This window comes from Rattus norvegicus, chromosome 13, assembly GCF_036323735.1.
Source record: "Rattus norvegicus strain BN/NHsdMcwi chromosome 13, GRCr8, whole genome shotgun sequence".
Lineage (NCBI taxonomy): Eukaryota > Metazoa > Chordata > Mammalia > Rodentia > Muridae > Rattus > Rattus norvegicus.
In genome coordinates this window covers 79,120,618-79,408,975 of record NC_086031.1, presented here as the reverse complement: position 1 = coordinate 79,408,975, position 288,358 = coordinate 79,120,618, and the positions used below count along the sequence as shown (strand labels likewise).

The 288,358-nt window shown below is 43.2% G+C and overlaps 5 protein-coding genes across 12 annotated transcripts; 2 read left to right on the top strand and 3 right to left on the bottom strand.

Annotated features, from left to right (window-relative positions):
* The first annotated feature begins 68,749 nt into the window (after positions 1 to 68,749).
* Atp1b1 (ATPase Na+/K+ transporting subunit beta 1) lies at positions 68,750 to 89,268 on the top strand. Its single transcript, NM_013113.2, has 6 exons — positions 68,750 to 68,982; positions 73,062 to 73,190; positions 82,926 to 83,081; positions 84,236 to 84,420; positions 86,992 to 87,075; positions 87,853 to 89,268. Exons 1-6 carry the CDS (start codon positions 68,886 to 68,888, stop codon positions 88,114 to 88,116), a joined length of 915 nt encoding a protein of 304 aa, NP_037245.2. The 5' UTR covers positions 68,750 to 68,885; the 3' UTR covers positions 88,117 to 89,268.
* Nme7 (NME/NM23 family member 7) lies at positions 89,086 to 218,514 on the bottom strand. 3 transcript variants are annotated; one of them, NM_138532.1, is given in 14 exon segments: positions 89,086 to 89,363; positions 125,900 to 126,007; positions 145,323 to 145,424; positions 150,348 to 150,416; positions 152,449 to 152,513; positions 179,648 to 179,753; positions 182,168 to 182,375; positions 184,333 to 184,383; positions 186,750 to 186,860; positions 196,770 to 196,936; positions 199,087 to 199,194; positions 214,457 to 214,539; positions 217,920 to 218,102; positions 218,376 to 218,395. In NM_138532.1, coding segments are annotated over 12 exon segments (1,188 nt in total). In that variant the 5' UTR covers positions 214,517 to 214,539; positions 217,920 to 218,102; positions 218,376 to 218,395; the 3' UTR covers positions 89,086 to 89,330.
* Positions 218,515 to 218,859: 345 nt separating this feature from the next.
* Blzf1 (basic leucine zipper nuclear factor 1) lies at positions 218,860 to 234,078 on the top strand. The gene is made up of 7 exons (NM_001017494.1): positions 218,860 to 218,968; positions 219,582 to 219,659; positions 223,425 to 223,861; positions 225,836 to 226,035; positions 227,221 to 227,349; positions 230,177 to 230,396; positions 233,077 to 234,078. The coding sequence occupies exons 2-7, from the start codon at positions 219,620 to 219,622 to the stop codon at positions 233,251 to 233,253; spliced, it is 1,203 nt and encodes a 400-aa protein (NP_001017494.1). The 5' UTR covers positions 218,860 to 218,968; positions 219,582 to 219,619; the 3' UTR covers positions 233,254 to 234,078.
* Positions 234,079 to 237,610: 3,532 nt separating this feature from the next.
* Positions 237,611 to 251,268, bottom strand: Ccdc181 (coiled-coil domain containing 181). The gene is made up of 6 exons (NM_001014131.1): positions 251,106 to 251,268; positions 248,912 to 249,055; positions 246,571 to 247,518; positions 242,081 to 242,227; positions 239,028 to 239,182; positions 237,611 to 237,945 (listed from the first exon to the last, which is right to left on the bottom strand). Exons 2-6 carry the CDS (start codon positions 249,026 to 249,028, stop codon positions 237,783 to 237,785), a joined length of 1,530 nt encoding a protein of 509 aa, NP_001014153.1. The 5' UTR covers positions 249,029 to 249,055; positions 251,106 to 251,268; the 3' UTR covers positions 237,611 to 237,782.
* Positions 251,269 to 259,659: 8,391 nt separating this feature from the next.
* Slc19a2 (solute carrier family 19 member 2) lies at positions 259,660 to 273,858 on the bottom strand. Of its 6 annotated transcripts, XM_039090492.2 has the most exons (8): positions 273,498 to 273,635; positions 269,420 to 269,600; positions 267,345 to 267,404; positions 266,420 to 267,022; positions 264,054 to 264,279; positions 262,813 to 263,005; positions 262,323 to 262,464; positions 259,660 to 261,594 (listed from the first exon to the last, which is right to left on the bottom strand). In XM_039090492.2, the coding sequence occupies exons 2-8, from the start codon at positions 269,492 to 269,494 to the stop codon at positions 261,466 to 261,468; spliced, it is 1,428 nt and encodes a 475-aa protein (XP_038946420.1). In that variant the 5' UTR covers positions 269,495 to 269,600; positions 273,498 to 273,635; the 3' UTR covers positions 259,660 to 261,465. The 6 variants fall into 6 exon arrangements, with proteins under 6 accessions (XP_038946420.1, XP_038946421.1, XP_038946422.1 ...); XM_039090493.2 differs by lacking the exon at positions 267,345 to 267,404; XM_039090494.2 differs by lacking the exons at positions 269,420 to 269,600; positions 273,498 to 273,635 and adding an exon at positions 268,604 to 269,413.
* Positions 273,859 to 288,358: the final 14,500 nt, after the last annotated feature.

Sequence of the window (288,358 nt, the reverse complement as noted above, 5' to 3'; positions counted from 1 at the left end):
CAAGGCAAACCATCTTTGGGAAAAAGCTTCAGCAAGGCTGAACCACAGGACTCCAAGATCATTAAAGTCAAGTTGGGAACACATGAAGATGATCAAGCAGACAAGAGGGCAAACAGCTAGTGACAGCATATGTGACATATAGTGACAGCAACTAACAATTGCAAATGTGCAGGCACACACACACATACACACACATACACACACACATACACACACATACACATACACACACATACACATACACACACATACACACACACATGCACACACATACACATACACACACACATACACATACACACACACATACACACACACATACACATACACACACACATAAACACACATCCTACACTGCACACACATAAGCAATTCATTAAAGCAGTTAAAGACACTTGAATTTGCCCTACGTATCAGATAATACTGTGTTTTCCATGGGGAACTTTTTGAATCCACCATGTGTGTTTTTGTCACATCAGAGAATGTCCTTGTTCTTGGGAGACATGTATTCCAGGTAACAGTAATCAAATTCTGTGTGAAAGGCCTTCTCAGTGGTACATCAGAAAATAGTGTGAGCATGCAAGAGTGAGAGGAAAATGGAAAGTCTAGTGTGTAAAGTGCTGAAAGCTGGTGACTCTAGGTCAGTGGTCTCAGCCTGCCAGTCATGACCCTTTGCGGGTAAATGACCCTTTCACAGGGGTCTCCTAAAACAATCAAGAAAACATAGATGTTTATATTCTGATTCATAACAGTAGCAAAACTACAGATATGAAGTAGCAATGAAAACAATTTTATGGTCATGGATCATCACACCATGAAGAACTGTAAAAAGGGTCACAGTGTTAGGAACTGTACTAAAGGGTCACAGCGTTAGGAACTGTATTAAAGGGTCACAGCGTTAGGAACTGTATTAAAGGGTCACAGCGTTAGGAACTGTATTAAAGGGTCACAGCGTTAGGAACTGTATTAAAGGGTCACAGCATTAGGAACTGTATTAAAGGGTCACAGCGTTAGGAACTGTATTAAAGGGTCACAGCGTTAGGAACTGTATTAAAGGGTCACAGCATTAGGAACTGTATTAAAGGGTCACAGCGTTAGGAACTGTACTAAAGGGTCACAGCATTAGGAAGGTTGAGAACCGCTGCTCTAGATAAACAGCGAGTGGAATGGGCAAATGAAACTTTCCTGTGAGTTTGGATTAAAAAACACATAAAGTAAATAGATTGAAGAAAACATTAGCCACAAAGGAAAAGCAGAAGATGCTGTATTAGTTACCATAGGAGCTCCTGCACCTGAGAGGACCATTCCTCTCTGCCTGGCAAAGTGAAACCTTTTCTTACCCTCTTTGGAAAAGACCTGGAATGGTGAGGTAAGTCCCCAAGGCCTCACAGAAAAGGGTTAGATAATGTGTTGAATAAGCAGAAACTACAAAGCCGAGCTTCAGACGCATCTTTGCACACATTCCCTGCAAACACGAAAACAGCCTTAGCTAATCGGTCGTGTACATTGGAGACGAGCTTGGGAAGAGAGCATACAGGTGAACACAATGGCATTGCATGTGCTGGGGCAGTGGCATTGAGCTGATGATCAGTGGGCTTTCCTTTGGCAAAGGTTTAAATAGTTTAGTCAGGGAAGAGAAGAAAGGAGGATGAAGTCTGCCTTGGGTAAATGTTATGGACACCAATTCAGCCCATTATGGGGCAGAGCCCATCTCAGATGGCAGAGTCTCTCAGCTATCCACCGTCTTTCTCTTGCCACCATCTCCTGTAAAGTCCAGAAGACTGGTCTGTCCCAGTCACTGCTCAGTCTTTTGAACCTGAATTTATGTCAACGACAAGTCATGGTGTCATCTGAAAGCCTGGAAGGCCACCTAAGGAGAGGCCACTATGAAACTAGAAGAGTATATAGCATGTAGTCTGTACTCACACAGCCTTAAGGCTCAGAGGACCGACAGAGGCATGGCTGTTTTCTTCTTCCTCAATAACGGGCATCTCCATTAAGGTTTCCGAGATTCCAGGGTCATACTTGACCACTTTTCTTCCTGCTTCTTTTGATCAGATGTGACTACCTTCCAGCTGTGCTTCTGTAGCTTGTGGTGTGTGTGTGTGTGTGTGTGTGTGTGTGTGTGTGTGTGTGTGTGTGTGTGAGAGAGAGAGAGAGAGAGAGAGAGAGAGAGAGAGAGAGAGAGATCTTGCATGTGGCATATCAGTTAGCACTTTTAGAATCATCTGGTATGGTTTCCTAAAATGTCTTGCTAGGGGAGAGATACCCACCACCTTAGGAAATGGTCTGGCATGTGCTGACATTTTATAATTCCAAAGTCTTGTCAGAAGCAAGTTGCATCCTGCAGAAGGATGCCTGCAGCACTCACGGGAGCATTCAGATCTTTCCAACTAGGTCTCGAGGAGACCACTAGAACTGACAAGGAGGGGTGGCTCTGCACCTTGGCGGAGGCTTGCAATGTGGAGATGGTAGCTGTTTTCTGCTTCCGCCTCATAGAAAATTTAGGTTCTAGAATAAGAGGGGGAAAACGGTCTAGATGTGAGCCTGTGAATGGAATGCTAGAACTCTGGAAGCTGAGGCAGGATTACCCCAAATCAGAGGCCAGCCAGGGCTACATTAGTGAGTACCAGGGTACCTAGCCAGTCAGGAATTTCTAGCAAGACTCTACTTCAAATAGTAGTAGTAGTAGTAGTCGTAGTCGTAGTCGTAGTCGTAGTCGTAGTCGTAGTCGTCATCGTCATCGTCATCGTCATCATCGTCATCATCATCATCATTGTCATCATGGTAGTCATGATTGCAATAGTAGTAAAAAGAAGCCATATGGTGGTAGTACTTGCCTTTAATCCCAGCCCTGGAGAGACAGAGGCAGGGGGATCTCTGTGAGTTCAAGGCTACACAGAGATACCTTGTCTCAAAAAACCACCATCATCACTTCCACCACTACCAACAATAACAACAACAATAATAGAATGTCCTGGTCTCCTCCCCTCTTCCTCCTCCTCCCAACCCCCAAGCTCGGAACAATCTCTATGGTAACACAGAAGGGAAAGAAGCCAAGTCATTAGTACCATTACAAAGGGACTTCAGCACTCAGGGAAGTGTGCAATCTGGTTAGGGTCAATGTCCCTTTACTGTTGATGCAAGAGACACAACTCTTACCTCAAAAGGGATACAAAATCTTTTATTCTGGAGCCAAACATGAGTGATTATGACCTGGGAACACAGACTCAGGTTGCCCAAAATTCCATGTTCTGATGAGGTAGCAATTTCATGAGATTTTTTTATAGAACCAGAACCAAAAAAAAAAAAAGTCATAAATCAATACATTTCCCAAGACAGCAGTGGGAACATCAAGTAACCAGGTTACAATCAACCAGAGAAACCTTCGCCTTAGGCCCCAGATGCTGTCTAATGACACACTTAGCTTTGGGGTTAGTGGAAACTAGAGGTCTATTAGCACATTCCCAATGATTTATCTAATAGTCACAAGGACGTTAGGTCACAGAATTAGTCACTAGGTGGCTATTAAGGGGGATGAAGGCAGCCCAAGATAATTTGCAACATTCTACCCATCCCACATCATTAAAGCCCTAAACAGTCCATCAGCCTTCACTGTCACAGGTTCTTTCAAGGGACTATCCTTCTGTTATCTAGTCAGAGTGAAGAAAGAAAAGTTTGTTGTTTTTGTTGCTGTTGTTGTTGTAGTAGTTATCTTGACTATTATTATTATGGAGATAGCTCAATAGCTAAAATGTTTGCCTCTCAGGTATGCATGACCTGAGATAACCCCTAGCACTTATGTGGAAAAAAAGTTGGGTGTGATAATCCCAGTGTTTTATAATCCCAGTGCTGGAGAAATAGGGGTGGGTGGACAGACCCCTGGGCTTACTCATCTGTCAGCCTAGCCTACTTAGCAAGTTCTAGGCTAGTTAGAGAACTTGTCTTTTAAAAATCGAATCAAATTATATTAAATTTACCATTTGTCTAAAGGTGGACAATGCCTGAGGAGCAACAGCCAAGGTTGTCCTCTGACCTCTGCACATGCACGCGTGCACACACACACACACACACACACACACACACACACACACATACATATCCACTCACATAGCCTGAACATGCACACACAAATATATGCAGTTAAAGTCATCATTTTATATTAATTTTATGAATTAGAAATTTCATCCTTTATGCTATACTACATAGACTAGGGATAAAAAAATATTGTCTCTTCTCCCAAATGACTCGAAGTAGAGATGGGCCTGCATAAAACCACAGAACCATTAGGCAGGGAGAGGCCAATCCAGGAAGAGGGAAGATGAACCATCCCAGGAAGGATGAAGAGAGAGGGCCCTACTCAGACCACAGAACAGAGGAAAGGAAGAGGGGCAGATGACTTGTAGCACAAGGCACAGCAAAATTGTCAACATGACAACTCCAAGTTTGCGACAAAATGACTTCAAGTCCTGATGAGTTGATAATCTTGGAAACCTTCAAAGCAAATGGCTTGGATAGAGGGAAACACAGTAACATCTGGGAATCATCCAGTTAAGGATCTGTGGGAGGTATTCTTAATTACAGTGCTAGCAGTCTGAGTGGTCCATCTCTGGGCATGCTTTCTCTTAAGTCTGGCAAACATGTCTAACATTCACTTCTAGATATAAAAGTCCAATATTTTATGCCACATGGAAAGAGCCAGGCACAAGGTGACAACCACTCCCATGAGAACTCATAAGTATAATGCATAGAAAGAGAAGTTGCCAAAAGCAGGGAGAAGGAGCCTACTGATCAAAGAACATAAATTCCAATTAAACTAGAGGAATAAGTTTCAGACATTTAGTGTACATCATGGTGACAAATAGTCAATTATAACATATCTGACTTTAAAATTATTAATAGTATACACTTTAGTTATTCTCAGCACACATACAAAAGGTGTGTAAATGGATGTATTAGTTAAATAGCTCAAAATGCTTATATATCAAAATCTAATGTCATACCTCATAAATATATACAATTGTACATTGACTAAGATTTTAGATATTTTAATTACAAAATAAATATTTTAAATATGTTAACAAAAACCAATATTTGTAAAAAAAATAAATAATTATTAATATATTAATGTAAGGCAACAGAATACTTAAATTCTTTTCAAAATACAAACACAGAGAGAAACCTAAAGAATAGATTTAAGAAATACAAGCACCTGAGTCAAGTGCCTTCCGTCAATGCTGACTAATTTAATTATGACTTATTTAAGGTAGCCTGGGCTGCAGCCAGATGGGCTTTGAGTCTAATGAGACATCTAGGCTACTGTTAGTTTTCCTGTAAGTGTTAGAAGCATTGATTGTGTCATTACATCAGCTCCATATCAGCCAGCACCACTAGACTTAAGGTACTGATAGACCAGTACTATCTAGATAGACTAGTACTGTCTAGATAGACTAGTACTGTCTAGTACAGGCTGTCCGTCCTAGGGAAGCCCCTCCTCGAGGCAAGCCTTAGGGAAATACAAAGGGCCTGGAGTCAGATAGGCAGGATCTCTCCCAAACCGTCTCACCCAGGGAAGATTATTTTTGGTAACTAAATTTTCCTCTTATTTTTTTTATCCCCCTTGACTCCTTCCCCCTTCCAGATTAAGACTTAAGCATTTTTCTGTCTCTTTGAAGTATCTTAAAGGACCTTTGATCTTTTTTAATCCATAAATGTTTAAGAAATCCAATTCAAATTTTGGCCAAAGTTGGGAAAAGTTTTTTTTTTTTTTTTTTAAGGAATTGAAAAATGGGCTCTCCATGATGTCTAACTTTTCTCTTCCACAGAATCTCTAGCCATTGGGTCTCATTTGAAGAAAAACAAACAAATCAAAGACGAGCTGGTGTTTCCCAGTCCTTTCTGGCCAAACAACTTCTATCTCTGGTAGTTAATACCTAGTTAGAAATTTTTCTACTGAGTAGGTCACATCATAAAGGCTGATAGCTATTTGTTCTCAAGTCTACTGTTAGGCCACGTAGCCAGTGCAGGTGGCAAGTCTGGCACACTCACAGGCAACTGTCACTTACCAGGAGCATGGCCACCTGAGCTCTCTGTGCCCCGGACTTCTCATCTCTGAGAGGTGGTGGCCACGCCATGGTGCTGAGGTGAAATCTGTTCATACATGGAGGTGACAGTAAGAACATTAGATAAGGGAAGAACAAACCTGAATGTGGCAACAGAACCTTACAATGTCAATACCTGGGAAGCTGAGACAAGAAGGTTGCCAAGAGTTCAAGGCCACCCTGGACAACATGGCAAGTACCAGGCCAATCAGGACTTACATGGAAAAATCCTGTCTCAAGACATCAAAACAAAACCAAAACAAAATCAAAGTTACTAACTTGATTTTAGTATCCAAAGAACTGTAGCAATTGATGGCTTTGCTTCTGCCTCTCTTCAAAGCTGCTTTCTCTTTTGTCTTTCTTACTTCTACTGCATATAAGTTTATAAGAGACTTTGTCTTAGAGACTATGGACATTGCTATAAGTCTAAGTTACAACCTTGCTATCTGAACAGTGCAACAGGAAAAGAGCATAAGCAGGTCTGTAATGTCAATGTACGATAAACATTATGCCTTTAGGGTGGGTTTGGGTTCTGGGGTTTGTTTGTTTGGTTGGTTGGTTTGGGGGTTGTTGTTGTTGTTGTTTTGGGGTTGGGGGTTTTGTTTGTTTGTTTGTTTTGCCTCACTTTGCTTTCAAAGAGACAGAGAGAGGCTGAGACAAGCAAACTCTCACACCATACAATGACTAACAGGCAAAATGATTGTACCTCTGTAGGCCAGAGCTGATGTCCTAATTCTGACCCGTGGCTTTGTCATCCACAAAACCAGTAAATTGAAGCAGAGTATGTCCACACAGAATATGTAAAGAGTTAAAAAAAAAAACAAAACCAAAAACCTGTGCCCAAAGGACTGTTAGCCAATAAATAGACCGACAATGAATGACTGTATTGAGTGTGCAAAGGTCAGACACTTTGTCAAACACTGTGCATGTCACTGCTGAGGGTCTGGCATTTGCATGGGGTGTTGTACAAAATAGAAGGGACAGACCAAGGCCAGACAACATGATGGACATTTCCCATTGCACTGTAGCTCTGTGACCCTGGCAGCTCACAGATGCACTGGAAGAACCCCTGGGTGGAGAGAAGGCACCAGGTATCTGGTCAGTCTGAGAGGAGGCTGGAGGACTGTCCTGGGTTTTCCCAGCAGCAGCTCAGCAAAAGCTTGATCCTGCTGTCCTAGACTAGCAGCCTCATCAGTCACTTGTCAGCTCTGATGCAGGTCGAGGCTACCACCCCTACTTACAAGCGAGTAGCTACTTAGACTTAAAATTGTCCATATCTTCTGGGGATTCGGCGGTCCGTTTCCATTCAGAATTAAATGTGCCTTATTTCTTTCTACAGTCCTCCCTGTTGGCATGTTCATAAAGGCTCACCTCAAGCAAAGACAGAGCCGATTTGTACTTACTTTAAAATACCCTGTTACATATTCACCTGAAAACTCACCTACTCAAAATTTTGTAAAGCACACTGAGAAACGCCACATGCCAAGTTTTATTTACTAGAGATTCATGGAAGTCTTGGTTTCAGATATCTAATAGGTATCAAATATGTAGTGATTTTTTTAAAAGTCAAAACCATAATTTTTGTACTCATTAGAGAAAACATGCTTATGGTTTTCCTCTGGCTGTTCTTGTTAGGTATAGTGTTTTCTGTTGCACCTCAGCAGGTGGTGCTTATAAACGTGTCCTCACACCCAGGGAAGGCATGGTAAACGCCTTCTGAAGACGTAGACTGCCCTTGGCAAGATGGCGACCCTAATGGAAACATATCAACCCAACATAAACAAGAGGTGACAGCTTATTGCACAGACTGGTTTCCAAGAGATGGACTGCTCGCGGGACCAAGTTCACAGTGCCAAACTCTCCTGCTAACTAACTTGGAAACTTCAGTTGGGGTAAAAGAGGGAGCTAGCCCCACCCACTCTGTTGGAATGGCAAGCACGAAGCAGTAAGGTGTGTTCAGCAACCCAAAGATGTCCTGCTGCTCCATGCGTTCACCTTCCTTGCTTGGGCTTCTTGCAATACCCTGTGTACTCAGCTCTACGGAGAACACAAAGACCAAGTTCCTGCCAATTGTTAGGCATTGTCAAACACTGGGCAGATTTCTTTAAGCAACTCAGTGAGGTAGAATTTCTTAATCCTATTTCTCAAAGAAGGAAACGGGGACTCGGGTGTTTTTTGTTGAGTGCCACAAACCTAGAAAGTCCCTCTCTCTAAAGAAAAAGAGAAAAGGAGCTGTCTTGGACCAGGCTCTTGTGACAGACGAGCCTGGGAGGCCCATAATCATGACAAAGTTATTTCCCAGTTTGGGAGCCAGCAAGTCTGAAATCAAGGCTCTGGCCCTTTTTGGTGTCTGGTGGCAGCCTAGCTCGTAGGTGGTCATCTTACCATGTCTGCATCATAGATAAGATGAGGAACTCTCTGGGGTCACTTTACTAAGAGACTAATGACCTACAAGAACTCCATTCTCAAGAACCGATTATCTCCCACAGGCCCAGTTCCAAGTACCATCAGGTTAGGGATTAAATGTCAACATACAACTGCAGGGGAGAGCATAGGCACTCTGTCTATTGTCTATCTATATTTAAATACTTCCATAACTATGTATTTACCTAACACACATAAGCCAAATAAGTTCTATCTAAATATTTATAATACCCAGTGTTGGCCAGGGACTATCATAAAATTCATGAATACAAACGGCATATAATTCATATGCATTTTAACTCAAGAACTATATCTGATAGCCTATATTTCCTGCGAGAATTCTGTCAGAATGAAAGTACCATGATAGGGAGCTGGAAAGACAGTTTAGTAGTTGAGAGAGCATACAGCTCTTGCAAGGGAACTAGGTTCAGTTCCCAGCACCCACATTAGGAGGCTCACAACCACAGATAACTCTAGGCCCAGAGGATCAAACACACTGTTCTGGCCTCTTCGGGCAATTGTAGGCACATGGTATACACCCACACACTCAGGCATACAAACATAAAGTAAAATAAATGTAAACCGAATGTTTAATGTATCATGATATTCATGACAACAGTGTTTATAGAATCTTTTGATAACAACATCAAAAAGCCTCTCAGCATGGAACTAAGCAAATCATGCAATATGAGTAATATAAATAATAAAGATGCAATAAAACCCACTGAACTGAGAACTGGATCCCTGCTGAAGGAATCAGAGAAAGAACTGGAAGAGCTTGAAGGGGCTCGAGACCCCATATGTACAACAATGCCAAGCAACCAGAGCTTCCAGGGGCTAAGCCACTACCCAAAGACTATACATGGACTGACCCTGGACTCTGACCTCATAGGTAGCAATGAATATCCTAGTAAGAGCACCAGTGGAAGGGGAAGCCCTGGGTCCTGCCAAGACTGAACCCCCAGTGAACGTGATTGTTGGGGGGAAGGTGGTAATGGGGGGAGGATGGGGAGGGGAACACCCATAGAGAAGGTGAGGTAGAGGGGGTAGGGAGCTGATGGACAGGAAACCGGGAAAGGGAATAACATTTGAAATATAAATAAGAAATACCCAATTTAATAAAAATGGAAGAAAAAATTTAAAAAAAACCTTTAAAGGGGAGAGGTAGCAACATAGGACTACAGTGTCCAAGATATATATCCTGTATGTGATTGTAATCTTATATCAAACAGAAAAATCCTTATGGGCAGGCAGTTTCTAAGAGGAAAGGAGGTTCAACCTGTCAGATGACAAAGGGAACTTTGGGTGACAGTATAAAAAGATGAGAAAAATCTATCAGAGTAGAATGACCATTAACTAGGCAACCACAGCAAAAATACCAACCATTATGGCTTCAAACCCCTGACTATGCAATGACCTCCTAGAACTAACGAAAGCTCTCCACCAACTGCCCCAGACTACAGCCAAGGAGGCAACTCTCCTGTGACACTGACTTGGGCTATGGACTCTGGTTTCCCTGAGCCCAACAAATTCAGAGTGCCTGCTGAACTGGGCAGAGCTGAAACACCATGTCTGCTTTAGTGTCTAGATACTCTGCTTTACTTTCTTACTGACTGTCTTAGTTTGGGTTTTACTGCTGTGGACAGACATCATGACCTCGGCAACTGTTACAAGGACAACATTTAATTGGGGCTGGCTTACAGGTTCAGAGGTTCAGTCCATTATCATCAAGGCAGGAACTTGAGAGCATCCAGGCAGGCATGGTGCAGGAGGAGCTAAGAGTTCTATATCTTCAACCGAAGGCTGCTAGCAGAATACTGATTTCCAGGCAGCTAGGATGAGGGTCTTAAAGCCCATGCCCACAGTTACACACCTATTCTAATAAGGCCACACTTCCAGAATAGTGCCACTCCCTGGGCCAGGCATATTCAAACTATGACATTCCACTCCCTGGCCCCCATAGGCTTGTTCAAATACATGAGTCTATGGGGGCCATATCTAGCCATAGCATAATAAAAATTACATTTAGTTCAACTTCCAATGTCCCCAAAGGCTATAGTAGTATCAACAGTGTTTAAAGTCCAAAGTTCAAATTCTCTGCTGAGATCCATTCAGTCACTTAACCGTAATCCCCAAAGCAAGTCAGGAAATCAGCTGGGAAAACTCCAAACTCTGCGTCTCCATGTTGGACGTCAAAGCTGTCTTCAGATCTCCAACTCTTCTGGTTTTTTTTTTCAGCTTTGTTGACTGCAACAAACTTCTTTTTTCTGGGCTGGTTCTACTTTCTGTTAGCAGCTTTCCTCAGCAGATATCCTATAGCTCTGGCATTTTGAAAAATCTTGGAGTCTCCAAGACAACTTCAATGTTACAGCTTCTTGTTTCAGTGTCTGGGATCCACACATGATCTTCTAGGCTCCATCAAAGGTCTGGCATCACTTCTCTAGCTTTGCCCTCTGTAGCACTCTAAGCTCAGGCTGAGCCACTCCACGACCACAGCTGTTTTTGATGATCATCCTGTGGTACTGGCATCTCCAATACACTAGGGTCTTCTATTGCAACTAGGCTTCACCAATAACCTCTCAAAGGCTCTCTTCATGGTACCAAGCCTCAAATCCTTTGCAAGACCCCTTCAGTCCTGAGCTGTCAACTACAACTGAGGCTGCACCTTCACCAATGGCCTTCCCTGACCTCTCACAGTGCCAAGCCTCGGGGGCTCTTCATGACTCCTTCATGCCTTCAAAACCAGTACCACCTGGGTGACTCTTACACATTACCAAGCACAGCTGCAGCATGAGGTACAACCTTGGCTATCTCTGAAACACAGCTTCTTTGTGCTCTCAGCAAACACTTCACAGAAGATTTCACCTCAGTGATGCTGGTTTCTTCTTAATCATAGCTAATTTCTTAGTTCCAACTAACCAGCACCAATTGTCCCAGTAGTCCCTTCTATTTTTCACTCTAAAGTCAGAATCACATGTCCCAAGCTGCTGTGTTCTACTGCTTTCTGGGGCTGGAACACAGCCCCCTTATTCTATTACCAGCTTTCTGTTTTCCAACTCCTTTTCTGCCTAGGCTTGGTTTTCCAGGAACTTGCTCTGTAGATTGACCTTGAACTCAGAGATCTGTATGGCTCTGTCTCCTGTAATGCTGGGATTAAAAGGCATGTATCACCATGCCTGGATTTAAGTCTTTCTTCACCTAGAACCTGCTTTGTCCCAGGCTGGCCTTGAAATCAGAGATCTGTTTGGCTTTGTCTCCTGGGATTAAAGGTATATACCACCATGCCTGGATCTAGACTTAGTTAGGTAGGATTTTGCCCGCAAATCCCTTAATCTGTTGTCTGCCTCAACATAGAATTCAGTTCCATTTCACTTCTCGGTGCCTCTTTAATACTTGAACCATATATTTTGTATTTTTCCTTTCTAAGCTTGCTATGTTGTTCAAACTGCTCTTCATGAGACTTAACCAGGGAACAAAGTCTCTGCTGGGCTCTTCTGAGACTTCCTTTGTCAATGCAGTTAATATAAATCTCTAGGCCTTAGACTCAGGCAGACTCTTCAGACAAGGGCAAAAAAGCGCCACCTTCTTCATCAAAATACCACAAAACCAATCTCTAGGCCACATTCTGAAATTGGTCCACAGAAACCTCTGGGGCCAGGTCTCCACAGTTCAAATCATACTCAGAAACAAAGGCTTCCATATCTCTACTAGGATGGCCCATTAAGCCCCATTTAAAGCACTCCACTGCTTTCCAGTCCCAAATCCACATTCCTCCAAACAAAATATGATAGGCATGGTCAGGCCTATCATAGCAATACCCCGGTCCCTGGTACCAACTTCTGTCTTAGTTTGGGTTTTACTGCTGTGAGCAGACACCATGACCAAGGCAACTCTTATAAGGACAACCTTTAATTGGGGCTGGCTTACGGGTTCAGAGGTTCAAGCCATAATCATCAAGGCAGGAACATGACAGCATCCAGGCAGACATTGTTCAGGAGGAGCTGAGAGTTCTATGTCTTCGTCTGAAGGCTGCTAGCAGAATATTAACTTCCAGGCAGCTAGGAGTAGGGAGTAGGGTCTTAAAGATGATGCCCACAGTGACACACCTATTCTAGAAAGGCCACACCTCCAAATAGTGCCACTCCCTGGGCCAGGCATATTCAAACCATGACACTGACACAATTTTTCAGAGAACTGAACTTTGGTAACTGTACAGCAATAAATCCTGGGACACAGAAGCTAAGAATTCCTTTATTGTTTCAATCTTATTTATCCAAGAAAAGTTTTAAATTAATCAATGTGATAGATGTGTCTTAAGGTTTATGTACCTGTGTGTAGGCATGCTCCTGTGCACGCATGGAGGCCAGGCAGAGATCATGTGCACTACTCTATCACTCACTATCTATTCTTCTGAACCAGAATGTCTCCCTGAACCTAGGGCTTGAATTTTGTTGGCTACAAGCCCCAGGGATTCTCCTATCTCTGCCCCTTCTCAGAGCTGGGGTGATAGGCATGTGGGATGCTCAGCTTATTATATGAGTGCTGGGATTCGAACTCTGATCCTTTTGGTCGTACAACAAGCACTCTTAACTGCTGAGTCATCTCTCCAGTCCATTTTTTTTAAATCTTTATTATTAGTATTTCTAGATTGTTTCTTTATGGTATATCTAATTTTTCAAGTACATTGTTTGGTAGCCCTCTAGCTGGTACCAAGGAAGGTCCACCTACTCAGAATTATCTGAATTATTTTGTAATTATAGATACAATATTATTTGAGAAGCATATTTATTCCTTGAAAGAAAAATATTTAAAACCACCGTTTGAGAATCTAGCTAATGAAATTCTAGAATAAATTCATCGGATTATTTAAAATGTGTCCTCTCACATGTGATTAAGACAAACAAAACAAAAACAAAACCCTACAATAGTTCACATTTGCTACTAAGGAGGAAACACGCCATATCTACTAGTAAAGAAGTTTATAAGAGGCTGGAGAAATAGGTTAGTCAGCAAAACGTTTGTGTGAGGATCTCAGTTGCATCCCCAGAAGCCACATTTTTTAAAAATCAACTGCAGTAGCCTACACTTGTAATCCCAACATTGGGAAGGCAGCGACAGAGGGCTCCCGGGGAGCTCAGTGTCCTGCCAAACAAACTAGCCTAATTAGCCCGTGAGAGACTCTTTCTCCAAAAATCAGGGTGAGCAGCTCCCCAAGGTTGTTGACTGGACTCCACACATGTGCGCACAACACATAAACACACACAAGAATCTTTGAGTAAAGATGTGCACTAAAAATGCATAGGAAATTTTTAAGATTTTTCCCTCACTGGGCCCACGTCTGGAAAGTATCATGGTGAAATGACATGAACAGAGAATACACTTGCGGGGAGGGGGGATTGACTCTGGAATCAGGTAGGCCTGGGTGTCACAGGCAACACGAGTGTCACTGCAAAGTTCAGGAAGCAATGCTTGCCTCATGAGGCTGTTTCAGAAGGGGCCACAAACACTTGCCCGCTGGTGTGTCTGAAGATAGCTACAGTGTAGTTATATATAACAAATAAATAAATTAAAAAAAAAAAACACTTGCCAGGCACAGAGAATTGGTGGTTATTGGTAGGTAAACCAGTTAATTCTGAACCCAGTGTTCTTTCATATTAAAGGAAGAAAGTGGCAGGCCCGGAAATATAGACCAGTGACAGAGTATTTGCCTAGACTGTGTGACACTCTAAGTTCAATCCCTAGTACTGGGGGGTGGGGGGGAGGGAGCATGTAAATGGGAGAATAGATATGAAAATTATCCCCTAGCTTTAAAAACCTCTAAAGAGTTAAAATGGCCAATAATTTATCAAAATAAAATGGTAGCGCACTGATGAGTACAAAGGCTACACAAATCTCTCTCTGAAAATGCAGGTCAGGGCGGGAGAGAAGGGACAGGGAAGACTTCACGGTCAAACACGGTGGTAAGGATGGGCCTAACAAAGGTGAGACTCCATGAACATGAGCTTTCCAGCGCATGGACATCAATAGAAAAGGCACAGAAGGGATGAACCCACAACCATGTGCTTGCAAGAGGCCTCTGTGGCACGGATGGCCTGGAGAACAGTATGCCTAGACCTATGTGAAGGACAGTAGTGTGTGACGTGTGGCGGGCCTTGGAACACCACGCATTGACGAATCTTCATCACTTCCTAGCAGTGAGGACTATGACAGAGTTTTGAGTAGAGGAAGGGTGGGCAGAACCTGGCTCCCCCCATTTTAAAAGAACTGTCGATTAGATAGTACCCAGTACCAAAGGTAGACACAGGAGTAAAGACTCAAACAAAAGCCATAGCAGGAATCTAGGAGGCCACCATAGGCAAAAGCCGAGTGAGTGTGAGAGAAAATGACACAACTCTGATCTTAGCTAATCAACTTTTCTCTTGGAGAAAGGGTCTCATTATGAGGTTTAGTCTAGCACTGAACCTGAGAACATCCTGCTTCCCCATCACTGCGTGAGGTCCATGGCGAAGCTCAGCGTTCCCGAACCTCAGCGCGTTCCACATGACTCCCGGGGTTGCCTTTCTCAAGAGTAGATCCGACCAGTGTTTGCCGGTGCCCAGGGCATACAGAACCCCGTAACCCAGCCAAGTCTGTCTCTCCGGGTCCATTTCCTTTCATTCCCTCTCTCTGACTGTGCCCACAATAACCTCTCTCTGTGGAACTCCTCTTCCTCCATCACGGCCCAAATCTAACGACTTCTGGGAAATCACATCCCTTCCGCGGAGCCCACTCAATACAGAGCAAACTACTTCCCCTCTGCAGACTTAAGTTCTCTGTACACAGTTCCATTAAACCTCCATAGAAATATAATTATGAACCCATAACCCTTAAAGTCAGGGTGTACAGGGGAATAACTGTGAGCTTTAAAATTAGATTAATGTGAGTTAAAACCCAAGCTCTCGCTTGCAATATATAACTTTAAGCGAGTTCTTTGATTTCTCCACACTCCATTTCTTGTAAAGATAATAATTCCTCTTTGATAGCATTGTGTCAAGAATAAATGAGATAAGTTCAGTAAATGATCCAGTATAGGACCGAACCCCCAATAAGTCACTAAAAAGTATTAATCCCTTTCAGACGTCAATCATCTTGAGGTCATAAAGGGTTTTATTTATACTATGGATGTCCTATTGTTAAGTGAGCCCTGAGGTTTTATAGACATTGGACAGGTGTTGAGCTAAATGAATAGGCTCTGTCTTCCTGGAAATATTTGTTATTGCATTCTAGAAGCACATAGTGTATCTACTAAGAGGTTGGAAGGCAACTGTGTGTGCATGTGAGTGTGTGTGTGTGTGTGTGTGTGTGTGTGTGTGTGTGTGTGTGTTAGGCAGGGGGTTGGACAGGAGGTAGAAAAATGGGGAGTTCTACCCATGGTGCCAGGCAACAGGGATACAGGATGACCAATGCCACTAAGCCACTCACTGGTCATAAGAGGGTGTCATTGTCCTAGAACTAAAGTACAGGCAACTGGGAACTTTCAGACACAGGTGCTGGGAACAAACTCCAGTCCCAGGGGAGCTGCAAGAGCTCTTAACTACTCTGTAGTCCTGGTAAGAAGTGGACTTTGACAGAGCATCCCATGGTGTGCCTGCGGAAGGGTCTCCATTGTTTACCTCAGCAGAGAGTCATCAGTCTTCGTGAGTGTTTTTCTCCTTGCTCTTTGGAACGTCTGTTACTGCAACCGTTTCTCATTTCCTCCTCAGCTGCTCTCCCACTCCTTGGCCTTGTTTGTTCCCTCTTCCTTCGCCATTTTCCACCACACACCATATGGTTCTTTCCGGTCTGCCTTGAGCTTGGGATTCCACAGCTCTCTCCAGATCTCACCAGGGCAGCCAGGGAACCCTGGCCCACCATCCACCCCCTCCAACTAGCAGCACTGTCTGGGGCTCATGGTACAGCAACCTTGTTTCCAATGAGATACATGCTAACAAATACCTTCTCAGTCTGCTGCTGCCAGTTAACCCAGAAACTCGAGTGCTGTGTGCAAACATTGCTCTCTAGACACAAAAGAATTCTGTTTAATCCCAAATTATCAAAAAACCTACAGGGCAGATACAGAAAGGCACAAAGTTACTTCTTCCCAACCTCTTGCAGGATCAAGTTTCCTGTCATGATTTGAATGTGCTTGGCCCAGGGAGTGGCACTATTTGGAGGTGTGGCCTTGGAGTGGGTGTGGCCTTGTTGAAGTGGGTGTGTCACTGTGGGTGTGAGCTTTAAGACCCTCAATCTAGCTGCCTGAGAGCCAGTCTTAGCAGCCTTCAGATGAAGATGTAGAATGTTCAGCTCCTCCTGCACCATGCCTGCCTAGATTCTGCCATGTTCCCACCTTGATAACAACCGACTGAACCTCTGAATCTGTAAGCCAGCCCCAATTAAACGTTCTTTATAAGCGTTGCCTTGGTCATGGTGTCAGTTCACAGCAGTAAAGCCCTAACTAAGATGGGTGCTATGGTTGAAGCATGAACACATGTTCGTACCTAAGCTCTGGGTTTTCACTATGATAGCATAGGTGTTTGAAGTTAGAGCCCACTTTCCACATTGGTAAAGCAGAGATCATGGTGCCTGTGACAGAGGTTGTTGCAAACATGTGCTTGTTATCTGTTAAAGTCATAACAAGTCAGCCCAAATCTGTAGCACAAAGACAAGAATTCTTTTTGTGAGTTCTTGTAGTTCATGATTTTTCCAGGTCATGAGAGAAGCTGAGATGGGGCGATTTGGGGCTAACATGAGACTACAGGCAATTGGTGGTCAGAATGAGTGTCAATTTGAAACACATCTGACTTGGATGGAATAAAATGTGTATCGATTTATTGGGGAGGGGGATTAAAAGGATGAAAAAAAGAGGAACAAAGATAATGTTGGCACTTGTTGGTCACTTGCTATTGGCCATGCCCAGTGTTAAATGCTTAACACCCACTATCTACTTTAATCCTCAGAACAACCCTCTATGAACTTCTTCTCTGAAGAACTTTGGAGTCTACAAATACTAAATTGATAACCCAGGATTAGAGAGCAAAAGACAGGAACCAGAATAAAAACAGATGACCAGACCTGAGACCTGAGACCCTTTGAGCCTAATCACTGTGTTCCCTGCAAAGGCCACCCCAGCAGGGAGACAAACAGTTCAGCCACCTGTGACTTAATCCACACTTCTGCCTCCTTGGATTTTCTAATTTGAGAGGTGGGGATATCTGCATAAGCCAGTAGAGAGGAACCTAAGCCCCTGGACCGAGAAAGAAAAATGCCAAGATGTTGCTTATTCGGGAAGAAAAAAGAGATGGGGAGTTCTACCCATGGTGCCTGGCAACAGGGATGCAGGATGTCCAGTGCCACTTGGCCACTCACTGGCTCTCCTCACCTGCTTCGCACACAGTGCCCATGGAAAGCATCTAACAAGAGTCCCTTCCACCAGCACCAGGTGTCTAACTCAAGTACTGCCTTCCCCCAGGGATTTCCCCACAGTTTCTCCTCCAAGAAGAGGAAACCTTCTCCCTGTGAATTCATAGGTATCTTGGAACTGAGCAGAGGCAGAGGAAAAGATTGCCATTTGGATTCCTCTTCATAGCCTTTCCTGGACTCAGGCACTGAGATAGAGTGGAGTTCTAGCCAGGGCCAATCGGGAATTTCCTGGTCTAGCCTCTGGACTCTGCACACTGAAGTTGAGACAGAAGCCCTAACAAGATGCAGTTTCTCCATGGTTCCTGACGCACATCGCCTCTCTCAGTGACCACTTCAGGTTGACATAACCCTGCTCCCTCATGCCCGCCTTCCTCAGAAGCCATCCTTCTGACAATACCCATGCGTGTCTGGCAGTCTGTCTTCACTGTTTCCTCTCCATTCCTCTGTGTTTTAGTCTGGACTCCGCTCATACCCACGCTTTCTGTTCTCCAGCTCCGGTGAAGTATTCAAACACTCCTAAGTCTACAAAGTCAGCCATTAGAAAAATATTTAAGGAGCACATACCCCATGCCCCACGTGCCAGACACTGCTCTAGAACTGGAGAGTAAGCAAAGAGAGGAGTACAAGAGGGCCCCATTCCCTGAGCTTAGAAGGAGCTTTCACAAAAGGAGTTTATCCTTTAGATAGATAGATAGATAGATAGATAGATAGATAGATAGATAGATAGATAGATAGATAGATACCTAGGTGGTAAGACAAGAGGGACTTCCTCAAAATACCATCTGCAAGTTCCTCCCACAGCTCACTGAAAGCACATGCTGCCACAGTCCATGAAAGTCTGTGCTCAGCCTGGAGTTTCCAATTGGAGGCTCACAGGTACGGAAGTTGCTGCATCCACCCAAGGGATTTCCCCTGCTCTGGCCTCCTCCGTCTTGGCAACAGTGATCTCTTTCAAGTTCTGTCCACAGACTGCTTCTGGAAACAGGTGCTGGCCAGTTGGCATCATGTGGGGTAAAACCTTGCCAGGGATTGATGTAGTGTCACTTCCAATAGGAAATTTGCAGCATAAAAAGAGTTAAATAATTTAACTGGTAAGGTTTTTTTTATTGAATTTTACATTAAGTAAAAGATATTTTAGAAACCAGAATAAAATTTTCACATGAATTTCAAAGTTGAAGACATATGAAGTCTTTTGGCCTGGCAGCTTTAGATATTCAGTCCTACACATACACACACACACACACGCATTCCCCCCCCACACACACACACGCATCCCCCCACATATACATACACACACACCACACGTACACATACACATGTGTTGTATATAGAATTAGTTAATTAATAAATCATATTGGCATAGTTTGCTACCTGCCTCAACAGTTTATATTCCCAAATGAAACACACACACACACACACACACACACACACACACACACACAGCCTTTATATTTTAATAGGATATAACATCACAATAGCGGGTAAACAGTTTTGGGGGGCATAATTAGCATTCAAAATACAAGCAGCTACACACACACATACACACACATGCACATGCAATACACACACATGCACATACACCACACCACACACATGCACACACAGTACACACACACATACACATACCACACAAACACATGAACACATATGACACACGTGCACCCACCACACATACATATCATATATACATATACACACACATGCACACACAGCAAGAAACACATACATACATGTCACATGCATGCACACATCACCCATACACACATATACACACACACACACACACACACACACACACACACATACCCCACATCCAGTCCTTAAGGGCTTCCCTGACTCACTCCCTAATACCACCCTGTAGGTTGACTGAAAGGCTCTGCAGGGCTTCTGCCCTGTCTTCTCCCAGCAGTTTGCCAAGCAGAGAGAGGTGAGCAGGTGAACCAGACAATCAGACAGCCAGACATCTGCTTCCCCCAGGTGTTCACTTGCTTTCACAATAGTGACCCAACCGGAAGAACCCTCAGCGGTTGGCACAGACCATTCCGTCTCACAACAGCAGCTTCCAAATGAGAAAAGCTCCAGGACCGGGTCAAACACTGACTGGGACAGGGCACCAAGGACCCAGACTCTCCCCCCATTTTCTCTCACTGCCATTCTGAGTTTGTTGACGTGTGAGCTCATGACATCAAGATAGCTGCTATGGCGCCAACCACAGTCTATTTGCATAATGGCATGTGGCAACAGGGCAACAGGGAGCATTCCTACCTTGAATTGCTTTCTTCAGAATAAGGGAGAATTTCCTAACAGCTTCCTCATACTAACAGATTTCCCCTCAGACCTGACAGAATTATAGCAAAAACTAGTAGACATGAGGAATGAAATATATGTGGGAGGCGTATCTGGTCCTGGAGCAACAGGGGACCTAGCCTTCCCTGAAGGACGCAGTCACTCGTAACTGAACCAAAGAAGGATTCTAGTCTCGTCTCCCATCTCCCTTTCCCCACCAGTGGTGATAGCTCTGTGGGAAGGTGCAGTAATTAATTGGGAAAAAATCGTGTCCATTGGTTTTCCTCTTCTGAGATGGAGGAGCTTCGTTTCTGGTTTTGCTTTTACTCCTCTGACTCACACTTCACCAGGTGAATCCCTCAGTTGCTTTCCAACGTGAAGAGTTTTCAGCTTGGAAGGAAGAAGTAAGCCAAGCCCAGGCTGAAGCAGGATCTTCCACGGAGCAGGTTCTCGAGTTCCTGCCTAGCAGTTGCCATACACCTACACCCAGGACTGGAACACGGATGCTCAGAAGTGTTGAACATCAATGCTGAGTCCTAGTGGTAACACTCCTTAGACAAGGTAAAAGCAGACAGGACAGAGCTGCCCAAGCCAGATGTGTGTGTGTGTGTGTGTGTGTGTGTATGTATGTGTGTGTGTGTGTGTGTGTGTGTGTGTGTGTGTGTGTGTGTTATAGGGGACAAACTCAGGTGTATCTTCAGAAACAACATCCACCTCCTTTGAGACAGGTTCTTTCATTATCCTGTAGCTCTCTAATTAGGCTAGGCTGGCTGGCCAGTGAGTCCCAGGGATCCCACCGTCTGTCTCCTGAGAAAAGGATCACCAAGGGTGTTCTACCACACAGCATCCTCACATGGTTTCTGAGACTCGAGTCCCAGGGATCCCACCGTCTGTCTCCTGAGAAAAGGATCACAAGGGTGTTCTACCACACAGCATCCTCACATGGTTTCTGAGACTCGAGTAACCGTGCTTGTAAGACAAAGGCTTTACCAGCTAAACTGTCTCTTCAGCCCCACGAGAAGCCTTTTGACAGACAAGCCCATCAATGCTGGCAAATGCTAACGCCTATTGACACAGAGTGGGGAACAGAGGCCAAGGCTGCTGCTGTGGGAAAGAAACCACGAGTGGCTTTCTTGGCATATAGAAAGCGAGTCTATTTAATCCTGTCGAATACAATAAGCCAGCTCATTTTAAATAGGTCAACATCAAAGGAAGGAAAAGAAAGTAAAACAAGGGGCTGGGGATTTAGCTCAGTGGTAGAGCGCTTACCTAGGAAGCGCAAGGCCCTGGGTTCAGTCCCCAGCTCCGGAAAAAAAAAAAAAAAAAAAAAAAAAAGAACCATAAAGAAAGTAAAACAAACATTTACATGAAATGGTGAAGATGAACCTGATGTTTGACTTCAACAAGTGAACTTAGTTTAAACTACAGGAAGAGCAAATATGTTTGTGGCTTACGGATATCCTTCACAGATGTTCAAGACTGCCCAAACAGCCCACTGGCTCCAAGACCTTCCTTGGGAAGTCTCACGCTTCATCAGATCAAGCATCAAAGGGGCAATTGCCTGTACAAAATAAACTCATAAGAGACCAGTTATGTATTTATGCCAACTAATTGAAAAAGAAGCATTTAATAAATGTTGAGTGTTTATTTCTCCTTGAGACGTGAGTTCATGGGTTGCATTTACCTGCTTGCCTTGTCTCAAATATTGAAAGAACTCTCAAAACGTTCTGAGCCGAGCCCTATGTGTATCACACCAAATGAGTGAGGTAAGAAGCTATGACGAGTTTGAGACTGAGAAACCTTGAAGGAATGGTGGCTGGTGAGCTCCAGAAGGGTGTTAGATCAGTCACCTCTTCAGCAGTCTACCTAGGATGGCTGATTTGTATCGACAATACTTTGGGAATTACCCAAATCTTTCAGGCTACTAGATTTTCTTGAATAGCTCAGAATATAAACATTTAAATCCGTCTTATTAATTAAAAAACTTCCCCACTAGGGAATTAGTATCCATAATACACATAATACACAAAAAACTCACAAAACATTCCTTGGCATGCACCCAAAGGACTGGACACCCTACTTCACAGGTGCATGCTCGGCCATGTTCTTGGCTGTTCTACTCACAAGAGATACCAAATGGAAAGGACATACATGTCCTTTAACTGATGAATGGACAATGAAATGAACCACAGGCCACATAAACACCATGGAATTCTGTTTATCAGTTAAAGAAAAAGAATAGAATCATGAAAATTCACAAGTAAATGAGTAGAACTCGAAAATATTATGCTGAGTGAGGCAACTAGGACCCTGAAAGACACACACCCCACACCCTGTCCTATTTGCGGATACAGCTCCAAATCTTCAAATGTGAGTGTAGAACCTGGAGTGACCACAGAAGCTGAGAGAGTTAAAAAGGATTGTGAGGAAAGGACTCTGGGGAGGGGGGATGGCAGGACACGGGTAGGGTGAAGGGGAAATGGGGAAAACCAGATAAGGGGGTTGTACCTGTAAAGGGGAGATGGGGGGGTAACAGAGAGGGAGCAGGAGGGACAAAAGACCAACACTAAGGATGTTTGGAAAAGCCTTTGGAATAGGAAATATTTTGTAGTAAGTGTGTGCATGCATGCACGGAGTTTACATGGAGTTAGACTACTTGGGGAGACAAGAGCCATGGATGTTTACAAAAACACCAGTGCCCGGAATAGAAAACCTCATGTCTAGAGGTGTTCAGGGGAGTCCAAGAAACTCCCCAAACAGCATAAGCTCTAGTGCCATTGCCCTTGGTTTTCTACCAGAACTTGAAGACATTCTGGTAAGACCCTATTGCCGAAGACACGACATACTTCAGACACAGGACTTGAAGGAATCAAGGAGGAAGTACCTGAATTTGCTATGCAAGGCGTCAAGGGAGAAACACTAGTCAGTAGTCCTACCCAGTAGTAAAGTCTAGGAGCCACAGCAATGACCAACTAAGGCAAGATATGCCCAGGGGTGAGTTAGTGGCACTTATATCTTTGAGGTAACCAATAGTTGTCTAATTGGATTTACATCTCTCTCAAGAGGAGGAGATTCATGCCTGGCACTATAAACCTAACTGACTACCTATGGCTGAGGAGGTAACAGGCCCTAGAGAAGATCCTACTACAGCCACTCTCTTGGGCCAGGATACTTTCTAACCACCTATCCACATGATGGTCTTGTAGTGGGTTGTCACCTTGTTTTGTTAAAACGTCTAGTCTTTCCGTCCTACACCTGCTATACATAAGACTGATAAATAGATTATTCATTAACCTCTCACCTGTCATCGTAACCTTGTGAAGCTTGCTCAATCTCCAAAAGCCCCATACTGTAAAGTTAATTATTAAGTGAAGTGTTACATGGAAATCGAGGGCCTAATAAATGCTATTGAAATGACCAGTAGTGTGACAGCATTATTCGTCGTGAACTTCTGCAAGGGAAGGATTTGAACTGGTTTCATCCTGTGTCCTAGGAACTTAATCCAACATTTGTTACAGTGAAATACTCAATTTAAAAAAGAAAAAAAATGTGTTGAGTTGAGTCACATTTCCCAAGCACTTGTAGCCTGCACCTTTCAAATGCTTTTTGTGGTCCAGTTGCTTGCTCTGACATAGAGTGTGCAGGACACTTAACTTCAACTGACGCTTGTTCTATGGATGGGCATGATCTCTTAGTCACCTTGGTCTACCCTCTACCCTCTGCCTGCTCATAGGAGGTGTTTGGGAACTCTTCACAGTCCTAAACCATATTTCTGAATCCTGATAACAAGGAGATCACATGGAATGTGTGTCAGGGCAGATGGCATACATAATTTATACCCCAGCAAACTATCAATTAAGAGTGGGAGATGTCCAAATTCTCAGGGCATCAAGATTGGGGCTGACAGACAGGAAAGAGAGGGGCTGCCTGAAGGTTGGCCTGTGTGTAAACTATATGTTCCTCATTAGAATAATCTTGTTTCCTTATTTCCCAAGCACACTTTCCTTATTTCTGACACACACTATGCACAATGCCGGGCATAGAAATTCATGAACTATGTCATGTTTGAGCCCACAACCCCGATATCAGAGGGGTTCTTATTAGCATTCCCCTGTACCTAAGTACAAAGTTCCTGTCCCACGCGCTCTCCACTACTACAAGATATTCTGGATCTCTGCTCAAGTCTTCACTCAAGCCCAACTTGGCATGATTAGTCACGCTCTGAGATCATGCTTATGCAAAGTAACTCCAAGCCACTAATGCACACTCTGATCTCTCCTTGCTGCCCATAAGGTATCAACAGTGAACCCTACATCCTGTCAGAGAGAAGAAAGTTCTTCTTATCAACCTCTGCATTGTGCTCTTCTTGAGCCAGATCAGTCTTTAGAAATAAGGGCCTCTCTCATAAGGACCTTTGAAGAGTTGAAGCATCTTTAGGAGAAAGACCAGCCAGAACCTAGTCAAATATGCCTGCTTTTTTTTTTTTTCTCTTTTCATATGTGAGAGAGAAAAGAGTTTGTCAACTCAGCTTCTTCGATCAACGTTAACTTGGCAAACAGAAGCTCTGTCAGATACTCTATCCAGCAAATGATATGACAATAGCAGCTTAAAAATAAGATTTAATTTTTTTGTATAATGGGAAGTGTTGAGCTAGAACCTCAAATCATGAATCAAAGGGGGATTCATTGACATAGAAATATCACAAATCAATTCTACCATTCTTTCCACAGTCCCAAGACCTGCTATGGGTCAAGTCTTACAAACTATCAAAAAACCTGATGATGGAAGGGAATGTCCTTACTTTGTACTTCTCTATCAGAAGTCTCCTTGTGTCTCTTTAACCAGTGTTCAGATAAACTGCCTGGGACAAAGTAACCATTAGGCAGAGGGAAGCTACCTTTGTTAGCCTGGATGAGTGAGGATTACCTGTGATCGTATAGAAGGTCAAGCTTTTTAAAAGGACTTGCAACTTCAAAGGAGGGCAACTAAACTCAGATCTTAGTAACACAGAAGAAAAGGGTGGCAGCAGGGAGATAGTTTCCCAGTAGGTGACTGACAGTGTCTGCCAAAAGACAGCCAATAGATAAGGTTGAATAAGTTACCTCTAAGTAGGAAGTGAGTAAAATTGGAATAATGTCAATCTTGGGAGCATCAAGTATAACACAACGATCCTGCTGGTTGAAGAGCTAAGGCCCTCTGGAGAGCAATAACTCAAGATGGCTGTTCAGCCATTTTGTGGCAGGATAGAGCTCTCCAGTGAACGAAAGAGGGAATTCTCCTGCAACGGCAGGTTGTGAGGCCTGCCCACATCTGTGCCCCACATACAAGTTCTGACTGTTACAGGAGAGACTCCCCAGGAAAGTCTGATGCTCCTTCTCATGGGAGACCCCGGTGTGGGTTTTATAAAGATTCTTTTGGAAAAACATCAAAACTCCTTGTGGGAAAAAAAAATATGGGCATATGTATGAGAACTGTTGGATCCTGAAGACATGTTTGTCAGTTTCCTTCTCTAAGATTTATATTAAGCACAAAATATGAGGATCGGGTTGCTGCTTTTCTGAGGACTTCTCATTATTCCTTCCCTCAGCCTTAGGCTCTCTGGTCTCCCTATTGCTTACACTCTCCGGAGAGCTCGCACAAGCACAGGTGCTGAATGCCTGGATCTCTACCACTGATCTTTCCCAGAAGTGCTACCAGGGAGTGTCTCCCCCCAATACAATGTGTGATGTGCCTCAGAATGTGACTGTCTAGTGACATAATTTTTAAAGAGACAAGTTAAAAGGGAATTTCCTGCAGAAGGGACAGGGACTCCACAAGAAGACCAACGGGGTCAACTAACCTGGACCCTTGGGGACTCCTTGAGACTGAACCACCAACCAAAGAACATACAAGGACTGACCCTAGGCCACCCATACATATGCAGCAGATGTGCAGCTTGGTCTTCATGCGGGTCCCCAACAACTGAAGTCCGGGCTTACCCTGTCTCTGTTGCCTACCTGTGGATCCCATTCCCCTAACTGGGCTGCCTTGGCTGGCCTCAGAAGGAGAGGAGGTGTCAAGGTGGATTGGTACCCAGGGAGAACCTTACCTTTTTCAGAGATGAAAGGACTGGGGAAGGGCTATGTGAGGGGCGGGACTGGGAGGAGATGTAAAGTGAATAAACAAATTAATCATTGGGGAAAATGGGTTTCCTGGAGCATACCCTAATTCATTTCGACTGGCATCCTTATAAAAAGAGAAGATTAGAGGAAAAAGAAGAAGAAAGGCCGTAGGGGTGTACAGGTACAAAGGAAAGTAGGTAGCCAGCTTCAAGTCAAAGATGACACAGGAAAAATCAGGCCCCAAACCACCTTGATCTTAGCCTTTTGACATCTAGTGCTATGTTTAAGTCACCTCGTCTGTGGAATTTTGTTGTGGTAGCCTCTAGCCAATGAATATGGGGAGCTTACTCTGATTTTCCCCACCCCCTCCCTCTGTGGGAAGTCCCCACACTGCCTTCCCCAGCTGCAGGGCTCTCCACCCACAAGATGAATGCAAACCTACTCAGATTCTTCAGCAGTGAACAGAGTACTCTTTAGTTGTGAAATCCCTTCCTCCTCTGACTCCTCTCTCCAGAAATGACTAAGGATCAGACTCTAGGGTCAGACATGGAAACGCTTTCCTCTGGAAAAGAATGCTGTGACCCTGCAGAATGCACGGGAAACCTCCCCTGAAAAAAAATCCACGAGGATCTTTTCAGCCGCCTTGTTCACTGAGCAATTACTTTGCTGTGCTGCCTGAGAGAATGGGGCTCTATAGTTAGCAGAAACTGGCTGAAAGCAGAGGCAGCAGGCTGTAAGCTGTCGGGAGGACAGTTTCAGGTGTGCGGTCTGGCCAGACCAGATTACATGTCCTCTAGCAGATCTCCTACCCTGCTAACCCGAGCATGGGCTGTGTGTGTTCACTGTCCTCAGAAGAGAAGTGAAAATACTCCACAGCTAAAGATCCAGGAGATAAAGCGAGAGACAAGACCATGCTGTGTTTAAAGACGAAGACATGAGGAAGGTTTAAATTCCTGCTCCATTGCTTACTAACTACATGGGACTTGAACACATTGTTCCACTCTCTTAAACCGCCGTCCACTCACCTCTAAAGTGAGATCTCATGAAACGGTTGGATGGAATTAAGATAAGGCAGTACAGTATTGGGTATAAAGAGGTCTGTAGTAACCACAACAATATCAGCACTAACTAATAAAACAGATGACCAAGCAGACGAATGCAGTGTTTCATGAGTCCTGACACAGGGTTCAGTTCTGCACTTCTGGGTTGGTTATTTAAGTGGAAATGGAGGATGTAGAGATGGGGTGAAAAGCTGGGAGCCAGATCATAGGGTCCTTTGGGGAGGGAGGAGCACTGAGTGAGCCAAGGTTCGATGGGACCTTAAGATTGAGGTAGAGGCTATGGGGAAGCATCCCGTGGTTCTGGAGTTTACCACCTCTTTTGACCAAGTATTGTTCATCAAAGGCAGTTAATGTTTTCCCCACTAGAAACAGTCCAATAGTCAAGTTATCTCATCTCAGAAGTGATCATCCCTGAGAGATATCCCACTGAGAAACAACAGGCCCTCGTCTGTTATATCCCAGGGCAACAGTCCCGTGTATGCAACTCGTATGCAACTCTGCCGTCGTGGGAGAGCCTGCTATTTTAAGTAGATTCAAATGTGGAAACCTCTCTAAATTAGGTCAACAACCAGGCCTCATGTCACAATGCCCTTCCAGCCCAAAAGACAGTCCAAAACGCAGGCTAGGAATGCTGGCTGGTTCTCAGATGGTAAGCTGGACATAACTAGGGCATCCCACCTTTACCACAGGAGGAAGGAAGACTTCTAGGAAGCCAGGAGGAGAGTGAAAGGTCTTATATTTCCCTCCATCTCTCCATTATCAGAATAAACATTCGCACAGACTTTGGTGTCTGCAAACATGAATTCTCACCAATGAAGGTATGACGAAATCATTTGCTAGGTGACCCTCATTGAACCTATAGAAAATTATTTTCTAGGTAGATTATGGAATTGATGCTTACTTTAACAAAAAACAAGAAGAAAGTGGAAAAGGAGAAGAAAAGGGGGAAAGAACATAAGCTCAGGCTGGAGAGATGGCTCAGTGGTTAGCATCTTCCATAGAACCCAGGTTCAAACCTCAGCACCCACATCACAAATCACAACTGCCTGCAACTCCTAGTTATGTCCAGGAGTTATGTTCAGGAGACCTAGGGCCCTCTTCTGACCTCCAGAGGCACCAGGCCTGCACACAGTGCACACACATACATACATGCAGGCACTCAACTATACACATAAAACAAAGTTAAGTCAATTTTTAAATAAGAATATAAATTAAGTCAGGCAATGGTGGCACACACCTTTAATTCTAGGCACAAGTGGGTCTCTGAGTTTAAGGCCAGCCGGAGCTACGCAGAGAAACCCTGTCTCAAACAAAACACAACAACGAAAAAGAATATAGACTAGAAGAGAGTAGACTTGTACCCTTGAGATAGTACGAAATCTTACACCTACCTTTCAGCTTAAATGTGTGTGGGCTTGAAACTGTTTTGACCAAGCGAATAACCAATCCAAGCCTGTGTCATGGAGTGACTTCCAGCTTCCACACCGTTTTCTGGAATGTTCCCCTTTGGACTCCTAAGCTACCCTGTGAGAATTCTAACTATCCCAGGCTGTTGTGCTACTGGGACCACATAAAATACTTGGTGGAACGTCCCTTCCGAGAGAGTTTTCCAGTTGCCTTCACCCCAAGGCCTGAGACACAATTGACTCCATCTTGGATTGTTCAAAGGGACCCAGTCATAAACTGATTGTTGCACCATGATGTACAAAACTCACCAGCTAAGTCATACCCAAACCCCTAACCTACAAAAATAGGAGTGTATAATAAAATAGTTGTTGTTTTGTGAGATCTAAAATCTTGAGGTTGCTTGAAGTGAGAAATGGATAACTGAACAAGTATAGAAGGCCTTTCAGGCATAGAAGCTTGGCAGGAATCCCAAGACAGGAGCACAGAAATAAATTTGAATTTGTAAACTACTCTGTCAGGTAGCATCACAAACAATATTTAAAAAGCAATGATGAACTGGAAAGATGTTCCTATAAAACATGTAAGAGAAAGAAGGAGATGATGGGAAATCCTGAGAACAAAGAAGCAGTTCTCAGAACAAACTTTAAAAAGTAAAAAAGAGAAAAGATATCTCCCACTATTCATGGCATAATAGATGCAAATTAGATAATGAGACAGCTTTTTTTTTTTTTTTGCCATAGAATTTGCAAGGAGTCTGAAAAACAGTAACACTCATGCCTCCAGGCCGACAGTGAAGACAGGAACTTTCCTCGGTGCCTGTGAAGATGTGCACTGGTAACCTTTGAGGAGGTCAATTTGATGATATAAATAAATTCTCCTTGTTCCAGAGATCATAATTCTAGAAGCCAATGAAAAATGGCAAAAAGACTCTACAGTGAATTTGTTGATGAATTTTGCATCATGAAACACCTGGAACCAACTATAACCATGTTTTTCAAAATCTTCAAAGTCAGGGAGATATATTTTTTATAGAATTGAAGTGAATAGAAAAGTAGTTAAAAGTGTTCGAGGAAACTGAACAAGGTGGTACCTACCTGCAATTCCAGTATTCAGGAAGTCAAGGCAGTAGGATTGAGAGTTCTAGACAGCCTAAACTCCATGATCAACTAGTTGGCCTACACAATGACCCTGTATCTGGAAGGAAGAAGGAAAGGAGGGAAGGAGGGAGGGAGGGAGGGAGGGAGGGAGGGAGGGAGGGAGGGAGGGAAGGAGGAACAGTGGAACTTGGTGAGTGCCAGGGAACTTGGTGAGATTGTGAGACCCTGGCACCCAGGCACTCACCAGAGACTGTAATTGTCTCCCTGCTCCCTACTAGATCCCTGGCCTGGAACGTGTGGCCACACTCCCCACATTGATCATGTTGTGGAGGGCTGAATGGCCACTGTATGCATACAGTGCACATCCATACACACAGGCAAAAAGTACATAAAAACAAGTAAATAAATAAATAAATTCCACAATTTTAACAGTAGTCTGTGAATAAAGGGCCTAAGGAAATATTATGCTCTTTTCCTTGTCCAAATGTTTCTTATTTTCCAATATGGAATCATAGTTATCCTATAATCAGGGGAAAAAAACAATTTTCTCTTAAGTGGTTAATAAAGTTCTAAAGCAGTACCCTTGACAAAAACATACTCCAATGGAACCCCTGAAAAAGACACACAAATGGTACCTATAACAAACCATATACACACATACACACACACACACACATACTCACACACACACATACACACACACATACTCACACACACACACATACACACATACTCACACACATACACACATACACACACACATACTCACACACACACATACACACACATACACACATACACACACATACACACACACATACTCACACACACACACATACACACACACATACACACATACTCACACACATACACACATGCACACACACACACACACACACACACACACACACTTTCAGTGCCCTTGTGTTAACATAAAATCACAATGGACAACCCTTAGTCTAAATACATGGATTGTATATCTCTTAGTCTTTTCCAAATGTCCCAGCTTTCTTTGTAGCTATAGGGGAAAAGATCCTTTTCCTCAGTCCCCACTAAACACAAATAAAACCTATGAATATTCTAAAAGAAGCCACGGGTTGAGTAAGGACCCCAGAGTCTCAATCCATCATGGTACAAGCAATATCTGAACTCCATCTGAATCTCGTCAGCTCAGAAATCCCAAGTTTCCCTTCCAAGTCTTTCAAAGAGGTCTGAGAAAGGCTCTGGGCCTGGCTCACATGCCTGGAGTAAAATCCCTTTCTATCCAGGACTCATAGTGCTGCAAACAAGCCATAACATGTTTAAAGGGGGATATAGGAGAGGTATCAGTCCCAAGCAACTCTGAACTTCAGCTGAGCAAATTTCACGTGAATATAATTGTTTTAGCAAGGTCTCAGGATCAGATATCGGCACACCAGAATCAATTTTATGTCTATTTACCAGCAGTAATAAGTGGGTGTTGAGATTTTAAAATAGAGTATTATTTACAATTATGAACGAAAAATGAAATGCTAGGGTATAATGTCAATGAAGCATAATCAGACCAGGCATCGGTGGCACACGCCTTTAATCCCAGCATTTAGGAGGTAGAGCAGATGGATCTCTAAGTTCAAGGCCATTCTGGTCTACATAGTGAGTTCCAGGCCAGCCAGAGCACCACAGAGAAACCCTGTCTCAAACAAACAAACAAACAAAAAAACAAACATAATTGGTAATATATGTGGGAAACTCCCTACCCAGTGCTGAAAGCTATCAAGGAGAGCTTAATGGGTGTGGCAATGGGATAGATGCATGCACTAATAAAGCACAATGAGGAGCCCGGAAACCCACACGAATACGCCATATGTGAGCTTTTTGCCCCCCCCCCCAGAAACTCCCCTGTTATGTGGTCCAGGCTGATCCTGAACTCATATGTTCACTATATCCCCGGTGACAGATGAATCTGGATTAAGCCCCATAGCCTCAGGTTGTGGGCAGTGGGTCCCTGTTTGTGGTGCTATTTCAAAGGGAGGTGGAGCTGTGGGAGACAGAGAACAGCCAGCAGAGGTGGGACACTAAAGACAGCCTTTGACTGTGACACCTACTACAGGTTCCAGCCTACTCTCTGGTTCCTGGTCCCTCAGCATGTGAACAACTGCGGCTCCATGATCCTGCCACACAGAGGGCTCCGTGTTGATTTACCCACCTACCTTGGACTGATGCTGGTCTAGAGCGCAGGCAAACCCTTCCTTTTTTATATTGTCTCCATCAGATAATTCTGTTCACAGCACCGCAAAAGACACTCATATAGACCTTATAAATTCAAAACTGAATCACAGATGTAAATAGAAAATGTTGAACTACAAAGAATTAAAAATATAGGAACTATGTTGTGGATTTGGTCTGATGTTGCTAACGTTATGTTAATTTGTTCCCCCAAACTGCAGGAGAATCCACACATCCCCACGTAAGACGCTGAGGGACCCTGCCCCCCAGTTAGTTTTGAATGGTAAATAAAATTGCTGGCAGCTAATCAGGCAGAGAGACAGAAGCAGGACTTTAGGATTCCCGGGCAAGGGACTGAGGACGAGAGATAGCCGCCATGCTGGAAAAGGAGTGGACGTCATGCCTGAGAGGTGCTGGACAGAGAACATAGCTGTCATGCAGGTACTGGAGAACACAGCCCAAGAGGGCTGCAGGTCTGGGTCCTGGGCTGCAGGATGACGTCATACAGCTGCAGGCAGGTACAAGATAGAACGAGGCCTGTCATTGGACAAGAAGGAAGGATGGGCGGGAGAAAAGTTTGAGGGAAGAGGAGGAGACTGGAACGGAAGGAGACAGGAGGAAGAAACCTCGAGAGAACATGGAGGCAGATGTTAAGATTCCACTCTGTGTATTTACAGGTTGTTATTAATGTTCCTAAGGGATGGATGTGTATAGGGCTTTGTATGTTTAGGTGGGCAATTATATCTTATCAATTGGGTCAAAGGTTATTGTGTTGTGTGTTCTTTCATAGATTTAATTGTAATGGAGTGCAGGGTGACTGGCCTGGGCCACTACGGAGTTGGGATATATATAGTTCTGGCATGGAAACCTGCCTTGGGAACTAGATAGGTAGAGAGATTACTGCCAGGCTCAGAGAGAGGGCTTCGGCAGTGTGATATGGGATGGAGCAAAGCGAGTGAGAGGCTTTGCTGACTGAGAATTAAGATATCCAGCAAATATCTTGGGGCACTGCGGTGCCAGACCTAGTGGGGATAAAAGACAACCATATTTTTTTTATTTTTTATATTTTTACAACAACAATATACCATTTTAATGCACTTTCACATAAAAACCTAGGTCCCTTGTTGGGGATTGGTTCTAATGCTTTGATTTAATAGGGAATCCGTGTGTTCAAATGCTGAAGGTCCTTGTCCCCAATTGGTTTTTGATCGATCAATAAAGATGCCAGCAGCCAATGGTTGGTTAAAGGGAGATGGGGCAAGACCTTTAGATTTGTGTGGGTTAGGAACTGGGGAAAAGGAGACAGAGAATCACCATGACTCAGGGGAGAAGGACGTTATGTAGGAGCTGCAGGAGAGAAAGCCAATCAGTCATGTGAGGATTCAGGTGGGTGCCCACTGGCCACTTCCCCAGTTAAGCCTGGAGTAGCAGGGGAAGGTTTAGGAGTGGCCAGTCTTTGAGCTAGCCAAGGCATCTTAAAATTAACGTGTGTGTGTGTGTGTGTGTGTGTGTGTGTGTGTGTGTGTGTGTGTGTGTGTGTGTTCCATTTGCTAATCCAGATAGATAGCTCATGGTTGTGTGTGCATGTGTGCGACCCATAGGGAGCCAAAGCAGTGTAGCCCTTTACTGGTACAGTCCCTACCTTCTTGAGGAACATGGTAAGATTTGATGTGCTTCCATATATGGCTCCCATGGGCTGGACTGGATGGGCAGGTGTGTGCTTTTAGCTTGGCCATATTGTCTATTGTGTCCACTGTGTTGTGTTTTATAAAAAGAAAAGGAAGTCAGGGATATGTTTGGTATAGGTGCATGTATGATGCAGGGAAATGGGGTGCCTCTGTGAGCCCATGCTGAAGCATCCCTTTTCCCTGAGGTACCAGCCACACGATGGGTATAGCATGGAATAGAGTTTCTTTAGGTCATGGCGAGGGGAGTTGAGGGGGTAGTAGAGACAGAAAAAAGCAGGGGGAAGGGAGAGAGAGAGAGAGAGAGAGAGAGAGAGAGAGAGAGAGAGAGAGAAGCAATAGAGGCTGGCCATGAGCATGTGGAAAGAGTGGGGGGAGGAAATGAAATGGGGAGAGAAGGGGGAGAGGAGGAAGAGGGGAAGAGAGCAAGAGAGAGAGGAGGGGAGCAAGCTGTCCTTTTGCCAGGTAACTGTGGGCAGAACCTAGAAGGAACGCTAACACACTGGAGTTTCTCTCCTAGGTATCACCCTAGATACCTAGGAGCTCTCCTGCTCTGTCTCTTGTCTTCCCACCCCTCACCCTTCTCCTTCTCTGGCCCCATCCCCTGCCCAGTCTCTGTAAGGTAAAGCATTTAAGTTTCTACATCCATTCAAAGTAACTTGTTAATCCCACCAGTTGAGAATAAAACTTCTACCACACATTTTGAGCCAAATTTGAAGCAAGCTTTATTAAATACCAGCCAGGAAAATGGATCCTGGCCAGGTCCATACCCAGGACTCCCAGAGAATGGCTGAGAATTATGTTAGTCAGGCCCTTATAAAGGCAACCCCCACAAGGCTATGTACTTCCTACCTCATCCAACTGGGGGTAAGCATACATTCTGACGTACTTCCTGCGTGCATATCTCCTGCCCATGTGATCAAGCACATCCTGTACTGTTGAGACAACCAACCTTGTTTACAGAGGTGAAAACAGGTGGCCTGTTATCCTACAAGAGCAGCCTCCAGCATTCCAGAAAGCCATCTGCAAGTGGGGTTTACAGGTTAAAGGCTCTTTTGTCTTATAGATTGTGGAAGCACAATACCGTAAACTGAAAAACATAACTTTAACTCTCACATTTCCTTATTCCAAGGGAGGCTACAAAAGCACAGTGATGCTATGCCATGGGAAAATATCCATGGCCTTAAGTCTGGAAAACAAGGGCCTAGAACTCTATGCTACCCTGCCCCAGTCTCCAGCTACCTGGATTTCCTACCCCACAACCTGCCTAGGCCTGTTTCTTCTCATCTTTGAGGACAGGATGCCTTTAAGCCAGAAAGTCCTCTTCCAGCAGCTTATCAAAGCCTGTTAGACATAAGATGAGAAATGAGAGACAACCTCACAATGTCATGCCATTTACATGTCAAATGTCCTCCCTACCCCAGGACCACAGGGTTTAACAAATGTCAGGAAGATGACTGGGAAGAGCTATGATAGCAACTGAATAGTAAAGCAAGCACCAGCCACTGACAGAATACCTGGGGTTCTTTGTCCTTTTGCAGAAGAGACATAAATATCCATCCATCCTCCCTTGTTAGCCTGTCCCTCCCCTCAGCTCCCATACCTTAAATCTCAAACCACCCAACCCCAAACAGATTGCTCTGGAGGATTATCTCTTTGTCTCCCATTTGGAGCCAAGAATAGCAGTTTTCTTTGTTGCTCAGATTTATCATCCAGCCTCCAAAAAAACAGACCCAGTTAGAGGTCTGAAATTTGCAAACAATTACACACCGTGTGGTGGAATCTCTCGAAATTCAGCAAGGCTTGAGTTAAGATTTCCCCACCTGTCCTCGGACGGACTGACTCTATTTCCACAGGTGCACTTATAAAACAGAGATAATAATACACAACTCGGTCGACTGTGTGCTCACCTGCATAAAGACGTGCTCGATAATACATCTTTCCGTAATGGAGCGGCACCTCCCTGCCTAACCGACAGCTTCTGCGGCACCAATTCATGTGTTTTTCACTGACGGGAACTTAGCTTGCATTTTTAGTAAACACCTTATAGAATGATCTTGCGATCTTCACAAATAATCCCCCAAAGCAGGCTCTGACTCGTACCCTCTTCCCCTTTCAAAGGAGGGGTTTGAGACACAGAGTTACTTGGCTACTGAGGGCAGGAGCCAGTAGGTCTGACTCTTGGGTCTGTGCATTTAGTTCTTTTCCTACAATCTCTTGTGGGTTTAGAAGTTTCCTTCCCAGGCTCTGACTGGGCACCAGCTGGCTTCTCCTGCTCCAGGAAGATAAAAGTCAGGAATACTAACCAGCTTTGCTTGACAGCCTTCAGGAGCCTGCCCTCCTGTGCTTCACCCTCTCTCCTGGGAATGGGAACTCTCTGTAGGGGTACACCTGTGACTCGGGGTCCTCCGTGTTGCCTCTTGATTGAATTTTTCTAGATGCCGTGTCCCACACAGAGAATATTGATATTGGGGGCTATCTTCCTGTGTTGGCTTTGTTGGCATCTTTTTCACAAGCTGGGCTCTCTCCTTGGCACTGACTTATGTTGGCAAAGAGAAAGAGACAAAAAACCAGTCAACAGAGAGAGTGAAATACCATCTCTCCCTGAGGGTTGGTTGCTGGCCAATATCCTCGGGAGTGTCACTCACTGGACACGAGGACACTCAAGAACAGCGAGACACTCCCTGTCTCTTGAAGAGCATCCAGGGCCTCCCCAGGAAAGAAGAAAAAAGTTTCAGGCCTAGTGTCTCATAAGAAGCTGGGCTTGAGGCTCAGCTCTTACATCTCGGCCATAGGTATTTGAGTCAGGCAATAATCATTCTTCCTTTTGCTTTGTTCCTTTTGTAAAACGAAGTTGATGGTCATACAGTCCTTCCGAAGTCTTTGAAAGATGCACATGAGGTGAATCAGGACAGGTACCTGCCACAGTACCTCACCAGCCATGAGCACGTGACAACATTGCTGATATAGCCCTTGGAATTTGTGATAAGCCAAGGAGATGATAGGATGGCGATGATGAGGAGGAGGATGAGGATGACAATGATGATGGTGTTTTAATTATTATCTTCAAAAATCATCAGAGAGAAAATCTTAAACATCAAAGGGCACTCCAGAGAAGTTAGCCTCCCAGAAAAATTATATGCTTCAGATTCTCTGGGCTTGAATAGTTGAAAATTAAACTAGCCAGGCAGGGTGGCACATGCTATTAATCTCAGCTGCCCAGAGGCAGAGGCAGAGGCAGAGGCAGAGGCAGGTGGATCTCTGTGAGTTTTGAGGCCACCCTGGTCTACATAGTAAGTTCCAGGCTAGCCAAGGGTATATAGTGAGATCCTGTCTTGAAGAAGGAAGAGGAGGGGGAGGAGGACGAGGGGAGAAGGAGGAGGAGAAGAAGGAGGAGGAGGAGGAGAGGGAGGGAGGGAGGGAGGAAGGAAGGAGGGAGGGAAGGAAGGAAGGGAGGAAGGAAGAGAGAGAGAGAGAAAGGAAGAAAAGAAAAAGGTAAAAACAGGGCTGGAGAGATGGCTCAGTGGTTAAGAGCACTGACTGCTCTTCCAGAAGTCCTGAGTTCAATTCCCAGCAACCACATGGTGGCTCACAACCAACTGTAGTTGGATCTGATGCCCTCTTCTGGTGTGTCTGAAGATAGCAACAGTGCACTCATATAACTAAAATAAATAAATCTTTTTTTAAAAAAAGAGTCACAATCATTTAAAAAAAAGGAAGATTAAAACATATTTTCCACTTACGTGGAAACCACAGAAATGTTTTATTTTCAGTGTGACGGCTTTAACTCTTTTATTTCTGCAGCTCTTAGAAGTAAATCCAGCTAGGTAACAGTTTACTGTTAAGCCCTGGCTCTGCCTAAGTGTTCTGTTGTTGCTTTGTGGCTGTGGGCTCTTTTGCTTTCTTCTTTGTGCTTTAAACAAAAAGTATGTCTCACTTTTCTAACTTTGCAACTTGACCAATGTTATAATGTTCCCTTTTTAAAACTTTATCAGTTCCTTAGCTACAAAATTAGGCTCTAGATCAACCATGAGACCACAAGCAACAGTAATTTACAAAACTGTAAAACAACCTTAGATGCTAAACTTCAATGGCTCCAGGGTGGGCAGTGTCTGTGCTTAGGGCTTTCATAAAATGAAGAAGAATACTTCCAATCTGAAAGTAATAGCAACCGAATTTGTCCTTCTACGTTTACATTTCATTTTATGAAAGAAGACATAGCTGTAGGAAAGTGTGCAGATGAGATAGGAACAGGTCACGTGAGGAAAAGTACGTGGAAAACTGATATGTCAGAAACTTAATGAAACCCTCCCTGCCTCACAGAGAGACAGACAGATGGCGAAGGACACGGAAAATGTTCCCACATGACTATCACGGACCCCATCACAAACTCGGGTCTCTCAAGTCCCAGTCAGTGAGCTTTTTCTGAGTCAACAGAGATAACAGTTTGGTATTTTAGCTTACTTCTCTCCTGCTCCAGAATTCCCTAAGTGTCTATACACAGAGTGCGATTCAGCTTCTGGTGTGGTGCTGTCTTCTTTAGCAGGAAATGACACGGTTCCCAGGACCCTTCTCTAGCAGGTCTCTGCCTATCCCTGTAATGTCTCCAGGCCAATGTGAGCATCTCTCCTACTGCAAATACTCACTCGGCCATCATTTCTTCTGTCTGCTTTTCTTTTATTCTTTCAATCTTTTTTAATCCTACCTGGCTCTAGTTTCTTGGGTTTTGTTTGTTTTTCCCCAACTATCTGTCTACTTTTCCCATTGACTCAGCACCCGGGGGTATCTCTTTAAATCTCCCAGGATCCCTCCCTCAATGTCCAGGTGCCTTTGGCTCTTCAGCCTCTACTTCTACACCAAGTGGAGCGTTTAGCTTCCTTGTAGGACCTACAGTATAGATGGGTATCTATAGCTGGGCTGTTCCTACTGAAGAACCAAAATATTTCAGCCTGTTTTTTTTTTTTTTAAATTTCTGATGCATTGAGTTTTGTTTGTTCTATGACTCTTTCCAGAAAGGCTTGAAGGCAGCTTACAATAAGACTATCACACAGAGATCACGCACACATGCACATGCTTGTGCATGTACTGGCACACCGGTGCACACACATGTGGAAATCTAAATAATTGGAGAAAGCAAAGACAGAAAGTCTGCAGAGTGTGTTCTGCTCTGGTCCAGTTTCTCTCGATCCAGATTTTCATTCTAAAGATTCGCAGACTGTCAAGGGTCAGTGTCCCCATGTCCACATTGGGCCCTTAGTTTACAGTGACATAGCCGAGACAGGTTATGGTGTACCCTCTGTCTTTATTAGGGTTTTACTGCTGTGAACAGACACCATGACCAAGGCAAGTCTTGGTTTTATAAGGACAACATTTAATTGGGGCTGGCTTACAGGTTCAGAGGTTCAGTCCATTATCATCAAGGTGGGAACATGGCAGTATCCAGGCAGGCATGGTGCAGAAGAAACTGAGAGTTCTACATCTTCATCTGAAGACTGCTAGAATACTGACATCCAGGCAGCTGGGATGAGGGTCTTCAAGCTCATACCACAGTGGCACACCTACTCCAACAAGGCCACACCTACTCCCACAGGGCCACACCTTCTAATAGTACCGCTCCCTGGAACAGCCCAGCTGGGAACAGATAACCCATCTATACTGTAGGTCCTACAAGGAAGCTAAATGCTCCACTTGGCGCAGAAGTAACCATAGCATAAACAAACCATCACACCCTCCGTGCTGTTTAAAAGAAACAAAACAGCAGCGAGACCGGGGTTCCCACCCATACTGCTCCGTGCTTCTCTCCCAGGCTCTCTCTGACCCAGGTGGTGGCTATCTCGCTAGTTCTGGCTCAGTTGGGCCATAGGAACTAGCGCTAATTTATCTCAGCGGCTCCACACTGGCCCCAAGTACTCTCTGACCCAGGCGATCCACAGCCATTCCAGCATGGCATCTTGCCACACTGGTCTCTAGTGTTAGTTCCGGTCCCCATAGAGCCAAATGGAACTAAGCATAATTTATCTCTAATCAGTAACCGATGTTGGGCATCAGGATCCGGCCCCTGAAACTTTTCCTCACCTTGTTGTCCATACCTCTGGCCTTCAGTCAGTTTCGCTTAATTTTGACATACAAGTTTTGACTGATGCCTGATGATCGTCTTGGTCCTCTTCGACAGAGACAGGAGGGCAACCATGATGCTTTGAAAAAAGATGGCAGCCACCTCAAAGGCAGTCTGCGGGGGAAGGAAGGGATGGTGATGCACAAAGGATGATGGGACCCGTGCCCGGATTTTTGTGTGGGTTCTGGAGATCTGAACACAGATTCTCATGCTTAACCGCATGTGCTGCTTTTATTTGCTGAGCCATATCCCAATTCCTAGTACAACCACTTTGGTAAACATCTACAGATGTACTTTATGACCTAACAATTCTATGCCGAGCTATTTTTTATCCAAAAAAAAAAAATGAATAATTTGTTTACAGAAACACCTGTGTATAAGTTTTCATCATAGCCTTATTTATAACCAAACCCAGAAACAGGCCAACAAGACGGCTCAGTGGGTAAAGAGACTTGCCACCAAGCCTCAAGATGGCTTCCCACAGGCTGTCATTTGACTTCAACATGTGCAATCACAAATACACATACATTGACATTAAGGAAATGTAATATTGATTTTTAAGCCTTTAATTTTATTTATATTTTTTATTTTTTATTTTTATTTTTTAAATGTTAGTGTGTGTGTTTGTGTGTGTGTGTGTGTGTGTGTGTGTGTGTGTGTATGCTTTGCCTGTATGTATGTAAGTATGTGTGTGTGCATATGAGTCTGTGAGGGAAGGGCACATGTGGGCTCATAGAGGCCAGAAGAGAGCATCAGATCCCCTGGAACTGGAGTTACATACGGTTGTGAACTGCCAGAGGAGTGCATAGAAATGAACTCAGGTCTTCTGCAACAGCAGCGGGAGTTCTTAGCAGGTGAACCACCTCTCCTTAATTTTAAACAAAAAAATGACAAGACCATCCTTCTATCTCACCCAGCAGTGTCTTGGGAGCCTTGGTAACAATTGTCCTGGAAAGATAACTAGGGTGTCATGGTGGCACAGGTTTTTATACAAGTAGCCAAACACTTTCTGACTGGATTTGAAGCAAGATCCACAGGAGGAAATACGTGCCCACGACAATACATCTGGTCAAGAGCCCACCGTCGAGAAGCTCATAGGCCTAAGAGTGAACCTGCTAATAGTATCTTAATAAGTTGATATTCTATCCAAGTGCTCTCTGAACTCATGTTTTATAGGCATATATTCTTTAGACCTCATCAGAGAAGTGTCTTGGTGCAGTGAAATGCGATAGCACAATTGATCAGGAAACAGCAGTTAAAACAGAGACTCACAACTGATCAAAGCATCAAGTACAGAGTCTGTGGAGTACTCGAGGGGACATCCGGGTCACATTCCTTCCCTCCAAGACCCTCCCAGAAGAAGATGTGGAAAATCTCTAAGAGCCAGAGGTTAGGGAGAATTTGTGTTCACTGTTTCTTATTCGTGGCCAGGACCCCTCTGTTCTCATGAACTCACAGCAGATGTGGTTGCTGGGTTCTAACAGAGAGAGCGAAGGGGTTCAAGGAGTTCCTACCCTAACCGAGGACCTGTTGGCCTTTGATAACTTCTTATGGGGGAACAGACAGTTTTTAAAGGTGAAATTCCTGGTAGATTGACTGGGCTCCTGCGGTTGGCTCCACAACCTTGAGTATATAAATACAGCATACATTGGACTCAATATATCAGAAAGAAAGGAAAGAAGGAAGGAAGGAAGGAAGGAAGAAAGAAAGAAAGGACTTTACAAAGTCAGTAGGGGGTAAAGATGAGTCTGAGAGGACTTAGAAAAGTAGTTTTGGAAAATAGACAGGATCAAAATACACTGTGTTCATGTATGAAATTTTCAAAAATTAATAAAAATATTATATTAAAAACAGAGATCCAAATCTAGAGACAGGATGGTAAACATACTGTGACACCCTTGCATTGTATAACAATACTCAGTCATACAATGTAACAAGCTCTTAACATATGAAACAAGATGGTTGCCTTTCAAAAGGATTCTCTATGTAGGGCATTATATTTATTAGACACAGAAATTTTAGTGATGGACGTCAGATCTCTGGTTGCTCCTGTGAGGGGAGAATCGATTGAGAATAATTACAAGGAAACATTCCAGAATGTCTGAATGTCCCACCTTTTGATATATACCCAGAACAATGTACTTAAAAACCTAACCATTACATCACCTTCAATTATATATTCATAAACAATTAAGCTCCAAAAGCCGCTGCCTTGAGAAGGTCTTGAAACTGGATAGTGTTGATTGTCGTGTAATGTCTGGCTAAACTCACTGAACTGTTCCCTAAGCGTGAGTGGATTTCAGGACCTATCAAGTGTATCCCTCTACCTTGTGAAGTGAAAAGATAGTACTGTGAGATTTCGAAGAGAGATAACCACTCACGGATGGGGGTGGGGGGGACATCTTTTCTTCGGGGCAATTTTAGTGATGTGTGATAAAAATACTTAAAAGAAGTGTGCCTTCTGGCCAAGCAATTCCACTTCAGAAATTTCTGACAGGAAAGCATTTGGGGACATGCACAGAGATTTATTTTGACAGATGTATGCTGATGTGTCATTTGTTATAGATGAAACTTGAAGGCAATTTAACCTCTCCCAGTAGCCCACTAGTGAGATACATATGAATGTGTGTGCACACACAGACACAAAATAATGTTGTAAACTAATAAGAGCCAATATTGAAAACTATTCCCAAGACATTGATAAAGATACAGGTTGCAAAATATGTAGAAAACTTTATGAATCATCTTATTATAGATAACACAGTGCCTTTGGTATTACGTTGTGTTGTTATTACACATATATTCTAATACTACACTTATCTGGAATGGTCGGTAGAGATGTACGACAGAGTGATTAAATGGGGCATGGTAGAGTTTACATGGGAGGTTTGAATCTGTTTCTCCTAACTATGTGTTCCTTTGAAAAATCATATGTGATTCATCTTTAAAATAATCTTTACGAGCCTGGAGTGGTGACTCGGCAGTTAAGAGCAGCGTCTGCTCTTCCAGATACCTGGGTTCAGTTCCCGGTACCCACATGGCAACTCACGCCTTCCATTTTCAGGGGATCGAATGCCATCTTCTGGCTTCCGGCACCATGTATGCAAGCCAAGCACATACATGCAAGCAAGTAAAAGAACCCATACTCAGTCAGGAAAACTTAATCTAGTGAGAGTTAATAACAGAACTAAGAATCATTAGAACTGGCATTCATTTGTCGTGAGTATGACTATATAGTATAAAGAGATTCATATACTAGAGGACTTTAATGGACTCTGAAAACTTGGTCCAACTCATGTGTAAATTAATCATGTAGTCTATGATGCCCGTAAAATCCTGCAAGGGAAGGAATCACTTTAGTGTAGCTATTGCCTATGTTTCTGTCCTTTAACATTCACAACACTTCAGCATTCAGATTAAATAAGAAAGCACTAAAACCTGTGTATACATGTGTAAGTGCTTATACACATAGAGGTCAGAGGGCAAAGTCAAGTGTTTTCCTCAGTATCCGTCTACATTGTTTTCTGAGACAGGGTCTCTCAGTGAATGTTTAGCTCAGTGATTTGGCCAAAGTGGTTGGCCAGCCAGCTCCACAAATTCACCTGTGTCTGTCTTCCCAGCGCTGCTCTCATAGACAAATACCAGCTTTTTATGTGGGTGCTTAAGAAGCCAAACAGGGGCTGGAGAGATGGCTCAGTGGTTAAGAGCACTGACTGCTCTTCTAGAGGTCCTGAGTTCAATTCCCAGCAACCACATGGTGGCTCACAACCATCTGAAATGGCAACTGATGCCCTCTTCTGGTGTGTCTGAAGACAGCTACAGTGTACTTATATACATTAAATAAATAATAAATAAATCTTTAAAAAAAAAAAAAAGAAGCCAAACAGAGGTCCTTATGCTTGTGTGGCAAACACCAGCTAAAGGGCTAAGCTGTTACAGCCCCAGAAGTGATACTCGATTGTTATATTTTTGCATTGTCTTGATCAAATTCTTAAACTCAGTCACATTAAGGAAGCCCAGCTCTGTGACACGCTTTTCCTTTTCCAGTTTTACAGGGAGCCGCCGCTCAGCCACTCTAAGAATCACTTGAAAGAGATCAGCTGATCAGCCAGTAAAGTGTCTACCTGGTCTCCTCAGTCCATGGTTCGAATGCTGGTGTACATAAACTAGATGTAGGGGTACATGCTCCTTATCCCAGCATTCTGGAGGTATCCCAGCATCCTAGCGGATCAGGAATTCAAGGTAATCCCTGACTACATTGTGAATTTAAGGCCTTGGTGTCATAAGTACATGTTTCAAAAAAAAAGAAAAAGAAAAGAACAAGTAAAGGAAAAGAAAGGAAAGGAAGGAAAAGAAAAGAAAGGAAAGGAAAAGAAAAGAAAGGAAAGGAAAAGAAAGGAAAACAAAAGAATGAATCTGCCTTCTTTCTACAGTTGCTAAATGGTGTGTGCAGCTGTTCTCACAGACTGAGAGCAGGATGCAAAACTGCGTACAGGTCCAAGAACCAAGAACTTAAGACACATACAGACAGACAGACACACATACAGACACTCCCCACCACATATGAGAAAAGAACCCCACCCCCAATGGCATTCCTTCTAGCAATGAAGGCACCCAGGGCTCACCTTTCTCCTGGAAATGTGAGCTCCTAAGGAAAGGTTACCTTAGTCAGGTGAACGTCCTCTGTGGAGAGTGAAACCACAGCTCAAGGTCAACCAGAAGTCAGGAGCAAGGCTATGGTTTGGGCCTTTTGTCTCCTAACAAGGTCCAAAGCTCTGGGCAGAGAGAAGACAGTGGGGTTTGATGCCAAACTTCAGGATGGGAAGTCAGGAAACCCGTGTGTTGTCATTGGCTTTGTTCCCAATTGGCCACATTTTCTGGTGCAGCTTTCTCCCAGTTTCAACTTCTGTATCTCCTTATCCCCAAAAACATATGCTCGTGGAGAACATCTTAAGGCTTCTTCAGGGCAGACAGACTATGGCTTTCATAAATCCATACCTTTGCCTGACCCCCTCAGGTCTAATCCCAACCGGCATCTATGACCTCTGTAGCCTCAGGATCCTCTGTACCCTGGTTCCCCTGGGCACATCTGTCTTGTCTCCTTCACGTTTTGCAAGGTCAAAAGGATTGATCGTCCCATGAGCTGCTCAAGCAAGAGTTGAAACATTTTCACCCACTGCACGATCTTTTTAGCTAGAGTTGTGTTATGTGTTTTGCCCCTACAAACTGGATTATCTGGATACACATATGTCTGTAGACAAATACTATTTATTAAGTGTACTCTACAGAGTAAACGAAGTCCTCTTTTCCTTATATGGACGCTAAGTGCCTGTGGATGTATACAGCCGAGATGAAGCTGTTCAGGTCCTGACCCAGACATAAGGTGGGAATGAATTTGAAAACAGAGGGTCTTGCCACATCCATCCAGATCAAACTATGACCCAAACAAGAGAGAGGCAGAGAGATCTGGGTTGTGTTACTAATTCAATTTTCAATGCCGGTTAACTTCATTGGCCTAACAAGGTAGAGTCATTGTCAAAGTCAATACAGCTGATCTGTGTGCCTCAGGCAAGCTTTGGTGCTAAAGGAGGTTTGTATCCCAGACAGTCTGTCCTCTAAATGTTAGTGTCCATTTTCAGTCTCTACTTTCTACACGTAGTTATGAATCTCACAGGACTAAATTTTGAGTGTTCAAGCCAAACTTTTGGTAAGGTCTTCTCTTCTAGATGTACTTCACACACAAGCATACATGTAAACTTTTATGGCTCTTTAAATGTGTAATACAAAATGATTTAAAAATATTATTAAGTATTTGCAGACAGGATGTTATTAAAGTCATTCACTTTCTAGGTAGATTTAATTGTTTTTAAACACTAACAAACAAAAAAAAACAAAAACAAAAAAAACCCTACTGTTTCCTTATCAAAGTGTCTTTTTGACGATATTTATTTTATTTTTACTCATGTGTGTATATATACGTGTATATCACACATGTGAGAGTTCCTAGGAAGGCAGAGGCCTTGTATCCTCTGGAATGGGTGTTACAGGCAGTTGTGAACCACCTGACATGGGTGCTGGGAATTGACCACTGGTGCTTTTGGACCACTGCACCATCCCCCCAGCCCTACTCTAGTGTGTGTTTGTTCTGGGGGACAGAAGAAAAAAGATAGAAGAACAGAGAGCCACAGTTAGGTTTCTCAGCAGGAGGGGGATGGTCACTCAAGCCACTTCATAAAGCTCTTTCTATTGTTATACAAAAGTCAACTTTAGCAAGTCAGTCTCTGCAAACCAAAACTTGTCTGACCTGGGGGATGCCTTGAAAGACCAATTATCTAAGCAGTTTTCAGCCATAGGAAACTTCCTGGTTTGCCAGCTCTGTCTCCAGAGTTAAGCAAAGGCTCCCGGAATCCTTCAAAAGAATAATCCCATAAAATGTCAGATAGCAATCACTGATAAAAGGCCACTCTAAAGCTTAGGCAAGCTCCATCACTCCAGATTCACACCAGATACAACAGTTCTGCTAATATTCTGCTACATATGTTTCCAGTGGGGGATCTAGCTAAGCCTCTAAGATCTGTGATCAGGCTGACTCCACCTCGAGGAGAGGAAAGGAAATGACCTTTATGGCTGGACAAGATTTCATTTTATGGTCTCAATGAAAACAAAGTAAACACACTCCACTATTTTTACTAGGAGCTGAATCACTGGGCCAAGAAGCCATGGAGATAGAATTCTGACCGCAGGCAGCCTGACACATGGAGAAGTCCAGACCACGACTGTCACTGAGGATGTAATGACAGCCACGCTGAATATTTAAAGCAACATTTGTTTTAAAGAGGATGAAAAGTAAGAGTATAACAACTTTCAGATTCACTGAGGCATGGAGTAGATTACCATCGGGGGCAGGCGACCTGCAGACAATCAGCCTCATCTGGGAGTGATATGTACTAATGACATGGTTACTATTTTTCTTTGGCCTTCCTGCCTTATCTGACTGACTGAATACATTTGTATCCACACATGTGGACTATTCGACTTAATAAGGAACCTACGTTAAGTGGGATAGCACTGAGGCCCAGACATATGTATTTCCCTGTGCTGGCTGACGGGCAGCTTTTAATAACTCAGATGATGTCTCTTTGCGCTCAGAACAGATCATGTTCCTTCAGGCTGAAGCCTGGTGTACACCCGGAGTCTGCACTTTGCCTTCAGCGCATTCATATACAAGTTAAACTTTAAATCTATTAAAAGGCCAATGTTCACCAACAATAAATCTCGCCTACTTTCCCATTTCCCTTTTTCACTGTGCTTGTTCACTTCTTTGCAAAGAAAGGTTATTTGGGATTTCAAGTTTTGCTAAAGATATCCTATAACTGATTTGATAGAGTTAAGCCTCTTTACAGTATAGGTTTGCTAAGTATTCACAGAGGAAGATCATTGTGAATAAGGATGTATAAGTTCTGTAAGCAATGTCTACATACCCATCCATTTATCGGCATTGTTAAAGTGGGCTCTTCCCTAGGCAGCTTTTTTTTTTTTTTTTGGTTCTTTTTTTTTTTTTTTTTTTTTTTTTTTGGAGCTGGGGACCGAACCCAGGGCCTTGCGCTTCCTAGGCAAGCGCTCTACCACTGAGCTAAATCCCCAACCCCCCTAGGCAGCTTTTTTAAATTTAATTTTATTCTCTGTGCACTGGTGTTTTGCCTCCGTGTGTCTCTGTGAGGGGGTTGGAATACCTACCACTGGAGTTACAGACAGTCGTGAACTGCCCTGTGGGTGCTGGGAATTGAACCTGGGTCCTCTGGAAGCACCCAAGGAGCTAAGCTAGGCAGCTTTCCAAAAGGAAAATGTTACTGTGCAAATCCACTGAGAATTTCCTTATCAAAACCTTCACTCTCATGTATAAATATGACTATCTTACTTTATACCTTTAAAACATTTGAGTATTTTATCAAACCTTACTCTGTTTTAAGTGCACACCAGAATTCCAGCATGGAGGAAGCTAAGTTGGGACAGGAGCAGAGCTGAGAACGCTACATAGTGAGTTTTGGAGCAGCTTGAGAGGATAGTAATATCCTGTATCTATAGATAAAATGTATATACATAAATATGTTGTTGTTTTATACAGAGTCTCATATATTCCAGACTGGCTTAGTACTCTCTACATAGTCAAGGGTAAATTTGGACTTTTGATCCCCCATTTCCACCTCCCAGTTCTAGAATTACAGGAGTGTACTACAAGCCTCTTTTGTTAGGTGCTAGGGATGGAATCCAAGGCTTTGTGCATGATAGGTGAGTGTTCTACAACTGAGCTACCTCTCCAGCCCCCGAGATCTTTTGTTTACATGGATGTTCCTATTTTTGGAGCCTTTACTAGTTTTTAAAGATAATCAAATCCCTTGAATGAGAAAGAAACTGGGGCCTAAGACCAGTCAGTTAGTAACTGTCAGTCAGAGGAACCACATCCTACTTTGATCAGGAAAATTAAAATATTCTTCTAAGAAATTCTATTCGTAAGATATTTTCCAAAGCGAGGTCCAGGGGCAGGAATATTTTTGGCAATAAAGCAGCAGGGTGCTGAGAACCTGGTCTGTACCAACTTTGCTAACTCCCATGACCAGGGCTGGAAAAATCTGGCTTAGAGAGTGATATTCTGAAGCTCACAGGGCTCTGCCCACGTAAGAAATGACGTGTGTGTGTGTGTGTGTGTGTGTGTGTGTGTGTGTGTGTGTGTGTGTGTATGTATGTGTGTGTGTGTATGTATGTGTGTGTGTGTGTGTGTGTGTGTGTGTGTGTGTGTGTGTGTGTGTATGTGTGTGTGTGCGTGCACTAGGCAGCAGCACTTTAGGACCTGGAGCTGGCTTCTCTATACCCAGGCACGTAATGCTATGACACTGAATGACACATAAAGATGGTGAGAACATCTTGGGAGGACGAGATTCTGAGGCTCAACATAAGCTGCTATCTCTACCTAGCAAATCTGAAAGACACATGCACACGGCTGAACTGAAGTATCCTAAGGTCTGCATGGACTGCTGCAGAACCTTTTTCAGATGAGATGCTAGGAGTATTTGGGACCTAGGACTTGGCTGGCTATTTTAGCCTGGCAATGGGGATGGGAGGGCTTACAGGAAAATACCCACATTATATCAAACAATACAAGGGGGGAATCTAAAAATAACCATGGCATGAAAAAGCCAGGCACTTTTAAAATGAGTTTATACTCTGTGATTACATTTATATAAAACTCTAGCAAGTACAAGCTCATCTATACTGACAGAAAGCAGATGTTGCTTGCACGAGAGACAGAGGGGAAGACTATAAAGAACATATAAATATATTCACTCTCTTGACTATAGTGATGGCTGTACATACGTGAACCTTAATGAACTATATAGTTTGGATATGGAAAATATCTTGTAAGTCAGCTATATATCCAGAAAAAAAAGAGATTGAAATTCTATTTGATCTAAAGAAATTCTGATTCTGGAGGTTGAGGTGGAACCTGGGCATCATCACAATCGTTAAGCCTTGCCCAAATGGTTAGGGACATACAACCAGGCTGAAAGGATAGGACGGTCTGAGCCACAGTGAGGTATGTGGTGAGACGGAAGGGCATTGAACTCATTGTTGCAGAAATCCAAGTCAAACATCTCTCCTACCAGTGTGGTTCCTTTGGAGAACATGGAATCTTCTCCTACTATACATGGGTATAGTTCTCCTGCTGAGCCTGTTGTGGCACTGTGGTCAGTGGATCTTTCACCCTCTGAGAAAATCTATCTCGCCCAGACATAGTCTGGTTATTTGGTTTGCTTGTTTTCATGCTGCCAGGCAACAAACTATTATAGTTTCCAGCTGCCAAGCCCATCGAGGTGGCTACTATGACCACCTTCAAGTTCCCAGGTCCCACCAAGTCATCCCGCCCCTCAATATGCTTTCTTAATAAGTCAAGCAAAACCCAACGAAGTGTCATGTTACACTCCCCCAGGGCACAAACACCAAGGAACGCAAGCTACTGTCAAGGCCAGCTCTATTTAACATTAGCAGGAAGCTGTATTTCCACCGGTAGTTGGGCACATCTTCAAGCCCAGCACTCAAGAGGCTGAGGGAGGTGAATCTCTGCGATCTTGCAGGCCAGTCTGGTCTTTATAGTGGCTTTTAGGACAGCCAGGGCTACATAGTGAGATCCTGTCAAAAGAAGAAAAAAAAAGAAAGAAAGAAAAGAGAAAGAAAAATTTTTCACATACTTGCTATTTTGTATATTGGTAATTAAAAATAACTAGGCCTATAGACCTACCGTGTTAATTTCTACATAATTTCAGTTTAAATACTTTGAGAAATTTGTATGAAATTTTGAGTTTATCAGAATGTGGCAGAACAATTTTAGGAACCGATATTTACATATTTGTGGATCTCGATTTATATAAATATTGAGGTACTTTAGAAAGTTTGTTTCTTAATTAAAAAATGTAAGCCCATTCTTTGGTTCACAGATACAGATGGGGTGGGGGTAACCACAACTTAAACTACTTTAAAGTATTACTCTTTACTCATGGGCTTTCAACAAGTAACCACTAAGCTCTGCTAGACTAAAACTGTACCTACATATAAAAGCAAAATGGAGCTAACGACGCTTTTATGGTTTTTACTTTAACAGTGTCCATCATCATCATCATCACCATCACCATCACCACCATCATCATCACCACCACCATCGCCGCCGCCGTCATCGTCGTCGTCGCCATCATCATCATCATCATCATCATCATCATCATCATCATCATCATCATCATTTGCAGGAGTAGTTTGGATTGGTTTCAGTTTCGGCTTTTGGGACAAGTTCTTGCTGTGTAACATGGGCTGGCCTCAGACTTCCATCTGCCTCACTCAGTCTTTGAGTGCTGAGATTATAGGTATGTGCCAGCACGCCAGGCCAGAATTAATTTTCTTCATGTGTATGTGTGAAGTGTGCATATGTGTATACATGTTCACATGTGAGAGTGCACGCACATGTGGAGAACTGAGGTTGACATCAAGAATCTTCCTCACTCACTCCCCACCTTATATTTTGAGGTGAGATCTCTCAGTTGAACCCAGAGCTTGGTAACATGGGCAGTCCAGTTAGCTAACTTGACGTGGGCATCCCCCATCTCTGGAATTACAAGTGGCTGCTGTGCCCACCCAGCATTTATGGTAGTACTAGGGGTCTGAACTCTGCTCCTCACACTTTCATGACAAACTCTACCCACTGAGTAATCTTTCCAAGCCTAGACTATAAATTTTTAACCTAAATTCCAGGTACATTTTCCCCTGTATTCAAGAAGCATCTTCAATTATATCTAGAAACTTCTTTTTCACATAAGGAGCTTCCACTGAGTGTGCCCAATGTTCTGTTGAGGAAAAATGAAATCCTATGTGGAGCAAGTGGAAGGATGGGGTTTGGGGATGGCCAAGAGGGTGCTTAAGGGTTAGGAATGGGTCAAGCAAGAACAGGCTATGGTGACTGAAAGCAGGGAATTGCCACAGAGAGCTTGGCCATTCAACAGAGGTTAGGGATGAATACTGTGGAAAATGAACCAGGACTCACTTTCTTTCTCCTTCTCAGAGTCCAAGGCCAGAAGCTAAGAGGGAGCTCAGGCTCTTGGAGGAACAGGAAGTTCTTTAATGTAACCATAATCCACTTGGACAGGGAAGGGACCATCTCTGTCTGAATGGCTGAGTTTCTGGGAACCAGTAAAGTGGATCTAGTGCCGTATGTTGGAGGACCAAAGCCATCCTTCTCCAACGTGTCCTTTAGCTCAGTTATTTTGTGGAAGGAATCATGTTTTCAGAGAACAGACATTTAAATTTCCTGGGGTTTAACTACTCAAATAACCAAGTAGTTCAGTGGGCCTGGGACCTAAATGGATACACAGCAACTGGACAGCTCATCTTTGGCAAAACCCTGAGGCCACAGGCCTCTGGAACAGTGTGATTTGCTCATGGCAAAGGACCACAGAGGATCTACAAGAGAAAGGATCATGTCTCTCTCAGCGTTGCCATGGGGACTGCTGGCTGGGTTAACTGAATGCTCTGTGGAGAATGATTCTTCTTTTAAAGAGAAAATAACTTCTATATTCCAAAGACTAAATGGTGGAGCAGGTAAGTAGAAAATCTAGGAGGGCAAGAAGTGGGGAGCAGTTGGTAGTCCGACTATTGCAGAAGGAGCAGCCGCTGGCTAGGAAACTGGAGTCACTCAACCCGACCCCAAGGGTGAGACCTCCGCCAGAGGATGTGGGCTTTCCCCATTAACATCTGTATATGCAGAAGAGTAGACATGAGATTTGCAAGGCTCCTTTTTAATTCCATCAACTACAGCCTTCAAATAACTCTGAGCCACCTCGAGTGTCTCATGGGTCAGGAATAAGCCAGAGAAAGGGAGACCAAGCATTCGTTTCGAAAGTGTTAAAGGCACTCTGAAACAAAACCATTTGCAGCAGTGCATGAAAGTGTGAAAACCTTTCCTTGCTAAGTTATAAGGACACCTAGGCCTCATGTCCCCGGGCTTGCCTGCCGGCTATCTCGCCGTTAAGACTTCAGACCTTATCACCAAATCTTCATAGAACAAGTGTCCGTGTACATTCCATCAGTAGAGAAAATGCCTTTGATGTTTCCAGAGGTATCTCATCGCCCACACGACACTGAACAGAGCTGGATGATTGAGAGATAGTAGTTCAGCCCCGACATCTGCCCAGGGCTGGCAGCAAGGGTTTTAGGAGCTGTATAAACTATCATGACCAACCAGCCTACCATCTGTCACTGGTTTACCATGACACGTTTGGTCAATGACTTTCCAAGTCTGTGCCATCTGTGAAATGTGGATAACAGCACACCACATCCGTTGTCTAGTCTGTCGTTTGTCCAAATCCATCCCTCCCTCTCCCTCCCTCCCTTCCTCCCTCCCTCTCTTCCTCCCTCTATCCTTCCTGTCGTCTTCTTATTCTCCTTCCTTCTCCTCCTCTTCTCCTTCTCTCTTTCTCTTCTTCTCTTCCCCCTCTCCTTTTTCTCCTCCTTTTCTCCTCCTCTTTCTCCTTTTCTCCTCCTTCTCCTCCTCCTTTTCTCCATCTCCTCCTTCTCTCCTTCTCCTCCTTCTCCTCCTTCTCCTCTTCCTCTTCCTCCTCCTTCTCCCTAAATCAGAGAGACAGTGTGTCTGTAAAGCACTCTGAGCTCCTTGGAGATAGACGCTCTATAAATATAAGCTGTTATCACTGTCACCATGGAAACCCACAGAGAGAACTGTGCTGCATTCCTACGTGTGCTCAGCCCAAATCTGACCCTCTTGCCTACCGGCTGTTGAGCATCCGTGATTCGACAGAGCTGTGTGGCCAGGTAGAGGTGGGGACCCCAGCTTGAATTCACTTACTGGTCAATCCTTCTTTTAAAAATGATATGGTATATCTGTTTGCTAAGGCTGGTGGAAGGATGCAGGTTATGACTGGCTTAATTTTCAGTGGACCCACCCAAGTTAGAAACCAGGCTCGCCAGGGAGCAATTCCAATGAGCTTCAGGTATAAAATTCTACACATTTCCTTAAGCTGTCCCCAATGCTGACTCCTCGTCTTCAGAACTAAGGTTAGAAAAACTTGACAAGGAAAAGGTTTAAAAGGCTGCACCTTCATGCCAGGGATTGGCCCCTGGAAAGCAGAACCATGCCACTGCCATCACTGTCTTACTAGGCCTAGCACAGTGCCTGTCATGTAGCCAGTGCTTTGGAGAGGTTTGCTAACGGAGTGCAGATATAATGAATAAACGGTCGTCCTTTCCCGTTACATAGCTGAAAGTGGAGCTGAGTAAGACAAACGTATCAAGTGTTAAGTGGAAAAGAAGAGCCTGGAGTACATCGCCTCTTCTTGAGGCTTGCCTGACTCCCCACCCTGCGGTCAAATACAGGAACAGTATCCCCACACTTCTAGTATCTCGAGCTGTCCTGGGAAAGTCAAAAGCCTTATAGAATGATTTAGAATAAGTTTTCATCCTGGCCCAGCTCTAGGGCTGGCTTCCCAAGGCTGTAACCTGTGGAGATACACATTACAAAGCACCTTCAGGCTTTGTTTACTGCTAGGTTATCATCCTCTTGGGCTTCAAAATGATATAGCAAGTATCTCACATTTCCATTCTGCACCACATAGTAGGGTTTACTTGGCTGTCTGTGATTCTTATGTGGTTTTTCTTCTTTCACATCCTGTAATCCCTGTTTGTGAAGAAAAGGCATCCCACCATCTTATTCTGGTGGGATGGAAACATCTCCCAGGTCTGTTGACTAAGCTCCAGTGAGTGCATGATTCCTCACAGGCAGCTTTCTTCAACAAAGCTAACACAGCGGAGTGACTGGGCACTGACTCCTCCATGCTCTGTCCTTTGTATACTCGCTGTACTAAGTTATTTCCTCCAGACATGGCGTGGCCGTAGGCCTTCGCGAAGAAGAATTGTGGAGTGGCCTGTGGAGTATCTGGCCCACAGCCACATCAGCAAGGTAAGCAGGACACAGGGTAAGTGTGTGGCGGGGGAAATGCGGCTGCTGACATTCCTATGGAGAAGGGGGAGGCACCAGTCAGATACCCCTCAAACACCACCTCCATTCCACTCACCCCTTGCCCTTGGCCCTCAGCTTCATGTGACCTTGGGGCACTGGGGTAGCTGCTACAGGAGAGGCAGAAGGTTGATTACATGGGATTGTTGCCAGAGTGATGCACTTTCAAGAACCTATGCTCGTGTAAGGGTTTTTTGGTTTTGTTTTTGTTTTTCTGTTTTGTTTTGTTTTTGGTGATGCTACTCCCCTTGAGTTAGCTGTACTCTGGTAAACAATGCCAAGAAACTTACTAGTCCACCAAGCTAACCTGGGTAGAATTTTTTTTTTTTTTTTTTTTGCCCGGACCTAGCTGGGATGGATAGATGTTTCTTTATGTCTCCTCAAGAAAAGCCACACCATACCTACTGAGTTTTGGTGAAATAATTAGGTGAAACAAGTGGAATGATAATCTCCTGATACTCAGTGGAGGAGGAAGGGTGGAAAGGGGAGGGCTAGCATCGGATGAATGGCCACTATATACTAGACACTGCTGGGTGCTTTCCATCTTCGAATTAAGTGGAAAGCAATTAGCAGAGAAAAACAAAGCCTAAATAATTGCCCAGGCCGCTAATAACCAAGAGGTGGGCGTCAGAATCTGTTTATCTAGTTTTTTAAAGCTTGGGCTCAACAGTTAAGTTCAATATATCTAGGTAAAGAAGAGACACTCATCGTCGTACCTTAGCAAAAGTAAAAACTTCATGTGGCCTGTTTTGATTATATTCTGTTTTTCTTATTTTTTTAAATTTTAAACTTTTTTTTTTTTGAGGCAGGATTTCCCTATGTAGACCTGGCTGCCCTAGAACTCTCTCTGTAGAGCAGGCTGGCCTCGAACTCAAAGAGAGATCTACCTGCCTCTGCCTTCCGAGTGATGGGGTTAAAGGTGTGGGACACCATTGTCTAGCTTTCAGTTATATTTTTTATTTGTGCACAGAGACTTACAGAGAGGGAATGAGGACTACCTAGGACAAGCTCAATCAGGAATCAAGACAGGACTTTGTTCTGTGAAAACTTACAGCATGACGCCAGGAGAATGCATTGCCTTCCCACAACTTCCCTTGAAAGCTCGATGAAGAGACAGAGAGATTGCTGTCTGCGTCTGAAGGGCTTAGTACGATGGAATGCAGATGTGCAAATGACTCTGCCAGCCATGCTGAGGAGGCCACCACAAGAGGAAGACGTGAGACGGCACTTGGAAGGACGAGGGACCTCACTTCTAGGCAAGGAGATAACCACTCTCTTCTTGGAGCTTTTGTATATTAGGGTCACTGGGATGTTAACTACACAAGAATGATGGGCCAGTTCATGAAGGAAGCTACCATTTAGTCGGCGACCAGTCAGTCTACAGTGCTGTCTGAGGCACCCTGAGCACAAGGGCTGCTTAGGCATATTTCTAGGAACATCTGTAGATCCTGTGGTGAGGGAGGCAGTTGCAGGATCATTTTGACTGGGGAGTCTGCCACCAAAGCAGAGGTCATGAACTCTGTCCTAAAGTTTCAAATATGATATTGTTAAGTGCAAGATGTCATATCCCAATTATAGCCTAGAAGAGTTTTGCTCCCCCCTGGGGTCCTTAATGTATAATACCTTTAACTAAAGGACTGATTAAGAGGGGTTGCCACCCTTCACCTTGGATTAGGTAGATCTGAGGCCCAAGAATTATTTCTAATAAACTTCTAGGTGCTCCTGTTGCTGCCAGTTGTGACGGTCTGGTGACCACAGTTTAAGATCCTCTGGCACATACAGTGTACTGTCCATGCCTACTTGAAGTCTATATAGCACGTGGTAGTCAGGAGAACATTAACCAAAGTCTGAATGCCAGACGTTAATGAATACTCAATGTTAGATTATTTTGTTATATTCAAAAGACCGGGATGCGTCTCCACTCTGAGCCATGGCGAGCAAACAAATACATAATTTATTTAACAAATATTGTCAGTGCTGATTTGGAGTCCGGCATTGAGAACCGGGAGGTACAAAACAGACAGAAATGCTGGACTTGAAGGATCTTAACCGTGAATGGAAAATAATCCTTAACCAAACTTCGGCTAAGTCCTTTTACATCAAAGAGCTCGGGTTCTCACAAGACCAATACAATAAAACTGTCCTCCCCATCTCCAAGATGAGGCTATGGAGTTCATAGCTCAGTGACTTTCACAGCACTTGATGCCTGTGTCCCCAAAGCCCATATGTTTTCTCCAGCAGCACAGTGAAATATGGTTAAGTCTAGAAAAGGGACTTTTCATTGAACTCTCCTGCATTCTGTCAATTAAGGATTTCTTTTCCATAGCTATAGCTGGAGAGATCTCTAAGGGACCTTTCATTTTAAGATCCCCAGAGTTGAGATGGGTGGGTCCTGAACTACAAGAAGACAAAGGTTGGTTCTTGCCCGTACCCATTCACTGAACACCTGGCCAGGTAGTGTGTTATTCAGGGCTTTTATGTTTAAAGGGTTACTTTGATCAGCAACTTGGCATCTACTCAGCAGGCCCCTGGCTAAGAGTGATAATTCCTTCTTCCCTTTTGATAAACGTTGCCTAGAGTTCCTGAATTCCAGGCACTGGGCTTGACACTGGGACATTCCCAGGTGAGTGGGACCGCCCTTGTTCTCAGTGAGTTCAGTATTTAGACTCTGTTGCTGCTTCTTCCTGGTTGTCCTCTGGGTCCTGAGTTTGAGCCTCTTTGGGGTTTGTTCTACTTTGCTTCTCTGTTGCTGGGATGAGACACTGACCAAAAGCAACAGGTGGTGGGGGGAAGGTGGTGTTTTCATTTATAGGTTACAGGTCAACATCTGGGGAAGCTAAGGCAGGAACCTGGAGGCCAGAACTGAAGCAGAGGTTATGGAAGAACGTTGTTGACCAGCTTGTTCCCATAGCTAACTAGCAAGGGGTTATTCTCCTATCCTGGATGTTTCATGGTTTAAATTTTTAATCTTTATTCATTACCACAGCTAATAGACCAATTTATGGCAGTGTTATGTTCAGTTTTAGTAGAGTTATTAAATAATAAGATTGGAGTATATAGTAAGCTAATAATACAGAGATTGATTCTTAAAAAGAGAGATGGGGGAGGGGGAAGATGGCTCACTGGAGGAGGAGCTGAGCTGTGTTGTCAGCTCTCACATCTAAGCCAGGCACGGGCCTACCATTCCAACACCTACAGGACGGAAGGGGTTTGCTAACTATCAGCCTGTTCTAGGTTCCGTGAGATACCTGCCCCAAGCCAATAAGATGCCCACCTCCTATGTGCACAGGCACACTCACCTGCCTCCAACACACACTTTGCACAGAAAACACACCCTCACACAATAAACGAATAAATTAATTAAAATATGAAAAGAAATGACAAGTGATTATTCAAGACCTTGAGTTAATTTTTTTTAACATTTCTTCAGTCTATAACATTTAAATGTGTATGGATGAGCATATGGAAGTCAGAGAACAACTTGTGGGTGTTAGCTTTCTCCCTCAGCCATGTGAGTCGCAGGGATTGAACTTGGGTCTTCAGGCTTGGCAGCAAGCGTCTTTACATACTAAGTCACTAATGTGGACCCCTTAATTTTGATTTTTTGCATTTACTTTATTATTTATTTTTATTTATTTGGAGTGTGTCTGTCTGTCATGTGTATGTCAAGGACTACAAGTGGGCATGTGGAGGTAATTGGCTAGAGTCCTTCCATCATGTGGACAGACTGAACCCAGTCTCCAGTCCATTAAGAAATGTTTGGCTTTTGTTCTTTGATTTTCATTTTTTTAAGGAGCTAGGTCTCAGGGCGTTGAGAGGAGGTAGGTAGGGAGTTGGGAGAGGAATCTCCGGAAGGTAAAGGACCTTGGATCTTTAAAAGATAAGAACTGGCTTCCAAGGAAGCCGGGAGAGACCAGGAATCTAGGAAGAGGAAGAGATCTTTGGAATTGAAGGGGGAAACGAGCACTGGGGTAGGCAATAAAAACTACACGGGCACTCTTTGCGACTTGCTGTGAACTTCTGTGCCCTTTTTTTGTTAAATGGCACATGAGACCATATATAATGCCAACTTCTTGGTTTTGAGAAAACAAAGATTAAAATTTCCCAGTGGCCTGCTTTAAGTATCTTTCACAGGTAACCTTATGTATACCTTAGTACAGCTAGAGCCTGAAATCAGACTCAGGGCTCCAGGGAGGACTCTGTTCCTGACTCAGAAGGCCCCAAGTTGAGAACACTGAGTCACCAACCTAGGGGAGATAACAAACTGCAGATAACAACCAAGTCTACTTCCTTCCTTCCTTCTTTCTTTTCTTTCCCTTTCTTTCTTTTCTTTTCTTTCCCTTTCTTTCTTTTCTTTTCTTTCCCTTTCTTTCTTTCCCTTCCTTCCTTCCTTCCTTCCTTCCTTCCTTTCTTTCTTTCCTTCCTTCCTTTCTTTCTTTCCTTCCCTCCTTCCTTCTTTCCAAGACAGGGTTTCTCTGTGTAACCGTGGCTAGCCTGGAACTCACTCTGTAGACCAGGCTGGCCTGGAACTCAGAGATCCAGCTGCCTTTGCCTCCCAAGGGCTAGGATTAAGGGCATACTCCACCACTGCTTGGCTCCAAGTCCACTTCTTTAAACCTCTCTGTGCATCAGTGTTAAGTGAATCCACAGGGAATGCAATTTCTCCTCATACTGCCTGACTCCCCAGCCACATTTAACAGCTGCCTTCAGACTTTCCTGGCTGTTTTCAAGTCAGGGTGCAAAGCAGTACACTATGTATCTCTTGAATGCAACAGCCTTAATCCTGGCTCATTCCCACGGAGGTCCCCTAGGCTGCACCATCTTCCTTGCCCTGCAATGGGGCTTTTCAGATTTAGCGGTTAACAGTATCCTATACTTGGTGTGTGGTTCAGGAGTACTTGCCTAACATGTATGAGGTCCTGTGTGTTCAGTCCCTAGCACTACCAAAAAATTATTTTAAATGAGTAAACAAATCCAGTTACCTATAAAGCGTGTTCACTTGCTGATTTCCGAACTGCAGACGTCTATTTGTAAAAGTGGGACAAAGGTCAGGAAACTGCACGTTAAGGAGGTCAGACAGGCCAATGGGAGGTAGACCGTTCATAATTTACATAGGGAACCCTTGCAGCTACGTGATGATTGGAGACATTCAAGGGAAGCAGCCTCATTCATTCAGACCAGTTAACTGAGGGCACACTATGTGTTCCCACAGGGTACCGGAATGAATGGGCTGAAACCCGTTCTTATGAATTTACAGTTTAAGCAAATAATCATACAAGTGAGCGTAGAAAGACAACTGTGACAAGTTCACAAAGAATTGCACAGGACTCCGGGAAAACCTCTGACTCAGACATTCACCCCACACCCACCCCCACCCCCGGAACTCAAGGTGTTTGTACCCCAAGGCGCTGTAGGTGTTATCCAGCCTAGAGAAAAAGGTGAATGTTCCAAATGTGGAGAACCATGGGGAGTTTAGAACACCCGAGAAGCTGACAGAAGTGACTTGATTCCTTCCATCATCTGTGTCTAGCGTTGGTTAACACTCATGCCTGCTTCCAGAGTTCTCTCCAAAGCCCCCCCCCTTTTAGAAGGCTAGCGAAATTGAAGAAATATCGATTGCTAAAAGTAGCTATTAATTCACAGCTAAATGCATGCTCCTTAAGGCCCCTGTCAGTTACGCCGTTGACAGTTCCGCTGGCATTCCAGGTCTGAGTAGATCACACATCCGGTGTCACCGCATCCTCCGCTAAGAATGGGCAACAGCTGTGTAAATCCCCAAAGCCCCCAGAGAGACTGGCAGAGACTGGGATTCCTGCTGCGAAGAGGGGCGGATGGGACATCCACAAGGCTGGGCTGGGAGTGCCAACTGGCCAAGTCAGTGATGGTGCCCTGTGTCATGTGCATCTTGCTTTCTGGTCTCTCTTCAAGAGATCCTGCATGGCTTCTTCAAGGGCCACCTGGCCTGACCCCAGCAGCCTGGACTCCTCTAATAGAATAGTTTTGGTGGATTGTCTTACTCGTAACAAAAAGAAAGAAATCTTTCTTGTGGAAGAATAAAGTGTTAGACAATGCTTACCTTCCCAGGACTTGAATACTACAGAGTTAAGGAGCCCATCAGCGTGTATCAGGTTTTCTTGTCTCCTCCTGGCCAGGCAGTGATGGGACCCCTTGTTCTTAGCTGGACATGGTATCCAGAATATGGAGCATACTTCTTAGCTTCTCAGTTTCCTCAGTGATGCCCTGTGGTCAGGTTCTGACAGGAGGGATGGAAACCCAAGTGCCTGGGACAGTTTCTAGGACAGACGTTTCTGTAAAGGGTGGTTGACATCTATTATCTTCTTTCTTTGTTCTTCTCTCCATAGAACGACTGGACATGATCTAGACACTACCTCGGGCTACTAAAGCAAGAGCCATGTAGGAGGGACGGTAGGAGAACAGGAAGGGGCAGCAATCCCAGAGAATTTAGTAGGTAAAGCCATTGGCTTGGGCCATCAATCTCTGAACTCATGCAAGAAAAATGAAATCTGACATCACTGAAGACACTGATGTTTTGGATTTCTGTTATTCATAGCCAGACATACCCTAACTGATAAAACCACAAGGCCCTCCCTCCCTTCATCTCCCCCTATCCATCCTCCCTCCCTCCCTCCCTCTCTCCTTCCTTTCCTCTCTCAACAGTATTTCTGTCTTCATACATGGCAGTTTAATCCAAGATGAATCCCAAAATGGAAAAACGGGCAAGGGCTGGGCGAGTTTGTCTGTCTGTCTGATTATTGACTGATGGAGATAGGCAGCAGGACCTCGTGGGTAGTGTCACACTGGACAAGAAGCTGTCATATTTTCCAAATATATTTCTGTAAAAGGCGTTTGCTTCTCCATGAGGTTGCTAGGGGAGGTACCATAGCAGGATAGGTATGAAACACTGTTACCATCTATGAGTGAGAAAAAATAGCTGGTTTAACTGGATACAGCCACTGCAACAGCCTACCTGCTGAAAAGAACTTGCTACTTTAGTTGGTATCTGCTTAGTGCAAATTATTTCGCATACCCCCCCCCAGTCCTTCCTTTTAAAGTCAAAACAAAACAAAACAAAACAAAAAGCAAAAAAAAAAAAAAGAAAAAAGAAAAATGCTCTTGTTTTCCTCACCTCCCTAAAAACTAGGCACATCAAAATGTGATATTTCTAGAGTGACCTGGAGAGGTACAGTTCCTTAGAAAGAATAAATGGAGGCACATTAGAGGTGACTTGGGAGGACCTTTGTTCTTTATCTGCTTATCTGTGTGGCTCGGCAGCCATTCAATCCTGCAGGATTCTCAGTGCCTTGGCTACATGGGTGGGTGGAACCGAGGCTGCACCAGCGAGGGTTCGGTTTCCCAGCAACCTATGACCTGCCAGGGAAATGTGCCCTGGAGTCCAGACTGAAAGTGAAGCCTTGCCAGCTAGCAGTGGGAACTGCAGCTGCAGGATCATGAGAAAGGCAGGGTCATAAAAACTGTAGGCATCCGATGAGGACACAGGAAGTCAGGGACATTGTTAGAAGGAAACAGCAACATTCAGGTGGGACATAGCCAGTCCCATCATGGGCGAATTCTAGAATTTATGGTAGGTGTTAGCTTCCTTCTCTGGACACTACCTTCCTTGGAACCAGAGTAGCTTCTTGAGGAAGGTAGCAATAGATAAAGATCTGTGTGGAAGAAAGCAGCAAACGTAACGAGGGAAGTTAGATACCGTGTCACACAAGGACTGAAGAAATGTGGGCTTTCTTTTACAAAAAGTACAAATGAACCGGGTATGGTAGAGCATAACTTACATGTCTATGCTCTGCAGAGGCAGGTGGCTGCCTGATGTTCAAGGCCAGCCTGGCCTGCATAATGAGCCCTTGTCTAATCAAAGCTACATAGTAGGACCTTATCTCAGAAAACAAACAAACAAACAAAAACAAAAAACAAAACAAACAACCCAAGGAGCTGGAGAGATGGCTTAAACACTAACAATATGTTCTGCTTTTGCAAAGGATCTCAGTTTGGGTCTCAGCATCTATGTGGAGGCTCATAGACACCTGAAACTCCAATACAATGCCCACTTCTGGTCTCCCTGGGCACCAGGCATACATGTGGTGCATATACATGCCTGCAAATACTCACACATACATAAAACAACTAAATATTTTTAAAATATAAGCCAAGCCAGGTGGTGGTGGTGCATACCTTTTATCCTAGCATCCGGGAAGTAGGGGCAGCTGGATCTCTGAGTTTGGGGCCAGCCTGGTCTACAGAGCGAGTTCCAAAACAGCCAGGGCTACAGAGAGAAATCCAAAATTTCCAAAAGCCAACAAACTAACAAATAAATCAAAAACCAAAACCAAAGCAAACAAGCAAACCAAACAACAAAAAGAATTACAAAAAAAGAAAGAAAGAGAGAAAGGAAGGAAGGAAAAGAGAAAGAAAGAAAGAAGAAAGAAAGAGAAAGAAAGAAAGAAAGGAAGGAAGGAAAGAGGGAAGGAAGGAAAGAAGGAAGGAAGGAAGGAAGGAAAAGAAAAAACTCAAACCCAAATAATGTAAAACGGGGGATAGGGAGGGTTGTTTTCAACATATGCAAAGATGCATAAGGCTTGCGTTTGCTTCTCATTCTTGCAAACAAGGAACTAAGATTGAGAAGGCATCAGAAGCTAGGGTTGAGCTCAGAATTTCCCAAGCAGGGGATGCTTTGCTGTAGGGAGTGTGTAGAAAGGAAGCCAAGAGTCCCGGAGGATAGTAGACTTTGTCCCAGTAGATGGGAGTTTTAACCAGGGGACCTCTCTCCATGAGCGCCACCATTATCTGCTGGCCTTTGTCTGAATCTGCAGTACAAGCTAAAGATTAAGTTGACATAAAGAGACATTCTCTTTTATCTTTAGAAGACTCCAAAGTCTTTGAGGTTTAAAAAAAAAAAAAAGACAAAGACAAAGAGAGTCATAAAATACCCCAGCTCTCCCTTCCACCCACCTTTGTCCCTGAAACTTTCCTAGAATACTTGTAGAAGGACATTCCTTCTCCTTCAGATTACCCTTTCAGAAAGAAGTCCACCATTGACTTAAAAAAATTAAGTTTACCTGGATGTCTGTTGTAGATGTGTGCAATTGAGTGCAGGGACCTGCAGAGACCAAAGGCATTGGCTCCTCCAGAAGCTGAAGTTTTGTAGGCCATTGGGAGCTGCCTGATGTGGGTGATGGGCACCAAACTCAGGCTCTCTGGAGCGAGAGCATGGTATTCTTAAACTATGCCCCTTCACCACCACTGTCTTGTAAACTGATGGAAGATTCTGGAAATGAATTTATATATATTTATTTTGAAAAAGGTACCGTACCTGGGGCTACCATGACACTACTTACAGACCCTCATCCTTACTTCTGGTGGCTGAGTCTACATGTGCATCTAGACAAGTGCTCTACCACTGAAATTCAAACTCAGGCTAACGACTTTATTTTTAAAACTGAGAAGATGCCTCTGAAGGAAATCATTCAATTCACCCCTGACTTGGGATACAAAGGAGCCAGCTTAGGTGGTCCAAAAGCTCCATCACGAGTTGGTACCAGTAACCCACGGGTCTCCCAAACGTGTGGGTGAGTCATGATTCGTTGGCGACACCACTCATCTCTGTTTTGCCAGAACACCGTTCTCTATGTGTCGTTTTCTCTCTGCTGTGGCCACCTCCACCGTACACACTGAAATGGAAGGAGACGGAGAACCTTAGCTTGTCTCGCTAAGGTCTTGTGAACTCGTCACTTCAGAAACTGAACAGCAGAAAATTATCTTCCAGTTTCCAAGTCAAGCAGCATCCTGGTCCTCCAACTCTCCAGGGGACCTAGGTTAAAAAGCTCTCGTTGGGGTTTTGAGGCAAGGTCTCGTGTAGCCTAGGCTAGCCTCAGACTCACTAAGCAGCAGAAGATGACTTCGAGCTTCTGACCTTCTTGTCTGAACTTCTGGACCATCCGGATTACCAGAGTCTTGATCCTTAGACTACGGGGGTCACTGCTTGTTATTTTCATCCGTCATGGATTCATTCTCAGACCCAGGGATACAGAAAAGTGTCAAAAAGACCACAAATGAAAGCAATGGAGGGTGGTGCCTATCAGTCGCCCATTTGCCCACACAAGGTGTCTGAAACCGGAGCTGTCTCAGAGAATAGTTTCTCTGGTAACCATGAGGCATCCATTATAAAGCAGAGTGACACCCTGTGGACTAATCAGGAGTTCTTCTGGGATAGATGGTGAGGGTATTCAACCCTGCCTCTTGTCCACTTCCACTCCAGCCACGTTGACCGGTCCCCAGCCTTTCCCAAGTCCTCCGACCGCAGAACTGTACATCTACATCGGAGCTGCTTTCCACTCAGCCCATCGCGGAGCCATTTGCTTCTGCAGTGCACACTGCTTCTGCTGCCAGGATGAGTCACCTCGCAACTCATCCCCTCAGCCCCTCCACTCCGTACTTAAAATACTCTGGGGCTGGCCGAAAAGAACCCCGCTGTGTGTGAGCACGTGTGTGTGAGTGTGTGAACGTGGGGTTGGCAGCTCAGCCCTCCGCAGCCTCTGCAGAGCCTGACTGCATTCTGTTTGCCAGAGGGCTTTAGAGAGCCCGACTGCTCCAGTCTGTTTTCGGCTCTGGTTCTCTCAAGCGGGCTGCCAAGTCGCACTCTTTCCTTTGCGGGCACCTCCATTTTAGTCTCCCTGGTTTGGAGCAGAAGAACCTTCTAGATGCTGTGTTCAGTCTTTTCGCTCAGCCCCGATTTGGATGGCCATCTTGCTACAGTCAGAAATATCACCTCATCCTGCTTTTACCTGCTGGACCCTGTCTCTGCCCCCGGGTAAATGCAGCGTCAATTACAAATGCATCTGCTGCTTTCAGAGTTGGAATCTGTTATGCCCCGCCCCATCAGTTCTCTGCTGTCAATTCTGTTTAACGCTTCACCTCTGTCCACCCACACAGAATATTAACCTTGGGCAGAACCAATCGCAGGATACCAGAACCATCTCTTTTCCCTAGCCAGCACAGAAAGAGGACTGACACTTGTTCTCTCCTTGAGCCCTTATGCTGAGCTGAATACGCTCTTCCTCCAGTGAACTTCCACAGCTACCTAGGGAACAGCACTCTTGGGTCCTGATGGTCCACACCCAGCTGCGCACTGCACCTCCTGGAGGCACCCCTCCCTCTGGAGAACCACGCACATTTTGATTTCAACCTGCTGGTACAGCACCCTTCACAGAAGGGGCCCTGGAACAAAAGCCCAGCCCAGTACACTCCAAAGGGACATTATGTGCTTGAGTTATTCATTACTTGAGTTAGCCGAGGTCACAGAGCAGGAAGCACGTTGGGAAGAGAGGGAAAAGGTGGCATTGAGGGTGGGGAATTAGTCAGGGTGACCTTCCAGGACTCAGAGGGAACTCAGAGTCCTGGTTAAGTATCACAGTAAGATGGTCAGTCATAAAGTCATACCAATAGCCTCAAGGTTAGGCAAGGTCATGTGGAAGGAATTATAGTTAAGCTAGCTACTTAATAACTCTTGCTATGCACTAGGCACCGGGCTTAACACTTTCCCACATCCTTCTTTTAATCCTGGCTACAATGTATCACTCTAATTTTACAGCCCAGGGAACAGCCCTAGAGAACAAGCAACTTGACCAAGGTGGAGACACTGGCTGGCCTGGAAGAGAGGACTGTGAATACCTTTCTCTTCTTTCCCAGGACTGCTCTAGGTGGCAAGATGGTGGAAATGCACGAGATAGCTCCAGATGGTGGAGACTGGCTGGGCAGGTGGAGCTTGAGGTGAGCCACGGGACAGAAATGGCTCCCACATAAGTGGGCTGAGATCATGTTCTCCCGTTGGCAACACTAGCTCTGGGTAGGAACAGGGATGATTCTAAGGAACCTGGGAGAGAGGCTGCAGCGTCCCTGACCTGTGGGGAGCTGGGGAACTCACTTGAGAAGGGGAGAAATCTACCAAAGGAAGACAGAGCAAGGGCAAGAAGGCAAGCTTGTCTCCTACTACAGCAGTATAACTGGCATTTATCACACAAGTTGGCAGCTAAAATGCAGCACTTTTTTTAAATAATAAAGGAGGTTCTGGTTTAAAACCTGCCACTATGAACTGTTTGCAAGACATGCTTCTGAGGGGGGCGGGGGAGGACTGAGGTACAGTGGCTGTGAGGGATGGGGACCACAACAGACTTAAGAGTCCTCTTACTCTCTTTTCTTTTTCTTTCTTCCTCAGATTTATAATCTTCCTGTTCTATTTCCAGACTGGGATTATAGGCAGAAACCATCACCCCTATTGAGGCTTACCTAACACCCTACTCTTATCCCTTATGTTTTTTTTTCTTTTTTCTGATTCTGCCCACAGAGTTTCCTCCCTCTTACACACTCCCAGTGTGTAAGATATATATATCTTTCTCAGTGGTCTGCTGGATGTAAGTTCTGCCTAGAAATAGTGGCATAGAATCTACAGGTATAGTCTCTTCCAATAGCTTACCAACCACAAACTTGGGGTTTTTCCAAAATAAACGCTGCAGGGGCAAAGCAGGAGTGACTTCTTTCTCAACAAGCTGCTCTCAAGGTTGTCCTTGACACAGCAGGTCAGCAGCCCCTGTGGACTCAGTGAGACTAGGTTGTAGCGATTCCCCTGAATTTTGGGGATTTTCAGGTTTTCTTCAGTCTTGCAAGTGAGATTAATGAGGGAAAAAGCTCATTTTGCATCCCTGGGATCCTGTCCTTGGGCCTGCAAGGTTGACCTTGAAAATGGCAGGGTGCCTTGGGAAACCATCTCTTGTGTTGGGAAGGTCTTTGATAAGAAGCTAGCTTTTTCCACAACCGGCCAGGTCGCTTCAGGGACAGGCTTTTCTGCAGCCACTGCAGAAGCATCGCCATGTTTTCTGCTGTGTCATCACCATAAGAGCTGTGTGGGAAGCTGCTCAGGGGCTCAGTGGATGAAAATAAGAGTGTTTTTTCAGGCAACAAGGATGGAAAGAATTGGAAGCAGTTCATGTCCAACACTGAGCTCTGCGACATCTTGATACCTGAGCTGGGTCTTCCCAAGTGCTATTATTCCAAGAATTCTACAGTATAGGGTAGGGGTGCCCCCAGTGAGATATAACAATAAGCCAACGGGAAGACCAGCCACAGACCTGGGCTGGGAGAGTCTTAGGTGGCTGGGTCACGTGCATAAATTGTTCCCCGGGGTCTAGACTGGCAGGAGCCACAACCGGTTACCAGCTACAGCCCAGGGTGGGTTTGGCAATTGTCCGGATTGAGGTGGTTCAAGCCGCCCACAAGAAGCACAGACCAGGAGTCAGGAACCGAGGCTGCCCGCTGGGCTGGCCTGCAGGAGAGGGACGGGCCGGAACTGCAACCGCAGTGGCAGAGAGTGCGAGGGGGCGGCAGGTGCACAAGCAGAGAGGCGGAGCAGAGCTGGGCAGAGTCACTAGCGTCCTGGAGTGACCTTCCCCCACCTAGCCAGGGCCTAGGGAAGGTGGACTTGCAGTAAACCCAAACCAGGAGTACGGGGGTAAGACCAATAGGAGGAAGGGATTGGGGTCTCCGAGGCTCCCAGAGAGCGACGCAGGTGGAGGCCACAGCATCGGCGCCCGCGCGGGGGGCAAGGGTGGGTTGTCCAGGCACAGCTTGGGGCGGAGAGAGGGCCAGCAGAGCTTCGGGAGCACTACTCACTCACCCCAAGTCCCTCTCCGCACCACTGCTGCTGTGCCAGCCCCTCTAGCCTAGCCGGCTCCTTTGTGCCGGCCCCACGCCCGCCCCTTCGGGGCTCAGGCCCCGCCTTCTCGGCACCGGCGATTGGCCTGCGGTGCCGCCGGTAGGCGGAGCTACGGATGGTGGAGGCGCGGTATATAGTAAAGGTAGGGCGTGCGCCCTCAGCCAATTTCTCCTGCTGCTGGCCTGCGCGCCCGCGTGCCGAGCCCGCGCTCCACTCCTTTCGTCCTTCCCGGTGACTTTCCCTCCTTGTCCCTGGTCCATCTCGCCAGAGGTCATAGCAGGCAGAGTGGTGCAGCTACAGCTTGAAGCAGCAGCTGCGGGGTTCGCTGAGCCCCCCGGGAGGCGATCGGAGCGCGGGGAGAGCAGGAGTGCGGCCACGCGCCCACCTCTAGGTGCGGGGCTCGGAGCCGCCCAGCCCGCGCGCGCCCTCCTCCCTCCTCCCTCCTCCCTCCGCCCCCGCCGCACCTCCCCCTCCTCCCGCTCTGCTTAGGCTGCTCCGCGGCGCGCCTCGCACTCGGAGAGCCGCAGCGGCAGCGGCGCGTCTCGCCTTTGGAGACAGAGCCGGGCCGCGGGGACACCGAGCAGTCGCCGCGAGGACGCCAGGGCGCGCGCAGCACTCGCTTTCCCTCGGCCTCGGCCGCCACTGCTGAGCAGACACCATGGCCCGCGGAAAAGCCAAGGAGGAAGGCAGCTGGAAGAAATTCATCTGGAACTCGGAGAAGAAGGAGTTTTTGGGCAGGACCGGTGGTAGTTGGTGTAAGTAAGCGCTCCGCGGCTTTCGCCGTCGGCGCCTTGGCTTTTTCTAGGAGGCGCATCCGTGTACGCGGACACTGCGGACAGTTCGGCGCCCACGGGGCTGTCCAGGGTGTTGGGGATTGGTGGTAGGCGCTGCTAGGAGCGCGCGGCCTGGGCTTGGCATCCAGTGACAAATGCAGGGGGTCCTCAGAATGCGGCTTGGGTTGGGAGCTGAAGCTAGCTAGACTGAAGGTTTTGGGCATGGTAGGGAATCTTCGGTCAGGTTCCTCCCTCTCCATCCCCAAAGACCTTAGAAAAATGAGATTTGGGGCTGTGAGCAGAACTCATGAGCTTACCTGTTCTAATGCAGACGATGCTGCGATAGCATCATTCTCCCAGCCTAGAACTGTATCTAGAATGGAGAGGAACGGGGAGGAGAAATGCACCCACACTGCAATCCTCATACACTGCAATCTTCGCAGCCCAGAAATGGCCCAGTGAGCTCCATTATCACGGCCCGTTTTTAAGCCTTGGCTAGACACGCGACGTTTTCTTTAAAGATCTTTATGATACAGATGAAGAAACAGGTTATATTAGAACATTTCATGCCGCCTGTTGCTTCATTGGCTGGAATCCCCTCATATCCCATTGAAAATTAGATATCGTATTTGTGTTTTTTTTTTTTTAACTTCCTTGCACCGGAAAGGTTGATAGGTTTGTTTTTTTAAAGGTCATTTTGAAGGGCATAGTTGTAGACAAATCCGTGAGTCGTGACTGCGGAAGGGAGGGAGGGAACTCCCCTCTGCTGCATCATTGCCCCCTCCTTCAGTATCACCATCACCACCATCACCTCTGCCTCCTCTTTTGCCTCCTTCCCCCTCCCTCCCCTATAGCAGCATTGCAGTTACTAAGGGAACCCTGAAAACTAGCGATGCGGTGTTCCTGTTTGGGGAGGGTCTATAGAAATAGACTGGAGAATGAGTCAGGGAAACAGCGCTTGGCTGACATTTTGAAAAGGAAGAAGCCGGGATGAATGATTTTTTTTTTTCCTCTAAAGAAAAAAAATGCAGTTAGAGAGCCTCTCAAGTGACAAAAATAAAGGGTTAATAATGCATCAGACGTCAAGGTTAGTCAAGGTGAAGCCTCTTTCATTCCACCGTATTGCTAGGTCGCATAGGCATCCCTGAGCCATGGGAAAATGGAGTCTTAAATTGATGGCTTTTTATTCCGCTTTATATTCCGTTTTATTTGGGGAGACTGTTCTTCATGGGCGTATGCCCATAGCGTCCCTGTGTTTCTGTAGTGTGGGAAGGAGAAACCTGAAGAAATGTGAGGTATGTACAGGATGAACAGCCAGGGCCATTTCCAGCAACTCTGTAACTCAGCTAGGAGGCCTATGAGGTGCACTGCGGAATTGGCCCCTCCTCCCAGCCTAACTGGGGCTGGCTGCTTTCCCTGGTGGTCTGTTGTAGCATCACAGGACCAGGGGGTGGCACTGACTCCTGGTACCTCGTGAAATTTGCCCTCTAGTGTTTTTCCACTTCTTAAAACATCTTTCTTTCCTCATTCCAATCTCACACTCCTTCTTTGAATAATATTTGCTTTAGAGGGTAAGGAAGGCAGTATGGAACAGTTTGTTCTTTAAACCGACATTTAATGGGACAGCCCTTCCTTAACAGAGAGGCAGAGAGAGAATGAGCCTGTGTGGTCTCGATGGTCACATCCCACGGACCTAGGAAGCAGCCGTCATAACTCATCTTCCATTTTGTGGGGGGCTAAGCACGAAACCCAGTTTGTGTTCTGTGCTAGTCCTGTCTGCCCTTTTGACAATGTAAGAAATGGCAGAGCTGTCTGAGGCAGCCAGTGGAGAAATGGAGAGCGGTTCCTATAAGAGAGAGAGAGAGAGAGAGAGAGAGAGAGAGAGAGAGAGAGACCCCCTTTCCAGCTCTGGGCCCAACATAGATAGATGCCCTTGGGACCAGGGCAGGATGCCCTTGGCTCCGTTTTGCTTATAGGTAGATTTTTCACCAAGATGGACGGCAGAGGCTCGAGCCTGTCACCTGCTGGAGAGATCACAATTTACAAATCACTTAGTGCTTTCTATCTTTTAATTAAGTTAATACATATGTTGGCAGATTTTTATTTTTGCCATTGGTTCCCCCAGGCCACTTTTTAAACCTTATTTTTGGCATTTTAAAGGATATATATATATATATATATATATATATATATATATATATATATATCCAAAACTCCTGGTGTTCCTTGTTCTTTAAATACAGAAGGAAAAAGAAAATTTGCTTTATAGGATAAAAAATGCCCCTAAAGCTGACACACCCCAGCCCCCAACATCATGCCATCCAGCCGGTTGGTGGGAATAACCTAGCCTTTGTGTCTGTTTCTCGTGCCACCGGTAGCCTTGGTCTTGGGGAGTCCATTGCCTGAGCTCTCTAAAGCTCATTGCTGCGCTGTCTAACCGAGTGACTTTACTGCAGTGACAGGCTTACCAAATCAGTGTCCAGCAGCAGCAGAACCCCTCACTCAGCTTTGGTATTCTGTGGGCAGAATGGAAAAGGTGTATATGTTCTTGAGCGTAATCATTGCGCTTGTAAAATGACTAATTTTTCCTTCAATTTGTCTTTTAAATAGTAGCCTCGGTTCTGTGCCTTTTAAGGTTAGGATTATCTACCTGGAGTCCAGGATATGAGTAGAAAGGTGGTAGTTGTTAGGAGAGGCAAATGTGGCTAAGCTAAGAGCACCCAGGGTGGCATTGGAAGGGCAACACGACAAGACAGCAGCCGAGAAGCCAGGCTCTTGGGCTTTCTCGCCGACTGGGTTATACCAACTCTGTACCTCTTCGTTCGCTGGAAAAAATTTTCCAGATCCCTTGACGTCACAAGCTTGCCATTTGCCTACTGCTGCCTGGATACCAAATGCAGCATTTAACCCTTGTCATGCCGGGAGGAAGGGACAGAAGTGGGGGGGGCGGGGCTGTGGTTCTAGATGATGCAGCCTCCTCTCTTCTCATCTTTGCCTGTATCTTTATGTCGGGGAGACAAGGGATGAGGTTCAACGTTTTGTGTGGACTTTTATGTGTGTCTGGTTTGTTTCAATAGCTCTGTAACACTGCTGTCTTGAAGTGTGTATTCCTGAGGGGAAAGCTGGTGTTTTTCCATGTATGGCGAGGGCTGCGTTGCTCATTTCCACAACTCTCATGTCCACTTCATTCCTGGCCCCCTCCCAGCATGTACATATATGCCTTTTCAATAATCCCTTCACCCTGTGGCTTTCCCAGGGACCCTTTAGAAGGAACCTGTGCCCCCCTTTGCAGCCATGTTTCTGATAACCTTTCAGGTCTCTTGCTTCCACTTTTCCCATCTAGATGAGGCGTTTGACTGGCTCAGCACAGCCAGGCGATGCCTAGTACAGCCTGTTACTGTTCTGCTAATCGGAGAGATAATCCTTGTATATCAGTAACTGATAGCCTGATTCCAGCCTACTGGCTTCATGTTGGTTCAAGGTGGTTTTGGTTTGTTTGCTTGCTTTTTTATTTTTAAAGTTCATTTGTAGCTATTTCAGCCTGCTTATTGTTAAACCGCGAGAAAAAGAAAATGTAGCTTACACAAGCAGTCCTTACTCTTCTGGTCAGATGATGAGGTAAAGATGGCGGCCTTTGTACCATAGGGTTTCCTTTGTACGTTCGATTGGTTCCAGTTGCCGCCCTGTGTCCTTGAAGGAAAAGACAGTGCTTTGTAGACATCGACTTGTGAAGGAGAGCTCCACCTGTGTTTTTGAGTTGGTTGTTCTTAGTCATCTCAGGGTTTGGGGGACAGGCGAGTGACGCCCCTAAGGGGACACACGGCCAAGTATCAGATGCATTGCGTAAGCGTGTGAACGCAACTGCAGGTTTGCTGCTGATTTTCTGTTCTGAAAAGGAAGTGACTTCCTGTTAGCCTTTCAGCTACAGTAGAGCATTTCTCCACCTGTGCCTTCCAAAAAAGTGTGGCTCCCTCTTTTGATCAGTAGAGAAACAGGCTGAAGAGGAACCAGGAAGAGCCCGTGACTACATCACAGCCGTCTCTTGTCTGTTCTCCCCACAGTTAAGATCCTTCTGTTCTACGTGATATTCTATGGCTGCCTGGCCGGCATCTTCATCGGGACCATCCAAGTGATGCTGCTTACCATCAGTGAGCTGAAACCCACGTACCAGGACCGTGTGGCCCCGCCAGGTAAAACCCAGGGAGGGGCTTCTCCAGAGATGAAAGGGTTCCACATCCAGCGGAGAAGACACCTTCAGAAAACTGGGCAGTAGAGCTTCAAGCTAAGCATGGGGAGGAATCGGGAGCGGTGCTGCAGTTATGGCTTCTGCCCGCATTGCGGCTGAGCGCCAGATGTCTGACTGCAGATGTCTGACTTACACAGCTCTGGGGTGAAGGTGGTACACGCAGCCCCACTGTGTGACTGACATCAGGCCCTGTTGGGGGCTTCACTCTCCTTAGCCTTAACACTCAAGCGCTTGGTCAGCGGGTTCATTCTAGGGCCTTTTTGGCTCTAATACATTTTTTTTTCACTTGTGATAAATCCTTAAAAACGTCATGCTCACAGAGGAACCATGATTTCAGGGGGTCATTCTCTCTCCTGTTGATTTGACCTTGAACACAAACACCCTCTTCACATACCTCAAATACCCTTAGGGTTTTGTGAGCCCTCTTTCCCGTTTGGCTGTCTCGGTTCTCTCTAAAAAAGAGAGGTAAAAAAAGATCTTCATAGGAAAGGCAGTCCTCCATTTGGTTCTTCCGCCTGGAGGACAGAGCTGGGAGAGCAGGAATGAGTTGTGTATTGTATAACTTTCAGTTCTCACTTTATAAATGACCTTGAGGTTGCAGCTGGGGGTGGCAGTGTGGTGTCTTGTGCGGGCAAGGGTTCAGTTTGGAAACAGCCATCCGTAGGTGACAGTCTTGGGCATGTGCAAACCCGGAGCAGGGCCTGTCGAAGACGTGTCTTGCACTTTTCCTTGGGTACGAGGAGGAAGAAAGTGCAGAATGCACAGGTGGCAAACAGGATCTCACGGAACTAAGTCAACAGTCCTCTGGGCACAAGGGAAGACCCAGGGTGTTTTCAGATACACGTAGGTGGGAAGTGAAAAAAGAGAACGTGTGAGTATATGCAACGACCTGACCTGTTTCGTGATCCACAGACTCCTGCAGCTCTTCTGTGTACCGAAAGGTGGGTCTTAGGGAAGGTCGGAGCAAGGTTCTGATGTGCTGAGAACTTTAGGCTCTTGGGTGTTATGCATGGGCTCCTGTGGTTTAAGATCTGTCTTCCATGTCCTCTTCTGCCAGGGTCCTTCCTCAGCACAAGTAGCGACAGTCATTTTGTACAGAGCTCTTATTTCTTTGGTTTTGCCACTAACTTGTTCTTCAGTCATGATTTTTTTTATAATAACTTAAACTTGGAGCAAAGATGACCACACAGTCAACCTTTATTTTTTAAAAAAAGACTATATACACTTTGGAGAAGTAAGTCATTTATTTATTTTTAGTTTTTGATTTTTTGAGACAGGGTTTCCCTGTGTAGGGCTGGCTGTCCTGGAACTCACTCTGTAGACTGGGCTGGCCTTAAACAAATGCAGACCCATCATCAGGATTCTGCCTCCCAAGTGCTGGGATTAATGACGTGTGCCACCAAGCTTGCAGAACTAATGAAATAAAATTAAAAAAATTTTTTCCAGATACTTTTCTGAAACAAAACAAAACAAAAAAACCAAAATCTTTACCTTCTAAAATAAACAATCCAAGGGCGGGATGCTAAGTGAGGATTTGCAGTTGACCTTGCCCTGCTTGTCTGAGGTGCTCAGTCCCCTCCCCCACCCCATCTCCCTCTTTTCTTTCCCAGCCTTTTCTATGAGCACCTATATTTAGTGTGCTCGCCACAGTTGGTCTGACCTGACAAACCCTCACTTCTCCAAAGAATGTGAGTGGCTCATCTTGGAAGCATGCATTCCTGTCCTTTGGTCTGAGTCACAGGCGAAGTTTTCAGTGCTTCACCTTCCCAGTCATCTCGTGGTTTTTTTTCCAACTTAGTGATTCCTGTCTCTGTCTGTAGCTTTTACTTTAGCAGCAGAGTTTACAGGTCACCCTGTCCTAACCATGTGGGGTTTTCTCTTCCTCTCCTGACACTTTTTCAAACAGGATGGTAACTTTGAGTCAGGTCGGTAGAGCCCTGGCTGGTGAAAAGTACAGCTCCTGGACAGTCCTGAGCACTCTGCACCCCCTGAGGGACCCTAACTGGACCCTCCTCTTGGTATCTTTCAGAACAGATGTTGAAAACGCACATTTAGAAGGTATTAAGGGTTCATTAACTCTGCAGACTGAATAAATGCAGAGGAGTATTCTGATCTTTTGGCTTCCACTTAATGTCTCCAAGTCTACATTTTTGTCTTGAAGTAAGGAGGGAGATCCAAGTCAAGGTGTGCAAGGGAAGTGTGCGAGACTATAGCACTTAAAGATACTAGTCCTCTGACCTTGGGGCTGGAATACAAACATGGTCGGTCATGTTTGGCATGCCTTTTACACATCGAAATCCCTTGTAACCAGATATCTTCCAAACAGAGAGGGTAGAGAAGAGGGGGCAGATACAGCTGTGGCAATCCTGCCCGGCAATAATTGTGTAGGTTGTATAATGAATAATATAATAGGCCCAATGGGAAAGTCACAGACAGAGGGGGAAGATACAAAATGGAAGGGAAGTTGAAGGACAAAGCAGTCATGTGATTTCTGGACTCTGAGCAGTAGATTCTGTTCCTTCTCAGGTCTTACTGCTGCGGTTGTTAGATCTAAGCTGCTCACTCCACCCAGAGAGCAGAGTCCTGGATGAGATGTTGACGCATATTATTAAATAGCCATTTTCATAGCTCAAAAAAAAAATTCGCCATTTCTAACCTTCTGCCGCCTTAATGTAGTAAGTATTAAAGCCGTGTTTAAAGCTCAGAGCTATTCGGCAGAGCTTCCTGGAGTTATGTCAGCCTAAGAAGGAAGAGGAGGCACTTTGGAGTTGAACCCAGCCCCCACCACTCCATCACCACTGACCACACCAGACCTCAGTTTCATTATGGAGGAATAGCCTGCGATGATCAGACAGGAGCTAGGAGCAGAATGTTAGCACTTAGCAGAGGTACAGTAGAAGCAGCTGTCGGCAGCAGCCTCCCTCCCTTCTGTCTCTCCTTCCACTAGAAGCAGAAGGCTCTGCATTTGCAGACAGCGAGTTTTGGAAGATGGGGATGCTGCAGACTTAAATTTCATGGTGTGGGTCCGTTGTCCTTAGCTTTCCCTGAAAAGGATTCGAATGTCGGTGGATTAGAAAACATTCAGAAAGAGGCTCTGGGGAACCTAAATGCCACGGAAGCCAGCTCTCCCTGCCCACACCTCCACCTGCAATGCAGCATCTGAGCTTTTGTCCAGAGGACAGTCTCTTGCAGGGGTGCGGCAGTGTCTCCCCTCAGGTGGATCTGGGAGAGACGCTGCCCTTTGCCGAGCTGCAGTCGAGCCCAGTGCACACGAACGTGCATGCATGCATTCCACGTGGATTCATGCTCCTGCTCACCAGGTCTTGCTCACCTGGTGGCCTGCCCAGTGGTGTAATGGAAAAGTCTTTCCTGGGGCTGTCACCCATTCTCCCCCAACCCCCACACACTTCAGGTTATACTACCAACTGTGCAGTGAATTGAAGGTCACGGTGTGTCATTTCGAGTCCACAGAGTCCCTACCTGGCTTGCTTCCTGGAGCAAAGGTAGGAATGTGTTCTCTGTTCTTCCTCTTTAAGTTGTAGGAGGTTCTTTGTTTTATTCATAAAGATAGCTCAATGATGAGGGAACTCAGTTTAAAAGGGTCAAATTCTTGGCACCTGGATAACCAGAATTGAGGCAGGAAGGTGGGGTAGACGACTATGAGTAGGACCAGCCATTTGAGTTTCTCTTTGTGAATGGAACACAGCCAGTTCATGAGGGCACAGCCATCGTAGCCCACCCCTCCGCACGCTTCAGTCTCAGAAAACCTGTTTTTTCAAACTACACGATGATTGGCCCTCTCTGATTTCAGAGGTAGGAGTAGAACCAGTTTCTCCATGTGATTTGGAGAAACTGTCTCCTCAGAGCATTGGGTGTTTTCTACCATTTCCTGTCAGTTGGTTTGTGATCACCTAGCTGACACATTTGGGTTTGACTTCTACTCTTCCCACCCTCCCATGGATCCTGTCAACCGGTGACCGAAGGAGATAGCCCAAGTAGTTTATTTCTAAAGTCTTCTAGGTATGCAGGGAGCCCAGTGATTAACATGAAATATTTTTGGGAAGCCAGGTATGGAATGTCTTCATGTGGCTGAGAGGCAGGAGGATTGCCACAAGTTTGAGGTCAGGCCAAAACTGCAGAAAAGTGGGTTTTACTCACTTGAAGGGGAGTAAGCAGACTGGGACCTCTGCTAAGAGGAGCTAACAAGGAAATGGAAGTGATCGTGGAGGAAAAGGCAGATGTGTCAGTGTCATCTCGGGCTTGTGGGATTCACACAAGAAGAGAGACAGCATTGGAAAGACTGTTGGTCTAACACCTTCATTTCTGCTGATGTAGAATCAGACCCGATAGGACAGGTCATTGATCATTGAGGGCTCTCATGCTAGAAGTCTCCACTTGACGGCTCCAGAGAGGCTTGGGCAATGAAGGGCATCCAATAACGTATTATTACGCATAGCTTCTGACCAGGAAGGTACCCACCATCATTCAGGGATGGGCCCCCTAGAGTGTCATACACACTAAGGTCTCAGATTTCAGGATATTAATGACTCGGCCAACGTTGCATTTTGAAGTTTGACAAGTCAAGTATACACTTGTTCTTTCTTTGACCTTGGCAAAAACAAAACAAAACAAGAAACCCAGACAAACAAAAACAAAACAAAAAACCCATGGTGTAAAATGCCTAGAACTTGTCTATTGCATCCCTTTCATAAAGAAGTAGCGCCTTCCTTGTTTGGGGAATAAACACAGTCAGGAGCTAGCCAAAACATCACACTCCATATCCTGTGAAATTGTATTGTTAAAAGCTACAATGTCCTCACTAAGTAATTCTCCTGCAGCCACGGAGACGATTCCTGATGGATAATTCTGAAATCATGAAGGGCCGGGGAGCAGAGTTTGTGGCATTTGGTTTAGACTGGGCACTGATTTCTACACACCAAGGGTGGTTAACCAGCTAAGTAGACTGTAGAAAACAGGTGAGCTACTAGTCCAAGACTTTTCAAAGGGAGCAGGCTTGAGGTGTCTGGGTGTACCTAGGCTATAGATGGGACTATTGTCTCAAGGCAGGACTATTGTCTTCTGGCTACCCTGGCTAACCCCAAGGCAAAAGGTAAGTGGGAGGGGACTGGTTCCCAGAATTCTGTAAAGTAAGTCTTGATAATAACTCCACAGATAAAATAATAAATAAAAATAAAACACCTAGGTTGTTCAGATTGACACTTAAAGGGAGGGACTCTTCCAAATGAGTAACGGTAAAGGTTCACATGTGTATCCGTATAAGTCATTCTCACTCCATTTTCTTTGTAACTGGAAAGTACTTTCAACCTGGAATGGATTGGAGACAGGCGATGCCTTCATGTGAACGTTTTTCTTAGCCTTCCGTGCCCTTGGAGGTTTCTGTGGAAGATGATACCTGTTTAAGCGTACTTGGCTGTGAGTCATCAGAAGTATCAAATGATAGGTCCACACAGTCGGCTTCGGGAGCTTTGGGATTCAATGGGGAAACTGCTACAAGGTTAAAATGGCCACATTCTCCTTGAAGTACTTCAGCAGCAGATTGAGAAATCACAAACTTGCTACATTATAAACAAAATGCCGACTAGTGAAAAGCCTCTTTTCTTTTTTGTCTTCTGTTCACTTCCCCCTACTGTGAACACCTGCTGATGCCTGAAGTGGGGGTGTTTGCCTCTGTTGTTTCACAGAAGGTAGAGGCCCCAGAGGCAGGTGCATCTGGAAAGGGCAAGTGTGAAGTCAGAGGCGCCTGTGCTTGCGTGCACCTGTGTGTGAGTGTTAGGTTTTTGTGAGACCAGGCTGGCCTTGAACTCATATACACCTGTCTCTGCCTCCTGAGTGCTGGGACTATGGTTTGTGCTACCACCACCCAAACTGAAGTATTTGTAAGAACCCAAAATTAGCATTCAAATTATTGTTTCAGTTCTCCAAGGTGACTTTGCAAGGTAGCAGCAGGACTAGTTTTTGCTGGTGGTGGCAAAGCAAGGCTATATTGAGCTTCACCTCCTTATTGGACACTTAGGTGCTGAGAACAGAGTCAGGAGGCAAGACCTGCTCCAGGGACCGTGGTTTGGAACCATATAGCCAGAGGATGGATGTTCTGCTCTGGCCTCTGGGAGTTACCACTGAAGTAGAGCTCACCCTTGTTCTGTTTCTACTAACAGCTTTAGAAGTGGGCAACGGAAAGCCAGAAGCCAAAAGATCTATGCGGGCGTACCAGCTGGCAAAGGCCCTAGTTGGCAAGGTGGGGGTGGGGGTAGGGATTTGAGCTATGGGGTGGAAATCGGTGTGATTCCAGCGTTTGATTTCGTTATTTATTTGCCTTGACTAGAGAAGGGTGGCACTGATTGCACGTCACTCTTCTGGGTCAGTGGTGCCACTGCAGGTAACTATAGTACACATCGTTTTCACGGGTCAGATGGCAGGCGGCAGGCAGCTGACGCACTTCTGAGCAAGTGAGGCCAGCGTATACATCTGGGTGAACCCAAGGTCCTGAAAAACAAGGACTGAGATACAGGGACTCATGTTTGGGGGTCTGGCACATGTCACTCTGTGTCTCTTAATGGGGACCTTGGCTTGGGATGGTGAGAGAATGACAAGGACTCTCGGTAATCCCATGGTCCTTTGCTCTTCCGAGAAGTGGCATCACTGTACCTCATACAGACACCTAAGAAATGGTCCCTGAAAGAGAATACAGAGGGACAGCTGGAAAGTGAGAGGCAGTGGGGAATTCCAACTGATGCCAGGGCAGAAGGGACAGTGACGTGGGTGAGCCTGCTTTGTGACCTGGGTCCTACCTTGTTTATTTTCAGTGTGACCTTAAGGTCACTTTGTAGGTGCAGCTTGTCTGTTGGACTCCGTTGCTTTGCTAGCAGGGTGGGGTTTTGCTGTGTCTCCTGCTCTGCTGGGGCCCACAGCTTACACTGCTGTTACTTAGCAAGCTGGCTGCATGCAGTCTCCTTTCGGTTGGCTGCGGTCTCTTTTCTCCGGGCTTCCCTCTTTTCTGAAGGACAGGTGGGGCTGTTCTAGCTTCTGACATTTGATCCCTTTCATTTCTTCAGCCTTCCAGCTGCCCCACCCTCCTGGGCCTGGGAAGCCCTGCAGCCCTGTGGTAACCCTGGGCACACAGTTCTGCCCTTTGTCCAGTTCTGCCTGACAAATTCACAGGCACTTGTTCTCCGATCTTAGGCATGACTGCCCCTCGAGAGTCCACTTTCTCAGGATCCCAGGGCTGTTCTAGGAAAACACCCCCATTCTCCTGGTTTTTAATTCTCTAGCACTGGTCTGTGCCCTTCACTCCCCCAGGGCCAGGCAAATCACCTTGACTTAACGTCCTGTTTACAACTCTGGGCAGCCCTCTAGCTGCCTGCCCCTGTTTCAGTCCTATCTGTTTGTTGTCCCACACTCTTGCCCTCGATGGCTTTCTCCTTGCAGAGGTCAGAGGTTCTCAGTGCTTTGCATCATAGCACAATTGGTAAGTCACAGGGCAGCCTCCCATGTAATATAAAAACAAATTATCTAGAATATACTGAGATTGATTTAGACATAAAAAGCAATCTTTCCTGATTTAATCAAGCCAGGTGTGGTGGCTCACACCTTTGATCCCAGCGCTGGGGAGGCAGAGGAAGGTGGATTTCTGTGAGTTCCAGGCCAGCCTGGTCTACAGAGTGAGCTCTGGGACAGCCAGGGCTACACAGAGGAACCTTGTCTTGAAAAACCGGGTGTTGTGGTGGGGGAGAATGTTTAATCATGAGTACCCTTTGTTTATTTCAAGCTGAAGACTTTATGAGCTAATTCTGAAGCACCTTTCCCCCGTCCACAGCTTCCCCTCTGTCCTTTAGACTTTGCATTAGCCTGTCCAAGAAGATTCTTTACATTTAAAAAAAAGTCACTTTTATAAGAAGTATAGGGTGCGTGTGTCATGGTATACACATGTGGCGTATGTGTATACGAGGACAACTTTGTGGAGTCAGTTTTCTCTTTGCACCTTTATGAGGGTCCCAGGATCCAGTCAGGTCAGTAGGCTTGCACAGCAAGTGCTTTCCGTGCTGAGCAACCTCGCTGGCCCACGCCCCAGAAGATTCTTTGTTGTTCGGTTGGTTTGAGACAAAAAGTCTCATTGTGTAGCTCTGGCTGGCCTTGAACTTGTTTCAGGCTGTCCTGGAGCATAGAGAGCTCCATGAGTGCTGGAATTGAAGGCCTGTGCCACCGTGCTGCCCAGGAAGGTGCTTGTCATCAATCCTGACATTGTCATCTTGAGCACTCCTCTTCCCAACTCTACTCTCGCTTCCTTGTCTTCATCTCCACCCCTTCTGCCATCGCTATGGGGGCTGTTCACTGAGCAACCTTCAGGTGGGCCATGCAACCCCTTTTGAAGCTCAAGGCAATCTTTACTAGAAAAACTAACCGCTATTGCCTTTAACTTGTGTTGAAGGCTTCTTCTCAAGTCCCACACATGGCGCTGGCAAATAATTAACTAAGTTGGTTGTGCGTCCACTCGAATTTATGTCATTGTCTGCACTGATGTCGCCACTATTCAATTCTGATTCTCCAGAGCAGTCATTCTAAACCGAGGGTGCTTTATGCCCAGGTAGGGCTGGAATGGATCCTATGAGGCTGCTGGTCGAACCAGCCTTTGAGGAGAGTGGTGTGGGTGCTCCCAGTTGCCAGGAGGAGATGGAAGGAAGTCAGGTACAGCTCCTGACTAGAGGCGCCTGACACAGAGTGAGGCTGCCAGATGTCACAACAGAAAACACAGGATAGCTGGTTACCTTGAAATTTGTTACACAGAGTGTGTTCCAAGGAACTGCCCCACGCTTATTTGCAACTGGAAAGTAATTGGGTATCTTTATCTGTCTGTTCTGGACTGGACTGTCTTTCCACCTCACTGCCCTGGACCTGGTGGTGCTGTGTAGTGTAGTCCGAGTGCCCATTTGGAAAACACTACGAGGGCGGAGGCTACTGGACACGAGAGAGTAACAGCAGAGAAGGCAAACCCACGTCATGCGTCTTGAACTTCACTCTGACAGGGCCGACATGCTCAGACATTTGTATTGGCAACTGCATATGTGTCTTGAGTCGTCCCCCATTAGAAACTGAAAGAATCTATCCTAGGTTACAAGAGCCAAAGGAGCGTCTCTGTGGAGCAGTCCTGAGGTTAGAGAGACTGGGGTGACCTGGAACACAGGCAGGGGCAGGTGCCTGCTCCACATACTTCGGTGCTATGACTGAAGGGACAGCCACCTGTGTACCGGCTGCTAGCAACACGGCTTTGAACGTGACTGCATTCGAGGGCCCTAGAGAACCCCGGGGTTTGGAGAGCCGCACACCTGGGTCGGGATTCTGGTTCCACTGCTTTCTCTGCATCCTTGGCACAGCACTCTGCTTTCATTCTAAGTGGCGTTCTCATTCATAAAACAGGCTAGTGCCTACTGTGAAGTGTTGGCAAGGAAACTGGATGTTATTTGATATTGCATCACCGCCATTACATTTAGACAGCTAATCTAAATCCCATCAGATTGGATTCACCAGGGAAGTGGGGACTTAATCCATCCCGAGTTAAGAGGGGGCAAGGGAAGTGTGTTTGTGCCGGGAACGCCTGCTTTTGAAGTCTCCTGGTTGCGTTCCTACTAATAATGTCTGTCTTCCTGACTCTTCCCTGGTGTAGGATTGACACAGATTCCTCAGATCCAAAAGACTGAAATTTCCTTCCGTCCTAATGACCCCAAGAGCTACGAGGCCTATGTGCTAAACATCATCAGGTTCCTGGAAAAGTACAAAGATTCGGCCCAGAAGGACGACATGATTTTCGAGGATTGTGGCAGTAAGTGAATGACTCACTGATGCACGTGGCCCCGCTATTGGACGAGATGTCTGTCAGTTTGCTTCACTGCTTTAGCAGTCTAAAGGCAATGTCTCTGAATTCCTGTTAGAATTTACAAGGAGGGTTAGGCTTTCACCTTACTTCACAGTGATAAAAAAGGGACGAATGATGAACAAGGAGAAATCATGTTTAAAGAGGAAATGATTTAATAAAATACCCATTTTGATAATAATAGTCATACATAATATATATCAAATATACAATAGATAATATATATCAAATATACAGTAAAATACATGCACCGTTTTTCTGCAGCATGACTTAAATTCTGTATCCTTTCCATTTTTCTCTGGCTTTTTCGTTAAGTGTGGAGAGCATTTCCCAGTTAAACAATGCTTTTGTAATAAGAGGGGAATGTACAGCTTCCAAAGACGAAACTGACGACTTCCATCTTCTTGACCATTTACCTTCCACTTGGAGACATAGCTCCAGAAAGTTCTGACCCAAACCTTCCAGATCAAAAGTATTGACAGCCTTTCAATTTCATGTCCTTGTCGTAATGCCCCTGTTTCAGAGCAAAGCTGTGGATTGGTGAAAATGTTGCTGCTGGTGCTGAAGTAATGGTCTTGTTTCCCTCAGCCCTAAGTAGCTAAGCAATCCGTTAGAGAAGTGGTTCTACACTCGAGGGTCTCTACCCTTTGGGGTGGAATGACTCTTTCTATAGGGGTGGCCTAAGACCATTGGAAAACAGATATTTACATTACAATTCAATTACAGCAAAATTATAGTTATGAAGTAGCAATGAAAATAATGTTATGGCTGGGGGTACCACAACATGAGGAACTGTATGATAGGGTCGCAGTGTTAGGAAGGCTGAGAGTCATTGCCTTAGAACAACAGAAAGACCAGCCGAGCCTCAGCCTGGTGAAGCTGGTGAGCAGGTTAGCTTTGGGGTCATGTGATGGCCTTTGCTTACACTAAGACATCTTTACTTTTTGAAGAGAGCAGACAGCTTGGGGGAAGTCCTTGTCTAATGTAGACCACGTGTAGCCATGTCTTCAATGGGAAATTATAAGGAACAAGAGGTTCTTCTCTTTCTTAATGGTTCAGAGCGAACGGTTGGTGCACTCTTTAAAATGTGTTTGTGCTTTTAGGTATGCCCAGTGAACCCAAGGAGCGGGGAGAGTTCAATCATGAACGAGGAGAGCGCAAGGTGTGCAGGTTCAAGCTTGACTGGCTGGGGAACTGCTCTGGTCTCAATGATGAATCCTACGGCTACAAAGAGGGGAAGCCCTGTATCATTATCAAGCTCAACCGAGTGCTGGGCTTCAAACCTAAGGCAAGTGCCATTCTGCAGTCTCACATTCGGGGCCTGGCTGCCATGAAAAGACAGGATGTTCCAAATACGCTCACTTCTGAAGGGCAGTCGATCAGTAGTGTAGCCAACACCTTTCTCCTCGATCAAGGGTGACAATTCCGGGCCCTAATGCTGCAGTTTAACTGCCATAGCTGAATTCTGGTGTCCTTTTGGAGGCCTTGGATTTTTGTGGTTTTCTTTCTTTGAGGCAGGATTTCATGTAGCCCAGGCTTAACCTCAGTCACTTTGTAGCCAAGGCTGGCCTTGTGATCCCCATCCTCCCCATATGATCGCCATCCTCCCTGGTGATGTGCTCACTCACAGCTCCCTGTTCCTATTCCTAACTGCTCTGCTTCCTGTCCAGATAAAAGGTTATTTTCACAGGTGAGGGTCTCCTGGTTGTGTGCTGTGGTTCCAGGCTGCTTTTGATTTGGGTCCCTAAAGGAGCAACAAGGATAGTTCAGAAATGCTGGCTGTTGATCAAAAAGAAGTTTTTTTTTCCTGAGTGATGATTCCATTGCCAAACCCAGAACATATACCACTGTCTCTGCCCTTTGATAACCACACAGTTTCTAACAAGTGAACATTACTTGATCAGCAAGTTGCCACTGTTGGTCATTTTGTGAGAAATTCTTTACAAAGGGGAAAAAAATACTGGTGTTGTCTCAGCTTTTCTAAACGGTTATTTCTCAGATCACGAATGCTGTCCGTCCGTGGGCGTGGCTTTTGTCTGCAGGGTCCCTTAAGGCTGACAGGAACACTGCCCAGTATTCACACATTTTAATTCTGAGGGGATTAACTTGGTATATTGAGCCAAAGCCACTTCTTTCTGAAGCCTTCATTCGCTCAGTTTCTCCTGCTTGTCAGTTTATTTCCATGATTTTTGCTACCCAAAAGGAAACCAAATCCAAAGGCAGATTTTCTTTTTCTCTTTGTGAGATCTGGTATCTCTAGGTAGGTAGCCTTGACTGTCCTGGAACTCTTTAGAACAGGGTGGCCTTGAACTCACAGAGATCCATCTGCCTGAGTGCTGGGATTAAAGGCGTGTGCCACCAAGCCTAGCATAAAGAACCTTTATGCCACCAGAGGCAGGAACAATTAGTCAGTAGATGGCTGCTTGTCTGACTGGCTGCTCGTCTTGATGCACCTCTTGTGAATGTTAGTGTACCTGTCAACAGACTTTTAATCTCCTCACAGAGACAAGCACGGAATGGGGGGCATTGTCATTAGGACCACTGCTCCACGCATGCACTTGATACTCCCACGGCTAATCTAGCAATAGGAGGAACTGGTGTGCTTCTGAAGGAAGCCAATTTCCGCGCTCCGTGTCATTGTTTTTACTGCCGCTTACACACTTCCAGTAGCACCTGTTTCACAGAGGCCCAGCTTGGGCTGCTGTGAGTTCTGTCTTCTACATCTGGATGTGCTGTTCAGTACAGACCCTGACTCCTTCTATATTTGGTCTCCACTTAATGCGTTCCTTCTTCTCATTTGCCTACCCCTTCCCAAATCCCCAGCTAGTTTGTGTCTCCCCTACCCAAACCCCCATCTGGTTTGTCAGTGGGGCTGTTTTTTGTTAGAGACTGCCGTGTCTCGTCATTTCCATTGGTGGGCCTGGTTCCGTATCTTCAGAGGACAGCTTCTAACAACCTTTTTGATCAATAAGTGTTTTCTATTCCAAGTTTTCAAGGCAGCACCGTTGGTAGCAGAAGCCCCTATTGAGTCAAATCTAGACGTTTGTTCATGTTCTTATATCCTTAACAAGAGATGCTAAGACATGGATTCTTACTGGTGTGCAGCCCTCAGCACAGCTGTTCATGTGTGCGTGTGTATGTGTGTGTGTGCGTGCGTGTGTATGTGTTCGTGTGTGTGTGTGCGTGTGTGTGTATGTATGTGTGTGTGTATGTGTGTGTTGTGTGTGTGTACATGTGTGTATGTCTGTATGTGAGAGTGTGTGTGTGTGTGTGTGTGTGTGTGTGTGTGTTGTGCTATGTCTTATGACCAGGTTAGATGGATGTAGGGCTAACCCGAGTAAGCAAATGGCTGCCTTCCAGGATCCATATTCTAGCTTCTTTGGAGCTAGATGGGCCAGGGGTGGAGGGAAAGGGCCCACATTTTGCCCTGTCTTTTTTTCAGACTGCCCCCAGGCTTGGCGGAAGGTGAAAGCCTGTTTGAAGACTGTGTTGTTGAGGAAAAGCATTGCATGTTTCCTCGTGACTCGGTATAGAAGTCCACTCTTGCACTGGAGGTGCACTTGACTCTTGCATGTGCTGGCTGCCATCTTAGCAGCCACCCAGTTAGCTCCTCATTGTCCTGAGTCAGGCTGATGGCAGGTTAGCGCCAGGCTGTGTCACAACTCGTTTGTAGCGATCACTTCAAACAAAATCGAACAATTTTCTCAAATTGACAGGGGGGAGTCGCCCATTTGCTTTCCTGATGTGTCCTATTATCTCAGCAGCTTATTGTCAACAACGTGTATTTGTTTGGACTACAAGTTACTTTTATTTTTCAGGAAAAAAATATTTTGTTGACCAATGTGGGTTTTACTTTTAGCCTCCCAAGAATGAATCCTTGGAGACTTACCCTCTGACGATGAAGTATAATCCAAACGTCCTACCTGTCCAGTGCACTGGCAAGGTGAGAATGCATCGGGGCTACAGAGGGAGGGAGGCAGAGTGGAGCAAGGAAAGAGGAATGGGCGAGACTCCTCAGTCAGGGGGACAGTTTTAATGCAAGAAACTGCTGTCAGGTGGGTGGGTGTTGGGCTCAAAAGATGAATGGGAACTATACAAGCTAAAGGGATAGAGGTGTAACTGATACAACCAAGTTTGTTTGCTGGCACAAGACATGCAAATATCTAAATTTCTGAATTCAATCTAATGGAATGTGGGTTTATGGGCTGAGAGGTGAGCTAGGCCACAGCATGTGCTGAATTCTGGGGCCACCTTTCTTTCCTCTCTCTTAATGAATGCTAAAAATGAGTGCCACTGTACCAAGCCAAGAGATGGATGTTAGAAACAAGGGGCAAATATGTAAGTCTCTGGAGAGAATATCACTGAAGAAACTGTCTATAAGGAGACGGTATCCACCAGAACAAGCCAGGGGTCCTCTCACTATTGGCCTTCTTGGAAGGCAGAGCCAGCTTAGAGAAACGCTTGGCCTTTGCCTCAGTACCACCATTTGCACAGAGCCCCCTTTTGTGATGCTTTGGGCTAGAATTGACCTCCATCCTGGGATGCCACTCATCCATGTCACCCAGTGCTCGATGGGCTCAGCTTCTGAGAGGCGTGAGGTGGGCGTGCCATGGGGTGGCTTGTTTTCCTCGACTGCAGTCTGTGATGGGGTTGAGTGTTGTTGAGACCCATGACGTGTGCGCGCCCTTAAAGTTAAATTGCGTTTCCTTTTGTTCTCTAGCGCGATGAGGATAAGGATAAAGTTGGAAACATAGAGTACTTTGGGATGGGCGGATTCTATGGCTTTCCTCTGCAGTACTATCCCTACTACGGCAAACTCCTGCAGCCCAAGTACCTGCAGCCCCTGCTGGCCGTGCAGTTCACCAACCTCACCTTGGACACTGAAATCCGCATTGAGTGTAAGGCGTATGGTGAGAACATTGGGTACAGTGAGAAAGACCGTTTTCAGGGACGCTTTGATGTAAAAATTGAAGTTAAGAGCTGATCACAAGCACAAATCTTTCCCACTAGCCATTTAATAAGTTAAAGAAAAAGATACACAAACCTACTAGTCTTGAACAAACTGTCATACGTATGGGACCTACACTTAATCTCTATGCTTTACACTAGCTTCTGCATTTAATAGGTTAGAATGTAAATTTAAAGTGTAGCAATAGCAACAAAATATTTATTCTACTGTAAATGACAAAAGAAAAAAATAAAAATTGAGCCTTGGGACGTGCCCATTTTTACTGTAATTAGACTCCGTAACTGACTTGTAGTGAGCAGTGTTCTGGCCCCTAAGTATCGCCGCCGTCTGTTTTATTTAGTGTACAGTACTATAGGTGCGCACTCTGGTCATTTTCCAAGCCATGTTTTATCATATCTGTTTTCTACTTTCCGTGAGCGAGGTTTGCTGTCCAAGGTGTAAATACTCATGGGAATAAAACTGGCATGGTACTTTCCCTTCCTTTCTCATTTTCTTGGCTCTGAGATTTCAAAGGTAACGGCCCATCAACAAGCATTTTTAACACACTCCATAGTCTTTCCCTGTGGTATCAGGTCTTTACTATTGTTTTTCTTTGTTTCCTGGGGCTGGGGGGTGGGCTGTCGTGGGGGAACTGCCCTTTAAATTCTAAGTGACGCTGCAGAAAAACAACGGTGATGGGTTGTGTTGTGCTCCGTGCTGAGTGCTGTCTCGCCATCTCTCCCCTTGTCCTCCAGTGTGCTCCGAAGCTGTGTCTGATCTGGATCTGCCCGTCACTTTGGCTAGTGATGGGGCTAGTTAATTTGCTTAGTACATTTCCTTTTCCTTCTTTCCTTTCTCTGGAGGCATCATGTGCTGGTGCTGTGTCTTTATGAATGTTTTAACCATTTTCATGGTGGAAGAATTTTATATTTATGCAGTTGTACAATTTTATTTTTTTCTGCAAGAAAAAGTGTAATGTATGAAATAAACCAAAGTCACTTGTTTGAAAATAAAATCTTTATTTTGAACTTTATAAAAAGCAATGCAGTACCCCATAGACTGGTGTTAAATGTTGTCTACAGTGCAAATCCATGTTCTAGCATATGTAATGATTGCCAGGAGTACAGTGCTCTTGTTGGTCTTGTGTCAGTCAGGTTAACACAATGGACAATAAAAGAATGAACACATTCTTCACGTGTGTGACTCACTTGTCTGAGCGTCTCCGTCTGTGTTGTCTTTACTCTGTACGGCTAATTATCCAAGATCTTGAAGAAATACTGGACCTGAAAGGCAAGCACAGGCTGTCATTAGCAACATGCAGGTCTGGGCTCTCCCTCCTGCCACCTGCTGAAAGGGTGGAGGGCCTACGGGACCTGGGGACATGGATACACACCTCTGCCCCAAGACATGACGAGTTATTAACAAGAGGCAGAAAGGGAGGCTGAGGGTTAGTTTTTAGAAGTGTTTTACACCGCTGTTCCACTCCGTGAACACAGGAAATCCTGACTCCTGTGACAGTAAAAGTGTTCGCTGAGTGTGTGTATGTGTAAATGTTTCTATCAGTTGACTTAAAAAAAAATAATGTTAGGTTTGAGACTCAGTAAATTAAAAAGTGTGTATCTTGGCCATATTTAATAATTAGTCTTAGTAGAAAAGACAAAAAATTTTACACTTTCTGAACATTTTTCTGGTATGATCGAGTTGAAGATTTTGTATTGTCAACATGGGGGCACGCACATTAAAATGATGGTGACATGGGCCTGGAAACCTTGCAGAAGGCCCGTGTAACCACAGCTCAGCCATTGTTCCTACCCTCAGGCTAAGGCCCACGGCAGCTGGCTCTGGAAGACTAGAGCTGAGTCACAAACACTAGCAGTCGGGTTCGTGCCCATACTCAAAACCCTCACTTTTCTCTCGTGTGGCACCCCACACCTGTGATCCCACAACTCAAGAGTCACAGCGGAAGGCCTTGTCTCACCACGCGCAGCCGCAAATTATGAGATGACAGATGAATAGCAGAGGAACAGTTCCTTCACGTGGCAGGAAGTTAACAAAAGACAACTTTGTTGACCAGCCCAGTTCCTCAACTTTACAGGTTTAGGGATTCTCTTTAATTACTGGGGAACTGGCAAAATTCATAAATGGTGTCTTCAATATGAAAGTGGGTTTCTCAGAAACTGAGCCATACATTTATGAGAAGAGAGGTGTCACTCCAGCGAAGAAGATGGTTTATTTTATGGAAACAGCTCCTTTTGAGCTGAGGTCTCACTATGTAGCCTTGCCTGTACTAGAGCTCTATAGGTAGGTGCTGGGATTGGGTGTGTGCCCCCATGCCTTGATACAGCTTGTCTTCTTTAGGCTGTGAATGAATTATGCTCATGATGTTTGAATAAGAAGGGGATCTCATGAAAGAATTTTAAACTAAAGGACAATTTACAACTGTTTTGAAGCTATTCAAAGGTCACAGTCTTGTTGAGACAAACCTACTGGTTTCACAGACCCCAGGGACCCCAGTGTCCCTGAACTACTGTACAACCACACAAGTAATTTACCTATTACTTCCTTCAAGATTCTCTCCAAATCTTGTTTCCCATAACCTCTCCAGTGCACTCCCCACCCATGATGCTCTGGACTGTACCAGCTAGGGCCTTTCCAATTCACTTAACATATACTCATTGCCCGCTGCATACCTATTTCGTCAAGTGTCCCTTCAGCTAGAACTAGGTCAAGCCTCCAAAGCGTAAGCCACTCGCAGTGACACATTAGTGTTAAGTGCTTGCACACTCAAGGCGATTTGCCTTCTGTACACTCATTGTAGATTTTTTTCATGCTCACATTCACGTATTCTAACCACTTGGGTGTGTGCAGAGCCAGCCAGCCACCTACCTCCTATACATAGAATGATGGTTATCCTGTTTGTCTAGATCCAGCCAGTCAAACACAGAGAGAAGGGGACGAGGTTTTCAAAGGCTGTGTTAATCAAAGATAGGCTGGCATTGAAGTAATAAGGAGAAGGGTCTTTCCATCCATCCTAGTCCTTGATGTGTTAGCATGTCCTAATCCCAGGTTAAGAACAGATGGAGGCAGGCCATGGGCTTGGCCTTAGTGAGCTGTGTTATGTAATTAGAATTTAATGATCTTTATTTTCATTGTATTGATTATCTTCAGCTAAGAACAAAGAAGACTAGTATCCCATCTGTGGTCTTAAAACACTCATGGAAACATAATTAAAGGAAAATGCTACACAAATCTCAAGTAGCAGTAAACTATGGCAAAAATCTTGAAAGTGAAAATGGCATCTGAAAGTAGGACAGAAGCCAGTGTTTCACTTGTGTACCTGTTTGGGAAAAACTGAATTTCAACTCCATCAGTTCTAGAACAAAAGCATGCTCTGTCTGCACCAGCCGTACTTATTACTAAACGATTGCCCAACTTTAAATTAAAAATGTTATCAGTGATCACAGACAAAAGCCTAGTTATTAGAATCTTTTTAACCTAGCAGTCGCTCAAACTGGCTTTTAAAGGACCAGTAACACTTTCCATTATGCATGTGTGTATATAATGTCCATGGTAGAGAATCAAATGGGGTTACCTTGAAACTCCAGGACTGAAGACCCTCTACATACAGAAAAAGATACCCAAGTTCATGAGTGCTTTCAAGCAAGTAAGAGATCTGGGTTTCAAATTCAACAGAGGAAACCTGCCTCTCTCTTCTGTAAGAAGGGCTAGCATTAACCACACATGGTACTTTTATTCCTGGGTTCCACACTGGGAAACCAGATGAAGAAATAACCAACTGGTGGCTCCTGTTAGCATCACATCCTACTCAATGAGAGACAAACAGAGCTGAAGCACAAGTCCAGTGTCTTGGTTCACTTTTTTGGAGTCCATTCTGTGGGGCTGACTGCAGTCATTTTACTGAGTTGCCGGTGATTTCTGTATTCTAAGGGGGTATCTTGTAATTCAACTATCACATTTACAGTTTGCTCCACCACAGAGCCTAATATAAACATGGGTATATAAAATCGAGTCCTACAGGCAGCCTGCTGTTTCCAAGGGTTGGCTCCATGGAGGAGGCGGCATGGGCACAGCTCCTGATGAGTTTTATTAGGTTTGTCTTTTGGGTTAAGTGTTTGGGATTGATGTCATTCCCGTGACTGGAGCACATTACCCATCAATACCCTTTGGTGTCTGTAACTAGTTTAGGCATCTGTAGTCATTAAATTCCTAGGCAGGGGATGGGGGGTACAGACTAGCCCTGAAGAAAGAGGACACAGGAGCTAGTTTTGAAAAGGAGTGGGGACCTTAAGGGACCAGAGTTGGGTCAGGCCTGGGGATTTCTCCCAAGAAGCCTCTGGTTCTGGGATGAGACATTTGCGGGGGCGGGGATGAACCAGAGAAAATGACAAACATAAAGTCCACAACTACCAACCCCTTTGCCTAGAGCTGGCCTTGTCTTTCCTTTGCACATTTCTTTGGGGTCTCCTACTATACGAGCACTGACTGCTTGAAGAAGGGAGTCTCAAGACACATAGGGTCCCCACTTTCATGAAGTGTTTGCCTTGCAGTTATAAGTCATTATTGGTTTATTTCTATGCACACACACTTTCTTGCCTCTTCCAATCACTCACTTGACTAACATACTGTGCACAGGACATCCACAACAATTTAAAAATGGAAAACTTGATCCTCAGAAAGTTCATAACCTGGAAGGAGGAAAACCCATGTGATAGAATGAAATCATAACCGGGCATGGACAGAAAGGGGTGCTCATCCGTGGGAACAAAGCACTTCATGAAGGGGGTTAGCGGTTTGTTTGGTTTGGTGAGAAGGTTAACATTTAACCTCATTTTTAAAGACAAATTACACTGAGACCGAAGCTGAACTGGATAAACAATCACTACGCCAGTGGACGGTGACACAGAGCTACTTAGAAGAGAAGTCTGAAGGCCGGGTTGTCTCTCTCAATGTTAGGCTTAAACAACCTACAGCTTCACTACCTCTGACACACCACGGTCCAGTCATTTCCTCAACCTAATGGCTGCCGTGGAGCAGTCTCTGCATTTATTGATGGTTATAACCAGAATCATAAAAAAATGCTGTGCTTGTTAACAGCAGAGTTTAAATACAGGCAAATGTTCTGTAATTGGTTCAAACATGGGTTCAATAAGAGCTCCCTGTGGGTCTGTGGCGTTCGCCCAAGTGCAGTGACTGGTGGAGACGCTCTGAGGAATTCTGCTACTGACTGCCGCTCACTACACCTGAGGAAACTCGCAGCACAGGGACTTGGCATTCGGTAAACCTCTGATGGTTTCCCAACCCTGCTTTGCACAATGGCATCCCTTTGCAGACACCTGGGCTTTTCCACTGAAAATGAATGTAGGAGTCCATTTTCAAATACTTCTTAATTTTGGGTTGAGCGGCAGGAAGACGTGCAGTCATTTTACCTCTCTTTTTAAAAAGGATCTTTATTCAATAGTTGTGGAATTTATCCCACTGTTGTGGAACTCTGGCACCAGGATAGAGTGTGTCCTTGTGCACAGATGGATTTTCAGAGAAGATCTAGTCTGTCTGAAGTTGCTCCCAATAATATGATACTGGGTTTTCAACGCATTCATATTTTCAGCAGGGAACCAACTTTGACTTCTTGGGGCCCCTCCAGCCAGGGCTCCATGGGCTGTCACACAGGGTCACATGACTTAATGCTCTGTTACTGACTAGAACTTCTTAATGGATTGTGAACACAGGGCCACATGTTCACTCTGCTCGAGTTTTGTACCACACCAAGGGCATGCATGGGTGTATTACTGCTTCAGCACTGGCTGCCCTAGGGGCTAAGTGCACACAATGTGATTGAAAATAAGCAACAAGCAGGGCATGGTGGTGCACACCTTTAATTCTGGCACTCTGGAAGCTGAGGCCGGCAGATCTCTGTGAGTTTCAAGTTAGTCTGGTCTATTCAGAGTTTTAAGATAGCCAGAGTACACAGTGAGACTCTGTTTCCAAACAAAAATAAATGGATAAAAAAATAAAACTAAGAAATGAAATAATAAGGCTGGGTGGTAGCACACACTTTTAATCCCAGCACTCGGGAAGCAGAGGCAGTTAGATCTCTGAATTTTATGCCAGTCTGGTCTACAAGGCAAGTTCAGGACAGCCAGGGCTGCACAAAGAAACTCCATGTCAAAACAAAACAAAACAAAACAAAACAGAAAGCAAAATAAAATAAGCAATGGGAGTCTAGTAGATCTGTGAAGCCGATGGACCGTGGAGTAGCAGGGTAGAAGCTGGCAGACACTTTGGGGTGGATTTCTGGGCCTGAGCTGGCGTCGTGCACACAGCCTTAGCAGGGGTGAGCTGGCAGCCACTCCAGCCGACTGGCATGGGGGGCCTTGGGCCCTTCCTGTGCTGGACTCTCTTCCCTTTTTTCTTCCCTCAGTCATGGCTTCTGATACCCTAAGAATACTCAGAAGTGGACAGTTGTGAGGAAGGGGTGACAGTTGCAGGAGGCCTAGAGCTCTCCAGAAGGACAAGTTGAGGGAACATTCAAACCTGATCAAAGAGATCAAAAAACCAGCCCTACCTACTACTGCAGCCAAAGAGCTCTCTCCAGGGAGAGATTACATCCTTCATGTGCCGACCTTGCCTCTCTCTAGGTTCAGAAACTATGGTTGATATGTCTTAAGACATGTGAAAATGTCTATCCATATCTCTAATCCTGCAAAGCCTAGGTCCTCAGAGCTCTCTTTGAATTCTCTGCTACCCGCTAGGGAGACCTCACACATGCAGGTGCTGACTCCCCACTTCGTGGGAAGCACAGACACTCTCTCTTTTTTGATATCTGAGACACAGGTCTTTACAAAGCTCATTCTAAAGTCCTGTGCACACCTCTTTAAGTAGCCTCTTCCACTGTCAAGGTAGTTTTGTCACTTTCCAGTTCTTCAAAAATTAAAACCTAAGTGTGATTGATAATGTCACCTCTGTTCCCTTCTCCCAACTCCCAGTGGTCCTCCAAGACTTGACCATATTTTGGTGTGAGTCACCAATAACCTTTCAACATTTATCTTAAAATTACTTATTTCAAATTTACTTTAAAAAAGATTCTTGGGGCTGGGAATTTAGCTCAGTGGTAGAGCGCTTGCCTAGGAAGCGCAAGGCCCTGGGTTCGGTCCCCAGCTCCGAAAAAAAGAACCAAAAAAAAAAAAAAAAAAAAAAGATTCTTGCTGCACCTTAACAGGTGACTTACATTTAACAAGCCGGTGTCAATCTGTCTTAGTTACGGTTTTCACTGCTGTGATAAAACACCATGACCCAAAGCCACTTTGGATTTCAGCTCCTATGTCCTGTTTACAGTCCTTCATGAAGGGAAGTCAGGGCTGGGAGCTGAGGCAGGAGCTGACTCAGGCAATCGAGGGGTCCCACTTACTTGCTTGCTTCTCGTGGTTTGCTCGGCCTGCCTTCTTACAGAACTCAGGATTATTAGCCCATGGATGGCACTGTACACAGTGAGCTGCCCTACTCTCCACCTCTATCCATCACTAATTGATAAAATGAACCACAGGCTTGACCAGAAGCCACTCTGATGGAGGCCTTTTCTCAGCTGAAGTTCCTTCTTCCCAAATGGCTGTAGTCTGTCAAGTTGACATGAAACCAGCCAACAGAAAGTATCCCACTGCGGTGTGAGGAACCAGCACCCAGTCCTGCTGTTTGCTTTCTGCAGCCTACTAAAACCAGCTTGTGCTCTCTTCCTGTCAAGTTTCCTTTAATGACACACAAAAGCAGACCATGGTCTCTGCACCTGAGATGTCCTTTCATAGACCCCAAACTCTTTCAGGGTAAATACACCTCATCCATTCTGATCACGTAGTTGTCTACAGTAGGCCACGAATGTTTGGTTGTTAAGCATCCACAGAATGCATTCTCTAATCTTTCCCACACTTTTATAATTTGCTCTTTCCATAGGTTGGCCACACATGAAAAGGAAGCTTAACATACAATCTCCTTCTCTGGCTTCTGACAGAACAACAGACTCATAGGAAAGGAAGAAAAGGGGAAAGGACTTGGCCTCTAAGGCCACAGCTGGGTTGCAATGAACAGTACAGCCAGTGAGGAGTCAGGGAGCACTCCAGGAGAGGAGGACAGTACAGGCAGTAAAGAATCAGGGAGCACTCCAGGAGAGGAGGAAGTGACTGGCTCTATTCCTGTTCTTGGGATGTACGGATTGAACCTGGGTTTTCACACACATCAGGCAAGTGCTCCATCACTGAACTCTACCCCAAGAAAGGATGTTTAGGTTGTGCAGACTAGCTCAGAACTTGTCATCTTCCTGCCTTACCTTCCAGAGGCCTGCGCCACCAAACCTGGCCAAAAATTTCTACCATGAATTAATCTTGACTTCTTAGCAAACAAGAATATTAGTGACCCACAAATAACTCCAAAGTTCTTTGATTTCCAGGACTGGCACAGCGTGTGAATTGCTCAAGTCTGGCAGTTGAGGATTTAACTCAGCAGAGCAGAAAGCTTTATTGTGTAAGCTCTGCTACAGATTCACCATAAAGCTGGATAATTTACTTCACCCAGAGTTCAGTATTCTTCTCTTAAATTATTTATTACAGAAAAATCATTCCAAAAGCTAAGACAGAGCCAAGTGCATTAAAATACAGCTGGCTACTTTCTAGATGGATGCAGATGGAGTTCAGGAGTGTTCTGGAGGGAGAAATCTCTACACTGAGCCTTTGGGAACTTTATACCAGAGACAAGATGATAGTGTTTCCAGCTCACAGCAGCAATAGCAGCAAGACTGGTGGTCTTCATGTTTGTAAAAATAATTTTGAATTAGATGTTCGGGGCAGGCAGACAAGCCCATGGCCTCTACTATAAGTGAGCGGACCCAGAACCGGTAAAGACAAGCCTCTCTGGGCATGTCCGTGAGGGATTATCAAGACTGAGTTAACTGAGGTGGAGAAAGCACTCCCTCCATCTGAGAGCCATTACTCCCCTGCTCAGTCCTGGTCCTGACTGCTGAGAGACAGTGATCTCATCTGCTACCTGACTAGAGATGCAATATGACCCTGCTTCCAGCTTCCGCCACCATGGCTTCCCTACCTCGAGGGACAGTGCCCTTGAACTGGGAGCCAAAATAAACCGTCATTCTTTACATGATGACATAAGTGATCTTGTCAAGCATTATGGCCAAACATGAGAAAAGTAGCTAATCCAGTCATTCTGAAGAGAGCTAAGTAGTGCTCGCCTCAGTGGTATTTTCCTTTTCAGGTAGCCTGCCTCAGAAGTGCGATGGCAGTAGGACACCTGGTGACTGAGGGGAACACACTGAAGGAGCTTACGTCTCCTCAGGGGCTGTGTCAGACAGCATCTTTGCCCACACCTGCCCTTCCCTGTCCCCTTCATTATGACCATTAATGCAATGACATACACACTGAATGGTCTCATGCAACTAGTCTTTGATTCCGTCATAATGTAACAGTAAATTTAAAGAAAAAATTGAGATATGGGTACTCTGGTTAGTCCAAGTTAACAGTTGATTGAATCATCCAAACTGAACAAAAACCAGAATCACAGAAATTAAGAAATGAAGGAAACCTGATTTTTTTGTACAGTCCTGTCATTTAGATAAACTCTCCTTTCTGTACTCTTTCTGTCCCCTAAAATTGAGTAACAGAAAGCACTGAAGTTTAACATTTTTACTCCACTGAGATCAATACTAGGATTAAGGAAAATGAGAGGAAAAGGAAAAGTACGATTATAAAAACTTGTTATCAACTTCGAGTTTATGCCACAATTTCTTCCCTTCATTACAGCCTCTCTCTCTCTCTCTCTCTCTCTCTCTCTCTCTCTCTCTCTCTCTCTCTCTCTCTCGTACACTACTGTGTTTAGTTCTATGTTAAACACCAAGAATGCAACTAATCGCACAATATCGAGGAACGGATCCTCACAGCAGTTACACTACAGTAAGAAAACAGAACCTAACAGTAACAACAATTGCTGGAACTATCTAGTACATGCTATTAGTGCTCTCACAAACATGTCGAAAGCTTGTTTTTAGCATATATGGAAAATATAATAAAAGGAATTAAGGGAGACTCTGGAGAAGGTAGAAATTCCCACACCTTTGCAAGAGAAGGAGCAACACCAAAGCAAAGGAGCACTGGAGAGCGCACCTGGGCCAGCAGGAGCCTAGAAGGAGAGTGAGTTTGTGTGGTCAAGAGGGGCAAGCAGTAAAGTAAGACTGTAATGCAGAAAACACACAGGACAGGAATGAGCCTGGGGTCAGTGGCAGTGACTGACCACGCAGGAGTTCTGACTTCATCATCACTAAATAGTTTAAGTGGTTTAGGGATGAGTGCTCTGGCTGTGGTGGGGCAGCAGGGACTGATCAAGCTGCCTAATCAGGCTGGCACTGAGTCCCGTTTCCTCGATCAGTGATTGCCCCATTGTCAACAAAATATCAGCAGACTAATAAGCCAAGGGTGCTGTAAGCTTCTAATTATCTTCTGCCACCTTCCCAGGTCTCACAGGCAATCACACTATCTGCTGTCCATGCCGCTACTCCTGGGCACTGCTCCCACCCCTACCCTACTCTACCCTACCCTACCCTCTCACCAGGTCCACCTTCAGCCTGCAGCTAGCTAATGGAAAACAAACAAAACCACAAAACTTCTCCTATATGGAGCCAAGAAACACTGTAGTTCACAGTCTCTAGTCCTTTCAGCTCTGACAGTGTGGCCAGAAAACAGCTGCAGACTTAGCCACACGAACTGCCATGTTAGAGAGCTTGCACGTACACAACCAGGAGGTGGGCCACACGTGGCTAACGGCCTGGAGCTTGCCAACCCCTTATCTAAATCAGGTTAGTTGAATTAGCACAGATTCTAGCTTTGAGGACACACAAACTTCTCAGTCACTGAATAGGAAAATCAGTCATTATACACAGGAGATACTATGTCCCAATGCTTACTTACTCTTATCTTTACTAACAAAACTCTAAAGTTATTAGTAAATAATAACCCCCAGGAGCTAATTTTAGGGTAACAGTTATTGATGGTTTTTAGTGAAGTCAAATGTATATTTTTATCAAGTGTATATCCGGTACTTAATAAATACTAAGGATAATGATAGTTGAACCAAAAGGGGTGAATAATGCCATAAGTTTCTTACTTCTAAAAAGTTTCCCATCATTTTAAAATTATCTCTGCTTACTGTGTGGATATATTTGTGTCGTACACTCCTGTGGGGGTCAGGGAACTGTTTGTTGGAGTCAGGTGAGTCACCATGTGAGTCTGAGGGCCACTGAACTCAGTCGTCAGGCTCGGTGGCAAGGCCTTTACGGAATCTGAGACATCGTTCTGCCCCTTCCTGACTTCGCTCATTTTATCTCATTTATTTAGGTGTCATTAGAAGAGGACTGTCTGAGTAGAAAAGGATCCCAAACCCACTTTGACGTCAACTACTGCACAGTCACATCAATTACAGCTTAGGGCGCACAGGACAGGGAATATGGCACTAGTGGACCTAATTCTTTACTCTGCTCCTTATTTGACAGTCGAGCCTTAAACACTGATCTGAGGGTACAGCCTTACTCTAACCCATAGACTTCATCTACAGCATTTGTACAAGTTCTTTTCAATGACGTCATTGAACTACTGTCATCCTAAAGATCTCCTTGGTCTTTACAAAGTGATTTGAGCTCATTTGCTCATTTAATTCTATAACGATAAATCACTCAGTGTGTAGTGTGTAGCTAATGGCATCTTCTCCTCCCTCTGCATTCTTTTTTTAAATCAAGCTGTGTGTGACAGCTACTGTCTAAGAAGGAGCCTTATGAGTTCTATCCTTCTCATGGCCTGGAGAGTGCCTTCCTACTGAATTTGGGTTATCTCTGGAATTCTCTTGAGCAGGATAGTGTAATGGAAGGGCTACCATACCCATGTTTGGCTTAAGCTGTAAGGAGAACCAGCAGCTTCTGCTCTTGGCAGTCCTAGAAACTGCTATGTAAGCATTGTGGCTTCTTGCTTGAGAGATGCTGACATAGAGAAGCTCTGAGCTTACACAGAGAGAACAGAATCTTGGCTGTCTCCTCTAAGCTACCCTTCTCTTCTGCCTCTGCCCAAACCCATGTGAAGGACCCATCTTGAACATTCTATCCCAGCGGACCACCTTGGTGACTGCAGCCCCAGTAAGCATCACATAGGCAAAAAGTCACAGACTGGAACACTGCCCATTCACATTGTGCAAAAACTACCTTAAGGATTTAATTATGTGCATGTATGTAATATGTGTTGCAAAGTAATTCTCAAATAAGTACTGAAAAACATTTCATTTTATTTTTCATGTAAGTTAGAATGTATCCTTCCCAGTTATACATTAAACACAAAAGTTATATATGTTAATGGGTGTCATGTACTGTTTCTACACATGTACACATTGTATAATGTTTAAATCAGGTTTAGTATATTTATCCCCTCAAAGGTATATCCTTTCTTGATAAAAACATTCAGAATTCTTTCTTCTGTCACTTGTTGCTGTATTTTGTTAGGGCCAGGGACTGAGTTGCTCTGGTTGGCTGGGACCCATTATGTAGACCAGCCTTGCTGTAACTCACAGAGACCCGCCTGCCACTGACTCCCAGCTGCTGGGACTAAAGGCTAGGGGGCTCTACACCTCACCATTCTCCTGGCAGTGTAAAATGTACTCTTCATTAGTGTTACCTCCAGCCATTGACCGTGTGGCAGCAGAGCAGAGCCTCCTGCCTAACCACAGCTCAGCACCAAACTTGTCCCATCACTTCATGGACCTCTTCTCCCCAGCCTCTCATAATACCCTTTGAATATTCTCAGTCCTGTGAGATCAACTTGTTCAGACTTCATATAGTACTGGTCTTTTTGTGCTTGACTTATTCTAGGTCACGTAATGATCTACAGTTCCATCCATGTTACAAATGGTAGCAGTTCATTTGTTTAAAGACCGGCTAGTCCATACTGAGGTACCAAAGCAGTCCAGTCAGAATGGCCATTATTAAAAGACCAAGGATAACAAGTGTGAAAGTTGTGGAGAAAGGGAGGGTGGAAACAGCACTGTGGGGAGGGTATAAATTACTATAGCCATGACGGGAAACTGTGTGGGGGTTCCTTAGCAAACTAAAAACAGAAGCATCACACGATACAGAGTTTGCTAGGGGGAATATAGCCAGAGGAAATGAAACCACTGCTCTAAGGAGACGTCTACATGCTCGTGCTCTCTACCGCCCTATTCACAATTGCCAAGAAAAGGATACAACTTAATTGTCCACCCCTTAATGAACAAGTAAGGAAAACGTAGCACATACTCACAGTAGGTCTCATTCACCTCCCTTCGGAGGCTTTGGAGGGAGAACTTGGATGAACTGGGCTCAGGGCATTGCCTTGACCATAGGTTCTTTCTGTCCTACAGCTCCCCTGGTGCTCAACTGAACCCTGTTTCTGGCCCAGATCATCGTGATTTCTATTGTGAGGTACTGTCATGGCTGAATTACATTCCCTTCTTTCCCTCTCAAAGTTCATTTGCTGAAAGGCCCCCTTCTCCCAGCACTTCACAGTGTGGTGGTGTTTGGAGACTGGGTCTTTATAGAAGCGATTAAGATTCCTCCATTAAGGTGGGCCTTACTCAAATGGGATGGGTCTGGTTATGAGGAGGCTGAGACTAGCCTGGTTCACAGGAAGACTAGGGCCCTCTGCTAGCCAAAGAGAGGATCTTAGGAAGGCAGCTTCTAAGAAACGGTGCAGGTATAACCGGGCACTCACACATAAGCATGGCACCAGGCTTCTAGCTCTCAGCCTGTATTAAAATCCGCTTCATAGCTCAAAGAGCTTAAGCTTTTAAAGTGACAGGGGGAAGGAGGGACAAAGATGTTGTCAAGAAATCAATGCAGTGGGCGAGTACTTTCTGAACAAACCCCAGTTGCTCAGGAAAAAGCACCAGGATTGACAAATGGAGCAAGAAAGCATCTGCAAGCACAGGAGGCACAGGGGAAGAAGCCTGCAGAGTGAGTCAGTGTGCCAGCCGCACATCCCACAGAGGATCCATACCAAGAATACATAAAGAACCAAGAAAACTAAACTCTAAGGCTATGAGTACTCAATCAATAAATACTCAACACCACTAAGCACTAGAGACGTGGAACTGAAACCTGCACTGAAATTCCATCGCACCCTAGTAAGAGCGGTATCCATCAAGAAAACAGAAGACAAGACGCTGGGGAAGATGCAGACCAACGGGAGTCCTTACACACTGGCCAGGAGGGATGGGAAGTAGTGCAGCCACTATGGGAATCAGGAAGAAGGCTCCTCCAATCCAGAGCTCTTAAGGAAACACAGCAGAGATCGTTGCACATCCACGTTTACTGTAGCTCCATCCACAACAGCTAAATCCCAGAACCAGCCTAGGAGTCTGTAACAGAGGGATGGGTAAAGAAACTGCTTTTATATCTGCAGTGGAATCTCTTCATTGGTGAGAAGGAAATTATGTTGTTTGTAGAAAATTGGAAGCAATTAGGCATAATCACGTTAAGTGAGTCAGGCCGGTCTCAGAGACAAATGTTGTATGCTTCCTTTCATTTGCGTGCCCTGGACTTACAGGTACATAAAATCACGTATGTACAGATGGCATGAACATAGAAGCAGAATTACCTGGGGCGGGGACGGGGGGTTGGGCGCTAACAGGAACATGGAGAAGAAAGAAAGGGAGGCAGTGGAGAGAATATGTTTAGAGCACGGTATGTATTTTCATGAATATATGTAACCTTGTACAATAAAACTTTTAAAATGAACAATTCAAGTAGACAAAAAGAAGTTGGTGAATTGTGAGCAGCAAAGACAAAAAGGAAAATACTGCACTCATCAGCTGAAGAGGTGCCAAAGAGAAAACTCCAGGAAGGACGCAGGACTCGGCACTTAGGGAGCCAGGCTTACCACAGGTCGGTTGGGAATGTCTTGATAGGTAAGATATTCATCTCTGGACATAAAATCAGAAGAAAGTAATACTTCTAGTGATCTCGCAATACTTGTAGGACCAGACCCTGGGACACTGAAACTCAAGATTTTAAGTTCTTAGCCAGACTGAACCACATACTGAGACTCTTGCCCCGAAGGGGAGAAAATAAAAAAATAAAAACAACACTTCTACACCAGTGCAAAAAGACAGCAGACTGTATCATCAGGACCCTTAATCTTTTGAAAAGTTTTAAACATCTTTGCATTCAAAATGAAAAGTAAAACACCCCATTCTTTGGGGTGTAGCCCTTCGCTCTTTCAGATGGCAACTGTGATGCCAACACTGAAGATTTGGTTCTTTTAATCTGTGTAAGGTACAGCTATCTTAATGTGAAGTCCAGTTACTGTGCAGAATGGGCCACGGATAACACCGCCTGGTGTATGTAAAGTCACCTTGTTGAATCATTCTCCGTGGTACAACAGAAAACTTTCCAGCCTTCTACTGTAAGAGTGTCAAATTTTGATCAATGGCTTGTTTGTACAATGAGTCAAAATGATAAAAATACTCCGAGGAAATAAATTGGTTTTGGTAAAAAAATTGTTTATGTTGTAATAATTTTTAAAAGTTACAGTTACCTCTTTGCACCTTCCCAAGATGCCTCCTATGTCTGTGACATGTGGGAGCTCAGCAGAGACCAACCTACTGGATACTCCAAGTCGTAAAGTCAGCCAAAGGCATTTCAATGTAGCCGACGGTCATATTAAAAGTAGACTTTGTTCTCATGGCCAAATAATCTCTGTGATAAGATTAGACCTTCCTGAATCTTTGATCCACACAGAGTTCTGAACTAACCTTTTGGTGAACAAGGAACATTTATTGAAACTGCAGGGCTGGAGACTGCTCACTGCACAACTATGCAGACCCGAGCTCACACCCCTGCAACCAGGTAACAAGCTGGGTCGGTTTCAAGAACCCAGTGCTGGGGACTGTTGGCTCCCAGCTTAGTGGAAGAAACTCTGAGGTCTGGGTTCAGAGAGAGAGATAGATCGTGGCCTAAAAGTAAGGCAGAGAAGAGAGAGAAGGATATTACACACCCTCCTCTGGCTTCAGTGCATGCACAAGCATGCACGATGGTACACTTATGCACATATACTAAACACAGACTCACATACACATGCAGATACACACAGACACGGAGGGGAGAGCTGTACTATAAATCTTAAAGTATGAAGGGATGGAGGAACAGACTGTTTATTTTATTTTGCTTTGCTTTTGTCAGGCTGATGACTGAACCAGCACACCACACGCTCGACTCACCCTTACCACTGCACTCCCCCAGAGAAATGCATTCTTCAACAAACAGAACCAAGCCATAAAAGCCTTAGCATTATAATGTAAACTCTTTTACTAATGTATATTAGTAAAAATATATACATAAGTAAATATATATGTATAGTAACTATATACAAGTATATATATTTACATGAAGTTAAAAAAAACCCTCACACCATGTGTAGTTTAAAGACTAGAGAGCTGCTGTTAAATATCTATTTGAAGTCAGGGAGTTGCTGCAATCTCACAGCTCTGGCAACAAAACTACTCATCCATGTTCTGTTACAATTCAAAATAACGTACTGTTCCCTTCCTTTGAGGTTTATTTAATTAGTGGAAAGAAACTTTTGGGTCCTTTAGTGATGCTGTAGAATTCTACTGTGCTTCTAATTTGGGAATAAATACTCAAAAATAATCAAATGAGATAACTTTTACCAACTAGCATATGATATCCTCTGTGACTTTTGTCTAGACTTTATAATTAAAGTGTGCAGAGCAGAAGTCTTTTTAAACTGGGTATTTGGGTCTAATCTCTGAGTTCCTGAGGGGAAAATGCTCACTAGTCCAGCACTGCAGCTTCTGCATTTCTAAAGTACTAACTGCTTGAACGGGAAGAATGTTTACTCATCCCCTTGGCATGCAATTAGTCATAGATCTGTACCAGCGAAATGCCTATCACTCGAGCTGCTATCATTCCCAAAGGACTAGTGAAAATCTTCATGCTGAACCATGGAGAGAAAGAAATTCTTTTCTTTATTTCCTTAAAATCTTGTATCCTTGTTTAGATGACTCTTGAATGTCAGAGGTTCAATTTTTTAAATATTGGGTCTAACTAGAAACATTGAACTGAACTAAGATTGGTGTTAATCGTCAGTATGACTCTGTGGTCCAGTCATTACACAGTGCAGGAAACTCTACAATCTGTTTCTTGGTTCCATTACAATGAATCAAATACTCCAATGTTCGAGTTCCAAGGATTCCAAGAGTTTATTACTCAGATGTGTGCTAATTCCTATCAGTAACCATATTACCTCCATTTAGCCCCTCGGAACTTGAATTCAAATGCTCTAAGCGATGGGTGTAGTCATGTACACCTTTACTCTTAGCACTCAGAGGCAGAGGTAGGTGGATCTCTAAAGGTTTGAGGCAGCCTGGTCTACAGAGTAAGTTCCAGACCAGCCAGGGCTACACAATAAGATCTTGTTACAAATAATAACAACAGAAAATGTACAAAGAAAAAAAGTACATTGTTTTCTGGCTTTTCAGTATCATTAAGTAAATATCTAAGAACATTTATTGGAAAAATAAATGAATAAAAAGTTTCAATTTTTGGCTCTGAATATTTATTTTTTATATTGACTGAATATAAGGCTCCCTTTTTATTTGACTGATTAGCATGCATAAATTACAGAATAAAACGTGATTTGAGAAAAAAGCATGCTACCAAGCAAAGGGAGGAGAAAGCTCCCTAACATTAATTACTCTTTGACCTTAAAAAGACAACTGGAATGCCTATGGCTGTTCTAAGTGCATCTGATCAACTGACAGCGTTGTGCAAACTCTTGCAAGTTATTTTAAATTGACTTTCCTTGAGCAAAAACAAAGTTCCATCTAAGGATGTCTAGGGTCACGTGACACATGGAAGACCAGCAGGAGAAAGCAGGGGGCTCTGCTTTTGCCCTACTTCCTGGTACTTCTATTATTCACCTTTAAACGAGTATAGGCAAAGAAGCCCAGACTGCTGTCAGGAAGGCTCCTGAAAGGCAGAGGCTTATCAGATGGAGGAGAAATGAGCAGAGAAAAGGAAATGAATAAGAGACGAAAAAAGACAAAACGGTGATGAAGCCAAGATCCTGCCGCTGCTACCTCAGCAGAGGGAAAACAGTGTCAAAACCACTGTGACATCTGCAGGACATGTTTCTCCTCTCCAAGATGATGTCTGTCAGGCATGTTCTGTCACAAAGTGGGGAGTGGAAGCTGGTGCTGTCATTTTAAGTCACTGGTTGTATTAACTGAATAAAACAGTGCATGGCCAGGGCAAGGGGTTGCCACAAGATATGAAAGCGAGAGTTGGATGTCTGGGGCCAACACGAGGAAGAAGAGAATCAACTCCTTCAAATGTTCTTTGATCTCCATATACATGTTGGGTACGTGTATGCATGTGCCTGTTCGTGTGTGTGTGTGTGTGTGTGTGTGTGTGTGTGTGTGTGTGTGTGTTCGTGTGTGTGTGTGTGTGCACATATGCACATATACATATAATAAAAATTTAAAATTCATAGACCCTTGTTTCATTCCATATTATCATGTTGATGGGGGGTTGTAAATAACGGAGTTCCCAACAAAGTGATAACTTGGATTTAATTACATTCTATAAGATTCCCCTAGAAAAAGAATCAAGTCAACTTCTTTTGGTTAATAAGCAAATTATACATAGACATTAAGTGCTATCTGTACTTAAGATAATAAGTCAACCACAGAACTTTTCCCATCAACTTTTATTTATTATTTATTTATTAGACATTTGCTATGCTGCACCTGTGTGATAGACGCCCAAGTTACACCGCTGAGTAACAGTGCACTCTTATTGGGTAGCTAGGAAGTTATACACAAAATTCCTCAGACTTCCTTCCTCACAGCGCACTAACTAGACTCCTCTGAAGGCCTAGGCCACTGACAGGTAGGTCAGAGAGATACTTAACATCTACAGTGGAATCTGACAGTGCTGACAGTTGTGTTACCAGACTGTGGCTATGAGAGGCAGTTGTGGCTGGGGCAGTAGCAGAACAATTGCCCACCTCTGGATCAAGAAGACAGCAACGTGAGAAATCCAAGTCCTGTTAACTTCCCTATCCTTGCACTGATGTCCCTAGTTTTGAGTCACTGTCTTCTTGAAATACCTAGAGTTCGTTCTGACTTTTGCATTGAACTCCACTGCCCTTTATGACCTAGTCTTATATAATTCTTCCTGAGAAACACCATTACTTCTATTCTGCAAGTGGGGAAAGTTAGTCTGAGTAAGATAATGTCATGAAGTTGGAAGGGGGAGAATGGGATTTTAAATTCAGACCACGCCCTCTGGACCCTGTGCCTGGGATCCTTATGGCTGCAGCCTCCCTTGTACTTCAGATCTCAACGAAGGCCACAGGATATCTGCTTTGCACAAGAAGATCCAAGTTCTTTTACTTTACCAACCTAAGACTTTAAACTTTTGCCTTTGAACTCAAGTTCAGACCTCACAACTATTAAAAGCTCAGCTAACTTCTCTTACCACTCCTGTGCACGCACAGACTTTGGACTTTCTCAGAAATGCCTGCCTTGCACTGTTGGAACCATAGCCACAGTAAGATAAGGGTTTCAATTTCCTCGGAATTCCATTTTCAGGCTTCAGGTTTTAGTTAGATGGTGTTTGATTACACAGTGCACACAACACTCATACCAAAGAGAATAAAGAATATTTATGGTTATAACTAAAGGAAGGAGAAAAAACTGAGGTGTGAGTGATGGAAAAATCCAGGGCTTCTGATTAGGGACTCTTTTCTGCATGCCCAGCCACGTGACCTTAGGTAAGCTACTTCCTTCTCTGGGCTACTCTCTCCTCACGGGGAAAGCAAGGACAGACTTAGGTTTGGTTTGCTCCAAAGTAAAATCCAGAAATGGGGCTCAGGGAGGGAGTCTCAAATGTTGTCACCTGGTGGCAAGCTCAGAGTATGTTCTCTTATACAGCACAGGACAGACACAGGAAGCAGGAAGTACTTACTGCCCCAGGTCTCGGCCGGCCCCACTGTTGTCTACATGGAGAAACTAAATTATAAACCCACTTCATGCACTTAAATGCACAGGATGGAGAGTTTCCAGTTGTTACCCTAATAAATCCTGACTTGGTCCCTTTGACCCCACTTCCACACATTAGCCAGGGAAATTCCTTAAAAACAAACGAAACAAAAATAAAGCCAAAATAGACAGAAATTCAGACCATTGACAACAATGAAAGATAAATACTAACAGACAGAACAGGACACTATCAGCCAATCGTGCCAGCACTCATCTCCCTGACCCCCCCACACACCTGATTTCCTGCTGCTTTCAGGGTGGAGGTGCCCATTCTTAAAATAACTTGGTGTAGCATCCATCTTTCCAGGCCATTTCAAGGTGGTTTGCCAGTGCACTTTATGGGCCCTGCTTCCTTTTCTGACCACAGGGCCTTAGCACAGGCTGTTCTGCTGGAGACCTTTTCTCTTTTCTGATTAGCACTCATTTCTTCAGCTCTCAATTCAATTATCTTTTGCTCAAGAAAATCTTCCTTAACCTCTTCCTGCCCGAGCTGTCTCTGCTGGTGCTAAGTGACTACCACTGACTTCCTTTGTTACGAAGACCTCCGTTCTGGGAGGTACCTTGTTCACTCTTGTCTCCTCAGAGAACTCCCTGGCTAGTGCTTGGTGTTTAGTCAGGGTCAATAAAATGGTCGTTTTTTGTTTTTGCTAAGGAAGTCTTCCTGGTGGTTTTAATTTGGTGCACAGTTCGAGACACCAAAGTTTCCTGAGATACGAAACAGGGCCACGGTGATGTTTTACTTCATTTTAACTACGAACAGCAGCATCCGCCCCTTAGGACTTTTCACTGCAAATAGTCTTAATAGTTTTTGGATTGTGGGTCAGGCTGAGCTCTAATTAAAGCTATGGATCCTTTTCATAAGACAGCGACTATGTGCACTACTTTGAAGAGAGTGTGGAGGTGTTAGCTCTGAGTCTGAATGTCTGAATAAATCTGAAACAAGCTCGACTTCCCGTGCTTCCTGCCCTTCCCTACCCAATATTATTTAAAGTCTAATCCACGGAATCCATGGATGTCTTTAGCATACACAGCATTTCCTCTGCTAGAATAATGAGATCCTTAAAAAAAAATCCAGTCACTAATACTCAGAACAAACCTTTATCCTCTAAGAATATCACCTGACTCTTACACTAGGAAACAGCCAAGTTTTTTCAAGATGCCGTGGACCTGATGAGGATCTCAGCATTTACTGTGTGAGCAGGAAAGGACCGATTTCAGTGACCATCTTTCCTACAGACCATTGCATTCACTAGGAGTGGGAACTGAGTAAGCCCTAGACAGGGTGGCTGTAATAAACATATACAAAGTCAAGAAGGGGAAGCTATACAATGTAGAGGACCTAAGGGAACATATGGCTAACTCCCCTCAGCTAGGAAAAGACACCTGACTATCAGCCGGTGAATGTAAGTGTATCAGCAAAAGCTGTTCAAAACACAGCTATGCCACGGGGTCACTGAGCTCCTGGGAAAATGGCAACCAAGTACTGCATGACAAGCTAGAAATGCTGGTGTCGCTTCTGCCACAGAAAAACTATCACCCAGGCAGCGGAGCAATAGACTACTAAAACACTTGAAGGAAAGCCTCAGAAATCGACCAGCATGAGGGCATCAAGGGAAGCCCCTGTGCTCACTGTGTATGGGGTTTCATAACCCTTTGCTGTGTGACTTGTAAGCACCAGATCGTAGCTCTCGGGCAGTGGTTGTCCAGTAGCCACAGAGTTAATGTGCAACAAGCGAAGGGGAGGACTTTGCACGGAGTTTTGGACAACTGATATTCTAAGCAAAGAAATGATTTTGTGGCTGTAAACTGCAGGAGTGACTCATTTACTCAGCAGATTAGGCAATGTGCAGCTGCATGGAAGAAGCCAGCAGGGCCTGTGTTCATCACCTGCACACCACTCCTTATATAACAATCTGTGGGGAGGTGTAATGGGTTCCACAGTGCGCTTGGTGCAATTCCACGAGAGGGCCAGTCCACACACTGGTTCTCACTTATCATCCCCGTGCTAGATTCCTTTATTGTTGGAGGTAGTGGCTGTAACCAAGGAAACAGTACAATAGAGGCAGTGGAAAAAACATCAAAAGCCTCACTGAAAGAATGCTCTTTTCAAAAACAGGGATTTTTTTGTTTTTAAACTTCATGTGCATTGGTGTTTTGCCTGCATGTATGTCTGTGTGAGGGAGTTGGAGCCCCTGGAACTGGAGTTACAGATAGTTGTGAGCTGCCATGTAGTTTCTGGAATCGAATCAGGGTCCTGTAGAATAGTAGCCAGTGCTCTCAATGACAGAGCCATTTCTCCAGCCCCTAGAAGAACCGTCCTTTAAAGGACCCACTGAGAGTCCCTAGCCAGCCTCCTTTCAGGTCACTATAGTGATGGGAAGTTTCATTGACAGAGTAAATTGTGTCCAATATATAAAATGACTGCCCAAAAGAAGACTGAAGAGCTACTAAACCAGAATGTCTTCCCCACCTTAAAATGAATTTGAAAACAAAAATACAGAATTATATATAAAAAACCTTTCGAGAAAGGATAATGGTATTCAACACACAAGGTGCAGAGAGCTAAGACAAAGACGAGCCTGAGTGCAGAGCCCGGGAGAAGCGGAGCGGGAAAGAGTATCTATGATTGCAGGTGTGAACTTTCCATCAGTCCCACTCAAACGGTAGACAAATCTGTATTTTTCAAGAATCAATCATAATCTGATATTTTACCTATATTGTAAAATGAAAACTTTGATGCACCCATGATTTGGGCCACTCATAGAGGCATTCTTCATAAATTAAGCAAAGCTGAGTGTGCTTATCTCTATCTGTACATAGATTCACTACGACCACAAGCTAAACCCTTTGGGGGACCGCATAGCAACCCTGCAGTGACTGATACACTACGGACAGACCACAATGCACACAGCCTGGTTACCACTAGCCCCTTCCCAGGGTTTAGACCACAAAGCTATGTCGAATCTAAGAATTATCTTTAAAGTTTTCAATAATTAGACCAATAATTCTATTCTGCCTACTGTATTCACCTATTTCTACAACCATTTTGTCAGTAATTATATCAATGAGAATTAGGTGCTAAGTTCTTGGGCTACAGGGAATACATGATTCCTGCTCTTGAGGAGCTCCACACTGAAGAGAAACAATGAAAAAATAAGTAAAATTACCGAATGTCAGATGCTGCAAGAGAGACATGAACAGGGTGTGATTTTGTTCATCAAGTGGGAGCGATGAGACCTGTGCATTTACTTAACAAATACTGATGACATTCTCTCCTCATGGATAAGTGGAGTGAACTTAAGATGATCTTTTCTCATTCCAGAGATTTGCTCGGGACAGCATAGGAGCCAACAATGAGGGAATTCTAAACTAATTAATTTTGTAATTCTCATTTACAATAGAAGAAACACGTATGGAATAAAAAACACAAGGAAGGAGCTGGAGAGATGGTTCGGCAGTTAAACGTACTTGCTGCTCTTCCGCAGGACATGGGTTTGGTTCCCAGCATCCACACGTAGCACACAAACCATCCATCACTCCGGGTCCAGAGGATCCAGGACCTTCTCCCAGGCCCCTCAGGCATCAGGCATGCACGGGGAACGCGGACATACATGCAAGCAAAGCATTTATATACAAAATAAATTAAACAAGCCTTAAAAATGAAAGTAAAGGGTTGAACATGCTTCTAAATCTTTCTGATTTTCTTTCAGGCGACCGAAAGTTCTAGATACTTTGTAATGTCTTCCCTCACACTTAGCCTTTCTGCTGTCATTCTCTAGTCCATCACGTGCTCAAGAGACTGCACAGAGAGCTAGTGAGCTTACAGAACACAGACTCTGGCCCCAAACCGCCTGGGTTCAATCTGTATTATGTCATGCGCCAGATGAGTGGCTTTGAGAAGGTTGCTTCAGTCTGTGCTTCAGTAACTGAGCTGTAAATGGAGTTATCACATGCACTTCACTGGATCCTTGCACTAGCTTAGTTAATGCACATAAAACAATCAGATTAGAACAATTCTTGGCACGAGGCCAAGACTCCTTACACGCTAGTTTACCCTGACACCATACAGATAAAAACGCAAAGTTGGAGTTGAACAGATAGTCATTGATTAAGGCAGTTGCTACTCTTGCAGAAGATCCAAGTTCAGTTCCTGGCATCCACTTCAGGCGGTTTACATCATCCATCTACTCTGGTGGACCCCACACCTCTTCTACTAGCATCTGCAGGCACACATATCCCTACACAACCATATATTCCTACACACAATTAAAACTGATAATCAAAGTCGTAAAAAAGTTAAAAGCCAAAAACAAACACAAAGTCAATTAGCAGCTGGCATGGCAGAATACAGATAAATTCTAAAGCAGGATGAATTTTTAAAAGTAGTCACAAAGGTGTGAAGAGAGGTGTTTGTGGTCAGTTCACAGCGTTCACACAGTGGTTCACAGCTTCCGCTCCAAGGGATCCAGCACTGTCTTCTGGCCTTCAAGGGTACCATGCTCACTTACGTGTATTGTAAGCAAAATATTCACCATAAGATAAAAATAGTCACAACTAGACTTTAGTAAATGACTATGTAAAGTAAGCATTTTTCTCATTATATTTTGGAACAGATCAATAACATTTTTTAAAATTAAATTATTCTTAATTCAAAGACAGAAAGTGACTTTGCTATTGACAAGATGAGATGTCAAGATTCTGTCTGGTGGGTTCCTCGGTGTTTGAATACATGTTCAGGTGATTCAGAGCAGGAAATTTTCTTGCTGATTCTTTACAGAAAGTCCCTCACATGGTAGCAGTACTTCATGGTGTTGGAGGCATTAGACACTTGAAGAGTAAAATCTTTTCAAGTTCTTTAAAGGCTTGGAACAATCTGGAAAACCTTGCTGCGTCTACTGTCCTTGGAAACCCGGGGCCTAATATTTTCCATCTATTATACTATTCTTCTGACATTTTTCTAATCAGAATAGAAACAAAACTGCCTAATAGACAAAATGAGGGATTGCAGTAGTAGTTATGAGGGGAAAAGAGGATGACTTTGATTAGACCATCAATGTTTTAGGCTCCTTTCTAAGTTCTTGATGCAGGCCTTTAATCAGTTACCTGAGAGTTACTCATTACCTCAGAAACAATTACTTAGTCACTGACTAAGAAATGAACAGTGTGCAGACCAAAGACAAGGACTCGGGGTCAAAGTGCAGAGGGACAAAGCATGAGTAAAAAGTCGCACCTTCCTCCTCAGGTTTCCAGAGCTAAGTGAATGAAGACACTAGACAGTGTGGTGCTGGGTAGTGAATGATGGATCAGCGATGTTGGGGGAAAAGACACAAAGACATCCTTCCTTGATGTCTCCTCAAAGCTGTCCACAGAGCCCCATGTGAGCCAGTTCTGACAGTCTGTCAACTGTTCAGACCACTGTGGTTCCTCAGGCTCGGGCTTAGAAATGAAGTCGGAGGGAGCACGAGTGTTTGCTGGTTTTAAATACTTACCTCTGAGAGTGGATGTTTCGGTTACACACTTCTTTAGAGGACAAACTTGCATGGCATAACGCCCCTCACTTATACAGTTCTAAGATGATGATTCCGTCTTCTAATTTCTTTCCACTTTATGGTTTGGGGTGCTCTCCTGATCCCCAATCACCCTTGTTTAACTAAAGAATACTTATTTAAGGCTGACACAAATACTTTCATGTTCTTTGAGAAGGGCAATTTAAGAGTCAGAAGGCAAACAAGCCTCTCTGGACCCGGTTATCAAAAGGAGAGGCTCCATCTTGGTGACAGGTCACAGCTAATGGAGAAATGGTTGTCAGCCTTACCCCAGGCTTCAAGGACTTTTGTTCACCTCCTAATCTATCATGTCGAAAATTGTATACTCGTTTAAATTAAAATATCAGCAGTACTGAAATTCATCTGAGATTTTGTGTGTTTTCTATCTAGTGACTGCAGAGTGAGTTGTTTCTTACAGAGCAATTATACTTGATGTCTTAGCTCAGCTGTAAGGAGAGGCTAAGAAGCCTGACACCTAACGAGCGTGCCAGGAAAGTTACAACCATTCCTCTTCCTCCCGGGTAAAGGCTGAGGAGGGAACATCTGCGCATGTGCAGACGGCCACCCTACTCAGGTTCCAGTAGAACCACCCTACTCAGGCGTGCGCAGAGGACACGGAAGCAGGTGGCCAGACCAGATGTTCAGGTGTTGATGCTCCCGGGTGATAGGTGTGAAGAGAGGAATAAAAGGGTGAAGAACAATCGAGCACCCAGAGCCACACACCTGCCCCAGGGAAGCCACATGCTACACTTCTGCAAAGGCTCTTGGGCCCAATGGCCATCTCTCTTTGCTGGGGTGGAGCTTAGCACTACCTGGAACGGCTTGGGTATATCTGGAGAGAAGGAGAACAGAAATAAGGGAGGTTCCAAGACTAAGACATAAGCGTGGGGCTGGGGAATCCATGGGTGGGGGGCCCTATTCTTATCAGCCCTGTCCTTACGAGCATCTTCCTTCCATCTACCTTCAGAAGTCTCTCGTCATGGCTTAGCTGACTTATCTACTGACTGAACCCCATGCTTGACATCGAGGCATTGGGTGAGTGAGTCCTACCACAGAGCTCCCTCTAGACACACATCACCTCGGCTGTGGCGCACGGCTTCAATCGTCCATCTTCCTCTTAGCAGCCTCTACTTTTAATTTTGCAACGAGGAAGGAGACTAAACAAAATCAACTGTAAATGGCACTTTTTATAAGACATTATAAACTTGTATATTTTATTTATTTTTTTAACCAGTAAAAGGTAATGTATGTTCCTTTGTTGATATATTTAGGGTTGTACTGGCTGGCTCTGTGTGTCAACTTGACACAAGCTGGATTTATCAAAGAAAAGGAGCCTCCCTTGAGGAAATGCCTCCATGAGACCCAGCTGTGAGGCATTTTCTCAGTTAGTGATCAAGGAGGGAGGACCCAGCCCATTGTGTGTGGTGCCATCCCTGGACTGGTGGTCCTGGATTCTATAAGAAAGCAAGCTGAGCAAGCCAGGGGAAGCAAGCCAGTAAGCAGCACCCTCATGGCCTCTGCATCAGCTCCTGCTTCCTGACCTGCTTGAGTTCCAATCCTGACTTTCTTTGGTGATAAACAGCAGTGTGGAAGTGTAAGCTGAATAAACCCTTTCCTCCCCAACTTCCTTCACGGTCATGATGTTTGTGCAGGAATAGAAACCCTGACTAAGACATGGGTATTTAAATTTAATGACTGGGGCTTTTCTTAAAAAAAAAAAAAGTCATTGCCTTTTATTTTGATCCTAATACATTTATTTTCCAATGACTGAGTTTAAAAATAGTGAAATGTTTGATAATACAAGATAATTAACATCAAATTAAGACTATTTTTAAAATAATTTTTGAAAAGATTTTGATTTTTTAAATTATGGTTGTGTTTTAAATTATGGCATGTGGTGGATATGTAAATTTGAATGCAGGAGTCCATGGAGGCCAGAGATGTTTCTGGAGTTACAGACAGTTGTGAGCTAGGAATCAAGTTGTGAGCTAGGAATCAAGGTCCTCGGTAAGAGCAGTTCTGGCTTTTAACTGATACACCATCTCTCCAGCCCCTAATTTAATGTAGTCTTTTCAGTTTGACACCAATTAGCCTGACATTGCCCCTCTTTTCTGAGATAATATGGTACTAGCTTAAAATGAAGGCTTGAGGCACAACGGTCTAAACAACTTTCCTAAATATCAAGAGAGCCGCAGAGCTGGAATTCACACCCAGACAGTCTGGTTCGAGATGCATTTGCCATATTCAAAATATTTAGCCACAGAGCTAGCCCTTAACACAGTGCCACTCCTTTTAACATTGATGAATTTTGAGGGCAGTGCATTGAATGCCTGGCCCCTGGGGGTTGAGGAAATAACAAAATACGAGCGACCTTCTCACCGAGCAGAGGCAAGCTATTATTTTCAGAGATTGCATTCATGTAGATATGGGTTGTTCACAGCAGGATATTTTTAAATGGTCTCATGCTGGGCTCCTGGATCCTTCAGACTCAATACTGGATGATCAGAAGGTCTGCACTTCGATCCTTGGTTATGGGGAACTCTATCAGGTCATTTTCTGTCCAGAAACCTTCCAGGGATCCAACATTCTGCAGCCAAGGAAGCTACTGTTTGCTGTTCGTAGAGAAGCCTTGCGCCTTCACCCATACTGGGCTCCAAAGGCCATCATGGAGATGGGCATCTGTCTAGCAGTGGTCTTGGGATCTTCCCAACAAATCAAGAATTGGCTCTTAAATTGAAATTTTTTAAAAAAAATAAGATTTGGCCCTAGTTTCCTAGGGGAAGAGCATTAGGTTTGGGGTTTGAGGCAGATTCGAGGTTGAACTTCCACTTCGGCCACTTATTTGTAGTGTGGTCCCAGGAGTCACTTCACCCTGGAGAGTTACTCTGCCATGTATAAACCGGAGGTGACGGCACTGTCAGGTGATCTAGGTAAAACCTCTTGATAATGTGACATGCATTGCTCGGTAAATAGCATTTATTACTTTTATCATCCATAGCTTAATGTTTGCTGTTACCAGAAAACTTAAAAAGGCCCCATAACGTCTCTGTAATTTACATTTCGAGATTTATCTCCCATAATTTATTAACACAGCCCTCTACTTTGACCAGATTTAATAAACCAACTGTCTCAAAACAATAGCCTGTCATGTTCTTTTAGGCACATAAAAAAACAAGAACAAAACAAACAAACAAACAAACAAACCCCGGCTTTATATTCTTCAAGCCTCCTCAGCGTGGTTTGCACAGTGGAATTTCCCCGGGGCCTTCGGCCACAGCCACAGTCACAGCCACAGTCATGGCCACAGTCACAGCCACGGCCACAGCCACAGCCACAGCACAGCACAGCCACAGCCACGGCCAAGGCCACGGCCACAGCACAGCACAGCACAGCCACAGCCACGGCCACGGCCACAGCCACGGCCACAGCACAGCGCTCCCTCTGAGCTCTCATGGTTACGCCTGCCAATCTTTCCTCACACGCTCTCCCTCTGACACCACTGGAGAACGCTCCACTGGAGAACGCTGCTGCTGTTTAGAGTCACTACACCTCAATCCTGCAAGTTTACTTATCTTGTTTGGCTGATCTAACACTCGGTTCCTCAAAGACTGGAATGAAACAGCACCCAGTGAAATGACCATACATTCTCGTTAGCCAATGAATGAAATTCATTACATTCAAATTAAGAAAAGTTATTTTTAAACTATATTATGCCGAAGGACACAATGTGAGGATTTTTTAAGTTTGTGATATTTTAAGTTTTAAAAGTAGAAAACTATGAGATCAGACCAATAAAATCCAGTATCATATTCCTGTGACTTAAATCTTAAACCGTTTCTATCCCTTTTTGAACTATGAGACATGATATATGTCTTCTCCATCAGTTCTAAACAAAGCCAAGAGTGCAGAGTCCATAGTTATGTGGCTCTTCCATGGCTGCTGGCTGCTTTTCCACAAATGGTGGCTGGCCCGCCCACCCATCCATCCATCCATCCATCCATCCATCCATCCATCCCATCCATCCATCCATCCATCCATCCATCCATCCATCCATCCATCCATCCATCCAGACAGCTTTTCACCACTTCCCAGCTAAGTGGGAAATCCAGGACTTCAAGAAGTGTGTAGTACCAGGCGAGGGAGTGTTTCCACCGGGGGGGAAGGAGGGTTTCCTCACACACATGGAGTTGCCTGAACCACGTGACCACAAAAAGCAGAAAACCTGTAGTGACTTTGCAGCTGTCTTTCAACTATCAACCCAGGACAGAGCTCTTGTCCCTGCTGTGCACGAAATGATGCTGGTGGGAGGTGATTTTCCCCCAATGTCTTTACTGGCCTGTTTTGAAAGTGTCCATGATTGAGAAGTCACAAACATAAAGACACTAATGGAGGAACATAACAGTGAGAGTGGGCAGCGGCTCTGTCTTAGGGCAGTGGCTGTCCAAGTGTGGCATCCTGATCCATGACAGTGCCAAAGCAGGACTTGTTAGAAGGGCAGGCGCTCAGGCTTGGCCAGACGTAGCCAACCAGAGACTGAGGAGGAGAATGGTAGGCTGTTTAAAGCAACCTCCAGGAGATCCAACACCGCTGCTTACTTTAGGAAGCAGAGCTTTGGGAACAGGAAAGGAACTGAGACAATGTGTGACGATTCCTAACTTGATCTTTTAAGGTCTTTCTTAGCCCTACGGTTTGGCATAGTTACTAATTAATTTGTTTTTCAAAAAAGTTTTCTAGTGTCTCCACTGATTTTTATAAGTGTCTATGTCTACATACACGGTGATCAGTCACATTAAGGCCTTCAACTTGTCCTTAAGGCGTTCATCTTGTTCCTAATCACAATGGGAGGAGAACTCAATTAAAACAAGCTAGCATGAGAGATGTACTGAGAAACTGGAAGGCTATGGACCTACACTTCTCTTTATGGCCGTGGGCACTACGGCAACTGCTCTAGTATTATAGAGTCAATGTTGATAGGAACTACATGAAGGAAACAGGAGTTATGATTATTAGGGTAAGTTCTTCCAGCACTTCATTATTAGAGATTAGTCCGTGTTTTTGAGTAAAATTCAAACTCTTACTTAAGCTGAGTAAGAGAGACATGAGTGGTTTCAACAGCACAGATGTCTGCACTCAGGGACTAGTGTTATCATGGCTCGTCCCCACCACTCATCCTTCAGACCCAGTGTGTGACTCACAGTGCCACTCTGACCTTCCTAATGTCATTTGAAAATCACTGTCTCTGGCGACACTCATCCAGAACACCAAAATTTTTCCTGAATTATCTTTATAGCCATCTCCTCCCCAATACATCTCTACACCTATACACACACACACACACACACACACACACACACACACACACACACACACACAGAGAGAGAGAGAGAGAGAGAGAGAGAGAGAGAGAGAGAGAGAGAGAGAGAGTCACACCTGTTCTTTTTCCCTAGGCAGCCCATGACCTGACCTCCATTCTTCCACACTATCCAGAATGCCCTAACACAGACATGACCAGGCTGCCCTCCAGAGAACCTTGGATCGCTAATGGCTCTGGATAAAGTTCAGATGTCTTCACATGACTTTACAATGCCTCCAGTGACTCTTCTAACTTTTCACTTGTCACCTCCCACTTCCTGGTCAAAGCACCAGCCTCGCTAGACTATTTTTAGGTCCTAAGAGAGAACTGTGTTTGCTCTTGTCTTTCTATGTCATGTTCCCTCTTTGACAGTGAACTAGTAAGAATCACGACTCTGCTTCCTCCAAGACAGAAACTAAACAAAGGGTCAATCACGAGGGTCAATCACGAGGGTCAATCACGAGGGTCAATCACGAGGGTCAATCACGAGGGTCAATCACGAGGATGAGGGCAGACCTGTACTAACCATGGCCTGTAAATATGGGGCTGTCCAATCAGACCACATCTTACATCTGCTTCCAGCTAGTTCTTGAGTCCCTAGGACAAGAATGGACTCACAAAGACTTGCCTGGGTTTCAGGCTTGCTTCCACCAGCTGCTGATGCGTACAATGTTTAAATGGTTCTTAAATCCCAGTTACCAATCAAAAATTGATAGAACAATGCTACAGAATATTTGGAGAAGAAAAACAGAAGAAAAATGCATATTTTCCCATTATATAGCACAATTAATATAATTACCAGTAGAGGCTATGGAGCAAGATTCTCGTAACCTATTTACTGCTATATTCTCAATACAATATGTGTGTGTGTGTGTGTGTGTGTGTGTGTGTGTGTGTGTGTGTGTGTGTGAGAGAGAGAGAGAGAGAGAGAGAGAGAGAGAGAGAGAGAGGTGGGGTATATATACACGTGTGCTATGCACACCTTCGGAGGCCAGAGGAGAATGAATGTTTTGTGTCCTTCCCATAAGGCTCTCTGCTCTGTTCCTTTAATGCAGGGTTTCTCACCGAACATGGAACTTACGTTTATTATTAGGGTGGACACAATCCTCAACAATTTGGCTCCACCTTCCTTTCTGCCCAGCACTGGAATGAGCCAGCCCCCAAGCCACAATTCAGGGTGCACTAAATGATAATATCTGAGTGGAGGGTGACTGGTCCATCACCCTGCAGTACAGAATTCAGATCTCCCTGAATATGCTAACTACGCTATTACAGTCCAGCAACAGCTTTGGGTCAGCACTGGGGACAGCATTGTCTGTGCTTGCTGGAGATCCTAGGTGTTTTCTGCAATAAAGGCTGGGAAGGAAACAATTAGCCGTGATCCTACATGACCACCAGTAGCAGGGAGAGGTTAGGAATAGCCTGGAGGTGGAGCAGGGGACAGTATACACAGCTATGCCACATTTTCTTGGACAATGAGGAACTAATGACTCCTTACATGGGGAACACATAGCATCAGCAAAAGGAACTGGTCAGTGTCACGATAGAAGGGCAAGTGACAGCTAGCTAGAAAAGTATCTGACAAAGAAGTAAACAAGTTAATTTGATTAGAATTGTTATTTTCAAAGACTTCAAAGTCACACAAGTGAACTGAAAACAGAGTGGCTGTGCCATCTGAGAGAAACGAAGAGAAGAGGAAATGAAGAAACTGTGCTGCCCTACGCGCTGATGGTGTCACTACACCTGTCACTTCTTAAGGCAGATGCTCACTGTGTGGTGACGGAGGAAAATGCTCTTTGTGGTAAAAATCCACAGAAGGTCCTTGGGTGTGATGGTAGCTCATTTCCATATTTTCACAGAAACCTTTGGTGGTTATTGGACTTTTTTCTCAGGAAATGAAATTTTCCCCTTGTTAAGATTATATTGTTGGTATAAAACACAGCCTGTGTGTGGAGGTCAGAGGATAACCCGCTCGAGTTAGGTCATCAGGCTCGGTGGCAAGCTAAGTCATCTTGCCAGCTTCCAAAGAGTTTTACATAGATTCTCAAGGAATAGGCCTTGGTATTGGTGTTTTTAAAACCACCTCCATGAGTCTAATATAGTGGCTCACTCCTTCCTAACACTGTGACCCTGTAATACAGTTCCTCATGCTGTGGTGACCCCCAAACAGAACATTGATTTCATTGCTACTTCATAACTGTAATTTTGCTACTGTTATGAATCATAACGTAAATATTTGGTCACTGGTGACCCCTGTGAAAGGTCATTCAACCCCCAAAGGAGGTGTAACCCACAGGCTGAAAACTGCTGTTTAAAGGCAGAAAGAATGTTTGTGTATTTGTTTGTTTTTTTGTTTGTTTGAGACACGGTTTCTCTGCGTAGCCCCAGCTGTGCTGGAACTTGTTCCTTAGATCAGGATGGCCCTGAACTTGGGGAATCTGTCTGTCTCTACTGTCTGTCTCTGCTTCCAAGTAATGGGATTAAAAGTACTTACCACAATACCCAGGAAAAGGCAGAAATGACCTTAAAAGGCCTAATAGATTTTATCATAAAAGTAAGAATCAATAAAATATGTACATATTAAAAATACCAGCAATTTGAGGCAATTTATACAAAATAAATTTATTATTTATCTTTTAATTGACATAAAATTTAAAAAAATCATAAGTTAAACATTTTTTTTCAGGCTAGGGCATGGTGGCACATGTCTTTAATCCAAGAATTTAGGAGGCAGAGGTAGTCATGTCTCTGAATTCAAGACCAGCCTTGACCACATACCAAGCTCCCGGGCAGCGGGGCCTACCTAGTGAGAGACCTTGTTGTCTCAAAAAGTATTTTTTTTCCCTTAAAAAGTCTTCCTTCGGGCCGAGGCTCTGTGTAGGCACCAGCTCAACCTCTCCATGTTCAGTGGGGTGTGGCTGTGTTGTCCTTATCAATGGGGCCTCACGGTAGTTTGTGGAGAGTAACTTATTGTCTTGGCAACAGCCTAGGTTGTTTAGGGATTTCCACTAGACCCTGTTAGTTAATAACTCAATTGTGTATAACCTAGTCAATGTGCTGGAAACGTTTTTTGATGCTCTGAAGGCTAAAACAAAAACAAAACAAAAAAAGAAAAGTAAAAACAAAACAAACAAACAAACAAAAAACCATAAAAACCAACCCAGCCAGAAACCCTCCGATCTGCAATGTGTCTCCTGCCTGCATGGTATGCCAGGGCAGTGGTGGCACAAAGCTCATGTCAGTGACCAACGAACACTTGATCTGACTTAAGGCCATCCCACAAGGCAGAATTCATACCCAACACTGCCTGGGTGACCAAGAACCTGGGACTAGACTGCCTAGGGACCTGGGGTAAAACCAAACACTAGTCTGAAAAAAGCTGTAGAGATGAAATGGCTCCAAATGATACTCTGCTATCCTCCTGTGTCAGTGCCTTTCAGCCATCATCAGAGAAGCTTCCTCCTTCAACACATGAGAGAGAGAGAGAGAGAGAGAGAGAGAGAGAGAGAGAGAGAGAGAGAGAGAGAGAGAGACTGAGAGACCAAGACCTTGAAACAGGATGTCTCCGTCAAATTCCTCCCTTCAGAGCTCAGGGAACTTCAGATAGGAAGAGAGCCAGATATGGCGAAGGACACCAAGAAAACAAACATCTAAATCACCGTGAGCAGAGCTCATATGAATGCACAGAGACTGAGGCAGCCCACACAGGGCCTGCATGGGTCTGCACAAGGTCCTCTGTGTATGCATTATGGCTTCCAGTTTAGTGTTCCTATGGGACTCCCGAGTGTGAGACTGAGTGGGTCTCTTGCTTGTGTCTGCTCTTGGGACGCTTTTTCTTCTGTTGGGTTGCCTTGTTCAACTTCAATGAAATACTTTTTAGTTTAGCTAATTATCTTTTATTTGTTATGTTTCGCTGTTATCTCTCAGAAGCCTGTCCTTTTCTAATGAGAGACAGGGAGGTGGAGGATATGGGTGGGAGGGGAGGTGTGGAGGAACTGAGAGGAGTAGAGAGAAGGGAAACTCTAATCAGGATACATTGTGTGAGGGGGAAAATCTATTTTAATAGAAGGGGAAAAAAGGAAAACATAGTTTAAAGAAATTGCCTTCCTTTGTTTTTGGCCTAGAAATAACTCTCTTTTTGTTTCCCCATCCTAGCTGTAGACTACAATTTCCACTACACTTACATTGTTGGGCAACCATCGCCACCCATCTCCATTGCCCTTTACCATCATACAAAACCCAGCCCACTGCCAACTTGGCAACAGCTCTCTCAGTGACTTGACAAGTGGCCCACAGCAAACACTACTCCGTTTTGTTTTGTTTTTCTGCCCCTTTGTATTTGACAACTCTAGGTACCTCATAGAGTAATCATACAATATTTCATTTTTGGTATTGGCTTATCTCACTTAGCATGATGTCATCAAGCTTTATTCATGTTGCAGGATGTGTGTGAATTCCTTCCTTGCAGGGAACCACATCCCCACATATGTTTATGCCATCATCTGCTTATCTGTTATTGCGTTGATGGGCATTTGAACCACTTCCGGATTTGTGGCCATATGGATGCTGCTGCTATGAACGTATGGATGTCACTACCAGCGTGAGCCCTGCTTTTGTTCTGAGAAAGGGTCTCACTATATAGCCCTGACAGGCCTTGAATGCACAGAGATCCGCCTGTCTGGCTGCCCAAGTAATAGGACTAAAAGTGTAAACCACCAGACCCAGCAGTGAGTAATTCTTTTGGATGTACTGTTGGGTCATATAGAACTTTTAGCTTTATACTTTTGGGGGACCTCTATCACTTTTTACTTCTTATGCGTTATACACATTGATTCCAGTTAAAAGTAACGTTCTTGCCAGAGGTGACAGTGGCAGCCCATGCTTTTCATCCCAGTTCTTGGAAGGCAGAAGCAGGCAGAGCTCTGTGAGTTTGAGGCCACCCTAATCTACACAGTGAGTTCTAGTACAACCAGAGCAAGACAGAGGAACTCTGCCTTGAAAAACAAAACAAGAAAGGAAGGAAAGAGAGAGAAAAACATTCTTAAGGCCAAATCAAATCATTTTGCACTTTCAAAAATAATTGTTCACTGTTCGTTATTTAAATTTAAATAAATAATGACAGGGAAAAATGCAGCTGTATAAATTATTTGATTTGAAGATGCTACCTAATTTCTGAGTCTTTACTTTGTTTTCCTGAGAAACCAGATATACAATCAGCTTAGCAGAGTTGCTAAGACAGTAAAAAATAATCATTTATACAAAGTATCATGGTGAAACTTGGCATATGAAAAGTACCAGTAAATGGTCCTGTAGAATGGCATATTGACCTATTAAATCTTATTAGAATATTTTTATGACTCGAACTTAATGATAGCAGTCAGCTAATTGAAAACCACATTCTATATATTTAACCAATTCTCCAATCTCTTGCTTATTAAACCCTATAAACTATAATCAATGCCAATAAAAAGTATTAATTATTTAATGAGTAGCTTTCTGCATATACTGAATAGTAAAAGGTGGACTTGTGCTGTTCTCAGTTTATTTCTGAGGCTGCCCGGGAACTTTGGGGACCAGGGGATTCTTCTGGCCTAATAGCAGTGCTACTTATAAGCTCTGTCTTGAGAAACGGGCCATCAGTCTAACTGGAGAGTGGTTGGTTACCGTGTGCTGTTCCTGGCACCATTGCTTCATTGGGTTTTCTTGCCAGTTCAATAGTTATTGGAGCTGCAGGGTTCAAATCTGGGTAAGACCACTGATTACTTTTGTTTGCACTGCACACATCACCTCCAAGCACTATGGAAGCTAGGCGGTAGGGATGAAACTTCCACGTCAGCACTGGTTTGGTTTCTCCATGTTCTTTGTGGTATCTTATGGTCAAGTTCTAGAAGGCTAACCAAGAGCAATGACAAGAGCCTTTAGTTATTGACCAACATCTCCCTATTCTTATCAGAGAATCTTCTTCTTGTAGTAAGTAGTACACGATGGTTAACACAGAGACTCACAATTGGTCAATGTGCAAAGAGTAAGACACAACATGGAGCTCAACTCTAAAGAGGATCTACATATCATGCCCCTTCCTCTCTAGGCAAAGGGCTACTTGCAGGAGACCGGTAGAAAGATTGTGAGAGCCAGAGGCAGTGGCTGACTGAACTGGAACACTGTTTTCTAGAGAACACAGCAGTTGCACATAAAAAAATCACAGTGATTGTGGTAAGACTTCTGCAAACTCAAGTTAAAACAATCTTTACTTGAAGGGAGGCAGTCATGAGTCCTGCTCCTAGCTCAGGAGATATTGGCAACTGATGGCTTTTGGGAAAAGAAGAGTTGGTTTTCTTTCATGGTGTGACCCTAATAGAACAAGCATGCTCCAATACATGGCCCAGCACCTAGGAGTTTTAGGGCAGCACAAACTGGACTCTGTTTTTTTGTTTTTGTTTTTTCTTTAAAAAGGTACGTAGTTGGGTGGGTAGAGAGGTATGGATGGGTCTGGGAAAAATTGGGATGGGGTTTGGTGTGACGAAAATATACTGTATAAAACTTGAACAATTAGTAAAATTAATATTTTAAGAAAGAAATTCTTTTGTCTTACCCTCTGGAGTCCCTTGGACCACAGGTGGATGCTTGAGTGTATCTGACCAGTTGAGTATACCAGTGTGAAGTTATTGGATGGCCAAAAGCCACTCATAATCTCAGACTATCAAATGGTGTGAGATGCGTAAGAACTATGGAGACCACTGATGAACCTGAAACACGGGCAGGTTTTGCTTACCTCCAGGAGCCCATCCTCTGGCAGATCTGTACAATGAACAGCATTTTGAACCTTGGTTTTACCAAAATTTGCCCTGAGGGTCTCAGGTCGTAAATGCCGGGCGATTTCCTATGAAATACATACATATATATAGTTTAAAGTTAGTCATATGTATTAATAACAAAAAGACATTAGCTACATAAAATGTATTATTTTATTTTATAAAATTCAAGTTATATATTGAGGGTGACAACTTTTCTTGGAAACACCATAAATATATACAAAATTTGTTCACTGAAAAATTTATATTTACTAGTATGAACTTTTTAAACATTAAAAAAATTAGGTTGGATGATGATGAGGCCTTCTTGGTCTACAGAGCAAGTTCCAGGATAGCCAAGGCTATACAGAGAAAACCAGTCTCAAACTCCCCACCCTCAATGTTTTTTAGTGCTGAATTACTCTCCCTCTCTCTCTCTCTCTCTCTCTCTCTCTCTCTCTCTCTCTCTCTCTCTGTGTGTGTGTGTGTGTGTGTGTGTGTGTGTGTGTGTCACTGGGGTAGGCTTTGATGTTTCAAAAGCCCATTCCCGGCCTAGTCCTCTTACCTCCCACCCCCTTGCTTGTGGATGATGATGTAGTCTCCCCTATTTTGCCAGTACCACAACTGCCTGCTGCCATGTTCCCTGCCACCACACCATGATGATAGTGGACTAAGCCTAGGAAACTGACAGCAAGCCCCCAATTAAATGCTTCTTTATGGAGTTGTCTTGGTCACAGTGTCTCTTCACAGCAATAAAAGAGTGACTAAGAGACATAAAAGACCTTTTCTGTGGGTCAGTGTATAGTGTATTGTATTAGGAGACACACAATGATTACATTGCTTTTTATCAACTGATTACTAGACCCACATAAGATAAGATTACCGTGAAAAACATATCTTATAAGGATAGTAAATATCTTAACTTTGTTTAAAACAAACCAGTTTTTGTAGTATTGATTTAAAAGTTTAAAAACTTTAAATCAGCTTAGCATAAGCTCATCTTCAAGGAGAAAAGTGGTCACAAATAGCCCTGGGTTTACTGAGGCTCGACAGATGCAAGAGAACAAGGGAATAATAACATCTGGGCAAACATCCTAGTGAGGAAGTGTAGCCCTGCGTAAGGAGGCAGGCGCGGTGATGGAGAGGCAGACCAGTGGGCTGGCGCCCAGCTGATGGGGTAGATAGGTCCTGAGACAGAAGTGCTGGGCAGCTGAGGCACCAGCATGGTGGTCCTTACATCACCGGCAAATCTCCAGGAGTGAGGAAAGGGAATGGTAACCACAAGTCTAAAGGTCTAACCACGGCTGAAGTCAAGGTGACTGCCGGAATGTTAGAACCAAGGACAGGTTGCATGGCTAAGTTACTGAATGACCACGTCTGTGGATATGGAAATCAGAATGGTGCCAGGCATGACCACAGTGCATGGATGTGAGTAGCATTCACATCAAATTGAGGGTGCTTCAAAAGGTTTCATTTCTTTAATTACAGCCACGAGTTATTGTAAGGACACACTGAATCAATGTGAGCCTATGTACTGAATTTAGACTATGGTGGAGCTGCAAGTTCCAATCATCTCATGACATTGAGATCGTTATAATGTGGCACAATGTGCAGCCCACCTGACTGTGGAGCTACCAGTGTGTGTGTGTGTGTGTGTGTGTGTGTGTGTGTGTGTGTGTGTGTGTGTGTGTGTGAGAGAGAGAGAGAGAGAGAGAGAGAGAGAGAGAGAGAGACTGTCAGTCAGAGTGTGTCTGTCAGTCATATCCAAGGGTAAGAATGTGACTATGCACGGTCAGTGACACCTGACAGTAACATCGAGGGACTATGTGAGAAGTTTATGTATTTCTTATGTAGTTTCAGCATCCTTAGAATACTCCTACATTCTAGATCAAGCAGCACACCATGCTATACAGGGAGCAGCCTCCACCCCAAGAGTTTAGGCTTTCATTTTGGATCATGTAAAAAAGGTCCTGCAAAACTGAAATGCCCTAAATGCATATTCCACATACGATCAACACACAACGTCAGGTAAAAGTCAAGAGTGATCTTTCCTCATTGCAAGCCCCTTTCATGATCCAGCAGATCTTCCCTAATTATTCCTAACACACTCCTGTTCTTTCTTCTACTTACACTCTACAGTGGAAACCACCATGTGCTGGCCTTTCTTTAAAGCATTCTTTTTTTTTTTCCTTTTTTTTCGGAGCTGGGGACCGAACCCAGGGCCTTGCGCTTGCTAGGCAAGTGCTCTACCACTGAGCTAAATCCCCAACCCCAGTGCTGGCCTTTCTTAATGAGCAGAAATAACTTCTGGACACAAGGCCAAACTAAGCACCAACAATTTCATTTAATACCATACACAATTCTTTAGAAGAAACTTCAGTATTGTACATGACAGTTTATGCTGAGAAGAGTGCACTCCTTAAAGAGTAATATTTATTTACACTTAAAGTCAACAGCCTTTCAAACCACCAAGTTCCTGGCATACTCATGCCCCTGGACAATGTGGTGCCCAAGTTCCCAAGTACTTGGTTATTTCTCATTTCTGTTTAGATAATCCTGCAGCAGGAGGAAAAAAAACCAAACTCATCCTTATGAATGCCCTCTAAGTCTATAGCAAGAAAACAATCACCACAGTATGGTGACCAGCATAAAACTGAAAACAAAGGAGAGAGCGCTTATTTCATTATTCTAAGCTGTGTGCATTTCAGAGAATGCCACTGAGCACTGAACAGGCCTGTCCAGCTGATAAAATATGTCCATGCAAAGAACCAATTGCTCCTATAGTCAGCTGCTCCCTTCGGTCTTCACTAATGCAGGAGAGACAGAAGAGTGAAAAACTGTCTCATCTCGTCTTGTCTGTGATCCACAATGCCACCTAAGCTGCTTCAGGGAGGGGCACCGGCGTCTCTATACTGTCACAGATTCTCTTCACCCTGAGCCCCTTTGATACTTAGTATTCGGGGTCATTCCCACATTCCTCGAGCTCTCCCTTTACACATCCCACGTGCCATGATCCAATCTCCACAGGTTCCTCTTGCCACTCTCAATTTAGTCTTGGGTTGTTTCTTTTTCTTCTGTCATTTTATCTTCCATTTTCTTTCTCCTTATCTTCTGGGTCTCTCCCTCCCATCACATTTAGTGCTGTCCATGTCTCTTCACATGACACTTGAGCCCCTAACATCTCAACAACATCTCTCAGTTAATCCATTGGAATTTTATACTCTATCTGTCCAAACATAAGCTTATTATCTTCTCTCCCAGCCATTCCTCCTCCTAATTTCCCTCTCTTCATGAACAAAACTACAGCTCAACCAAGAAGCCTAAGAAAAAGCTTTGAAGTCGTCCCCAAATGCCTCTTCCCTCCTTAAGTCCACATCCAGGCTGTCACAACACTGACTGCTTTGCACAGCATTCCTTCTGTCCCCTTCCCAGCCACAGTGCTCCAGTTTATTCTCCTGCTATATTTAGACTTCGGTGGTCTCCTAAAGAGCTTTTTACCTCTACTATTAACTTTTATCTCATTTGTTTACACGTATGCTCATTTTATGAATTAGAAAATCCATAAAAACTTAATGACTTGAGATTGATCACACTGAAAGTTCATGAAAGATGCCTGGAGTATCAGCATTAATGACAGTAAGAGTGAATGAGTCAATCAAAGGACCAGTAATGCCCAAGTTATACCTGTTAAGGTGACAGAGGAGAAACTCAGCCACTTAGTTACCAGTGCTAACTCCTTTTTGCTATACTCTCCAGAAGTGTTTATCTCAAGGAATTCAGAAGAAAATTCCTTTGCCATATAAGTAACCACCATTTGATTGACCTATTTTTCATCCTCATATATATGTGTATGATGTGTGTGTTTGTATGACTGAAGGGGCATCTGTGTGCCATAGTATGTGTGGAGATCAGAGGTCAACCTCAGACGTCAACCGTGGCCTTATACCTTGTTTGAGATGGAGTTACACTGTTTGCCACAGCGTACATTAGTCCAACTGCCCCCCAAACTCCTGAGGGCTGCCTGTCTCTGCCTCCCATCTCACCACAGCAACACTGAGATTCCACATGCAAGCTATTAGGCTGGGTGTTGTGGAGTCTGGGGACCAGAACTCAGGTCTTTGCACTTGTATGGCAAACACTTTAGCCACTGACCTATCTTCCCAGATCAACTTCCCTATTTGGGCATTGATGATTTTGTTTATCTAAACTTTGCAAAGTAGGACACACAGGGCTGAGAAGGCACTGAGAACCCTGAACGCTAATTCCGTATCTTTGAAGGAGACCTGCTCCAGGACATGACTTGGACCTCGGATAATGTAACTGACATAAAATTCCATGTGGCACTCGTGTGACACAGGTTCCAATCCAAGGGCTCACACTTGCTAGGAAACCACTTTATCACTGCGCTCACACTCTGTTTTATTCCCGTTGAGACACTGTCTCACTGCCCAGTCTGCTCTCAATCTTGGGATTCCCTTACCTCAGCCTCTCCAGCAGCTGTGCCACCATTTCTAGCTAATTCACATTCTCACGTGTGACCTGGAGGCACATGACAGTGAGGCAAGAGTCCACATAGGGATAAACTCTCCCTCAGAGCTGCAATACTGTGCATGTTTCCATGGTTACGTACTTTCTAAAGTGGAACCATTGTGCTGGGACTGTGGCTGTGGTTTGTAACTCTGCCACTTGGGTGGCTGAGGCAGGGTAATCTTAATCTTAAAACAATGCATTACTAATTTATTCTACGCATGTATCATGCGCATGCCTGGTGCCCATGGAGACCAGAAGAAGATGGAGAAAGGGAGTTACAGATGGCTGTCAACCACCTCATGGGTGCTAGGAATGGCACTCAGGTCCTCTGAAGACCAGCCAGTGCTCTTAGCCTGAGTCATCTCTCCAGCCCCAGGGGCCATGACCTCAAATCTTGCCTAGGGCTACAGGGTGAGTTCAAGACCAGTCTAGATAACTTAGGGAAACTCAGTTCCAAATTAAGAAAGCAAACAGAAGGCTAAAAAAGACTAGTGGTAGACACTTGCTTAAGATGTCTAAGAGTGCCTGGAATTACCACCTAGTGGCACACACACACACACACACACACACACACACACACACACACACGAGGGGCGTAGGTAGAGACAGAGACAGACAATTGTGTTTAGTATGTGTTAATTATGAGAACATGGATAACTTCAATAAGAGTTGCTCTCATCAGAAACCTGTTTGTCTTAGTGTCTTCGTTAACAGTTTCCCTAAGGTGCCACAAAGAAGAACGTTTCCTCAGGGGTCACATTCTAAAGGCAGTAATAGAACTGTAATTTGTGACTATAATCTTGTACCAAATTTACAGTTAAAAAATCAAAACAACCCATTCTACCTCTCATTCTCTTCTAGATTATCCATTCTACCTCTCATTCTCTTCTAGATTATCCATTCTACCTCTCATTCTCTTCTGGGTTATTTGGCCTCTTTTCTCCACCAAAGCAGGGCCTATTAAAAATTCATTTTTTTCTTATACGATCGGAACAAAGCAGTCATTCCTAAAGCTAAATGCCAACTTTGAATTTCAATATAACCGAATACCTGAGAAAACCACAGGAAAAGCGACTTCAGAACTACTATCCAGGAGTAACAGATAGAATTCGGGGCACGTGCAAGCCAGGCGCTCACCCTGCTGGTTGTCACATGTCCTGTCCCAGATCAACCTCATTGTCTCCCCCCACTTCCTTCTCAGCCACTCACCAACTCAGGTTCTCTCTGATTCACTGCTGTCAGACACTCAGACTAGATAGCACAGGCTACCTCAACATGCCAAAGCCCATGGATCACTACCTAATCTATTTACTGTTCTGTGTTGTACCCTAAATGCCACACTTTGCCTAGTATATGATAGCTGCTTGGCTGATTGCCAGTGTGTACATTCTATGAGTCTCTTCCCAGAGTTGGTAAATCCATTAGAAGTGCCACGGGTGTTTTACTCAGCTTAATACATCTGGTAACATTCGGTACATGTTACACAAGGCAGAACTTCACATACATGTCTGTGTTGCACTGACCCCTATATTTAAGTATACAAAAAGTATACACCATAGTTTATGAAATACACACATTTCAAAAGTCACTCATGCAGTAAAACCTCTATGACTGAACTGCAGAAGGATTAAGGTGAACTCTGGGAAATACAGTGCACTGACCAGATCTTACACTGGGGAATCAGTCTCAGGAACATTCCAAAATTGCTACTATGTACAGGAAAAGCTGCAGCCACTTCTTCACCTGCTTCCTGTGGATGAAGCTGTGCTAGGTACAGTCTTGATGGAAACTTGAGATGTACACAAATAACCAAACAGCCCCCACAGGCCCCAGCTCTAGACGCCGCCATCCGTCCAGTTCTTACATGGATAGGCTGCAGAGGAACCCACAAGGTAACCAGAGCACAGCAGCTCTGAGAAGGTGGCCTGCACTGTCTATTTTTCATGAGTGCAGCAAATCGATTCGTTCAAATCCCTGAAGGTGTCTTTTGTGAGAAGGGCATCTCAGAGGATACATGAGAAAAATGGGCCTTTGAGGGCAGGTGTGCTACGGCTATTTCACTCTGCTTTGTTTAAAGTCTGGGGTTGGGGTGTGGGGGGTGTGCACAAGTGTTCTCCTATTTTCAGGCTAAAATGATAATGTCACGATCTACCCGATACAGGGTAGAAACCTGATACTTCAGTCTCAACTATGCAGCATGTCACCCCAAATGTATCCAGGGCCTGCCTCTGGGCAAGCTCCTACCCTGGCCCATTCACCAAGGACATCCATCCATTCAACTGTTATTTTCTTCAGCCTCCAAGAAACACACCTGCCTCAGCCAAGGAGAGAAACTCACTCTCTCTCTCCTCTCTCTCTCTCTCTCTCTCTCTCTCTCTCTCTCTCTCTCTCTCTCTGTCTCTGTGCTTTCATAGAGGTCGGCAATTACCACTGTAGCTGTTCTCCAGGGAGTTTAACGGTCACTAGTTCTTATTAAAACTAGAGTCAGAAAAAGCATCTGTACAGAGAAGTCAAATCAAAGCAAAGAAATTAAAGGAAATGAGAGGAATCCATCATGTCTTTCAGAAGCAGACGAGGACACATAGCAACAGCAGTCAGATACTGTGATGTCTTTCCTAACTGGGACTCGCTAGGCTGATAGCATCAGCTTCTTGTGGGGACACTGGTTATCACCGAGGACAGGGAGTCCTGGCTCACATGGCACAATTCGAGATTCAGGAAGAAATTCTCTCTGGAGTTTGGGAAACACTGGGCTCTTTGTAAGCACTCCACGTGTTTTCTGCCCACTGTATTTACGAGGTTCTCGCAGCCTCTGTATCACCGAATCCCACTTGCTTTACTACCCCATGTTTGCACGGAGATTCTCACTCAAAAGGGAGTCTGAAGTTAGTGAGCACCTTAAGTTTTTTGTTGTAAGCTAAGGATTCAAAATCGATTTCCAGTACAAATATTGTGTGTCAGCAGGTAATTTAGCTATAATGGTGCTGTCCCTTTAAGAATTCTCTGTTGCAGAGTCCTCTCACAATGAGTTTTATGCATTCAAGCTTTGAAAGATTTATTTACCTTATTAAACCTTTTAAAATAACAAAATACCTGTTTAAGCCATTTGCATTATTTATTTACTCACCATTATTATTTTTGACACTATGGTATCTTATTAAGTGACTGTTAGAGGACAAAAGCTGACTTTGGGCACATTTTTCCATAAACATATGAAAAAGCCCCCAGAAACTACAAGTCACAGAGAATGCAAATACTTATTAGTATGGAAATATTTCGTGTAGTTATTTTCTCCCCTTTAATCGATCTTTTTGATGACAGTCCCTTATACTATTTTTATTAATAATATTCAATACAATGAAATGCTAATTAAATGCAGTACTGAAGGCACAGTGCCAAGAGAACGAACATCAGTTCAGATGCAATCCCCTCACAGCTCCTTCCGCCTCCACGTCCTTCCCCATCGGACGCCTCCTCTCCCCCTCCCCTTTCAAGGCTTGTGTTCTGTGGCCGTCCCCACACCCTTCAACTCTCTTTATCCCACCTCACGAGTCCTTTCTGGTTTCCTGGCTTCTCCTGTACTCACTCCCAGCTCAATACAAATACTGAGCACTTAGAAGCTATATCTGAGCATGAGAGGATACACAGTGTTCATCTTTCTGAGCCTTGGTACTCTTGCTTACAGAGTACTTTCAGTTCTATCTCTTTTCCCTGGAAATCCCATAGTTTCATTTCTACTTATGGCTGGATGGATTCCATATCATGCGTGCAAGTTTTCATAATCTATTCATCCACTGACGGGCATCAGGGCTGACTGCTTCCTTGCTACTATGAAAAGAGCTACGGTAAACATGAATGTAAGTACTTCTGTAGGTCATAGAGTTCTTTGAGTACCTGCAAAGAGTGATACGGGGGGTAGGGTGTCATAGGGAGATCAATGTCCAGTGTTTTCGGTGGCTACCCCTCTGGTCCACAGGGGCTGTCTCAGTTTACACTCCCAGCAACAGCGAAGGAGGCTGTCTTTCCCTGATGTCTTCTCCAGATTTTGTCCTCATTTGTTTCCTGATGATTTATAAGCTATGCTATAGAAATTCCTATTTTTAAGTCAGTGCAATGATACATGGAGATATGCTATCATTTAAAAATATAGCTGCTTCTACATTGGATTCTGCCCTCAAATGTTATTAAGGAAGAGATTTGAAATGCAACGATTCCCATACATTCTCACATGAGTTACCCCAGTACTTGTGTGACTACGTTGTTGGTTAGCCGCTCTCCTTTCCTTGGTTGGGTCGACTCAGAATGCAGAGCACAGAATGCAATACGCTTAGCGAATCAAACTCCCCATGGAGGATAAATTTCTGTCTGGTGAACAGACTTCCTTCTTAATAGAAATGCATGCATGAGCTGCTTCATGTAGGCTCTGCAGTGTCTAACGTGTCACATGTGACAAGAGGGCAGGGTTGTGCACTGTCAGAGGACAAACACTGCACACCCAGAGCCCCGGCTTCCGATCATCATTCAGGTTAATGAGGATCTCAATACCAAGTTCTTCTTTTGTATGTTAATGTCCACTGGGAATCGGCATCCATCTTGGTACTCAGAGAGAAGGCAAAGGAAACCATGAAGTGGTTTAAACCACTCTTTTACACTGTCAGTTTTACAAAGAGTCAAATAAAATACATCTTAAATGGGGGTGTTTTATGTCGATTCAGCAACTTCACCCCCAGAAACAGATTCGAAGGCAATAACAAGAACATGTTCAAGCATCAGACGGACGTTCCGTCTCCATGGCTACACGGATGAATAAGGAAATTAGCAATAGTGAGATGCTGAGCCCAGCCCGATGCTGAGCCCAGCCCGATGCTGAACGCCCACACAGCCTTTTGTTTTGTTTTTCGAGACAGGGTTTCTCTGCGTAGCCCTGGCTATCCCAGAACTCTCTCTATAGACAAGGTTGGCCTTGAACTCACAGAGATCTGCTTTCCAGCCTCCTGAGCCAGATACTCCAGCCGTCACATCTGGCTTTTTAGCTTTTAATAACCATGTTATATGTTTTTGTATGTGTCGCAAACATGTGAATGTGTATGTGTATGAGTGTGTGTGTATGTGTGTGTGTACATGTGCATGCCCCTGTATATGTATATATGTGTGTGCATACACATGGAGGCCAGAGAACAAGCTTGGGTGTTAAACTTCAAGAGCCATTAAGACTACTTCTCTTTTGTAAAGGGTCTCTCTCACTAGCCCAGGAGCTTATGAAGGAGGCTATGCTGCCCAGTCAAAGACCCACCTGTCTTCACCTCCCTACCCTGGAATTACAAGACCATGTTATTACACCTGGCTTTTCTTACATAAGTTCTTAGAGACTGGACTCAGGTCAAAAGCAATTTCCCAATAGAGCCACTTCCCCAGTACTGCAGAAGCATACTTAATACTATTAGTGTGAAACTTAATTAAGAAGGTATTGCACACTATTAGTTACTGGATAATTTTAATCTTATTTTTATAAATATACTAGTTTAAGGCCAAATTACAATGTTTATTTCTGAAAAGAAGAAAAGCAAGAATGGTAACTAATTTTTATTTTTTTGTTGTTGTTGTTGTTTTTTTTTTTTTTTTGAGCCAAAATGACAATGTTCGTTTATTTCTAAAAAGAAGAAAGCTAAGAATGATGACAGGTAAATACACTTCTCTCTGTCTCTGTCAGAACAGAGATGTCTCCCTTGACTTTTGCTGTCTGATTTCACTTGTGAGGAATCTGATTCATAGGGAGAGCTGGAAATCAGTGAGAAAGCAATACAAAGCCATGTAGGCCGACTTGACTCACTCCACACAACACGTGTCACTTGCACTTTCGAGGAGGAAGTGAGCCAGATACTCTTCTCAAAGCAAGCAGAGAATGAGTGCAGCCCTAGGCATGCTTTAAGGTTGGCAGGGAAGGTTGTCAGTAAGCACAGTCTCCTAGGACCATCTACAATGTATACTATACATGGGCAGAAAAGGAAGCAAGGCCCTTCCTTCTGAACAAGGAGCACCTCTTTGTTGGCTACTGGTAAAGCCCCTGGACACAGGCTCATTGCTCCCTGAACTCTTACTGCCTACTTGGATTCAATCAAGAGGACCAAAGGTTTTATAGGATGCATGTAAGCATCTATTGATCCTCCATCTTCAAGAGAGATGTGCAGGACTCCAGCAGACGCACGAAACCTGGGCATTATGTGTTTCTCATACAACCTTTGCCTAAGCTTGGCTTTACCAAGCAAGCACAGTAAGGGATTATTAAAAGGAATGATATAGTAAATTATAATAGCCTACTATAACAAAATTATTTTTAAGTGTACTAAATATTTCTAGAATTTTTCATGTACTGTTTTGAATGTCTGACTGTGGAAAACTGAAATTGTTGAAAGCAAACTTGCAGCTAAGGGGCAGCGCTTGCATAACTCTCGACTTGGAATGGAGACTTTATTCAGGGGTTCTACAGTTTATTGGGGAAACTATTTGTCCTTGGAACTAGACTGCCCTGAACAAAGGCAAAAGTTGGGAGCATATGAGATAACTCAGGTGCAAACGGCTTTTGCTTTTAAGTCTGAGTCTAGAAAAATCTGAAATAGAAATTAAACTCCATCTCATCTGATCTGGTGTTTATATAAAAGAGAAGTCCATCCCCACTGACCAACAGGATAAATCGGGGGATTGAGCACCTGAGTCATTCGTTTATACTTATTGTCGCTTTTTATATGAAATGTGTTGAGGCTCTCTGCTCCCAAACCCCGTGGGAGAGAGACCTCACCGCCTGATCAGGTGGGCACTCCTGAGGCTGCAGAGCGGAGGAGACCACCAACACTGCCCACCCCTGCCCACATCCCTGGCCCAAGAGGCAACTGTATAAGGCCTCTGGGTTCCCGTAGGGGAGGGCCCAGGGGCGGCAGGACCCCTGCGCCTGAGACACCGCCGGAACCTGAAGGAAACAGACCAGATAAACAGTTCTCTGCACCCAAATCCCGTGGGAGGGAGAGCTAAACCTTCAGAGAGGCGGACACGCCTGGGAAACCAGAAGAGACTGCACTCTGTGCACATCCAGACGCCAGAGGAAAACACCAAACTTCATCTGGAACCCTGGTGCACGGAGGCTCCCGGAAAGAGCGGCGCAGATCTTCCCGGTTGCTGCCGCCGCGGAGAGGACTTAGGCAGTACCCCACAAGCAAACTTGAGCCTTGGAACCACAGGTAGGACCAACTTTTCCCCTGCAAGAAACCTGCCTGGTGAACTCAAGACACAGGCCCACAGGAACAGCTGAAGACCTGTAGAGAGGAAAAACTACACGCCCGAAAGCAGAACACTCTGTCCCCATAACTGGCTGAAAGAAAACAGGAAAACAGGTCTACAGCACTCCTGACACACAGGCTTATAGGACAGTCTAGCCATGGTCAGAAATAGCAGAACAAAGTAACACTAGAGATAATCTGATGGTGAGAGGCAAGCGCAGGAACCCAAGCAACAGAAACCAAGACTACATGGCATCATCGGAGCCCAATTCTCCCACCAAAGCAAACACGGAATATCCAAACACACCAGAAAAGCAAGATCTAGTTTCAAAAGCATATTTGATCATGATGCTGGAGGACTTCAAGAAAGACATAAAGAACTCCCTTAGAGAACAAGTAGAAGCCTACAGAGAGGAATTGCAAAAATCCCTGAAAGAATTCCAGGAAAACACAATCAAACAGTTGAAGGAATTAAAAATGGAAATAGAAGCAATCAAGAAAGAACACATGGAAACAACCCTGGACATAGAAAATCAAAAGAAAAGACAAGGAACTGTAGATACAAGCTTCACCAACAGAATACAAGAGATGGAAGAGAGAATCTCGGGAGCAGAAGATTCCATAGAAATCATTGACTCAACTGTCAAAGATAATGTAAAGCGGAAAAAGCTACTGGTCCAAAACATACAGGAAATCCAGGACTCAATGAGAAGATCAAACCTAAGGATAATAGGTATAGAAGAGAGTGAAGACTCCCAGCTCAAAGGACCAGTAAATATCTTCAACAAAATCATAGAAGAAAACTTCCCTAACCTAAAAAAAGAGATACCCATAGGCATACAAGAAGCCTACAGAACTCCAAATAGATTGGACCAGAAAAGAAACACCTCCCGTCACATAATTGTCAAAACACCAAACGCACAAAATAAAGAAAGAATATTAAAAGCAGTAAGGGAAAAAGGTCAAGTAACATATAAAGGCAGACCTATCAGAATCACACCAGACTTTTCGCCAGAAACTATGAAGGCCAGAAGATCCTGGACAGATGTCATACAGACCCTAAGAGAACACAAATGCCAGCCCAGGTTACTGTATCCTGCAAAACTCTCAATTAACATAGATGGAGAAACCAAGATATTCCATGACAAAACCAAATTTACACAATATCTTTCTACAAATCCAGCACTACAAAGGATAATAAAGGGTAAAGCCCAACATAAGGAGGCAAGCTATACCCTAGAAGAAGCAAGAAACTAATCGTCTTGGCAACAAAACAAAGAGAATGAAAGCACACAAACATAACCTCACATCCAAATATGAATATAACAGGAAGCAATAATCACTATTCCTTAATATCTCTCAACATCAATGGCCTCAACTCCCCAATAAAAAGACATAGATTAACAAACTGGATACGCAATGAGGACCCTGCATTCTGCTGCCTACAGGAAACACACCTCAGAGACAAAGACAGACACTACCTCAGAGTGAAAGGCTGGAAAACAACTTTCCAAGCAAATGGTCAGAAGAAGCAAGCTGGAGTAGCCATTCTAATATCAAATAAAATCAATTTTCAATTAAAAGTCATCAAAAAAGATAAGGAAGGACACTTCATATTCATCAAAGGAAAAATCCACCAAGATGAACTCTCAATCCTCATCTTCGATTGGTTTATATACAAGTGTGCAATTTCTAGGCTTGAAAGTAAAATGATGCTATCTGGTGCTGGATAGAGGAGCCTTATTTTTTATTATGGCAGCTTGCTATTTTTGTAACATGGTGATTTGGTTGAACACAATAAAGTACAGTAGTAACTGATCTCCCCCTCTTCCTGGATGAGTGAGGAGATGATTAAATGTTGATGTCAGCATCCATGAGCATATTCAGATGAGCTTCTGCTTCTGTTGAAAAGGATGCTGTGTTTGATTGTGGTCCGAAGCTTTGAAGCACTACTTGGCATCTCCTTCCTTGGAGGTCTCACTGTTTAAACATAACAGATTTGATAGCTTGTTGGTAAGGTGAGGTCCAGCTTGTCTCCACTAGGTCATCTTCATGTGAATCCGGTGGTTATACGGTTTTGTTCTAGGGATATTTCATTTTTTTAATAACGGTTTTAGCTGACATTCATGGAGAGAATGAATCCTTAGAAGTGTGCCACTAGTGAAAGGAAATCCTGTCTAGAGTATGTTTCTTTACAAAGCTGTGTCACACCATCCTTTGGGCCCTCTGTTGGAAAAGTAGAATCAAGTCTCAAATAATGCCTTTTAAATTGTATCCTCTAGTATTATAGATGTAGGACAGTACTGTATCATACCTCTGTGGATGTAAAATAGCTTATACCTGCTTTATGATACGTAGTAGTGACCGTGCTTTATCAGAGCTGTTTTTAATGATGTTGCTCAGAATGTTTTCTTTCCAGATGATGATTGAGAAGCTAATTTAAAAAAAAAATGGTGCCAGGTACCACAAGAGTAACAGAACTGTGCTGTTTTCTCGGGTTTTGTTTTTTTACTTTTTTTTTTTCAATGGAGTGTGCTGGATGTCCCTACAGTTTTGTTCAGATGACTGCAGAACCTGGAAAAGCTGTTGCTGCTGTTGATGCATAACACACTGCTATTATTGGTCTTTTTATATAAATATAAATATATATATACAGATATATAATTTGAATTTTTTGAAACTTTACCTGTGCTGTCAACTTTCGAAAAAAGTATCCCCGTTTACTGTGTTGAGTTGGCACTGTACAGAAATTAACAGCCATATTGGTCTAGAAATGTTGAACTTAAGTTTTTTCCATTTGTACAGGGGTAACACACTGTATTAAATATGTAAGGTCTTATATACGTGGGTTTGATTACAAAAACTAATAAAGTATTCTCTAAATTAAAAAAAATGTGTTGAGCTTGAGTTTTATTTTAAAATGTAAAATTCATTCCTTTAAGTACTTTATGAAAAGTACAAACTCCTTTCATAATAAGAATAACTAGTTCCTAAGTCAGATGTGAGTGAACATTTTCATTATATTTAAATTAAGTGCTTTCAAAAAATCATGCTTTTAATCAACTATATAAAATAATGATTTTGTTTATTAGCTGGTATTAACAAACAAAAATCAACATTCAAAATTAAGAGGGTCACATATGCCTACGGGCTGCACTGGAGGGCTCTAAATGTCCTTCTCTGGTCTTTCAGAGGTTCGGACTGCCTCACTGAGAGAATCAAATGTCTCAGGGACACATCCTGAGGCACCATGCTGAGTATTAGTTACACTAATCAGAACTGAGTGGGGACTGAGACCCGGTGCGGTGTGGTTGGTTTTTTACCTTTGGGTAGACTTGTAAAGTGACAGGGTCCTTTATGTCTGAAATTGGTCATTTCCCAGGACCTCAAAAAGGTTTCAGCATATTTCTTCCATCTCAATGCACAGTCTATTGTCCTAAGCAGTGCCCCTGGGAGCCGACATTTGAAACTGACAAACAGCATGTGTGTGTCAGGGAGATAAAGTCGGCACATGTGCGCCAGCCTCCTGGGATTCCAAAATGCTAGCAGCCCCAGCTGGTGCTGTGCCTCTGTCCCAGGGTGCACTGCTCCCGGCAAGCGTGAGTTCCACCTTCTGACTGTCAGAGGGACTCATCTGACTGGAATATGGTTATTCTAAAGTCTTTTAGGGCAAAGGATACAGTAATATTTTTACCAGTGGAGAGAAAAATAAGTAAGCCTGGGGCCTCGCTCATGTTAGACAAAGGCTCTACCACTGAGCTAAATTCTCAGCCTCAAAAGAGCTTAAGAAAACAGCATTACTAATTAATATTTATTGAAGAGAGACAAAGAGCTGCTTAAACTAACACCCATTCTTTCAAAAATATATACTGAATATTTGTTTAATAACTGGTGCCCTGAAAATGCCAGTGAAAGTAAAAGTAAAACTTCCTTTCCTTCCCCATGTTTACAGGGTGGCAGCAGGAAGTGGACTGCCCAGAAAGCATGCAAATGTTCAGATGCTGATTCTTATTACAGAGAAAACTAGGCCAGAGTCACCGAGAGTATGAGAGTGTGTGACTGTCCACAGAGGAAGGAGCTGAGCTAGCTCTCTCCAAGAATGGCACACTCGAACACCAATCCCACTAGGCACAAATGGTGGAACGGACTACGTGTCAGCGGGATTCCTGCGAGTGCATCGTGGATGACGTGTGCATGGTGCATAGCTATTGCTAAGGGAGCGAGCTGTGCCTGCCCAGAGACTGCCCTCCTAACCATAGTCTGTTCTTCATGCTACTCCTGACTTCTCTCTGCCTACAGGAGAAACACAACTGTTGCTCTTGAACTGGCAGGAGAAAGACCTTACAGAGCATGTTTGCCGTCCATCTTTAGACAGGCGTCTTTTCCTCCCCACATCACTCCCACTCCATTCCGGGGACTTACTGTACCTGTTTTGAGGTCTGTCTTACCAGTGAAACAGACGCTGCCAGATAGTGAGTCTCTGTCACTCGTCTGGCACCACTGCATCCTTGGACTAGGAATGTTGGCACATAAATAGTACTTGGCATAAGTTTGAATAAATAAAGCAATATTTAAGAATGAGGTTTAGAAAGGAGCAAGTTTAGAAAATCACCAGGATAGTTCAGTAATTAACCAAGCCCTGGTTTTTTGAAACAAGGTTGCATGTAGCTCAGGCTGACTTGAATTCACTGTGTAGTGGAGGCTGGCCCTAAGCTCATGAACCTTCTCCTTCTGCCTCCCCAACCCTGGAGATTACAAACATGTACCCCCACGCCGGTGACATGAATATTTGCAGTGTCAGCTTCCTGAGGGAAACGTTATGTGCTCTGTCCCAGTTTGCACTGCGGCTTAGTGAGAGGCAGCGAACACAGCAAGTGAGCATCTTACAGACACTCGGCCTGGTGTTACAGTGTGTTGCTTCTCTGGTGGCGACTGCACACGTCTGTATTCAAGCTACTTGCCAGAACAGTGTGAACCATGGAGACGGAAGGGCTGGGGATGTAGCTCTGGAGAATTAAGAACCTTCAGTATGACGACATGCTCATTGCTAACCTGAAGGACCGTCTGGCAGAGGTGCCTGACTGCAGAGTCTGTGCAGATTTATTTATGGTCAGTCAGTCCCTTGTGGGTAAAACGAGGTAACAGTTCCATCAGTGAGTGACAGCATCTATATGTCACTGAGTCATTGTTGGGACTAAATCAGGCACCTTATACTCTAACTGATTTATAATTAGAAAGAATTAACAGTACATCATTTATTATAATCTCAGTAGCCTTATCATCTATTACAATGGTCTACCAAATGTTTCAAACTAAACTTTCTAGCTATTCCTTGAACTGGGAGGGTAGATTTTCATTCGCCTTAGGGAAATTCCATTCTGTAGGATTTGCCCACTTAGAAACCTTGGAACTTATTCAAGAAAAACCAGAATCACTCCTTTTTAAAAAACAAAACAGAGAGTCTCTACACCTCCCTGAAAGCACTTATCTGACTCCCATTTATTTTCCTACTGCCTGTGAGCCTCTGTTTTCCTTCTTATAATAGATTCCAAGAAATATCTAGCAATGCCTTGGCTGTTGGACGTTAGTAAATGTCTGACACTGCTCCATTCAAATCTGAATTTGTGCCTGTCCTTATTAAGATCTAGTAGCATTTTATAAACAATAAAAATGAAAAACACAACATCAAAACCCAGAGTGGAGCAATTACACCTCCTAGAGGCAAGACCCGAGCAACTGCGCATCTCCACGCCAAGCCATGAACCTGAGCTCCTGCAGGAACAGAGATTTAGCTCAGTCACCTTCCTTATGCCCCTGCCACAGAACCTGCAGCCTGCACACACTGTTCCCCAAGAAACAGTCACTCAATAACCGTCTGTGAAGGAAGAGAACTGGCTGTTCTCCTCCTTAGTACTCTCATGCCCATGGACACCCATATATTCAACCCCAACTCCCTCAGAGATCTCCTCCTCTGTCGTCACCCGTCCGTGCTGGAGCAAGAAGAAAGGAGCTCGCTATAAAGCAAAGCTTCTTCCTGCAGCCATGACTTTAATCGCATCATCTGCCACCTTATCACCGACTCCTCCTTCACATTCCGTCTCATGACACATACTCTTCGGTAAGCTGTCTTGCCAGCCAACCTTAGATGGAGATATCTATGCTAAAATTCTGGGTTTCCATTATACTTGTAAATATTTAACAGTGGGATGGCCACAATGCATGAAAATTAACTACTTATGGCGGTTAAATGATAGTCTGAAAATCCTTTGAAGCTTCTGTTCTTTTTTCCCAGATTGACCTTGAACTTATGAGCTCCGATGAGCCTTCTAGCTTAGCCTGCTGTGTATTCAGACTCTGCATGTACACTTCGCCTGGTCGCAGCTTCTATCGTTATATCCGTAAGTGTCAGCACAAGCTCAGTAACCACTTACTGACTGAGAGAAAGGAAACAATGATAAAGCTTAACTTCTTTCTTTTTTGTTATTTTTATTTCTCTAAGTTTTCCTATTTGACCAGCTGATCAATCAGATTTTAATTTTCTTCAAAATAAAAATTAACAAATGCCCCATTTGGTTATCAAACAGAAAACAGAAACTAAAATTAACAAAATGGCTTTGTCCTCAGGTCAAAGGTGTCCTCTCAGCCTCTCGTGACAGACGTCAGAAAATGCACAGCATCAACACCACTCTATGCTACCACTGTCTCAATTCTATCCTTCCTCCCTGAACTACAGAGGAGGCCTTGCTGGCCGAGCTGCTGTTCTCAGATCTGCCCCCTTTCACTGAAATCCCTTTCTTTAACCTTTTGCAATTTAATGTGTCCCAGTTGTATCAAAGAAACAATTCTGTGACAATTTTTAAAATTGAGTTACATATAAAGAATTCTTCTTTCCTAATATATAAGAATTACATTTTCTTAGTTCCTTTACTTAGGAAAAATACTATTTCCTCATACTTCCAAAACTGCATTTAAGGGAAACTAAAGAAATAATCTTCTGCACACCACAGAAAGCTCTCTGTCCCTCACTGTTCTCCCTGTCCCTGTGATGCAGCTTTTCCTGTTCTCTCCCCTGCACCCGCCTGTCTGCCCTTCAGTCTCTCTTCCTCTGAGAAGGTTGAAAATGTCCTTGAATTGGACTCTCTCTGACCCAAAGATTCTTCACCATTGAGTTTGCCTCAACTACCGATGTTTTGGTCTTTTTTGTATTTCCCTCGGTAAGCCCGATTGTTCCAGAAGCTCCATGTGCACTTGTCGTCACTCACCACGCAGACAAGTTCAACTGCTCACATTTTTTAAAGCATCTAAAGCCATGATGTTCACAATCTTCACTGTTACCTTTATATTCTTTCTATTTGAAAGAACACCTTAGAAAACTTTTATTTCAAAGTTTAAAAAATTGCTTCTTGGCTAATAAGCTAGAAAATGGAACAAGAAAACACAGAATCTCTGCCACAGTAAATAAGACTTGGCTCGTTCTCTATTTGGGCAATTTTCTTGCGTATTCACTTTTATATAATTTGCAAGACTGAAAAAACTAAAAAAATTAAACTTGCTAAAATAGTTACTTCTTAACACAAAATAGACCGGTAGTTTACTAACTTACAGGATCGGAAGGTCCACAGAATTCTCGGAACGTCTTCGTAGGATTGCTCTGCTGGATCTCTATTGCTACGCAAGGGCCGGAGTACAGCTCTGTCACCATGTCCTTTAGTATCCATGTAAGAGAAACAAGATAACTAAAATAACTGATATGTTACCACGATTCTTTTAACTGTGCTACTTTACCACTACTTCCCATCCCCAAATGGTCGGCCACCTTTGACTTCTTTCCCATCTGTGTCCCGCACACAAGTTCCTTCCAAGTTATGGCCACCTTGCTTCGAAATACTTTCTCTCATCCCTTCACCTCCACTCCTAGGACCATTAGCCTTTTGAGGCTTCCTCTGCTCGCTTAAGCCATTTCTAGCACATCTTCCTTTCAGACTTCCCTCTTTCCATCAACAGTTTCATCAAATTAATATTCCTAAAATATCAATAGCCATGTTTCTCCCACGGGACCTTTAAAAATCTATTATGTGGTTAGCAACAAAGACTAACATCTAGAAACTAAGAGAAAACTAGATGAGCTGGCTTCCACATTTGAGTGGTGGAGCCAAGGAACTGTGACTCTCGGGAAGGGGGACCGTGTAGGCCAGATAATTCCTCCATCTTGTTGCATAAAACAGGCACAGACAGAAAGGGCAGGACAGGGCAGGTAGGAAAGTACAGTAGAGCCTGACATTCCCACAGTGCTGCAGAGGCTGCATTAAGGGAGCCAGCGGACATGATCATCAGGGAAGAATACAGCAGAACTCCACACCCTACCATAGAGCTTTTCTACACTCATGTTTACTGCTTCTGTATCCACTGGAGCAAGGAAATGGAAAGAAGTTAGATATCTATCGGCAAATGAGTAGTTAATAAAAGTTTGGTGATAGGATATTGTTCAGCAAAGAAAAACATAATCATAAAATTTGCACGATAACAGATGAAATAAGAATGTTAAATAGTGAGGTCACATGATACATGGTCTCCGCCATCTGCAGAACGTGTAAGCAAATGCACACTCGGGCTCGTCAGAATACGCAGAGGGTAATTGTTAGAGCACGAGGAAGGAGTGATGCGGGTCATGGACATGCATTTAGAAGCTGATTGTTTTCCTGGTTCTTTTCTTTTCTTTCTTTCTTTCTTTTGTGTGGTGTGTGTGTGTGTGTGTGTGTGTGTGTGTGTGTGTGTGTGTTGGATAAGTGCATAACAATGTATTCCCTACTGAAGGTAAATTAGCAGGAGGCTCCACAGCTTCAAGATGGACAAGAGGAGTCCATGCTTCTGTCATCCAAAGCTTGGAAAACCCTTACACAACACACGGGCTCCATATCAGGTGGAGGCCCAATACAATAATATCCAGGCTCTACATCATCAGGTGGAGGCCTCAGAAGGGCTCTACTCCATAGCTGGCCTAAGTCGGCCCTACATAATGAAGTGGCATCTGCCCACCTTACAAAGCTTGGAAGCAAGCCTCCCCAGAGTCAAGCTGAACCAAAGTTACTTAAGTGAAAGCCAGACCAAAGCCCAACTCTCTTTACAGGGAACAATCCATGTCATTGCACTTCATGCACGGTTAGTCGGTACCAGGCATGAGAAGGAAGAGGATGCGAGCTGCCGGCAGAAGCAGCGTCAGTAAGGAGCCATGGATCCAACAGGCAGGAGCAATGTAACGAACACAAGGTTGCTAATACGGCTGTCACAGATGAGCCTGCATGCTCAGATTACAGGAGAAATATGGACACTCTGAGGAAAACTGAACAGCAGAAGACTCAAACCTAGAAATAAAACCAAAGACACTAACCTAAGTAGTGCTTTGGATGGGTGAGAAGGGCACAGCCCTGCAGGTAAGTGACCTGGGTGAACAGGGCACTGCCCTGCAGGTAAATGACCTGAGACAGGCACCTGCAATTGCTTCAGCACAAACAAGGAAATCCACAGGGAGGAAAAACAAAGTCCCACCATTTAACATGGTGTCTTCGAAGAAAAGTTAACAAACTATTTTAGGAAATAACAGATAAAAATACACCAAGTTTCTATCCATAAACTTCTAAATCCGACGTGAACTAGGAAGGGAAATAAAAGGAAGAAAAGTATCAAACAGAACACCACAACCAGCAAGAAGCAAAAGAAATCGTAAAAGTTAAGGAAAAAAATTAAAGACAGGTGAACAAAGTCAGGTAGCAACAGCAACAAGGCTTGCCAGTCTTAGACATGGACCCAAATCACACAGTATTCAGACAAACAAACACAGACACATCACACAATATTCAGACAAACAAACAAACAGACACAGACACATCACACAGTATTCAAACAAACAAACAGACACAGACACATCAAACAGTATTCAAACAAACAAACAAACAGACATAGACACATCACACAGTATTCAAACAAACAAACAAACAGACACAGACACATCACACAGTATTCAAACAAACAAACAGACACACATCACACAGTATTCAAACAAACAAACAGACACAGACACATCACACAGTATTCAAACAAACAAACACAGACACATCACACAGTATTCAAGCAAACAAACAAACAGACACAGAAAGAGAAAACAGCCGTGAGAAGCCAGTACCCAAACCCTTGTCTTTAACGTAGTCAAAACACATTTGTACATAGCTGTCTTAAAGATAATTATTCAATGGCCTCATAAGCCCTCCCTCATGTCTAACTGAGGGGTTGCAGACCTTACATAGCTTCTGGGAGAGAGAGTTGGGCATGGGGTGGGGCATCCGGAAAGAGTTAAGGGCAACAGATGGGAAACTATAATCAGAATACACTGCATACATTGTGAAATTCCCAAAAGTTAAACAGAAATATATTCAAAACAGAAAAAAGATAACGATCCAAAGAAAAACATTAGTTTTCTTTAAGAGGACGGCTCCAGGTAGGTCAACTGCATTAGAAGGGCTTCCCACTCATTAGTACACAGGCAGTCCCAACTGGCTTCAGCAGGCTATTTACTTGTTTGTTTAGTTATGTGTTTAATTATGAGTCAAAGTCTCATGATGTGGCCTGTGCTGGCCTGACCCTTACTACACAGATCTCCTGGATGCTGCTTCTGAGCGCTGGGATGGGAGGAATAAGCTACCACGCTCACTGCAGGGGTAGTTGGTTTGTTTATTTGTTCATTTTGAGTTTTGGAAACCAAATTGGGAAGAGTGAGAGCTTGTGGTGGTGGTAAACTCTGCAAAGAGTTAAGGAAAGAATGGGGAAAATATAATCAAAATACACCACATGCGTGTGTGAAATTCCCAAAATAAATAAATAAATAAAAATATATTTAACAACAGAAAAAAGATCATCAAAGAAAAGCATTAGTGGTGCATTGCAGAGTCATTGCACACAGAAATAAGACAATGACAAAATAACGCCTAGGACCAGGGGAAGTCATTGGGATTGTCACTCAGTGTGAAATGGAATAGAGAAGAACAGGACCAGAGAAGAGCATTTCTCAATGTCTGGACTACTCCGTGCATCTTTCCCTGTCCTGTCAACACTGAAAAGCACTGTAGACAAAGGTGAAAATAAATGACTTTGAGGAAGAAGAACGGCAGGTGACTGAGTGGGAGTGCCGGGCTGGGCCAGCCCTTGTTCTGCGTTCAGTGGGTTTGTAACACGCAGACCAAACTAAAACAACTCATTATAGGGCACATTTAAATATTAAATATTAACCCAAACGCTGTCACCTGACCTAATGGAAATGACAGAAGAAGAAAGGGCTTTATTAAATCATGTGCTACAGAACTCTTCTCATTAGAATCCCTGAATTTACCCCAAAGTGACTTTGCTATTTTTATGCATAATTCTGCTGAATTTGATATTCCATTTCATGCTATTAAAGTACTGTCTATACATAAAATACCAAGGTCTCAGGCAGAAGAGATATCAAACACATTTTTGAAAAGAAGAGAAGCAAATTATCTGCCATTCTTCATCCTTTCTTTCTTCCTTTGCCACTTTGGCTGTGGCCCTCACTTTGTGTTACCGCTGGCAGCAGACAACATTTAGGACCAGATACCCAGGCTACTCCGAATGAGCAAAGGGGAGAAGAACAGACAGGAGCAAAATCCACTCAAAACGTGGTCTTCCCAATGTTTAGTTAAGGAGAAAAGTTTCTAAAAGCTTGGTTGATTATCTTTTAAGCGTCTTTTGCTGACCTAAGCTGACAGTCAGTCATACACGGAATGGTTGAACTAATGCCTATCCTCATTAGAACTTAATTTCTGTCAATGCAAGTCATGTGCCTTTTATCACAAAACTGTAAGGTCTACAGTAGATGTTCAATCAGTATGTGCTGGTCTCAAAATAACAGGATCAGGTCAAAATTATCATTTTTTAAGAACATAAATTTGAAGTAAGTTTGAGTCTAAGTATAAACTATCAACAAAAATCATCTATCAAAGATTTATGAAACTAAACAGTAATACAAACAACAGCAAGAGCAGCTCATATTTACCCCGCACTCTCAATGAAGAAACCACTTTACACGATCTGTTTCACTTAATTCTCATAGCAATCTTCTAATACTCATTCTCATCCGTACATAGACTAATAAAAGATTTAAAAGAGTAAATACCCAAGGGTTCCCGGAGCTGAATGTGGGCCCTCTGACACAGCACGAGCCCTCTTAACCTCTGAGCCCTCTCTTCAGCCCATGTTGAGCATCTTTCATTCATCTGTTGGCCAATCGTACTTGTTCTTTTAAGAAATATATTTTTAGATTGTATGGTTTTCTTTTCTGTTTCTGACCATGCTGTCCAAGTCGGCCCCGAGCTCCTGATCCTCCTGCTTCCTCTCAAGCATTAGGTACGGTCACGCGTCACTACCTGGCTCTTTGTCTGTTTTAAAAATCAGGTTGTCATTTTGTTATTGAGTTGCTTGTGCTGCTAATCCTTTAACAGATATGTGGTTTATAAATCATCCTTTAAAACACTTTGCAAAACTATAAACTATAAGATTCCCAAGATTTGAAACACGCATGTCATTTAGTCCCATTATTTAACATTATGTTCATACTTACATTATACTCGGACACTACGCCTTTATAGACTTCATAGAATTCTTCAACATTAGCTCGATCCATATTGAACTATGGTAAAAACAGAATCATAAGCCAATCAAGTGAGCTCCCTTGGCACTCAGCATTTGTCATTCCACTTCCACTTTCTGCTATGTGCTGCCTTTTCCTCACACCGCTCTCAAAGACACTACAAAGCCCAGGCTGCCCTTGAACGTCAGCTCTTCCACCTCAGCCTTGCAAGGGCTGAAATTACAGCTAGTTGCTACCATACCTGCCTCATTCTTTTAAATTCAAACTGTGAGTCCTGGATAATTGATTCTTTTTAGAAGAATATGTTATTAAAGACCAGCTGATCGATATTAATCTGATTACTTATTTATTGAGATTTATCAAGTACTTATGTGTGAGGCATAACTAGGTTTCATACATGTGCCACCTCATATGAGAAGCTCAGGCTTATGCATGTCACTGCTAAGATCCAGAGGCAACAGGAGACTTCTGAACTGGCCTTCTATCACTCCCAGAATCCGCCCCATTGGCCATGCTCTCATCCAATAGTCTAGGACTACAGGAGTGAAGCTCTATTCTTGATACGACAAAACAGGCACGGGCAGTATGGTGCTGTTTATTGGTAGAGTAGACATACAAGGAAGCCATGCAACAAGTTCAGGTCCTTCAGATCTTGGAGAGAGAATAGAGAGCCACACTATTGCCCTCTGAAGAATCTGGGAAAAAAATCACTAAAACTGGTTTGTAACAAAGCACTTAGACACAACAACTGGACTTCCTACTAACACACAAGTGCGAATAGACAGTGTGTACATAAAACACACCGTGACCAAGTAACTCCTTATCAAGGTTGGCTTTACACTCAGGAACAAAATTTTATAACTTTAACACTCTCACAAACTCAAGCACTAATTTAAAGAAAGGGGTCTGAACCCTAGTTTTACCCCCATTCATTCTTTGCTTCTCTGGAGTCACTGAGAAGCGTCAGTCTACAGTCAACACTCACGTCAGAAGGACAGACTGCCATGAGCAGTGTTACTATTACAGGGAGGGAATTTGGTTTGACTTAAATGCTTAATGCTACATTCTTCAACCTTTACCACTAGTAAATCAAAATGTGACATAAAATATAACTTAATAAAACCCACAGTGGCAAGTAACATTCTTTTTTTTTTCTCTCTCTTTTTCGGAGCTGGGGACCGAACCCAGGGCCTTGCGCTTGCTAGGCAAGCGCTCTACCACTGAGCTAAATCCCCAACCCCGGCAAGTAACATTCTTGTGGCCTAGATGAACAGCTGAGACTAAGGATGCCTAACTCGGGTCACATGCCTAGGAAACTGCTGACCTTCGATGACACCAATGCTGACTCTAAAGACCTACACGTGCACTCATTCACCAGTACGCTATTACTGCTCTCACAAGTGCACCAGTTGAGTTACAGAAATATGTGCTATGGCTTCAGTTAAGGACTTTCTGAGAATGTCTGAGAAGGCGATTCTCAGCCAGTATGGGGAGGCTTAAGGGCCACGGGGAGATTATGTACACTAACACTTGAGGGACAGTTTAGAAACCAGGCCCAGGCTGAGAGTGGCAAGGGAATCAGAACAATTCTTCCTTCACTGTTTGCTAAGAAACGTAGGACACACAGCACTCCTTGATGCACCTCACTCTGTCTGTCACTGTGCTTCCTACTTTTCAGCAGAAGTTCCACAAAATGAAGAAACTTTGAGGCTTAAATCTGGTGTATCATCTGAATATTAGTATCTCAGTAAACAATTACACCGATTAAATAATTAAAATATTTTCGTTTCATTATAAAGCTTTTGAGTTCCGTCTTCTGTGGCTGTGATTTTAGTTTGTTTTGTTGTTATTGTGGTTTTGGCTGGCCTGGAACCTGTCACATACATCAGGCTGGCCTCAATGTATACCTACCTCTCCTTCCAGAGTGCTGTGATTAAAGGCCTATGCCACCATCTCTTTAATTTTAATAAACCCAAGCCTCGAGTGCACAGTTACCATTCGCTTACACACATTCTAAGGGTTATTAAAAGCCAATCCTCCCATACAGTGCGGCTCACTGCAAAGCACTTACCATCTGTATTGCTGAGATCTCAAAGCATGCATCTCGAATAGCTATTAAAATCTTTCCCAACATTCCTAAAAACGAAGAACAAACTGGGTCAAAATATAAGATATTGGAACTAATTTTGGTTCCTAAGCAATACATGTTTTCAACAACAATGACCTTTGTTTCTACTCCAAATAAGGAAAATGCAGCGTCTCTGCAAAAGAGAGCCAGTAAGTTACTGAACTGAGCACCGCACTCATCATTCGGTTCCTGGTAACGGCTTCAAGAATATCAATGATGGTCCTGAGAACAGTGAAAAAAGCTTTTAAGGTAACATTTGTTTTAAGGCCACATAAATCTACTGATGTAAATAAAATGAAAATCAAGTGCTTTTAAAATAACATTACCAAAGGAAGTGACAAGACGCTGCATTTAGGAGGAAAACACAAAGTAGGCAGACTTCAAGAGGGAATTAAAACATATATCATTCCTAAATCCTGAAGAGAATTGATGGGCTAAAGAGAAGTTTGAGCAACTCAGAAAAAGAGACTGACGCCAAGAAAGAAGAAAGATTACACCCAGTTGAAGGTCTGTGGAGCTAGCTTGATTCTTTCCACACCGCGATATACACTGTGGTGGTTTGGATAAAAATGGCCCTCAGAGGCAAGTACATGTGACTGTTTGGTTCCTTGTTGGTGGACTGTTTAGGAAGAATTAAGAGGGGTGTGGCCTTGCAGGAGGAGGTGGGTCACAGCATAGACTCTGAGGCTTCACAGGCCCACACCAGCTCCAGTCTCTGCCCAGGCTTGAGGATCAGAGTTAAGTTTTCAGCTCCACTACAGTGTCGGGTCTGCCCGTCTGCCACCACTTTTCCCTCAATAATGGATAGACCAACCCTGTGAAACTGAAGTAACCCCCTAATTAAACGCTCTCTTTTTTATCTTTTAGTCATGGTATCTCTTCACAGCAATTTATCAATAACTAAGACATACAGCACGACCAAAAGATGCTTGGGGCACAAGGGGTTTAACTTCAGTTTATAGCTGCCCCTTCTTCATGAAAGGAAGTCAGGGTACAAAACTGAAGGCCAGGACCTGAAGCGGGAAGTAAAACAGAGACCGTGGAAGAAGCCTGATCATTGGCTTGCTCCCCATGGCTGTGCTTCCTTCCTTCCTTCCTTCCTTCCTTCCTTCCTTCCTTCCTTCTTTCCCTCCTCCCTTCTTCTCTCCCTTCTCCTCTTCTTCTCTTGGCTTTGAGACAGGGTCTCACTATGTAGCTTTTCTTGGTTTGGAATTTGCTATGTAGACCAGATTGGCCTCAGCTCATAGAGATCTGCCTGCCTCTGTTTCCCTTCCTCAGTGCTAGGATAAAATCAAGGCCGCTGCCACTATTCCCTGGTCCGCTTGCTTTCTAACACAACCCAGGACCACCTGCCCAGAGGTGGCCCTGCCCACAGTGAGCTGGGCCCTTTTACATCAACCAACAATAAAGAAACTGCCACACAGACCTGCCTACAGGCTGAGAGTACAGAGGTCATTCCTCAACTGAGAGTACCTCTCCCCAGATAGCTCGCCATTTGTGTCAAGTGGACAAAAACTAACTAGCACAGTCCTGGATGTCAACATGAGGAATGTGGGCACAAATTCCTTCATGAATAGGTGGTTTTTATAAGAGGAGTTTCTGTTGACAATAATTGTATGGCAATAGTTTTGAGATAGTTTTGCTTCATATAAAAATTTATGATATAAACATTTCTTATTGATTAATTTTGTTACTTCACAATTTATGCATTATTTAATGTCTTGTTACTCTCTCCTGCCTTCCCTCTCTTTTCTCCCTCCCATCTCTATCACCACTGCCACCCCCACCAGGCCCTTTCTCAGAATCACAACTTGGTTTTGATTTGTGATTTGGCCGTGACCCATTTAACCAGGGCCATCTGTGTGACCATTAGGTTGGAAGAGTCTATCGGAGCCTGGGGGTTAGAGACACAGTGAAAACAATGATTACACCCCACCAGGCACTCTGATCTACCAGTGAGGGGTAGGGTCTGGGAGCCTCTCTCTCCTCTCTGCTGAGGGGCCCATTCTTATGCAGACCCAGTGTGAGCATCCTTAGCTGCTGTGAGTTGTGACACCAATCCCTGTATGCTGCCTACAAGGTAACTTGGACTTTTCAAGTAAACTACAACTCTATCTCCCTCTTTCTCTGTCTCTTACACACACTTGCGCACACATATACATACATACCATATTCTGTACCATCAGGATATGTACTTAGTTCAGTCACCAAGCAAGAACAGTGCCTTAATGTGAATTTTTATTTACTATCTGAATTAGAACACAGTAGTGCTCTTGTAATTGACGTGGGATGGGGGCTGAAAGCAAGTCAGAGGTGAACTGTTGTAAAGGCCTAGTGATATCAACCACAAGGTGAGGACGCCAGTTTCTCTGAAGTTTACAGTTTAAAAACAAAAAAAAAGGTGGTGCTCATTGTAGTTTCCAAACTTTTTGAGATCGTGGACCCTTTAATTCTTAGAAAAATTTAAGATTCTAAAGAACTGTTATTTATATAGATTCTATCTAATAGTATTTATTATAAATTAAAACAGAAATTTAAAATGGTTATTAATTTAAATATAACAAATACTTTGTATGTTAACAGAAAATAATGTTTTGAGAAAAAAGTGATATTTACTAGTGATAAGAGAGATGCTGTTTTAAATATTTTTAAAGTCTCTTGAACTTCAAAATTAATGGAGGGTGGCTAGGTTCTTGTATACACTTTAACCTTCAATCTATGACGCTGTTTCGGCTAAGCGTATTTAGTTGGACAATGGTGGAGTATCTTAATAGCAATTCAAGACAAAGGCCCATATTCTTACACACAAGTGGGAGCTTCTCCAAAGGTCACTGCAAGGTCTGCCATGGCAAGTCTCTGATTGTTGCCATGACATTAAACGCTCTGGTGTACCGTAGACTTTGTGCCTGTATAGTTTGTACCACACAGTGATCATCCGGGAAGCACCAGTTTGCCACACTGTGGAGGTCTTTCAAATGCTGACACGTTCTGTTCTGCCACAGCTAACAAACTGAGGCCACTCCCTCAGTGTTGGGGAAGCAGCTAAGCAGGTGGAGGCTGTTCTCTGAGACTCAGTTCCCATGTACGGTCTTCACGGGGATTTTACCTGTGGCCGTAACTACTGCTAGCTATGGGATTTTACCTGTGGCCGGAACTACTGCTAGCTATGGGATTTTACCTGTGGCCGTAACTATTGCTAGCTATTCTCTTTAAAATGGCATCCGTACTTACACTCAGGGGCTGGAGAGGCGGCTTAGTGGTTAGAGCACTGGCTGCTCTTCCTGAGGACCCAGTTTCAATTCCCAGCAACCACATGGTGGTTCACTACCATCTGTACCACCAGTTCCAGGGGACCCAAAACCCTCTTCTAGCCTCTGAGGGCACTAAGGACACATACAGGTAAAACATGCATACACATGATAATCTAATAAATAAAAATTATGTTTTCTTAATTGCAAAAATTCTTTCCAAAATTAGGTATTAAAGCAACAGTTTGTCAAGTAAAAGTGTAACCATTAGCTTTTTCTATGTCCACCCCAGTTCCAGAATAATGACATGGGGGCTGATTTATTTATGAATTAATGCCTAGACCTTAAGCCAGATTGTTCCCTACCAGCTTTTAACTTTGTTATACTAATCGAAGTTCTTACTCATGGCTGATTATCCCTCGTAACTTTAGTTTCTCAAACCTTAATTTGAATGTTGGTTCTTACATGCTTTAACCTCCCTTTTAGCCCACCACCCACCAGAGGTAATGGAAAGAAGAATATGGGGAAGTGAACCTGTTTAGAAAGGTTCCGGGTTGTCTGGAAATCAGCAGTTCAGTTCACAGGTCAGCAGGCGGCGGCAGCTCGATCCACTCACAAACACTTCACAGATACACCCGCAGTCCAGTCTGGTAGAGTTGGGTTAGCAACAGTGATGATGTGACCTAGCAGAGACAGCCAGGCCTCAGCCTCAGCTCTAATCAGCAGGAGGGACCAACAGGAACACCAGGAGAAGTTCTTGACTGTGCCTCTTTAGTGAAGCAAAGATCGGCAAAAACCTACAAGCGTTGCACAGCCAGCTGTGCCAGCAAGTTGAGCTCCATGGAGTCCTATTTCTACCCTCCAAACATCACATGTCCTCCACAGGCCTTGCCTCAGCATGTGCATCCAATCAATCAGCCCAAGTCCATATAGTCCTGACAAATGGAGGCAACATATGGTGGATCACACAAGTGTGTTGTTAGCAAAGAGTCCTCCATTACGTGTCCTTTCATGTGCTTGCTTTAGTAGAACATCCTCTCTTCTGTGTCTGTTTCAGTGAATCATTCCTTCATGAGTCTGCCTAGTCTTTCACCTGTGTCCACTTCAGGAAAACACTCTTTCACGTCTGCCACAGCACAATTGGCTTTTCAAAGAACCCTTAGGTTTCTACTTCTCTCTCCTCAGTTTCATACATCCAACTTCCATTTCTCACAGGCGAATCCTCCGCACCTCATTCCTTCCCAGAGTTCCTCTCTGTGCCTGGGAGTCCTGTCTTCCTATTCTACTTTGCTAAAGGCCATAGTTTTTTTTTTATTTTAAACAATCAGAAGGTGCCTTAGGCAAGCAAGGAAGGACAGAGACACATCAAGGGTGTGCAAAACCATCACTCCACATAAATGTGCTATTTAATGACAAAAAAAATGCATGTAGTTGACCTCAGTAGAGCTCATAGCTTGAGCAGATGTGTAGGATGTGAGTTTCCCAGACACCGTAACTCTGGAACAAAAGTTGTTCCTGTGTACTTCCCATTTCTTCTCATAGAGTGTTTAGATGAATCCACAGTACTCCATTATATCCCTTATGTGAGGGGACTTTCTCCACACAAGAACGTGACAGTTTGAAGTACAATACACACTAGTATAATTTGGCATTTCACTTGATCCATTCCAAAACACTACAATATTCACCATGCTTCTGCCTTGTGCAAATGTCAACACACTTGAAGGCACAAGTAAACATAACAAAGGAATGTTACAATTGTAACACTGTATTTTGATGGAGATTGCACTAGCCAATATAAAGACAAATCTAAAGTCTGTATCAATTATAAACCTATATTATCTATCTAGAATCTTATTCAACTATGTTTCCTTGTGGGATGTATCATATGAACAATTCTACTTACAGATAAGCAGGTCTGATGCTATGGTCCCAGTTACGGTAATCACTACTGTGAAGGACAGTCCCACTCAGGTCTGATTCCTATCTGAAAATTCCCCACTAGTTGAGGTCATATGGAGTTACTGCTCCCACATCTGCTCAATATCCACGGATACTGCCTTTTTATGGCCACTTGTGTATGTGTGGTGAAAGGTCACAGAGGCTTTTAAGAAAGTAGTTTCATGTTTAACAGCTTAGAACACAAAGAGTTGGTAACCATGTGTCCTCTACTCCACCCTGGATAGAAAACGGGGGCTGGGGATTTAGCTCAGTGGTAGAGCGCTTACCTAGGAAGCGCAAGGCCCTGGGTTCGGTCCCCAGCTCCGAAAAAAAGAACCAAAAAAAAAAAAAATTAAAAAAAAAAAAAAAAGAAAACGTCCAGGTGACTGAACAAATGGCAGTAACTATGTAAATGAAGCACGCAGGCAGCAATAAACTCAAACAAAACGGTGTCGGAAGCAAAGGACAAAAGGGTCACACAAAGCCGAAGGTCTTAACTGGCTAGCGCTTGCAGAACGACTGCATTTTAAAGTAGCTTGCTTACAACTCCATGAATGTCACCTCTTAAATCTGACTTAAGTTTGACTGTCAAGCCATTCCTTCATTGCCACTCATCGAGTTTCTCACCTGGTTCATTTAAAAGCTTCTTTTCAGATGTCTTTTTCACAACAACTCATGCAATAGCAGGGGTTTTTTTTTACTTATTTAATCTTGCTCTTCCTGTGACTATACCAATTTCCTTTTAAAGTGATTTCCTGAACACTGGACTAGCAGGAACTGCCACGTACCCATAAGACCCAATAACTACAACCTCCATGGAGAGGTCAAGAGGTGGAGCCGAGATCTAAGCAAAAGCAGCCATAGCTCTTTGACTCCCAGGCCACAGTAATTTAGTTAGGCACCACAATTAGCTTAAGCTACAGAGGCCTTCCCTGGGATTATTTTGGGGCTGTTTAGAGTCTTCCCTAAACTCAGTACAGCCCCTTTTCTTGTAGTCTTGTAAAACTGAGACAGGGAATCCAACATGGCTTTCTTGTCTTGCATCAGCAGGGTCCTCCTCATGCTCCCTGCTTATATAGGAAGTAAAGTGCTGTATCCTGAGTTTAATCATTTAAACACAAATGGGCTTGCTGCAAATATAGGAAATAAGATCACATGGTAAAAATAGGCAATTTAAAACCAACTGGAATCACCAGGAAAGGAACAGTAAATATTTCTGGCAGGAATTAAATTGGAAAGTAAAAACCTCACATTGGGTTACACAGTCTAAGGTAGTTGAGAGTTGTAAGATAAGGCGGCCCAGCTCACTAAAGTGTACAATTCAGGAATAATGGGGTTCTGACATATTGCTTAAGGTTGACTAAGACATTGAAGTGGGAAATCTAGGGGACTTGAAGGATTTGAAACATGGGCTGTTTCTAGAAGCCATAGTTTTTCTTAAACAAAAAATCTGAGCGCCAGGTATGTCCTTATGGACTGCTGACCAGAGGCCCCCCAAAATGATACATACACTTGCCATTCTTCTTAACTACCCACCAGAACCAGATGATAAGAACCTTTGGCTGAAGAGACCACATGCATTGGGTGTAAGATACAGAGAAATAAAGCTGAAACTGATCTGGGAACCTCTCCTGCTGGCTAGCTTTTAAGATGCTAGGTGTTATGAAGCCTCAGGCATCAGTAGTCTTACCAAGATGAATCCCTAACAAACTAAAATCCCAACCTACCCGACCACGAGTACACACGAATGCAATATGGCACAAGAGGGGAGAACAAACTTCACATTGGATTGGAGTCAAGGCCCGATCTGCATTTATTTCTTCACTGGTACTTTTCTGTAATCCCAGTCCAATATACATACATACATACATACATACATACATACATACATACATACATATATATATATATATATACACACACACACACACACACACACACACACACACACACATATACGTGTGTGTGTGTGTGTGTGTGTGTGTGTGTGTGTGTGTATCCATGGCTGGGGAGGTGATAGGGACACAGTGGAAGGATTTACTATAGTTGTTTGGCTAAACCAACATCAAAATGCCTTCTAAACATCCATGAGGTTTTTTTGAAAAATTTTTTTATTGAAAATATTTTCTCATACAATAGATTGACATAGTTTCCCCTCCCTCCACTCTTCCCAGTCCCTCCCCACCTCCTCTCTGCTCCAAACCCACTCCTTTTCTGTCTCTCATTAGAAAAGGACAGGCTGCTAGAGGTAACAACCAAACGTTATAAAATATAAGATAAAAACTATCACGTCAAGGCTGGACAAGGCAATCCTACAGGAGGAGAGAAGCCCCGAGAGCAGGCACAAAGATCAGGACCCACTCATTCACACACTCAGGAGTCCCATGACAATACTAAGCTGAAAGCTAGGATGTGTATGTGCAGAGGATCTGGTGCAGGTCCTTGTAGGCTCACTCCTTGCTGCTTCGGTCCTTGAATTCATATGAGTCTTGCACTGTTGATTCAGAGGGCCTTGTTTCCTTGGTGTCCTCCCTCCCTCTGGCTCTTACAGCCTTCTTGCTTCTCTTCCACAGGTTCCTTGAGCTTTGAGGGGAGGGATTCGATGGAGACGTCTCATTTAGAGTTGTGCGCTCCAAGGTCTCTCTCTCTCTCTCTCTCTCTCTCTCTCTCTCTCTCTCTCTCTCTCTCTCTCTGGCTGTCCGTCTCTGTATTTGTTCCCATGTCTTGCAGGAGGAAGCTTCTCTGATGATGGCTGAAGAAGGCTCTGATCTCTGATCTCTGATCATGTTAGAATAGCAATAGCAGTGATTTTATTGTTACCTTTTTTTAAAGACCAGTAGTATTTTGGTTTTACCCTAGGTCGCTGGGCTACCTAATCGAGTCTCTGGTTCTTGGCCACCCAAACGGTGTCAGGTATGGGTTCCACATTGTAGAGTGGGCCTTAAGTCAAGTCAGATGTTGGTTGATTACCCCACAAGTTCCGTGCTACCATTGCTGTAGCGTATCTTACAGGCAGGACAGGCTGTAGGTCACAGAGTTTGTGGCTGGAGTGCTGTCTGTCCTTTCCTTTTAAAGGCTTGCAGAGTGCCTACCCATGTTAAAGGCACTGGGGTATAGGGGTGAAGGCTCCATGTAGGCTCCAGTTTGACTTCTCCACGTTAAGCCAGTTGTGTGGGTGCTGTCCTCAACAATGGGACCCCATTGCCTAGAGTAACCCATTGTCTTGGCAACAGCTCAGGTTATTTACAGATTTCCATGGGAGCCCCTTGGCCAACAACTAAATGAAACCCATCTGTGGTACTAGAAGACTTCTTTGGTGACAAGAGATTGCCAGTTGGAACTCTGTCACTCCCACTATCAAGAGACCTCACTAGGGTTGTTTTAATATATTTTAGGGAGTTACTGCCTCACCAGCTTTCCTTACCATCCCGCAAATGCTCCTCATTTCTAGCTGTCTGCCTCTCCCTGCATTCTCTTGCTCAACCCTATCCCCCACCTCCCCACTTTGTCCTCCCATTTGCATTCCAATCCACCTCCAGTCCACATATAAAATCTATTCATTTACCCCACCCAGGGAGATCCATGTGTCCTCCCTAGTCAACTATCCTCTCCGAGTCTACAGATTATAAGTTAGATTTTATTTATTCAATGTCTACTATCCACATAAAAGTGAATACATACTGTGTTTCTCTTTCTTGGTCTGGGTTATCTCACTCAGAATGACTTCTTCTAGTTCCATCCATTTGCCTGCAAATTTTACAATGTCATTTTTTTTAACAGCTGAGTAACACTTCATGTGCACATGTACCCCACAGTCCCTTTATCCATTCTTGTGTCCAGGGACTAGGCTGTTCCCCGTTTCTGGCTATTATGAATACAGCAGCAATGAGCGTGGTTGAGCAAGTGTCCTTGTGGAAGGGTGAAGCATCCTTTGGTAAACGTACAAGAATGGTTTGACGGATCTCGAGGTAGAGAGAGTCCCAATGTTCTGGGAAACTTCCACATTGATTTCTATAGTGGCTGTACAAGTCTGTACTTCCTCCAGCAATGGAAGAGTGTTCCCTTATTCTCCATCCTCCCCAGCATGAGCTGTCACTTGTGTTATTGATCATAACCATTCAGATAGGTGTAAGATAAATCTCAAAGGTGTTTACTGACAGCTAAGGATGTTGAACATTTCTTTGTGTGTTTCTCAGCCATTTGAGTTTCCTCTATAGAAAATTCTGTTTAGATCTGTATCCCATTTTAAAATTGGATTTTTTTTTTTGAATTTTGATATCCAATTTCTTGAGTTCTTTATCTATTTTGGATCTTAGTCCTCTATTGGGTAAAAAGTCGGTAAAACTCTTTTCTCATTTTGTAGGCTGTTGCTTTGTCCAAGTGATGGTGCCCTTTGCCTTATAGAAGCTCTTTAGTCTCATGAGGTCCCATCTATTGTTAACCTTGGGACCTGTGTTCTGTTCGGGAAGTCTTCTCCTATGCCAACGAGATCAAGGCTATTCCCACTTTCTCTTCTATCAGGTTCAGTATATCTGGTTTCACGTTGTCTACGATCCATCTGGCATTGAGTTTTGTGAAGGGTGATAAGTACGGATCGATCTGTAATCTTCTAAATGATCAGTTTGACCAGCACCTTTTTCCTTTTTTTGGAAGATGCTATCTTGTATTTCTGGGTTCTTCACTCACAAATCAGATGTCCGTGGGTGTACATATTTATGTCAGTATCTTCGCTTTGATTCCGTGCATGAACCACCACTCTGGAGTGTAATTTGAAATTGGGAATGGAGAGACCTCCAGCAGTTCTTTGATCGTTCAGGAATGTTTTATCAATCCAGGATTTGTTGTTTGCCCTCATGAAGTGGAGAACTGTCCTTCCGATTTCTGTGAAACACTGTGCTGGAATTTTGATGGAGACTACATTGAATCTGTAGATTGCTTTGGGTAAGGTGGCCATTTTATTATGTTAATCCTACCGTCCCACGGCCGTAGGAGAACTCTCCATCTTCTCACGCACAGGGAAACACTACTTCCAGCATTCATCAGGGAAGCTGCTCCTTACACGGAATGGTGGTGGATGTAGAGACGTGGCTGCTCACAGTGCTGAGAATAAGGGACAGCTGACTGATTAAACTTAAACCAAATATTTATACAACTTGCTCTAGACCCAGAGAATATCATGGAAAGGGGGTAGAAAGAATGCCAGAGCCAGAATATGCTCATAAACGCTGTCTAAGAAGTAAATACCTTCTGTGGCTGTCAACAGCTAGTCACGCATGGGAGAGGAGCTCACAGGATCCTACTGACCCTGCTGAACTCTGAATATGAATGAAATAAAGTAAAAATGTATGTATGAAAATGCCGTGATTATTCTGTATGACGTTCTCCTAAAAAATTAAAACATATAAACTCTATCCCTAGAAATTATTATAAAGATAAATAGGATATGTATTATAGGCTTTGTATAAGAAGATGGTTACTAGGGAATTACTGAAAATAAAACAAAAAATATGTAATAAAACAAGAAAAAGGTAAAAAGAAGTATATTTTTGCATCTATTACTCATACTTTAAAATCACATTTTAAAGGTCATGTAAGTGCATATAAGTTAAAACAAAAATATAACAGTGTATGAAAAAGTAGGATATAAACTAAAGAAGAATAATTATTATTTCACTTGAAACTGGTCTTACTATTGCACGGAATAGTACAAGAAATAAAATTACCCATCGACAGAGATATAAAATTTCTTAAGATAAGCCAAGGGCTGGGCGTGGAGGTTTATTCCCAGCACTAGGGAGGCCAGAGGTAGATGGACCTCTGTAAGTCTGAGGTCAGCCTGGTCTACAAAGTGAGTCTAGGAAAGCCAGGATTCTGTTACACAAAGAAATGCCTTCTCAGAAAAAAAAAGCAAAAAAACTCATCAACATATGAGAATAATTACATATCAAGGACTTATTTCAGGTACACAAGCCTTATTCACAACTTAAAAAGTCAATTAACGCAGCAATGCTAATAAAACTATGAAAAAGAACACATGATCACATCAATGATGCAAAAAGAAGTACTAAAAAACATGCAATACCCTTCAGAATATAAGCTCAGAAAAACAAGAAGGGATTGAAACCTCCTTCATCTTGATGTGCTGTCGGAGGTTAAGACAAGGTACTGAAGCAAGAGGGAAGTGAAAGGCTGTTGGATCAGAAAGAAAAAACATCAAACCAAGAGTCTCATGTTAGAAATGTTAATCTACAACTAAGTCACGGAGGTAACAACTGTTTTCAACAAGGTGATAGTAAAATCTTACACAGTAAAGATACAACTACTCTAAAACTACGGGGAAATAGAACAACGATGAGAATAGCTAAAACAACCTCGGGGAGGAGTGGCGTGGAGCCGGGCACTGCGGTGCCCACCTGAACCCCAGCACCTGTGAGACGGACCTGGGAGAAGAGACAGCGAAAGGCCAAGGTCAGCCTTCGGCCTTTAGGAGACGTTTGAGGCCAATCTGGAACACAGAGTGACATTGTGTCCAGTGGGAAGACTCATTCTATTCAAAACTGTCATCGCGAGAGTGAGTGTTGGCAGAGCAGCCGCACGCATGCACATCAGGGGAACAATAAGAACCCTGAACACATGGCCCCACACTTCAGGCCAAAGCAATTCCACAGAGGGAAGCTGACCCCAGCCAGCCCAGTGGCACCCATGCAGGGACATTAGGAAAAATGGCCTCTGCAGTTACATCTCACAACACATGTACACTGACTAGGACATCTACATGGACTTGGCGGTTCTCCTCTCACATATGCTGTATGTATTAGTCACATACCTCTTCATACAATACTCATAGCAGTCCCATGGACTGAATGTTCTATGTTGAACCCTAACCTGATGGGATATGTTAGCAATGGAGGCGCACACGCTCTTAGTCTTTGGCTGTAATCAGGTGTAGGATTAGAAGACAAACGCTTTGAGAGTGATTAGGTCATCAAGATAAAGATACACATAGAATCTTTGTATAAAAAAACTTTAAGCCATGGGAAAATAGTGAAAAATACCCACAAAAAATTTATATTTTATTCATGTAGGATTTGTTAAGGAACGTTCAATCTTCATACAGCCAAGAGTGTATAAACTAACAAAACGGATATGTAGGTAATACGTTAAACACTCATTCATTTAAACCACACTAGAAAAATTTTATTTGCCTTTAAAATTTATATCTAGCAAAATAGAAGACATGGTAACTAAACATAGTAGGGTGTCTTTAAAATGTGATTATCATAAACCAAGCCAAGGTGACGATTACAAGCATTTAGATTTATCTGCAATAAAGCACAGAAGAAATCACAAGGCCTGCCACATTCAACAGAAGAAATGTAATGCTAGTCCAAGCACACATGCATAACAAGTAACCCTGTGTATAAAACCCTGTGGGAATACTTATCTTCTCTATAGAAATGCTATGAATCAGTACCACTTCAGTGGGAACTCTCACTGGAATGTGTTTCAGAAGCCCACAGATTGGTCTGGCTGTGTCTCTGCCAGCTTCCCTGACCACTCAACATAGCTGAAAAGTCAACTTGTGAAACGTTTGTTTTGGCTCACATTTCATTCTATAATATGTTGCTAATATGTGACTAGACTTCCTAGCACAGCAGACATGCCTGACAGAGCAAAACATTCAGCTCATGGCCAGGAAGCAAGAGAGAAGAAGGGCTAGGTCCCATCAACCGCCTCAGGGACTCACCCTCGATGATCTGAAACCCCTCATCAGGCCCCACCTTCCAGTGTCACCATGAAGCATGGAATTAACCTGAGTATTGAGAGGACACTTAGGATTCCAACTCCAGTTGACCTGCTGTGGTTTATGCTACTATCTCCAAAATAAGCAAAAATTTAGTATAATTGCATTAATTTAGTAACACATGGTAGTTTAGATTCAGTTTAACTATTAAGAACTAAGAAAGGCACTTAGGACCTCATATTGATCCATTACTCATTGTTAAGGAAGTAGGCTTACAAAACAGACCTGATTTCACCAGTATCATTACCAACCCGACACTTATAGCACACATCTAGATCTAAAATGAACATTTTCCTTACCAGCTGTCTAATACGGATTACTCAGAACTCACTGCAAGACAATGGAAGGAGCGACCAATAAGAGCTTTATAAGTTTACCCAGAACATAGTACCTGCACAGTAAAGTCAGGCTCCATATCAACAAAGTGTGGACAGAACAGGCTGGCGAACAGAACCTAGGACTCCCAGGAAAGAGAAATCAAACATCATTCCTTACTGTGACGGCAGGATAGGTTTAACATAGCAAAGAGGTAAGGAACAGCTAGCTGGGTTGCAATAATGTAACAGGTTTAAGAGTGAAAAGATCAAGAATAGAAGACAAAGTAGGGGACTAGGGAAAGCAGGGCTCTGCACTGCAGAGACTTCCAGCTTCCTACCGGGGAGGGTCTTCCTCATCTGAGAGGGGAACACCTTTGGGACTGGAAGAAGAACGATTCCCACTTGAAGATGGCTCCCAGCTTCTAGATTCCCATGAGTGTAATCACAAGGATGCTATACACATGAAAACCACTGGCAGAAATTTGGGGTTTTTTGCTTTTTATTTTAGAGCCAAACACCACAAAAAGACTGAAAAGCTAACTCCAAGCCATGTAAACATTTGTCCTAATATGGACAAAAATAAATATTTTTCCTGACCTAAAATTAATTCTGTTATTTGTCACCTTTTCAAGAAATCTATTTTTAAAAGCTTCACGAGGCTAGCTGACTTTGTGGGTATTTTTAAACGACTACACAGTTTTGTTTACTGTAGCTACCCAAGTCACAGCTAAGAAGACCTGCAAAGTTAGACACAGAGTTCAAGAACATTGCTTCTTCTGTTGGTTTCAAATGACCCTGGCATATCCCAGCTTCAGGAAGGCTACATTGCCATTCATACATAGGCTTCAAAATAGACATATCTTTGGCTACAACTCAAATAAATAATTCTTTCCCTTGCCTGTGCCATGTGTACTACAACCAAATTCTTGGACTTCCTATGCAGCGTGTACTATATTCACTGGTACAGACTACTTTTCCTCTAGTTCCCAGCATGTTAACAATGGGACAGCTTTGCTGTTGGGGCTTCTCAAAGTATGGGGCCAGCATTAAGTAGTGTGAGTATGGCCTGGAAACAATAGAAAAACAAGCTCTTGTGGGACATGATGGTGCAGGCCTGTAATCTCAGACTCTCGAGAGTCTGAGGCAGGAGGACACAAAATAGTCACAGCCTTTCTATGTCTCCACCCACCCAACCAAGGGAAATCATATATGTGCAATTAGTTTTGTCTTAATTCCTCCTACTCTTTGTTCTTTAATTTGGAAAGCATGAAACACATAAAACGAAAATAAAGTTGTGTATCATGAAGGTAAAATTTCCCCTACTCTAGAGTTTCAGCCCTTAAAGGGGTTCATTGCTGTGTTCTTTCTCCCATGTTCTTCTAAACTGTTTAACCCATACATAAGCATACTCGTGTGTGTGTGTGTGTGTGTGTGTGTGTGTGTGTGTGTGTGTGTGTGCCATACACTTTATGCTTTACTGAATTTCCATATATGAGTTGTAAATAAAAATAAACCCATGGTGCAGCATGTGGCATACCTGTGAAGTTTAACAAATAGTTTTGGAGAGAACCACCAGCGATATCACAAGCAGAACTCTTGTTACCGATCTCTCCAATGCTGCCTTTCCCTTCAGAGGTGACTGCCTGGCTTTGGAAGGGTCCTTTATGCTTTACCTATTAATTTTTATTGAAACTAATGAAGGGGCAAGGAGAAAGGAAAGAACAAGAAGAAAAGACGAACTAAAGGAAAGGAAGGGAGAAGAACGTAAAGAAGGCAAGAGCAAGAGATTAGAGGAGAGAAAAATAAAAAGATTTCATGAGAGAGTTCATAACTAAAATAAATATAAGGGAATAAACCAAAAAAATTACAAACCTTTTTAAAAATTTGAAAGATACAATCAAAACACTACTTAATGGTAGAGAGGAAGAAACAATAAATAAGGAGACAAAAAAGGTAGATAGAAGATTGCTCAATAAGGAAAAAACAAAGTCAGACAAGTGCGTGGGGATTATGGAGATGACTAAAAGCAGATGCATAGAAGCCGGTATAAAATAAGATCAAGTAAAACGTCCATAAAAGTACAACAAAAAGACCAGAAAGGAGTGCGCATCGCACATCATCTTCCCACGCTTTCTGCTGCTCTGTGCTTAACTGTACTGGGTGACTGTCCCACATCCCCAAAGGCCTTCACTTTTCTAGTTGCTCAGCAGCACCCTCTGCTGGTCAGATAGCTTTTCAGTCCATGTGCTGGATTGATTGCCCCACCCTTCTGAGTCCACCAATTTATAGCCCCTGAGGTGGCTGTGAGGCAGCGGGTTGCTCCTAAGTGCCCTAAGTAAGGAATGCAGCCACTGAGGGCTGCACAAACTCGTCAGCATTAATCGTCGTGGAGGACTGTGGTGCAGATGCCAAGCATCCCCCTGGAGCTTCCCCAAGTTCCGTGCCTTTCCAGTGAAGCCTACAATAGGCACTTGGCTCCAGAGACTGGTCTAGCCACGGACCTCAGGCTCAGAGTCATTCTTAGGGAAGGAAGTCAGCTCCCAGGCACCAGAGGCGAGACTTCCTTTATACATGCCACTGTGTGGGACGAACAGCTTGGAGTCTACATTGTGGGGGCCTTATCAGCAAACCTTGGCATTAGACTGAAGCTTCTGAAAGCTCCAGCTTGTCTCGAAGGCAAGACTTCCAGATAGTTTTCATCAGTTTCTTAGTCACGTCCACTGGTTTCTAAGTGGAGCACTCCGAGACAGTTTTCTTAGTCACGCCCACTGGTTTCTAACTGGAGCAGTACAAGACGAAGTCCAATACGCATGCGCTCAGCAAGCTTGTGCCTGCAGCATGCCTTAAGAATGCAAGCACTAAAGAAAGTCACAGTCAAGTCCAAGAGTCAATATGGGAGGAACCACACAAACCTCTGAATATCAGTGTGGCGATCTCAAGGAAAATGCCCCTCACAGACTCATAGGGAGGGGCGTTATTAGAGGTGTGGCCTTACTGGAAGAACTGTGTCATTAGGGGATGGGCTTTGAAGTTTCATAAGCTGAATGAAGCCAGGCCTAGTGGCTGTCTCTTCCTGCTGCCTGCAGATCTAGATGTAGAGCTCCTGGCTACCTCTCTGTCACAATGTCTGTGTGTGCAGGTATATGTGAATGCATGTGTGTTTGTGTGTGCATGTCTATGTGAATGCATGTGTTTGTGTGTGCATGTCTATGTGAGTGCATGTGTGTTTGTGTGTGCAGGTATATGTGAGTGCATGTGTGTTTGTGTGTGCATGTCTATGTGAGTGCATGTGTGTTTGTGTGTGCATGTCTATGTGAATGCATGTGTGTTTGTGTGTGCAGGTATATGTGAGTGCATGTGTTTGTGCATGCAGGTATATGTGAGTGCATGTGTTTGTGTGTGCATGTCTATGTGAATGCATGTGTGTTTGTGTGTGCAGGTATATGTGAGTGCATGTGTGTTTGTGTGTGCATGTCTATGAGAGTGCATGTGTGTTTGTGCGTGCATGTCTATGTGAGTGCATGTGTTTGTGTGTGCAGCTATAGTGAGTGCATGTGTTTGTGTGTGCATGTCTATGTGAATGCATGTGTGTTTGTGTGTGCAGGTATATGTGAGTGCATGTGTGTTTGTGTGTGCATGTCTGTGTGAGTGCATGTGTGTTTGTGTGTGCAGGTATATGTGAGTGCATGTGTGTTTGTGTGTGCAGGTATATGTGAGTGCATGTGTGTTTGTGTGTGCAGGTATATGTGAGTGCATGTGTGTTTGTGCGTGCATGTCTATGTGAGTGCATGTGTTTGTGTGTGCAGCTATAGTGAGTGCATGTGTTTGTGTGTGCAGGTCTATGTGAATGCATGTGTGTTTGTGTGTGCAGGTCTATGTGAATGCATGTGTGTTTGTGTGTGCAGGTATATGTGAATGCATGTGTGTTTGGTGCACATGCATGTGGAGCCCAGAAGCTGGCACTGAGTGTCTTCCTCTTCCACCTTATATTTTGTACTTAGTTTAGTATGAGGTTAAATTACTTTACTTTATATGTATGAGTATTTTGCTCGCATCTCCATACATCTGCACCACAATCATGTCTGGTGCCTGTGTAGGGCAGTAGAGGTAACTGGATCCCTTAGAACTCGAGCTGCAGACAGTTGTGAGCCACTATGCGGGTGCTGGGAATGAAACCCAGGGCTTCTGAAAATACAAGGGCCTCTAACCACTGAGCCATCCATCTCTTTAGCCCTTCCACCTTATTTTTGAGACAGGGTCTCTCACTGAATTTCCAATTGGCTAAGGCTAGCCAGCAAACTTGGGGAATCCATCTGTCTCTGTCTGTCCCCTACCCCAACACGGAGGTTAGAGATGGATGCTCTGTCATACTGAATTGTTGTTGTTGTTGCTGCTGTTGTTGTTGTTGTTTTAATGTGGATACTGGGGATCCCAACTCAGGTCCTCAATAAAGTGCACACAAACACTTTACTGACTGAGCAATATTCCCAGGACACTCAATTTTCTTTTGGTCTGGTAAACATGTGTAAAAGAAATTTAAATAATTCCCTTCTCGTACTTTTTACTGTGTCTTAAGACTCAAGGCTCGTCATTTAGACACTGATGACTGTGGGGCTTCATGCTGGAGGCTTTCCACTGAGAGCTCTAGTCTGGCTAGGTGCACGGGTTCAGGTTAAGGGGGGAGAACTCTGGCAGGGAGGGGGAACTGCTTTCCCTACTTTCGCTGCTGGTGCTGTTCCGCCTCTGTTTCCGCAGCTGCTGTTACAGTTTGGCTCGGGCCAGGCTGAGCTGGACAGGCTGAGCTGGACAGGAGACTGACTGGCCAGCAAGGGGTGCAGGGGAGCTTCTGGCAGTGATTTCAGGAGAGCAGATCTCTTCCCCAAGAGGCGGTGTTACATCTCTTATGACAGAAGCTCTCAGACAATGGAGTAATTCCTGCACACCTTTAATCCTTCTGAATAGGATTCTTACATACAGTTTTGGGATGAGTTGGGGTCTGACAGCAGGTACTTCCTACTGGTTTGGCCTGAGAACTTGGGAAAACCTCATCTACATATTGGGGGGGGGGTCCTGCTTCTATGTGACTGATCTGTCTTGAGCCTGCTTGACTTGTGGCCACATCCTCGCCTGTGGAGGAGGGGCTTGGGGCGTTGCTCTAGTGACTGGTCTGTCTCAAACCCACCTACAGAGGGCTGTGGTGGGAGGGGCTGTAGCTACATAAGAGGGGCCTGATCTCCTGGGAGACTGGGAATGTGCCTGCCATCCTTTAGGGTCCCCCAGGGATTCGACCTATCTTGACCAGGAATCAGGGTACCTTTCACAGCCCGCCACCCCACAGATGAGAAGCCATCTGACATATGTGCTTGACTATAGTTAGCTGTTCAATTGTTCAGTTCTAGATATATGAAGAACCTTCTAGGAGAAGAGGTTTAATGCCAATGGTTACACAGGTCTCCAACAGCAGAGCACCATTTCCCTCGCTAGTTTCACATGCTAGTCTGTTAGAGGGTTGGTCATCTATAGTGGGGAATAACTTCAACTATTTTAGAGCTGGTGATAAGTAAGGTGCACATGACACAGACTGAAGGAAAACAGATCTCAAAGACCTTGCAGCAGACAGAAGCTGTGCCCATCCATGTTCATCTGAGCACTGCCTGGCACCGGTTCCCGCCTCTCCTAGCTGTGCACGAGTGCCTGTGTAACTGCAGTGAGGAGCACAGACCTTCCTCCCCCCCACACTGTGCTCTCTTCTGCTGGCTGCTTCCTCCCTTTCCTCTTCTAATGAGGAGCTGGACCAGGCCCTATGGAGGTGAGATCCGGGGATTTGCTGCTTATGGCATTTTATTCTTTAGTTTATTAAGAAATGTTTGAATTGGGAAAACAAGAGCACACAGTCTGCTATCAGAGGCTAAGAAATAATGCATGCTCTGGAAGATTAGCACGGCCAGAGTCTGACGTATAGTTACAGTAGGTTCTTATGAGAAAGGAGTGGAAACTGTCAGGAACAGGCTTACTGACAGGCAAGTCTCTGGAAAGTTCGGGCTCCCGATGACACGGGGGATGATGGGAGGACTTGATGTTTATGACACATGCTGAAGGAGCACAGCCCCTCGAAGTAACTGTGTGAGCTGAGAACCAGCTCTGCATCCTGCTACCCTGCATGTCTGCGCCTCCTTCACACACCCAATACCTTACAGACCACAGTCCTTAGCCACTCGATTAGGCCTTCATTTCTAAGCCACCACCAAGCCCACATCTCTGTCTTGACACTTAGCACACATAGGTGGCTTCTGTGTGAGCAGGGATCGAGGTATTCACACCAGTTACTTCAGCAGAGCTGTCTTCATGGTAGTTGTGACACCATGGCTGGTTCGCGGTAAGGAAGGCTGGCAGCAATTTGAGCAAATTGGGACTATGTAGGTCAGATGAGTCTGGTATACTTGAAGTCAGTCCTGAAGGTTTTGATGCAGATTGATGCCATTTCCTTTCCTTGCCTTATCATTCTTCAGAGTACTCTGAACTCAAGATGAATTTTAAGCGGAATCTTATTTAAACATTAGACTCAATCAGAAGATTTACAGTTTACATCAAATAAAACTATTAAGCAAGATGGTGGACTAAATGCTGACCTGCTGAAAAAGTGCCACGGACATTAAACGGGAGAAAGAACCTCAATAACCCACAAAAGGGTGCGCGCGCACACAGACACACACACACACACACACACACACACACGCGCGCGCACGCACACAACCAGAGAGAGAGAGAGAGAGAGAGAGAGAGAGAGAGAGAGAGAGAGAGAGATTAAATGATTAAATGGAGCTATACCACATGGGGTAATGATCCTTCCCTAAAGAGTCATGGACTCTAACAAATCCCCAGTGTCAGGTATTTGGAAACCTCCCTTCAAGTTATATTAATCAAGTTCAAGAGGCTCCAAAATAACAGAAACCATTACCATTTACCATGGCTGCTCTCAGAACCTGAAGGCAAGACCCTAGAGGTGAAGACACCACATACTTCAGACAGAGCATTTGGAGGAATAGAGCTAGACCTGACCTAGGAGCCTCCTGCTTGAGGACAAGGTCTCAAAGCATCCACAGGTGCTATGCAAGCTACGGGAGAAAGCAATTGACAGCTCTATGCAGCCCCAAAGCCTACAAATTACAATGGCCAGCCCAGTAAGCTATTCTAAAGGGTGTAAGCGTGGCAGGCTTACATGGAATTAAGAGAAAAAAAAAACAAATTTGGAAAGTTCCAAAACTTAAAAATTCAGAGAATATTAAAAGTATACACTGAGCATTGTCTTACATGGAGGTTAATGCACTTGGGGGATCATCTGACAGAAACTCATCTGTTTAACTCTTTCACACAGAGCACACACAGAACTGCAAATCTGACCTTCTAAGTAAGCCTGGCCCAGGCCTTTTGGTTGCTGTTTGAACAAAGTTAGATTTAGAATGCTTCAATTAAATCTTTCTTCACTAAAAATGTTCACACCTCCTTTACAGCTTCCCAGAAGCTGAATGCCAAGAAGGAAATTTAATTGTAAAAGCTGGGAGCCTAACTAATAATGCAATCAGCCCCAAATTAGGAGACACAGTAGACAGGAAGTGTCTTGCAGGGCTCTAGGTCTATCAGGAGTCAAATTCACTCTTTATGTAAATACTAAAACATGAAAAGAAGTTCTAAGAAAACCCTTCGTCAGGCAGCCATCACCAGAGCCAATTCTGGCACCAACGTTAAAAACTGTCACTGTTTTAATCCATGCTCTGCAGTTGATCAAACAGATATCTCAACTGTGTTTTCATCTGTTTATTTCAAAAATACTAAAATGGCTTTGAAATATTCTCATTAAAATTAAACTAATTTTACAACCCAAACAGCATTAACACACAGACTATAGAGTTCTTTACTAGGAATTTTGACGCAGCTCCAAAGAACCAGGGAATGTATCAACTTCTAGATTGAGACAAAGCTTAAAACACCTTGATTTGACCAAAGAAGCAAAATTCAGAATGAACAATATCATGATCTACATAATAAAACAATCTAATGCATGAATCTGTTATAAAAATAGAAATATTCTAAGAAATCTTCAGGCTTAATTTATAAAGAAGTCTTTATTTTTAAAAAGTGAAATTGTTTGGTCATTCCATGTGCAAGAGAGGTATTTCCATCAGGATTACCCCTTCTGCCTATCACCAACCATAACAGGCAACCAGAAAGCAAGCCTATAGCCCATAGTCATAGGCCCTAAAGGGGAACCAATACTGTTGCTTTGCTAAATGGACACGTTGTCAAACTGCCTTCTAAATATTTACGTTTATACCCATAGGTTTGTGCTGCTCTCCACCTTGGCCAGAGAAGTGTCCTCCTGGGCATCAGTGTGTGCAGACTCATAACTGGTCAAAATGGTGAGAATCAGTGACTTGTGAGTTTCTAGCATTTATTGGGACATCTATATCAACCTTCCCATTCACACTCCCAAAAAAGGTCCAGGGGCCTCAAGAAGAGAGGGCAGAGAGAGTGTACATGCTGAGGGAATGGGAGAAGAACTGTGAGAAATTGTCATTTGGACACAACACAGCTGTGACCTGACTGAAACACTCATGACTCATTGTAGTGAGGCCATCCACACAAGGACATTCAATATTCCAGTAGGCATTACAAATTGGATTCAGTGGATGGTGGAGAGAGGGGGAGGGGGAGGGAGGGAGAGAGAAAGAGAGAACGAGGGCAAGAACACAGAAGGGGAATCGGAAGGAGGGAGGGAGGGAAGGAGGGAAGGAAGGAGAAGACATGAGAGTGGGAAGGGGTAGGTTGGAGATATCTAGGGGAAGTAGACGGAGAGTTGAGTGTGGATATGCTCACGCTACATGGTATGAATAATACAAACTATTAAAGAATAAATAAAAGAATAGCTGCTGACTTTGTTCCTTTTAAGCAACAATCCCACTTTATGAAGTTAATTTAGACATAGGCTTTAACTAAGGAAAACAATTCAAGTCCCCTTTTCGTAAGCAATGACAGGAATCTTACTTTCCCTGGTGGCTGGTGGGTTTTGATAGCATTTTAAATAGCTTTTTATACTAGGGAAAAGTTCTGCTGTAGTTGAAAATTAAGCTGATGATATTAGCAGTGGCATGGGTAGTGAGGGATACTAATCATAGCTACAGTGTCTGAGATACAGCACTAACCAATGCTGGGACTGTCCTAAGCACCTTCATTTTTTTTTTAATTTATTTATTATATGAATACACTGTAGCTGTCTTCAGACACACCAGAAGAGGGCATCAGATCTCATTACAGATGGTTGTGAGCCACCATGTGGTTGCTGGGATTTGAACTCAGGACCTCTGGAAGAGCAGTCAGTACTCTTAACCACTGAGCCATCTCTCCAGCCCCCTAAGCACCTTCATATAATGTAAGTCTGATCCTTGGTCATACAAAAGGTACAGCACTATTATCATTATTATAAATATGCAAATAGGATACAAAAAGGCAAAATAATTGGGTCAACATATATGGATAGTAATCAACAGAATGGTATTCGAAGGACATAATCAGATTTCAGAATGAAATTATCTACTTATATCTCTACTTACAGTTAACCTTTAGAGAACTGATTGAAATGACTTAAGCCTGCATAAACATTAAAACTATATATGTAACATAAATTTCATTTTGATACCTTTCAATTATATGTATTATGAAATTATATATGATTTGTCAGTTATATTCACCTGTGTAATTATGTTATACAGTTATTGTATTTTCTAATTTCCCTGTATTTTATGACTATTCATTTTATTGACAGAATTAAATTAACTGCATATAAATAATATTGAGGACATATAAACATGATTTTAAAATTAAAAATGAAAAAACAAAACCAAACATTCACCTGGTTTTACTTTCTTTTCAATTCTGAGCTCTGAGATGAAAAGACCGAAACACCTCAAGCATACTTTTCCCCTCACCATGTATTTAAAAACCAGAAACAAAAAATAAAAATAAGTTAAACAACAGAAGTTTCTCCTTTCCCTAGCCCTCTTAGAAGTGAGAGGAGAGATTACTGTAACCTCATAGATTAAATGCAGGACTAAGAATTAACACTGCCTACATACACATGACTACTATTTATGTCCAGAAATTTTTACCGTGAAAGATAAGGATGCAAGTCAGTCAATGACTTCATTGTGCACACCAGAACTCCCCCAAACTCATTTATCCCAGCAATAGACTGCTCAAACAGGCAGTTTCTGTCACAAGTTCCCTCAAACCGGGCAAAAACTTACTTATCAACAACTATATATTCATTATATGAAGTTATAATTCCAATCCACTGTGTGACATCCCGCCCAAGGTATGGAATGAACTCTGCCCAGGCTCCATCACTGACGAGACAGAAGAACCCATCCTAGACGGTAGTTTCAATGGCTGCTCTGCAAGCCCAGTCTATGAGGACCACATCAAGGCCTAGTTCTTCCTTACACAGTAGCTGGCAGGAAACCTGCACTCAGTGGCTTGGGAATCGGGTATGCAAGGAATTCTAGAGGAAGTCAGCTCTTACCCAACATATGATAGAGCTAATATCCAAAATATATAAAGAACTCAAGAAGTTAGACTCCAAAAACTAAACAATTCGATTAAAGCATGGGGTACAGAGCTAAGCAGAGAATTCTAAACAGCAATTTCGAATGGTCAAAAGAAATGTTCAACATCTTTAGTCATCAGGGAAATGCAAATCAAAGTGACCCTGAGATTCCACCTTACAATCAGAATAACTAAGATCAAAAGCTCAGGTGCCACAGATGCTGGTGAGGATGTGGAGAAAGAGGAACACTCCTCCATTGCTTCTGGGACTGCAAACTGGTACAACCACTTTGGAAATCAATCTAGTTGTTCTTCAGGAAATTGGAAATAGTTCTTCCTGAAGACCCAGCTACACTGTCCTGGGCATATACCCAAAAGATGCTCTACCATACCACAAGGACACATGCCCACTATGTTCATAGCAGCCTTATTTGTAATGGCTTGAAGCTAGAAACAACCCAGATGTCCTCAACCAAAGAATGGATGAAGAAAATGTGGTTCATTTACACAATGGAATTGTGTAACTATTAAAAACAAGAACATCATGAATTTTGCAGGCAAATAGATGGAACTAGAAAATATTATCCTGAATGAGGTAACCCAGAGCCAAAAAGACATGCATGGTATGTACTCGTTGATAGGTGAATATTAGTCAAAAAAAGTACAGAATACCCAGGATATAACTCATAGACCATGAGAAGTTTAACACACAGGAAGGCCAAAGTGAGGATGCTTCAATCCCACTTAGAAGGGGAAACATAGAAGGCAGAGGGAGGGAGGGACTTGAGTGGGAGAGGGGAGGGAGAGGGGGAAAAGGGGGAAAGGATCAGGTAGGGGGTGGAGGGTAAAAGCCCAGGGGGCCAGGAGAATGAATGGAAATATGCAGTTTCTGGGGTCGGAGCTTCTGGGGCGAGACCCTCTAAAAAGTCCAGAGACGTGGGAGGTGAGAGAATCTCAGGATTGAATGGGGGTGACCTTAGCCAAAGTGCCCAACAGTGGAGAGAGGGAACTCAGAGTCCACTTCCAGTAGTTAGACAGAGCCCCAAGTATGGGTTACCAACCCACAGTCAAAAATTGTTCCCATCTAAAAGAACTACAGGAACAAAAATGGAGAAGAGACTGAAGGAAAGGCTGTCCAGGGACCAGCCCAACTTGGGGTCCATCTCATCCATCTCATAGCGGGGGGCTGAGGGGGACACCAAGGCCTGACACTATTACTGATGCTATGATGTGCTTACAGACAGGAGCCTAGCATGGCTGTCCTCTGAGAGGCCCTAGCAGCAGCTGACTGAGACAGATGCAGACACTTACATCCAATCATTGGAGTGAAGTCAGGGACCCCTATGGAGGAATTAGGGGAAGGGTTGAAGGAGCTGAAGGGAAGGACGACCCCATAGGAAGACCAGCAGTCTCAACTAACCCAGACCCCTGTGAGCTCCCAGAGACTGAGCCACCAATTATGGCTCATGCATGGCTGGTCTGAGGCGCTGGCATATATACAGCTGAGGGTGCCTGGTCTGCCCTCAGTGGGAGAAGGTGCGCCTAAGCCTGGAGAGACTTGAGGCCCGAGGGAAGGGGAAGACCTGGTGTTGGGGGGCGGGGGGAGACATCCTCTCAGAGATAGGGGGAAAGAGGAATGGGATGAAGAGCTGTGGGGGAAGTACTGGGGGACGATGGCAAGAATGTAAATAAATAAAAATTTTAAAAAAGAAGGGCTTCTAAGGGATAACAATAAAGCACAACAAAATAAGACAAAACGAAACCCATCTCATCAAAGTTGGACAAGGCAAACCATCAGGAGAGCACAAAAGAAGGGGCAGCTTATTTTTAATTTAAAAAAAAAAACCAGAAACAACCCAAGTATGCATATGGTTGCTATGAATATTCAATCAGTCATAAAATATTCAGAAAACCTCAAAGGTCAGAAATGCTCACAAAAATGAAATTACAGCAGCAGAGTACAGACACACCTCAGCTACAATGCACTCATATGTATCATGTATGCACACATGTGTACACAGAGACACAAATGCAGAAGAAAACATGCCAAACTATTAACTATAACAAGTCTGATAATTTTTTTACAACAAGGTCTTGAGATATATCTGTATCTGTATCTGTATCTGTCTGTATCTGTATCTGTCTGTATCTGTATCTGTATCTATCTGTATCTGTATCTGTATCACCTATATCTATATCTATATCTGTATTTTCCAGTCTGGCCTCAAACTCACTATGTAGTTCAGAATGACTTAAAAGTGCAGTTGTCCACTCTCAGACTTCTGAGTGCTAAGATTCCAAGTGTGTAGCATCGTGCCTGGTTTAGATAAATTTTTATTGTCTTATAATAAATATGCATATGAAATTTTCAAGTTTTTCTACTATATGTATGCTTAGAACACATAAAAACTCCACTCTATTGTGCATACTACTCAGCATATTCTATTTTCCAAGAAGTATCTTTTAAATTATACGCATTATTTTTAAAACAACTTGGAGTATCTGATGGAGATGCACACACTAGACTCATACAAGCAGAAGAGATAGTTTAAAGCAAGGAATGAACATGTACAGTCCCAGTGTATATGTGTGCATACCCACATATGTCTATGAGTATGTGGATATATACATAGATAGATAGATAGATAGATAGATAGATAGATAGATAGATAGATAGATAGATATTCATTTCCATCAAAGAACTGTTCCAGATACAGAGGACTAGAGGGAGAATCTCCAACTCTCTCAGTAAAGATACGCTCTGGACGTAATGAACATGTTTGCCTGGTTCCCTCAAGGTCAGAAGTGGGCATCAGATCCCTTGGGACTGGAGCTGTGGGTCTGGGAACCAAACCCAGGTCCTCAGCAAAACCAATAATCACTCTTAACTCTGAGCCATCTCTCCAGCTGTATACACAGTGCTTTAATGCACACTGAGCGAGGTGAGTGAGCCTCAGTTATGTGGTTGGGAAGACAGAAGATCCGAAGCAGGGAAACAGCAACTGTTCATAGCATGGTGAGCTTGGCTATGAACAGCTACTACAAATGCAGATACCAAAATAAAGACAGACATTTAGACAGACTTCCCTTAAATATAGCCTTGAGTCATGTGCCTTCGAAGAGAAAAACCTGAAATATTAAAGTATACTTTAGTTGCACCAGGTAAAACACAGTGCACAAACATTAGCCAAATAAGCTATTCCATTATAAAGCATCTACGACGTGGCCCTTACCTTCACTGATAGCATGGGGCTTGATAATGCAGCAGGTACAATTGGTAAATTTAGCAGTGTTTGCTGGGCCACAGCCTCCACTGGAGGGGAAAAATAATTCCATTTCCTAAAGATAGGGAGTGACGAGAAAAAGGATGTTGACATAGATGGTCTCTTATCTGAGACTTGTAGACTATTTCTGGAGATACACAATTACTCTTAAAGTTTTATGACAGAAAGTCTTTGTTTCCAGTTCTCTTTTCTTTTTTTTTTCTTTTTTTTTTTTTTTTTTCAGAGCTGGGGACCGAACCCAGGGCCTTGCGCTTCCTAGGTAAGCGCTCTACCACTGAGCTAAATCCCCAGCCCCTGTTTCCAGTTCTCTAAATGTGAATTTACAAAGACTGTGGTATCTTAGTTCCACTTCAGCATCACGATCAGAATAACACGCAAAGAGTATTAATCAAAGCAATGCGACAATGTCGTTGTATGACCTCTACTATAAGTGACGAGATCTCAACAAACTGAGGATTGGGGGGAAAAGGTATGAAGTTCTTACTTTCCCCAAAATATAGTTTATAAATACAGATATAATGTAAAGTTTAAAACTATGTAAAATAAAATTAAAACAAGGATATCCCTATGGAAACAGAAACCTACAGCTAATTAACCATAATTTGCAATAGTTCTATCATAAACCAAAATGAGCAATATATTATGAATGATTCACGCAGTGGTTATCTGCTTTGCCAAGGGCTCATAAGACCAACAAGTCAGCCATCTGAATGGACCACGAGGATGTTCACATTAATCAGTTCTTTTAATGACTTAAATGCTGCCCTAAGCAGTTAGCATTATTCTTTCCACTAGGTTCTCCATAAAAACCTGTTCCTTGCTCCAACATCTGCCAGGAGCAAAGGACTCTCTGAATGGGCTCACCTCTACAAAGCTCTCCCTGACACCCCCACCAGCACCATGTATCCATCCCAGCTGTGACTATTCAAGGACTTGTCACCTACTGTAACATTATACATTTGAAGAAAAGGACCAATTTGCAGATCTTACTGGCTTCCAAACACCTAGAACAAAACCTGACTCTGAGTATTTTCTTTTCACTAAATTTATACTTGAAAGATCAAACCTGCCATTCTGGAGACAGAGGCAAAAGGCTAGTAAGTCCCCTGGCCGACAGAACAAGTCCCAGGCCAACTATGGCTACATAGTGAGACCGTGATTCAAGTTTACAATTAAAAAAGTCAAAGATAATAACAGATATGTTAATATGCTATACTAATACATTTTATATTTTATTAGAATACATTAATTATATAGAAAATAGGCCTCCTGGGGACATTTTCATAGAGGTCCACACGCACTGTGATCTTACCAATCCCACGTTACTCTCCCTTTTCCCTCTATCCCATCCTCTTCTCTAATGGTTTCCCTTCTACTTTTATATGTAAATATTCTTTAAAGCATAAGCAAGCGGGAGGAAGAGAATTTACTCAAACACTGTATATATTTGAGTGATTCAGTTGGCAGAACGCTTAAAAATTAATAATTAACTATTATTATTGACTATTAACCTGCTTTGTCACTGTAAGTTAATTTCTATAATTTTATATAGACTTATACAATATATGCTATTTTTTCTAGTTTCTTTCACTCAACAAAAATATTCTGAGATTTCCTTGCTGTAATAATTTCTTTTCCCTTTCTTTTTGACAAATCAGGTACCACAGATGGCTACACGGTGTCTTGTCCATTCAGCCATCTCCTGGGCACCTATGATATTGTAACATGGATTGTCACAAACAAGCTGTTACCAATACTCACATCCAAGCTCCTCACAGGATAATTCTTATTTTTTTTTTTGTTAAAACCTCGATTTTTTTCTTTCTTTTTTAAAGAAACCTTTCTTGCTTTGGAATTTTTAATTACATTTTTATGTTTATCTATGTGTATGTGCATGGGCAGAGGTCAGAGAATAACTTGTGGGAATAAATTTCTCTGCTTCCACCACATGGGCCCCAGGTAACACAGCAGAACATCCGGCTTTGCCGCAAGCGCCTTTACCCACTGAGCTACCTTGCGAGAACAAGACCTAGGGTTCTAGCTTCTTCATGTAAGCTGCATGTTCCAGATCTAGTCACCAGCTTAGTTCACACCACTGCCTCATCTGAATTACAGACTACTCAAATGAAACCTTCGTTTGGAGTATCTACTATAGATCCATAAACTAGTACTCTTAATTTAATTAAGTCACAAACACGAGCCTCGGCAAATTAATCTTTTCCAGAAAGATGGGTGGTAGCAAATGTCAGACTTTGAGAAAACTGCACTGGACAACTGTGACCAACCGTTTTAAAAGGGGGTGTGGCTTGGAAACGGTACCTGAGCCTAGGAAAACTTCACCAGGTTTTCCAGGCTACATCATTAGCTGTTCCAAACCTCCCAAAGTCCTCTGCAGGAGAAATGTTTTACTTTGACACAAGACAATTTCCCAAACAAAGCAGAAGGAAAATATTTCTCAAAACAACTTACTCTGGCAGCGGACTCAAAAGTATCAGAGCCGTGAGCCGCATTTCTTATGCCATCTGTCCCAAAGAGGGCTCGGACGCTTCCGGGGGCTTCTGAACGCGCTATCCCAGAGTTTGCGGGTCCAAGCAACCTTTTCCACTCACATATGGCATCATCTCTCAAGATCTCCATGGCAATAACAGGCCCACTTGTGATAAACTGGATCAGTTCGCTGGGGAGCAGGGAAAAGCCAGTTACTTCTCTACGCTGTCAACCTAGGCATCTGCTTGACAATGAAGGTATGTTAGGACATCATAGTAAGTTCGAGGACTAGCATGTTGTGATCTGTTTCTGATCACAGGGAAGTGTATGAATATGGGAAATCGGCATGAACAGATGCCTTACAGTGACTGAGTCTGCCTCAAAATCGTTACAGGAAATACGACAAGGCCATTTCTGTTTGCAAGGGGAGGGAACACTTGTTGAATTCGGATGATTTCACTGACTTAAAATGCAGACCATTGATCTGATCTTCCCCACTACTCTAAGAAGGAGAAAGGTGATTCCATTCTGTTTTCCAATGGCTCAACGCAGCAGCCATGTAGAGTATTATAATAATACAGTGACAAGCATGGTATTTTGTAATGCTCAAGAACAACTTATTTAATTTTGCAGTGTGTAAGTACTGGAATGCAGAGAGTGACACTCTAAATCAATGTGATAAAGAAAGAGAATGTCAACAGGCTTTCAAAACCAGGCCTGTATTAGGCGAAAACCTGCCCTGGGTAATGGTATCTAAGTGATGGACCAGACACACAGGCTTTTATTGAAGTTTATGTCTGAGTCCCAGCTCCCTGGGAATGAAAAATGACACTCCATTTTATCTTTCTAATCTTTCTATTTCTTCATGTGCACACAATGCAACAATACGTTTAACTTGAAATAAGTGGTGTCCCAGCCTCTTACCTTCTTAAGCAGAGGCAGAACTGACAGGGCCTTCTCAGAGAAAGGAAGACAGGATACAGGCTTACCCGCCTGTCATAGTCACATATGACTACGACTGCACTGCATATAGCTTCTCAACCCGTCATCAATCCCTCCAGTCACTTAATAATGGCTGTGGTGTGTGACAACTGAAGGCCTGGTGGGCTACCGACAAGATATTGATCATGACCAGTGCCAAAGAACCAGCTAATTCATTCCTGGAAACTTTCTGCATATGAATTATATAGACGATATTAAACCAGGTGCTGTGACTTAGGGTTATAAAGACATACAAAGACTCTAAAACAAAGAATAATCGCCAAAAAATGTATATGATAATTCTAACAAAGTTTAGGAATATTTTACAATGTATGATTAAGTCATAAAGCAGTAATTTTATTATATAAATGTTCTTTTTTTTAAAAAAAAGTTATCCTTCTGTGTATGATATCAAATAAAATGTCTACCGCGCCAGGTTGGCTAAAACTTCATTTGTCTTTATTAGAGATTTGTTGAGAAGCCCTTGGTCCTGCCAAGGTTGGACCCCCAATGTAAGAGAATGTTGGGTGGGGGTGCCGGGAGGGGGTGGATGGGGAGAGGAACATCCTTATAGAAGGGGAGGGAGATGGGAAGAGGGGACTTATGTCTGAGAAACCAGGAAAGGGAATAACATTTGAAATGTAAATTAAAAAATCCAATAAAAAAAGAAATGTAAATACATAAAATATCCAAGAAAAATAATTTAAAAATAAAAACCAGAACAATGATCAAGCAAAAACAAAACAAACAAACAAAAAAAAAAAAACCCCACAACCCCCCCAGAAATTTGTCATTCCTTTGTCAATGGCACTGAGTATGCACATTAGTCACTTTAATTACATCCAAAATACTTAGAATAGATGTTAGCTTCTAACATCTATGATTAGCCATTTCCAAAGGAACAAACTACATGTCCTTACTTAGTTCTGTGACTATTGCCTTGTCCATACAAGATATCAGAGTAAAGGCCTTAAGGTACAACAACATTGCCAACACAAACTATGATTACAAACTCGCTCCTTTAATTCACTGAGATATAAAGATATTCCTCATAACAAATAAGTCACTCATTTGTTTCTGATTAGAGGGTCAAGTGCTGGATATAAAAAGGCTTATCTGATAAAAGTATAAAGAAAACAATTTTAGTCCACAAGCTGAGTACCTACTTATAAAAAGGCCTTGAGTGGTGGTCTACATGAAAGTCTGCTGCTTCTTTCCTATAAGATAATAAAAATGAAAATAGTTTAACTTGTGTTAATAAACTAAAATAAAGATTAAAACACATAAACATGATCTGTATGCAAACTAATTAATGTTTTTTCTACCAAACTGCATATTCCAAGTAATGGTTCTATGTATAATAAGATAAAAAATTAAAGTAAGAGGATAATTTTACTTTTTTATTAATGTTACACTTCATCTGTCTTCCATTTTACTAGTATCTCATTATTCTTAATATATTGTTAGATATCAAATCGATAAGAGTATTTGTTATTTAAAGTCTAAACAAGTTACATAAAAAACGGACATCTTCTAATTCAAAAATCAGAATCAACTTTAGGCTTTAGAATTTCAGCTACAGCTTACCTTGTTTTTTGTCATCTGTTGGGGATGAACCTAGGGCCTGACTCATGCTAGCTGTGAGCTCTGCTGCTGGGCTGTATGCCAAATGCCTGCAGGTTTTAATTTACTAGTTGTTGCTTACTTCTTAGATATCTTCAAGGAAAAGATCTATATACTTGTATTTCCTTAATTGCTTGGCAAATTATACATATTAAAATCTACATTTCCACTAAAAGTAGCTCTGCGGACAATAAAAAGATACTATGATCTAAACTGGTAAGCTTAGAGCTCTAAAAAACAGCTTCTGCCCCACCAAAATCTTAACTGTGGTGCTTTCTCATTGGACTGAAAAGATTTTATACTATGTAACAACTATATATGAACAACAATTTTTTTAAAATGTTAGTTTATTTTAAATGTAGAGGATTTAGCCTGCATGTCTGTTTAGCACATGCAGGCAGTTCCTGCTGTGGTCCAGAGGAGGGCGTCAGATTCCCTAGAGTTACAGATGGTGTCCACCACCATGTGGGTGCTGGGAACTGAACTGGCGTCCTCTGGAAGAGCAGCCAGTGCTTTTCACTGCAGAGTTATTTCTTCCGCCCCTCAACTAGTTTTTAAAATGGCCAATAAACTAAAATTGTTCACTAGCAAGAACCCCACAACCTTTTAGACTTGAGAATTAATTTTGTATACAATGCTTTTAAGAGCTTATCTATGGCTAGGGAGGCCATAGACCATTGTGGGAAACTTACTGTTGTCCGTTAGCTAACTTGACATGGTGTCAAACTGTCTTCTATGCAACTGTTTGTACCTACAGACAAATGCTGCTCTCACGAACCTTACTCATGTAAGCCTCTTTCCAGCGAACAGGGATGAACGCGAAGATTCTAGGAGGCTCAAGGCACTGAGAGAAGGAATAGTCAAGCACTCGGCCCTAAGGAAAGCTCTCCCCTAGTGCCCAGTGCTGAGCCCTAACCAAGACAGTTATACCATCCCCTTAAGGCTCAGGGGCGATCATAGACGCATGGGTCGAAAGAGTGTAAGAGATGGGCGACTGGGAGAAAGGCTGTACAATGTAATGATCTGCAGGGCTCCACACAGCCATTGCAGTCATGACCTCACTGCTGCGGCTGCCTACACTGGACCTGAGCAGTACAGAGCAGTCAACAGTAGCACAGGTGATTTGCTAGTAAGTTCTGCATACCCTGCTCTGCTTCCTACTACTCGATGCCCCATCCCTTGTTTACCCTCGCATCGTCTCGGAAGTGTGCTCGTATTGTATGACATGGCAGCTATGACGTCAGCAGTGATAAAGCACCTCATCTCTGGGATGCTGAAGACTCCCATCAGATACCAGCCGAGCACTGACCAAATGCTGACAGGAGCTGCATCACGTCATTCATTTCTATCCTCCCTGAATCAGACCTGCACTGAAGGAAGGGAGACACACTTCCCTGTTCTTGGCTTGGCATTGTGACTATTCGGTTACCATTGCCCTTTATCCTGGGATCACAATTATTTTGTGATAGAAAAGGCTTACTGGGGTAAGTCTTATTTTCATCAAATTCTTTAAGAAATATCTAATTAGGCTGGATTGCCTTCTGGAGAAGTAAACAGGCATGCTGGCACCACAGTAGGCTGAGTAAAAGGTGAGTAAACATCTCTAAAGTCATCCCTTTTGGCAACCAGAACCAAGAGAAATCACTAGATGGTCACACACTCTATTCCTTTCATACAGTACACTCTTACTAGAAGAGATCGGGAACTCCTGTGACGAAAGCAGAAGGGAATATGGCCGTCACCACAGTTAGATGAGGACTAGGAATCTGACGAGAGCTCAGGCTTGGCTGATCGATTGCCTATTGCCTTGCTTTCATCACCATGATGCCACTCAGTGAAAGGACTTTTGCTGTTGTTCTGTGGGGTTTTTTGTTCGTTTGGTTTTTGCTTTTGTTTATTTAAAGACTGATGGGAACAATAAAAGACATTATATAACTGAAAACGAGCGACGCGTTACTACCTTGACAGCGTCATCATTCGGAGTTTGGTTATAGTGAACCCACTTTTGTTTATCATCTCAATGATTTCTCCAGCCTTCGATACTGCATCCGGTTTGATGAGGGCTAAAGTTCTGTGGGGAAATAAAGAACGGATCAGGAGACGAAAGCAGTCCTACCGCTTTTGTTTATGATTCCCAGTACTCATTTCCTTCACAGACATATCAGACTATTAACATCCAAATTGAGAAAAGAGAAAGTGTGTTAAAGATGATATCTCTTAAAAACTTACATAAAATATCACTATTTTTCAAAAGAAGTAAAAATTAGTTAAACCTTATTTTTAAAAAAGCAAGAGGCTGGGTGTGGTGACACACACATTTATTTAATTCTAGCACCCAGCGGACAGAAGAGGTAATTCTCTCTTGTGTATTTGAGGCCAGCCTGGTCTACATTGAGAGTTCCAGACCAGCCAAGAATATATACCAAAGACTCAATCTATTAAAATAAATATAATAAAATACAGTAAAATAAAATAAGAGGAAATGGTGGAGAAAGAGAATATGGGTAGGAAAGAACACTGAAGCTGTTATTCTTACTTTTTAAATTACATTTCTTTAATTCTCATGTGTGAGTTTATATATGTGTGGGGGCATGAGCATTCTAAAGCCTGTGAATGGAGGTCAAAAGTCAATCTGTCAAAGTCAGCTCTCGTCTGTCATGTGGCCGTCAGGAATAAAACTCAGTCCTCTGTCTCAGTGGTGGGTGCCTTTATCTGTTAAGCTTTCATCAGCCCTAAAATTGTGTGTGTGTGTGTGTGTGTGTGTGTGTGTGTGTGTGTGTGTGTGTGTGTGTTTTAAATGCAGGTGTTTAAAATGTCTCTATATTATAGGATATTTTTATATAGAGAACTAATCTACAAGAAATTGCATTAAATATACCAGGAATTTAGTGTTTGTTCTCTAATAACTAAAACGTATGCATGCCATTTTGTCAGTTCAGCAATAACCCATAAATTCTACTACTGTGTCTCTCTATTCGTGGCAAGGTTAAAACACAAAGACTCAGATGTTCTCTCACCAACAACACATGTGAACATCAAATGCCACCAGAACCTTTAAGCATGAGTCATGCTTTCTTCCAAAGGCGCCATCCAAACCCTGCACCCAGTCTAGCCAGCTTCCACAGCCACCTCCTGGCTTGCACTGAAACAAGCACTCTATGCATCAGGGTCCAGAATCAAGAGAAAACAATATGAAAACCAATATGTTAAATTAACCTTCTCAACAAACAGTGAGAAACAGATGGGTTAGTCCTGCATTCACCAAGGCAGCTAGGATGCAGATTTCTGGAAAACAGCAGTCCTCCCAGAGCCATGCAGATGAACATCTATCTCTCAAATGCTTCAGGCTCTAAGCAAAACCGTAGCAACCTTGTCTGTGAGAAGACACAAGCAGTCTACCATAAAACAATATCCTAGCAACAGTGTGGCCCCTGTGCAAAGAGTACACATGCTCATTTATGAAAATGTTTCAAAATGTATTTGTGTTTGCTCTAAGTACATAACAATCCACTTTAAACAACAATTTGTGATTTCTCTTGTTCTCTTGGCAAGCATAAAATATGTGCTCACTTCATGGATGAAGGACTGCAGTCTAAAGAGGCATCCTTCTACTGAAAACTCTTTCTAAATACTTATTGAAAGAAAGGAAGGGAGAGAGACAAGGATGGACAAAGGGAGGAAGGAGGAAACCAGGCAAGGAAGGAATCTTGCTATAACCTTGAAGTTTCAACCCTGCTGTCTCCGCCTCCTGAGTGTTAGTTATAAACATGTCCTACCATGCAAGTGCCTTTAAGATGAAAATTTTAAGGTAGACCTGAATTGACTAGATAGTAAACAGCTATCAAGAAAGTCTAGTACATGGAGTCTCAGGAAAGGTAAGAATCAAAGTTGCTTTTGATTTGCTAACATGATCTCTGGCAATCTGAATTTTAATATGTACTGCAGGACTAGAGGAAGAAATAGATTTTAACAGATGATAAACCCTAAAATAATTTGGGACCAAGTTCTACAACTTTAGGGTAAGCCAGAAGGCACATGTTCACATAGCATATTCAGAACTAAAAAAGAATGTTTAACTTTAGTTTTAAGTGTGTGTGTGTGTGTGTGTGTGTGTGTGTGTGTGTGTGTGTGTGTGTACTGGTGTGCGTGTATGTGCAAGCACATCGTGGCATACATTTGGAGATCAGAGGACAATCTGAGAGGCTAAGTTCCTTCCTTCTACCATATGGGTCCCAGGAATCAAGTTCAAGTCATAAGATTTGGCAGCTGGCACCTTTACCCACTGAGCCAACCTATCAGCCCTAGAACCTAAAAGCTTTGAACTTGGTAATGCTCACACAGACCACCCACTCCTCTAGGAAACAGAGAGAAGCAAACGGCTTCTCCCCAGGAGCTAAGTAAGTTTATTCTGCCCCTCAAGTAATTCAACATAAACACAAAGCACACTCATCTGCACATTTACGTAGTTCTCCCATACAACACAATCACAACATGAAGATAATGAGAAAGAGGGTCAGAGGGAGAGGGAGAGGGAGCGGGAGAGGGAGAGGGAGAGCCAACATAAAGAAGCTGAAGAGACACCAAGGGAGAGATAAAGACCTATAAACCTATAAATGCTTCAGAGTCTGGCACTATAAGTTTTAGAGGGAATTTAAACAATAATTTAAAGGGGAAATGGAGACGAGATAAACTGAAAAAAAAAAGATGACAATGGCTGATAAATGAAGAAGTTGCTGGGGAAAGTAAGTTGATAACATATGGCCCCTATCTGGATGTGGGGGTTACAATGAAGATGGGGTCCAGGGGGCCATGAACCCCTACATCTGTGAGTGTGTGGAGACTGAGGAATCAGAAGGTTATTCAGTAAAACAGAACCCCATCTTGAATTCATTAATTATTAAAAATCTGTGGAAAATTCAGGTGGAAATGTTCAGGAAGTAGATGGACATACGGTTTTGCAGCTGGGGTGGAAAGTAACGTGGAAAGAAATACAGTTGCACCATGGAAGTGAACAGAATCTCTTGGTATTGGTGAGGGCCCACTGTATCAGTGGTGAATATCTGTGTTAAACAGACATGTGTAGTTATATTGGATGTGCAAGCATTCAAAGGAGATTTAGGTCTTTCTCTTTGCCCCAAGAAAGACATCTTTAAATATCTTCTAAGTACAGATAACACCTTAAGTGCAACTTGGAATACTTACACTCTTTTTCAGAGCAATGGACACATAAAATAGGGTTAAATCCCTTGACTCAGAAACTTATTTAAATCACCAAATGGTTGCTAGTATTTACTATCCATTTGCAATTAGAAATGAATCAGAAAAGAAAATGGTGAAATACTTTGTCAATGGACTATACATTACTACATGCACTAACACTAACAATAACTCTATTTACAAAGGTCTAATACTTCAAACATTTCTTAGTTCCTGTGATGGTCTGAATAGGTTTGGGGACCATAATAGAATCATGTGTTCGAATGCTTGGCCAATGGGGAGTAGCACTATTAGGAGGTGACCTTGTTGGAGGAAGTGTGTCAATGTGGGGGTGGGCTTTGAGGTCTCCTATGCTCGAGCTCCATCCAGTGTGGAGTACAGTCACCTGCTGCCTGGAGATCAAGATGTAGAATTCTCAGCTCCTTCTCTAGCACCATGTCTGCCTGGAAGCTGCCATGTTTCCTACCATGATGATGATAATGGACTAAATAAACCTCCAAAACTGTAAGCCAATCCAAATAAATATTTTCCTTTATAAGAGTTGCTGTGGTCATGGTATCTCTTCATAGCAACGAAATTCTAACTAAGACAGAAGTTGGTACCAGGAGTGGGGTATTGCTATGACAGGCCTGACCATGTTTAAAGACTAGTTAAACTGAAAAGATTAGAGGATTGTGAAGGGACTTTGGAACTTGGAGCTAGAAAAGCCATTGAGTGTCAATGGCTCAGTGGGATGTTCTGTAGGAGACTGAAAGAAAAGAATATTGAAAGCAGTGCAGAAGCCTGCTTGTGAAATTTCAGAGGGAAGATTAAAGGTTCTATCAGGACCATCTGCTATTTTGAGTTAAGATTCTATGTTTCTGGTTAGCTGGAGCTGAAGAATCGGCTGTGATTAATAAGATTAATAATGAAACCTTTATGATATGAGGACAATTGATGCTGGTTAGCTGGAGCTAAGAAAACAGCAGTGATATAGACCAGCATCAGTAAGGTGAAACCCTCTGGAAAGTGTTCCCTGAGAGTCAGCACAGAGAGTCTGTATTCCAGAGGTGGCTACAGTTGCCACAGTTGTGCCTCACAATGTCAGCTGGACTTGGTAATATGTAAGAGTCACCCAGGTGATACTGGTTTTGAAGGCATGAAGGGGTTATGGAGAGCAGATGATGCTTGGCCCTGTAAGAGGCCTGGAGAGGTCATTGGTGAAGGTGCAGCCTCAATTGCAGCTGACAGCCCAGGACTGAAGGCTCATGCCAAGATGTTGAGGTTTAACAGCATGAAGAGAGCCTGTGAGAGGCTACTGGTGAAAGAGCAGCCCACTTGGAGAAGACCCCAGCAGTTTTGGTGATGTCAGTTCCATGGGATGACTACTAAGAGTAGCCGCAGCCGTGGAGTGGAGCCAGCCAAAGCCTAGAAGACAAAGCTATGTGTGCTACAGAGGGGCTAGAGAAGTGGCCCAGGCACTTTGGAGGAGTCCAGAAGATCGTAAATAAGTCCTAGATATTAGACAGCTAGAGTTTGATTTTGATTTGATTGTGACTGTGCCCTGATTTCCCTCTTGGAATAAGAAAGTATTTTATTGGAGCCCACAGCTAAGAGACTTTGAATTTTAAAAGACACTGGATTTTAAGAGATTGGCTATTTTAAAGGGACTGAAATTTTAATGTGTCTCAACGTATAAAGACTGTGGGACTTTTAAACTTACAGATCTTCGAGGTGAATAAGAAAGGAAGGGTTGTGGCTTAACTGGAATGTGTTTGTGTGTCAAGCTGACAAAGTGTCAGTTTTATTGACTGCTCTTGTGTGTCAACTTGACAGAAGTTAGAGTCATCAGGGAGGGAGGAGCCCCAGCTGAGGAAATGCCTCCATGAGATCTAGCATAAGGCATTTTCTCAATTAGTAATTGGTGGGGGAGGACCCAGCGCATTGTACCTGGTGCCATCCCTGGGCTGGTGGCCCTGGGTTCTATAGGCAGACTGAGCAAGCCATGGGGAAAAGCCAGAAAGCAGCACCCTCCATGGCCTCTGCATCAGCTCCTGTCTCCAGGTCCCTGCCCTGTGTGAGTTCCTATCCTGACTTCTTCGGTGATGAAAAGCAATGTGGAAGTGTAAGCCACATAAACCCTTTCCTCCCCAGCTTGCTTTTGGTCATGGAGTTTCATCAGGGCAATAGAAAGCCTAGCTAAGCCAGTCCCACTCCACAGTATCTGTTGGCATACAGATTATAACGCGAAGCAGAACACAGGCACATTCTGGAGTATTAAAAACCAACAGTTTGTTTGTTTCCTTTTACTTCCTAGATGTGTGACAGGCCAAGGTACTCCATCATTCTATAGAATCAGAGTTAAGGATACTCATTTCTCACACATCGGAGGTAAAAGAAAGAAATAACAATTATTATGACCATTTTTATGTTATTTAGCTCCATGTAGACTATTAACTCCAACTTCTCGGCTTACCTTTACTAGTTTAAATGAGAGCTTAAAAGTTGTTGTGCCTGAAAGGAGTATGCAAAGGGCCATCACAGTGACTGGCTGTCTTAGGATGTATATTGCTGTGAAGAAACACCATGCCCAAAAAGCAAGTTGGACAAGAAAGGGATTTTGGCTTACACTTCCATATCACTATTCACCAACAAAGGAAGTCAGGACAGGAACTCAACCAGGGCAGGGACCTGGAGACAGGAGCTGACGCAGAGGCCATGGAGGGTGCTGCTGACTGTCCTGCTCTTCATGGCTTGCTCAGCCTGTTCTTCATTAGCCCAGGGTGGCACCACCCATAAGGCGCTTGGCCCTCCCACATGGATCAGTAATTGAGAAAATGCTTTACAGCCCTGCCTGCGACTTGATAGCATGAGGAGGCATTTTCTTAATTGACGTTCCCTCCTCTCAGATGACTTTAGCTCATGTCAAGTTTATATAAAACTAGCCAGGACACTGGCGTATATCATTGTCCACAATGAATGAAAGCTATAGGTATTTATCATGCAATAGAAGGGATTACAGAGGCTGGGAAAATGGCTCAGTTGGTAACATGCTTACCACACAAGTGTGAAAGCCTGAGTTTTGAAACCCACACCAAAACTGAGCATGGTTGTAGGCGTAATGTTATTGTGCACTGTGGAAACAGTATCCTTGTTTTATGCAAATGCTGACCATATCCACTTGCAGTCCATACCCTAAGAATCTCCTGTGTAAACATTGCTCTCCAAATATTCCCTGATTGGTCAGTAAAGAAGCTGATTAGCCAATGCCTGGGCAGGGGAGAGAATAGGGATGAACTCCATCCCAGTCAGGGTTGCGGGAAGGAGAGAGAATAAGTGTGAATTTGCCATGTGGCAAGGGGAGCCCAGGAGACACCAGGAGAAAACAGCTTGAAAAGAGAAAGCCATAATATGCAAGAATCTTGGGGTTTTGGCCAGGAGGTAGCCAGATTAGCTTAGAGGATTAAAATAGAGTAATACTGCTCAGTTCTGGTGCCCTTAAAGCTTGTTAAATAAATACAATAGTTCATTCTCAATTATTTGGGAGATAGCTGGGTTCAGGGGAAAATGAAACACTTAATAAAAAGCCACCAACAATGGTGGTGCGTGCCAGTAATCCTAGCAACTGTAAGGAAGAGAAGGTGGATTCCTGGTGCTTGGTGGCCAGGCAGTCTAGTCAAATTGAAGAGCTCCAGATTCAGTGAGGAATAAATAAGGCAGAAAGTGATAAAGTACTATTCCCAATGTCAACCTCTGGTCTACACACACACACACACACACACACACACACACGAGAGAGAGAGAGAGAGAGAGAGAGAGAGAGAGAGAGAGAGAGAGAGAGGCTACTTCCTTACTCTCACTGTCATTTCATATCGGATCTTATAAGAATAGAAGGTGCCTCTTAGTCTAGTGCTATACAATTTTACAGTTGTCCTTTGCTCGTTTCCCATGAGGCAATCATTCCACCTTTGGCCCATTACCACCTGTACACTAATCTCTACAGTAGGCCTCAAGCCACCTCAAGAATTAGAAAGGAATTGTAAAGAAAAGGGCAAGGAGGTTGCAGAAAGAAATACCCTATTCTATAGGGGCCACTCACTATATGCTTCTTACTATACAGATGTTAGGCATTCAGCTATTTTTGTAGTAAGCCTTAAGAAATAGCTTTACTGATTTTTTTTTTTGTGTTAAGTAGTTTCTGGAACTTTTAAATATACAGCCTTAACTCTCAACAATTATCCCTAATGTTAAGTGCTACATCAATAAATACACAAGCACAGATGATATCTTCCAAATACTCTGTCCCTAAAATAAATCCAAAAAAAATGAAGGAATTAAAATTTCATTTCCAACATATTTAATCTATTTTCAGAAAGCTACAACTCATAAATGTGGACACTGAAAATTAAAATGCCATTTTCATTACAGTAGAAATGATTTTCCAGAAGAGAATCCTCATTATCAATTTTTTCCTCTAAAGTTTGATGTTTAGCTGTATCTCCAATTGGTTTTGTTTATTTCTAAATCAAAACTAAAGAAAATCAGAATGGCAAACAGTAAGGAAAGAAGAATAAAAAGGTACATGTGAGGATAACCGTGCATGCGTGCGTGTGCACGTGCGAGCGCAGTGGGGTTACTGGGCGGTCTTTAGGCCACAACTTAGAAGGGCTGTTAGGACAGCAGCCCCTTCTCCTTTACTTTTCTGCCCTAAGGTGTAGAGCTTCCTCCACCACTCAATATCCCTTCATAATTTGTTGTGTTGCAGCGACCCAAAGCATTGAGCCCAAACAGTCACAGGATGAAAGCTACAAAACTATAAGGTAAAATTAACCTTGCACTTGCATTGTGGAGAGAGATTTGCTCAGTGATGCAAGAAACACAAAACTGAATAAGACAAGATGACAAGAATCATTCCCAGGTCCTATCCAGTCTCCTGTGTTTAAATTCCCTTTTTTTTTTTTTCAGATCTTAACATTTATTTTGGTTCTCGCACACAGCCATGAGTTTCACTGTTCCATTTTCATAGTGAACTTCACTCATCTACCAGCCTTACCCATGCCCGTCCTCTCTCCCACCTCCCGCCAGTCCCCTTTCAGATGAGGCTTCTACCCCACCCTGCCCCAGCCCCTCCTGCCAACGCTGCCAGAGAGTTGCCACAGTGAAGCAGTGTGCTGCCTACTCCTTCCCACTGGGTTGTCCGTTTTGTTTGCCCACACTCTATAGCTGACATAATTTTCTTTAAATAAAAATTTTTTAGCTGGTATGTAAAATAATGTGATTCACGGTGACATTTTTGTTACAGAGTTATTTTCACACCCCACCAACCTCCCCAATCCTGACTCATTTCTTCTTAGTCCCTTCCCCTTCCACCAAAAGTTCTCTTTAGACTTCTCTCCTCTATGCTCCCCTTTCTACACTCTATCCATCCATCCATCCATCCATCCATCCATCCATCCATCCACCTATCCATCTATCTATATTCCACTTATTTTTTTAAAAAACCACCTGATATCTCTCAGTTGTCTGGCTTCTTTCACTTAATGTAATGATCTCCAGTTCTATCCACTTTCCATACATTTGAATTTCATTCTCTGTAGCTGAATAAAATTCCCCAGAGCAAGCTATTTCTTACTTTGTGATTTCTGATGGTCTGATCTCTGTCTCTCTCTGTCTCTCTCTGTGTCTGTGTCTCTCTCTCTCCTCTCTCTCTCTCTCTCCTCTCTCTCTCTCTCTCTCTCTCTCTCTCTCTCTCTCTCTCTCTCTCTCTCTCTCTCACCTGTGTCCTTTGCTCCATCTCCCTGAGGCATCTCCTCATCATCTCACCCAGAAGTTACTAAAGCTTCCATTCTTTGAGCTTTTTTATTATTATTATTATTATTATTATTATTATTATTATTATTATTATTATTATTTTGAGACAGAATCACATGTAACCCAAGCTGGCCTTAGACTCCCTGTGTAAACTAATATGACCTTGAACTTCTGGTCTCCTACCTTCACTTCCCAAGTGCTGGCATGACAGACATGTGCAGCCATCTCCACTTTTATGCAGAGCTGGGGCTCAAAGCCCAGACCTTTGGGGCTTCATCTGTGCTAAACGAACATTCACCAACTGAGCTGTTTCCCAGCATGCATTAGTTACTCCATTTAGTTAATCAAGCGCACTCCTATTTCTTCTTCATATCTATTGTTACCATAATCATTCAGATCATTATTTTAGTAATTAAACTTATATAAGTTTTAGCCACCAACTTACTCAAGCAGGATAATAAATAGTTGTTCTCAACTTAGGATGGACTTTCCCACCTTTGTATCTTTCTATATACTCACTCCATTGACTAGCATTTCTCCCCAGTTCATTTACTTGGGTATAATTCAATTCAGTTTTATCAAGACAGAACAAACACACAAAGCCTTCAGTCTTGCAAGAATTAACTTCATTTTTTCCTGAATTTACAGTGATTGGTGCATTATCACATCCCCTACCCCAATGTCACACTTATCCTTAGGAAGAAAACCTTGTGCTCAAATAGTCTTAGGTTTTAGTGAGAAATATACATAAGGAAGATAGAATGGGTAACAGCTTTATCTCCTCCCCCGACCCGTCCAAATAACCACCTCCTAGTACTACAGGCAATACCTCATTATTCAAGGAACGAATCCCAAGAGTTTTTTTGAATGTTATAAAGCTATACTGGGTCACTGGAAAAACTAGGTTATGAAGACATGGAAAGGGAGTCACAAGCAACGTTTCAATGGAAAACGATGACACAAGTGTCCTTACTTCTCTTTCCTGCTGCCCAGCTGGCGGGCTGTGTACTGGTCCCCATAGTCAATCAGCACCAGCTGTCGAGAAAACACATTGACTTTGTTGCCTATAAATAAATCTTCCACGCGCAGGTCCTCATACTTGGTCCGCTTTAAGAAGGTGCGACGATTCTTGACATCATGCTAGCACAAGCACAATGAGAATACTGTTGATGAATGAATGTATGCCGAACAGAGAACAGAAAGTTTCCAACAATAAAATACATATTTTAAATAATCCTGACTAGACCTATATACTAGCCAAGTACCCCAGCAACTATTAGCAGCAGACAGATTTTCATATTTCTTATTTTTATGTACACATTTCAATACCAAAGAAGCTCACTATAAATTGTATTTTCTTTAAGTGATGTATATTTATGTGTGTCTCCCTCTCTGTGGGGATGTACATGTGAGTGTGGGTACAGAAGACAGTGTTGGCTTGCCAGGAACTAAGTTATAGTTGCTGTGAGCTGCTTAGTGCAGGTGCTGGGAATCAAACTTGGGACCTACAAGAGCAGCAAGCACTCTTAACTGAGCCTTCTGTCTAGGCCTTCCATCCCCAAATAAGCTGCCTTTTTAAAGCAATTACCTATGAAGGGATGCAAAGACAGGGACCCTCTTAGAACCTCTTCAATTTGACGTTTTATACAGAGACCAACTTTTAACAATAATATTTATGACTCTAATAACCATTTATCTCTAATCACTTATCCAAAATTGATTAATCCAAAATACCAGTTGTCCTACTTCATTTTGGGGTCTCTCTATATATCTACTTCTATGTGTGTGTATTCTATGTATGTTCATGCATGTGTGTGTATGTAGGTGTGCATGTAGAGAGCCATAAAAGGTTGTCTGATGTCACTTCCCACCTTATTCTATCATCAGAGGCTCTCTCACTGAGCCTGAAGTGTGCTCTGAGTTAGGCCAGCTGGCCAGAGAGCCCCAGAGAGCTCCAGTCTCTGTTACTCGAGGTTGGAGTTATCAGAGGGAAAAAGGCCCAGTTCTTATGTAGGTAGGAGCTTAAGAGGCAAGCTCAGACCTTCACACCTTTGCAGCAGTATTGTTTCCAAATTAGGCCTATTTGTTTGTTTGGGGAGGCCTCAGCCTCCTAAGCATTGAAATTATAGTCCAATGTCACCAAGCTTAAGCTGCTTTTATATTTTTAATGTAAAATCTTGCAAAAAATACTTTAGTTAGAAATTTGCAACAAGACTGGTGTGAAGGTGCACATTTGTAACCCTGTCTGAGATTAGACCAGATTGCAAGTGAGCGGCCAGACTCCATTATGTGGTAAAATTCTGTCTACTGCATAACTCAGGAAAAGAAATACCAGCACAAAGCTATCTTCCTGTATTGGCATATTACTGAGCACCAAGAAAAAGAAATCCAGTACAACATAGCTACAGAGAGTGGCTGGTAACTCCCCCGGACTCTGGCCATTAGCATTCCCTGTCCACGAATGTGTGTCTCAGTGTCTCACGTATTCCTGTGATTTTCTTTGTATTTTTTTCTGTTTGTTTTTATCATATTCTGGTTTGTTTTTATTTTATTATTTAGCTGCCTGTTTGTATTCTAATGAAAAAGAGAAAGAAAGGGTGCAGTGGGGAAGATCTAGAAGGAGTTGGGGGAGAGGAAACTGTAATCAAAATCTATTGTATGGAAAAAACATATTTTTCAATTTAAAAAAAGAAAAAAGTTATCTTTCAATGCAATTTCAAAATCAACCATATAAAAGGCACTCTTATTCTCCTCCCCGTCCCATAGGTAGAGTTTTGCTAACTTTTAAGCAAACAAAGGGTATTTATCAGTGTCGGAGTTCCCATGTACGAGTGGACTTCTATGCAGATGAGTGCAAGCCAAAGTGAGTTTCAGGTCTTGTTCTCAGGAGCTGTATGCCTTACTTGTATTTGTTCGCTCTGTTTTGTTTTGTTTTGTTTGGGGGTCCTTTTGGTTTTGGTTTGTTTTCAGACAAGGTCTCTCAAAGTAGCTCTGCCTGGCCTAGAACTTACTATACATTGTGCCTCTGCCTCCTGAATACCAGATTAAAGATATGCACCACCACACCTGGCTCACCCTATCGTCTAAGACAGGACCTCTCACTGAACCTGGGGCTTACCCATCCCGCTAGGCCATCTAGCTAGCAGGTCTGAGATCTCTGTTTCCACAGTGCTGGGATCACAGGTAAGCACCACCACGCCTGCCACTGTACCTGGCTGCTGAGGACCAGAGTCTCACGCTCACATAGCCAGCGCTTTACCCACTGAGCCATCCTTCCAGCCCTCATTTACCATTTCAACAGATCCATCTACCGGGTAGTACAGAAGCTCATAGCGTCGGAGCAGTGAAGCATTTGGGTCATACCACTCTGCAATGAAAGCAAACCTCTCACTCTGATTCTGTGAAGAAAAACAAATAATTTTATCACTATCATATAAGCACTCTTATGTAAGTCATACAAAATAAGAACTTCCAAATATTTACACAAATGACTCTTTGCTATTATACTGAATTATTCTTTGCTTAGAAATTTTATCCTGCTCGTTTCTGACTAAACACACTTATGTACTGCAGAGATGAGTTTAATCATCCTTTCAAGACCATTCAATCATCTCAATTCAATCGCAGTCTTCAGAACATGGGCTCCTGATCTGACAACTTTAACAATTCATAGTCGTTCTGCAGTCAAGCTACTTCAAAATTATCAACAAGCTACTAAGAGACTCCATTGCTAGAAGTTTTAATATCTTAAACTCAGGAGTTTAGCAAGCATAGACTATTGCACTAATGTGTAAACGTCTCTTTTCTCAGTAATTTCACAGCAGTATCATTTTGTAAAAACAGCAGGGGAAAGTGTTCACCTCTGAGTTAGAGAAGCAAGACAGGCCTCTGTTCATTCCTCTCTGATAAACACCAAACAGAAAAACTGACAAGATGATTTCCACTGTTTCTAAAAGTTTCCAATACTTCTAAGCTCTCAGGTATGAGTTCTTCAAGTTTTGACCTAGAGTTTACAATAGAAACTACAAACAGAGAGGTACCCTGTATGTCATCTGGAAAAAGTAGCCAGTTTCTCTATAACCATGACTTGTCTCAGTGAAACACACACACACACACACACACACACACACACACACACACACACACACACACCCCAATCAAGGAAATGCTACTCAGAGATGCAGAAAAGTAACTCTAAGTCACACATACTGTTTCCACCATGGGGTAAGGAGGTATTCAAACTTGGCTAAATTCTATGTCTGATTTCCTTCTGAAGTACACACACTGTCCGTTCTTCAGTCTTGCATGTACTTGGGATATGAGGACAGTACATCTTGATGACTTGACACGAGTTGAGCTTTGCAAAGGTCTGCATGTTCCTTCCAAGCACGTTATCTAAAGTTAATTTCCACTGTGACAGGAGTGGATGTTAAACCTTTAAGAGATGTTCACAGGTTGCACAGTTGATTAATGACTCAGTGTTGCACTGGGAGTGAGCTGTTTCAAAAGGAAGTCCCACTCTTCCTCTGTGACTGTACACAGAGATGTTCATAGCACATTCCTTGAAATCTCAACCCCCAGAACAATGAGCCAAATGCATTTTCTTTTTAAGTTACCCAGTCTTAACATATTCTGTTAAAACAACAGATATTAAGAGAGCTGATCTCTCTCTCTCTCCCTCTCTCTCTCTCTCTCTCTCTCACACACACACACACACACACACACACACACAGACTATATTCATTTTCAAAATTTTAAAAATTTTACTTTTCAATTCCACTGAGCCAAGTCTATCAAAACAAAACAAAACAAAACAAAACAAAACAAAACAAAACACAATTTCTCATTTTCTAAGTGACATCAATGCTTGGTTTGGTTTTGTTCGAACCCTTCACTTCATAGATAAAGAAATTGAGTCCCAGAGGATATACATGACCACATCACAAAGCGTGTCATGTGACTGAGCCAAACCCAGAAACTGCACTTTGCATTCTCCCAATCTGGCCTTGTAGGTGAACTCCAGGAGAAAGTGACTCTAGTAGGACACCCAGACAGCCACCTTGAGCTAGTTCCATAATGCACCCGATGGTTACAGGTTATGTCCATCTTCACTGAACATTTCAGTTTCTCTCAAAAATACTTTATAGAGAATATTCAAACATTATGTATATTTAAAAATTGTTTTTTAAAATTTGTTTTGGTTTTGGTAGTTGTGGGATTATTCCAGGCTCACTCACTAGCTAAGCCCCAGACTGTTTCTTTAAGAGGGTACATCAGAAGCAGCGTGGTTGTGGGACACGGTGCTCCTGCCTCACAGCCATCGCTCATTGGTCAGAGCAGCTGGGACGACTCAAGCATCCTGAGGAGGCCTGTTGATGCTCCTTCACAGGAGAGGGTCAGCAGATCTTCCTGAGACTCCAGTACTTCCTGAGCATCCCCTCTCCAGGTGAACATACTGATGCCCCGTGAGCATCAGACCCTGGGGACTGCGAGCTGCAGAGCACACATAGCAGCAGGTGAACCGAAGGAGCTCTGTGTATGCACCCGGGGGAAGCTCGGGCAACCAGAGATATTCTGTCTAATAACTGGGGAGCAATTTTCTTTTCACACTGTATAATTCCCTTGGTTATACAATGATTTGTTTTATACTTTGAACTTACAAAATAGGCAAGGCATTTTATATTGAAGAAATCACTAATAACACATCAATATGAAACTCCTATTAACAAATTGTAGCTGTGAGAAATTAACTAGTGTGTTTTGGCTTCTCACAAAACTCAAAGGTGTTATGAAAATGTCAGAGCATTCCCATTCACATGGTTAACGTAATTTTGTTTTGTGGATTTTAAATTTTAATTTGCTCTTTAGAGACAGGACCTCATATAGCGTAAGTCATATGGCCAAGAGTGGGACTGCTGATTGTCTCTGCCTCTTCCTTTCAAGTGCTGGAGTCACAAAAACATGCCACCAGGCCCAGCATAAATTTTAAAGTCATATTACACACTACACTCAGTGTATTTGTCTAAAACAGATGGCCTAATGCCAGATACATACTCTAAAACTAAAGAATAATTACAGCTGGGTTTGCAGGACCATAGGAAGCTAAGAACTCTATTAAGGCTTGTGACAAAATGACATATTTTATTTAAGGATTTCTGGTATCAAAAATAAAGCACACAAAACTCTTTTCAAATCAATTACTGGATTTTTCGATTTAATGGCTCACAAGTGAAATAAAATCTTAAGGAGTTACTGCATTACAAATTATCTATTTTTTAAAATTTTGAATTAAATATTATATCATTCTTCCTCCTCCAACATCTCCCAATAGCTCCCAATTTTTATGCTTTTTCCTTTAGTTACTATTGTTACATATATATATATATATATATATATATATGCATAAATACAAGCTGCTCGGAGTTGTTAGTCTGTATATGATTTTAGGGTTCACCACTTGGCATTGGATAACCAATTAGTGGGCTCATTCCTGTGGAAGATTAATTAATTCTCTCTCTTAAGTTAGCCATTATAAATTACAACATTTCTCAAGACCAGCTGTGTTAATATACTTTTCTGATGTAACAAAACCCCTAATTAAAATTCCTTATGCTTTTCCAGGACCTGATATTCTGGTGAAGCTTCAAGAGGCCGGAGCAGAATTAAAAATAAGGAGTAAGTTTAGCAACATACTGACAGCATCATTCTTCAGGACCAAAACCTCATAAATGCAATCAAGGGAGGGTGAAATCGGGAGAGGGAGGTTGTTATTGCTTTGGGATGAGGGTACCAACTACCAAACCTTTCATAAATCAGCGGGGTCCACTGCTTACACTTGGCTGCTTTTATTAGGGTACTTAGTGCTCTAAAAACTACTACTATTTTAGCATACCTCTTCAAATCTTATTTAATTCTCCAGGTAATTAGAATCAAATATTACATTAAGTGTGGGGTGGAGGTATCATGAGATCCGCTAACACTACGGCAGTCGGTTTTATATGTATACAGCTAATAATCCTCAAAGCATACCTACAGTTTCGGTTTCTCCCTACATTCCAAACCCATATGAAAGCAGGCTCAGTGCTTACAGGGTCAAACAGCTGCTGGAAGCTAGACTTGGACTTGCGAACAAAGTTGAAAAATCACTATTCTGTCCAGATACCAAAAGCACTGAATCAAAGAGGAAAAGACAGAGTGAAGAGTTCTGAGGAGCCAGCAGAGGAACGATGGAGAGGAGGTGAGAACAGTGGTCTGCCTACACGGTACTCTGCAGAAAATGGCCTCCAAACCAACTTTTGTTTCTTCTAAGAACTCAATGTCTACTTCACCTCTTTCCATTTAAATACGGATCATATCTAACTGGATACTCAACTCGTGCATCATTATCTATTCCAAATATGGATCAACTTCTTTCCTCATACGAAATTCTATGGCAAATCCTGTGAACGCTACAAAGCGATTCCTATAGTTAAGCCATGTGTACCATGCTACCCACATGCATAAGCAAAGCCTTACGGCCCACACTGTGAGGGAGCCAGGGTGTAAAGGAGCAACCCTGTCAGTCAGGCACTGGCTGGAGACTTCGTTTGATCTACACAGCAGGATAATTTTTCCTTCACAGGTGATTCCACAGCCCAGAAACAACAGTGAGGCTGGGCAGTTGGATTCAGACGGGCTCCTAACCACAGTCCTTAAGAATGGTGAAATGTTCAGAGCACATAAGGAGCTTGCCAGCAAGGTTCGATGAACTGAGTTTCAACTCCGGGACCCGGACATAGAGAGCAATGACTCTAGAGAGTGGCTCTCTGACCTACACACACATGCACACATACACACACACACACACGCACACACACAAACACACAAACACACATAAATAAAATAACAAATATACAAAAAAGAAGGGAGGGAGGGAGGGAGGGAGGACAGGAATAGTGAAGAGAGACCTCTAAGAAAAGTCAGACTCGTTCACGCATACACACTGCACTTACACCTTCAGTTCTGAGCACCATATCCTGTCACCTTAATCCTCCACTAGAGCAAAACCAGTAACACAGCAACCAAAATCAGGCCATGTTCTCAGACACGAGTCTAACACAACTCTGAGTACACATATTGTATTACATGTTAGCATTTTACTGCTGTATTTCAATAAAATATTTTACAAGAGGTAGCAAGACATACTTGCTCGTACACAATGCTTCTTGTTTATCTAACAGCCAATGGAGGGATATGCTGCATTGTGGAGCAATGTCATGACCTAACTAACAACTGGACTCTCAGAATCTGCATATTAAGACTCAGCACTTGCTCCTTATCTGACTTAATAAATATCGGTTTCTGTGTGGCTACATTAAACCCTGAGGCAATAAAGGTTATAGTTCAACAGGTTATTAAACTAGTCTGAGCCTCTCGGTCTGCCTGTGACCGCCCTGAATGGGGTTGCACCTGAAGTCGTGGCACCTGAGTCCTGCCCACCCCAGCCAGCTGCTTCCAGTAAAGGAGAGTAAAGTGGTTGCCGAAGAACAAACTTTATTTTGCCCTGAACATTCCGAGAATACAGTGAGTCATTAAAAATGTATTACCAGCACGGAAGCAGCTAAGCCAGCAGTTCCTACCTTAGATACAGCGCGCTAAGCCCAGGGAATGGAAACACAGGGACCAAGTCAGGGTTTAAGCAGTGGGTCGTTTGTTTCACACTTGTCTTTTACAAGATGCTCTCCTAAAACCCAAACACTGGGGAAGCTAGTGCAAGACCAGTTTATGATTTAAACAAAAGCAAAACAGCAGTAGCCTAAAGGCAGAGGCAGGAAGATCACAAGTTCAAAGCCAGCCTGGGCTATCTACTAAGACAACTGTCTCACAGAAAACCAAACCAAAAGCTCAGTATACAAACTTGTGTGTTCCCCCAACTGTGATACTAAGGGATGCTCGCACTTCTTAAAGAGCAGAGGGGAGAAAAGCAGAAGAACACAGACACGGGGAGCAACCATCTAGAAAGGGGTTTTGTTTTTAAAACTTTTTCTTCTTGAGCCCCATCTTTTAAAAAAATCTCTTGACTTCTGAGATCACTGCCGTGTGAAAAGGCAATGTTACAGACTTGTATTAAGGGAAAGCTCTTGACAATCAAGTGCAAACTCGCCTCAGATATCTTAAAGCAAACAAGGTTGCTGGATTGCTGGGAAGTCTTCTCACACCAACTCCAGCCTGTCGGGAGTCGGGATATCTGAACTTGTGATTGGGTTTTCAGAGGCCCAGATATCAAAGGGATATTAACAATGAGGGAACAGAAATGTCGACAAGTGACTTGGCAAGAGCTCTGTGACTTGTTACCCAGCTCTGCTTTACAAGGACCCTTGTTTCCTTGTGGGACAGACGGATTTCTCACAGCACTGCACTGGCTTGTGCTCTGGTATGCTTGTGCAATTAAAATTCTCTTTATAACCAGATTATAGAAGATAGTGACTATCATTTCTTTTGAAAGTCCTTACTGGCCTGTGTAGTTCTGAGGCCTTTGAAATCTCAAATACTGAAATAAAGAAGGAAATACATGTATGATAGATAGATCTTGGTAAAATGGCAAAAATCAAATATTCAATATTTTAAAAGGTTCAAAAAATTTGTTATGTTTTTCTAGAAAGAATCTAAAGACCAGCTGTTCCCAGGCCAGCACCTTATAGAACATAGCTGACATGGTGTTAGGTAAAGCCAGAGCAAGGGCTACCCTTAGGTAATGCTTGACATCAACTATGCACAAAAGTAAGAGAAGAAATGGATCTGAGACGAAACAAAAATGCTGGATCTAAAAATCCGTAGCATTCTAAAGTATATACTATTTATGCTTAATATTCAATTACAGAACTGACTACAGTTCAACCATAAACCATGTGATAGCAGAGAAAATACCAATATAAATGCTACCTAAGCTTTACATTGCCAAGGTCATAAGCACACTGGAGGGTGTGGAGTTATGCCTGTCTTTAACCACCACACCACTGGGCCTGGAAATGTATGCTCGGGACATTTTCCACTTGTCCGTGCAGATCCTCAGTCAGAGGCTGCAGTCAGGCCTGGCCTGTGCAGGGAGTGGCCTTTGTGACTTCACCACAGGACTCCCTTACCTTGCATCTTTCACATGGATTTGCTGGGAGGAGACAATGGCTGCATCCAGAGCGCTAGGGTGAGATGCTTACTTGCCCAGCTCCCAGTCAGATCCCATTTAGTTGCTGAGATCCACTGGAGCGCAGAGCTCCCGTCTGACAGCCCCTCTGCTCCAGCCGATCTCTGACAGCTCTCAAACGTTTGACCCTGAGAAGCCCCACTAGCTCTCTGCTCTGGCCAGTCCCTACTCCTGCTACCTGCAGCTCTGTCAGCTTCTCTAACTCTGCCCATACCTTTGCAATTCAGCCCTTATTCTGCTTCTTCCCCACAGATATCTGTACCTGTGTCCAACTAGGATCAAGGAGTGAGTGGTAGGTACTCCAGAAGCCCTCGTGCTTCACATTTGCAGTTCTAGAACATTTCCCCGGCACAGCGCACAGCGATGGGACTGTGGTGACTTGTGATTTTGACATCATGCTCTAGAAAGCTTTGCTTGACACCGTACTGCAGGGGTGTAGACCTATGCTTCATTGTAAGAGACTTTGGATTTGGGGTTTTATATTTGGGTCTATGATTTTTTTTTGAGCTACTTAAGAGTCTAAATTGATCCCTGTAATGCAAATATTTAATTATCATAGCAAACACTTTTTCCTCACGGAATGGTGCTGGCATTATTGTTACAAATCAATTTATGCCAAGAGTTTACCTCTGAGCCCTGAACTCTGTTCCACCCATCATGAAGCCTATCCCAGGGCTGCATCACACTGTCTAGAACAGAAACTTTATACCTTTTTCACTCAGGAAAGGCAAGTCTTCCAGTTTCATATTTTTCAGCAATGATCTTGGCTGGGACTCAGGAGACAGCTCAGTTGGCAACCTGCTCACCATGCAAGCATGAAAGCTGGGTTGGGTTCCTAGCACACATGTAAAATAACCGGCTATGGCAGCGCATGCCCGTTATTCCAGCACTTGAGAGGTGGAGGTGGGGAGCCAGATCTCTGAGGTTTGCTAGCCAACCAACCTAGCCTTGAAGTGAGTTCCAGGTTCAGAGAAAGCTAAGATGGGAAATAAATGAGGCAGATGCCCAGTGTTGACCTCTGGCCTCCACACACACACACACACACACACACACACACACACACAGAGAGAGAGAGAGAGAGAGAGAGAGAGAGAGAGAGAGAGAGAGACTGTCTTGGCTAATTTCAGTACTTCATGCTACCATATCAAACGTAGAACACGCTTGTCAGTTCCTGCAAATACAGCCTCTGGGAGTTTAACAGGGAGTGCACTCAGTCTATTTACCCCATTGGAACATCAAGTGTTCTAGTGCACGAACAGTGTCTCCACTTCAACCAAACCCTGCCAGATCTGTCTTCTAACTACCTGTCTGCGATCATCTCCTACAATGGTCACTCATGCAGACTTCACCCTAACCACGTAACTCTCCGTATGCACCCCAGAACCTTCCACACCAGTCCTACCTTCTTCCTGGAATGTTTCCCTCCACCACCTCCATGGCTCATTCGTTCTCATCCCCAACCCTGCGGCACTTGCATCGTCTTCCCTATGAGAGAGACCTTGGCCACCTTCCTTGAAATCCTATCGACTGCTCACAACATCCATCACTCATTCTCCCTATAGCACTTACTGTCTTCATGCAACAGATGCCTACTGCAGAGTTCCTTCCCCTGCTAAAATGTCTGTTTGGGTCAAGGCTGCATCTAAAAGGACTACATGTATAGTACGTGTGTAGTAGAGCATAGTATGGTATAGCAAAGTATATAGTAGTATGTAGAAAATGCAACAGAATACTCTTCGAGTAAATATATGAAGAGCTTTGAAAAGCAGTGCATACCCAACAGTAGTCACAAAGGGAAAGTCAGGCATTCTTAAAGGTTGAACTTATTTCTTTCATTTGTTTAATAAATATTAATGACTTCTCTTTGTCAGGCACTGCAACAGACATATAGAATGTTCAAAGTGGACAGGGCACTAATCATATAGACCATACCTACTCATTTTCTATCTCTCCTCATACTTGGCATAGAAAGTAAAAGCCAATAATATAATACTTGTTATAACAAATGCAATAAAGACAAGGGAATAAGGATATGTGATAAAGTTCAGGTAAAAGAGGTAAGGAACCCACCTTCAACTAGGAGAGACAGTTAAGGTCTCTCTCTAAGACAATATCAGAACCAGGACAAGGAGAAGCCAGTCATGTAGAGCCGTAGGAGAAAAATATTCCAGGGAGATAAAAAGTATAGAGCTATGACGGGGAAGATGGAGTTTGGCAAGTTCAAGAAACAAAAGGGCACCACGACCTGAAGCTGGTGCAAGAATGGTAGAGACATTAGGAAGGGATCCTGTCTCCACTGTGGCGCTTAGACTGACCCTGACACTACTAGAACGTCCAATCCTTCCTAGATCGCCCTTACTTATTTTTCTCAGTAGGGGTCAGCAACACAGATAAGCAGTGTCTTTGACAAACTGTTTAAAGTCTGTGCACGTAGAGAGGGCTCTGCCCTTCTCAGAACATGGTTTCCATTGGTTAGGAAACGTGTTCCACACGACAGTACCTGTAGCTCGGCCCCAATCCTGCAGCGCCTGCTGCACGGCGAGACACAGCCTCAGGAGAGCAAACAAGACAGCTCTGACAAGCAGATCAGTTCTGGAGGGCTCTCTCTCATGTGCCAAAGACTGTGGAAAGCAAATGCGTATGGATTTGCATGCCCTGCAACGATCACCACTGGGCAGTAGCCACAAGTCACTCTCGATGGAGCAAAGGGGGTCTGGATATTCCTTACTGGAGAAGATGGTGTGTTGATGGTAAGCTGACAGGGACGGAGCGGCCATGAACACAGACATCCTTCTATAGTGAGAAAAGCTTGTGGGTGCCAGCACGTGTTAATAACACTGACTGCCAGTCTACCTGAAGACATACGTATTAGGACAGAGCTTTCTTTCATGTGTTTGCCTAGAGAGCCTCACACAACTCAGACATTATTTAATGTTGAAACTCACTTTTTTTTTTTGTAAGACAAACAGCATTTTCAAGTTTAATCCAACAGAATTCATCATTCACATTGGTTTGTTGCTTTATCTTCCCCTTTATGAGACATAAGCAGTGGGTCTGTGCTTTCCTGACTTCTACAGGGGTGGCATCTGAGTGGCACACCAACATGAACACCAATGAAATTAATAAGCCTAGAAAAAGATCTGAAACGAACATCCAGCCTGAAAGGACGCCCTCCAGTGATGGCGGAGCGCCACCTGGGGCTCACTGCGGTTACTACATGCCACCAAAGCTAGGTCACAGGCCCACTCTACAGGCTCACCAATTTAGTCCTGCGATTTTGAGCTAAATCACAGCAAATCTGCAAAGGGTCTAGTCAAGCGGCACCACGTGAATCACAGACTTTTGTTAAAAAAAAAAAACGGTATGTTTCTATCTTCTAAAAGTTGAAGATTTAAAAACAAAGCTAAAGTGTCATTCAGTGTACAGCTACAGGAGAGCTGCACAGCCATTCCCTAGAACTAAAGAAAATAAAAGCAAAAGGTTAAACTGACACCTTGACTATGGCACTTCAGAAATTATACAGAGCTGTGAATCTAAAAAATAAGGGGCTGGGGATTTGGCTCAGTGGTAGAGCGCTTGCCTAGCAAGCGCAAGGCCCTGGGTTCGGTCCCCAGCTCCGAAAAAAAAAAAAAAAAAAAGAAAAGAAAAAGAAATAAAAATAAAAATGAAAACCCAACCTGGGCTACACTGTGGAGCTGTATCACCTTGAGGGTTCACAAAATCAGGGCATCGTTACACAAAGAACTGCAAACATAGGTAAGTGCTCAACAGCGGACAGACAGACAGGAGCTCTGAGGAGCACCAGGCTACCCTCCTGATCCAATCCATACCGTAAAAAGGCTGTCACTTGGCTCTAATACACCATCTCAGGCTAGGCCAGGCCACCACTGTCTGATCCCTCACATTAAAAAACGAACCTAATCTGAATTTTTTTCCGTCATTTCCCTAGGTTATTCTCAAGCAAGTTTGAAGCTTTGTTTTTTTAGTCACTGGTAAATTGTCAGGTTCAACCTACTGTCATGGAGGGTGAATAATGGTCAACTCTCCCCCTAACACCTAAATTATATGAGAGAAACAAAATGTAAAAATAAAGGTTCTATTAGGTACCTCAAGAATAACTTCCTCGTGGTATAAAGATTTAGTGTGTGTGTGTGTGTGTGTGTGTGTGTGTGTGTGTGTGTGTGTATGTGTGTGTACGTGTATGTGTGTGTATATGTGTGTATGTGTGTATGTGTGTGTATGTGTATGTGTGTGTGTGTACGTGTATGTGTGTGTATATGTGTGTATGTGTGTATGTGTGTGTATGTGTGTATGTGTATGTGTGTGTACGTGTATGTGTGTGTATATGTGTGTATGTGTGTATGTGTGTGTATGTGTATGTGTGTATATGTGTGTATGTGTGTATGTGTATGTGTGTATGTGTGTGTACGCGTATGTGTGTGTATATGTGTGTATGTGTGTATGTGTGTGTATGTGTATGTGTGTATATGTGTGTATGTATGTGTATGTGTGTATGTGTGTGTATGTGTGTGTATGTGTGTATGTATGTGTATATGTGTGTATGTGTGTATGTATGTGTATATGTGTGTATGTGTGTATGTATGTGTATATGTGTGTATATGTGTGTATGTGTGTATGTGTATGTGTGTATGTGTGTGTATGTGTATGTGTATATGTGTGTATATGTGTGTATGTGTATGTATGTGTGTGTATATGTGTGTATGTGTGTGTATATGTGTATATGTGTGTATATGTGTGTATGTGTGTGTATGTGTGTGTATATGTGTGTATAAAATCTGTTTTCAGCTTTTGTATTCATTTCATCAAGTTCCTCGAAAGGTCTCTAAAACTACATAACGTTTAATTAAACCTCTTTTAAAGATGCAGATTTTAAAATTTGTCCTCAGCTACAATACACAGAGACAGTAATTAGAGCTCCATGAACCAGGAGTCAGGATGCACAGAGAAGTCCCCAATGCCTGTGGTCGGAAATGGCGCAACTCCACCTGCAATGCCCCCTGGAAGCCTCGGGCCTAGAAAGGGCAGAGGGATCATGGAGAGGGCAGGGGTGACTGGCAGGGCCAGAGACGGCTACTTCCTTCTCAGATTTACTTCTCAGTTTTCCCTCCTGGGTTTTGGTGCCTCTCCCTCGCCCTCTTTCCTCTTTGTACAGTAAAGAATGAAGAGGAATAGAGAGGGGGACAAGCCAGGAAAGAAAGATGGTAACACCATGGAAATGGGTGCTTGCTGGTATGGCGCTAACGCTTTTTTTTTTTTTTTTTTTTGGTTCTTTTTTTCGGAGCTGGGGACTGAACCCAGGGCCTTGCGCTTCCTAGGCAAGCGCTCTACCACTGAGCTAAATCCCCAACCCCATGCTAACACTTTTTAAAAATTGGAATATAATTGCCTAGCTTTGCCCCCCTCCTCCTGCTAATCCCTTCCATATCATACCCTGCAAATTCGTGGCCCTTTTCTTTAATCATTATTATACACATACACACATACACACATATATACATACATACAAATAAATATACATGTGCACACACACACAATCTGCTGAGTCCACTTAGTGTTGCTTGAATGTACTTTTACTTATTTATGTATTTTTATTTATTTATTTTCTAGGGTTGACTGAAGCTTCTAACTCCTTCCCGTCACTGAGGGGACTAACTCAGTGCAGGGTCAGCTGAGTACACACAGGGAGGTGTACACAGCCAATGGAACGGTAAACAGCAAGAACGCTACAATGAGGCATACTGCCGTAAAGCATGTCTCAGCTTACTTAACTTTAAATGTGGGGATTAGACTAGATTAGAAGATCATGAACATGTTTTTAAAAAATATCAACCAAATATGTGAATTATAGTTTCACATCCACCACCACCACCACCACCACCACCACCACCACCACCACCACCACCACCACCACAACAGAAAAAAAGGAACCTCTATTATTACCCTCAATGTGTACAAGTATCAATACACTTCTAAGGTTTTTATTTAGGTTTATTTTAGGTATATCTATGGTTTGCCTACATGATATATGTCTCTGTAGCACATGCAGTGCCTGTGGAGACCAGAAGAGGGCGTCAGATCACAAAGAACTGGAATTACAGATGGCTGTCAGCTGTCCTGAACCCAAAGGGCAGTCAGTGCTCTTAATAGCCATCTCTCTGCCCCCCTACCCCCCGCATACTTTTTTATCGGCCTACTGCTGTTCACAATTTAGAGCTCAGGTCTACTATGTGTTAGGTAACAATCTCCGTTTCAGAATCATCAGAATTAGAAAAACCCAGTGTCTTCCAGTCCTGAAGCACTACCATGCTATGACACACTGGGTCTAACTTCTCTGGGTCGGGCACCTCTTCACGTCAACCACCATCCTGTTCCTCACTATGGATTCTGTCTAACTGGCTGTATCCTAGAGCACTAACTCAACCTTCCCAATGCCACAATCCTTTAACACAGCTCCTCATGTTGTGCTGATCCCTAACCATAAAATTATTTCTATTGCTACTTCGTAACTGTAATTTTGCCACTGTTATTAACTGTAATGTAACTATTATGAGACGGAGGTTTGCCAAAGGGGTCAGGACCCACAGGTTGAGAACCACTGTCCTAGATGACCTCTGTCACCTATCCTATAAATTCTTTTAATTTCAATGTTTTTACTTTTGTCATATATATAATAATATATTTATAATTATATTATCTTCCTCTTCCCTCTCCTCCCTCCAAACTGTCCTGTATATCATCCCTTGCTCTTTCAAGGCATCTTTTTCTTTAGTGTTATGTGTGTATGTCCTTATGCATACACACACCGCCTGCTCAGTCCATATGTTACTACCCCAGGATCTTTTACACAGACGATTCTCTCTGACCAGCCCATTGTCCTTCAAGGGAATGGGGAGGGGCCTCCTTGACTACCCAATACCAGCCCTTTTATTTCCTCACTCCAGCACCTTTCAAGGTGTTTCCTTTCTCATGGTTAGCAATACCTGATATCATATCACATCCCTTTTCCCCCTAAAACTGTATAGCTCTCCAAACTCAGCCTTCTCGGTTCCTTGGGGGTGGGAAGGTTGTCTAGAACACTGAGTAGCACACAGCAGAACTTTAACAGTGCCTGGGCATGGATGGAGTCAGACTCCTCTCAGAATAAACATCTGCTGCTTTTGATCTAGAATTTTAGTTTTTCCCCAGTACCAGGTAGGCCCAACGAGAAATCGTTCTCTGCCCTATTTTCTAGCAAAGGGATGGGCAGAGAGAGTCCACTTGTTCTCTTCTCTTCTCAACTCTCTTTCCGCAGCATTCTTTAGCTGTCCGCCCTCTCTGCTCTCCAGCAGTGCAGGATTACCGTCTCTGTGTGTGTAACAGCACCCTCCAGAGACACTGTGGATTACCAAACACTCTTAACTGCCACAAAGGGGAAAAACTACAAAATTCCAAGGACGATCCTTATTTGTGAAACGTCTGCTGCTTTGTGACGTTTTTGTCAGGTACTACGATGAAAACGGATGGAGAAAGAGAAAGGGAGCAGGATAGGAAGGAGCTGGGGCTGCTGCTTTACAAGGGTGGACAGGGTCAGCCTCAGAAAAAAGGTATGTTTGTCCAGAGAGAGAGATTTTAGATGATAGATAGATAGATAGATAGATAGATAGATAGATAGATAGACAAAATACTTTCTAATAGACACAAAGTCTTTACTTTTATGCTTACTCATAACTCAAATAAAAAAGGACTCAATGTGAAAGACTGACGTTGATAGGAAGAGAAAAGTCAAGTCTGTTAAGCACTTCACTATTCAGGTAACAAAGCTAAACTCTAGCACTGATCCGCAACAATGGGGTGTCCTGCTGTCTCTAGATTTACCTTCTGGTAAATTTAGGGATTGATGCTGTCATTAAAATGCCCAAGTTTCACTCTGGATTTATATATATTCATATGTTAGAGAAAGTATAAAGCTCCCTGAACAAAAGTAACAGGGAAAGCTGTAACATTAGCTGACTTCGTTATTTTTAATTAGCAGTTCTTGGGTTGGTGATTTAGTAGTAAAGTGCTGGGTTTGGTCTTGATCATTGGGAAAAAAAACAAACAAAAATTAACATTATCGGGGTTGGGGATTTAGCTCAGTGGTAGAGCGCTTGCCTAGCAAGCGCAAGGCCCTGGATTTGGTCCCCAGCTCCGAAAAAAAGAAAAAAAAAAGAAAAAAATTAACATTATCTTATAGTGATTACTTTCTCCTCTGTGTTCCTCAATTTCTGAAACTTTTCTTAATGCTCGTCAATAACAAAACAGTAGAAGCATGTGCCTAATAGCCATGGGTCATTAAACAAACATCTCATGCTGGATGAGGATACTTCCGTTTATGATGGGAGAGAGCCCCAAGGCTCCCTACACAACACAGGCTCTTGTCATTCCTCTTGGTTGGTCACCAGAATTAGTCGATAAGGCTCTAGTGCTGAGACACTACACACCTTGGGTGCAAGATACGGAGAAATCAAACCGCAACTTCTTCCCTGCTGACCAGCTTTCATGCTGCCCGAGGATGCAATGCCGGCTGTTGGGGAAGAGAAGGCATCAATGACCATCAATCCCCACAGGATGACCCCACAAACTCCAATACCAACCTGCAGGAAAGACGCAACATCACTGCAACAACAGCCCAACCGTGAGGGGGAAAACCAAGCACTCTGCTCAGTTTCCAGGCCTCCCTACCCGAGAAGGGAGGAGTTCATGCATGGTACTGTAAACCCAGTTAAGATACCATGGCTAAGGAGGGTTAGCAACCAAGTGGGGAACTTATCTCTGTTGCTTAGCTAAACTGACAGGGCCAAGTAGTCTTCTAAATACTTAGTTTTATACACACAGACAAATTGTACTTTCATTCTCAATCAGAGAAATATTTCTCATAATGAACACTGATGAACGCAGACATGTATGACTGTTCGAGACACTGAGAAGACATGCTCCACCCTAACCGTGACATTCCTACCCCCTTTCCTGAGGAGCAAAGGCTGACTGAAGAGGGGCAGAGAGAATGTAAAAGCCCCAGTGCAGTGAGAAGTGCTACAGAACACTGTGTCACCAACGTGACTCGATCAGTGGAATCATAGTCTTGCATCAAAATGGGTTTGAACAAGACCGGGTCAAATGGCAATCATAGATAAGGTAGGAACCCACGTGGCACTCCTCCTCCCTGCTGAACTGATGTCTCCTGATGGATGGATTCTGGGGGAGAGCTAGATGTTGCCTTCAGTTGTTTACCCACTCATGAGCCCACCAAGCTCTAATGGACGGTTACAAATCCCTAATCACATAGATGGCTCCTCCTGTTCAACTCAGTGGGTCACAAAACAAAATAAGAAGACATAAATGCAAAAGAGGGACTAGTGGGTCTAGTAATTATGTTAGGAGGGAGATAAGAGAAGGTGAGCATGACAATAATCAGAAAGTAATATACATATATATATGAAATTATCAACAAATAAATTATGAACAGCAGTAATAGCAACTAAGAATAATGTTTACAGAACGTAAAGCACTAAGGTAAGCATCATATCATTAAATTATAACAAGATTGCTATAACGAGGCTACAAACAACACTGGATTCCTTTTTTAGTGTTTGTTAAACTAAGACTCATAAGACTTACACTATGAGCCCCTTAAAGAAAGCGATCTGATGCTTTCTGCGTTTAAGAAGTTAGTGTGATGTTTCTATCTCAGATGTATACTATGCTGCGAGGATTAGAAGAGTAGAGCATTCAGGAAAGGCCATATAAGAGCCTCTGAGAATACCGTACCTCCACACCCATGGAGGGTACTATGGAAACTAAAAAAGGCCAGAAAAGGACAGCCAAATTACAAAACAGCACTTACGAAGAGAGAAATTAGGAATCTCTGGTCTCCAAAAAGAGGATATTTTCCAAGAAAGTTCAACAGTAAGGGTTACAGATCAGAAAAAAAAAAATGGCACTGATGAGCCAAATTAATATGGTTCAAGTTTCAAGGTAGAGTCAAGGGGAAACAATTTAAATAATCGAACAAATAAAACGTATGAGACACATTATGCTAATACATCTAAAATAAAATCTAAAATTCTTTCCAAGCTCCATATATTTCAGTATCTTGGGTTCCTGCCCACCTTCTCCAGTCCTCTATCCCCCCAGATTCTAATTAACCTCTGCACTCACCTTGCCTCACAGAATCTGGAGCCACCTGAGAGCTCTTCTATTACTAATATTTCAGTTTGAAACCATCTGAGATGGCCTTAACTGCTTGTCATGTCATATCCTCAAACTACTTTACTCTCTCTCTCTCTCTCTCTCTCTCTCTCTCTCTCTCTCTCTCTCTCTCTGCCGTGTGTGTGTGTGTGTGTGTGTGTGTGTGTGTGTGTGTGTGTGTGCGCACGCGCGCGCACGCGCAACGGGACATCTAGCCTCCTCTCCTTTCAAAACATTTCACTGCTTCTCAGAAAGGACTGACAGCAAATGAGAAAGATCTAGATGGGGGGGGGGGGACTGAGATTTTTACTTAACTGTTTTTAGGCCTCTTTTTAAAAAAAAATTTCAGTTTTTCCAACGAACAGTAAGAGCACCGTCTCTAAGTCTGCATGCCCGGAGAAATTCACTCTTCCTGCACTAAGACCAAGTTTTGATTTTGATGAATCATGAATCACAGTAAGAAATATACTTGCATAATAATTAGCATACAACACACGCACATAACGCACACACACAGAACAGATCAAATGCCGGCTAACTTCATGTAACAAATGGATACAACAGATGGAGCAAGTGAAATTAAGAGCAAATGCAGATGAAAGGTCACTTCCGCACTTCCTTCTTTAAAGTATAAATACAAGGCTACAGAACGGATAAAATCTTCATAGGAGGGGATGGGAAGGCAAAGTTAGAGCAGAGACTGGAGGGAGGGCCATTCAGAGCCTGCTCCACATGTGGCCCATACATATACAGCCACCAAACTAGATAAGATGGATGAAGCTAAGAAGCGCAGGCCGACAGGAACCGGGTGTAGACACAGCCAGAATACGGCAAATACATAGGCGAACTAGCAGCAAACTACTGAACTGAGAACGGGACCCCCGTTGGAGGAATTAGAGAGAGGACTGAAGAAGCTGAAGGGGCTTGCAACCCCATAAGAACAACAATGCCAACCAACCAGAGTTTCCAGGGACTAAACTACTACCCAAAGACTATACATGGACTGACCCATGGCTCCAGCTACATATGTAGTAGAGGATGGTCTTGTTGGGCACTAATGAAAGGAGAAGTTCTTGTTACTGCCAAGGTTGGGACCACAATGTAAGGGAATGTCCGGGGGTGGGGGCCGTAAGGAGGGGTGAATGGGGAGAGGAACACCCTTACAGAAGACGGGGAGGGGAGGGGAAGGTGGCTTATGGACAGGAAACCAGGAAAGAGAATAACATTTGAAATGTAAATAAAGAAATATCCAATAAAAAAAAGGACAGATAAAATCATTGATTATTTGGAATCCAATACTAAATACATTGCCTCTTAGATTCTGTCAAGTGCCTAGAAAGGAGAAAAAAGGAAGAAGAGAGATAGGGTTTGTGAAGTAAAGGTTTGAAAAGGTTTCTACAGGAAAAAAGGACCAGATTGGGTAACAAAAAGAACTGCTGAACATTGGTGAGAAAGCCTGGTATGTAGGGATGTCTCTTGCTAAGTCACAGCTATACCCATCTGAAGGCAACATTTTGCTATGTCCCATCCACCATTCACAAGTGCTGAGACGACTAAAGATGAGTTCACTAGAACTCTGTGCACTGGAGAAATGGGTGCGTTAAAATCTAAAGGTTTATTAAAATACAAATTATCAAGCCCCATTCCTAATCAGTCATAATTTATGGTGGTGTTGGTGAATTCTAGAAGCTCTCCAAGTAATCTTGAAAGACATACCTGCTAAAACACAGAGATCTGGAAAGTATGCAATGGACTAGAAGCTGAGCCTGCAGACATCTATTACTAAGCGGTCCTGGTAGGAGATGCTAGGCAGAACTCCGCCGCCTGGGAGAACACACTCCAATATTCAGGTTAGTGATGATACAGCATCACGTCGAAATGGGCCTGCAAGCTTGAAAACTGAAAAAGAGGAACAATGCACACTTATAAACTGTTTATTCGAAATAATGTCTCATCGGGTTTTCTTAGATTCCAAACTACTTTCTGTTACTCTATCTAGCTTGATGTCTTAGGAGCGCTAAAATGGAAATTAGGGAGCTGCAAGAAAAGGGGAGAGCAGAGACAGAAGGAACTCCTCCTAGCGAGATAAAGGAGGTGAAGAAAAGCAGGATGTCTTTTACATTCAGTAACCAGGGTCTCGGAGCCTTTCGTTGGGCCTCCGGTAACACTCACCATAGTTTGTGGATCTCAGCACAGGAAATAGATATCTGTACACAGGAAGACCACAACACAGCCAATGATTCGGTTACTGTGGCAACGCAAGCCCCGCCTTTCTTCGGCGTCTCCCGAGACTCCGCCTCTAAGCTGCTTCGTCTCCATTGGTTGGGAGTAATCAGGCCCCGCCCACTCACTCAGAGATCCACCCGTTGCCTCGTCGCCTGGGGCAACGAGACGCCACCTTCTCCCTTCCAACGAGTTCACTTCCGTCTGGTTGGTAGTGACCCGGAAGTTTAAGCTTCTATATGGCTTGCTTTATATATTGGTACTTCTTTAAAAAAGTAGATAACTTCCACTTTTCACTTTCTGAGCCGATGCGTAGTAGACCCTGTGTTTCTCCATTGTACACACAGCACAAAGTGTTGCTTGGTCCTTCGGAAGAGCACTCCGGAAATGAAACCCTGAGTAATAGGAAGTGATTAGATTGAGCTAGGTGTCCGGAAGGCTTGGGCGGGTTGGCATCCGAATGCCAGAGGTGTTTACAAGTTAGCCGGCTGCTGAGTGAGTGAAGAACCTGAGCGGTGAACATTGAAATAAGGATATCAGAGGTAAATCCTGGAGCCGGTCCGTGTGCCAGACGCGGTGGGAAGAGGGCAGTCTGGGTTGGAGCTCGGAGGCCATTGGTTTTTGGATTTAAAGGTTGTTCTGGGAAAAGGCTTCTGACAGAGACAAACTTGAGCTCATACTTCTCGAGAATGAGGCTGACAGTCTTAATGCTTCCACCCCCTCTCCTTTTAAACTCGGCACCCATGCATCCCCACACACCTTCACCCGGTGTTTCTTAGACAGGGACCCTCGCCGTTCGGCATTGCATGGTCCCAGCGAAGTTTCTGACTTAAATCTGTTTGCCATTGGATAGAGTTTCAGGATGCATTCCCAGGACAAGGATTTGTGATGTTCAGGAAGTTAGTCCGTGTATATCTGAGAGCAGTCAGCTTTTAGGACGTGTGGTCACCTCTTCTATAGTCTAGACTCCAGAGAGCACTTAAACTATGCCTGGTTTCCCAGTATTTAACAGGTATATGTCACCGCCTGTCAAAAGGAGATAATGAGGAACGTGGGTACTACAGGCAGGAATAATTAAAACATAACTTTTAAAGTAGAAGCATTTGCTGAATATATTGTTATTGCTTTGATTCTTTCCTATGTATACATTTCTAGGTCTTCAGTGAAAGTCTTGGATTGTATTTTCATTAGTTATGGAAAAAATGACTACTCTTAAAAGTTTTGAAAGCAAAGGTGAGTGTTTCTGCTTTGATAATAGTTCGCTTGGGTTTTTGTTTGATTGGTTGCCTGTTTTGTTTTTGGGGGGGCTGTTTTTTTATTGTTGTTTTTTGGGTTTATTTTTGGGAGCGGGAGGGCGGGATTTGAGACAGGGTTTCTCTGTGTTGTACTGACTGTCTGAGAACTCACTGGGCTTGAACTCAAAGAGATCCGCCTTGATTATCTAGTAAGGCAGGTAATACAACGGTTTATTTTATTTTTACTGTAATGTAACTATTGCCAGTGGAAAAAAGATGTTTGTGCTACATGGATCGAAAAAAAAAAAGAATACCTATATTTGATGTTGTCACTTGTCTACATCCTTTAACTGCCTCCAGAGAGAAATGTGATTTTTCGTATAGCAACAGAACTGTCTCTCAAGCGTGTGAGTAGCACTGACATCCCATAGGAGGGCAGACCATTACCACTCGGGCTCATCCCAAACCTAAAATAAGCAATTTAATTAAAAATTAAAATTGTAGACTTCTACATTAGAAATATAGCTGTGACAGTTTAGCAAACAGATAGTAAGGTCTGGGACATTTAAATAATAAGGATCTGGTGAAAATGTTTCTATGAGCAAGTGAATTTGGAAATGCTGGGTTGGATTGGTTACACAAGCATTTCCCAGTGCTGTTAGAAAACCAGTATATACCGTGAAACACTAGAGGCTAAGTGTGCACACACATTTGACCAAGCAACTGTTTATCCAGAGCCTATAGAGCAGAGATTCTCAATATGTGGGTCGTCAACCCCACATATCAGACATTTGCATTACATTTATACATAACAGTAGCAAAAATACAGCTATGAAGTAGCAACAAAATGTGGTGTTGGGTGACTACAGCATGGGAAACTTGGGTGACCACAACACGGGGAACTGTGTAAGAGAATCTCAGATTTGTAAGGTTGAGGACCACTAGACTAGAGGAAAGGTCTGGGTCTCACCTTCATAAAGGTTAATATGATTGTCTCTAGCATATTCCTCTAATGTAATAGCTAAACTTTACTAGATGATAACTGTGACATTTAAAAGACGCTAAAGCTGGGCCTCGTGGCACAGGCTTGTAATTCCAGCTACTTGGGAGACTGAGGCAGGAGGACCACAAATTCATACCCTGTTTGGGATACAGAGTCAGTTCAAGGCATGGGCAACCTAGTGAGATCCTGTCTCAAAATAGAACTGTAAAATGGGGACTGTGAGAAAGCTTTGTGCTGGACGGCTTGCTTGCCCATGCTAGGGCCTAGCTTCAGTCCCCGCTGCCCGCCCCCATGTGTCCCCCATGTATGCCAGAAGAATACTGTCTTAAAATTTACCAAGTGACATCTCAGTTTACCCGTTGATTGTTTAATTTACATATGTTCCCGAGAGTCTGTCAGACTATAAAAGGAGCTATGACTTAATGATTTAATGTAGAAGGGAAAGCCAAGTTGTTTTAAGTTTGTCACTAAAGGTTTAAATGAAGTTTCGGCATGTGTTCACAGAGTAATAAACTCATTCATTAAACATTTAATTTTCTTCTTCATGCCATGCACACTTCCTTAGCTGTAAAATGAGCTGGTAAAACGATCTGTAACTAAAGTGGCTTCTCATAGTCCAGTATGGAAGAGAGTCAGGTTATCCTGAAAGGATATAGCACTTACAGTCTTCTGCCAGCTCCCACTGGTAGAAGGATGGTGAAGCTCACGGCAGGGCTAAGGTTGTACCACAACCAGCCGCTGAAACTGAGTATTATTTTGGCTCGTGCGTTTGATGTTCTGCCTGTGCCCAGTCACGTGACTTACAAGTACTTCTGCTCATACATTTGCCCTGTCACTAGTAAGGGAAGTGTCTGTTCAGTGATGGCCTCTAATCATGCTCTTCTTCCAGAATCTAAAACAAAAATTGGTGAATTGTGACCCTCAGACCCCTTGAAAAAGTTTGCAGTCAGTTTGACGATTATAACAGTAACTGAATCCATGTAAATCAGGTGTTACCCTGAGTAAAATAGATTCCGGTGTTTTTTATTACTTACTTAACCAAAAATGTATTGCCATTAAAAAAAATGTTTTTGTCTTCTTATGTAAGTGACTGGAAACTTTCTTCAGTTTTACTTCATCATTCCAGAAACCTAAAATATTTTCCCTCAGGCCTTTTACCAAAACTGTTCACCAGCCCCTGTGTAGAATATAGACAGTGACCTTGCTGGGTCTTCACCTTCCATCAGTCCAAGGAAAAGCCACAAACCCTCGATGTGCTTTAACTGACTAGTGCATGATGACAGGTGGGAAGGGAGGAACAGTACAGGGATGCTGGTGGCTCCCTCAGGAAATGGAGAGCAAGGATTGGTGGTTTGCTTTGCTCAGCATTATCCATCATACATACATGCATACATGCATGCATACATACATTCATTATTCATAATTACAGAGCTGGCACCAGAGGTTTTTGTCTTCTCACTTGAAGGATGTAATTGTTCATGAATGTGCCCTGCATTGCCTAGTACCTATGTAATAAAGGTTTCTGTGTGTCACAGGGAAGAGGGGACATGAAAGGTAAGAAAACACAAAGCCCCAGCTCTGCCTGCTTCCCACGGTAGCAGGAGCTGGTGAGTTACTTCTGGTAGCCATGAGTTCTTAGTAAGTAGAACAGTTTAAATAAAGCTAAGAGTAAATTGGAATTGAAAGTTGATTGAACTTCTTGACTGGAATTTTGTTTTGTTTCAAGAGAAGTATCTATCAAATGTACATTGTTTCTTTGCCTTTTAACAAACTTTGTGATTTGTCCTCAAATTTCTATTATTTGGAGTTTCTTTCATTAATTTTTTTCTTTATAAAAGTATTATTTAAAGTCCTAGACCAACTATGTTATGACTTGCCTAGGAATCCATTTTGATTTGAACCAAAACCTAGGATCCCACCTGCTTCTTCTTGACCAAGCTCTTGACCAAGTGGGCTGGAACGGGGTTACTTTAGGAGAGACGTGTTCTGTTGTTGTTGTTAGCCTATAGTTAATACGTAATTCTACACTCTTAAATACCAGAAATAGGCTATACAGATTAGATCAAATTAGACAAATCTAAACCCAAATTTTAAGAATATGAAAACTAGTAAACCATGGTAATGTGTTAAGAGGCAGAGGCTGGAAGAATCCAGATTGAGGCTGTCTGGGACTGCATGTCAGCTTTGTAGCCAGCTTAAATTACGTAGTAAGGCCCTGTCTACACACACACACACACACACACACACACACACACACACACACACACACACACACATCTTTACTTTTAGTCTATGAAATGAAAATGTCTTTTATTCCAGTGACATCATTTTAATACAATCATAAGAGAAAGGCAGATTATATGTTATGATACTAAGTTAACTTTCCTTGGACAGTGTCTTTACCAGGTCACATCGTTGTTAAAGGCCTCCTCTAGGAAGCCTGGCTGGTCTCTGTTTCTTCCAAGCAGATCTCTGGTCTGGTCTCCTCAGACTGTTGCTGCTTGGCTCCTGAGAGTGACCGTAGGCGTTTATAGGGATAGAGGGGCCTAGTGAATCTTGTCATTTTCTGGGACTTCCTTGTTGAGTTGTTTACTTCTGGCTTAAGGAGCTTCCCTGCAGGAGGGTGTATTTCAATCTGGGAGGAAACGGCTACATAATAAGTAGCCTTAGTGGGTTGGTTTTTTTTTTTTGTTTTGTTTTGTTTTGTTTTTTTTAATAATTTCTTTTGGTAATTTGTCCTCCGTTTAATGTCTTTGTTAGGCATCCTTACTTCGACCCCAATCCGAGGAGCAGGAGATGGAATGGAAACAGAGGAGCCCCCTAAGTCTGTTGAAGTCACCCATGGAGTCCAACCCATAAATCAGCATGTCCTTCCAAGTCCACGTAAGAAAGTCCCCTCAGACAGCCCAGGTGTTCTTCAGCTGGGGAAGATTCTTAATGAAAAAACAGTGGAAGTCGAAGCTGTCAGAATATTTGTTCCCAAAGCTGCTATCACTCACGACATCCCCACCAAGAGTGCAAAGGTTAAGTCCCTAGGACATCACAGAGAAGAGCTCCACAATCAATCAGAGGTGGTCACAGACCCAAGGAAGGAACTCTCAGAGGTCAAGAAGGTTTTGGAAAAGCTCAAGAATTCTGAAAGGAGGCTACTTCAGGACAAAGAAGGTCTTTCAAATCAGCTCCGAGTACAGACAGAGGTAAGCACAGCCTGTAGCTTCAGTGAATTCTAGTCTTTACCTCTGGGCCAGCAAACCGCATTTTCTCAGAGATTGTCATTTCTCTAAATCCTTCCTCTTTAATTTCTCATTCTGCCATAGGGCCTCTAGAAAGAGTTCACGTTGGGAAAACATGCTCTAAACGGGATGGAAGTGGAGGTGCGAGGAGCTTTAGACAAGACCGCCTCTAAGTTATAAAAGTAGCTTACACTTATAAACTGACCACATCGGTCTTTGCCGTTGACAAATTAGCAGTCCTTGTTTTAAAGATTCATTCCTGATATTTGGGGGTGGGAAATGAAGTAAGTTACTGGGTCTTCATTAGAAATTAGTAAGACTCAGTAGTGTTCAGTTGTGTTACTCTAATCTCGGCGGCTTAATAAAATTGTTCTAACCCTCCCTTATTTCTGTTTAACCTTTACATCTTTGCATTATTGGCATTATTATTGTTGTTGTTGTTATTGTTACTAGTGCGTGTTTGTGTTAATGTGTGCTATATATGGAAGGTGAAAGGACTCTGGCCCACTCGAGCGTGGCAAGCGTGATTCTGACAGCCTTACCCTTCTCCTGAATTGCCTTTGCCTTGCTAAAAAACCATTAGATTACATTCCTAAAACTGGCCAACAAAGTCCATTCCCTTATTGCCCATGTCCTCCTGAGGCTGACCACCAAGGTCCAGCTATCAAATGCTCCCTTTGGCTTACCTAATACGCCCAATCAAAATTAAACACCTCATGCTAACATGGGCTTTGCTCATGTACCTTTATAAACCATTTTCTTATGTGCCACATGTGTCTCCTGTCTACCCGGAGGCAGTCCTTTGTCCCCTGCCAGGACAGATACTTTCTTCCCTCTCCATTGTTCCCTTCTTCTCCCTGTCCCCTATCTCCTGCCTTTGTCACTTATTTCCTGCCCTCTGTCCCTCTGGGGCAAATCTCCTTTGGGCTGAGAACTTGGTCTTGGGGTCCTGAGCCCATACTTTCCCTAACAGAAGGGATACATTCTGCTTCACAAGTGTGGAGGTCAAAAGAACTTACATAGAACCCATTTAGGTTCAAGGGTTATACTCAGATCAGGTTGTCAGGCCTTCATAGTGGGCTCTACCCACTGAGCTATCTCTGTAGCCCAAACTACATCTCTTTGCAGGAAGATTGTGTTTGTAACATAATTAGTGGTTCTTATCTAAAAAAAAAAAATCTTCATGAAATTAATATATTTTAATAACAGCTTCTAAGTATAAAATAGCATATATTTGTTTGTAAACATTTTAGAAGATTCAGAAAGAAGAGACTAGGGAAATGGCTTAGTGGTAAGAATTCTGTCTGTCAAGCATGGAGACCTGAGTTCACATCCCCAACACCCATGTAAAAAGCCTAGCATAGCCACACACTATCAGTTCTAGACTGTTGGGGTAGAGGCCTAGACAGGATTTCTGGTGCTTGCTAGCCTCCGGTCTAGCTATGTTCCGTGATGGACCCTATATCAAGGAAGTAAGTCAGATATAGGGACAGTGATGTCCTCCTCTAGCCTCCACACTCTTTTTAAAAGATTAAAAAGAAAATTCAGAAAGACAATAAAATGGTAACACCTATAATTACATTGTTCACATATAAGTTCCTAACTGCCCATATAAGTTCATTTTGTCTTAGTTATGGTATTTTTCTTTTCTTAATTTATTTCTTTTTATTGAAAATAGATTTCTGTTTTACATACTATATCCAGATTAGTTTCCCCTCCCTCTACTCCTCCCAGGTCCTCCCCCCTCCCTTTCTCATCTCTATCCACCTCTTTTCTGTCTTCCCATTAGAAAACAAACAGGCTTCTAAGGAGCAATAATAAAATGTCAGGGAAAACTAACACATTGGAGCAGGATCCAGAAATAGATTCTCAGTCATAAGTTTTGCTGCATTCAAATCTGAGACATTTCTTAAGCTTGTTTGTCTTTCTTCATCCTAGGTAAATCGTGAGTTAAAAAAGTTGCTTGTGGCTTCTGTTGGGGATGACCCACAGTATCACTTTGAACGTCTAGCCCGGGAGAAAAACCAGCTCATCTTAGAAAATGAAGCACTCGGTCGGAACACAGCCCAGCTCTCTGAACAGCTGGAACGGATGTCAATACAGTGCGATGTTTGGAGAAGTAAATTCCTTGCAAGCAGGTATTCTTTTGTCACAAATAGTATCTGCTTCCCCATTGTTTTTCTCTCTGTCACCATCTTGACTCAGCACAAAGTAATAGTGAAAATTTCTGACTTTAGATTGTCAGAGTTTCTACATTATTTGATGTGTAGCACCCCCTCTCTGGAGGGCCATGCAGTCTCCTAGAGAGGTGAGGCATGCTCCCCCTTTATTCTAAAACCATGTTTACTACAGTAAACAAAACACAGCTGTAAAATTAAATATAGAAATATGGCAGTCAGAAAAGGCAAATGTAGACCCTCCCCCTCTCCTCACTCCACCCCTCCCCTCCCCTCCTCCCCCCTCTCCCCTGAGGAGAGCCACCTCATTCCTACTTCCTAGAAGCTACTTCTGCACCTAGTGGGCTCTGTTCTTTTAGCTCCTTTTATCCATGTAAAGAGCTTTTCAGTCTCTTTCTCCCCATATATAAACAGAAAACTGTGTTGTTTTATGGCCTATCTGATGAGGCAAACTTTAACACATGTCAAAGCCACAAGGCTATAGAGTCCAGGCCTCTGAGCGCTGTGCCTCGGAAGCTCTGCTGTGTGTCTTAGCTCCTCATCTGCTCATGCTCTACTCCATTCCGCTTTTCAAATGCCTCAAAGTCTGCCTCAGATACTCAGAGGGTATCTTCTGCAGAAAACCAAATGTTGCCTTCTAGTGAACACATTCCGTGTAATTATTTTTCACACATTCATGTTAAAATATGCTAAATTTATTTTTTGGAAAAATGAGAAACTTGTCTATATAAAAGGAGAATGAGCCTTGCTTGGCAGGGGAGAAGACTACTTTGTCTCATAGAAACTTTTCAGTATATTGCTGAGAGGAAATGATAATTAAGTAGTGAGAAAAATAATTGATTTTTCTTCCCTTTCTGTTTTTTATAGTTAGAAGCTTCTATTTAGTGATTGTAAACCAATACACTTAGGGTAGCATTGGTGTAAACTCAAGTTACCATATAAAAAGTTGTTACTTTTCTATCATTTAAAGCATGTCACCTGCTCTGCTTCATAAGCTCTGCATGTTAAAGTGTTCTCATGTAAAATGCTAGAACTGCCAAGCAGTCCCAGTGTGTTAAATCCTTTGTCAGCTTTTGAAACTAACAGTCCGCTTCTGACTGCTGTGTTACTGTGGGAAAACCAGATGTGAGTTTTAATCTTTTTCAGGGTGATGGCAGATGAATTAACAAACTTCAGAGTAGTTCTACAGCATCAGAACCGAGATGCCCAGAGCGCTATCCAGGATCTCCTGAGTGAAAGAGAACAGTTCCGTCAGGAAATGATCTCCACCCAGAAGTAAGGCACTTGTTCTCAGTCCAAACTCCTCTCTTGTGTCCTGTGGGTTTTGCTATTAGGAAAGGTTTTGTTTGAGTGTTTGAGCGTGACCACATTTGTTAACATGCTGAGTACTATAGGCTGTAAGGCTCTCTTAAAACAGATGCCCTGAAAGGAAGAAACCCTAAGACCAGAAAGGACAGTGCTACATCTTACATCATCAATAAGGAAAAGAATTACATCTGTAAGTAAGGGTGTTTTTGCAGTTAAAAGTCGTTCCTGAGTGTGGTTATTGTAGTTTGTGTACTTTTGGTAGAAGTCAACTGTCTTAGCCATGACCATGGCAGCTCTTATAAAGGAAACATTTCATTGAGGCTGGCTTACAGTTTCAGGGGCTTAGTCCATTATTGTCATGCAGGAGTCATGGCAACATGCAGGCGGACATGGAGAAAGAGCTAAGAGGTCTACATTTTGATCAGCAGGCAGCAAGAGACTGTGCCACACTGGGTGTAGCTTGAGCATCTAAGACAGCCCACCTCCACAGTGACACACTTCCTCCAACAAGGCCAGACCTCCTAATAGTGCTACTCTCTGTGGATCAAGCATTCAAACACATGAATCTGTGGGGTCCATTCCTATTCAAACCACACACCAAGTGACATAGCTGTTTTTCCCATGGAAGAGCTATTTGAAGTCTTTTTGTAGATTACATGCATAACGTTACATTCTAGTACTAATAAGCTGAAATCTTTAAAAAAAATAATAACAAATGGGCAGTGTTCCTTAAAAGGGTTTTGTATTTTTATATAGCTGAATAATTAGCAATCAATCATATGGAAAATAGAAGAATAAAGCATAATGATCAAAGTATGGAAATTTTTTAGAAGCAATTAAGGCCATGCTTCAAGGGAAATGTTTGTTTGTGGCTGGCCATGATGGTGCATACCTATAATTTAAGACTTGGGAGGCTGAGGCTGAAGTACCTGAATTCTAGGCCAGACTGGGCAATGCAGTAAGGTTTTATCTTTAAGGAGATAAAAGGGGGAATGTATTTGGGGACATGAGAAAAGTCTCATTAGAAATTAGAAGTTACTACTTCAAAAAATACAAAAAGCAAATTCAACCCAAACTGAACAGAAGTGAGAAAGAATACCAATGATAGCTAAAACAGTTTTTTGATGATACTTTTTTAAAAAGATAAAACTAAAGAAATGTCTGTCGTGAAGTGGCAGTTACAGTGCCTGCATGGCTCTGTGCTGAGTCCTCTGCGTACATGCTGAGGTTTAGCTTGGGGTATTTGTGGGACTCCTAACAATGGGAGTGGAGGTGTCTCTGACTCTTCTGCTGGCTCTTAGGACCCTTTTCCTCCAACTGAGTTGCCTCATCAGCCTTGATAGGAGAGTTTGTGCCTAGCCGTACTGCATCTTAGAATGTGTCTGGCTGATACCACTGGGAGGCCTGGTCTTTAATGAAGGGAAACAGAACAGTGGATCTGGGGGAGAAAGGAAGTGGTGGTGGGGAACTGGGTATCTAGGAGGGAGAAGAGGCTATGGTTGGTATTATATAAGAGAAGAATAGATAAATAAGAAAAAGAAAGAAAGAACTGTTTAGCCAGTAAACTAAAGATGGTGCATGTTGAGTATTAGGAATGAAAGCCTGCACACAATAGATTGAGTGGCCATAGGAAAGAGAGTAAGGACTGTTATTGATACCTCTAGCCAATCAAGTCAGTGATTAGATAAGCTCCGTTAAAAACTGCTAAGGTTACTTAAGAACTGTGTAGGAGGGCCGGAGCGATGGTTCAGCAGTTAAGGGTGCGTATTACACTTGCAGAGTGTTTGAGTTTAGTTCTCAGCACCAGGCTAGGCAGCTTATCACCACTGCAACTTCAGCTCCAGGAGATCCAGTACCCTCTTCTGGCCTCTGTGGGCACCTATACTCAAGTACACACACACCCCACACACACTTAAATAATTTTAAAATAAAATAGATCCTAAAAACTAAGATATGTAAGTTAACTAGCCCTAACTCATTAAAGCAATTGAACTCTAAAACCAGCATGTAAAGGAAGTCCTAGCCCCAATGGATACACCGAATGCAAAAAAACATCTAAGGAAGAAAGAAACGATTGTACACAGATTCTTCTAGAGCATGGAAGGAAAGGAAACAATCTCCAACATTTCTGGGCAAGCATTATGGTAACAAACTAGAGACATAAGCAAAAACCTGTAGACTTTCTATCTTTCTGCCTTTAATGATATAAAAGTCCTTAATAGAATGTTAGTGAATCGGGGGCTGGAGAGATGGCTCAGTGGTTAAGAGCACTGACTGCTCTTCCAGAAGTCCTGAGTTCAAATCCCAGCAACCACCTGGTGGCTCACAGCCATCTGTAATGGGATCTGATGCCCTCTTCTGGTGTGTCTGAAGACAGCTACAGTGTACTTATTATGTATAATAAATAAATAAATCTTTAAAAAAAAAGAATGTTAGTGAATCAAATCCAACAATACAGAAAATCATTTATACCATTATGACCAAGCAGAGTTAACTACAGATATTGGAGATTAATCTACAAGTGCTAAAACTCTGAAATACACTAATATCTGTAATTTCTATACCAAACTGTGATTGCACTAAACTGTACTGCCTGATTCATGGTTTTTGTAACAACCTAGTAGACTAGCAAGTGTCTCCTGTCCTATAACCCACGAGACCAGTGTCCTGAGTCTTGAAATCTGAGCAAAGATGTTAAACGACTTCTGAAATATGTTGCTCACTCATTTTCTTTTACTGGTTCTTATATTTTGTCTTTTTATCGGTGTTCATTGTTCATGTGTGTTTTGTGCAGATTTTTGGAAGAACTCTTGGTCTCCTTACAGTGGGGGAGAGAACAGACATACTCCCCTAACACACAGCCCCACAGCACGGCAGACCTAGCACTCACAAACCACAGGCTGGCAGAGGCGGTGCACGCTCATCTGCTGGGAAACGTTGGCATCAGCCATCCGAAGAGGACTCCAGCAACAGCAGAAGTCTGCAGTACCCCAGCTGAGAAGATGGCTGAAAAGGTAACATTTTCTCTTCCGTGCACTGTGCAACGTGTTCTGTGAGCTGTGAGAGTCTATTCACCCCTTACGGAAAACTATGTGTTATGCTTGGCTTTGGGAGTTTTGAAATATAGATCTTAAATTTGTTTTCCATGTTAATAAGCTCATGGTCTTAGAGAAAATTCCTCCTCTGACTCTTAAATTTCCAAATGTCACTACTCTATTCTAAGGAGAGAAATACGGTTTTAAAATAAGTTAGCTAACAGATCATTTTTTTATTCATTTTCTTATAGAAGTCTTCTGTAAAAGTTTTCATTTAGGAAATTATAGGGCACGTCAGAAGTAATCTAAGCTTATTTAATTTCACATATCGATGGGACAGACACTGAGTAGTACAAAGAATCTAAGCCCTCGTTGAATTCAAGGCCTGTGTAGGTGACCTGTCACGTACCAAGTTTACCTTCATTAAAGCCTCAGAACCCAACTCCCATAATCCATTAAGCCTGTTCTTAACTAGACCCCTTCTGCTATTAAAATGTTAACTATTAACTCGGTGTGATCTGTGATCAAAAGCTCATTTTAGCTCTTACTTGTCCATGGCGATTACTTCTTTGTTTCCCCATGGGTCACATCACTGTTTAATTCCTTTGAGCTGCACATCTTTCCCCTGTCTCATTAGCTTGTTTTGCTGCATTCTCTTTTTCTAGTCTTTGCTAGTTTTCATTGCTCAGTACCTGTCCCCATATCCTTCTCCCAGCTACCAGAATCCAAGTTTGTGTCAGTTTAGCTATTTCTGTTCTTGTGGTACTTCCTAGACTACTACCTCCTGTTCAGCATATGACTTTGGTTCCTAATTCATAGAAGAAAAAGAAGACACAAGAAAAAGCCAGCTTAAAGGAAACCTAGTTGCCTACCTGCATTATATACATTTCTCTCCCAGGAAAAAGGGTCCCTTACTTAGCTCTTGTGTTGTTATTGAGTGATTCTCCCTCTAAAATTACTTGAAGGCTGGAGAATATGTCTTACTGTTTCCTCATGAGCTGGTATAATGTTGCATAGTAGGTGCCCACCTACTTACTAAAAGGATCAGTACCTAAAGCGTAAACTACTCAAAACTTGTTTGTTCTTTCCTGCTGTTTCTTTGTTGGGAAGTTAGGTCACGGTGTACTCAGTTGCTGGCGGTATCTTTGAGTGTGGTTGGCTTTTCCCTCTTCAACGACACACTTCTGTTGCCTTGGCTTCTATGACTAACCCCACCTTGTCTTCTCTGCTCTCTGCTTCATTGTGCAATATTGGGTGTATTTCAGGCCTGGTCTAGACCTGCTTGTTCTTCTGCTTCTTTACTCATCGTATTCCCTCGTGTAACAAGACTGACAGCCTCTCTTCTCCCTGCATGATTATGACCTCCCAGCCCAATTGCTTCAGGAGCTGTCCTTTCGGAGATAAATGCAATAGCTTAGTCTCTGTTCTTCCTCCATCTGCTTTAAATGCCCACCAATTTCCGTCCGCCGTGCTGGGTCGCAGGATCTCCGCAAGCCTTAAATTCCATCCCTATCATTTTCAGGCTAAAATCTAGAAGACTTTCTGCTGTATCTCAGTCTCCCACTGAATTCCCTTAGCATTTTATTTTTTATTTTAAAGACCCATAATATCATAACATATTCCATACTTGGAAACCATTCTTTTCCCCTCAAAATTGACAAACATTACTCTTTCTGACTTTGGTTGTCATATATGTAACATTTCACTAAGGTTCACAAAAATAAAAGATCTCGATGCTGGATTTTAAGGGTATAGTTAGCAAGTAGAAGACCTAAAGTAGTATAGTAGCTCTTACATGATGCCAAGATGCTTTAAACAGGGGCTAGGGCTTCTTGGATGTGCTGTTAGCTTAGAAGAGGGGGCAGTCTGAGAGGGTGAGGGCAGGGAGGAAGCCTGGCAGTGCCTTTGAATAAGTGCGACTGTAGGAAAAGGAAGCAGAGCCTGCCCTTCTCTGCTGCTTCTGTCAGAGTAGCTTACCAGTCTCAGTGCCTCCCCCTTTAGAACATAACACTGCTAATGTTAGGATTAGTTTGAGAGTTTGAACATGAGAAATAAGAGCTGGGAACCAAAAAGGTTATTCTTGTCCTCAGTGGGACTATTCTTCAACCCAAGGCCTCCTGCTTTGAGTCTCAGTAGAGGAAACAGGAGAATCAGGGCTGAGGAAGTAATGAGAGAACCAAGTATTGTGAACATGGTTCTTAGCATAAAATAGTATGTATAATTGAAAAAAGAAGAAATGAAGGGCCATTTATTTTACCATAAGTAAAAACAGCATTTCCACAAAAGAATACAGTCTAAACCTTATAAACAGTTGAATGAAAGGGAGAAGACGGCAGGGAGTGCTTTTTGGCTAAAACTGAAAATTGACTATCATATGAAGTAGAATTCATAAAACTTCATTTTTCTTTTTCCCCCTTGTATAGATCTGTAAAAGACTATTAGTTTATAATTACTAAAACATGACGTTATAACTAGGCATCATTTTGCTGAATTTATAGCATTTTGGAAGAAAGGATAAATTCAAATTTATTCAGATGTTATATTGTATGATAGCTCTGTAAAACCCTAGGAAACCATATAGGTAGTTGCGTTTCGGGGAAACCCAAGGCCTTTACAATGCGTGTTGCACACATCTGATGTGACCTCTCCTTTGTCTTAGGTTCTGCGGATTTTGGATCCAGTTGCCTGTACAGAAAGCTCTCCGGACAATGCATTTGCCGAATCCACATTACTCACTACAAAGAAAAATATTGGACGTTTCCATCCCTATACCAGATATGAAAATATAACTTTCAATTGCTGCAGTCACTGCCAGGGGGAGCTCCTTGCTCTCTAGTGTGTGCTGACTGGAGGAGAGCCGATTGGAGGCCGGCTCAGTCCCCACAGTCATTATTATTGAGATGCTAGAAATAAAATCAATTCGCCTTTATATAATACATGCCCATGAAGCTATTCATGTACTGGATTCCAGATTATTTTTCATAACAAATATCTCAGGGTAAGAAAGTAAAGCTATGTAGATATATTTAAAGTACAAAGTACTTCCCAGTACATAGTATTTATGCGAAAAAACTAAAAAGACTTTTATAACTTTCTTTTAGGCCCTATATTATTATTCTGTTATATATTTTATATAAAGTATAAACAGGTTTCATTTTGGTGCATAAAACAAAAAACAGGCAAACTACAGCCATGCTTTGTGAAGGGGTATGGTCATGTCAACCTGTATCACTCTCTAGGCAGCTTTACTGTACGTAAGCAGAGTCCATCCCTTTACAGAGCAAGTCTTGTAGTGTAATATCTGGGGCACAGGAAAAAGGGATTCGCAGTCCCTTTATAGTCACATTGTGGGTGTGCAAGCAGCCTTCAGAAACACCAGGGTAAAGGGTTACTTTTTCTAAACAAATATATTAGGAAAATAAAACAGTATTTTAGAACTACAACAAATACTTCAACAAAAGTGTTCCAGGCTGTTTGGTTTTTGCAAGCATCCTGTCTTCTGCACGGTTGCAGTTGCAAAGGAACCAGATTGAGAATTACCAACTCATGTTGGGTGTTGAGCACAGCAGGAGTACCTAGTTTGCTGATGATGGAAAATGATCTTCTAGGGAAAAATGTAATCCATCAATTTACATATATTATTAAATATATCACTGTATAATTTTTCATCAGATGCTCATTTATTTGCCTTTAAATATTCACAAAAATCTGTCATCAAAAACAAAAAAAACCCAAAAAAAACCAAATTTTACAAATGAGTTGGAGCTGTGCCTAGCAGAGAAATCCTCAAAAAGCAAATCCAGTCACATCAAAATCTACTTCAGTGTCAAAACTATTTTTGTCTGACTCATCTGAGCCATTTTTATATCTTTAAATGGCAATAAAGTTCCTATTTCTCTGTGACTATTCCTCTGTCCTTTCAGAATAACAGACTTTGGCTTCAGTCTTCATGTGGCTTTTACTGTTTATGCTGGCTCATTGCCTTCTCCCTTCTTAGAAACAGAAATTTTCGCGACATTGAACTTGATTATGATTTCTTGGGTATAACAAAAGCACAAGAAATGAAAAAAGTACTTAAATTTAAAGCATTCATGCATTGAGGTACACAGTTGCTCTAGGAATGGGAGAAGAAAAAGAATAAATTATACATCTGAGAAATGGCCAGAAGATACAAAGAACTGCCATTCAACAGCCAAAAGCCTACCTAGTTAGAAGTGAGCAGAGGCTGAGGAGACGCCTCAGTCCACAGAACATCGCCGCACACGGGAACCCAAGCCCAGGTCTCCCGGCACTCAGAACATGCACATGTGTGACCCCAGCCAGCTCACTTGGAGCAGAAGCAGGTGAGTAGGAAATCCTGTCTCAAACATTAAGGTGGAGAGGGAAAAAGGAAGACACCCAGTACAGTAGCCTCTGTCCTTGACAGGCACAAGCTCACACTTAACATGTACGTGTGCCAGACATACTTGCAAAATGAGCAGATTACTAAATAGCTCCTAAGATCCATGCATATATGTGTAAGTCACATGAACAGCAAATGAGCATGTCGGGAGACCGTCCGCATCGGTACTGTGCAGAGACAATCATTCCTGTCTTCATGTAGGTAGAATGACTGTCAACAAAGCAGTGTCTATAAACAGAAAGCAAGATGACACTGTAGGCAAGTCTAAAGACACCTGGGACTGCTGTGCTTCACCAAGAGATGTGTATGACAGCTTTCAGAAGATAGCCCGGAAGTTCAAAAGAAAAAAATCTCGCCTGACCCATCATTCTAGGTTTATAGCCAAGAGAACTTAGGCGCCATCGTAGTGTTTGTATACCAGTTTTTGTAGCAGTCTCGTTCATGGTTGCTAAAAGTCAAATATCATCTTAATATCAGTTAAGTAAATAGAATCATCTGTATGTCAAGGGATACATTCAACCTCTAAAGTGCACACTTGAGGCATGCTATTTACATAAATGTTACATGAACTACGTTAGATGCAAATGGACAGATACTGGTACCAGGGTCTGGAGAAGGGCAGGAAGGGGTGCTTAAAAAGCCAAAGAATATTCATTTTTTCAATAATGAGTGGGTAATGTAACAAAGTGACCCCTAGTGGATGCCCATTTGCCTTTCTGGTCAGAAATAAATGAGTCCATACAGTTGGAAGGGGGATATAGTGAAGGAAGTTCAGGACGCACCAGCGGGAGTAGATGGGAGGTGGGTGTGATCAGAGGACACTATTTATGTATGGAATTCTCAGTGCGTAAGTAACCAAAGAATGAAATCAAATTTAAACAGCTGAATGACTTAGACAACTCTCCCAGGAAAGTTCACAGGTAGCCAACAGTCACACATAGCTGGTTATTAGGAACATGCAAATCAGCTGTGAGACTACATAGACATGGGGGTAGTGACTAAAACTGTAAAACAACATGTGTTGAGGGGAACACTGACAAACTGTACAAGCATTCTGAACACTGCATTCCTGTCAGAGGCGTACATCCAAGAGATAACGTAAATAATTGGACAAGTACGATGTTCATAGCAACATCGGCAAAAATGGTCCAGGTGATGAGTGTGTGCACAAAACCCCACCCAAGTGTTACGTATTTTCTTCCATAAAAAGGAATTAAATACTGACACGTGCTATGTTATGGATGAGCTTCGAAAGCCCTAAGCTAAGTGGAAGAAGCCACATATAAAAGACCATGTTTTCAACAACTCTGAAATGTCTAGAAGAGGCAAATCTATAGACAGAGTATCTACTCAGAGGAAGCGTCAGGACAAGAGGCATTGGAAGGGGCTGGTTCCGGGAGCCACGGAAGCATTTTGGAACCACAGACAGCTGGGGCTGTGTAACGCATGAATAAGCTAACTGCGCTGGACTGTGGGTGTAGGATGTTTTATATTCTGAGGTCTCCTCAGCTAAATTAGAGGAGAAAGTTTGGAGACACTGCTACCTTCTTGCCTACTTTCCCAGCTCTCCACGTTACATCTATCCTGTCGCACATTCATCAGTGTCTTTAGCATTTAGAAATCTTGCTTCACTGTCCCAATTTTAATACCCTGCTTCCTCTTGCTCCCAAACCCAACAATAAGATTTTCCCCATTTCCTTTTAAAACAAAAGGTTTCATTTCCTTAAAAGTTAAAACATTTACTCCGGATGGGGACAGGCGGGTCTTCGATTTTTTTTTTCACAGATTATCTTCACTTACGAGTCAAGTGTTTGGATACCATGCATGTTCTGCGTTGTTTTGCTTCTAAATCATGTAGCAATCCTGAGTATTGCACAATATGCACTTGGATGTCAAAACCAATTGTAATGAAATATAAGACCACATGAGTGCTATAAGTTAAGATAGGTACAGAGCATAGTGGTCTACACCAGCAATTCCAACAGAACTGAGGCAGAAGCAGAAGGATTCTTAAGTTCCTTCTAGGTTCCAACCTCGGCTACATAGAAAGACCCCCATATCACAAAACAAAACAATCAAACACAAGACTAAACCATTCTCTCTACAGTTTCCAATTCTTGTAAACTACATGTTAGAATTTATGTGAATGAACTCACATTTATATATGTAGTATATTATAAATGTATATAAATATATTTAGACATACAGAGGTCATAGGATTGTATCATACACAACATTGACAATAATTTTAAAACAAGCCTAAAACTATCAGGGACTTTTATGCACAAAATAGAATTAAGTGTAGAAAATCTGTATTATCTTTCCATGGTACTAACAAGTGATATTTATTCTAAACTATTTAAGTCACCACCATTAAAATTCAACTTTGACAAATAAAACTTCGGATAAAGCCTTGATAGAGACTTAAGTCATTCTTTAAGAATTATGAAACGCTCTTCTGAAAGATGTGTGTGTTACTTGTATTTTGTGGTGGGAAGGTGGGTATGCATTCCACTGTGTGTTGAGGTCAGAGGGCAGCTTGTGGGAGCTTGTTCTCTTCCTACCATGTGAAGCCCAGGGACTGAACTTAGGTCATCAGTCATCAGACTTGGTGGCAAATGCCTTTACCCAGACATCTTGCTGTCCCCTCTGTAGCAATATTTAAATGAGCATAGGAATGATAAAAGCAAATGTGTGTCTTTCTTGTGGCTTTCTGGGTAGAAATGTGAACAGAGTAGTTTGGAGGTAGACAGTTGATGAGGCACTGACTACAAGATGACGCCACACATTCAACACTGTGAGAGACATTTATTATGTGTCTGCGAAAACAACATAAATTCAGCATCACCAAAAGGCAAATCCCACTCCCACAATTTGGAGTATTATCAAGACAGGGGCCCATGGGAAACGACACACACAATTCTGGTGAGAGCAGCTTCAAACGAAGTCTTTCCTAGGCGGCTTCAGTTGTAGTGGTCGGTGAAGCGGAAAGCCTTGGCCTCGGGCACACTGTACAGGCCGCTCTGCAGTTGTTTGGAGCGCCGAGCTTCCAGTCGGAGCTGCCGCGCTCTCTCTTTGACAGCCTGCTGCTCTGCTATTTTCTCTATCTGTTTCCTTCTGAGCCATCTGTGGGAAGAGTACCATCGGAGTGGGTGTCATATGCTGAGCTTCTCAACCACAAGCACAGAAAACCAACATTTCTGCAATGAAATGCGGTCGAAACACAACCGATAAAGAATCAACTAAACATTAATAGGCTTATTTTCCAGGCTCACGCAAAGAAAGCAATTTACACCTGGGATCAAACCACAAGGTGTGCCTTGTGGTAAAACTGAAAACTTGCTTGGTTTGGTAGTAATCTAACTTACATGAGTTACAAGTCCTATACCTTTTCCAAAATAATCATTTTCTAAGCAAATAACTATTTGCTATATTATAAATAAATTATTCCTTGAAATTAGCATGTAAAACATTAGTTCAGTTAAAAACACTAGCAAGATGCAAAACTGCTGCCTCGTACTTCTTAGCAGGGAACTCTAGAGCCCGTGCCTCTAGGTGGATAAAATGGCCCTTCCTCAAAATGCAAAAGAATCCTAAGCATTAAAGGGATAAAGGAAATCTAAGCATCAAAAGGGAATAAAGGGAGAGTCTTTGCTTAGTTAAAATAACACGAGAACTAACTTTATACACATCAATCTGGTATAGATGTGAATATGGGATATACATACATATGCACAGATATAGTTTTCCAGAAATAAACCCAAACAACTATTAGAATAATCAGAAAGTCATATTTTGAGGGTCCTGAATTGCATTTTACTTTAAGTAAATTAATTACCTATTATAAAACTTTAGGAACAATATCATCACAATGCAAATTTTTTAATAAATCTATTTGCAAAGAAGTATTTAGAAGACAGGCGTTCTAGTGCTGATAGTCATGATTAGATTTTTGGATGATGAAAATATAAATTTGCACTTTTACTTTTATAATAAAAGGTTGACATACAGATAGGGAAAAAATGAGGGGTGGGGAGGGAGAGAGGGAGGCGGGGAGGGAGTGGACATGAGTGGAGCCGATCTTACTCTCCACCTTCCTGAAGGCTACAGCTCTGATGTGGGTGGGACCTGTCTGCTCAGGATCAATGGGGTAACAGATCAGCGGGTGGGGCTAGCTTCTGACCGCTTCAGGCCCCACTTTAACCTACTGTCTAAAGGCCCTCTCGCGGCCCTCTGTTCCTCTCAGAAAGAACAAACACTCCTCTTGCTTTCTCAGCTCCTCAGTCTTCCTTTCTTTCATCTGCTCCTCATGCTTTTTCTTAAGCCATAGTCGAAAAGCTTGCTGTGGGTCTCTGTTCACTTGCTGAGTAGAAAAAAGGGAGAGAGATTTGTTTAATTCAGAGAAACTAAGGCTTCTTCTGAAGCTCCACAAGAACCAAGTCCCCAGCCAGTGTTTTCACACCGATTTCATGGCCTGCATTTCCCATCCTCCACCAACACTGATTATGCTTCAGTGAGGAAGCGTCCCTCTTCCTGAGGAAAAGGGGGGCTGGTGCTCAGGAGCCCTCAGCTGCCATGCTCAGGGTGCTGAGACCCGCCTCCAGCACCACCCCAGTACAAATGGATCAATGGAGAAAGTAGCAGCCCTGGTTTTCAAACTTGGACTCTTTGACAAATCACATCTTTCCCCCCAAAGATACAAGCATATAAAACAAAGAATGGAATGAGTTGAGGGCTTTAAGGTAGTTCCTGAAAGTTTCATGGAGTATAGTTTATGAGTATGCAATTCACTATATTATTTAGCTTTTCCTTAAATTTTAAGTTTTCAGTTAACAGTATCTGTCAGAAGATATTTAACTGCTAGGTACATCTTCAAAACTGTTATTGGGCCTGGAGTAATGGCTCAGTGGCTAAGAGCACTGGCCACTCTTTCTGAGGACCCAAGTTACATGGCAGCTTATAACCATGTTGTATCTCCAGTCCCAATGGCATCCACTGCCCTCTACTGGCCTCCACAGACACTGCACACACGTGGTGAACAGACAGACATGCAGACAAAACACCCATACACATAAAATAAATATTTAAAACAATGAAACTATAATTATTGCTGAATGCACACATATACTCATGATTTTACATACTTTTAATATAGTATTTATCACTCCATAGTTAACATTTATTTTGTATTTCCGGAGTTCTTAACATTTATTTGTGTGTGTGTCTGTACATGCACATATTTATAGGTGTCTGTGAAGAAAAGCATTAGCTTCCCTAAGTTTTAGTCACAGGCAGTTGTGAGTCACCTGACATGGGCGCTGGGAAACCCACTGGGATCCTCTGCCATGCTCTATGAATTTTCTATAAGGCAGAGTATCCTTGTTTTGGTTGAAACTGTACTCCTGTGCATGAGACAGCAAATGCCACCTAATTAGCAACAGTGAGCATTTATTTTGGATACGTGACTTCATAGTATCTCTTTGGTTTAGAGTTTGTATCATTTTTCATATGCCATGGCCATCTGTAGGATCGACTTCCTGTTATGTCCTTTCCTGGTTTTTTTTCAACTGGGACACTGAAAGTTTTGCTCTAACAAAATAAATCCTGAAGATACCAATAATATTTGTAATAATTTTGAAATCCCTAATTAGGCTTTCATGGAATTTTTATTAAAAGTAACTTTTAGGAATTCCTATTCATTGTTTTAGGTTATGTGTGTCTGTGCACATCTGTGTGAGGGATGTGCATGTGTGTGGTGTCTGCACCTATCCGAAGCATCAGACACCTTGTAAGTCACAGCAATCATAAGGCACATGCCGGTGCTGAGGACTGAACCTAGGCTCTCTGAAAGAGCAACTGGTGTTCTTGGCTCCTGAGTTCCCTCTTCAGTCCTGAGAAAAATCAATTCTGAGTGGCCACGTTGGCCAGGGAAGCAGGAGGGCTAACTGAAGATCCTCACCTCTCCGTCAGTAAATCCAGATCCCCCAGTCTCAGCCCCAGGTCGGTAGCAGAACAGCTGTTGATGCTTCCCTTTCTCCTTGACCCCATTTCCAGAGGATCACACAGAATCTTCTACAGCAGCCTCCATCACTACCTCACGCCTTTGTCTCAGTCACCACCTCCCATAGGCATTCCCTGGGAACCCATCAGCCATGCAGACCATGAAAGAAATAGGCAATCTTCAGATCTTCACTCTCCCTCCGCTCCAAATCTAATCGCCCAGTCTTATCCCCAGCTCTGTAGCCAACTGTGGTGGCCCCTCCTCCCTCTCTGGCCTTTCTGGGTACTCGGCACAGATGCAGACACACCACACGTATGAAGAATAAAGAATGCAGAGTTTCCAGCAGAGTTCACTGGAAAAGGGAAATGAGAAGGGACTTGAAGTTCTTATGTCTGTGCCAGGGAACACTGGCCTCCCTTTTAACAAACCCCTCTCTTCAAACCTCATAGTTGAGGAACCTGTTGAAGGCTTCACCTCATGCTACGGATTAGCCAGTCTAGCCTCTCTCTCCTCACTTCCTACTCCTGAGGTGGAACAGGAAGTTCCAAGTCCTGAGCATGACTTGGTGTCTACAGGTCAGCTCTCATCCAGAAGCCCCCTGAGAGCTAGACCTTTAGAACCAGACACACACGACTCAGGGAACCGCAGGAATGAGGTACTCTCTGTCAGCAACTGGAACCAAGGACGACCCACTAAGCATTGCTTCTCTTCCAGGATCTACACAGGATTTTAGGGGAGTTCTGAGCCAAGAACTCAGGACACAACCAGTATTCATATCTTTGTTATTATATCACAATTACAAACCTGTACTCACATACAAGCATGGATATTACTGATCTGAAGACAAACTGAGATGATAAATCACACACAGTGTTACTAATCTGTAGCAAATACATCACTCATTCTGTTGTAGGAACTAGAAGTTGTTTTGAACTTGGGAAGATGACTGGCCATGACAAAAATTTTACTTTGAACACTCAAAAGTCTTAAATTCTACTCTTAAAAAAAAAAATCCAGGGCTGGAGAGATGGCTCGGCGGTTAAGAGCACCAACTGCTCTTCCAGAGGTCCTGAGTTCAAATCCCAGCAACCACATGGTGGCTCACGACCATCTGTAATGGGATCTGATGCCCTCTTCTGGTGTGTCTGAAGACAGTGACAGTGTACTCACATACGTAAAATAAATGAATAAATGTTTAAAGAAGAAGAAGATGAACTCCGTCTGTACCCTCCTCCCCCCACCCCGCGCAGGCTCACTCACTCTGCTGCTCATGTCTTCGATCTGCTTCGCTCGCTGAACTCGCCGCATTTCTACCACCTGCTCTCTCTTCTTCTGCAGCCATGCTTTAAACACCATCTCGTTCTCCTTTTTCTTCTCATTCTCCTCCTCTAGCTTACGCTGTTCTTCCTAGTGGGGGTGGGGGTAACAGGGTGTTAGTGGGAAATTCATCAAGCTGGACATGATGTATTTTGACTTCTGAAAGTAGGGTTCCCTGCCTCAAAACTTTCCACATGAAAACTGCTCCACTTTCTTTCACATTAGGGGCCTCCAATTAACTTAAAAGGGAAACGGAAGTTCTGGAGAGCAGTTGAGCCAGAGAAGTATGTAGTTACATGGTGTCCATTACATGCCATTGGGACTGTGTGTATCCTGTGTCTACCCTTAGGTTAGTCTTGGTACCAATTAATTAAATCACAACACTTTTAAGAAGTATTCTAAATTGCTTGAGCATTTTTCCATTATTGCTAAATTAGTTGTGATGATGGTCCAGTAGTTATGAAGGAAAATATTTCACTCACTTAGAAATACATGGGACAAAATTGAAACAGAAGGAGCACTAAATTCCTTCTATGAAGCCACAATTACTCTTAAACCTAAACCACACAAAGACCCAACAAAGAAAGAGAACTTCAGACCAATTTCCCTTATGAATATCGATGCAAAAATACTCAATAAAATTCTGGCAAACCGAATCCAAGAGCACACCAAAACAATCATCCACCATGATCAAGTAGGCTTCATCCCAGGCATGCAGGGATGGTTTAATATACAGAAAACCATCAACGTGATCCATTATATAAACAAACTGAAAGAACAAAACCACATGATCATTTCATTAGATGCTGAGAAAGCATTTGACAAAATTCAACACCCCTTCATGATAAAAGTCCTGGAAAGAATAGGAATTCAAGGCCCATACCTAAACATAGTAAAAGCCATATACAGCAAACCAGTTGCTAACATTAAACTAAATGGAGAGAAACTTGAAGCAATCCCACTAAAATCAGGGACTAGACAAGGCTGCCCACTCTCTCCCTACTTATTCAATATAGTTCTTGAAGTTCTAGCCAGAGCAATCAGACAACAAAAGGAGACCAAGGGGATACAGATCGGAAAAGAAGAAGTCAAAATATCACTATTTGCAGATGATATGATAGTATATTTAAGCGATCCCAAAAATTCCACCAGAGAACTACTAAAGCTGATAAACACCTTCAGCAAAGTGGCTGGGTATAAATTAACTCAAATAAATCAGTAGCCTTCCTCTACACAAAAAAGAAACAAGCCGAGAAAGAAATTAGGGAAACAACAACATTCATAATAGTCCCAAATAATATAAAGTACCTCAGTGTGACTTTAACCAAGCAAGTGAAAGATCTGTATGATAAGAACTTCAAGCCTCTGAAGAAAGAAATTGAAGAAGACCTCAGAAGATGGAAAGATCTCCCATGCTCATGGATTGGCAGGATTAATATAGTAAAAATGGCCATTTTACTAAAAGCGATCTACAGATTCAATGCAATCCCTGTCAAAATACCAATCCAATTCTTCAAAGAGTTAGACAGAACAATTTGCAAATTCATCTGGAATAACAAAAAACCCAGGATAGTGAAAACTATCCTCAACAATAAAAGGACTCCTGGCGGAATCACTATCCCTGAACTCATGCAGTATTACAGAACAATAGTGATAAAAACTGCGTGATATTGGTACAGAGACAGACAGATAGACCAATGGAACAGAATTGAAGACCCAGAAATGAACCCACACACCTATGGTCACTTGATTTTTGACAAAGGAGCCAAAACCATCCAATGGAAGAAAGATAGCATTTTCAGCAAATGGTGCTGGTTCAACTGGAGGTCAACATGTAGAAGAATGCAGATCGACCCATGCTTATCACCCTGTACAAAGCTTAAGTCCAAGTGGATCAAGGACCTCCACATCAAACCAGATACACTCAAACTAATAACCCTATTAAATAACCCTATTAAAAATGGGGTTCAGAGCTAAACAAAGAATTCACAGCTGAGGAATGCCAAATGGCTGAGAAACACCTAAAGAAATGTTCAACATCTTTAGTCATAAGGGAAATGCAAATCAAAACAACCCTGAGATTTCACCTCACACCAGTGAGAATGGCTAAGATCAAAAACTCAGGTGACAGCAAGTGCTGGCGAGGATGTGGAGAAAGAGGAATACTCCATTGTTGGTGGGATTGCAGACTGGTACAACCATTCTGGAAATCAGTCTGGAGGTTCCTCAGAAAATTGGACATTGAACTACCTGAGGACCCAGCTATACCTCTCTTGGGCATATACCCAAAAGATGCCCCAACATATAACAAAGACACGTGCTCCACTATGTTCATAGCAGCCTTATTTATAATAGCCAGAAGCTGGAAAGAATCCAGATGCCCTTCAACAGAGGAATGGATACAGAAAATGTGGTACATCTACACAATGGAATATTACTCAGCTATCAAAAACAATGACTTTATGAAATTCATAGGCAAATGGAGGGAACTGGAAAATATCATCCTGAGTGAGGTAACCCAATCACAGAAAAACACACATAGTATGCACTCATTGATAAGTGGCTATTAGCCCAAATGCTTGAATTGCCCTAGATGCACAGAACACATGAAACTCAAGACGGATGATCAAAATGTGAATGCTTCACTCCTTCTTTAAAAGGGGAACAAGAATACCCTTGGCAGGGAATAGAGAGGCAAAGATTAAAACAGACACAGAAGGAACACCCATTCAGAGCCTGCCCCACATGTGGCCCATACATATACAGCCACCCAATTAGACAAGATGGATGAAGCAAAGAAGTGCAGACCGACAGGAGCCGGATGTAGATTGCTCCTGAGAGACACAGCCAGAATACAGCAAATACAGAGGCGAATGCCAGCAGCAAACCACTGAACTGAGAATAGGTCCCCCGTTGAAGGAATCAGAGAAAGAACTGGAAGAGCTTGAAGGGGCTCAAGACCCCATATGTACAACAATGCCAAGCAACCAGAGCTTCCAGGGACTAAGCCACTACCTAAAGACTATACATGGACTGACCCTGGACTCTGACCTCATAGGTAGCAATGAATATCCTAGTAAGAGCACCAGTGGAAGGGGAAGCCCTGGGTCCTGCTAAGACTGAACCCCCAGTGAACATGATTGTTGGGGGGAGGGCGGTAATGGGGGAGAGGATGGGGAGGGGAACAGTCATAGAGAAGGGGAGGGGGAGGGGTTAGGGGGACGTTGCCCTGGAAACCGGGAAAGGGAATAACAATCGAAATGTAAATAAGAAATACGCAAGTTAATAAAGAAAAGTGAAAAAAAAAGAAAGAGATATATGGGAAATACCTGTGGAAGACACAGAATGTGGCCCATGCCTTGTTTTAAAGTCATGTTAACTCATGCTGGGGTGTAGCTCAGAGAGCTGATGGAGCACTCCCTGAGGAGCCTGGGTCCTCCCCTCAGAACGGCACGGTACTAAGATTAAAGCAGTAGCTGAATAAATAAAATACTTTAGTTTAAAAAATAAAAAAGAACCGGAGTAAGAGACCAAGTTTGAGTGTCCTACTGCTGATAGAGGAGTTCACTATAATTTTATAGGCGTTTTGAATTTTTGATTGAAATGTTTTCAGGTTATACAAAGCAGCATTTTTGCTATCAGAAGCGCACAGTGGCAGTTATTTACAAAAATGAGTTCTCTCTTAATCATTCAGTGACTGTTACAAAAAGAAGTTATCTAAACCTGAAGGAAGTTGCCTCCATCCATCCTGCAGAACTGTAAGGTAGTCTCAGCAGTCAGAGAACAGAGCACAGTGAACTCTGAACTACACCAGTTGTGAGCCAGGCTGCCATCACCCTGCGGCAACTTGGCCAAGGCATCTGACCTCGTCCTCAATGGCCTCATCATCTGACATCTCGGAGGGATTTATACAATTTCAGCATGGATATTAGCCTCTCCTCCCCAATCCCCAGAACAGGGGACGGAGCCAAGAGCTGCGGGCATGCTAGGCACCATTCTACCACCGAGCTGCTTCGGCCTCAACAAACTCCACCCTCAGTCCAAAACTGCAGTCCCCGAAATCAAGAAATTATAGACACCACAGCAATGGGGCTGCGAGCTTACCTGTCTCCTACTTTGTGCCTTCGCTCTTTCACAGAAATAAAATCTGTGTCTCGCCTAGCTCAGTGTGTGCTTTCAAGTCTCATGTGCCTGTCATGTCTGAGACCAGCCTGGGTCTAACACAGAGGTTCTGCTATCTTTTGTGATGTCTACAGGAAAGGATCAAGGTAATGGCAGTGCTCCCCACTCCCTCAACATTTACCTCAGTGATTTAACGTGAAAGTCAGTAAGAGGCAACAACTCCTGGTTATTTTGAACCATTCCTGTCTTGTGACACTGATCAAACATGAAATATACTCTTCTTTCCACACACGTGCCCACTGCCTTCTTACCTCCCTCTTCAGCCTTTCACGCTTTCGTTCTAGCTGTTTCTGGAGTTCCTTCTGTCTTGGTGAAAGACAGTATGTCGAGGTCACTGGAGAGACACCCGCTGACTGTATCCTGTGACTGGATCTCCTGGTTTTTTTATTTAGATCTGGGTTGGCAGCAGAGCTTGGACGGTTCTTGGGGTTGGCTGGTGGCTGAGGGACTTGAGCCAATGGCTCTCCTGCTTGAGAGAGAGTCATGATGTGAATCTTTGCCTCGGGCTCTTCTTTCTTGATGCCGCCGACAGACAGGTTGGCAGACCTGAGGGGCAACTGTGAGGACTCATGTTCCATACCATTAGCACTGCTAATGGGGGGCAGGAACCCCTGACTCTCAATGTCCTGTAGGTTCATAAGTTCAAACTTCCCATCTCTTTCCACCAGTATCTTCCTATCGTTTTCTTCACAGCCGCCATTAGTAACTGACATGAGCATACTCTCTTGGCCTAAGTCACCAGAAATACATAACTGTGACAGTTTTCCAGACATATTGGTCTCGTTTTCTAAGAGAACTTTACAAGTGTCACTGTCTTCTAAAGGTGGGACTTCCAGATCAACTAATTTGTCTTTGAACTTCAGTTTCCGCTCCCTTTTATCATTCACAGGTTCCTGAGTCTGTAGAAGCTTGTTAGCCTCTATAATTTTCTCCATAATGTATCTCCTTACTTCCTCATCCTCTTCATCCTCCAGGTCTTTCTGGTTTTCTGGTTTGGAGTCCTGGAAGGAGTTCTCACTGTCTGAGTCTGATATGGGATCCAACGGCTGAATACTCGGGACAGAAATGAAGTCATTTCTTCTGGGCAAGGCCTCATCCTTTGGAGGTTTATCTGGATCAGAGAGCTGTGGGCCGAGTTCTGTTTCTGTTTCCTTCTCTTTTAATTCCTGGTCAAGATCGTCTTCCTTCTTGCAAGCCACCTTTAAAACAAACACGTGAGAGTTTACTCTCCAGTACAATTCTATTCATTTACTTGGAGGACAAGTGAGACAGATTGCTCTTGTGTTCGTGTGGTTTATTTTATACAGGGGAACTTAGGAGCTTCTGGCCTCACTTCACTCACAGCGTTCTAGCCCATCTCTCTGAGCTCCTCTGAGAAGCATGAGGGAACAGTGAGTCCTCATTATCGTCACTGACACTGCAGCCCTGCACCTCACTGCTTGAGCTACTTCAGCTGCAAGGCCCGGGTTCAGCTTCACCTCCCAGGAAACCCCTGCCTCCGCCACTCACGCTGGGGCTTCCTGGGTACATGAAACTCTCTTCTCATGGCTGCTTAGGAAAAACTTCAGTGGTGTCATTTTTTCAAATATTCTACTGCATTTCTTTTTCTCCACCGAGTAACAAATCAAGGTGGAGTTTAGTTGGTAAAACCTGCTGCCTTCGTTTCCTCAAATTCTTTCTGCTCACTCGCTGGAATCCAGATAACTATTCTTGCTAGCCTTCTAAAGTCACTGCACTCAACACCCCAGGCACACTTCGTTACTCCCTCGCTTAGTCACTCTAATATCAACACACACAAATTATATATGAATCTATGCACTGTGTGTGGGTGCGTGTGCGTGTGCGTGTGCGTGTGCGTGTGCGTGTAACCGGAGGAACCAGGAAAGGGTCATTTTCCCTGACTTTCCCCTCCCGTATCTGATTACCCGCACAGGATCCTGGTTAATTACAGTTCAGACCAGCCCCTTATTTTTTCCCTATCTACACTACTCTGAAGTGTTAATTTTGTCTTAAGGTTTCAACTATGAGCTGCGAGATTTTATTTTTAAAGGGTTTATTTATATTAAAAGTATAAACCTGGGGCTGTGGAGAGATGGCTCAGTGGTTAAGAGCACTGACTGCTCTTCCAGAGGTCCTGAGTTCAATTCCCAGCAACCACATGGTGGCTCACAACCAACTGTGATCTGATGCCCTCCTCTGGTGTGTCTGAAGACAGTGACAGTGTACTCATATACATAAAAATAAATAAATCTAAAACAAAAAATATAAACCCATGATTCTTTTTAGAATCATGTTATTTAATTAGATTAAAATTTCATTATCATTTGAGCTTTGTCAAATGCATTTTAATTCCCATCCTGTCATTCACCCAAACATTAAGACATAGTGTTTAAACCGTCCAATGTCCAAGGCAAGGATAAGGGTATTTGTTCAATATGCATAAAAGGATGCTGTGAGGTTTAGACAAGATAGCAGGAGTGAAAACCTTCACAGCTGTGAAATGCTTTCCTGATGTAAGAGCCAAGCACTCTATTGGTGTAATTCCCCTGGTGCTATTGGCGTGATTACCAGGCATGCTATTTGTACTTGTACCTCTATCATGCTGCCATTACTCTTCTCTTTATCATTGATCAACCACTCCAGGTCCTTTTCAAAGTCATCTTCATATTCTCCACTCTCTTTTGAATCAATACCTTTATCTTCATCCATTTTTTTCACTTGTCAATGAATAATGCTCTAAGGTTTTAAAAGATAAAAGGTCTATGTTAAGCCAGTTTAGAGGTGGAGTGGGCACAAAGATCTACGCTGCAAGGTAAGCTGATTACCACACGGAGACGTGTAACAGGAAGTGTTCAGAGTAGACGTGTTTGTACACTCCCCCCCCCCCGGTGGCAACACATTTCCATAGCAGAGAGTCCTAACAACCCTGCCACCTGTCCCCAACCCTCCTAGCCCTAATCTAGGAAATCTCTAAGTTAGTAAGAAAATGGAGCTTGGAACAGGATTTTTCTCCATCCCCTGCCAATTAGTAAAACTCTTCTTCAACAGATGATAGTCTACATTCTACTTAGTGTTTAGATATTTGGATAAATAAGGACTCAGTTAACTGGACAGTAATCATTACTAAACTATTCCTTGTATTCTTTCCAGACATTCTTTTATATAAAACAGGCCTTCTTGCAAAAACATAGGTAACCATAGATAAACCAGCATCCACCTTCAAGACATACACTGTCTGCTGAACTACTAGTGAAAATGGGTACACTGTGAATGACACAGAATAAAATAAAATTTTCTACAAACCAAAAGGCATCCCAAAACCACACTCGTTTTCACACTCATTAGTCCTTGGCATCATTAGCTTTCTTTTCACAGAAGAGATACTGAAACTAAGATTTTACCTTGCTGCTAAAAGAAAACTTTCCTAGGACTAACTCCTCAATGTTTTCCCAGAGTCTTATATCAAACATAACTCTGAGCTCGTAAACAATAAATATGAAATAGCTCATACTTCTGAGCTCATACATGACTCTAGTAAGTACGTGTTATTCCTTATAAAAAATATCACCTATGTGAAAGCTAAAATGCTAAATTCAAAACCAGAACCAGTATAACAAACAAAAATATATCAGATATATTAGGAGCTATTAAAAATCACAGAAATATGTTTTTAAAAAGGCATAGGTAAAGTAAATGAAAAATAAATGAGGTTGGATCAACTCTGAAGTGTAATTGAATTTCCATAATTTCCGAAGGAAACATTCCCACTGGTTCTACTGTGAGCAAACAAACTCTTGTTGCCAAGTCCCTTAAGCCTTTCAAATGAGTCACAGGGCATTCAACCCCCTCGGCTTTCATCACCAGGGTACTGTCTACGTGATACGCATGCCAACACACGAGAATAAAATGGCATCTTCCATGAACCAAATTTCTTAGCATTTCCTATTTTATTACTGTGATTGTTTCACACATTTAGAATGTCAAGTTTATCATCGTATCTACGTAAGTAGTTAGGACCAGATCAATAGTTAGACTGCAGTGACGGAAATTAGTCCCTTCCTCTTAAGTGTGTGAAAAACCCTGAGTGTCTAAAGAAATGTGGGTCCAAACCATGTTCACAGATGCACATTCTATTGATAACTTTCTCACCAGATAAAAAATGTTTAAAAATACCTTAACCTGATAATTCTATTCCACCTTTACCATATCTAACCTTTTAAACGATATTTGTTGGAACACCAAGAAACAAAAGAATAAACAGTAAAGAGAAGGTCTTTCCATATAAAATAAGCATTTAGCAAAAAACTTATTTCAAAAAGCAGTTAAGCAAATTTCCACAGCTCTAAGAAACTATCAGGTCCATCCTTCCTGCTGCATCCCGACAAGGCTGTGGTGCTGTGGAATTTTTTTTTTTAATTACAATCTGTTACAAGCGCCGACAGGAATATTTAACAAAATTAGGTAAAAATTTGAATTCTTACTGAGCGTCTTAAGCACTAACTGAATGGATAGCATGCTATGTGTGAAGCTAACATTTCAGGAGTGATTTCTTTTCTTCCACTAAAGCTACCATTCGCTTTCTTAAACTTTGAGAAGGGAAATAACAGGACAAAAACTCTCTCCTTGTGCATGATGAAGTGATACTGTGCTAGGCTGGGGAGATCCTGGGGCTTATGACCGCTTGCTTCACCCACCTCCCTCCCACCTCACCCAGACGTTTATCCTCTCCCTGCTCCTGCCACCTGTCTGCCTGTCCTTCCTCCTCTCCCGCTAAATCCCCTCCTGCCTGTGGAAGATGCAGCGGCTGGGGTCACAGAGATGGCCGCAGGAACTCTCTTCTCCTTTTCTAAGCTCTGACAACGAGGCAACGGTGACAACCCTGGGCCTGCTCCTGAAGCAGCCAGCACCCGGGTGCCATGGCAACGGCGCGTCTCTGCGGACTTCTTCCGGGCTTTCCACTATTGAAGCAAGCTAGGATCGCGCGCAGGCGCAGAACGAACCCCCGCGAACACCTGCGCTTCACATCCGGCCAGCGTTTCTAAGACCCGGAAGCCACACATCCCCTTTTGTTTTCACTCGGCGTTAGTGCCTGGACAAGAACTGCTGCCTTGGTTGTGGATTTTGTATACCACTGAACAGATTTTTAATTTGTTGCCATAACTTATAATAAAAGTATATCTCTGTGTTCATTTTCCTCAAGTGAACATTAAAAGACAGCAAATTGTTAATTGCTGTTTCAACCCTCAGATTAGAGAAATTATAGTAAACATTTTATTTACAGAAAGGAGTTATGAAACAAAATAGAACTTTAGTTCAAGCATTCAAACCTATTGAGAGAGGCAACTACGCTTTTCCTATAACTTCCCTAAATATCTTTAGGGATAAAAGGAAAATAAGGTAACATTCAGAAAGTGGTGACAGCTAATAGGCTAGCCATGAAGGAGCTCGCACGTTGTACACGTTGTAAATAGAAGTGTGGATAAGCAGTACAACATAGGTGCAGATTCATCTAAAAAAGGGATGGATTGAGGATAGACAGACAGACAGATATAATTTATTCGCAGAGTTTACTCTAGAGCTTACTTTTGGAAAATAATACGAATCATGGGAGATGAGCTGGACTTTAGACATGAAGAGGTATCAACTTGTTGTGTTGACTCGAAATATACGAGACAGGGTGCAGCATAAATAGAAACCTTTAGCCCCACTGCCCATCCATCGCCTGTTAGCAATTACAAGCATAACACAGAAACTAACAGTGCGATCTAGGGATAAACATTGTCTTTCTCATTTTCTTGCAAGAGTATTCATGGCATTCATTCCTACGAAACTGTGAGCTCCCTTTCAAGTGGAGGTTGAATTTGGGACATTTATAAGCCTTTAGCCATAGAGCCATTTAAATGTTTGAACGATAGTTCAAATGAGTGTCCAGGGCTAATAGGTCTTTAAAATGAACTAACTGTAATATTTACAAGCTTTGCGAGGATAACGAAGGTCAATAAAGGAAGTGGGGCTTTGATAAAGATGAGAGAGGAAAGTACCTCAGAAACAGGGCATTTTAGAAAGTTCAGGATCTGATCAATAGAATAACAAGTGTTGTGAGTGTTCAAGATGTACAAGCAGGCGAGGAAGGAATGATGGTGGGATAATGTCACACTTTATAATTTCAAGTCTAGCAGGTAAAGGTACCAACTCCTCCATATGCACACACATCATGTAGTGTCCGCTGCTCTCTCTAATGAGTGGAGTGAAGATAGGCTACCCATGACTGACCAGGGGAGCAAGTAAAGGACGTGTAAGAACTGATAGAAACACCGCACAGACATGCCCCCAGCTGTGCTCTCATTTCCTAAGCATGTCTCAATCCAATCAAGTTGACAATGGTAACCATCACATGTCAAATCCATCAAATTACATTGTATAGTAAAGTATTTCATATCTAGATATATTTATAATAAAAATGGACCTAATTAAGAACAAACAAATATCCTTTTTATATTCATCCTTGTGAGTCACACCAGACTGGAGGACTTAAGTTTGCCTCTGACCCACAGCAGGGGGACAAATCTGCTTCTAGCTCAAATGCCAGCAATAAATTTCTTAAAACAAACGCTCTAAGGGAAAAGGTATTTCAGGGTAATTACTTCCACATGGTATTAGATTTGCTCTGCCCTTGTTTCTTCTGTTCAGCACTTTTGACTTGCAGGTCCCAGCCCTGAAGGGCAGAGGATGAAAGGGATTTCTTGCTGAGAGCCTCCAGCTTACTTATATGTGATCGGGAGTCCCGTGACCAACCCTTAACTGTGGAAGAGGATTTACTAAGAGCCATTCCCCATAGCAAAAACAAACACAAAACCCAAAATTTATCTACTTCAGTTTGTCCCTTGAGAAAGCAACAAACACGGTGTGCTTTTAATTACTGAGTTTGTAAGTTGAGTGCTATCGTCTAGCAATTCCCCTTTGGAAAATAAGTGTGCACGTGGTTGAATGTGAGTGCCAGTCACTAAGCCAGCCTCTACAGTTAGCCTTTCTTCTGTGTGCAGTTTTATAGCAGACATGGCTTTCTGTTTACCTTCAGACATCTCCCTTCTTTGGGTTGTCAAACCTATTAAGCTCGTTATAAACTTAGATAAATGCCTTTGGCTGCTAGGGTGTTTCGGCTGACAATGGGCACATCCTATCTTTTGTATCCAAATGTAAAGAGTAACGGTTCCAAGATTACAGAAGGCCACCCTGAGAGGCTCCGGATAGTACCAGAATGTGGCTGAAGATGTGAGTGTGAGTGATAGGATGCATAAGAGAGCAGCGAATCCCAGATGCTTTGAAGAGAGAGAAGGGTGTTACAATGGCCACCCTTCCTTTTCTCTCCTTCCTTTGAGAGGGCAGAGGAAATGCAGAGTAGAATGAATTAATACCTTTCAAGATTGTATCCCATTTCCTACTTATAGGCTAAACAATCCCTGGACAGCACATATAAATGAGCAGCTTATGCGTATGAGTAAGTTATACATGTAAATGAGTAATGACAACGCCCAAGCTGATGCATTAAGATGATATGGAAAGATAACAAGAAAAATTGTGATAGCATTTCTTAACAGGGTAGGGGACAAAAGTAAGAAGAATTGGGGTTGACTTAAAGCAGATTTTAACTTGGCTCTAACCTGGTTATTGAGGGACTCAGAGGTGGAACTAGGCAGTTGGGTAATTCTGGAACTCACAGAGGCAAAGACAACACGTGTGAAACTTTTGGAGAGATCAGCTTATGAGTCTTCAAGTCACTGGAGCAGATAGATAAGAATAAAACTCAAAGGTGTGTGGGGGTTGGTAGGGGAAGTGTAGTGAAAAGAGAGGAGACAAACAGAGCCCAGGCTTCTCCGCCATTGAGGTGTTCAGAAGGGAACAAAGAACCTTTGAGGAGATTCAGGAAATAGTTGAAATGTGGAGAGAGAAGTCAGAAGAGGCTTCTGAAGCCAGGAGCAAGAAATGCAAGGGATGCTCTGAAATTCAAAGGCTGCACAACTGTGGGGTGCTTTGGGGGCCGTTTCAAGGATATGGGCAAGAATTTGACATTGGGCTGGGACAAGGAAGCAGGCTCAAGATCTAGATCACCTCGACAGGTCGGTGAACACCATGGGACCTTTGTTTATGCTTTGTTTGCTCCTTGAACACTTTGCCGTTGACCTAGAACTGACCCTACTTTTTGCAGGTACCTAGAATGGTATAAAAGCAGACTGAAAAAAGTAAACCCTCTTCAGCTTCAGCACTGGCTGGGGTCATGTTATGTTGTCTAATTGTCCTTTCTTATTTTAATCCTCATTCCCTCCCTCCAAACCCTGTTGGCTGACTGAGCTTGTTTGGTCACACAACAACGGAAACAAAAGTGAGGGGACAGTCTCCAAAAAAGGACAGGGGCTTTGTAAATTATGTCAATAAGAATTTTATTGGCAGGAGGTGGCCATGCTCAGCACCCAGACAGCAGAGGCAGGCAGATCTCTGAGTTCTAGGCCACCCAGGTCAACAGAGCTAGTTCTAGGACAGTCAGAGTTGCACAGAGAAGTCTTGTCTCTAAAAAAACAAAAAACAAAACAAAATAAAACAAAAAAACCCCTCAAAAACAATTATTTATGTGTTCATCATTTATCTGTTCATTTATGTGGGGTGCAGCATGTGTAACTCAGAGGATGACTTGTGGGAGTTGGTTCTCTCCTTCCACCATTGTGGGTCCCTGGGATCCAATGCTGGTCATCAGGCTTGATAGCAAGTGGTCTGTCAGCTCCTCTTCTGAAAGAGTGTTAACATCCAGAATGTACACAGAACTTAAAAAAGTAAACATCTTCGGAGGAGAGGGTTCTAAAAGTGCAAAGATTAATCTGAGAATTCTCAAAAGAAATTGTACATACATACAAATGGGCAGTAAACATACAGCCCCCCTTCAAATAAAACAAACCGAAACAAAAACCAGGTCCAATACTTTAATTATCAGGAAAATGTAAATTAAAAGAACATGGGCATTCCATCTTACCCCAGGCAGGTTTGGCTGTTATCCAGAAAAACAAATGGGACTCAGTGGAGAAAATGGAGAAAACCCGAGGAACTGTTAGTGAGAATTACTAATTACTAATTAGGACCTGTGAAAATCAGTGTAGAGTTTCAAAACAAAAAACAAAAACAACAAAACAACCACAGAACCCGTCTGAAACAGAGGCGTCAAGTGGTCCAGAGCTATCACTCCTCTGCATATGTAACCCACAGCCACATCAGCACACTGTAAAGATATCCACACACCCATTTTTGTCTTGGTACTTTTATTAACAACAGCCACGATATGGAATCAGCCTCACGTCCATCGGCAGATGAGAGAGGAAAGGAAATGTGGCAAATAGTCCCAGTGAGGTTGTAGTCAGGCAAAGAGAGGAACAGAATTACAGTATCTGCAGGGAAAAAGGGTCGAACTGGAGGTCATCAAAGTAGTGGAATAAGCCTGGACGGCAAACCTAACAGTTTCTGTGTTTTCTCTCATTTGTGGAATCTAGATTTACGTAGAGGACAAACACATGAAAGTATATGGGGCCTATTTGGGAGGAAGAAGGGGGGATAAGAAACAATACTGGAGGTGGGGGAGGTGAACAAGATAAAGCACATGGTATGCTTGTGTGAAAATGTCACCGAAACCTATCATTTGGTCCGATTCATGTATGCTAATGCAAAGACTTACAGGCTTACTTCTGAAAGGAGAGCTGCTCAACTGTCAGACAGATGATGCCAGCAGGTCAAATAGAACAAGAACCAATTCCGTTTGTAGTAGCCTCAGGGGAGCAGTAGACAGGAAAAGACGAGTAGAGTGAGAACTGTAGACAGCGCTTTCCAGGAAGCAGTTATGAGGAGAAATGGAGACCTGTACCTAAATCCTAACCAGAGAGAAATTATAACCATTTAAGGGTACAGTTGTCTGGAAACAGAAATACTAAAGAGTTAACGCCCATCTAGCACTGGATTATGGTAGAATGCAGTTACTCTTGAGTGTAGTCTCTGGTTTTAATTTTTATTTTTTGTACTGAATATGTCATGAGTGGGAAACAAATATGAGGAAGGGCTGATGTCTGAGAAAAAGAAATGCTCTGAGGTTGGAGAGTCAGCAGATGGATCACTCTTTTACAAGAGATACCCGCTGTATCCGCGGCCCAAACTTGATGGTTTAAGCTGTTCGCATTAGTGAAGGGTCTTGGTGTCCATTATGATTGTTTGGATATTTCTGAAATTAGATACCCTCAATCTGGCTATTAGTTATCTGAAACACTCAGGAGCGAGTCAGTATTTCTGCAATGTAGGACTGAAGGAATTTTTTTTTGATAAGCTGCTGGACTTTTGTACAATTATTTCTTGGTCTACTTTGCAAACACAGGTTTCTCAGGTCGCCCCTGGCAGATGGAGAGGACAGAACCATATTCCCCTTTCTGTTGTTTCCTCTGTTTCGGCACAGCAAGGAGCTTCAAAGACAAGGAACAAGGCCTGACTAGTGACCTTGGAAATGCTGCTTCCAAACTCACCTCTCCTCTTGGTTTTCACCTTGCCCTTTCCTACCCACCCTCCATATTCATCTTTTTTTTTTTCATTTCTCCCCCAGAGGCTTTCCCGAGCTCTCTGAGGCACTAACAGTAAGCACTTAAGACTGTAAAGTTGTCCCTCCTGCAAATAGGATCCCTGAGGAAGTACTACTTCATCTGCCACACTGAGGAAGCCTGTTAAAGGAGTTTTGTGTCACCTACAGTAGCAGGCCTTTTCACTCTCCATCACCTGATTCAACTTACTGACTTTGAGGCCCCCTTTTTCTGTGGAAACAAGTCACATGTTCTTGAAATAATTTCAAACTGGCAGACAAATGTTTTTCATTCTCGGGCTGTCTTGCCTGTTCTCATTTCAAAACCAAGCCCTTTATCCTTGACTTAATGGTTGAATTTTCTCCATAGCCTCCGTACCTGCTCTCCTCCTTTGATTTTTTTTTCTCTTTGGACATGGTCTTACTCTGTACCTGTACTCTGTACCTGAGGGCCTAAAACTTACCGTGTAGACCAGCTGGCTATGAACTTGTGGCCACTTTTTTGCCTTTGAGTAACTTCCCAAATGGTCATTTATGGTCATGGATCAACATGTTCACCAACACAGTTGTATCTTGTTCTGTTTTTGAAGACACGACTCTGGGTAAGCATGAAATGACTTATACTCCAAACGATGACCCTAAAATGCAGAGGAATTATCTGTATGGAGAAACTGGGGGTCCAAAAACCAACCAAGAATTAAGTGTCAGAGCTGGAAACCCTTTAAGCCCTTTGATGATTTTTTTGACTAATTTCTCACTGTGAACAGTTTCTGGACACCGCTTCTTGATCTTGTAAGCACAAGACACAATAAGATGTCTCTGTCAGATTCTCTTGGTCCAAGCGCTGTGTTCCACATTTCAGTCAGTACTCCAAGCTCATCTAAGGATTGTCAGTTTTTGCTGTCCTTCTGGAGGGAATATTGACACTCAAGTCGTGAACTTTGGTTTTGGGAGAGAAGGGAGGGAGGAGAGGTAAGTCTCTTAAACAGGTGAGCAAACTTGGGATCTTTAAATATTTTAGCAGAGATTATTATTTTTTTTTAGTTATGATTCTTCTTTGGATTTTTAGCAGTTTAGAAATGTCCGTATCATCCCCCACACCCCAGGCTGACTTATTTTAAAGGAAGACGATTTGGTAAGAGATGACTTCAGAGGGTACCATGCATGGGTTCATACTACACAGGTTTAAAATATCAGAGGTGCACACCCACTATTCACCCAAGGTTTCCTTCACTCAAAGATTGGATGTGGGTTTTGGAAGTTTCAGAAACCTCATTTTGACTCATCTCTGGTGCTGTATTAGACTCACCAAAGCTGAGCTGCCCTCCCTGAGCTGTTGAACTGGAGGGCTCTTGCTTGGGAAGGAAGGTAGAATCCACACGGTGCAGGAGAGACAAAAGGTCTATAGCACGAGAGGGGCCATGAGCCCCTAGTGAGTAGGCATAGGATAGACTGACTCCACTCCATGCCAGAGGACGGTATGCTCTGGTCTCCAGGTGCTGGCCTGGACTGCGGGGCTTAGCGGTGAGACTCATTTGGGGAGTTTGTGCATGTCTCACTTCCCCCACACGACTTGGATCCCTGGGCTGCTTGCTTCTCTGCCAGTTACCCATCTCCTCTTGCAGATGTTCAAATCCTCAGCCTATCGCTTGACATACACTCTCCCCCAGCCTGGCATTTCCCCCTCTCTGGGGCTGCTCTCTGAGCCAGGTCTGCATTCTTCCGCCCTTGTCTCATTCCATAACGGGATTGAACGGAAGTGACTACCAATTTACAGGGTCAGGGAGGGAATCAGAAAGGCCATAGCTTCTCCACTTCAGGATGTATAATTTGAAGGGAAATATTTAAGCTTCCTGAGCCACTTTTAAATATGAGCACATTCTACAATGCTAATTTGCCAACCTAAAATCACCCATCTTTCCCTATTTCTACTGCTGTACATCAAGAAGGGCCTTCCTCACCTATATGGGACCAACTACAAGGACAGTTTCAAGCAACAATCCTAAGAGTTAGCTACTCAAACATCTCTCTGCTCACAGCTGCAGGACTATATTCCTTACAGGTGGACTTATTACTCACTACCCCATCTCCAGCAAACCTGATCGAAAAGGCAGTGAAGATATACTAGAAGAAACTACAGGGACAGACAACTCTAGCTCAACTGTTTAGTGATAATGAAAGGCCTGCCCTTGAGTGGGCTGTAGGAGAAAAGCATTTGTTTGGATGCTGCACGGTGAGACTGGCCTGGTGCTGAGACAGTTTGGTTTCTGGTATACAGTGAAAGATGATTTTCAAGTGGAGCAATGAAGGGGCTTCTCTGGGCATGAGAATATTCTGATATGGAATAAAGAGGCTATGGAGTTTCAAAATAAGACTTTCAGCCCTGGCTTTAATTTCCTTAATTGAAAATGTTTAGTTGCTAGCAAAGGGACTGAACACTATTTTAGTTTCTGAAGAGAAGAATGCGTGAAAAAGAGACATGAGAAATGTAGGGAAACGAACCAACATTGCAGACAGTGCCGGCAAGGGGTGCTGCAGGGAAGAGTGCAGGGGACATCACAGAAGGGGAGGGGGAAGGGCTGACTGGTGGTTTAGCAGGGAAGGAGAGAGAGAGAGAGAGAGAGAGAGAGAGAGAGAGAGAGAGGCTTTAAATGAATGTTGTCCAGGAAAGGCTATTAGGAGATTTACAAACATAAGGCCCCTTTTGAAGATGAATTCAAAATAATTGAGTGAAAAGGGAAAATATACTGTAAAATATTTATTTAATAAAAATAGTTTTATAGTCTATACAGATTGAATAAAAAGTGCAACAGATTATTTCCACTTCTGCATAAAAGTGCAAACAGTACAGCACATTGGGTTTTGCATTCCACAAACATGGCCACATAGTAGTACATGAACATAGTCTTGATTTAGACAGGTAAGAAGGATCAGATTAAGTGCCACAAATAGTTAACTAAATTCCAAGGAAATATTGCTTTGGTAATGTGAACAATTTGATTGTATCATAATACATATTATTTTAAAAAACAAAATAAAATTTCTCAATCACGTTTCTTCTTGTTTCTGGGCAACCAACATCCTACAGAGCAACAAGAAACGGTGGGAGGAGGGAGACCAAAATGTAAGCTCGGACGTTAAATGTAAGGCTACTCTGACCTTAGTTCTCCGTCTCCTTAGTGTTCTCCTCTCCCGAGCTGCAAAGGAAGACCCACGGACCTGTGCTATCCTCATGTTTCCTATGCGGTTTGGTCTTCCCAGTGCTAGTAGTTGACCCAGGGTCTTCTATGTATTCATTAAGCTGCAGTTTTGCAATCTCAGTATTAATAATACTGTTTAGTGACGTTGGTCTTAAAAAGTCAACACTCTCATTAAAGCACCTACCCGGATCTGTTGCACGACAAGACGACAGTTTCCATGCCTCACAAATATCAGCACACAGAACATCACTCTTTCAAGTAAGGAAGAAATGCTTTAACTCTCAAGATGATCTACCCTGAGGAACAAAGGCAGGTCTAAGGTCTATCCTAGTTCCAACCCCACTAAAATCATTAAAAAGAGGCTCAGTTTATAAAAAAGCCTGTGGAATAATCCAGTTCCTACTGACATCTTGATCTTGGCTAAGAAAGCCAAGATGATGAGAGGCATATGGGAATGATACTCAAAGAAAAAAAGAGTTCATCTTGTTTTGGAAAGGAAAGGGGATGCAAATATAAAATGGGCTCTCTGTATCTCTAACCTACAAATGACCTTTTTAATTGCAATCGAGAGTCCTTCATACTGAAGTATTAAAGACAAACAAGCCTACCTAACTATCCTTCCTCAGGTATCAGCAGGCTTTAAAATGTGCCTTTTCTAATGAAATGAGCTTCTCCGGGAAGCATATGAATAGTGCACAAATGTACTTCTAAAGAAAGTTTCCAAAATGTACAATGGTCAGAATGGGAAGCACTAACATTCACACAATGAATTTTAAAAATAAAATTAGACAACACTCCTTAGAAGACAGAACATTAAACCTGAGCAGATATTGCCAGTAAGAAACGATTTCCATCTGCGGACATACACGTGCACACAAGTAACACTGAAATCAAAATGAGGCTGGATGGGGCGAGTGCTGACAGAACGCACGTCTATCGTGACGTCTACCATCCTGCAGCTTGTGAAGCCCTGGTCCCACCAGGCTACAGGTCTGGGTGAGTGACAAATGTGACAAAAAGCATCACACTCACATGCTAATCAAGGAGAGAGCAGACGTGCTGCTTCATTACTCGGTTTTCCAAAATCAAGTTTTGTGGGGTTTTATGAATTAGAAGAAGTCATTCTTAAATTACTGCTTATAAACAAGCCATGAAAAACAGCTTCAGTTCTGGCCTCCCTCAACAGTATTGCACTAACCCCAAGAGTACAAGGTGTTAGTTGAGTAGCTGCTTTGAAGGCATGAGATACACATTCATAAATAGTTATCTGAGCCACAGAGAGTGTAAGTACATCCAAGCGGTTACTGTGCAGAGTCCTTGCTTGGAAGCAGCAGCATTCCGGGAGCACGTTAGGAAGTGGTTGCTTGAGGGCTGGAGTTGGGATCTTCCTGCTTTCTGCATTTCTTTACAATACTGACTATGCCATTAGCCAGGAAAACCACAGAGATGGCTGCAAAGTAACTCGCATAAATCAGGAACTGCAAGAGAGAAAAGCAGTCATTCATAAAATTATCACGAGATGGGTTGTACACAAACATACTCTACACAATGATTCCAGACTGGATAAAAGTAGCCATTTTGTAAGCATTTGCATACATGTTTTCTCAATGGGTCGTATGTTGAGATTCATAACACTTTTCAACCATAAGTATTTGGTATTTGGGTGAAGACCGGCTTTATAAAAAGGAGGAAGGGGACTTAAGAGCTCTGAGGTACCACGAAGCAGGGCATCTCAGTACCTTAGGTTTATAGAATGAGGGTTGGAGAGATGGCTCTGCAGCTAAGAGCATGGCTGCTCTTCCAGAGGGCCTGAGCTCAAGGTCCACCTCCCATGTGGTAATCACAAGCATCTGTAACTCTAGTTCTAGAGACAAAACATCTCACAGGTTGAGAAGGCTCTCTAGGGCCTCACAAAAAGACAATGATCTCAACAACCTCCATAAAAAAGATCTCAGGGGGCTGGGGATTTAGCTCAGTGGTAGAGCGCTTACCTAGGAAGCACAAGGCCCTGGGTTCAGTCCCCAGCTCCGAAAAAAAGAACCAAAAAAAAAAAAAAAAAAAAGATCTCAGAATGGGGAGGCTGCAGAAGAAAGAGGAGGACGTGTAGGTTGGATCTGTTCAGAATGTTTCAATTTGTTTTCATAAACAGGGCCCACTTCTGCCACCCAGATCTGGTAAACTTTTCAGTGTCATGAACACATCTTACCTGAGTAATAATACACAAGCCAAGGCCCCTGGCATCTACCACAATCAGAGTGAGCAGAGTCTGTAAGGCCAGAGCAATGAAGGTGTTCACTCCAAACACAAGGGCGTAACGCTCCATGCTAAGGTTTGCAGCAATCTGAAAACTTTCAGAAGAAAAACAGTGACTGGAGCGCCCTTACCTCCTCCTGAACTGTTTCACATTTTTACTCCAAGCGTGAACACAACCCCTTCTCGATCCTGCTAACTCCCTTTCTGAAATGTGAAACATGGTTTGCTGCTGTGTGATATAAGTCTTATGCAAACATATGCAAACGGTTGGATAAAAATATAAGAGAATAAACAAATCTTCCCTAAATACTGCCTGGGGGAAAACGTACAAAAACTACACCATGATGCCTCCTTTAAATAGAAAATTTAATTTTTTCAATTTGTAAAGAAATCCAAGTTTATCTTGCCCATCTTTCCTAATACTTCTGAGTTAAAATACATACGTTGCTATGGTGATGAGTACCATGTAGATGATTCTGAAGACAACATAGGATGCATAGCACACCCAAATGTTCTCCACGGTGTCCATGATGTACACTGCAGCAGCAATCAGAAGAGAACACAGGAATAACGTCACCTCTCCCCAAGTTGACCAAGATAGTTTTATATAACCAACCGCAAACACAGCACTTGCACCTACAAAACAAAAAAGGATTCAAGTTATTGACTAAAGAAACTCTATTTCAACACATTAAAAACTCACCTCAATTATTATTAAGACCTTTCAACCTGCAAATTAGGAAGCTCAAAAATATGGAGTTCCTTGAAACTTAAGCAGAGAAATGTTGAGCGTGATGGCATAGCATGTGGCCCCTGAGATGAGACTGAATCAGCACATCTGGCAACCAGACAGAAGACAGGACAGAGGCCCAGGGATAGTGCTACGGAGTAAGTATTTGGCCTGAAGCACAGGTCAGAGTCACAGAAAATTACTGCAGCTGACTTGGCAACGTGGCTGGGTGAGTCATCTCTCCTTCAGACCAAGAAGCAATCTAGTATATGCAAAACGGCTTCTCTTCCCTTAAGTGATGTGATGATGGCGGTGTCAGCTCTAATATGGGAGTGCTTTCTGGGTGCCAGCCATAATCAATAAGTGCTTAGAGCTGTTGTGTAGAATCTTCCAATAAGCTTATGAAGTAGGGCAGCAAATTAGAAAGGGACAATAGAATGTGTTATCAAGGACACACGCTTTGAAGCCACCATGCCTGAGTTCCAATCTGTAACTTCATAAATAAAGTATCAATAAATCAAATAAATCAATAGATTTATTGATTTTAGGCAAATTATCGACATGTTCAAACTTTCCCATGTAAAATGACAATAATAACTGTGACTACCTCACGAATTCTGGGATACAACTTATACACCTATTGTCTACAGAACAGTGTTCAGTACATCTTAACGCTCAAGAGACATTAGCTACTGTCATAAACTATAGTATGCTGCTACTCAAAATCTCAATAAACACGGGCAAGTAGAACTTGGATAAGAGAAGAAAACCATCTTGAAAATCAGTACATTCCATTTCTGAGAATGTGTCTGTCGGTCAAAGTCCCCTACCACTTGATTATATCCAAGTTTTCTCCTAATAAGAAAAATCGAAGCTCCAAACAAGCCATTCCTCTGGGCTCTTTCGGAGTTGGGAGGAGGGAATAAACCTGATCCCTGTGTCTTAACTACTTACCCAGCAAGGTTGAAACAGCCTCCACACCGCCATTGTAGATGACAGCATTCTGAGAAGGCATGACCTTCTCCCACAATCCCTGTGCGTAGTTCACCACTTGGAAATAACCGCAGGTGGAGAGGGCCCACCACACGGACCAGCAGAGCAGAGGGCGGGAGGAGTAACACATCAGGAAGTCATTCCACAGGACTTTGAACACCCGCAGCCGGTCTGGCTTGGGCTCCTCCTGCACAGCAAATGGAAACAGAGCTGGAACACTGTGGTAGTGGACGCTGCAGGCCACTCTACAAGCTCGGCTTTCTATCTCAGAGAGTTTCGTCCTTTGTGAAAACCAAGTGCTAATTTTACTCAAGTAAAACGTATATATTTGAAAGGAACAACAGAATGGGTTATCAAGGACAGAAGCCCTGAAGCTCCTCTGAGTTGGGGGAAGTGAGCTTCACACTTGCTCGAATTGTGAGTGTGATCTGTGCAAGTTTGTATAAGTTACTGATCTTGGATCCCAATCTTATCTCCATGAGAAGAGGGGAGATGAGATCCAGTCCCTGACTGTTCTGTGCCCTGTTGGGAGATCACTTCTAGTGGAAATTTTCGTATGCTTTAACACGTATTTGTGTTGAGGTCTTTTGAGACCTGGCCTCACAATGTAACCCAGGTTGACATGGAAACTGTCACCTTCCTGCCTCAGCCTTGAAGTGCTGTGACAATAGGTGTCTACCACCACACCCAGTTCAAATGCTGACGCTTCAGTTACTGATAAATAATAAAGCTCACGTTGGTATAGAAGAACTCTGGAAAGCGTAACTCAGTTTGCCAGTGGGCAATAAACTCTATTTAATAGGCAGTGACTTGAACTTAAAAAGTTAATAAAATAGGTAACAGAGTATTGTCCTGTAAAGTTTTAATTTTTGTTATACATACATACATACATACACACACACACACACATACACACATATAATACACGCATTTGTATGTGGTGGCTGCTATGAAAAAATGTTCTTTCCTATATATTTCTTAGAATCCAAAACCGTAAAACCCCATACTGGTCTTTAAAAATTTTTTAACTGTAAGCAATGTTAATATTTAAAGTATATACTTATATACCTATGTTAATATTTAAAGTATATACTTATACAACTACTATGTTAATATTTAAAGTATATAACTATTAGGTATGTTCAGGTTTGCCAAGGCCACTCTAACACATTTGAAACCAGCCAGGAGAGGACATGCTTTTCCTACTACATGAGATCTAGCAAATGAACAGACCTCTCAACCAACCAACCCTCTGCTGACTGTCCAGTGCCACTTAACAGATTATGCCAGAATCAACACTTCTTCAATACTTAATCCCTGGTCATTGTAACTAAAGATGGCGCCCTGAGTACTCAGAGGTGTGTTCATGACAGGCGTACCCCTGTTGGTATTGGAGGACTGAGGCTCCTTGAGACAGAATTTAAGCTAGTTCCTGGCCAGGCTTTTATAGGCTGGGCAGAAACCACTAGGTCGATTTTAGGTAGAATCGAGCTGTTCTCAGTAGTTCTGCTTCTTCATTCAGTCTACAAAACCTGTACTTCAGTTTTAGGTCCCCAAAGCATGACAGGAATGTTAATACGCTTATGGCTAAGCAACATTCCAGGAAAATTCAAACTGCTTCAATGTAGCTAGACTCAATCTTGTCCTTGTTTCTCATACCCTATAACCTGCCAGGAAAAACAAAACACACACACACACACACACACACACACACACACACACACACACACACACACACACCACACACACGTTTCATATTAAAAAAAAATTAAACTGGGGAGTTAACTAATCCTTCTAGTTACACAGAATGGGTGGACTGCTTTAAATGCTGAACTTCTCTCTTCTAAGAAAGAGCTTGAAAATGTTATCTTGAATTTGTCTGCTATTCTCTTCTTATCATTCATTCCCTGCCCTTCTACAATATAACAACAAAGCATCATTTGAAGTGAATAACATGCATCGCTTCTAGCCCAGGAAAGAAAAATAATTCTGTATCTTTAAACACTTTGAGCTTCAAGTCAGAAGCTACGAGTGGTCATTTCGAACACTCACTAGCAAACATTTTCTGAGTGCTTCCTTTGTATCTACCAAGCAGTAGGGATAAAAAATGGAGACACAGTCCCAAGACATTTCTGACATGATGCAGAATGCGATGCCAGTGTGACTTTGAGGAGCACGCAATCTGGGGAGGATGAATTGATTACCCAGTATATAAATCAGTTGCATCTTCATGAGTGGCCCGGTGGACTGGGTTTGCCTGTTCGTTTCACTACCGTTAGCCAATTTAACACACAGAACAGCAACTGCACATTTAAGGCTCAACTCACCGGTTCCTCCACCGGAGGCTCATCTAAATTTAGAGGGATTTTTGACTCAATGTCCTCCCATCCAGGAAGATGGTTAGATGCTGGGGTATCAGTAGTGATGCCGCCATTTTGTACCTTGAGGCCATTCACTCCGTGACAGGAGGAAGGGATGTGGTGAAAGAAGAGGCTCTTCTGTGGCATAGGCAGAAACCAGGCCACAGCAAAGGCCACAGAAACGCAGGTGAGGGAGAGGACGTTCAAGCTGAACAGTGACCAGCCCACCACGGAGACGAGGATCTGCCCTAGGACAGAGCCCACTGTAAAGCCCACCAAGGTGGCACTTCTACAGTAACTTGTGACTTTCTGGTACATGCCCAGGTCGACCACAGTGTAGATATAGGAGTAGTAGGCGATTTCAGTGGCTGTGGCAATGCCATAGAAGAATTCCAGGAACTGAACAGCCAGCAGTCCTTGGGCATAGAGCAGCATGAACCATGTAACAATAAGGCTGAGTCCCTGCAGTAGAATGACAGGCTTGTAACGGAGGTAGTCTGTGGCAAGGAACACGGGGAAGAGTAGCAGCAGGTAAGAGTATGTCCACACTGGATAAATTTCATTGAAGACCTGGTAGGGAAAAAATAAAAGCTCGTTAGTGATCCACGAACTCGACAAGTCATAAAAATGTATTCTTACAAAACAGCCTCTAACCTTCCTTATCACCTGGAGAAACAATGGCTAATGTAAGTACAGGTAACTTGTGGAATAGCCTTTCCTATCCCCTCGTCACAATAAAATCCTTTCCATGCATCGAGGATCTTGCTATGTGGCCCGGGCTGAACTCAAAAGCACTAACTACATAGACGAAACTGGTCTGGGGCGGTGGAACCTTCTATCTCAGCCTTCCAAGAGCTGCAATTACAAGTATTCGCTATCTCTTCCCCAGCACCTTTAAGGTTTCTGAGAGGTGGGTCCACCATTCATCTGTGTAACTTAACAGCCAGCATATCTGAAAGATACAAGGACCAATAAATGTTTTGGAAATTAGATCACTGCCAATTCTTATCTCTAACAGTTATTAGTATTATCATTATCATCATCATCATCGTTCCTTTTATAATTTCACACACAGGTACAAAGTGTTTAGATGATATCTGCTTCTACTCCCACTCCAACTCTTTGAGATCATCACATCCACTTCATTATTACCCTCTTCTTTCCAGACTCCTCCTTTGTCTATAGCCCAGAGTCTAACTAGTACTGCCTCTGCACATTGGTATGGTCATCCACTGAAGCATGGGCAATGTGTTATGGGTCAGCCCTCTGTATCAGTGTGAAGTGAGGCTGCCGGGCAGAAGAAAAGAGTGCATGTGTCTTAGGCCTTGATCAGACAGCTCTCGCTCGGCAGCTGGATTCAGGGGCAGCATCTGTGGCCTTCTTACTTATTGGTATCATGACTTACAGTCTAAGTGTTTGGTGTTTTATTTTTCTCTCTTAATTAAAAAATAATGTATACAGTTGTACATATTTATGAGATACGGTGTATCTTGGTACATGTATACACTGCAATACGCAATTCAGGATATCTAGGTAATTTGTCATCTCAAACATTTATTATATCTTTGTAAAAGGCACACGAGGATCCTTGCTTTAGCTCTCTTCATTTATATGACATGAGGTAACTGAAACTTACTGCTACTTCTTTCTTATGCACAATTTAAAATTGAGATTCTGTAAACATAATCCTCAAAACGCATTTTAAATGAGAAAGAAGCACTTGGAATTCCAGTACCATTACTTCTGTACTTCTGCTGCTCCTCAACTTAGATGGCTAAGTGCCAATAGACTAGCTATCGGTTGAACATTAAAAAAAACAAACAAACACGTATTTGAGGTTGGAGAAACAGTTCAGTTTGTAAAGTGCTTGCCATGTAAACAAGGGAACCTGAATTCAGGTCCCCAGTACTTATGTAAAAAGCTGTGAGGAAAAGACAGGAGGAATCCTGGGGCTTGATGGCCAGTTAGCGAACATAGGCAATTTGGTGAGCTACAGATTCAGTGAGAGATTCTGTATCAGAAAAATAAAAGAGTGGCTCAGGAAGACATCCTATGTTTACCTCAGGCTAAACGTATCATCCCCTCATTTCTGAAAGCATAAACACACATCACACACACACACTTCCTTAAAAAAGTATTTAGTATACATACCCCAAAGAACATCTCATTTAGCAGCACAGTACTCTAGAGTATCTGCTCTTTTCCTCCATGAATGAATGGCTGAAAGGGAGCCGTGACTCACTGACTGCCCAGCATTGCAACAGAATGTCATTGCTAGCAGAGGAAAAGGTCAAATCCAGATTGTGCCACATTCACTGAGTGCAGTGCTAACAGGATCATAGAGTAGGGCTGTAAACTGAAGAGCTATAAGGAGGAGCTTGTGGACAGTCCCCCTTCAAATCAATCTTCACCATCAGCACAAGAGGATAAAACCTGTGCCATACGATGTCTGATGCACGGATTAAATGTCTAACCAATCACTTACTTTTCTACAGCTCTGAAAACTAGAAGACTAAATTACAAAATGGTTCCTGGTCTATAGGAACCAGCACCAGTTCAGCTATAAGTCTCATTTTCCTAGTAACAATGATCACTGAAAACAGTTCCTTCTTTCGCAAGGAGCTCACTACCCAGCAATGTACTAAAGGTCACAGCAGTCAGTTTAGTGTGTGCTTTGTTATTGCTCTGGGGTTTTGCAGTGAGGGGTCCTAGCGATGTGGTTGTGACAACTTGGTCTGGAACTTGGTACATACACCAGAGTGGCCTCAAAATCTGCATGATCATAGGAACTGTTGAAGGGATTATTTGTCAAAGTGTGCAAATTCTAACACATGAGAAACAAAGTGTCCTGTGCCCCCCACCCCCCAGCAAGGGAATCTTGAGAAGTGCTGAGGTGGGGCAAGAAGCCTTCCCTACAGATATTTTCAGTTGTGTTCCAATGAGCAGCCCTGTTCTCCCAGATATTACCGTCCTTCTGGTCTCTAAAGTCTGATGTCTCCGTGTGACTCGGCATGTTTCTGTGCCTTCATGGTCCCTTGCCATGTCTTTCTCTACCACAGAACCACTGGCCAATAAACCTTCCTTAAAAGGTATTCTTCACTGAAACTATGGTCTAGCTGCACGGTGAGTTCTTACTGGACCCAGCCACCTGCGACATGGAGAGAAGCAAAAGCTATATTTTAGATTAAGTTATCCAAACACAGAGAGACAAATGTTACATGGTGGCCAAAACAAGCCAATATAAATACCGGACAGAGATTATCTCGGGCTACAAGCACAGTTGAGATAGTTGTTCCACTATGTTCTGGAATGGCTGTACTCAGACACAATTGATTATGTATTTTATGAGTTTATGAAAAACTGGAGGGGAGTAGCTCAAGGGCTCCCAATATAAGGAGAGGATGGAGAGGTGAATGCTGCTTGTTCTGACTTGATCTCTGAATCCCTATGCATGTGCTGAAGTTGAACAAATGAATATATACAATATATACAATTACTACATTATTTACTAAAACGTCTTAAAATGTTCTCTATGGCTTCCTTCAGCACCGATCTTCCTGAGTTTTGCTCAACTGTTCAGTCTAGTAAAACTTTGTTTAGACATGTAACTTTCAGCAATAGCTGTCCTTAATTAATCACCAAAATTTCATAGCCTAAGTCCCACCCTTATTAATTTAAAGGGCGTGGTGGTGCATGCCCGTAGGAGGACCATTAAGTAGTTCAAGGCCAGCTTGGTAACATAGTAAGACCTTGTTTCATAATAAATAAATAAATAAATAAATAAATAAATAAATAAATAACCAACCCTCACAAGGTTAATGCTACACTAGCACAAACCCACAATTTGGATAATTGAAGATAAGGGAAAGTAATACTACCAGGCTTACCATAGCAACTAGTACGACAAAGGATGGGGCAGGTGGGAGACCAGATGGGCTACCTTTAACTCCCTCTAATTAAGAGATTTATGTTTTCTCCTACAAGGAACATCAAACAAGGAAAAGAAAAACAGAAACCTCCTCTCTCAGTGTCAGCACCACAGCAGAACATCTCCCACATACCATGCTGCGAACTCTACATCAGACAGACAGAGAGACAGACAGACAGACAGACAGACAGACAGACAGACAGACAGACACACACACTATCCTAAGCAGAGATCATACATTTTAGTATTGGACCATACATACAAGAGTTGGTAAATATGCTAGATTTAGGACTGGCACATGAATGAAGCCTAGATGGACTAAAAGGGCAAAAGGAATCTGCAAGGCTTAGAGTACCAAGCAGATTATGTGGAATGGTTTTACAAGTCAAAGAAACACAGTAAACATCAAAAAGAACACATGCTACCAAGAAAAGAAAAAAATCTCTTTTCAGAGATAAAGAGTTCTGTAGACTACAGCAACAAACACTTGTAATCACAGACAGGCTGAGGCAGGAGGATAACAAGTTTAGGGAATACTCTGGAGAACCATATTAAGAACATCCCTAAAAATGGTCAATGGAACTAAAGATGGCCCAGTGGTTAGGAGTACCGGCTGCTCTTCCGGAGGACTGGGGCTCAGTTCTCAGTACCTATGTCAGTTGGTTCATATTCACCCATAACTCTAGCTACAGGGGATCCAACATCTTCTTCTGGCCTTCACAGGCTCCCAAATACACATGGCAAACACTCACAGTCATACATATAAATACAAGATTAAAAAATAAATAAAAGTCTGGAAACATAGCTCAGTAGTATAGCACTTCCATAGAATGCAGGAGCTCTGGATTCAGTTTCTAACAAAATAAATAAATAAAATAAATAAATAACTCCCTCTTATTAATGTTTGGCTTTCAACGATTGGGACATAGTCCAATCAGAACTTGCCTCAACCTTTTAAAGTGGTAAAATTCTGTAAGACAATCTTTAGAGTGGAAATGGAGAGAAGAAATGGACCTCAGATCTTAGGCACTCAGCGCCATTTAAGATGACACTTAAATTTAAGGCACTTCTGACAGGGGAAAATACAAGCTTCAGTACAAATGTCACTGACTAACACCTGGGATTTACTTTGCTTAAAGATCATGCAATGTTTTATTTAAGTGACCATTGCTGGAAGCAAGCACTCATTCATGAAGGACAACAGTGGTTCTATTTCAGTTACTAGGTTTTTGTTCTTGTTTTGTCTTTAATGTAGATTCTCAACCTGGAAAGAAGGGTTACACTGGCATTTTAGCAAAGACTCCAAGGTCCCACATCCCAGATCGCTAGATTTCTCTTCAAATTCCCTTGCCTTGACCTCTTGGCACTAAGAGAAGCATCCTCGTGTTGTCATCCGATGGACAAGTATTTGCTGGGCCCAGCACCCTACTGTATTCCTCTGTATGAAAGGTCTGCTGAGAACGTAGAGCATACCATTGTGCAGCACACAGCGGCTCTCCAGGTCCCCTGACAGAATTTATCAACTTTCAACTATCAACACCAAGAGCGCCTTTCTCCTCACGTGCTTCTTCAGGCAGGCTGTACAAATCACGGAGCCGTTTGTATATAAACTTAATCGGCTCACATGCTGCGTCATGTCTGCCTCAGAGTCTACACCTCAGGGGTTGTGCTGGGGTCTCCATAATTGCACTTTCTTATAACCACATAGTAATTTTCTTCTTGGAAAACCACCCTGATCAGAAGCCTTTATCTTTTTTACTGTTGGCTTTCACCAGGACCAAAAACACATGCGGATAATAAAGAGCTGTGAAATGATCCACAAGACGAGGAAACATGATGTAACAGCCAGGCAGAAGTTGGCTGCACTTGCTAAATGTCAAAGAATCTGGGAGTCCATCCTGACTCTCAATTCCTTCCCAGGTGACCTTGGATAAAGGCACAAAACAGTGACAAACTGGACTCTGAGTAATTATATCCTGCCAGTCTGAAACGAGTCTGGTAGTGCCAACTCTTGCTCTGACCTGGTATGCTGAGTTATTGAGTTAGTGCTCCTCAAAAGAGATGACTGTCGACGTCAGGAAGGTTTAAATGGGAGTACTATTTTGCACCAACTTGGGCCGGGAAGCAGCGCGGTAAGGAAGGAAAAGGTGTATAGGGAAAAGGTAGCAATTATAAAGCAACCACTCAGCTGACAGTAGGGAAAAGAAGTCAGATCTGAGTTTTCACCCCTTTTTGGTACTCAAGAAAAGGGTACTGGAGCAGCGCTGGTTTGATTTCTTTCTCAATCTACATATTCCTCTCACAAAACCAAGTGCTGGGATAATGCGCTTTAATAAGAGAAGGCAGGCACATTTCTGAAGTATGCACACCTCTGAGGTGCTATGCGTACAAGTTTATCTCTTGAGTAAATGACTGCGCAGAAGTTCTTGGTCATGGCTCATGTAAATCACAGCCCTCCAAAACTCCACCTGTACGGAAGGGACCAAACCTGCCGGTGAAGCAATTCACAACACGAGAAAAGAAAGCTAAGTGCCAATTATATGGCACCGTCTGTTTTCATCCCAGAGAGGGGCTTCAGAGGGGGCAGGAAATCTTAGGACACACCCTCACCTAATAAAACAAGCCAAGATGAGAGGGCGTATCACTGTCCTGTACTGTCCTTATGTGATTGAGAGTATCTTGTCAGAGGTAGTAAACAAAGTCAAGGAGAGGAAAAGGGGATCCTCTCACAAAAGCAGTACCAGTTAACATCCATCCATACATACATACATAAATACACACACATGTATATATTCTATTGAAAGTAGAGTTTACTGTTTTCTTTATCCACTCACTGTCCCCAGTGCCCAGCAGCTTCCGCAGGACTTGTCCAGGCAGAACCGGGTTATGCCACCACACAGCACTGTCCACATACGGCCTGAAGCACACATGCACGTGGGCTGCAGCCCTTCTTGCTAAGTCCCACACGGAACGTGCCAATAACGCAAAGAATAAGGCCACTTTTCCAAGCGAGCAGAAATCCGATCAGCTATCTGCGTAGCCCGCAGCGGGGCTCGGCCGGAGGCCCTCCGCAAACACCTGCCGCGCTTGGCCTCCCCGCCTGCCGCGCCTGCCTACCTGTCTCTCGGTCAAGTTCTTGTCCGGCCCCAGCAGGTAGGGAGTGAGGAACGGCTCCGACGGCCGGAGGTTTGCGAAGAAACCGTAGGCGCAGAGCAGCGCGGTCGGCAGGAACCAGCACTCGCGAGGGACGCGGGCAGTACGTAGGAGCATCCTGGCCGCCGCCGCCGCAGCTCGTCGGGACACCCGGGCGGGCACGTCCATCCTGGGCGTGAGGGGCTGGACGCCAACACGGCCCCCTCCTCCTTCTCCGCCAACGGGAGGGCGCCCGAGCCGCGGCCCCGCGCGGGCACCTGTAAGCGTGCGCGACGCCGCCTCGCGCCAGGGTCAAGGTGCTTGGAGTCCCAGCCGCCAGCCGCCAGCCGCCAGCCGCCAAAGCTCGCCCGCCGAACGCCCTTCCCTACGTCCGCCTCCCGGCCTGGCAGGCCACCCCGCCTGGCCCCGCCCCACGCCCTCATGGCCCCGCCCCCACATCGCGCCCACCCACAGCGGGTCGCTCACGAGCCACGCCCCCGGGGACCGCCCTCCTTGCTAACGCCTCGGGACCGCAGCCAAGCCAACCTCTCTGCTTCCCCATTGGCCAGTGACTCAAAAGACTAGAAAGGCCGCTGTGGCTGTGCCCGGGGGCTCTGACCTGAGAGGTTCTGGGACACACACACAGACACACACTCGCACACGCGCACACACACACACACACACACACACACACACACACAGACACACACTCGCACACACACACACACAGATCCTACGTTCCTGCACACACACTGCTTCAGTCGGATCGGTCACCCGGCATTTTCCGATCACGCGTCAAGAACGCTCCCTAGAGCGGGATCCCCGGATGTGTGCTTCGTCACAGCGAGCCTGCTCAGTCTTAATCTGTCAACCCTCTGATGTCAAGTTGGTCCTCTGCCCCGACACCTGGTGACACAGGCTTGCAAACCTTTAACCTTGAGGCAGGAGAATGCAATCCCTGGCCTCCAAGAGCTTTTTGTTGTTCTTGTTGGGTTTGGTTTGGTTTGGTTTTGGTTTTTTAACACTGTATTCAGCTGCAGTAGAAAGACGCAAGCTGGGACGGGAGAGATGAACTTTAGGGCCTCTTACTATAGACAGAAAATGAGGATGACAGAGTTAATCAGCAAAAGGCTTCTGCTTTATTTCGTCACTTTTTGTTGGCAGGATACAAAGAGCAATTAACTGCAATATATCCTATGGAAAGGAAATCTCCCTAAAAGCCAAGGTCCTAAAATAGGCTCAAGGTTCCAGGAAGTTTGCAGCTCACGGAAAAACCCCGAGGGTGTAAAAGTAAAAGCAACTAACCCCACCCCACACTGGTAGGTTACTTGATTTATCTCCCACCTAACCATTTGAAGAAAAGTATCTTAACTGTCTATCCATACAGGCTTCTCAGCCCGTTATTCCCCAAGGAAGCCCTGCACTCCCCCTTCCCCACTCTTGGCTACAAAATCTGGCTCCGACCATGCACTGCTAGCTCTCCAGGACCTCTGGTCACAGCGACCCCCGGCTTGAGATTCGCTTCTCAGACTGATAGTCTGCTGTTGTTAGTGAAAGTGATCTGAATTTTCATTCTTTAATTCCACCTGGGTCACTGTGTCTCCCAGGAGGAGGACCAGGAGGAGGACCAAGTAGACACCCGAGGGCTGGCAGGTAGGACTGAGGAGACTCACTGTACAGAAGCTCACATCCCAGGTTCCTGTTGAGCGATCCTGACATTTAATCGGTTCAAAGAACAGAAAATCCGGAATCACTAAAGCAGCCATGAACATTTCTTCACTAAAACAGAAAACGAGGCAACAAGAGCTTAGTTTCTTTCTTCCTTCCTTCCTCCCTCCCTCCCTCCCTCCCTTCCTTCCTCCCTTCCTTCCTTTCCTTCCCTTCCTTCCTTCCCTTCCCTTCCTTCCTTCCCTTCCCTTCCTTCCCTTCCTTCCTTCCTTCCTTTCCTTCCCTTTCTTCCTTTCCTTCCCTTCCTTCCTTCTTTCCTTCCTTCCTTTCCTTCCCTTCCCTTCCCTTCCCTTCCCTTCCCTTCCTTCCTTCCTTCCTTCCTTTCCTTCCCTTCCCTTTCCTTCCTTCCTTCCCTTCCCTTCCTTCCCTTCCTTCCTTTCCTTCCCTTCCTTCCTTCCCTTCCCTTCCCTTCCTTCCCTTCCTTCCTTCCTTTCCTTCCCTTCCTTCCTTCCCTTCCCTTCCTTCCTTTCTTCCTTTCTTTCCCTTCCTTCCTTCCTTCCTTCCTTCCTTTCCTTCCCTTCCCTTCCTTCCTCCCTCCCTTCCTTCCTTCCTTCCTTTCCTTCCCTTCCCTTTCCTTCCTTCCTTCCTTCCTTCCTCCCTTCCTTCCTTCCTTTCTTTTTAAGATTTATTTATTTGTTATATGTAAGTACTCTGTAGTTGTCTTCAGACACAACAGAAGAGGGCATCAGATCTCGTTGTAGATGGTTGTGAGCCACCATGTGGTTGCTGGGATTTGAACTCAGGACCTCTGGAAGAGCAATCAGATCTCTTAACCACTGAGCCATCTCATCAGCTCAAACGTGCAGTTTATTGTTGGAAGTTTTTCAAGGGCAAAAACCTGACAGAATTCCCCAGAGCTTTATCATCACTCTCTATATGACTTTTTGCTAGACTCACAGACTGACTCTGTCCTAATATCAGCAGAAACAAGTTGCATGAGTGAATATACAAAATGTGTGGTGTGTGGATCAATTTGCAAAACTGCAAGGTGTGGTGTTGACATCTTTCAGAGTCTTTTGAAGGGATGGCCTAGCGAGACTTTATTCCTTTTACCCTCCAGAGGCTATATAACCTGTGATGAGATCAGTTTGTAGGCTAAGAGAATGTGTGCCTGTGTGGTATGTTTAAAATTTTCTAGGTTCAATTTACTATCATGATCATATCAATAGTTCTAAGCCACCAAAATCAAAAGCCCCCTCAATAACAAGAGCTCCTAGACCAAAAAGTTTGAGCAAGTCTGGTCTGTTAAACATATTGTCACTTAAATTCCCACCATAATATCAGTTTCTCATCACAACAATAAAGAGAAAACTGGGGCAGTTCTCTTGGCTGCCTTGCATGGACACGTAGTGTTTTAGTAGAGAAAAAGAAAGAAAGAAAGAAAAATAAATGGACCAACAAGCCATCACATTGAGATGTCGATCTTCAAAAATCAACTTTCTGTTTTTGTTGTTGTTGTTGTTGTTGAGGCTTGGAAACCTATGGACTCTATACATCGCCTTGTTATAGATCGAATTGAAGTTTCCACTCTTCTTTGTGTTGTCTGGATATAAACATTTTTTTCTGAATTGGGTAGAAAATTACTTCTTACTTTTCTGAAAGAGGTCATAAATAAGCAGAATTTTACCAATTATCCAAAGTGACCCTTGTCCTTATCTAATCTCTATCCGTTTGCATATAGCATGAAAGCTTGTGGGTTTTATGAGCTAACACTCCTGTGATTTGCAACATTTTATAACAAAAATGAAATTATCTAGCTAGCCTAGTCACAGAGGCCCTTTGTAAACAGAGGGTTTTCTTTCCATGGTAGCAGAAAAAAGAACCCAGATTTATTTGAAGGGTGAAGGTTTATTTGCTGTCTATGAACCAAGAAGACATGAGAGCAGTCTGTGACAGAGGAGTGTGGCTCCTGGCTGACAGCAAGGAAGCTGGGACCTCGTCCTACGATGACGTGGAGCTGAATTCTTCTAAATATCTTAATAGTAGCACACACCTGTAATCCAGCACGTGGTAAGCTTTACAGCTAACATGAGTAACGTGGGCAGTTCCAGGACAGTGAACATAGTGAGAGCCCGCCTCACAAAACTACTGCTACCGGGGTTGGGGATTTAGCTCAGTGGTAGAGCACTTGCCTAGGAAGCGCAAGGCCCTGGGTTCGGTCCCCAGCTCCGGAAAAAAAGAACAACAACAAAAAAAAAAAACCAAAAAAACAAACAAACAAAAAAAAAACTACTGCTACCACCACCACACGGCACCTCAGAGCTTGGAGTGGAGTCTTCCTCAGAGACTCCAGAGAAAAGTCTGGACAACGTCTCGGATTTGGCCTATGAAACCCCATACAGAGATCCTACATACCTAAGCCCATCTGGTTATACTCAACTGTAAGCTAAGCTGTTGTAATTGTTTTCAGATGGTAAATTTTGTGAACGTGCAACAATAGGAAACTATTGTAGAACTGATATGTTTGTACGTATTTATGTATGTATGTATGTATGTATGTATGTATGTATGTATGCTCTCATCCATGTATTAACCACGCCCAACCCCATCTGGCTTCTGAAATGAGATGAAAGTAGACATATTTGGACAGTATGGTCAGAATATAAATTTTTAAATTGAGGAAATAGTCACACAGTGCAAAATAAGCAATGTTGGAACAGACAGCTCAGTGGCTTAGTACATTCCCAATACTGTGGAAGCATCACTCCTTCCTAGCAATAAGAGATGGTCTCGGGCTGGAGGGATGGCTCAGTGGTTAGAGCACTGACTGCTCTTCCAGAGGTCCTGAGTTCAAATCCCAGCAACCGCATGGTGGCTCACAACCATCTGTAATGAGATCTGATGCCCTCTTCTGGTGTGTCTGAAGACAGCTACAGTGTACTTACGACAAATAAATAAATAATAAATAAAACCATTTTTAAAAAGAGAGACGTTCTCAACCCTATTAAGCAAATTCACACTTAAGAAGCTATTAGCCCCCACTGATCCCTTACCTGGTGCCTGGAAATAACTAATGTACCCTTTCTGTCTAGGACTGTATCTACATGAAAGTTTCATACATGTGACCTTTCACCTCTGGCTTCTTTCACTTAGCATAAGGACTTTATATTTCAATTATACTGTAATGTAAGTGCACACTTTCTGTATTATTACTGAACCCTGAGCCGCATTTATACATTCGTCAGTTAATGGGGGTCTGGTGTGTTTACACTTTTTGGCTGTTGTGGATGATAAAAGTTTGTGTGTAAGTGTTTGAATGTATGTTTCCAAGGAGAGGGATTGCTGCATCACTTGGGAATTCTGTTTTGACTGAGGAACTGCCAAACTGTTTCCCATAGAACAGTTTGTACCGTTTTGCTTTATTCAAGCAGTATACAAAGTTTCCGATTTTTCTACATCCTCATCCTGATGTGCTTTCTGAGGGGTAGCCTACCTAGTAAGTGCGATGTGGTATCTCACGAGTTTGGCTTTTTAACCTTCCTAGAAACTGATCGTGTCGAGCATATTTTCATGCATGCAGTGGCTCTCTGTCTATCTTTATTGGAGAAATGTCCAGTCAGGTTCTTTGTCCCTTAAATTGCTTTCTTTTCCTGTTAAATTAATAAGAGCTTTTTATATATTCTGCATACTATGTTCTCCCATGAAGTTTGGATACATAGGATATCAAGAGATTCTTTTCTCACTCATATGTAGGAATATATGTTGAAAAGTAGATTTTTTTGTAATCGTTTTAAGAATTCTTTGAGAACTTCCTACAATGTATTTTGAACCTTTTTCAACACCCTGTACTTTGCCTCCTCCCATTACAGTCCTCTCAGCCCTCCCATTTCTCCCCACCCACCCCTGAGATTACTTCCAAATTCTTCCCTTGCTGGCAGGAACACAGGCAGAGAATGTTGAAGGACAAGAGGGATCTGGTTTTTAGTTTCTCTTGTAGGTGGGAAACAGTGGTTCTCAGAGCGCAATGGTTTTGCCCCACAGGAGACGTTTGTCATTCTCTGTAGATAGGTGTGTATTGTCATGATTAAAGGGTCGGTGCTCCTAACTCCTACTTAGCAAAGCCAGGGAGTCTGCTAAATACTCTACAGTCTCCAAGGCAGTCCTTACAACAGTTACCTAGTCCAGGTTTCCTACTGAAGATGAGACAGCAGATGAAAAGTTGAGAAATATTGGTATGCAGATTTGAAAATGGAGCTAGGAGGTTGCTTTTCTAGCATGTGAGAGACTCTAAATTAGATACCCAGTATTACAAAATAATGATATCATCTTTCTGTGTGTCCATAGCTACGTGGATGTACCCTTCTATAATACTCATGGCATCTGCCCATTTTTCTTTTGGTTTTTCTATCCTCATTATTTTTAAGATCCCTCTACATTTTATAAATATTTATTTTTCATCTTCATTGAAAACATCTTTCAACTATACATTAAACTGATTTTTATGGATTTTTTTGCCAAATTATAAGTAATTTCAGAAATAATAAAACAAGGTCTCTCAACAAATTGTCGGATACACCATATCTGTATAAGTAAATTGTTCTTTTCCCTAAAGTCAATTTATAACATTAATAAAATTCCAGCAGGGATCCAAGAAATATTCAATTAAGAATCCAAAAGTACCTCAAAGTTTATAGAACACAATAAAATGCCCAAGAATAGTCAGTAAAATTATACAAAGGAAGAGAACTAATAGGGTTCAGCCTCATCAAATATCAAGACAGAATATAAAAGCTTTGGAATCAAATCAATTTTACAACATTGACAGAGCAAACAGATACAAAGATGAAAACAGAACAGGGAACTTGTAAATTGATCTTTATGTCTATGAGAATTTATTCATTTTGTTCAATTATATGAAAATAATGATAATTTAATAAACAACACAGAAAAAACTGTCTAGTCATGTTCAAAGCACTCTTTTTTATTGGTTATTTTATTTATTTACATTTCAGATGCTATCCCCCTTTCCAGCTTTCCCTCCACAAGTCCCCTATCCCCTCCCCCCTCACCTAACTTAGCAAACTTGGCAAGGTCTAGGCCAATCACAGGTCCGTACAAAAAGTAAAAGAAAAGACTACAAAACTTTAGCCTTCACATGTACCTATACACACATATAAAGATATATACACATGTGTACACATACACACAACACACAACACACAACACACACACACACACACACACATGACCCCGGGCGCTCGCTCGCTCTCTCTCTCTCTCTCTCTCTCTCTCTCTCTCTCTCTCTCTCTCTCTCTCATTTTTTATTGGATAGTTTATGTACTTACATTTCCCAGTTCCCCTTTCCCCTCCCTCTGCTTCTATGAGGATGCTCCCCCTCCCACACACCCACCCACCCACCCTCTCCCACCTCACTGCCCTGGCATTCCACAACACTGGGGCATTGAACCTTCACAGGACCAAGGACTTCTCCTCCTATTGATGCCAGATAATGCCATCCTCTGCTACATATCCAGTTGGAGCCATGGGTAACTCCCAACCCCCTGTGTACTCTTTGGTTGGTGGTTTAGTCCCTGGGAGCTTTGGGGGAGTCTGGTTGGTTGATATTATTGTTCTTCCTATGAGGTTGCAAACCCCTTCAACTCCTAGTCCTTGCCCTAACTTCCCCATTGGGGTCCCCGCACTCAGTCCAATGTTTGGCTGTTCGCATCCACATCTGTATTTGCCATGCTCTGGCAGAGTCTCTCAGGGGACAGCTATCCTGAGCTCCTGTCAGCAAGCACTTTTTGGCATCAGCGATTGTGTCTGAGTTTGGTGTCAGCAGATGGGATGGATCCCTAGGTGGGGCAGTCTCTGGATGGCCTTTCCTTCAGTTTCTACTCCACTCTTTGTCCCTGCATTTCCTTTTGATAGGAAGAATTCTGGATTAATATTTTTTCATCTTTATTAACTTGGGTATTTCTTATTTACATTTCAATTGTTATTCCCTTTCCCAGTTTCTGGGCCAACTTCCCCCAACCCCTCCCCCTCCCCTTCCCTATGGGTGTTCCCTTCCCCATCCTCCCCTCATTACCGCCCTCCCCCCAACAATCCTGTACACTAGGGGTTCAGTCTTGGCAGGACCAAGGGCTTCCCCTTCCACTGGTGCTCTTACTAGGCTATTCATTGCTACCTATGAGGTCAGAGTCCAGGGTCAGTCCATGTATAGTCTTTGGGTAGTGGCTTAGTCCCTGGAAGCTCTGGTTGGTGGGCATTGTTGTTTGGATTAATATTTTGAGGTGGGTGGGTGGCCCCATCCCTCAACTGGGGGCCATGCCTATCCACTGGACATGGTCTCTACAGGTTCTATATCCCATTTGTTGGGTATTTTGGCTAAAATGCTCCCTGTTAGGTCCTGGGAACCTCACAGGTCCCTGGCATCTGGGACTACCCCCTGTGCCCCTCCCTGACTGCTACACATCTACTTCAAATTCCTGACCCTCTGTACTTCTTCCCCATCTCCTCTCATCTGAACTGCTCCCCTTTGTCCCTCCCCCTACTCTCTCCCTCCCAGATCAGATCCCTCTCTCCTTCTACTTCCCAGAGGTTATTCTTCTCCCCCTACTGAGTAGTACTGTAGCATCCACACTTTGGTGTGATCTTCTTTCTTCTTAGGTTTCCTATGGTCTCTGAGTTGTATTGTGGGTATTCCTAACTTCTTTTTTGCTAATATCCACTTATCAGTGAGTACACACCATGTGTGTTCCTTTGTGACTGGGTTACCTCACTTAGGATGCTATTTTCTAGTCCCATCCATTTGCCTGTGAATTTCATGAAGTCATTGTTTTTGATAGCTGCGTAGTACTCCACTGTGTAGATGTACCACATTTTCTGTATCCATTCCTCTGTTGAAGATCATCTGGGTTCTTTCCAGCTTCTGGCTATTATAAATAAGGCTGGTATGAACATAATGGAGCATGTGTCCTTGTTATATGTTGCAGCATCTTTTGGGTGTATGCCCAGGAGTGATATAGCTGGGTCCTCAGGTAGAACTATTTCCAATTTTCTGAGGAACCTCCAGACTGATTTTCAGAATGGTTATACCAGCTTGCAATCCTTCCAACAATGGAGGAGTGTCCCTCTTTCTCCACATCCTCACCAGCATCTGCTGTCATCTGAGTTTTTGATCTTGGCCATTCTGACTGGTGTGAGGTGGCATCTCAGGGTTGTTTTGCTTTGCATTTCCCTGATGACTAGGTGTGTTGAATATTTATTTACGTGTGAAGCACTCTTTTGGTCATACTCCAGGAACTTGAATCCAGAGCCTGGTATACGGTAGACAAGCACTCCACCACTGAGACATATCCCCTGCAAATTTGAAGCAATCTTATGAGACAGGTAACAACAAATTACAGAAATAAAAGTAACATTAAGGTCCACACACACAATGCAGAAGACCTCATGACTACTGTAGGTGACACGGGGAAGACCTTGACTAAGAAAGAAAATGCACTGCTATAAGAGATGACAAAGGAGAATGAAAATATGATCCCATTTGATTTTACTGAATAAACAGCTGAACCGACACCAGAAACCACATCTTGGTATCTCATGTTTATCTGGCACAGGGACTACCAGGTCGAAGGAGCTTAATGAACCTGAGAGGATGAATGGTCCTCTGCCAATCTTGATTCCAATGCTTTCTACGTGACTCATGGCAAACCTTGAGGGCAGCTGTGACCTAGAGTGAGAGCAAGTCAAACTTTTTTTTAACACTTGGTCTACTGCAGGCTAGAGAGGAATACTCTGTGCCACACAGAGGGGTTATTTTGTTTGTTTGTTTTTTATTTATTGAATGTTTGATCACAGTACTGGGGAATAAGCCACATTCCCTAGACCATGGGACGATGTTAAAACAGAAAGAGCTGAGATTGGATTGACCGTTGTGTTGCTTCCAGAGGAAGATAGAAGAAGCAGAGAAAGGAAATGAGCTGTGATAAAAATTGGGAAAAAATTCTAGCTCAGTTTAGAATGTATTTTACAACATAAATAGTAGAATTCAGTTATATATATGTATATATATATATAATTATAAGCTGATCATTTTGAAAAGTTTGTTAAACTGGAAGCCAAGAAATGTGAAATTGATTTACCAGGCTCACCAAGAGAGGCAGAAACAAACACAACAGAGTGTGTGCTTGTCCACACAGATGCTTGTCATGCTGCCGTACACCACACGGCTCCTTATGTTCTCTCTCACAAGCTGTATCTCTTTACTTTCAAATATGCAGTCTGCTTTTCCTCTGCATGGGTTCTGAACCCATGGTTTCATCTAGTCATGGGTTTTAAATAGACATGAAAATCATGTCTATATTGATTGTGTACAAACTGCCTTCATTTTCCCTAAACCACAGGATAACAACTGTCTACATAGCATTACGCTGTATTGGGTGTTATAAATATTCCAGAGGTGACTTAAAGTCTATGAGAGGGTGTGCCTAGGTCATCTATAAGCAGCATAATGAACCATATGAAAGGTTTTGTACCCGTGAGTCTTGGGACCAATTCTTCATGCATACGGAGGGAAAATGGTTCTATAATCGCAATGCAGTTCAAGAAAACGACACGGTGAAACACCTTCAAATGCATTCACTAAATACTGGATTCTTGACTACAGTTCTACAAGTATGATAGCTAAAACCACAGACTTTCCCTCTCACTTTATAGCTGGGAAGACAAAGAATCAGTCTTCCAGATCACATCTATTCCTTCGGTGTGTTTTCTGAGAACCTGTTGGTGAAGGGATCATGCTTAGTTTCGTATTAAGATAGGGTGCAGAGAAGTCATATGAGAAATCAGACATGCATCAGTCACCTACGTCCCACTGTAGGCTGTGCCCCTGAAACGCCTGTAAAGCTATAAGACCTTTCACAAACAAACCCAAGTTTTGTCTGGGCAATAATCATGAGCTAGATACTGTGTAGGAAAAAAGCTTACTCAGCAACCAAGTGAGTCTCCACCCATTTTCTTGAATTCTTGACCCAGAATTTTGCACGCACTCAACAAGACATCATCTTACATGCTGAGTTGTATCATGTTGCACCCCAACAAAAGAGCTGCCTATTAATCTGCAGCTCAGACTGTGTGGGCTGGGAATGTGTTACCAAGCAGGAGAGGCATTGCCACACCTACAAGGAGTTGTGGGAAAGTACTCTGGGCATGCCCAGTATATACTTTGTGGGACCCTTCCCATGTTCCACTCTGACTCTGCCTAACTTCTTCCATACTTTGATGTCTAAACAAGAATACATAGTTTATAACTTACTATTTTATTGTTATCTTTTTTATTTTATGTGTATGGGTGTTTTGCCTGCATATAGATGGGTTTTGCCACCATGTGGGTGCTGGGAACTGAGCTCAGGTCCTTTAGATAAGCTGCCATTGCTCTTTACTTGATGGTGAGAACTTTACTTGATCCTGAAAACCAGGCATAGGCCTGGGGGATTTAACAGAAGACACAGACTCGGGTCATTCATGCTACGAGAATGCCAAAGCTTTACTGAGGTTCACAGTGTATATTCACCAAGTCCACCAGGTGGAAAACCCCCAGAAGCACAATGGAAAAATAAGTTTACATTCTCAGGATAAAAACAGGAACTGACCCATCGGTCAAACAGCAAGGGCCAAGATGTTCTTTTCTTAAAAAGGAAAGTTTCCACAGGCGGCAGCAAGGCTCAGTAGGGGGCAAACACTGAGGGAGTCCAGGAGGGTCCGACATGTACTTGCAAAAATCATCTATCGCAACTCTCATGTTGAAGGAACTGGGGTTGCAAGACAGTCACTTTTCCAAAGACACGTAGCCTCTTCACTAAGTTTGTGCTGGGTGTCAGTGAATATAAATAAGAGATCTGGTCTTGTGGGGGGGGGTTCATAGGTATATGAGTCATGTTTCCAGCCCCTGTGCCTTGTTATTTTATTACCACTTTATCCTATTTGAAGTAGTGCACAAACCCACCCCAGTCATGTTCTGTCTTTCTATTCTATTCATCGTCTTCTCCCTTATCGCTCAGCTCCATGTCCTTTGTTACATGCATGCTCGCTTTTCATATTCCTCCAGAGAACACTAAAATAAGAACCCCCTAAAAGCAGCAGCTCTGCTTTGGTTGCTGGTCTAGAATGGTGCTTAGGCACAAGCTCGTGTATCCAATGTGTATTTATTAAGTAGATGAGGGGCTGTGACATCAGTTCCTCCCTGGCTCCCCTTGGCCACTTGCTCTATTCTCTACTTTGGAATTCACTGTTATTATATTTATCATATTTTATTAGAACACTTGTCTCTTACCCCTTATATACCTATGACCCCCCTCCAAAACCAGATCTCTTATTTATATCCACTGACATCCAGCACAAATTTGGTGAAGAGGTTACGTGTCTTTGGAAAAGTGACTCCAACATGAGAGTTGTGATAGATGACCTTTGCAAGTCCTCCCAGTTGTGAAGTTCCCCACTACTGATTGAGCTGGGATACTGTACCCTGGTTGCAGGAATCTGCTGAGTCTTGGAAAAGGACTACATCATCTCAACATCAATGACATGGTGGTGTGATGACCAATTCTGACACATTGGCTGGCCTCAGATGCTACTTGTATTCCCATTCTTTCCAACACAACTGCTTCTCACATATATATGTGTATATGTTCCCAACACCATGGAAAAGGAGAGGGGGGAGGGATGGGGTATACTGGTAGCAGTTTTGAGAGGTAGTTTAATGAAGGGAAGGCCAAATTGCCAACATTTCATGGGCTATGATAGGCCTACTGCTTGGTTTTCTCTAAAAATTAGCACTTATGTGCCTAAAATTCAGGGTGTGTCCTTTGGAAGTTCCCAGAGTGTGGGACAGCCAGTCACTTGCAAAATGGCAGGCTTGGATACAGCATCCTTGACTCAGCTGAGGCAGCCTCCTCATGAGACTTCACATTAGGCAGACTTCCAGATAAAACAGGTTTCAGATGAGGTCAGTCCTGACAGGATGATCTTGTCAAGCCAGGTGTGGAAGAAATAATTTAGATTCTGCTTCTTTCTTTCTCTCTTCCTTTCTTTCTTTCTTTTCTTCTTTCTGTTCCTGTTCTTTGTAAGAAAATGTGTTAAGTCCTATTTTCTATGTCGATGTGAGAAAGCTTTCATGATAATCTCTAAACACATTCACAGTCACATGCAAGTGAGTCACAAGAAATCTACAAAGAACCCAAACAAGGGTGTGTTGATTTTTCCCATCAGATAGTCATTGTGGCACTAATTGACTGAAGGAACGGATCTTCCAAGTGCTTTGACAGTCCCAACACCAGAAACATGCTAGGTCAATTAAGATCCCACTCTGTCACTCTCTTTCTCTCTAACAGAATATGAGCGCACCAAACACACCAGCACACTCTATTATTTTCTCCTCCCAGTTATGAGTTCTTCGTGTGGCTTCTGTGAATTGATTGTTTTTCTGTAAAGTCCTCTCAGAGAGATGAGAAGGTAAGGGCTCCTGAATCTCCATCTGAATAATGATTCCTAGACCTGAAAAATTCCCTTTGTGTATTTCTTGGGCCCTGATTCTGAGGATGAGAAACATTGACTAGAGTTTCAATAGAGGATATCTTCAAAAGTGAAACATTTAAGTATTATGGGACATGATTCCTCAGGTCATGTGTGTATGCCTTTGCCACAGTTTGCTAGCTAAGTAATCTGTAGCCTTTATATGCACGAATTCCTATTTCGCTAGTTGTGGTTATTGTTGTTAATGTTATGTAATTATTAACCATTATTATTATTTTTATTGAGAGAAGGTTTTGGTGTATAGTTCAAGCTGGCCTCAAAACCACCATCCACCTGGGAATACAGGTGTGTACTACCATGCCTTCAGCTACTGTGTGGTGTGTGTGTGTGTGTGCGCGTGCACACACAGGCATGCAAAATTAAGAACAGACTGTGTTTATTACCTTTTCCTGTGTTTCCTCTGGTGTTTTATCTAATAAGTATGTTGGCAGACAGGCTTCCAGGTCCTCATGGTTTGGCTTCAGTCTTCATTAATACCTTTTGCCAATCAATTGTACATTTATCCTGTCACACTAACATATGAATGAAACATTGTGTTCATAGTCACCCTAATTAGTCTACACTTTTTAAGATTTATTAATTTATTTCATGTTTGTGAGTACACTGTAGCTGTTCAGGCACAGAAAAAGAGGACATCAGATCCCCATTATAGGTGGTTGTAAGCCAATATATGGTTGCTGGGCATTGAACTCAGGAAGAGCAGTCAGTGCTCTTAACCTCTGAGCCATCTCTCCAGCCCCTAGTTATTTTATTTTAGTGTAAACAGTTTTAGCTGAATCCAACTTTAGAGTCTTTTATGTATCCATGGGTTGAAATAGCCCATTTTTGTGTTAGAATATGAAAATCTCTTATCTCCATTCATACATTTTCTGGTAATGCATTTCATTATGTATGTATGTATGTATGTATGTATGTATGTATTTAAATGTATATGAGTACACTGTCACTCTCTTAAGACACAAGAGAAGAGGACATCAGATCCATTACAGATGGTTGTGAGCCACCATGTGGTTACTGGGAATTGAACTCAGGACCTCTGGAAGAGCAGTCAGTGTTCTTAGCTGAGGATCCATCTGTCCAGCACCCCATTACAGATTTCTAAACTTGTCTTCTCTCAGTATCTTCCAGAATTCTAGGGCAGTTCTTCATGCTTGGAAACACATAGAAGGATCTACATGGGACCTGGAATGTGGTGCACACGCATACATGCAGGCAAAACAAACAAACATGAAAAACCTTTGCTCGGTGGTTAAATATTTGTGCAGACAGCAGGTATGAGGTGAGTTTTCACATCTTCCTTTTATTCTGTTTATTGTAGATGCTGTTGTGTATTCATAAGGAGAGGGAGGGGGGCAGAGGCAATTCAGATGGGTTTTTTTTTTCTTTTTGAAAAGAAAATGTAACAACTTTTTAAAGTATAATTTTCAATAGTAAAAAAAAAGTCAGTCAAGTTTAGGTGTATAGTTCAATAGCTTTGACAAATATACAGAAGGATACTGCTATCTCTGGGAGATCCAAATATTTTTGAAATAGTCCTCTGAGTTGTGAGCAGTCTCAGAGCTGGAATTGAGATGCAAAGT

Bases quoted from the DNA above. Each gene is read 5' to 3' on its own strand.
- Nme7 (XM_063272010.1), bottom strand. From the start codon at position 214,516: ATGAAAGCTGGTCAGCAGGGAAGAAGTTGCGGTTTGATTTCTCCGTAT. The intron at 199,195-214,456 runs GTGTGTAGTGTC...TTTTCTTCACAG, and splicing joins CTCCGTATCTTGCACCCAAG to AATCAGAGTGAGAGGTTTGC. The intron at 184,384-186,749 runs GTAGTAACGCGT...ATTATCTTATAG, and splicing joins CGAATGATGACGCTGTCAAG to GAAAGAAGCAGCAGACTTTC.
- Blzf1 (NM_001017494.1), top strand. From the start codon at position 219,620: ATGGAAAAAATGACTACTCTTAAAAGTTTTGAAAGCAAAG. The intron at 223,862-225,835 runs GTAAGCACAGCC...TCTTCATCCTAG, and splicing joins AGCTCCGAGTACAGACAGAG to GTAAATCGTGAGTTAAAAAA. The intron at 230,397-233,076 runs GTAACATTTTCT...CCTTTGTCTTAG, and splicing joins CTGAGAAGATGGCTGAAAAG to GTTCTGCGGATTTTGGATCC.
- Slc19a2 (NM_001030024.2), bottom strand. From the start codon at position 273,701: ATGGACGTGCCCGCCCGGGTGTCCCGACGAGCTGCGGCGGCGGCGGCC. The intron at 267,023-273,497 runs GTAGGCAGGCGC...TTTCCCTACCAG, and splicing joins AGAACTTGACCGAGAGACAG to GTCTTCAATGAAATTTATCC. The intron at 262,465-262,812 runs GTATGTATTTTA...TTCTTCTGAAAG, and splicing joins GTACTCATCACCATAGCAAC to TTTTCAGATTGCTGCAAACC.
- Ccdc181 (NM_001014131.1), bottom strand. From the start codon at position 249,028: ATGGATGAAGATAAAGGTATTGATTCAAAAGAGAGTGGAGAATATGAA. The intron at 242,228-246,570 runs GTAAGAAGGCAG...CACCCCCACTAG, and splicing joins GTGAAAGGCTGAAGAGGGAG to GAAGAACAGCGTAAGCTAGA. The intron at 237,946-239,027 runs GTAGGTTAAAGT...CTCTTCCCACAG, and splicing joins CGCGAGAGGGCCTTTAGACA to ATGGCTCAGAAGGAAACAGA.
- Atp1b1 (NM_013113.2), top strand. From the start codon at position 68,886: ATGGCCCGCGGAAAAGCCAAGGAGGAAGGCAGCTGGAAGAAATTCATC. The intron at 73,191-82,925 runs GTAAAACCCAGG...TCCCTGGTGTAG, and splicing joins GGACCGTGTGGCCCCGCCAG to GATTGACACAGATTCCTCAG. The intron at 84,421-86,991 runs GCAAGTGCCATT...TTTTACTTTTAG, and splicing joins TGCTGGGCTTCAAACCTAAG to CCTCCCAAGAATGAATCCTT.